Genomic DNA, 202,500 nt, shown 5'->3' with positions numbered 1-202,500 from the left:
CAGAGAGCTATAATGTTTCATTTGAATTTACAAAAAATATTTGTTTCTTTTTGCATTATTTAAAATGTCGTACGCCAATTTTTGAGCTTTTACAGCGAATGACTATCGGCTCCAACTATCAGCCTCATTTCAATACTAATAATTGGCAATGGCACAGACAAACCCATATCGGTCGACCCCTATTTAAAAGCATTCAAAGGAGTACCAGGATTTTGCAGTTTAGCGATGAGGCGTAGTATATTGCAGAACTTATTTTACAACCAGATCTTTGTCATTCAATTATAGTCCATACTTCTTGCTACAAACTGTATAGCTCTGCCCATTCCTACTGCTTACATTATCAAATTACTCTAGGTGCTTTGCTAAACCTAGGTAAAACGGTTGTTTTGGGCTAAATTTTGTTCTTTGGCTTTTGATCACAAATTGTCACAATAATGAACATATATTGTTTAATGAGCTTCCACATAAAGGATTATTTAGCAATTAATAGCCACATTAGAGTCTGTTGGTGTTACACTTTGACTGTAAACTGTAGTCAAAAATGTGTCATATTATATACAGCACACTTGATGGAACCCTTAGATGGCATGAGTATTGTCTCGGCTTTGCATACCCAACAATTGACTTAACATAGATTAACTCACTAAGAAATTACACAAATTCTATTTTATCTCCGAGCCATATGCATTAATGAAAAGAGCAACATACGGTCGCGAGCCATTGGTTCCCGACACCTGCTATCAAGTAAAACCCACTTTACATTGTTTTACAGTTGCCTTTTGTCGTAAATATAAAACTTGAAGTACAGTAGGCTATGTCTTCTTGACCAGTTGTCTCAGGTTGTGACAGAGTTAGAGTTAATTAATCAAACTCACCTTATATTGATTACTGCTGAATGTTATTTTACTATATTGTTTTCCGTTTAGGGCAGCACGGCGGCGCAGTGGTTAGTGCGTGTGCAGCACAGTTCTGAGATCATGAGGTCGAACCTCCTGTGTGGAGTTTGCATGTTCTCCCCGTGCTTGCGTGGGTTTCCTCCGGGCACTCCAATTTCCTCCCACATTCCAAAAGCATGCATGTGAGGTTAATTGGCCGGTCTAGATTGTCCCTAGGTGTGACTGAGCGAGTGATTAGTCTTTCTCTGTGTGCACTGCGACTGGCTGGCAACCGATTCAGGGTGTCCCCTGCCCACTGCCCAAAGATAGCTGGGATGGGCTCCAGCACCTCCGCGACCCTACTGAGGATAAGCGGTGCAGATAATGAATGGATGGATGTTTACCGTTTATAATTGTTGAACTTCAAGTGTAGGATAAATCTGTTGCAGGTGAGGTGCAATAAATATGACAAAGTTCTATAACACTAGCTACCTGCTTGTTCTTCTCTATTCAACTGACACGAATGCTTCTCAGAATATTTCAAGTTCTTTGACGTACAACTTTTAAATGTTACGGAAATGGTAACTTTCTCAGGCCATTAGTTAATTATACTATAGAATAATTCAGTTTCTAACTTAGTTACGTTTTGGAAGAAGTAGTGAGTAACTAGAACTAATTTGCTTATTTCAAAATAACCTTCCCAACACTGTCTATAAAATATAATTAGAAAACCATAAACATGGTTTGTGTTTCTTACCTGCTGCATTTTTATTCTTGTGTTTGCACACCAGACACGACTCTTGTGGGTGAAAGAAGTTCTGGAACAAGTCGACTTGAGAAACAACAAGAGGCGACTCGGGTGCATAACTCACGTACGTTCCCACGCAAACACCCTGACTCCAACACACACACAAAATAGGTTAAATTACATGTACAAGTTTATTCATCCGTTGAATTTTTTTTAATAAATAGAGTAACATGGATAACAATAAGGGTACTTAATTACTGACGTCACTTACCTGTGTACGTGAAATGAATTAGTGTGGCATGTTAGCCGAATCTCGTATGGAGTCAGCAAGTTTCACATTGCGTCTTTGGTAAAAAGAAACACCACACTTACACAAAACTTGTCGTCAGTCCTCCAGAAGTTTTTTTTAGCAGTACTGCATAGAGATAAAAAAATATCCCAAAAGTGTCTTTATAAGGGTCGTTTTTTGATGTTGCTATTCTTACCCGGACGCTGTATCGTTGTAAACAAACGTAACTTCCGGTAGAGATGCTATGGCTTCAGAATAAAAGTTTCCGTCACAATAAAAGCTTACTACTCTATACAGTACTATGGTTTGTGGGTGGGCGTTTCAGAGCCGAGAACTGCATCCCTGCCGAGATTTGCATCCCCTAGCTACCATCACCACTTATACCTCGTTTTATCTCACTTTTATATCACTTTTCGGGAATGTGATGGCGAACATATAACGAAAACCACTTCGTCTTGCATTTGTTGGGAATGTAATAAAACTTAAACCATTTCTTCTTTGTATTTGTTGTGAATGTAATCGAACGGTAATGCACATCGTATATAAATCACTTTTGAGGAGGTAAAATGTTTATTTTGCCTTTTTGTACTCAAATCGCTCGTATTGAAACTATTATGCACTCTACCATAAAGCTTATTTCAGCATAATAAGCTTTATGGTAGAGCATAACAGTTCTCAAAAGTAGCTAGGGGATGCAAATCTCGCCAGGGATGCATTTCTCGGCATAACACCAGCCCAGGCCATGAGCGAACTAAGCGGCTGCTTTAGGGCCCTGCAACCACTAGATAGCCCTAAAGAGCGGTTAACTTTGCTGTACCCATTGTCACGTTCGTGTGTCTACAACGAAAAAAAATCTACAGAAATACTACAAAAGCACTACAAAACTAAATAAGAAATATAGAGCTTAAAACAGGGACCTCTTGTGTTATTTTGCTTTCATTTGGAAAATAAATATTATTATATAAAGTATTATTAATACTAATATAATACTATTATATAAAGTATAGAAATACTACAAAAATACTATGATACAAAATACTACATAAATATTACCCCAGAATCTGCTAAAAAACCCTTAGTACAAAAACAACTACAGTGGTATTACAAAAATACTGAAGAAACATGACAAAAACAATACTATGTGAATTCTTTAAAAAGTTATAAAAATATTACGAAAATACTGCTTTGGAAATACATCAAAAATACTTATGCAGAAATACTTCAAAATACCACTTGATAATACTATAATACAACACACAAACAGAAAAATATTACTCCAGAAATACTATTACAGAAGTATTACAACAGAAATAAATGGTAAATGGTCTGCATTTATATAGCGCTTTTGTAATGAAATGATCTGCATTTCTATAGCGCTTTTCAAGTCAATGACTTCCCAAAGCGCTTTACAGTGTGCTTCACATTTCCCAATAGCGGCCGTGATCTGTGCAGCCATGTAAGGTGCTAACCTGCTTATTGGGGGTATTGGGGGTTCAGTGTCTTACCCAAGGACACTTCGGCATGTAACACGGACAAGCCGGGATTCGAACTGATTGATTGATTTGATTATTGCTCCAGCGAAGGTCGGGGGGTCCCGTCCCTGTGCGTTGAGCCGACCAGATGAACCAGGTTTTTCCAATGCTGGCGGTCTTGTGCCAGCTGTTCTGCATCCTCTACAGCAACTCCGTGTTGTTGGAGGTCGCCCGCAACGACGTCGAGCCATCGAGTGCGGGGTTTCCCTCGTGGTCGTCTCCAGCCTGCTGCCTTTGGGTCAAACTGGAGAATGGCTCGTGTCGGATGGTCTGGTGGTAGACGAAGGACATGGCCAAACCAGCGGGTGCGGTGTTGTGCGACCAAGTAAGATGCTCGGGGCTGGCACGTGCGGGCTCTAAGCTCTTTATTGGAGACTCGTTGGGGCCACCTGATGTTCTCGATGGTTCTGAGAGCCCTGCTATCAAAACCGTCGATTCTTGTGGCCAGGGTGTCGTTCAGGGGCCATGTTTCTGAGCCATAAAGCAGGATAGAGAGTACGGCGAGGTTGTAAATGCGGAGCTTCGTCTTGCGTTCGATGGTCTGGTGCCGCCAGAGTGGTTTCCAGAGAGACTGCAGAGCAGATGCTGCCAGGGCTCTTCTGCGGAGAATCTCTGGTTTTAGGTCCCCATTGTGTGTCACCATGGACCCCAGATACACAAAGCTCTTGACAGGCTCTACGATGTCGCTACCAATTTGGATGGGAGGTGGATCTGGTCCATCACCAACATACATGAACTTGGTTTTCGTCCAACTCACTTGGAGGCCAAGCCGCGCTGCCTCTTCGCTGTAAATGCCCAGAGCGTCTTTCAGCTGGCTGTAGGAAGTGCTGAGCATGATGGTGTCGTCAGCATACTCCAGGTCAGTCAGGTGGTAGTTGCCGAAAGACACTCCGGGGATGCGCTCACTAACCCTGAACATCAGATGGTCGATGATGCAATTAAAAAGGTCGGGAGCAGAATGGGATCCCTTAATCCTAAAACGATCGCTCTACCTCCTGAGCTACTGCCGCCCCAATGAAGTCAATGAAGACCTCCCAAAGTGCTTTACAATGTGCTTCACACTTACCCATTCACACACACACACTCACACACCAATCGGGAGTCGGCCATGCAAGGCGCCTACCTGCTTATTGGGGGCATTAGGGATTCAGTGTCTTGCCCAAGGACTAATTTCTACTCTGGAAATATGACAAAAATACTACAAAAATAGAACTACAGTAATACTTTACGACAGAAATACTACAGACGTTCATTAAAAATACTGCAAAATACAACATAAATAGTAAAAAAATATGAAAAAATAATACACAGAAATAATCAAAGTACTGTAAAACTATAAAAAAATACTACAGTAATACAAGAAAAAAATATACTATCGTAATACAACAAAAATATTACAGAAATACTAAGAATGTACTACTATGTAAAAACTGCCAAAGAAACTACTGCAGAAATAGTACCAAAATAAATCTACAGTAATACTACAAAATACTCTTGGGAACTTCGACAAAAATCTGACTACAGAAACACTAAAAAAAAGTACTTTAAAAAATGTACAACTACTGTAACGCTTGAAAACTAAATATGAATTGCTTAAAATAGGTGTGACATGATTGGATGGATTGACAAATGAAATTGTGAGAGAACTGGAGTAGTCGTGGAACTGAGCAAGCGTGTTGATAAGAGAGTACTCGGTTGGTTTGGATACATGGAGAGGATGGATGAGGAGCGAATGTTAAGGAGGATCTACAGAGCAGAAGTCAATGGAAGGAGACAAAGAGGAAGGCCGCGATTGACGTGGATGGATGGTTTTTATGAGAGCACTGCAGGAAAGAGATCTAAATATAGTGAAAGCTAGAGCTCTTGTTGGTAATAGGAATGAGTGGAGAGGTGTAAAAGGATAGTGGGATGTTTGGTCGCGTTCTAAGGGATGGTCAGGGCACCTGTATGATGTGGCAGGGGTAAACCAGTGAAAGCTGTTGGGCCCTGCTGTTGAATAAAAGAGTGTGTTGTGTCACCCTGACTCGAGTGACATGGCCGCTTTCTTGTGTCCCGTTTCATCTGGAGGGACGAAAGCTTGACCAACTTAGTTGCAGAGGTGCCTAAATTGTTTGGGTGTTTGGGCATTTGGGTTGCCCATGGTCCAAAATGTATGTATGTGTTTTTTGCTATTTTTTCCCTTTTTTAATTTATTTGTTATTGTATGTGTTTGTCTTGCTGTCGGGCACCCCACTTGAGGGATATGACCAAGGTAGATGGATAAAATAGGGACCTTATATACTATTTTGCTTTAATTGTGATCGTTTCAAAACCAACTTGCTGGTACTAATTTTGCTCAAAATAACTATACCATGTAAATGTCTGCATGTATATTTTTTCCCAATTATTATTATTGGATGTTTTTCCAAGATCACCCCATTGGCCAAAGATTTTGGACCCAATGCGGCCCCCGACTCCAAATATTTGCCCCATGAAGGCTCAGGCCGGCCCTGGGTGTGTTTATCCTTTAACCTCCAGGGTCGTAGGGGCACCATTTCCTGTGGCGTGTCTCGTGCAAGTACAGCCTTGTGGCGCCTATCCCTCTCCAGGCCAACACATGTTTCCACCTGTCTTTCTTGTTTTAGACTTTTTTGGTCTAATTGTCAGAACATTTATTTTATTTCAATATTTGGGGAATTGCAAAATTAGAGGAAATCCCCAGCCGAAAAATAATACATTCACAAAAAGTTACAAACTTTTGCATTTCTTGGTTCCCCATCAATGTTCCCTCTATGCTCCCCGCGTGTGCAATCGCGCACTGCCCGCACATTCTCAGCGCACAAGAAAATCGAACTAATCTAAAATATAACAAAAAAGAAAAAATACCAAAATGAAAAAGTAGTGAAAAGCTGAGGGAAAAAAAGAAACAAAAGGAAGAGAAAAATGAAAGAAAAATCCAGAAAAAAAGCCAGGAAAAAAGACAAGAAAGAAAGAAAGGAAAAAAAGTAAATAGAGAACCAAAAGAAAAAAAGTAACAGCCAGGAAAAAATAAACACAATGAGATTTTTTTAAAGGAATTAAAATAAAACGGGGGGAAAAAACTGGCAAAAAGAAGAAAACGTTCGTGTTGCATTCAAATAATTTCCAATTATACCAAGTCAATCTTGTTGCCAACATTGTACTTCCACTAAAAAATGTGATTCAATACAGTTTACATCGTGAATCGGTTACAGTTTATGTATCGTGCAACCAAATAAATACCCCCCCAAAAAATGTTAGTATTATGCGACAAAAGATACCAGGAAATAAAATAAATGGAAATCTTGTGAAAGAATTGTTGTAAAAACAAATGACGTTTGTAGGCCATACAACTTTTGCAATTATACATTAGTCAACTCATTCAAAAGTGAAAAATAATTTTGCATTGCCGGAAACTCAGCAAAATGTAAGTTGATATCAAGTTTTGGACATGTTTGATAATTATTTAGTAACCACACTTTGGATTGCTGTTGCTCACTGTTGTTTCAAGCGTTGCTCACCAACTTTGTGTGAACGCTCAGACCCGTGGAAAATTAGAGGGAATATTGTTCCCCATCATCTAATTGAATGGTCTTTATTGTCATTGATAACAACGTACTGAAAACTGTATGCAACAAGATTCGACATTAAACTCCGGCGTAAACACGTAATAGAGACTTTGAAGAGAAAAAGGAAATAAGAGACTGTCAGGATAAATAGGCAACAATATTTACAACTCAGTTCTTGTGGACTGGCCTAAGCTGTAAAGATAGTACAATAAAAATAGTGCATTGCAGCTCCTAAGGACACTTTACAAGCCTTTTTGGGTCGTATTTTTCCCAAATTTCAAACATCACCTCAGTTTTAGAGACGTTCAAACGTAGTTTCTTATGATTATTGAAGTGATTACAATTTACGAACGTATTACTGTGGGCCTAATACGATAATTGTTCAGTCTTTTTAGATTTTGAGGTGCGGTTCCCAATCTTAGCCAGCAGAGGGTAATCTGCACTAACGGCTGCATGTTCAAGTTTTTTTTTTTAATGGATTCGGATAACTTGGCTCTTGGTTTGCAGAAGAAACATGAGGAAATTACTAAAATGTATGATTTACAGATTAAAAGGGAGTAAAGCTTCTGATTCATTCTGCCCTTAATGTTGGTGGGTCTAGGCATTTCTTGTACGGCGCGTACCTTCTCCGGGTCAATTTTCAAGCCCTCCGATGTCAGCCTGTGACCTATGTACGGAACCTCCTTCTGTCTCAACTTCAGCTTCATCTGAACCCTCAACTGCACATTCTGGTAGGTATGCCCTGCTCAGCGTATCTGCAACAAGCATCAGCCTGCCTGGAACAAACACTATATCCACGTCATATTTCTGAAGCCTTAATAGCATTCTTTGTAGCCTCTTTGGGGCACTAAGCAGAGGCTTCCGTGTGATGGTTTCGAGTGGTTTATGGTCAGACTGTACCACTACCTTTCTGCCATAGGTGTATTGGTGAAATTTTTCGACTCCAAATAGAATGGCAAGACACTCCTTTTCTATTTGTGCATATCCTCTTTCTGTAGAGGTTAGTGCCCTACTGGCGTACGCTATAGGTTGGCCCCCCTGCAAAAAAGCACTGATTAGACAAGGCTTTATTAAAGCATTCTGTTCTCCAAGCAATAGAAACCACCCACCAACGTCCTTCCCTCCCTGGGATGTGAAAGTTAAGGCTAGTGGGAATCTAAAAGGTCAGAAAAATAAAACGCAGTGAGTCAAACTATGAGGATCAGTGACATTAAAAAGATCTACCGCTGAACAATTGCAGACAAGAATGGGGAAAAGTGTGCAACTCATATGGAACTTGCCAAGTGGAGCGAAAAATTATTCAGCATGGACACAGGCATCACCCATCAACATGAAATTCCAAAACAAAAGATGCAGGAAAGATCCTCTAGGACACATGATGAAACCGAAATGACAAGTTGGCAATTCATTTAACCTACTACCGTAAATTTCGGACTATAGAGCGCACCTGATTATAAGCCGCACCCACCACATTTTAAGAGGATAACCACTTTTGTACTTACACAAGGCGCACCTGTATATAAGCCGCATGCGCCTACATTAAAACATGTAACACAATCACAAATTTAACCCAGACCCGACTTTGAGTCCCGCGATTGTAACTGAATATAAAGTACACAGTCCAAAAACCACAGCCGGCAAAATGAACGGAAAATGATACCTGTACTTAAGGCTTGATGCAGGCCTGCCGTTGAAAAGAATCCAAGGGAAAAAAATGTATATTTCCAAAGGTAAGGGTGGAAAAAATATATATCCACTATTGTCCGCTGCGTCCACAAACACGTCTCACCCTTACTCCACTTCCCGTCAGCCCCCGTTGTTTTCGCCCCTTCTTTTTGATTCGCCCGTGGAAAACATATCAGAATAAGTCTCTAAAATAAATACATTACAAAAATATACAGTTGCAAATGCATATTATACATGGTTACAAATATTTTTAATATTATTCGGTACACCGAGAGAGTTTTCAAAGCTTTAATAATAATATTATAACTTTCATTCCAAACCGTGCTTGTGAAGGGTAGCAAAACGCTACTAGCAACACGCTCGCAACACAGTAAACGGCTCTGTAAAAAAATGGTCCGTACTTGTAGTAACCACGGTAAACCGTCCACATCTTCCTCCTTATAACTCACATCATCAAAGTTGTCTTCCCCAGTATGGGAAAGAGACTATGTCATATGGATGTCGTCCCACGCTCCCTTATTTAAAAAACACGTTTGCAACACGCTCGCAAAGTAAAGTTTACTTGCAGTAGCTCTGTTTCCTTCTTTATCGGACTGCTCGATTGCATTTAGCTTGAAAGCTGCGTCATGTGCCTTTCTTGTTGCAATTTGCATGGTGAGGATATTTCTACGCTAATTTAATTTGTGCACAAGCTAAGAAGTTGCAGTCTTCCTCAGCGCATATATTCCATCGGTCTAAATCTTACCTTTTGTACTCGAGCGCCGCTGGCGGCTGTTAGAAAAATTACATAAATTGGCTGCATCACTGAATAAGCCGCAGGGTTGAACGTTTGGGAAAAAAGTAGCGGCTTATAGTCCGGAATTTTGGAACGGGGTTGAATCGACAAAATTAATCATAATTGCTCTATTGTAGTCACCAGCGATTGCACAGCGCTAATTTCTGCTTTGGGAAATTGGAACTTTGCTTACTTTGTACTGACTGTTTTTACCGAGTTGCGTTCCTTTTTTGCCTAAACCTCCTTTTAGGTAGGCGATTGCTACTTTTCCTTTGTGTTTTTCACCGCGTGTCTTGCATTGGTACAATATTGTCCAATTCCCCGTTAGCGTCCGGACTCATGAAGGCTTCCGGTTTTGTCTAATCCAGGTTAACCCCGTTAACAATAGGCTTTTTGGCTATCCTGCTATGTCCATTTTATTTCGCTGGATGTGTTCATGTTTGTGGCCGTGGCTGTTTTTTTTGCAGCTTCCCGGGTAGCTATGCTGCACACTGAATGTTTTTGGTCGGACAGCCTCCCGTTTTTCTGCCGATCGGTCCGAGTTATCCCTTTTTAACATCTGGCTGGCCTGCTATGATCATTTGGTATATCTAAGCATTGGTTCAGGTTTGTTGCCGTCATCGTTTTTCATTGTAGGCTCCGAGTTATCCTGGCTGCTTACTGTATGCTTTTTGGTCAGCCTTAACCCAGAAAAAAACTGAAATGTTGATTGTTGGTCCAGCTCATTGTCATGATTTTTTCACAAACACTGCCCTGAACTTAGACAAATGTAATATTACCTATAGTGACTCGGTCAAAAATCCAGGTGTTATATTTAATCCTAATCTGTCGCTTCAGTTATATGTGAAAAATATTACTAGAATAGCTTTTTTCCACCTCCGTAATATTGCGATAATTTCTCAACCAGATGCAGAGGTTATAATTCATGCGTATATTACTACTCGGCGTGATTTACTGTCATGTATTGCTCTCTGGTCTCCCGATGTCTAGCATCAAAAGTTTGCAGCTGGATCATAATGTGGCAGTTAGACTTTTGACAAAAAAGTTTGAGTATATTATTCCTGTATTGGCCAACTTGCATTGGCTCCCAGTCCGCTTAAGACAGACCTGGGCACTCCGGTCCTGGAGGGCCATACTTCCTGCCAGATTTTGAAGTTTGCTCTTCTTTAACTCAGGTGATACAAATTATAACCTCGTTAGCAAGCTAGCAAGTGCTCGTTAACGATACTGGTGATTGGAATCACCTGTATTGGATCAGAGAAACCTCAAAAATCATGCAGAACATACGGCCCTCCAGGACCGGAGCGCCCAGGTCTGGCTTAAGATGTGACCGCTTAAGGTTCTTTTACTAACAAACAAATGTTAGCATGTACTTGCGCCCTCTTGTCTCTAATATTTGGTTTCTTCTTGTGACTCCGATTGCCAAGAAGAAGTCTGCAGGCTAGAGAGCGTTCTCCATTCGGGCCTCGGTGCTCAGGAATGCTCCGCCTCTGGAGATAAGATCTCCAACCTCAGTGGAAGTTTTTAAATCTAGACTTAAGACCCTCTTCTATTCGTTAGCTTATGATTGATGCCCACCTTGTATTTTTCTTTTCCTGTCTTTTGATACGAGGGAGAAGGACGATTTGAGATGAGTCAGCGTTCAAGCGTCTGGACCTGAAGCATGTCAACGCCTGCATTGACCAGCCGGCAGAGATGGGAAGCTGCGTCATGGATGTTATTGACTTTTTTGACAATTTTATAGGCTTGAGGCGTTGTTGCTGGCATGCTACCTATTGTTCTCTTTCATTGATGTTCACTATGTTTATGTACTGTTATCCAATGCTAAATCTATTGAACCCTCGTCATCCTGGAAGGGGGATTACCACTTGTGAGGCCCCTTCTCAAGGTTTATTTTTCCCTCATGCTGAGGTTTTGAGTTTTTCCTTGCCCGCATGTTGGTTTAACACCATGCGATGGTGCAATTGTAATCCTTCGTAGTCTTTTGAGACATCTTGTGATTAAGGGCTTTACAAAAAAAAATGTGACTTGGCCAGCCTCCTGTTTTTCCGCCGATCGGTCCCAGTTAGCCCTTTTTAGCAGCCAGCTATCCTGCTGTGTCCGAGTTTGTTTAGCCTGTTAGCTCTCTGTTTTATTTTTGCCAGTTTGCCCCATTTTGGCTGCTGCTCATATGTTGTGCCATTGCTGTTCCCAACTGTGACATAACCCCAAGGCACTCTCTTCAAAAACTACCAAAACTTGTTTTAAGACACTCAAAAACTCCATCAATTTTTAAGATGTAAACCAATATGGTGACTGGATTGCTCGGATACTGGTGTTCTTCACATGACATCACAGCTCAGGAAGTCAAGACGAGAAAGACTGTCTTCAAAATGTATTTTCTTACCAATAAAATATTCATAGAGATTATGCAAAAAACATGTACTGTTTTCTCACATTTTGTATGTGTTAGAATTTGGGTATCCTTTTAAGGTTGCGTTGCAGAGGTTGTCACACTCCTATTCACACAAAAGCATAACTGCAGCCTTTGTGTCAATTTTATCCATGGCAGCACTTCGCCTCATCACTCCCTAAGAAACTTCAGAGTGATTATCCCGAGTGAAAAAAAGGTAGAGGCTTGTTGTGAAGGCCCCGGATCACTCAATCTGAGCTCCCAGAAGAAATATGACTGTACAAATATTTGTAATCTCTTGCCCAAACACTAGACACCCGCATGTACACTGAATCCCACCTGTCATGGCCAGGGTCTTGTTTGCAAACTCTCCCATTGTTGTGGCCTCTACTTCACTTGCTGCATAAGATTTTCCTGCATCATCATCATCATCATCATCATCATCATCATCATCATCATCATCATCGTTATCATTTGGGCCCACAAGCGGAGCGAAAAAGGAATCGTAACTCAAGTTGTGGTTGAATTCCAATGTCGTTAGTTTTTCAATTACTATTAGTGTGCGACATAATGGGTGGAAAGAGTGTCATGAAATAAAGTTTTAGAAGCAAATTTGAAAGTTTTACAAAAAAAATTAAATGTCATTAATGTGACCTACAGGTTTCTTTTAAATAAATTAACCTCAGTGGACTATCCACACTTTTTCTCTTTTGTTCCGTAATTTACTGGCCACCCTTACATTCTAGAATGTCCAGTTAGAAATTGTAAGGAAAAAAATCAAATAAATAACGAACAAACTTTCTGAAAAAAATCCCACATTATCTTCTGTTAGCTGATAGATAGATAGATAGATAGATAGATGAATAGATTTTCTTATCTATCTATCTATAGTTTTTCTCATCCAGATAGATGGATAAGAAAAACGATCTATGATTTAGGATTTTATGTTTTCTGGTCAAGCAAATCAAATTTCCTGCACTCTCCACTGGTTTTCTTGACTTTACTGCCATTCAAATGAAGTAAAGGAGTAATAGCAGAAGCCAAATTATAAATAACTTTCTACTTTGTTTGTTGTAAGACCAGAATGCCTCTTTCATCTCTTCATGAGTGAACATGTCTCCTCCAAGACCACCGCTTTTAAAGAAAGCCAATAGTTTTGTTCTGTCGCCTCTATGTTTAAAGAATGTCCCCAAAATGCAAGACTTCGTTATCGTGCTCCTCACACACATTTCCAAGGCTCAAATGTCTGCTTTATCTGTTACACCAGGCTGTTTACTGCTTTGAAAATCATGCAGGAGGGTTGGAAATGTGAAGGGTGTCTGATGGTCGAAATTGCCTAAAAATGAAAAAGCAATTTTTCCATCTGGACTTCTTGTGACTTTTTTTGTATCCTCTAGCTCACAGGTGTCAAACATGCGACTAGCGGGCGGATTAGGCCCGCCGAGGTTTTTAATTGGGCCCGCAATACACCACCAGGAAAGGCACATGAAAAAATCAGCAGCAGTTTGACATGTCTATTTGATGTGACAAAGCCAGGCATAGGCACAGACAAAGCGACATGAGCTATGTTACTTTCTCATTAACTTCCTTTTTATCTCTCTTTTTCTCTGTTTTTCTGTCTCTCTCTTTCTGACTCTCTAATTTTGTCTATTTTTTCTCTCTATGTCTCTCTATCTCTCTATCTTTCTCTCTCTTCTCTTGATTTATTTTCTATCTTTAACTTTTCACTCCCTCTCTCTCTCTCTCTCTCTCCCTCTCTTTCTCTCTGTCTCTCTCTTCTCTGTCTGTCTCTCTTTCTCTATATTTTTGTCTCTTCTCTCTCATTCTCACTTTCAATATCTCTCTCTTCTCTTTTCTCTTTCTTTCTTCTTTCATCCTGTATCTCTCCATCTTTTTTTCTATCTTTCACTCTGCCTTTTTTTTCTCTGTCTCTTTTTCATTAAAAAGTTTTTGTCTCTCTTTTGCACTCTTTATTCCTATTTTCTCTCGCTCTCTCTTTCTTGTTTTATCTCTCTCTGTTACTGTATCTCTTTCCGTTACTTTCTTAGTTCTCTCTCTACCACACACTCTCTCTCTTTCTCGAACTTTATCTTGTTCTCTGTTTCTCTTTATTTCTTACTTTCATCAAGTCAAGTATTTGCCTTCTCTTTCTCTCTTTCTTATTTTTTCGGTATTTCTCTCTAGTTTGTCTCTTTCTTTCTCTATATGTCTCTTTTTTCATACTGTCTTTCTCTATCTTTCTTTTCTTCTCTCTTTCTCTCCCCCCACTCTCTTATTTTTTTCTCTCTTTCTCTTGGTTCTCACTTTTTCTGTTCTAGCTTTCTCTGTTCTAGGTTTCTCTTTTACTGTCATTCTCTCTTTCTTTATAAAGTTACCATTTTATTTTTGTATTTCTATCTCTCTTTCTTTTTCTGTTTTTTTGTTTTCTTTCTCTCTTTAATCTACTGGTCTGGCCCCAATGCGAGTTTTTTTCCACCATGTGGCCCCCAAGCTCAATTGAGTTTGACACCCCTGCTCTAGCTTTTGTTTCGACAAACAGGTGGCAGGCCTCGATTTTCCATTTTCTGACTTTTTGGTCATAAACAAATCAACTAAAATGTGTCTTTTCCGAAAAGACAGGTTGAAACAAAAATATCAATGCTAGTCTTGTTTCATTTCATGCAAATTAGTGTCCCCGCCTATTACACATTTTGGAGAGGAGGTGGAGGAAAATGAGGAGGCAGAGGAGGAGAGATAAGCTAACCCACCTGCTGGGGGCAAGGCAGATGGGAAATAAGCATCTGGTCATGACAGAATACTGATCACACACCGACCGCTGTGCATACCAGACGCGTCATGCATTTGCTTGCTGGGGAAGCTAGGAGGTTGGGGGCCTGGGTGGGGGTCTGGTGTTTGTACATGTGTCTTGGAAAACGTAGTCGAGTAAATGTGAAACAACAATGACCTAGAATTAGCGCTCTTAAAAATTACTTCTCACTAAGGAACCACAATTTTTTTATCCAGTAATCCCTTGTTTTTCACGGAGGGTTTGTTCCCAAAAACTCCAGTAATAGTTAAAATATGTTTTAAAATTAGATATGAGTAACATATAAGACATGCGACAGTAAAAAAATACCTACAGATCTTCAAATAAAAACACAGAACTCAAAATTGTAGTTAAATGGTCTTTACTGTCAATATATGATAGTATGATATTAAGGGTTGGTACACCCTTTTAATGGCCAAATTCCAGCTTTTTAAAAAATAAATTCCACAATAAGTTACCAATTTCACAAAGAAGTAATTCGGTCTGAGTCATGCACTTTACAGAGCCAGAAATATATCAGTGATTTACATATGCTATATTCAACTTTGCAAGTGCATTTATCAAAATACATGGTTTTTAGATCTTGAGTAAATCGTGAATATGTTTTTAAGAAAAATCTCTCCCCATATACATTTTGGGCTAAAAATGACAATAAAGTGTAAATGTAAGCTACCGTATTTTCCGCACTATAAGACGCACCGGGTTATAGGGCGCACCCCCAAAAAATAGTTTTTGGTCCTATATTTTCCATACATAAGGCGCACCGGATTATAAGGCGCTACAATGGGAACGTGGACAAAACAGTCAGATAGTTCTGTCAAACTTATTACCCTCTTAACATTCCGAAAGCTTGCAAAGAAGCAAATACATGTCGAGAACACGTGCGGATGCAGTGTCCGTACGATGTCACTCAAATGCATCGTTCCAAATATCATTCGGAAGGTTAAAGTCTTGGGATTCAAGAAATGCCAAACATTTCTTAGTTTCCATTTTATTTTTTGCTGGCAACTGTGTGGACAGCAAAGTAAGAATTTTATTGTGCAGGGAAACGAGGTTCTTTACTGTGCATATGACAATAAACACTTTGAATTGAATTTAGTTTAAAAATAGACTCATCACAGAAACATCAAGATCGTTCTAAAACAAGATACCGGGAAAATATAAAGCCGCATAGCTCACCTAAGTTCTCTTGCAGCCATCACGTTCAATAATGATACGTAACCATGGTCTTCTTACAACCGTGAGTGTAGTAAATCCAAGAGAGTAAAATATTTACAAATACAGAATAGTAAAAAATGTTTTCTCTATGCCGTAGTGCAACCCAACGTGTGATTCACATTCATCTTTTTCGGCCAATTGCAGGCTTTGTTTCGGCCCTTTAGCCTATGCGAGCCTGTAAATGATAAAAAGGATCCGCCCCCTTTACCTCCGGATAACTTTAGCCAGTAGTGACTGATTCAAATGATGATTGACACATTGGTTAGGAAATGAAACGCCGGTATATAAATCCCAGCATACACCGCGGACTACTCCGCCTTCGGGGGAAAATCTAGACGGCGGCTGCTTGCCTTAGTAGCAAGACTTTGCGACTTAATATTGATCCATATATAAGGCGCACTGTATTATAAGGCGCATGGTCAGCTTTTGAAAAAAAAAAGGCTTTTAGGTGCGCCTTATAGTGCGGAAAATACGGTACACTTTCAGTTGCAGGAAGTTCTTCATTTACAATTCCCCATTAGGAAACGCTACATTAGTTTTCTGCATGGCCCATAATAAATGTCCATAAATTATACGTAATCATTTCACTAATACACATTGCATAGTGCTCTGTTTAGTTGTCCTCTTGGGTGTGACCCGTAAAGGGTGATGAAGCTTAGTAGGACGGTGCTATACCAACTAATGGCAGCTGTCGTTAATAACAAGGGAAGAAGAGAGTGAAGGTGAGGCCACCAGAGAACAGTGTTGGTGTCATTTATAATAAGACTTGCTGAGAAACGAGAATTTACATACAAGTATTTAAAAGCGCATCAACCAAAATTCAAGCACTGTTGAATCTTTGAAAACACAACATTAAGTTCAAGCACTTCCAATAATTCCCAGCACCCGTATGGACTACGGCTACTTTCAGTGTAATAAAGCGAGGTAGAGAGCAGCCAGCTAGATGCATGCTATCATTGGGGATCCTCAGATTGAGCCAGGCCTCTGCGATAAATAAAACACGAGTTGGAGCCTAAGGTCATCCGTTTCTTGGGTAATGCATCTGGTATTGGTGCGTGGCTTGTTACATAGCTGTAGCAGTAGACCTACGACCACGCTTCTGCTTTTTCTCCCAACGGCGCCTCAATCTCTTACCAGACCCGATAAGAATCCACTCAGCACCCAATTGTGATCAGCATTTCTTTGTGCTCTTCTGGCTCAGACTTTGATTTAATTGTTGAATTTCTTTTCATTGACCTGTGCGCCTTCCCTGCTCTTTGACTGCCGTATACAGCAGCCTATCACATCGCACAGCCAGACAGTCACGCCAACTCAACACATGCACACAGAGCCCTTGGCAACCTTCCCCAGTGTTAGCAGTTGCTGTGAGTTATCTTCTGCAGAACACAATACACAATGAAAATTGGAGAAAAACTGAATCGCTGTCGTGTCCATCATGGTCGCCGTGGTGACCGGCTGGCCCCGCCCCCTAGGCACGGCTGCAGTAGATTAGCTAATTTGCGTATGTGCTACTTAAGGGTGGGTTGTGGGTTTTGCGGGTGCTGGCTCATTGCATTTTCTGTCTGCATCTCCCATTCTGTTTTGCTCTGTCCTGTTTTGTTTGAGTCGGAAGAAACCTGTGTTTGCACGTTTTTAGTTAAAGCCTGTTTGTTGTGTCTTGTCCCCGAGTTTTGGACAACTTTTATTTTGGTAAATAAAAGTTTTGATCGTCAACGCAATTGAGTTCTCCCTTCCTGCCTCCTACCTCCTGCCTCCGTTCTGATCCGATCTCCCTCGTGACAACCGCGATACGAGTGATTTACTTTACAGGGAAGAATATCCTACTCCTTTTCATTACATCAACATAGTTCATTGGAAGCATGATACCATACCAAAGCTGTATTTTTTTCTCAAGTAAAAATCGTTTTGCTTATAATTGAGCATGATTCTGAAACCATCGACAAAATACCGTACCAGAATCAGCGCCAGAGTATGAATTGAAAGCAGATTTCCGGTTAGAGTGCCACACATAATCCACAAGGTCTCAGAAGCACTCAACATCAAATGCGTTGAAGCAACTAATCCCCTATGACGAAGCTAGCTAGCTACTTTGTGTCTGTCTGTGTATTTCTGTGTATGAGTTTTGAATCCCAGCTGAAGTCTTGCCTCTTGAAGGAAAACACACAACGTCAACATGAGAAGACGAAACCTGTTGTATAAATTTCATCTAAAGGCCTCTATACTTTTGATTTTATTTATTTAAAAAAATATATTTTCCTTTCACACATTCTAATTCATTTCCTGCCTTCTTCCCCTTTCCCTTTTTCTATATATAGTATTTCCTTCCTTGGCTTTTCCTTCTCTCTCAAGTATACTCAGTCTATTGGTTAAGGCTAGAAATCAAAGCAAACATGGAGAAGTAACATTTTGCTGTTGTGTTGCACAAAGCCTAGCATAAATAAAGTGTGCCACAAGTTTGAATAATTTCATTATAATGCCAAAAATAAAATGATAATACAGTGATAATTAAGGTCGCGGGCGGATTGGTCATGGGGAAAGAGTAAATTACGAAACTTTTGGCAACTGTTTTTCTTAAATAAGTTTAAAATGTGACACAGTGCTAAAAACTAATGAAAGTTCATTAGGAAGTGCTTATTTGAGATTTAAATTGAAAAGTGTAGCAAAAATAATATTAGTTACGGATTTCCCACGTCATCTGAGCCATCTCAACATAAAGAAAGGCTCAGACAATGGCTGACAGGACTGTTGCATGTTCAATCCATCCTCATTTATGTCCGATCAACAAGGTACTGTCGTTTTTTAAGTGTTTATATGATGTAGTGTAACTATGTCTTTTAATTGTTACAGTGGCTTGCGAAACTATTTGGCCCCCTTGAAATTTGTGACCTTTTGCCACATTGCAGACTTCAAACATCAATATATAAAACCGTAATTTCTTGTGAAGCATCAACAATAAGAGGGACACAATCATTAAGTGGAACACACTTTATTGGATATTTTAAACTTTTTTTAACAAATGAAAAAACGAAAAAGTGGGTGTGCAAAATTATTCAGCCCCATTGAGTTAATACTTTGTAGCGCCACCTTTTGCTGCGATTACAGCTGCAAGTCGCTTAGGGTATGTCTCTATCAGTTTTGCATATTGAGAAACTGATATTTTTGCCCATTTTTTTGCAAAACAGCTCGACCTCAGTAAGGTTGGATGGAAAGCGCTTGTGAACAGCAGTTTTCAGTTCTTTCCACAGATTCTCAATTGGATTGAGGTCTGGACTTTGACTTGGCCATTCAAACACCTTGATTTGGCATTTGGACTGTATCTGAAACAGTCATTTTCTTACATTCACCATCTTCATTCTGGAATAAATGAAAACAACCAGCACACACGTGAAACCACTCTCCAACAACTCCCTGCCCCTCGCCTCCTTTCGTCCAGCCTAATGTGCTGCGTGGCCAGAACACTAATGATAAAAGTAAGATAAAAGTATTTCTTTTTAAGGACACCTCAAACCACGCACCCACCCTTAAACTCTCTATCTTAGAAAAAAAGCCTTATATCACTTGAAGGCACAGTGTGTTATTTGACCACTAGATGTTGCTATATTGTGTAGTGCAACCGAAAACAAGTGGTAAAAAGCCCAAAGCAGAATACAAACTAGGAAGACTGGAGGTAACCAAATCACTAATTTTTTTGCCCAGCCTTTTTTTGGGGGCGTATGGGTTTTCAGAGCAGCAAAATGGCTGAAAACTATGTCAGCTCCCCCCCAGGCGTGGCTCATGTGCTATACAATTTTCTCGATCTCTGAGTAATAAAAAAAAAAACTTGTTTATTTGATAGTTCGTGCATTTTCAGATTCAGATTCAGATATACTTTATTGTCATTCTAGTACACATGTATACAGAACGAAATGTCGAAACATCTGACCCGCACAGTTTCCTTGAATGTACTGATATAAATAAAATGTTGTATTGATTTGGAGTATTGAAGTACTAATAATATACTAAGTAATTATGGCTATGTATAGTATTATACAGTAGTGCAAAGAGTGCAAGAGTGCAAGAGGAGCAGCTAACCAGATGTGCAAAATGGGCAGTCAGGTAAACAAGTCACTATAAAGTAACAATAACACTGTAGTACGATAGTGCAGAGGAGAAAAGATGTGCAAAGGAGTGGCTAGGTATGAAGAACTGCCAGTAGTGCAAACAAAAACAAACAAACAGATGCACAGATTAGCAGCAGTGTAGACTTACTATGAGTGCGATTGACCATTTAACAGTCTAATGGCCAGGGGGACAAAACTATTGCAGAACCTGGTGGTCCTGCACCGCACACTGCAGTACCTCTTCCCAGAGGCTAGCAGAGTGAACAGTCCATGATAGGGCTGAGAGGGGTCCCTAATAATGTTCTTGTCTCGGGATAGGCAGCTCTTCTGGCCAATGTCCTGAATGGAGGGGAAAGAAGTCCCGATGATTTTCTCTGCTCTACTCATCACCCTCCTCACACTACCCCAGTCGTAGGCACTGCAGCCTCCACACCACACAGAGATACAGCTGGTCAGGATGCTCTCTATGGTGCCCCTGTAGAATGTGATGAGGGTGGGTGGGGGCAGGTGGGCTCTCCTCATCCTCCGCAGGAAATACAGGCGCTGCTGTGCCCTCTTTACCAGTGATGCAGTGTTCACGGACCAGGTGAGTTTGTCTGTGATGTGCACCCCTAGGAACTTGGTGCTGCTGACAACCTCCACAGCCTTGTTGATGATGAGAAGTGGGGCATGGTTGGGCTGGTTTTTCCTGAAGTCAATAATGATCTCTTTAGTTTTGTCAACATTCCGGACCAGGCTGTTGTCTCTGCACCAGCCCACCAACTGCTCCACCTCCTCTCTGTAGGCCAGGTTGTTGTCGTCCCTGATGAGGCCCACCACTGTTGTGTCGTCCACAAACTTCACGATGTGGTTTGTGGCTGACCTAGGGACGCAGTCGTGTGTCATCAGGGTGAACCGCAGGGGGATCAGGACACAGCCTTGGGGGGAGCCCGTGCCGAGGGTGATGACATCCGAGATGTTCTGACCAATCCGCACTGACTGGGGTCTGTCAGTGAGGAAGTCCAGCAGCCAGTTCCGCAGGGGGGTGTTGAAGCCCAGGAGTCTCAGTTTGTCTACCAGGTGTTGTGGGATGATGGTGTTTAATGCTGAACTGAAGTCCAGGAACAGGATCCGCACATGGGTTTTCTTCTCCTCTAGGTGTGTCAGGCTCAGGTGAAGTGCAGAGGAGATGGCATACCCGGTGGAGCGGTTTGTCCGGTAGGCAAACTGAAAGGGGTCGAGTGAGGAGGGGAAACTGGACGTGATGTGCTCTTTAACCAGTCTCTCAAAGCACTTCATTATGATGGGAGTCAGTGCAACGGGCTGGTAGTCGTTCAATGATGAGATCTGGGGATTCTTTGGCACTGGGATGATGGTGTCAATCTTGAAGCATGATGGTACCGTGGCTTGGTCTAGCGAGGTGTTGAAAATGTCTGTTAGGACAGTCGATTAGCGCACTTCCTAAGGACCCGCCCTGGAATGTTGTCAGGGCCTGGAGCCTTCCGTGTGTTGACCCTTCTCGGGGTCTTCCTCACGTCAGTTGAGTCCAGGAGGAATGCTCTTTCGTCCTGATGTGGAACCGCTTTCGCTGCAGGGGTGCCATTTTGTGCCTCGAACCTCCCAAAGAAGTTGTTGAGGTCATTCAGGAAGTCCATGCTAGTGTCCCCCACTGGGCGGTGGTTGGCTTGTATCTGGTGATGGCCTGATTGCCTTTCCACATATCCCTGGTGTTGGTTGTGCTGAGGAAAAGGTCCTGGATTTTTTGACTGTGCGATCGCTTTGCTAGTCTGATAGCACGGTTCAGGTTGGCCCACGCTGATCTCAGTGCCTCCTCATCACCAGATTTAAAGGCAAGGTTCCGTGCCTTTAGCAATTTGCGTATCTCAGCAGTCATCCAGGGCTTCTGATTGGCACAGGTGCAGATGGTTTTGGTGTTGCTGACGTCCTCTGCGCATTTACTGATGTAGGCTGACACAGACATGGCGTACTCATCTATGTTTATTTTGTTGTTGTAAGTGGCAGCCGATTTAAACATGTCCCAATCTGTGCATTCAAAGCAGTCCTGTAGTGCCTCCATTGCCCCCTCAGTTCACACCCTCACCTCCTTCACTGTAGGTTTTTCTCTGGTCAGCAGGGGCTTGTATGAAGGAATTAGCATAACAGAAAGGTGATCTGATGAGGCAAGGTGGGGGCGGGGGGCTGCTCTGTATGCTCCTCTGATATTTGTGTAGGCCAAGTCCAATGTGTTCCTACCTCTTGTAGCAACCTCGACATGCTGGTGGAAATGTGGGAGAACTGTTTTCATGTAGGCCTGGTTAAAGTACCCCGCAGCAATAAAAATGCATTCGGTGTAATCATGCTGCAGTTAACTCACAGTTCGGTAGAGAACGTCCATTGCCTCCTTTGTATTAGCGCTGGGGGGCACGTACACGGCAGTAATGATAGTAGCGCTAAACTCCCTCGGGAGGTAGAAGGGTCTGCAAATCACCGTCAAAAGTTCAATATTCCGGGAGCAATGATTCAAGATTATCCTAGCATTTCTACACCAGTTGTTGTTGGTATAAATGCATAGTCCGCCACCCCTGCTCTTACCGGTGAGTTCGCCGCTCCTATCAGCGCGGAATGCAGTTAGCCCCATAATGCTAACAGCGTCATCCGGGATAGATGAGTTTAGCCATGTCTCCGTCAGAATTATAGCGCAGCAGTTCGTCATCTTGCGGTTTCGATGTAAGTTCCACTTGTAAATGGTCCAGTTTATTGTCCGGGGAGCGAACGTTGGAGAGGAAAATGGACGGTATAGGCGTTTTGAAGTGTTTAGGCTTTAGCCTAGCTGTTAGCCCGGCCCGACAACCTCGCTTCCTCCTCCGGTCACACCGCCTCCTCTTGCCACTCTGCTTCGCTGCTATGTAGGCCGCTGGGTCTTGTTGACGTAGCACTCCGAGGCTAAGTAAACACTCCAGAGTGGTCGTAGCAACGAGCGCTTGATTTCTGGATGATTGCATATCCAGCAAAAAACTGCGATCGTATATTAATCTGCAGTTAGAGTTGACTTTGTTCGCCATCAAAAACTGAGTCGAAGACTGGGTTTTATGACCAAAATGTAAGACACTGTAGCGAGCCGATGTAGCCGCAGCCGTACAGGGCGCCGCCATCTTGGTTCGCAAGATGGCGGCGCCCTGTACTCGCCAGTTTTTGCTTGTTATTTAAATATATATTGTTTTTTTTTATAAATACAATTTTGGGTGGCACTAAAAGGCACTATGTAATACAGACTGTCCCTTTACTGAGTGATTCACATTCTTAATCACTCTGATGAGCATGGCCACATTATACTGCCACCTAAAGCAATGGTTCTCAACTGATCTGACTTGAGGACCCACAATTCCACCCAAATGATAAACTGCCACCCAAACCCCTTCTCAAACTTATCTAATGAGAAGATTGTGGAGTTGGAAGCAGAGATAGAATACATTCACCTTGTTTTTGTTTTTCCAAAAACAAAATGGCCAGCAAAACCAAAATAACTTTAAGTACCATATATACTCATGTATAGGCCTATATCACATTTAAGCGATCCCTAAAAATGCTTTATAATAGCCACATACGAAAAGAAGTTCATACCAAAAATATTTTTAAAAATCTTGTACCTAAACAACAATAATTACTTACTTGTATAGAAAATAAAGTTTTATATCCTGGTAATAACATCTAGAAATATCACATTTCTAAACCTTTGCTGTGCCTTCAAGCAGTGCTTCAATGGCAGACACACTATATTTGTTTTTCCTTCTTCTACTTGATCGTTTTTGTCTCCATTTTCCACTCTTCCTTATCGCTAATGCTGTTACAACCCATTGTTATGGGCAGGAAAGGGAAATAAAACAGACAACAACCACGATAAAATGAGATGTGGTCCGTTTCATACACGATTGGGAAAGCGTCATTTGACTGAACAGCAAACAAAGCATTATCGCCATCTACTTTGGAATCAGCTCTCTGTTCTTTCTGCTAAGCATTATTTTGCCAGGGCAAAGGCTTATGACCCACTGAAAACGGGTCCGCGACCCACTTTTGGGTCCCAACCCACCTGTTGAAAAACACTGTCCTAGAGCTTGAGCTGAGCACACATTAATAATGATGTTATTATAGAATATAAAAAGTTTGATGCTCTATTTTTTGTGTTATTATTTTTGGGTGCAATGTTTAGGAGCATTGTTAATTTTGTATACTGGGAACATTGCATATAATTTCCTTTTATTTCACAGAAGAAAGATGATTACACACTAGATTTCACAAGGGACCACTATTGTATGCCATCCCGTTTTTGTGAGTGGGTTTGTGACTCCAAATGCAACGGGGCCAAGGTGCACTTGACCAGGTTGTATAAATAAATGCAAGTAACAAATGATATTGAAAATCTAGCTCCGCAGGCCAGAGAGAGTTCATATACATTATTCATAACGTTTTGCTTAGGAGGCGTGTGTTTGTCAGTCTTTGTGCGCCATTATTCAGGGGCTTAACCTTCCCTGCGTAGGAATGCATCAACTCCCGGGAGGAATAAAATGGCATTTGGATTCTGACATTAGTGACAACATCCACCTACAATCCTAAAAAGTTTAGGCTTACACTCAGTTTGAAAAATAACACCCATCCACACTTTAAGGGAAATGGTGCTGCCCCCTATATGGTGTACATACTTCACAAAGATAAAGAAAATGCCTATGAGTATTTTAGAGAACCGGTCTTCAATTGTTGCTTTACATTTCATTTAATGTTGGAGTTTTGATAGAAATAGGGTATGCACACCTTTTTCATGGCCAAATTCAAGCACTTTTTAAGGTCTTTCAAAGCCAATTTTCCATTTTTTCAAGTACCATTAAAAGAAGAAATGTAGTACTAATTAAAAGAATGGGAGCCTAAACCTTACTTTCAAATACTAGCTCTAACTGCAACCTTATTTCAGAACCCTAAAATTGGTCAAAAACCTTAACTTGCATCCCAAACCTTAGCCCTACAGCTAACCCTAGCTGTAGCCCTAACCTTGGTTCAAACTGTAACCCTGGCGCTAAAGCTCTTTTGGAACCATAATAAGGAGCTCAACCCTAGTTCCTAATCCTACACCTAACTCTAGCGATGACTTCAGCCCTAAGCCTTTTTCAGAACCTCAAATTCAGTTTAATAACCTAACAAGGAGCCTAAATCTTAGTTTTTAACCCTAGCTGCAGTCCTATTTTGGAACCATATAATAATTCTAAAACCATTAATTAAAGCCCAAACCCTTACTCCTAACCCTATCCTAAAACCTAAACTAAGAAACACGGCAATAATTTCAAGCATTTACAAGCGCTTGACATGCTGTCTTCAAAATGCGTTATCTTGGAAAATAACTGAAATATACAGATGAAATATGGTTAGATTTTATATGAAAAACATGTACTATTTCCTCACATTTTTTATGTTTAAGAATTTGGCCATATCTAATATATAAATATAAAATAATACATAAAATAAATAAAAAGGCAGGACAGAGACTAGTAGCATACATTTTTGTATGGTCAATCACTACCCAGCAAGAAGTATTTCATTTTTATTCAGTTAAGTCCTTCAGAAACAAAGAGACAACCAACACTGCTAGTTTGCATTGTATTGTATTTGTATTGTGCATCTCCCTCAATCCCACTGCAACATCTTTCAAAGGCATTCCTTGCTCTCGCTCGCTTTTGCCGCCTTCATAACTCCTCCGATTGCAAAGCTGGGGGGCGGAAAAGAAACAGTTGCTCAATTACCACTTGAAATCAATTGCGGGCATCTTACTTTTCAAATGATCTTCTCGGGATAACCTTTCTACCTATTTAGATTCTACATCGGTGGAATCTACGGAATAACTAGCAAGCAAGTAAATTTGATTGAAGGAATTGTTTGCAGTAGTACTAATTTACCACCGTTAACGGGGACCAGAATGTCCCGCGATATGCAAAAAAAACCCTTCCATTTTAACATGCGCTATGCCGGCCACCGCTCACAGCAGTTGTCGTTTGGGCTAATGGAATGCAGCTGCACGGGGGCTGTTCCTTTTAACACAAATTTGCTCTGTTGGCCTTCACTCTCAGCAACAGTCAGCTGGGCATAATAGATTGCCGCCGAAACAGTGCAGGGCACAAATTTGCTCTGTTTGCCCCCGCTCTCAGCAATGACCGACTGAAGAAAATGGATCACGGTCAAAACAATTTAGTTCATTTTAGGCAGGCCAAAATGGTAAAAAATGCATTTTACCCGCTCTTTCTTTCAGTTACAGTCAACTGGGGATAATTGATTGGAGGCACAACCGTGTATTTCATTTTGGGCAAGCCAGATCGGCACTCCTCCAGAATAAAGCGCCTTCTGCTGGGAATTGCGGCCACGTGAGTTCAGTGTCATGATCCAGCATGCCATTGTTCATGAGGGGGCGGTGGAGAATCACCAAGTTTGCTGCTTATCAGGGGTTTTGTATAAATGGTCTGTGCTGACGACCTAAGTTGTCTGATAGTTGTGCTTCAAATCGTTGCTGCCTGCCAATGTGCTTACTCCTTGTTGCCTGTGGCGTGCCCCCTGAAAGACTGCAGCCATGAGTTAATCGGACTGTGCTTTTTGTTTATGTTTTTCCGTTCCTTCCTGTGCCTTATATTCTAATCCTCTTTTCCCTCCAAATAAAACTCAATGCTGCTCGTGTGTCCGCGTTTGGGATCAACTGCGGAACACAACACAAAGTCCACTTATCGGTGATCAGAAGAGCAAAAAAGCGTCGCCAGGCCTGACAAAAATGCGCTCTATAGGCTCGCACTCACAGCAATATGCGATCAGGGACAAAGGACTACGGAATTGTTTTTGACCTGCGATGCACCGAGGCTGCAAAGTATAAAGTGCAATGTAGAAAGCGATAACAATATAGCTAATGAGCTGCTTATTGTAAATAGAAATCCAGTTTTAGTGTTAGATTCATATTTTAGACACAATCACCTTGAGGGTTAGTGTTATGACTGACATTCGTTCTTACATGTGAAGCTTTCGCTTAGTTGATGAATACCTTCCACTTCCTCTTCCTCATCAGGTGCCACAAGGCTGGCGGCAAGCATCCATAGCATATCCAGCCAATTCGTGCTCTCTTGTGGCAGTGGTGAAGGGGCTTCCCCAGACACAGGGCTGGACCTGATTGGGCGCATGCTTCCTGAATCCACAGAAAAACAAAAACAATAAGCAAAGTATTCGAAAAACGTTGTTGTAAAAGGATAGTGGGATGTGTGGACAAGTTCTAAGAGATGGGCAGGGCACGTGTATGATGCGGCAGGGGTAAACCAGTGAAAGCTGTCGGGCCCTACTGTTGAACATAAGAGTGTGTTGTGTCACCCTGACCCAAGTGACATGGCCGCTTTCTTGTGTCCAGTTTCATTTGGAGGGACGAAAGCATAACCAATTTAGGTGCCGAGGTGCCTAACCTGTTTGGGTGTATGGGCATTTTGGTTGGCCATGGTCCAAAAATGTTTGTGTGTATTTTTGCTATTTTTTTCCTTTTTATTTACTTTGTTGTTGTATGCGTTTGTCTTGCTTTCAGCCACCCCTCTTGAGGGACATGACCAAGGTAGATGGATAGATAAATAGATTCAAAAAACAAGAAATTGTCCTTTTCTCTCGATAGATGAGTGCTTAGTGGATCATTCACCAGATATACAAACCACTTCAATTCTCTAGCTCTCACTCTGGCTATGAAATATAATTAGAGCTCAAAAATAAAACAACATAGTCAGGTTTTATGAAATTAATTGGCTTATTTTATTTTTCCAAACAGTTGCCAGCCTCCGTGAAACCGAAACAAAAACAACCCCACCACAAATAGACCTGCCTTCCTTTAGGAAAATGTGTATTTGAGTTGACTTATTGGATATGGAAAATACGCTATCGCAAAAGCCAATCTTGTCATAACCCGAACAGACGGTGGACCCAGACGCGTAACGTTTTCACACAAGCTTTGTTTTACGGGAATGGGGCAGTTATGAGCGTGAACACAAACGCCAGTGATTCGGTGATCGCTGGGCGGAAGAAGGGAGACAGAGAAGTCAGGCGTGGGAAAACAGGAAGCTAGAGGCAGACGAGATCGAAACCGGACAGGACAGACGGGATCAATACCAGATACACGAGCAGATACCGGAAAGGATGGAACAGATGGGAAATTCTTTAAAAAAACTCCTTTTCCCCCCATCAAGAGTCATAAAGCATGAAGCATAAGAAGGAATGAGGTTCTGCACTTGCCTCTGTTGGTTTTCAAACTTCGCCTGGCAATGGCGGGAGGAGGCGGGAGACCTGAGGGCGGGTGAAACAAACGAAAAAGTTCAGAAGCAAACAGAAAGCAGGGTTGATGCCACCTATTCAAAATAGAAAAAAAGCAATCAGCAGAGAAAGAAAACTGCCTGGCATTCACTACACACTTCCATAACCTTTCAATACTTTCAATGCATGTCATGCACAAATGGGATTTTGCAACAGGGCGTATTGAGAAGCTATGCATTGCATGCAGGGAGTGCGGGGTTGCAGCAGACCAAATCGTAACCGGTTGAAGTCAGTGAAAGAAATTGAAGTCACAAGTTGAGCTAAAAGAAAGTACTCGAGGAGGAAGCTCGCATCATGTGACGCAATAACTTCTTTTGTCTGCAACCCACAGAAATGTCAGCGGCTCCATCAGCGGTTTACAGACGGACATTACGGAGGCAGTGGCAGTTTCCACCTGGGGGAGGCCGATTATCATTCTTATTCACTAATTTGCAAATTCAGGCGGCCCCACTCGTAGAATGCTAAGAGGCTAGGTAAGACTGCGCATTACATTCTTCATCCTGTGGTGCTAAGGAATCCTTCCTTGATATTATTACAGCTCAACTACTTTTACAAGTCATTTAAATATATGAAATTGTCTGCTCACAACTCCACCACTCTTCCATCCCAATCTAAATTTACGGGAAGCTAGTAACAAACAAACGAATCCCTAGAAAGCGTTGGGGTTACCTCCACACTTGGTGCGTTACTTTATTCATGTAATACTCTGTGATATTAATTTGGTTTCCTAAATGTTATTGTGAAGATTGTTTAGACCAGGTGACGTCAACCTTTTTCATGCCGAGAGCTATTTTTTGTTACGGATTAGCGCAAAGGACACCCAGTTGGATTTGCATTTCTAAAATGAAAACGTACCATGTGATTAATATGTTGTTACTGGGTTATCAAAGTTTATTAACGGGTTTATTGTTGAAAGTAGGGTTAAAAAGAATAACCCTAAATAATTTTACTTGAAAATCAAAATGGTTCAGCACTGGTGAGCTAACTTTCAGAACAGGCCACAGGCACCTCAGCTGTCCTTAGGGTGCACTCTGGTGACCGCAGGCACATAGTTGGAGACCCCTGATTTAGACAGTTAAGGGGATTAGGTTTATACACGCCTTGACTTTTTTTGTCAGCCATTTTTTTTCTTTAAGTCTTCTCAATTGTATTGTTAAGTTGTTGTTTAAAGTCGCTGTAAACCTGAATTTGGATGAACAGAGACAAAAATCCTTATTAGGGTCGCAGGGTCGCAGGGGGGCTGGAGCCCATCCCAGCCATCTCCGGGCAGTGGACACCCTGAACTGGTTGCCAGCCAATCGCAGGGCACACGGGGACAGACAACTCACTCGCTCATTCACACCTAGGGACAATTTGGAGCGGCCAATTCACCTGAAATGCATGTCTTTGGAATGTGGGAGGAAACCGGAGTGCCCGGAGGAAACCCACGCAAGCACGGGGAGAACATGCTAACTCCGCACAGTAAGGCCTGTAGCTGGATTTGAACCCACGCAGGAGGTTCCCACGACCTCAGAACTGTGCCGCACACGCGCTAACCACTGCGCCGCCGTGCTGCCCCTCATCTTATCTTATCTAATCTAGTCATCTACTTAGTACCTTGTCAATCCTTGGTACAAGAAAACAGTAATTGCCAGCCGGATAAAAGGGATAATTGATGTTTATTGATCTCAACGGCAATATCATGCATGGACTTGCTCCTTCATATCTTTCAGATTTAATTTCCCCCTATGTTCCTTCGCTCTGAAAACGCTGGTCTACTAGTGATCCCAAGAACCAAGAAGAGATCCGCAGTTCTCCCCGGTGCTGTGGAATGCTCTTCCCCCTGAGATTCGATCTGCAACCTCAGTGGAAATGTTTAAATCTAAGCTTAAAACACACTCCTACTCTATAGCATATGAATAACCTATATTTTATGTTGATGATATGTGTACTATTTGCCCTCATGTAGGTTTTAGATGAGGGAGTGGTGTCATAATAGTCTGTAATAATAGTTTGCAATAGTCTTTGATCTGTGCAGCCCTTTGAGACTCGTGATTAAGGGCTATACAAGTAAACATGAATAAAATAAATAAATAAAAATGAACTTGACATGACAATCTAGTCATAAACGGTCTTTGACGTCTATAGCTTTCAACTGCAATCCAGTTCAAACGGATCTTTGACATCTGTCAATGACAATGGCAATTAACTTAATGTGGATTTTTGACTTCTCTAGCCGTCAATGGCAAGACTGTTATAATGAATTGTTCAATTGCAGTGAACTGGCTAATGACCAAGCGAAATCTCTTTTCAGAATACATATTACAGAAATTGGACACGACAATTGATATTAATTGTAGTTAGTTATTCTCCATTTAAAATTGTTTGATTATATTCTATGTATCTTTTTGATTTTTACTGAGGTCAGTAAGGTTCTTGGCTTAAACTATTTCAGACAGCCATATCTGCTGCACAAAAATACCAAGCATAGTAGATATACTTCCTGGTGTCTGATTGAGTTTTCAAATCACATTAATGGTTACTAAAAAATAAATTTAACAAAATGGCAATATGAGACCTAGGTGGATGAAGAAACTATGGAGATATTTTCCACATCCAAACCACGTAACTCAAATCCTTGGTTCTCAAGCCCAGTGTTAAATTAGGGTGTTGGAGGAGGGATAGGGAAATCTTCTCTATCAACATGCAAGCAAGCAAAGCAGTCAATGTGCAAAAGGTTTTACCGGGCAACAAACACACAGGTTGGTCACAGTATGATGTGTACTCTGGGGACGGATGGCAGATGACGGACAGCATGGAGGTGGCGTGAAAGGGGGTCAAGGAACAGTAGGAGAGGAGTTAAGAGGGTCTAACAAGAGGAGGAGTTGCCATAGGCAACGGTAGTAAACTGTAATTTGATGACATGAAAAATGATGATGGCCATTTTTTAAGTTTACTTTAAAAATGTCCAAAAGAAAGCAGACAATGATAGTGTTCTTATTAAAGATGAACACCAGAGTTAAACTAGACCCAATGGATGGAAGGAGAATGGAACATGACAAACATATTTGGACAGGATTATGAGAAAAGTGAGGAGTTAAACGTAGATTCTGCTACCTGCCAGTGTTTGGTAGTCTAGCAGGTCGAATAGAACGATGGCGACTGCCGTCCAGGTGATTACTAGTGCCACCACCAGCAGCCACGCCATTGGTGAACTGAATGTTGCTATCAGCTCATCTAAAATTGTCTTCTGAATGGCCCGCGAAGGAGGGAACTCCTTTCCACTGCTGATCTGTTTGCTCATTGGTGGAGAAGACTGCTAAGTGAAGACAGAAAATGTTTGAGTTTGGATTTTTACTCTTGACAGCAGGATTTATTATTGTGGAAACTTTTTATGTTTTTCTAACTATGTATTATTCTTCCTTGTGGCCAAACCGTTATCAAATACAGTAGTGTTGTTTTCAAAACGCACATTTTCAGTAAACTATTTTTCTGGAACAAAAACATGAAAGACGACCTCATAATGGGTGGAATAAATATTTCAATTCATCTGAATGACAAAAGATGATTTTAGTTTTAAGAAAGGGTCATCTTCAATTAACTGTGTTTCAAGTTATGATGGGAGGTTTGTTTGATAAAAAAAAATGTCAGCGACACAGATATGTCTGCATTATAGTAAGACTGGGAGGTCGGTGGTTCGCGCCCCGGCCGAGTCATTCCTAAGACTTAAAAAGTGGTCGGCGGCGCCCTCTGTTGGCTGCGGCTGCATCGGCTCGCTACAACGGGTCAGGTGCAATCGACATTTCGTTCTGTGTACATTGTTACACAGAATGACAATACAAGGAAATTATTTATTTATTATTTATTTATTTTATAATCCGACTTGTGACATGCCAGTCCAGGGTCTTCTCACTGCTTGCTGGACTTTATTCAAACACTGTCGGCATGCGCGTCACGCTATGAATGCTTTATGTAGTTGTTAGCTTTAGCTCCGGCTTTGATTAAACCAAACAGCAGATGTCTGCACGCAGGGGCTCTGGCGAATTATCTGCGCGTGCTCTTTAGTGAACGGGTAGCAGAGACTAAATTGAGAGCAGACTAGCACGGGGCTGTAAGATGAGCCACCGTGGATGCGCTGCAGGCATTGACCCACTCGGGAGGCTAAATATGGGTGTGTTTGTTCTGTTGTTGAATTAATGCTCAATTAGTAATAGGCTACATAAGAGTTATGATAATCATCAACCAATCAGGTTTTCCATTTTTGTCAGGATTTGGTACGCCGTCTTCCCCGAGAGGCCGCCAAGTAAGGGGAAGTGGCTAATATCCGCACAGCAGTATCTTATCTCACTTTAATCAAGGCAGTCCTGCTTAAAAACTGGCTTTGACAACACATGCTGTTGGAAGATTACCTTGCCCTGGTATTTGCTACCCTTTTCTTGTTGTCAACTGGCTCAAACTACTTGGACTAGTGGTGAATTGTCTCATGATTGTAATTTTACTTGTATTAATGGACCTTTCCAGTCGTGAATTTTCCAGCCTGGGTTTTTCCGTTGCTCATTTTTATTTCCTTTCCTGTTAGAAGACCCACCACCAAATAAACTCTTTTTATAAAGTATGCATTTTGTGTCCGTCCTTGGGTCAGTATCCACCAACAGTTTTACTCAACACTTATAGGCATCAACAGTTTATTATTCATTCTTTATTGATAATAATTCTTTATTATTAATAAAAAATGAAATAATAACAATGAAATGGTATGGAGTGCTTGACAGAAATTGAGTAAAATTTGTTCTCCATATTTTCCAATATGTCCAATATTTTATTATTTTGTATGCATCTTTTTACCGGTCCTCTATATAACTTTTTCAATTGACTGTTTTAAAAACACAGTGACCAAAAATAAGAAATGCCTGGATCACATACTGTAAAGCATAACTTAACAGCATATAAACTGTGGTATAAAAAAGTATATCCATCAAGTTGACCTTTTATGCTGTTACATTGATAAGAAAGGTCCACATCAATTGAACATGTTTGCACAGCGGTAAAGCCTGCATGCGGCTGTGTGTGTTTACGTGTGTTTACTATAAAAGCAGCTCATTGATTTAAAGGCACTGCAACAGGCCAACGTTATCGACCAGCCGCAGGTGAGAGTCGTGGTGTCAATGTTGGATCCGGAGGAGAAAAGCCCTCCTATGCAGCCTGACCCTGAACGTACTGTACTGTCAACCCTGCACATATATGGGGTGCAGTTATGAAAAATGTTCAGATTTGTTTGTTTTGTTGGTTTTGTTAGCTGTCCTTAAAGGTAAGTAATAAAAGGTCAAAACAATAATTTTTATGCTTTATTACTCATCATTGGTCACTGAGCTAAACCTTGTGTTTGGATTGCACAACCTACTGCTAATCACATCATTTGATATTATTTGTTTTTTTACAGTCAGTAAATAAGCTTAGTGAAGAAGGGTGTGAAGTTTTATGCGAATGAACTCAAATCAACTCTGCCAGCATCAATGTTGGGCACGATACTTTAAAAAAGCAATTAGTTATAGTTACTCACTACTTCTTCCAAAAAGTAACAGTTAGTATGTAAATTGCTTTATAATAAGAGTAACTAGTTACCAAAGAAACTAACTATTTCCTTTATCTTAAAAAGAAGCTATTGTGTGTCAAAGAACTTGAATTTTTGGAGCAGTAATGGAGTCAGTTGAATACAGAAGAACATTAAAGTAGTTGTGTCATAGAATCGTGTAATTTTCATTGTACTTCACCAGCAACAGATTTATCCTACACTTAAAGTGTAACAAATAAAAACAGTAAAGAATAAAATAAAATAACAATTTGCAGGAAACAGTATAAAGTGAGTGTGATGAATTAAACGGCACGAGTCTGTTGGTATGGCAGGTAGCGATAACCCCACTTGTTCAAACTTTTTTTTACGTCAAATCCTGAGACTTGGTGAAATTTTGCTAAAATGTCTTTAATTTGGGCTGATTGAATGATGGCTAAATTTTGCACGAAACCCTCCTCCTCCTTGTCTGTGAACTCTTAACTGTGACGGTGAAACAAAGGGCATGCTAGTAGCATGCATGCACAGTGGTGCCTGGAAGAATTGAAGCGATAGCCAGTTTGTTTACATTCAGGAACGCTGAAAGTGGCGAATAACAGCGTTTACTGTACTTTATCTTTGAATTGGTAACTAAAGTCAGTCTTCGTAACTAGAGGCAATATTTTCCCGTTCATGTACTCCATAATCTGAAACTTTTGTATGTAAAGATATTTGTAGATAGCTGTAAAACTGTATTTGTAATTGCTCTCTAATTATATGCTAGTCCCTATTTTGAATGTTGACATGATCCGAAAAGTAGTGACAACTTGAAGCAGAGCGGAAATTCTGGCCGCTGAAAGCGGCGTAAGGTTTGCCAAGGTGGGCACGCCGCCATTGGCGTTCTGCAGCCAAAGTAACGGAAACTGCGTTATAACGACGAAAAATTAGTTTGCTAGATTACCCCGTTACTAAAAAAAAATAACGGCATTCCCAACACTGGCCAGGAAAAGGATTTTTTTACTTAAACAAATGATGCCAAACACCTGTCAGCTAAACGACCGCAATAAACATTTGTTTATCAAGGTTGTTGTTTTTTTATTCATTGTGACCTTGTATCTGATGATAAGTAGAAAAAAAAGAAAGTCAGTCAATCAATCAATCCAACTTTTAGACATGACGTGTGGGACATGTTGGCTTTGAGGGGATAGGAATGATGACTTACATCATAATATTGCATTCTAAACTATTTCTAAGCACTGTCATTAGCATTTTGGAGAGCAAAGCTATTGGAGCATGTTTTGATAGCATGTGTAATATCTTCTGGAGAAAGGTATGTAAATTGTAATAATATCATTTTGGGGAACATCTGTAGCAGTATGATTATTCCCCAAAGATTAGATGAAATGAATTAAATTTTTATATTTGTACAGTACCTTTGATTTGGAGCTCACTTTGTGTTCTGAGATAACCATCAGTCAGTTGAAAAGCTTGGCTGGTGCCCTGTTACCATAGAAACCAAAATGAATCCCATTCATACATCAGCAGAGGGGAAAACAGCCGTTTCTAAAACTACAGAAATCACAACCTTTGTCCTTCTTTGATTCTTGTGGTTACTTTAAAATAGTTTGCAAATGTTTTTACTACATGTCCAAGAAAGTCTCTAGCCCTTCATGGCTAGCTCCACTTTGTAGCGGTGCATAGAAGTAGACAAGACGAGAGGTCACCCTTACCCCCACCTATCTGAGGTCCAAAATAGAGAATGGGAGGAGAGAGGCAAAAGTTGAAGGAAAGCAAAACAAAAAGAGGAAAAATGAATGCTGAATCGTTTCCTTACAGATCTTGAACGATATTATAAAAGCAATTATGAGAATGACATTTATTTTTCCATTAATTGTTTTTAAATAGGTGGGGATCTTGAGGTGTGCAGCTGTGTTTGTGATTTTGTTCGTGTGGAAGGGAGGGGGCGGCTTTCAAAAAACAACAGAAGTAGATATTTATGTTTTGAAGGCATTAATTGTCAAGTGTGATTGTCAACTTTTTGTTTTCGTGTACCTACATTATAAGTGACAACTACACAGTGGTAACCTGACCTCTAGTTTTGCCCTGGGAGCCTGCACCACGTTGGCTATAATTAGAGGGCCAGACAGCTGCCAGGGTTAGCGCTAGACTGGACTTGAAATGTAGAGCTCACAGAAAAGGCAAAAAGGGGGTGTAATGTGTCAGACTATCTGGATCGGGGGCCGCCGGAACTAGGGTCTGGGTGAAGTCGGGCCGAATTGGGTTCTATATGATCTAAAAATAAAAATAAAAAAAATCTAAATACAAATATAGAAATTAATATATCAATAAGTAATAAATGAATCCGCAATTCGCTAGGGCCGCACTCATAGGGACAGTGTGTATTATTTAGTGCCTCCTAGTGGTAGAAAAGGTTGTTAAAGAAAATAAAAAGATTGATTTAAATAGCAAAAATACATGAACTGTAATATACAGTAGATGTGCCTTATTTTTTAGATTGAGAAATGTCTAACTATTATACATAACATGATCTTCACCTAGATGTTGATGATATAATTTTCTGTCATCATCCTGCTACGGCTACTCAAAAATATGGTGAAAAGCTGGGCAATTTGTTTTTCAAAAATGGTCCTTTATAGTCTTTTTCAGTCCCAGCATTTTTATTTGGAATTTTGAGCACTCGTTTTTGGTTACACGACAGAATACTACAACATTTAGTAGTCATATAATAGACATTGTCCCTTTATTAAGGTGGGGGCCTCAAACTATCATCCTAGGGGCCACAAATGTCCCCTGGGCTGCAAGTTTGAGACCCCTGATCTAGATAATCTTTGTGAATTGTGCATTTGAATCAGAAATATTCCAGGACTTGTGTCACAACGTACGTCAAGTATTTTAAATCCATACCGCAAGTTTTCATTTTTCAAATAGAAAACCAACATACCTTTCTTACCTTTTCTATCATGGCTGCCATATCTGACCTTCAAAAAGTATAACAAAGACATTTCAGCGAGGATGAAATTCTAGTGCACCTGCCACTGTTCCAACCGCTAGCACTCCATCACTACTTTCAAAAGACAACAAACAAAATAAAAAGACAGTTCCAGGTTACCTCAATTCAATAGTTCCACATAATTTTGCCTGACCATCCGACCAGGTGTTGCTTGTTCCTGTATTATGGACTCTGAAGGTACAGTCGAGTCGTGAACGTCCACTTGAGCTGACCGATTGTCCACAAAGCGCTGACAAGTCTAGCTGGGGCCTTTAAAGTCTCCTGATGGGCTTTTTTTTGTCCGCAGGCGAGGCAGGAAACGTTCGTTTGGAGGATCAGAACCTTGGACAGAGCCAAAAGGTCACAGATGCAAGGAAGAAACATAAGGAGAATAGAAATGGAGGAGAGGAGAGAAGATGCACTTGCTACACTGCTACACTACATGTACCTACCTTGATGCCCATGTTAAAGAGAAAGGAGAGAAATAGTCATGAGGCGTTTTTCTGCCATTTATTCATAAGTAAAACATCCCACTTAAGTTCAAATCAATGACTTCAAAGACACCTGTAAGTGAACTTGAGGAAGTCATCTAAAAGGCAGATTATATGAGTGATGACAAGTGTGTATAGTGTGTGTGGGTGTAGGCCATCAGAGGACAAACAGGACACAGGATATGTGACCAGAAAGGAAAGCAGGCAGGTATAAACAGGCCTTGCACAAAATATTGTCCAAAGTTTTTCAGAATGGCAAGTAATTCCCAAATAAAATTGAAGTCATTTCATCGTATCTAAGTATTCAAGTCAAAAATGTTCTCACAACGGTACATTTCCGGGCATAAATTAATTATTTTACTTTATTTCACGGATCCCTTAACCGCTCGGGTTATGGGGGTACCACTTCCTGTGGTGTGTCTTGGGCTAATACAGCCTGGTGGCGTGCATCTCTCTCCAGGCTTTTTGGGTTGGGGTTGCTCCCTCACATGAAAAAGGTGCTATTGTCTTCAATGGTTACCAGTTGCAGGAGAAGCTTCCTGATCTGAATCAGATACAGCACCTTCATCTTGTCACTGTTGTTTTTCGGTGCAAAACGTCACCCCGCTCTTATTGAACAATTTTTATATACGACGGGTAGCCATTGTTGGGGCTGATGCGTTACAAAATAATGTGATTCCTTTTCTCACTAATACTGTAAGGAGTTATTAATAAAATGTTGTAACTCAACTGTCATTACTACATGATGCGCTACTCTGCTACTGATTAAAATCAGGTCATGAATTACAACGTCCTCCGATTGCTAACTGTTTCTTCTTCACTCTCAATGTAACATACAATCAAGTCAAGTCAAGTCACATTTATTTATATAGCCCTTAATCACAAAAAATGTCTCAATGGACTGCACAGGATTACAATTACACCATTACCTGATCCTAAACCAACAGTAGCTCAGGAGGTAGAGCGCTCGTCTTGGGATCAAGGGGTCCCAGTTTGAATCCCGGCTCGTCCGTGTTACATGTCAAAGTGCCCTTGGGTAATACACTGAACCCCTAATACCCCTAATAAGTAGGTTAGCGCCTTACATGGCTGCAAGGCCGCTATTGGGAAATGTGGAGCACATTGTAAAGCGCTTTGGGAAGTCATTGACTTGAAAAGCGCTATATAAATGCAGATCATTTCATTTCATTTCATTTCATAATTTGTAACTATATAGGTACTTTAAGAGTGTGATTAACTGAATTATTTTTTTAAAACGGTAACTAGCAACTGTGACTAATTTCTGTTTTGGAGTATTGCATCTAACACCAGGAACATACACACATTGTGCCTTCATCAGCTAAGGGATTTGCCCAAGCTCACAACACCATGCTAATTTGAGGGCGCGCACAGGCAAGAGCTGGCTGTCGGCTTCCCTGTCAGGCTGGTCCGACACTGTCCTGGAACTCCAATGTCAGTACGGGAAATCACGTGATACACTAAAAATAAAATGGGAGGGTACCTTCGGTGAAACGCTTTTACTCATTAATGGACACAAATATTTGAATTACTTGTGCATGACATATTATATATCTTTTATAACTGTATCATTACGTAAGTGCGGTACCAGCCTGACCGTGCAGCCTGCAGCCAGGTGCCTTTCAGCACAGGGGCCAGGATTCACAGGTATGTCTCTTTCCGCTAATGTTTTCAAAGCATCATTGATGTGTTAATTAACAGATAAAATGCTACTCTCCTTTGACTAACACTTTCCAAAAGTGTCAATGTGACATTGTCATACACCTATTGCTGCTGGCAATTGAAAATAAGTTATATTTTGGCAAAATGTCTGTCTATAAGAGAGACCAGAGAGAAAAATTGGGTGTTCTAATCTTTAAATGAGAGAAACCTGGCACCACAAATGATGATGAGATGTTGGTGCGCTTTTCAACTGGCATTTCAGGCAAGCTCTGAGACCTGAAAGCCTTACATGCAGACACACACACACACACACACACACACACACACACACACACACACACACACACACACACACACACACACATTTGCAGGGTGCTGGCAGGGGTGTGTGAAGCAGATGGAAGGACAGCATGCAAGTGTAAAAGAAGCTAACAAAGGTTCAGTCTTCAAGATGTCCTGCCATGCTTTTGTCCTTTTGTTGACTGAAGTGAGGACCGGAGACAAAAATTGTACTCAAAGCATTTGAACTTTGGACGAATCTTCACCGCCACTCATATTTATTTATTCTGTTTGTATATATCATATTTCACGGACTATGAGGGGCACCTAAACAAACCCAAATTGGCCAGAAATGTGACAGTGTGCCGTGTAACCAGGTGGTGCTTTACAGTATACAGTATACCACAGAATATGGTGGATACGATTGGATGGTCATAACTCTTTACCACTATACCAAATCGGTGTACTTGACATAAAAAAAATACATGAGCGCTTAACTCATTACACTAGTTTTACAGTGCCAGAAACACTAATTTGCCTAGTAAATTTGATAAATTAAACACAATCCCTCCAATTCTTTACCTGTGCTTAAATAACGTTGCAAAAGACAGAATACAGAAAGTATTTAAACAAAATATTATACAAGCTCTTTTACGTACTGTATGTATACATATTAAACTAGGAGGGTATTGATGCCCAGGTGAAGAAGTGGCCAGACTGTTTAACCCATCAGAATGCACTATGCATATCAATGTTTCTGGCACTGTGAGTAAAATAGTGTGATAATGAGATAAGCTCTAATGCCTTTTTATGTGTCATCTGTACCACTGGTGGTACAGTGGCAAAATTGCAGTTTATATGCTGTAAAGGTATAAAGTGTTTAACGGTTACACGGAAGCTCTTAATGTAGTCTCAATTTTCTGCCTCAAATATGTAACTAGAGTGCCACGTCCAATTTCGTTGTCACAATATGTTCAACTCATTTTGAAACAATGATAATAAAGGTATATTCTATTCTATTCTATTCTATTCTATTCTATTCTATTCTATTCTATTCTATTCTAATTGTACGGTACACCTTATGTATGAAACATATATGACAAAAAAACTACTTTTTTGGGCTTGCGCCTTATAAGCTGGTGTGCCATACAGAATGTAAAATACGGTATTATTTTAAATGCCTCCCTAAAATTGTCCGATGGACTTGGGACGGAACCCTTAGGTCAGACTGGCCAGAACCGGGAGGTAAACTGGGGAACCCGGATGGAAACGACATCCATTTGAAAGCCCGTGCAGATGGAAGATGTGGTGAATAAGGGCTTGACCTGTCTCTTTGGCTGTGGGTAGTTAGGGGCGTGAAATTAAATGAACTGATTTAGAGAAACAGTTTATTATAGTGAGGGTAACTGTGCTCCCCTTGGAGGAGGGCGGTGATAGAATCCACTGAGATGTGGGACCAGGTTGTCGTGGCGTAGGGAGCGGTTGAAGGTAGCGAAAGGGACGGGAGTGGGATGCTCTGCTTTAGCCACAGGTGGTGCATGCTGCTACAAACTCCCAAACTCCTCGGTCCATGGAGGGCCACCTGAAGCGTTGCCTGGATGGCAGAAAAGGTGGGAGGAAAGCGCCCAAAGGAGAACATCAGATCGGACAGCTGATTGTGTGGAAGACAAATGAGGACTGTATGAGAGCCGGGGGCTTCTTGGACTCTCTTCTCAATCTCCAATGTGACTGGCCTCAGAGAGAATTGTCAAAATGAAGTTGAAACGGCCAAATTATATATTTGGTCGTCTTCCCACCCACTTTCAGCCGCCAGGGTGCAGAACTCGATGGAAAAGTCTGCTACAGAACGGGAGCTTCGGCGGAGGGCGTAGAGTCGTCAGAAAGCCTCAGCCTGACGAGTTGGGTTGTCAAAGACACATTGTAGCTCTCTGGTGAACCCTGCATAGGAGGAGAGGATGGGGTTGTTGGCTCAAACGGATAGCAGATTGATCAGGTAGGCCACCCGAAATTTCTCAGTGGGGTAGGAACGGGGCTACTGATCGAACACCAAGGAGCACAGTATGATAAATTTGCAGCAAAGGCCTGGCTCTCCGTCAAAATCGTGGGGCGTAGCCACAGAGGGCTCGTGGAAATCAGCGGAGGTAGTGGGTCTGTAACAAGGAGTCTGACAGACCCAAATACAGGATAACAAGGAGACGGAATGTAATGGACAACCAAAACACCCAAATCGAGGGGCACTTATTACACAGCAATCAAAAAACATTCTAGGGGAGGAACCGGAACCAGAGGAGAAAACCTTGAAGGGAAAAAACTTAGAAATACCTTAAAGGAACACCTACAAGAATTACAAAAGTGGACGTACTTGGGGAGCTGAAGAGGGTGAAAGGAGTTAAAGGTCGAGGAGGAGTAGGACGAGAAAATCTTGAAGGGAAAACCTTAGGAATACCTTTAAGAATGGCTATAGTGGATGTACTTGGAAAGCTGAAGAGGGTGGACGGAGTTTCAGGTTGAGGAGAAGCTGGAAAAGAAAATCTTGACGTGTGAATTACTTCTTGAATCAAAGAGACTTGAGCAGTTATAGAGGAAGTGGCTGATTGGCTTGATCAAGAACACTTGGAGAAGCGAGAAGTCTGGGGAACTTGAAAATTTGGCAGTGCTGCCATCTGTTGGTGAAGGACCGCTGGTGCTAAACATGACACAATAGATTCATGTCTGTATATATAAAAAATATGATTTTGTTTTGGCATATTTATTGAAGGCAGCCATGCAATTGGATGCTGTTCAGTAGCGTACCTGTTCCAAGTCGACCCATGGGCGGCCTCTGAAAGTGGCGCTTGATGAGATTTACATTTTGACTGGCCTCTTGAGAAAAATGACAAATGGACGGAATTGTATGGAGCTGCCGTGAGCTACTGAGGCAATATCCCGCTCTAATGGCACTCGCTACTCTGCCTGCAGGCACCAACACACATGAAGAAATACATGCTCCTGTACTCACGACAGCAATTTATCAGCTTTGGTCAGACAAAGACCATACCTAAAAGTGAATTAGTGTTTGATACATTGTGTATACTGTTTTCCATAGTAGAAAGGAGCTTGAGATATAATTTTGAATGACGCACTACTGTTACTTTTTATGATCTTTTGTGGGAGAAACCAAAGGCCAATATTTTTTTTTTTATATACACATATTTATTTGAAATCCAAGGGATGGTGCCTCAAGAATTATGTCACTGGGTTTTCAATTAGCTTAAGTCATTCAGTGGCATAACATATGAATATGTTTTCAGAAGCATTGTCCCTGAGTGCCAAAACGTAAAAATACGTTGTTTTTTCTAAACTATTCTAAAGGCTTTGGCGCTGCTGATCAGTAAGTACCGAGCCTCTTGGAATGATTTTAGTATGATAAATCACCAAGAGGCAGAAATGGGGTTGATCAGATCTTTATACGCATCGAGGAGTTTTTTTTTTGCTTTGCTTCCTTTATCCAGAAATTGAGATTGTGTGGGCGCCCGTCAAGTGACCAAAATTGTGTGATCACGTCATCGGAGACGTTGGGCGCTAAAACGTTCATGCAAAGTTCATGCATCTTTCATGCATAAGTTCAGTGTTCTTGCAATACAATTTTATTTTTGAAGCAAAGTGCCCTTGTGTTTATGAAAAGCAGTGTTTTTGTGGCAGGTATCATAAATACAGCAAAAAAAAAAAAAGCACCGACGTAAAAGTTCTGTTAGAAATGCATACTTTCACGAAAAGCCGTTTTTCTCTGACGTTTCTTGGAAACGATTATTTTCAGTACTCAACTGGTGGTTATTAAAAAATTGTAAATGGTACAAAGGTATTTGTTTCTAATGAAAGATGAAAGTTCCAGCTTTTATTTGACGTGTCCTATGCCTACAGTACATACAGTAGCTACATAACTAAATATTCTGTAGGCCTTTAAAAATTAGTCAAAATAGCAAATATTGGCTGGCCTGCACTTTCCATCTTAAAGAAAAGTCTGGCACTGAATGGGTTAAATGTCTGTCCATTCTATGAATTGTGCACAAGTGTTGCTTGGATGCTAATCGTTCTAGGTACCTCCTCAAAATTCCCACTTCAATTTCATCAGGTGTAAACATAATGTTATGCACTTGACAGCTTCATGCATAACTCTCCCACTCGTGCTAAGCGATTTCCTCAAGCTGGGCTGTACATCTGGATCCCTGTCAGGATAAGACCAAAAAGGTTGCGTCGGCATGTGTGTGTGTGTCGGTGGAGTAGACTGAAAGCAGCATGCATCTGGTGGCATCTAAACAAGTCCTAAAGATGCACAAGCTAACTAGAAAGATGAAGAAAAAGCAGTGCTTACTTGTCACTTCCTGCCTTAGTCAAGAATTAATGGTAGGATGTGTTCAAGGTGGTCAGTGTGCTAACTCAACTGTGGCTTGAACAGAAGACCATAAAGCACCACGGTCATATTGCTGTCATAAAGTCTTATGCTGCTTTTTCATTTCCTTGAGACGTTGGATTGGTAACCTTGAAACATTCTTACGATATAGTTGTAAATCTTATATCTAAGGCATTATCTGTGAGACAAACACGACTGCCAGCCGAATGTAAAATATTCAACGTCTAAAGCCATCATTGGCAGTGTCATGTCCTGCACGGTTGTCATGGTGCCCAGCTGGCCCCGCCCCTTGACACCGGCTGAGACGCATTGGACTGATTGCTCTTGGAGTACTTAAACGCGCCTTTTGGGACCGCCCGAGGCCAGATCATTGTTTATCCTTGTTAAAAAACCTGTTCATGCCTGTTTGATCTGAGTAATGCCTAGATTATAATTTTGCCTGCCTTTGAGCCTGCTTGGTTTTGTTTTTGGTCCGTTTGTGTGTTGGACAACTTTTCTTTCTCAATTAAAGTGACAGATCATCTACGCAAATGAGTTCCAACTTCCTGCTTCCCGGTCAGTTTCGTGACAGAATGATCTGGCCATCAAATCAGAAGTCAGCGAACGATCCCAACACAATTTGGAGGGAGCTGGAGACTCCCTACGCTCTCCAGCAGTTGGACCGGACAGAGGACGCTGTCCAGCGATTGTCCAGTGGCGTCGCCACCCTTTAACTGCTGTTCCAGAAAAATCTGCAAAGCATGCGGTGCCAGCAGGAGCAATTAGATCAGCTGACCGAGCTCCTGTCGCGTCGGCTGTCGGCAACGGCCCTGCGTCCTGGGACTCCTTCTCCGGCTGCGCCGTCACCATCCCTGCCCACTCGTACCACGGCCCCGCCCGTCGTGGCCATTGCTGTGCCTCGAATGGGGTTCCCGGGAAGATTTGGCGCCGAGCTGTCCGAGGTCCCTGTCGGCCTCAACGTCGCGCCTGTCGGCCTCAACGCCGCGCCTGTTGGCCTCAACGCCGCGCCTGTATGACTCAACGCCGCGCCTGTCGGCTGACCTTCCATACCCGTCTGTCGGTCTGACCCCCCACTGCTTGCCTGTCTGACTCACCTGCTTGGCTGTCCGACTCCCCTAATTGCCTGTCTGACTCCCTTGCTTGCCTGTTTGACTCCGCCGATCGCCAGTCCGACTCCGCCGATCGCCAGTCCGACTCCGCCGATCGCCAGTCCTAATCCGCCGATTGCCAGTCCGACACCGCTGATCGCCAGTCCGACTCCGCCGATTGCCAGTCCGACTCCGCTGCTCGCCAATTCGACTCGTCAGCTTGCCGCTCCGATTCGTCCGCCTTCCGCCCCTGCCTCTCCCCGTTCCTGCGTTTTCGGAAGAGGGAGCGGGGTTGCCCTCATCGGGAGCGTCGATCCATTCTGGGGGGGCGAGGTATTTGTTTCCTTTTGTGACCTCAGGAGCTGTCCCTTGAAGGGGGGGTTCTGTCATGTCGTGCACGGTTGTCATGGCGCCCAGCTGGCCCTGCCCCTGACACCGACTGAGACGCATTGGACTGATTGCTCTTGGAGTACTTAAACGCACCTTTTGAGACTGCCCGAGGCCGGATCATTGTTTACCCTTGTTGAAAACCTGTTCATGCCTGTTTGTTCTGAGTAATGCCTAGATTGTAATTTTGCCTGCCTTTGAGCCTGCTTTGTTTTGTTTTTGGTCCGTTTGTGTGTTGGACAACTTTTCTTTCTCAATTAAAGTGACAGATGGTCTACGCAAATGAGTTCCAACCTACTGCCTTCCGGTGCGTTTCGTGACAGGCAGTGAATAAACTAACTTGTGTTTTCTTCATTGCAGTTTTTTTTCCATATAGTTTTTTATTAATAGCAGCAATTTGGACTTTAAAAATGAGCATTGTAATTGATCTATATTTAGAAATGAGTGGGGTGGCTCACTCTTTGGTTGTGGGTCGGTACATTATGAAGAAATGTTGGGTCAAAAATAAAGCAATTTAGGTTACTAGTGAACCAATGCACTTTTGTTTGTTTGACATGCCCGGAACACCTCCCAAGGGAGGCGTCCAGGAGGCATCCTTATCAGATACCCGAGCCACCTCAACTGGCTCCTCTCAATGTGGAGGAGCAGTGGCTCTACACAGAGTCCCTCCCGGATGACTGAGCTTTTCACCTTATCTATAAAAGTAGGTCAATTTGTTTAAAACAGCTCCTAAAATTTGGTGTTTTGTCTAACCTGAAAAAATCTTTTATTAAAAAATAACAATCATGAGCAAAAAAATGAGGTCGTTTTGTACCAGACATCCTGAAACTCAAATCAAATGAATCCAAGTAGTAGCTCAGTCATTTTTTGTATAATTTTGCACCAGAGTGTTTTTAGAGTGGACAAAGGACAGGCTCAAAAATTGCCCCACTTATTAACTGTACACTCAATATGCAATATATTTTTAATACGGTAAATATCAAGGATGATTTGTTTAGGATGTTCATCCTAATTGCCAAAACCATATTTGTTATATTAAGCACATTTTTAAGGATTTTCTAAGCCAATTTTCCCAATTTCTCCAGTATCATTAAAAGAAAAAATGTATTGTACAAAGCCACAAATCTGCGATTCACATATGCTATTTTCATTTTGCATGTCCATTTATCAAGACATATAAGTTTTACATCTTGAGAAAATCACAAATATATTGTTATTTTCTTAGTTTACATTTTTAGTTACAAGACGTCCTTTCCATTATGATTTATACTGGGAAACGCAAACTTCATTTTTTGCATGGCCCAAAATAAATGTCCAAAATCGGTACGTAATCCCTGCACCAAAACACAGTTCATAGTGCGCTGTTAGGGTGCAGCAGGCACCTGCCCCGTAGGGGGCGATGACGCTTGAAAATTACCGTAATATTAAGCTTACATTTTCAGTTATAATTCACTACTGGAAAACGCTACCTTATTTTTTTGCATCACCCATAATAAATGCACTTAATTGATTCGTAGTCCTTGCACATTTCACAGTGCCTTGATTAGGTGCAGCATGGACCTATCCTCTTAGGTGCAACCCGTATGGCGTGATGACACGTCATATGAAAATGCCATACAAACTAATGCCAGCTTTCGTTAATCACAAGGGAAAAAGAAATGCAATGGCAAAGCAAAGTCACCAGAGAGCAGTGTCAGTGTCATTTATTAAGTAGACTTGTTGAGAAACATGCCAACAATTTCAAGCATTAAGAAGCACTTCAGCCAAAATTCAAGCACTATTCAATCCTTGAAAACCCCAAATTAAAATGAAAAGCATTTTCAAATATTTCTAGTACCCGTATGAACCCTGCATGTAGAAAACGGTAAGCTAAAAATAAAGTCAATCATCTCCCAACATGGGTGTTGGGTAAAAATTACCGTAATATATCTTATATGTAATAACTTGTGAAGCCCTTTGAGACTATTTGTGATTAAGGGCTATACAAATAAAAATGACTTGACTTGACTTAATAAGTAGCTCACATTTTCAGTTGCAGGAAGTTCTTCCTTTACTACTGGGAAACACTACCTTAATTGTTTTCATCGCTCATAATAAATGTCCATAATTGATATCTAGTCCTTGCACATTTTATAGTGCTCTGTTTGGGTGTAGTATGCACCCGTGTGTAGGTGTAGGTGCAACCCGTAAGGGACGATGGCACTTGATACAAAAATGCCATATAAACTTATGGCTGCTGCCATAATCACAAGGGAAAAAGAAATGCAATGGAAAAGCGAAGTCACCAGAAAGCAATGTCAACGTCATTTTTTAAGTAGATTTGTTGAGAAACATGGAAGTGATTTCGAGCATTTACACGCACTTCACCCAAAATTCATGCACATTTCAATCCTTAAAAACGCAACATTAACATTTTCAAGGATTTCAAACATGCGTACGGACCCTGTATATTCAGTATCATTCCAACATTGCCCCATGGAAGCCAGAGAAAAAGAACCAAACACAAAATCCCTGTTAACCTATTGGTTAATACTGTCAGAAATTATGGCTGCATCCTCAACAATCCCCTTGATTCGAATTGTCATCAGCGGCACGGACCACACCAAGCTAAATTAAGTGTCAGAAATGAGATAAGCTCTCTGTAGAGTGGTTAATGCTGCCCTTTGCTGGCATAATTGATGGCTGGTTATTGAGCAATTGGAATATAGGATATGAAATTCATTAAGCACCCTCTATTAAGTATTCAACACCAAAAGCTGATGAGCAGAAAAGTGACGTTAATGAAGCAAATGAGGAATTAGGACAAATTGATGACGGTGAAAACCTGAAAGACAGGGGCTGTCTGCTGGTGGGGGAGGGGTCAGAAGGGGGTGATGCATCGTATGTTTATTCTAATGGTTTCCAGGAGCAGCTGTGCTCCCAACATGTCCAAAAAAATCTCATCAAGGCGAATGAAAGGAGCCCTGCTGAGCGGAACATCAGCAACTCCAAGCCAGACGCGTGAAGGAATAATCAGCCATGTTTGCTTTCATAATAAAACAAAAAGACCAACGTGATATAGTACCTTAAAGGTCAAGCACTTAGTTGTTGTCTTCAGCGCCTTAATTATTCTTTGTCCTGAAAGTCCTGGCCTTAAACCTACACCTATGGGCATCATTTTCAACTGAAGTGGGACTGCAATTTAAAAATAAAGTTTAAGTTTCACTCAACCGTGAAAGTAGTGTCATAATTGTGATTAGAAAAACTACATGCAGACTTCCTGTGTCAATATCATAATCAATGTAAAATGAATACATTAATTAATGAACATGCCGGTTAGACCTAAATTAAATAAAGTTCACCGTGGTCTTTGTAAAACTTCATAGGGGACTTTCTGTCACAGACCAGAAATGGACACAGGACTCAATAGCGCACATTTCTCAGTTTTATTTGAAAAGAGAGGGAGAGTAAAGCTTGCTTGCTTGATCCGAGGGCTGACGGACAACAGGAGCGAGCGAGGCGGGAGTGACACTTCCGTGTCGAACGGAGACAGGCGGGAATAGTAAGTCGTTGGCCGGGGTGGAGATCAAAGCAATGTCGTGTTCGTAAGCGAGGTTGGTAGCAGGAGGCAGGCAGGTAACAGGCAGATTAGTGAACCTGTAACCACGGGTGTGGAGTCTGTAACGCTAGAGCTAACTAGCGCAATGCTAGATTCATGCAATTCACATAGTTTTTGTAGTTTAGAGCGTTCTATTGACTGCACCATACACCCTGATCTGTACTTTTCTATAGCATCTTCTTCTGTGCTTCTTACCTGTTTCTCCCTTGTTAGGTGAGGAGGGAGAAGAAATAACATTATTTTCTACCAATAGTCATCCTGCTACTCCACCTGTCAACAATATTCCTGTGGTATGGAATTCGGGCCGCATCTGCCGTCATGCAAGACACAAGACTTGGGACCGGCAGTATAATCCTGTGGAGGTTACCACTAAGGTTGCCATTAAGGATCAAAACTAGCGAAAGGTTTCAGCTGAGTCCATAGCGCTGAAGCTTGGCCTTCTGAATATTAGATCACTAGCCTCCAAGGCTTTACTTGTCAATTATCTTATTAATGAACACAATCTTAACCTTATTGGCCTTTGTGAGACATGGTTACAACCAAATGAGTTTGTAGTGTTAAATAAGGCTTCTCCCCCTAACTTTGTGAGTTCGCACTTGGCACGACCATAGAAAATAGGTGGAGGTGTTGCTCTTATATCAGAAGATAAGTTGAAATTTACTCCTATTACCCCTACTGGTTTTAAAATGTTTGAAGCACTTGTTATGAGGTCCTTAATGTCAACACCAATTTATTTAGTTGTTGTGTATCGCCCACCTGGACCATACTTAAATTTTTTGGAAGAATTTTCGGAACTGTAACAGACTAAGTAACTTATGCGGACAATGTTGTAATTATTGGTGATTTTAATGTTCACATAAACTCCCCATCAAATTCCCTTGCAATTGCTTTTAAGTCACTGATTGATACATTTGGCTTCACTCAAATTGTTGATGTGCCCACTCATAAAGATGGGAACAATCTAGATCTCGTTCTGACCCGTGGCGTAGTAGCCTCAAATGTTACAGTGTTATCGTATCCTAATGCCACCTCTGATCACTATCTTGTTAAGTGTGAGGTGTTGTTTAATGTTTACTGTGATAAGGAAAATTTAGGCTTTAGCAGTCGCAATATCCGCCCTAAAACGGTATTAGCCTTAAAAGAATTATTACCTACGGTAACTGAAGCCTTCCCTTCGTACACTGGGTCTGTTGACTCACTTACAAACAACTTCAATACTGCTTTGGTTAATATTCTTGATTCTGTGGCGCCCTTAAGGCGTAAATTCCGACCTAAGAAGAATACACCTTGGTTTACTGAAGAAACTAGGTTACTCAAACAAAGTTGCAGAAAACTTGAACGAAAATGGCGCACAACTAAGCTGGAGGTCTTCCGACTGGCCTGGTGTGACAGTTTGCTGTAATATGAAGTAGCTCTTGCCTCAGCTAAAGCTTCGTTTTTCTCTAAGATTATTGTTGAACATAAGAATAATCCGAAATATTTGTTTGACACAGTGGCGAAACTTACCAGACAACAACTTAACCCAAATGGTTGCACTTATTCTGCTAACGACATTATGGAATTTTTTAATAAAAAGATTTAACGGGGCGGCAGTAGCTCAGGAGGTAGAGCGATCGTTTTAGGATTAAGAGATCCCAGTTCGAATCCCGGCTTGTCCGTGTTACATGCCGAAGTGTCATTGGGTAAGACACTGAAACCCCAATAAGCAGGTTAGCGCATTACATGGCTGCACAGATCAAGGCCGCTATTGGGAAATGTGAAGCACAATGTAAAGCGCTTTGGGAAGTCATTGACTTGAAAAGCACTATATAAATGCAGATCATTTAATTTCATTTCATAACTAATCAGGATTGAAATTTTAAAAGAACGCTCTGTATCCTCCTCCTATATCAAAAATGTGGAGGTGTTAGCTAAGGACCGTGTCGGCGGTTGTTCAGAAACATAGTCCAGTTACAATGATTTGTCCCTTGATAATCTAACACAGATGGTCAGTAGGGCCAAACAAACTACGTGCCTGCTCGATCCGTTTCCAGCTTCACTGGTGAAGAATCTGTTTGGGATCTTAGGACCATCAGTTTTAAATATTATTAATATATCGCTATCCTCTGGTATTGTTCCTGGAGCCTTCAAGTCTGCCATCATTAAACCCACGCTTAAGTGACCTAACCTTGACCCAGAAAGCCTAGGTAATTATAGGCCAGTGACAAATCTGCCATTTTTTGCAAAATTACTTGAAAAGGTCGTTGCACAGCAGCTAAATGACTTCATGTCAGAAAACAATTTCTTTGAAACTGTCCAGTCAGCATTTAGGGCAAATCACTCTACTGAGACAGCCCTGGCTAAAGTAACCAATGATCTCCTTTTAGCAATAGATTCCGGTGCCTCATCAATGTTACTGCTGCTTTTGATACGGTCGACCACAACATATTATTGGTTCGTCTAGAACGCATTGGTATCTCAGGAACTGTACTCTCGTGGTTTAGGTCCTACCTGTCAGACAGAATGCAATGTGTTAACTATGGCAATCTGACCTCTAAACAATCTAATGTCCCCTGTGGTGTTCCTTAAGGCTCTGTACTTGGCCCCCTTCTTTTTAGTATTTATATGATCCCGCTTGGTGACATTATCCGCAAGTATAATATTAGTTTCCATTGCTATGCAGATGACACTCAACTGTATGTGCCACTGGAAACAACTGGACATTTAAGTTGTAGAAATCTGGAGGCTTGCCTTACTGAGATTCAAAGATGGATGTCACTTAATTTTTTACGCCTTAACCCAGAAAAAACTGAAATGTTGATTTTTGGTCCAGCTCACTGTCGTCAGTTGTTTTCAAACACTACCCTGAACTTAGACAAATGTAATATCACCCATAGTGACTCGGTCAAAAAATTAGGTGTTATATTTGATCCTAATCTGTCGTTTCAGTTATACGTGAAAAATATTACTAGAATAGCTTTCTACCACCTCCGTAATATTGCAAAGATTCGTTCGATGCTGTCCCAACCAGATGCAGAGGTTTTAATTCATGCGTTATTACTTCTCGGCTTGACTACTGTAATGTATTGCTTTCTGGTCTCCCGATGTCTAGCATTAAAAGTTTGCAGCTGGTTCAGAATACGTCAGCTAGACTTTTGACTAAGACCAAAAAGTTTGAGCATATTACTCCTGTATTGGCCAACTTGCACTGGCTCCCAGTCCACTTAAGATGTGACTTTAAGGTTCTCTTATTAACATATAAACGTTTACATGGGCTTGCACCCTCTTTTCTCTCCGATTTGATTTCCCCCCTATGTTCCTGCACGGAGTCTGCACTCGGAAAATGCCGGTCTACTTGTGACTCCGAGAGCCAAGAAATCTGCAGGCTCGGGAGCGTTCTCCATCCGGGCCCCGGTGTAATGGAATGCCCTGCCTCTGGAGATAAGATCTGCAACCTCAACGGAAGTTTTTAAATCAAGGCTTAAGACACACTTCTATTCCAAATCGTATGATTGATGCCCACCTCATATTCTGTTTTGTCCTGTCTTTTTCCGACGCCTGCATGGCTGATACGAAGGAGAAGGACGATTTGAGATGAGTCAGTGGACCAGCGTCTGACCTGAAGGATGTCAACCCCGTCATTTACCAGCTGGCAGAGATGGGAAGCAGCGTTGTGGCCGTCATAGACTTTCTGGACTAGTTTACAGGCTGGGGGCGTCGTTGGTGTCATGCTCTTTCCGAACATCTTCAACATCTTACTTAGTGTTTACTATTCTGTGTACAGTAATGCTAATGGTAATTCACCCTGGTCAATCCTGGAAGGGAGATTACCAGATGTGAGGTCCTTTCTCAAGGTTTCCCTTTTTTCCTCACACTGAGGTTTTTGAGTTGTTCCTTGCCCGCATGCTGGTTCAAGATCAGGTAATTGTGTAATTTTGTCATTGTAATCCTGTGCAGTCCTTTGAGACATTTTTGTGATTAAGGGCTATATAAATAAATGTGACTTGACTTGACTAGGTAACGGGACAAAACAGGTCAGGTAACAGGAGGCAGGCAGAACGGGCGTAATCAGGTCCAGAAACATGTCCGTAACGAAGATCAGGCAGGAAAAGGCTGAGCAACAAACAGAGTCGGACGAGAAGGCTCATTGAGCGGAATGCAACAGTTCGCAACCATCTGACAGCCACCAAGAGGAAGCCGGGGGTTTAAAAAGGGAGTGTCCACCAATCAGCTATCTGGGCTGTTGGCGCTAATCAAGCCGCCGCAGGTGCTCCAAGTTGGCATTTACGACTCTTTCTAAACAAAGCCCTAGTGCACCAAAATGATATTAAATAGTGTGTGTTTACCCACGCAATTGGCCTTTAGGTGAACTGCAAAAATTAATCTCTTTATCCCTTTTAACCATACATTATGGTTTGCAAGGAATTTAAAAATTATACCACACTTTAGGACTGTGAAAATAAAAATACAAACCAGCTGTTGTCATCTGGTTAAACACTTGCAGTGTCTGTTTTTGTTGCTAACTGATGCCTAATTAAACCATTATGAGGCATAGTTTTACCCGCATTGACATACAAACAGGGCAACCTCACATTAAAATATCAGATACAACAAATATAAAATGCAATACTGTATAACCAGGGGCGGCACGGCAGCTGAGTTATTCAAATCTAGCTTCTAGCCTTCCTGTGCGGAGTTTGAATGTTCTCCCTGTGTTTGCGTGGGTTTCCTCCTTTCCCTGTGTCGTTAATTGGCTGGTCCAAATTGTCCCTAGACGTGAATGAGCAATTGAGTTGTCTGTCTCTGTCTGCCCTGATACTGGCTGGCAACCAGTTCAGGGTGTCCCTGTCAATTGCCCAAAGTCATCTGTGATGGGCCCCAGCACCCTACGACCCTAGTGAGGATAAGGGGTGCAGAAAATGGATGGCTGGATATATTTAAATACTCTTTATTTAAAGGCATACACTTCAGATACATTTATCTCATACTGAATGGGTTTCTACTAAACCAGGGTTACTTCATCTTTTAAGGATATATATATATATATATATATATATATATATATATATATATATATATATGTATATATACTGGACTGTCTCAGAAAATTAGAATATTGTGGTAAAGTTCTTTATTTTCTGTAATGCAATTAAAAAAACAAAAATGTCATACATTCTGGATTCATTACACATCAACTGAACTATTTCAAGCCTTTTATTATTTGAATATTGCTGAATTTGGCTTACAGCTTAAGAAAACTCAAAAATCCTATCTCAAAATATTAGAATATCATGAAAAAGTATACAAGAAGGCTATTAAACTAATCACCTGAATCATCTAATTAACTCGAAACACCTTGTTTCCTGAGCCTTAAAAACACTCAGCTTGGTTCAGTAAACTAAATCACTGCTGATCTGACTGCTGTTCAGAAGACCATCATTGATACCCTCCATCAGGAGGGTAAGACACAAAAAGAAATTTCTCAAAGAGCAGGCTGTTCACAGAGTGCAGTTGCAAAGCATATCCACAAAAAGTCTGTTGGAAGGGAAAAATGTGGCCGGAAACGCTGCACAACCAAGAGAGATGACCGCAGCCTTAACAAAATTGTGAAGAAGAGCCGCTTCCAGAATTTGAGGCAGCTTCAAAGACAGTGGGCTGAAGCTGGAGTCCAGGTATCAAAAGCCACAGTTCACAGACGTGTCCGGGAAATGGGCTACAATAGCCGTATTCCCATGGTCAAGCCACTTCTGAACTCAAGACAACGGAAGAAGCGTCTGACTTGGGCTATGGAGAAGAAGCACTGGACAGTTGCAGAGTGGTCCAAAGTCCTCTTTTCAGACGAAAGCAAGTTTTGCATTTCATTTGGAAGTCAAGGCGCCAGAGTCTGGAGAAAGCCTGGAGAAGAGCAAAATCCAAGTTGCTTGAAATCCAGTGTGAAGTTCCCACAGTCAGCAATGGTTTGGGGAGCCATGTCAGCTGCTGGTGTTGGTACACTGTGTTTCATCAAGTCCAGAGTAAATGCAACTGTGTACCAAGAGATTTTAGAGCACTACATGCTTCCATCTGCTGAAAAGCTCTATGGAGATGAGTATTTCATTTTCCAGCATGATCTGGCACCTGCCCACAGTGCCAAAACCACCAGTAACAGGTGCACTGACCATGGCATCACTGTCCTTGATTGGCCTGCTAATTCCCCTGACCTGAACCCCATCGAGAATTTGTGGGGTATAGTTAAGAAGAAGATGAAAGACACCAGACCTACAAATGCAAATGAACTGAAGGCCGCTATCGAAGCATCCTGGGCATCAATAACACCTCAGCAATGCCACAGGCTGATTGCCTCCATGCCACGCCGGATTGATGCAGTAATCCGTGCAAAAGGATTCCCAACCAAGTACTGAGTGCATCAATGGACATTTTCAAATGTTTGATTTAGTTTTGCTGTTATAAAATTATTTATTTTACTTGGTCTGAGGAAGTATTCTAATATTTTGAGATAGGATTTTTGAGTTTTTTTTCAGCTGTAAGCCAAAATCAGCAATATTCAAATAATAAAAGGCTTGAAATAGTTCAGTTGATGTGTAATGAATCCAGAATCTATGACATTTTTGTTTTTTTAATTGCATTACAGAAAATAAAGAACTTTATCACAATATTCTAATTTTCTGAGACAGTCCAGTATATATATATATATATATATATATATATATATATATATATATATATATATATATATATATATATATATATATATAATTTGTCCTCATATATACATAAAGTCGGCGTAGGCATACAAACATTTTGACGAAGGTTTCCAAAATAAAACTCAAGTAAGGAGCGTGATGGTTTTGGATCGTAAGTTACATGTATTACTCTTATTTTGAAAGCCACTAGCAGAGACGACGTCTTCCCTCGTTGTGTTGAACCTGTCAAACAACGGGTGGGCGCGAGATGCTTCTCGCGGTTGTCGTTTCTGGCTCAGCCGGTCCATCTTGGTCCCCCCATTGTCTGCTCAGTCCGTTGTTGAAAGGAGAGCCCGCAAAAGAAGACGTCATATGTGACTCATTATTGTCGTGAAAACATTACCAAAATGGAGACTTGATAAAGCGTCCCCGCCACTGAACTAGTCTTTTACTACTCAACGCTCCCCTCCGGACGCAGATGCTTTGACGGTGGCGGAGTGTTGAGCTGCGGCGGAAAAGCTGGAAGCGACATGACCCCGGGGAGGACACGCTGCAGCCGGGGATGCGGGACAAGAGGTGGTCGCTGACTGTTAGGAGTGCCGCATTTCGACTTCGGAGTCGCGTCTTTGATCGCATCTTGGAGGGTACCCCGTAGGACGTCGTCTTCTTGTGTCCACGCTTTCTGTGAGAGGACAATTTTGCCGCCTTTTCACATATTTTGGGATATTTCCGGGTTGGAACAAAGCCGGTTGTTGTTAAATTGAACTACAACAATTAAGACAACAACTTTACATTTCTACAAAAATGATGCTGTTCTTACTTAACCCAGCAAAAACTCGTTGCAAAGAAGTATACAAATCTCTAAAGATACATCTAAAGGACGTCTGTATTAAAATGCAAAGTTGAATTCGAAAATAAAAAAATCTTTCCGGGAGTACATTTGGACAGCATCAACACAAAAACGACTCTTCTTAGGCCACATTTGGTCCATATTGGATGGGTTAAGCACCATTCAAAAATTAATCTTACATTTTGGGGCTTTATAGTGTCTAAAACGAACTTGGCCCGATTTAGCCCAAAATACTACCTTCAAGAGGCTTACAGAGCAGGCTAGGTTTTAGTCTTCATTTGAATTCAGATAAGATTCTAATCCATTTACGAAATCCTACAAATTAATACCCAAAAGCCAAAACTCTTAAAACTGCTTTCCAATGCCAGACTCCTTTAATTACAGTCTAAATCATCTTTCAACCTGATCTCAAAGGTACCATCAACTCCTTGAGGCCCAGCACTGAACATCTCTACTTGACTTGCCATCTCTAAAAAAGGAGGAATTGCCAATTAACAAATCCAGCTAAAGAATCGGGACGTCTGCACGCAGCAGGCGGGGACTTGTGTGGAGGACACCATGGGGTGCTGCAGTGGCAGGTGTACATTGGCCTTCATCTGTGGCATGCAGCTGGTAAGTGTTATGATTACTATCGATCCCTCAAAAGGGGCTCGGGATGACTCGGATCAATGCGGGGAAATAAAAGGATTTTCTGAAATCTTGTGAAGAGGCAAGCAGCCAGTAATTTGTCATGGCTAAAGCTGTGGCATGGATGGATATGTGACTGGTAAGTCACGTCCTAGAGGTTAATAGGTGTGTAAACAAGTGGGATATAAAGGAGTTGGGGAGGGGCGATACAGAAGGATGCTATGATAAATCTGTGGAAATTTGATAGATGATGTAATTGGACATGTGTGATTCGGTGATAAAAAATGATCTATATAAGGGGAAAATTAGATGCAATGGCTTGTCATGGAAGCCAACTGCTGCCTTTGGCTTGTTTGCTTCTGTCTCCTGTCACCATCTGTGTGGAAAAGGCAGGCAATACAGCAGGGAAGTAAGCGCGACAGGAGGGAGGATGCCTGGGAAAGAGTGAGGTGGTTTTGTATGCAAACATAAGGGGATGTAGGAGAACACCAGCCGTCTCATCCGTTTGGAGCAGAGAAGAATCCTCACCAATTGCAATGTCTTGTTGATTCTAACCCTGGCGAAGAAATGTCAAGGTCTGTTGCCTCGGAATGCTAAAGCAAATAATGTAATCAACGCATGATTTATATATTTTTTCATGGCCAGTTCATTGCTTTGCACATGCATCAGAAACCATGGACAATATTCCATGAGTTTGGCCTTTTAAACCAACCACGCTTTGAAATCGCCCCTAAAACTGAGTGAGTTTGCGGTGTATACATGGAATATAGAATTCAGTATCTCTCGTTTTGAAGTTTCACATCAGAGCAAGCACAGGTGCCTTTGAACTTATGCTTGGAGGTATTCTCAGAAAAACCTCAAGCTTAAGGACAAGTGCAAGGAAAAGGTTTTAATCCTGGATTTGGACTGGTATGAGATGGGATTGCTCGAGTGTGGGAACTGGAGTGTTATTGTGGAAGAGAAATTCTTTTTAATAGCTCAGGATTCCGGCCACCTCTACCTTGCATCTAAAAAACAAATGAGGTTTTCAAACAGGCTGTTATTTTAGGATTCTTGTAAAGGCGTGGAAAAGAAGTAAGGTGGAAATAACACTATTAGCTCACAACCTTTTGCAAAATATACAGTTTACATGTGCAACATATAAGCTCTACTAGCCAAACTCTTGTCTGTGCTTGAAAATTCCCCATTTTTACACAGAAACCAGATGAATTTGATCCTTCATACCATGTTCTGTCAAACCTGGCAATGCTCTCCTTGTTTTCGTCCTCATAGTCAACATGTCTTACAGCAAAATGGCCCGCCACTTACGCGCCATTGTGCCGTAAACGGGCTTGCTGTGTGTTACTGTAGGTGAAGTTGAGTGAGGGGTGCCTGCTAATTTGTGTCTAATGTGGTGGAACTAATGCCACGCCGCTGTCAACAACACGTTTTGCTCTGTTAACTGTTGTAATACCCAAGCTTGCTGATAAGTCCATTTGTGTTGCTGCAAATTTAAAAACACTCGGGCACTGCGGGTGACACAGTTAGCCGTTTGCTTGATTCGCTCGGTTCCCTTGCGAGCGTCTGAAGCGGCAGAATCCTGCTGGCTTCACAATGATCATTTCCCCCAAAAAACTCAGTCGTCAAAACACCCTGCTGGCTATGATCTTCTTGAACTAATTGACCTCACAGGATAAATTGTCAATTAATATAGTTATCTTGCTACCTAACTAACTCAATATAACTTATCCATTCATACATGCCTATCTTAGCCGTTTGAGAGTCTCTTAGAGGAATTTCACAAAGTTAGCCTTCACTGAAGTAAATACCAACAGTGTTATCTACCGGGACCAATTCCCATTCTTTCTCCTATGAGTTCTTGCTTCATTTGCAATTTGAATTGATAACACAGTGTTTCCCATAGAATTTTGTGAGACTGGTCGATGGACAGTCTATAGGTGTCCGGGTGCGTGTCCCCCCGCATCACCTATTGCACTATTAAGACATTGTATCGGCGAATAAACAGAAAAAAATAACCAATATGAATTTAAAAAATAATACTTACATCAGTGATTTAGTAAATAACAGTAGTAAAAATCAGTACACCTGCTTCTGCGATTGCTGCTATCACAGGATGCTGGTTCCTCTTTGAGTTACAGGAAGTTATTTCTTACTAGTCCACTTCAGCCAATTGCTTCCGTTATTATGATTGCAATTTTTTTACAAAAAAATTTTGTGCACACAGTTTGAAATGATCAAAAATAGGACAAAATACAGGGAAAATGTTGAAGTTGACAGGTATGTTATTGTGAAGTGCAACCTATTAGTGATCGGAATATCGGTGCACCCCTTTAGTTCAGCGCTTCGGATTTTTGTTGTTGCTTTAACCAATATACTACCAATAATAATGTAATAATACGAATGAAATGAATGAATAAAAACATCTGATACTGTATTACACTTGCCTTTATTTTTTACACTACAGTAAACTTTTAACTAATTCAAAAGTTTTTATACTAAGCAACAGAGAATCCCTGAAAAACAAACACAATAAAAAAATAAACCCCCTCCCTCCCAGGCCCTTCCTCGTCTTCTCAGCAAATAAAAATACTCATATTAACCAATCAACCAATTAACCAAAAGTGAGTGAGAGGACAACAAATATTTTTCTGCTATTATTGTGTTTTAATATGTTTGAGACCTTCGCAAAGACTAATTAAACCCTGACGGCCCGCTAGTGTTTTCATAGTATGGGAGACACTGTAAGATATCCGAGTGACGACGAATTGAGGTGATCAATTGCGGCGAACGGGCAAAACGCTATAGTTTAAACTTCTTTGAAACTAAAAGCATTACAGCGAGCCAGGTTAAGTACAACTGCTCTACTATATATAATTTTTATGTTTTGCAACAGATGCCACCATGGAAAATATATTCCAAACAGATACAGCATAGCAAAGGAAACACAGCAGATGATGCATGTTGGCACAGACAAAACACACTCGCATACACACAGATACTCGCACTCAGAGACTTTATTATTCCTTTCGGGTGTCAGTGGCAGTGGTTCTCATTCCTGTAATGGCTCCACACGACAGCCACCAGCTGCTGTCTCAAAGAAAGTGAGCATCCAGCAGAGGGGGAGTTCACAAGCGTATGTGGTATGTTATTTACGAGTGTGTGAATATGCGTGTGTGAGTTGTGTTGCTTCTGTGCAAGCAGAGTTGAAAATTCATGCAAAGTAAGAATTCGAAATGCATTGACATAAAACCTTTTAACCATGTAAACGGCTCGTGTATGTGTGTATGAGACATTCCAGTGACCTTTCTACCACTCGGGGACCAAATTAATTATTTAGCTGTCATGGGCACTGCCATGAATACACACATGGCAAATCATACTTCTTGCCTCTTGATTACACTATATAACCCTAACCCTAATCACTGTTTTCCTTATCTTAAAGGGGCTTTGCTCATGTTCTCATTACAGGAGGCTAGGATGGTCCCAACATAGAAGATTTTACAGTGAGAAATGACTAGCCATGAACATAGGGCACCCTCACACGAGTCCTATCGTACAGTGAGTGTTTTCATTTGAAACAGATATCACTCTTGTTTTAGATTAGATTAGGGTTAAACAAACCTTTTGAAACAAAAACTTTGGTATATTGTCTCTCAAGGATGTGAATCCTGTTGAACCGAAGATCCTTCGCTAATTTGAGGGATAGGTTTTAGTTCTTTTTGCACCCCTTTCTGGTGATTAATGAGCTAGAGGTCACAATTTCTTATATCATAACAGGCTAAGCAGTTTCTGTTTGTGCCTTCTTTTACAGTTTGCATTAATAATTCAGTTCATTTAGAATAGAATAGAACAGAATAGCATATACCTTTATTGTCATTGTTACAACATGGGATATATTGTGACAACGAAATTGGACGACTCCAGTTCAACATTTTACAGTGAGGATAAGGAAAACAGAAGCGGAGATAATTGTGCCCTCCTTTAGTTTTTTTCGGATTTAAAGAGAATCCTGCTTTAACTAATCTTAATCAAGTTTGCAGTTGTTGCATAGCATTAACACCAAAACAGTCAAGGCATGAACTGCCAAGTCCTTGTTTTTCTTCAAACAGGGGTTGTCAGTTTAATCTAATGTAAACTTTCCTGTCTGAAGGTAAAACTCAAGCCTCCCTAAGGCTTTTATGTTTTAATGAAAACATATTTTTTAATGAAAATTTTTATGTCCGATACAACTTCTTAACAAGAGCAGCATACAATCCCACTTGAAAGATTTCCCGTCCATCTGCCTTTTTTTTTTTGCAATGTACATTCAGTCACTTTGATCACTTGTGGTATTTTGATATTTTACAAGTTTTCTCTCATTAAAAAGTGAAAACAATTTTGTACAGCCATTAATGGGACTTAATGAGATACCTCTGAGGTAACTTTTTACTTTACAGTTTTACTGATCATTGAATTTAATAACCTTACATAAGGTATAGAGGGTCTATTTTACTGTTTTTTTATATATTGCAGGACTTTCTGCGATAAATCATCAACAAATGCTAGTCATTAGGCCAAAGCGCATAAAGGACAACAACATTTGCCATTGACTCCTGAATATATACCGTATTTTCCGCACTATAAGGCGCACCTAAAAGCCTTTATTTTTTTCAAAAGCTGACCATATGCCTTATAATACAGTGCGCCTTATTTATGGATCAATATTAAGTCGCAAAGTCTTGCAACTAACTTGCAGTTGCCGACTAGATTTTCCCCCCGAACGCCAAGTAGTCCGCGGTGTATGCTGGGATTTATTTACCGCCGTTTCATTGGCTAACCAATGTGTCAATCATCATTTGAATCGATCACTATTGGCTAAAGTTATTCGGAGGTAAAGGGGCGGATCCTTTTTATCATTTACAGGCTGGCATAGGCTTGAGTGGAAAAACAAAGCCTGCAATTGGCCAAAAAAGATGAATGTGAATCACACGTTGGGTTGCACTACGGCATAGAGAAAACATTTTTTACTATTCTGTATTTGTAAATATTTTACTCTCTTGGATTTACTACACTCACGGTTGTAAGAAGACCATGGTTACGTATCATTATTGAACGTGATGGCTGCAAGAGAACTTAGGTGAGCTATGCGGCTTTATATTTTCCCGGTATCTTGTTTTAGAACGATCTTGATGTTTCTGTGATGAGTCTATTTTTAAACTAAATTCAATTCAAAGTGTTTATTGTCATATGCACAGTAAAGAACCTCGTTTCCCTGCACAATAAAATTCTTACTTTGCTGTCCACACAGTTGCCAGCAAAAAATAAAATGGAAACTAAGAAATGTTTGGCATTTCTTGAATCCCAAGACTTTAACCTTCCGAATGATATTTGGAACGAATGGAATGTGTCAATCCTCATTTGAATCGATCACTATTGGCTAAAGTTATTCGGAGGTAAAGGGGCGGATCCTTTTTATCATTTACAGGCTGGCATAGGCTTGAGTGGAAAAACAAAGCCTGCAATTGGCCGAAAAAGATGAATGTGAATAGCACGTTGGGTTGACGGCATAGAGAAAGCATTTTTTACTATTCTGTATTTGTAAATATTTTATTCTCCTGGATTTACTACACTCACGGATATAAGAGGACCATGGCTGCACATTATCATTGAACACAACGACTTCGGTGAGCTACTCCGGCTATATATTTTCCCTGTATCTTGTTTCAGACTGAACTCGATGTTTCTGTGATAAGCGGTGCAGATAATGGATGGAATGGAGTGTCTATTTTTAAATTAAACTCAAATAGAAACTAAGGAATGGTTGGCATTTCTTGAATCCCAAGACTTTAACCTTCAAAATGATATTTGGAACGATGCATTTGAGTGACATCGTACGGAAGCCGCATCCGCACGTGTTCTCGACACATATGTGCTTCTTTGCAAGCTTTCGGAATGTTAAGGGGGTAATAAGTTTGACTGAACTATCTGACTGTTTTGTCGACGTTCCCATTGTAGCGCCTTATAATCCGGTGTGTCTTATGTATGTCAAATATAGGACCAAAAACCATTTTTTCGGGGTGCGCCCTATAACCCGGTGCGCCTTATAGTGCGGAAAATACGGTAATATGTTTTCAAATAAAGCTTCAAATTGCAAAGGGTCCCTTTCATGCAGACCATTAGCTGACTCTTAACAGACTTTACAACCTTTTAGTCAACAATGAATGGAAGAAAGTAAAACAACAAAGCAATCAAACCTGCCAGGGGAAACTTGGCTTGTATTGGAAACAATTGCAAAGGCATTCATCATGTCTGGCCAGACGAGAGTCTCCCAAAACAATTATGGTGAACCTAAATTGCTGTGTGCTGTTGTGAAATGTTCTATCGTTTGAACAAATGTAGCGGCTCCTCTAGGTTTTGTAGCTGTGTAGTTCATGCAATTTTACTTATGAATCTTTTATTTAAAAACTTGACTTTACTATTAATGGAATATTGTCCACGTGTTGAACGTACGTACAATTATATAGTTATTTGTCACATTAAATGAGGGAAACACTTTTGTCAAAAATTAAATTCAGTATTCTGAATTATTTGGGAACACTGTAACTTAACTTCCATGCTTAAACTGACTTTTACTGTGTTAAGTAATGAACAGGATAATCACAACCTTTTTCATAAGAGGGTTTTCATGATTACGTTAGAGAAAGTCGCATCTACTCTTCCAGTCTAACTGAAACCCAAACGACCCATATTCTTTCCCTTAGAATTTCCAGTCAATACATTAGGATTTGGAGGCAGGCCAATGGAGATAATGGATAACGTGTTGTAAAGTGTATCTTATGCTGGAATGCATCCAAAGCTCTGGCGGAAAGCCCTCAGAGCTGACTGGTGCTTCCCTATGATGAGGTGCGTGGCTGGATATGTAGGAGGTAACGTCGCCTGCCGAGCACCAGACAACACATATTGATCCCAGAGGCTAACAGGGAGTGTTCATAAAAACTTCAGCCCTTCTTTTAACTCCAGAGACTAGCTTCTGAATCAAGGAATACACACTTCGTGAAAGAAACAGTCCCTCCAGTACGCTATCACAGTAAAATGTATGTAAATATTGAACTCTCTATTTGCTATAAACTTGAGTCTTATCAGCTACTGTAAAGGCTAAAAGATGATGAAATGGCATTTCTTCAGTACCACAGGGGTGATATATGTGCCCTAGGTTGCTCTCTAACGAAACATTTTTCTTTTTAAAGAATTTACAAACAAATTATGAGGCCTTTGTGACTAAAATATGACAAATATTACTTACAAACCATAAACATGTATCTACAGTTCCATTACGTTTTTTAAGACTTTGACATGCCAAGCATTCAACAGCTTGGCCTATTCAATCTACTGTGCCTGTAACAAAGTGCACACTCACTCATTGGTGGGCAGAACTGTGCGTGGAGGCAAAAATACAACTAACAACAAAGGTTCTGTCTTGAATATGAGTGGCAAATAAACACAAATTTTCAATATCTACTGGTAGTTGCATTTTGTCTGGTCAAGTCTAATTTATAATGAGAAAGACTGGCTACAAAAAGGCTTTCATATCTCTATAAACAGCCTTGAAATACTTGTTGGGCATCTTCAGGAACTCATGATGCTGTTGATGCAGATTGTTGTTTGTTGTCATTGCCGTTCCAGATGCAAGCAGGGTACAGGCTTGTTTTAATGTGATTACGTCAAAGCTGCAACAGAGTTCTAATGTCGAGTGACAATGACAAGATAAAGCTTTACTACACACATACATGAGATAGCAAAATCACTGGGGTCCCACGGTTTTGGACGTTGTGTATTATTGATTTTGGCATCTGCGATGTTGTGTATGTATGGTGGCCTGTCTAGAGGTCAGCTGGTTTTGGCTTCAATTCCTGATAACTCTCAGCAGTAGCAGTAGAGTGGTTTTCAAAATGGAGGCACTATAGCAATTTCTCAAATGTTGTTAAATGAATATATTATGGTATGTTATCAAGGTCTGTATTTTTTTAAGGATGTTCTAATTTTTCCCTGGATATATTTACTCCCAATTTGCGGAATATCATGGTTGCCATTTAGTTTTTCATGACCTAACTTCAACCCCTAGCTTTTTTTTCTTTCTTTCATGTCTGCTCTGGGCTCTGTCAGGCCCATTTGAGCTGCTCACGGAGCTGTGAAAATGATGTCTGTGTTCCCCCCAACTTAATCCTGTAGGGCGCACTAGTGTGTTATAATGCACAGGTACAATAGAGGTAGTGGAGCGTGTTAAGTGTTACTGCTGAGACCCCTTCACCTGGGATTCAGAGTGTTGGGTAAGGACAGAAGGTTAGGCTCTACAAAAGCATGCCTGCTGATCAATTTGTTGTGTGTACCTGCATAAAGCAAGCCCTTTGTACAAATTAAATACAATGCTGTAAAGGGGTTGGCCTTCATTGGGTAGTTTTATTTTTGTAGTCTGCAGTGACATAACACAGATTTGAACATAAATCCGTAAGACTAGATATTAAAATGTTCAGCAATGATCCTACTCCTATGACATGAAAAAGAAGCTAAGCAGTTGTTTTGAACCAGATTTATTTCATGCCTTTTTGCATCCTTACAATTATGACTTCAAAAACATTCGAGTTTAAATATATATGACTGGATAACATCGTTACATGATCCCTTTTGTTGCTAAAGTATTCATCCCAAAAAATAAAATCAACAATTTGTGAAAAATTATGTATCAAGTACAGAAATGACAACATGTCCATTCCCCTGCCAATGACTATTCTTATTTTGCTGTAGTAATGTGGTGTTAATTTACTTGAGTTAAAATGTCATTGGCAAAACAGCACTACTTTTCACCTCCTTGTAGACTGCAGATTTATGCAGTTACCAAGGAGCTCCCAGTTGGTAAAGCAGACTGCTGTTGCACAAACCAGAGGAAATGTTCAGACACTTATGGCACATAAATTCACAATGGTTGTGTTTTTATTATCTTTAAAATAATTATCTTTGAATACCGAAACTGCTATTTTCTCATGGTTTCCTTTTATTGCTCAGAGGAGAATTGTCAAAATTTTAATGTTGGTCTTTTATTGTGTCATAAACAGGAAGTCTCGGGAAAGCAATATCTTCTCTTTATACTCACCAAATTTTAAGACGGGCCAAAATCCAGTCTTTCTTTCGTACAAGCCTTGACATTTTATTCTTACTTTAATATCTTTTTCTCTACTGTCAACACTATTATTCACACATGGACCAAATGCTTCTCTCCTTTATCGCTCTCTGAAGCTGCCCAAGATTGTATATACAGTCCTTGACAACCAAGAAAATAAGTTATTTTAAAAAAGCCTATGTACTGTATGTCACACTTTCATCTTGTGCTGGAATCATTCCCCCTCACCTCCCTTACCTTCCTTTTCCTCCATCTGCCTTCCACTACCAATTGATTTCGTGTCATTTCTTCACACACCTGCCTGTGGCTAGGCTACACTCTTATCTCATGCTCACATACCCTTATTCACAAAAACTTGCTTTTTTTCTGTCCTATTTTCAAACAAACATGCTGATATCACGTTTGCTAATCTCTGGTATTTGTCAATACAGTATTTCAGTTACTTTGAGATCATGTAAACAGTCGCAGATTTAAACCTGGCTGTCTTTATTTTTACCACAGTCAGTCGCATTTGTTCTTTCTTTTGCTCCACTCTTTGAGAGTATCATATTTGGATCGCGAAGCCTGCTCTTCATTCAACGTATTTATTTGTGTACCACATGCACCCAACATTTTTATTAAAGAATGGAATCCCATTTTGTTTCACTTTTTCTCAGCACTAACTTTGTTGTTGGATGCAAAGAGAATTGGTTGAGGAGGAGCAATTGAGACAGTGTAATTGCTTGAAAGGAAAGTTCTCGCCTGCCCAGTTTGAAATATATTTAATTGGCCGATAAAACTAATTAAAAAGCCAATACCGATATCTGTCAAATTCCCAAATATCGGCGACCTCTAGTGTCTACACGTTTCCTACTTGCTACTTGCCGTAATTTTTCTGAAAACATATTTAAGTAATATAAAGGTTGTTTGCAAAAGTGAGGCATGGCAAGAGTTGGTCAGATGCCCTTTAGAAGGAAATCAAACACACTGGCGGAAACTGAAGAAAGCTTTGTTGATTTAGCTCAAGTTGTGTGAAAGGAGATTTTTTTTAATTATTCAAAATAATCGTCTCTCAGAAAGGTAACTACGCGCTGGTTCCCTGTTTACCTGGGAACATATAGTGAGAACAGTGCCAGCGCCTCTCGTGGGCCGTCCCACAACTTCTGGTTTGGATTTTATAATAAATTCTCTTTTAAGTCGGATATCTTATTCAACACCTGTCACCAGGGGTGCAAAAATTCTGATAGACCACCTGACACTGAACTCCAAGGGGTGGAGAGCTGCTCCTGAGCGGCTATGTCACATGTTTTCTCTGCATCAAAATTTTCATTTGGATTGATAGCTGTCACATATGAAAATCCACCTATTTTGCTACCGGAGTTCCTTCCTTTTTATCATAAACTGAATGGAGCATGTTGCCAGCGTCGCTTGGCAATCTGCAGCACACGGGGATTGATTGAAAGATTGGACGATGATGCTCCAGGGCTAACCTGCCAGTCGTCCAATCAGCCAAAAGGATTTTATGATTAAGGGTCGCCAGTTACATTTGAAGTGGTGCACCTCTGTTCTGCACTTGCAGCACTCCCCGTGATTACATCTCGGTGCCTGGTGTGTGTTAGCCTTTGGGTGTGCATGCGCGAGCTTGATTATAGTCCGGATCGCCTGCACGTGTTCGCTCGTTGTGTGGCTAGCTAAAAGGTGATAGTGTGGTTTGTCCATGTGTTGCTGTGGAAACGTCAGAGAAGATGGGGATGCTGCAGTGGGAAGAAGCATTGAGGCATTGAAGGGTATGTTAGATGCTAGCAGAAAGGATGATATGAAGGAAAAGCACGTAAGAAAGGAAATTGAATCGGCACAGTTCTGACGAGATCTTCTAAGGTATTTCTTTTAATGAGAAACCAATCCATGCAGGCTTTTCGGTGTATGAAAAGCTTCCATTGAGAAAAGTTTGGCTAGCCGACTTAATAGGAAAATCTTGAAATTTGAAGATTTTTTAAAATATGAGTTCAACAACCATTTGATATATACTGTACTAAATATTTCTGAATATAGCAAATCAAGTTCAACATCTGAGACAAGGTACCACTGTACAGTATTTCTTTCCTATTCAGTCTAGATATTAAGTGATTTTTCCTCAAGTCACATCCTAGCAGGTTCTGCTTCATGCCAAAGAATCAGGTCAAATGTTCCGCCGCAGAGAAACTATCATGCTTGCCGGCTTTGCCCCAAATTAGCAGCATGCTGTCTCGGCCCTACCAGCTAAAGGTAGGTAAGAGTGGTGGAAACTATCCACCCAATTCTGAGAGCCCCTACATAATTATGTTTTTCTGAATGGAAATGTTTTAAGTGAACATGTTCAAGTTCAATTATCTGGGTGGGGCCTCAGGATAGAACCCTCTGTGTTCTCGTTTGCCCGCGTCCCTGCGTCCTAGACGCATCATTTTTGCTGGGGACGCATTGTGTAAAATCAACTTTTTTGACACCAAATTGTCATTATTACCTGATTACTTTTTTTTTTCAACAAAGATTTACCGCAATCCAAACTTTTCGTCAGGCAGATCCGCCATTGTTGTTGTGTTTTGGTGGTTGTCGAGTGAAAGAGAAGTATGCCTCCGTAAAAACAGTTGGTATTAGGTGCAAATCAACAAAATAAATTGTAATTTCTTCAGTGTTGGTAATAAGTCGAAACATAATACAGAAAGTGGTAACAACGGCAATAATTCCGGCACGAAAAAACGGCGGAGAAATTCTTCATAAGACCGCGAAGGCAAGGAAAACACGTAATTTGAAGCGAACGATTCGGCGAAAGATAAACAAAAGAATACTCCTAGCAAGAAAAGGACTTTTCTTCCAAAATGGACTCAATTATATTCCTGGTTACGCTATGAGGAGGATGATAATGGAGGCTACATGTTCTGTGATGCATGCACCCAGCGTGACAAAAAACTGGATTGCATAAATCATTTCGCAATACGAACTTTCAGAAAAGCACATTGGATCGGCACAACGACAATGAAAACCACAAATTAGCTATGGAAATTCCGTTGCTGCAATTGGACCTTGAGAAGGCATTACAACTGTGGCGGGACAGCAAACCACAAAGAATATATGAACTGAAAAATCTGAAGTGATTAAAACTGCATGAATATATAGAAAATGTTTCAGCAATATAATTTTGTATAATGTACAATATTTTTGTGAACTGAAAAATCTGAAGTGATAACTGCTTTGTATTACCAATTAAGTGTGATGATTAAAACTGAATGAATATATAGATTTATATATTTATTTATATATTTTTTGCCGATTTACAATTTCAACCTCGATAAAACAAAATTTTGGGGACCCATAGATCTCTGTTGGGACCCATAGATTTTTGAGCATGCGAGTCCCCGGGACCCATCACTTTTCAGAGGTAAAATGAACACTGAACCCTGTTCATTTGCAATGAGACAGGGGAGATACAATGGCTAGGTCATGTGGTCGATGCCTCCCTGATGACGTGTGTTGAGTATGTGTTCCTGGGGAGAGGCTCAGGGGATGAACTTGGAAACGTAGGAGACACTACTCAACCAGCTTTGAAACACTTTGGGATTCTCACAAAGCAACTAACTGGTTTGGGAGATGGACATCTGGGCTTCCCTGGTAAAGATCTTGCTTCTTCGACTGGTCCTGGATACGCTTTAAAAAGTGGTTAGATGCATGGATAGATGGATGGATGATGAACTAGACTAAAAACCAAAGTCACTTGAGTGAATCGTATCTGGCTGCCATGGCAGATCTCAGAGACAAATACTCCACTTACTCCAGTGTGTGTGTGTGTGTGTGTGTGTGTGTTTGTGTGAATGAGTAGTGATGCGTTAGTGCAGTCTTAATGTTTGTGAGCCCTCTGGGTCTCCATCTGCTGGCTTGTCTGGTGTCATTTACACTCTAAATAACATGCACACCCACATGCACGCGCCTTTGGAATCCTCCTAAATAAATAACATGCAAGGCGATTATACTTGTGCCGCTGATGCTCACTTGGAAATTGAGATATAGACACAGTCGGCCACTGTAATGCGCGCTATTGCCCTGATGGCACACACTACAATAAGAGCCCTGGGGTTGGATGGTATTATTTCTGAATACTTGCTATTTATCATCAAGTAGTTTCCCTCCACACACACACAAACCCGTCATAAAAGCATCTGCTGCACTGATGGGCCATTAAGATATAGACGAGTCAATGAAGGGAAAGGCATTCGGCGGGGCTGAAAATTCACTTACAGGCCAGCTTGTTTGCGTAGTTGCTTATTTGTTTATAAGAGTATTTTTTTTTTTTTTTTAAGGTTGAGATATGCCGCATAGTGGCGCATAAACCGATTAGGGGAGAGAGAAAGGGATGGAGAAGTGAGAGATAATGGAGGCAAGAAGGAGAACGAAATAAGATATAAATAGAAAGTGGAGAAGACCAAATGAAATGATGGAAACACAAAAGTGAAAAAGGAAGGCTCTTTGGAAAAGAAAAAAAATGCCCAACTTTTTGCTTTGGACTTTACCTGGAAATCTCTGTTGGCTGCACAAACATGAAAAAAGAAAAACAGTCTTGATTGTAAAAAGCTGCAGGGCATGTTTTTAACAGCTGCAGAGCTGAAAATCAGATCCTGTGATATGAATTGTGATGTAAAGAAAGTGCATGTTGTCAAATTTGAATCAACTTAGCATTGGGTTGCAACGACGGTCACTCTGGTGTATTTTGTTGCTTATGCTTGATCAGTCAACACATTATTATTGAACATGAACAAAGGTAGGATGTATCCTGAATTTATTTGCTGGCACTAGCATTCGGTAGGCTCCAAAAATTACACAAAAAGCAAGTGCCAAAAAAGGGACACGGCTGAGCATTGGACTGTCACAGTCGGAAGAGAGCTTTTGAAATACCGAGCTGATTATTCGGCTGATTCTGACATTTAAATGTCACGTTTACATAAAGAAATGTTTCAGGGGGAATATTAATCACTCTGCTTAATTCGCAGGAAGATATGAAATTGATCCGGTGTGAGAAAATGACAAGAGTTGATGACAAAGGGGGGGATTAGTCCATCCAATTCAAAGGCGGTTGATGCTGTGTCAAGAGCTGTCTGTTGATCAGATTAATTTTTGTTAGCGATATTGTTCTTCAGTTTGTCGAAAACCCATAAGTGCCTACAACAGCGTTTGTATATGTGCTGTAAAACCTTTAAAATACTTGACTTTGAAAATGGGTTTTGAAGGATTGAAAAGTGCTTGAATTTAGGGTGTTGTTGAAATTTTTGCCATGTTTATCAAAGAGTCTGCCAAAAAAAAAATGACCCAGACACCCTGACGGCTTCGCTTGGCCATCGCATTTCTGCCCTTGTGATTAACTGCAGCTGGCATTAGTTTGTATGACATTGTCTAATGAAGTGTCATCAAGTCAAGTCACATTTATTTGTATAGCCCTTAATCACAAAAATGTCTCAAAGGACTGCACAGGATTACAATTACACCCGCCTGATCTTAAACCAACATGCGGGCAAGGATAAACTCAAAACCTCAGAGTGAGGAAAAAAGAAACCTTCAGAAGGGGCCTCACAAGTGGTAATCCCCCTTCCAGGATGACCAGGGTGGAATAGATTTAGCATTGGGTAACAGTACACAAGCATATTAAACATCAATAAAAGAGAACAATAGGTAACATGTTGAAATTTGTCCGGAAAGTGCATGACAGCAACTACGCCTCAAGCATGTAACATAGTCCAAAAAGTCCATAACAGCAACGGCACAGATTCCCGTTTTTGGCGGCTGGTCGATGCAGGCATTGACATGCTTCAGGTGAGAAGCTGGTCAGCTGACTCATCTCAAATCGTCCTTCTACCTTATATTACCACAAGCCAGGAAGTTGGAAAAAGACAGGACAATACAAAATATGAGGTGGGCATCAATCGTCAGCTATTGAATAGAAGTGTGTCTTAAGTCTACATTTAAAAACTTCCACTGAGGTTGCAGATCTTATCTCCAGAGGCAAAGCATTCCACAGCACCGGGTCCCTGATGAAGAACGCTCTTGAGCCTGCAGACTTCTTCTTGGCTTAAACTCGGACAAATACCAATGCAAACACACTACCTCATAGAGATGTATAATTGTATTCATGCCTATGCTTACTTTGCATAATGTTGCCTATTCTGCACTACTGCATATTGCACTAATACAATCCCAAAACTGTAAGTAAACACCCAATGTAAATATCCTCTGCCTTGTGTAAATAATGTGTACATTATCCATCCATCCATCCATTATCTGCACCGCTTATCTTCAGTAGGGTCGCGGGGGTGCTGGAGCCCATCCCAGCCATGTTCGGGCAGTGGGCAGGGGACACCCTGAACTGGTTGCCAGCCAATCGCAGGGTAAACAGGGACAGACAATTTGCTCGCTCATTCACACCTAGGGTCAATTTGGACCGGCCAATCAACCTAACATGCATGTGTTTTTGGAATGTGGGAGGAAACCGGAGTGCCCGGAAGAAACCCACGCAAGCACGAGGAGAACATACAAACCCCACGCAGGAGGTTCGATCTCATGACCTTCATGACCTCAGAACTGTGCCGCACACGTGCTAACCACTGTGCCGTTGCGCTGCCCGTGTAAATTATCTTTTATCTTTTTAATTTTTTTTTATCCTTAGTTAAATGTATGACAGGAGTCACAATATGTTCAACCCATTTTGTAACAATGATAATAAAGGCGTATTCTATTCTTCTATTCTATTCTCAGAGCAGAGGCTCCATGCAGGAACATAGGGGGAAAGCAAATTTGAGAGATAAGCGGGCGCAAGTCCATGCAAACATTTGTATTTTGGTAAAAGAACCTTAAAATTGCATTTTAATTGGACTGGGAGCCAGTGCAAGTTGGCTAATACAGGAGTAATATGCTCAAACTCAGACGAATCTACGCAATATTACGGAGGTGGAAGAAGGCTATTCTCGTCATATTTTTCACGTGTAACTGAAATGACAGATTAGGATCAAATATGACACCTAGATTTTTGACCGAGTCACTATGGGTGATATTAAATTTGTCTAGGTTCAGGGTAGTGTTTGAAAACAACTCACGACAATGAGCTGGCCCAACAATCAACATTTCAGTTTTTTCTGGGTTAAGGTGCAAAAAATTAAGTGACATCCATCTTTGAATCTCAGTAAGGCCAGCCTCCAGATTTGTACAACTTAACTGTCCAGTTGTCTCCTGTGGCAGATACAGATGAGTGTCATCTGCATAGCAATGGAAACTAATAATATACTTGCGGATAATATCACTAAGCGGGAGCATATACATTTCAAAAAGAAGGGAGCCAAGTACAGAGCCTTGTGGAACACCACAGGGTTTACTGAGTGTTTAGAGGTTCCTGAGATACCGATGCATTCCAGACGAACAAGTGATATGTTGTGGTCCAAAGTATCAAAAGCAGCACTGAGATCCAGCAGCAGTAACATTGATGAGGCACTGGAATCTTGCTAAGAGGAGATCATTGGTTACTTTAGCCAGGGCTGTCTCAGTAGAGTGATTTGCTCTAAATGCTGACTGGACTGTTTCAAAGAGATTATTTTACAACATAAAGTCATCTAGCTGCTGTGCAACAACCTTTTCAAGTAATTTTGCGCCAGATGGCAGATTTGACACTGGCCTATAATTACCTAGGCTTTCCGGGTCAAGGTTAGGTCACTTAAGCGAGAGTTTCAATGACGACAGACTTGAAGGCTACCGGAACAATACCCGCGGATAGCGATATAATAATAATATTTAAAACTGAAGGTCCTAAGATCCCAAACAGATCTTTCACCAGTAAAGCCGGAAACGGATCAAGCAGGCAAGTAGTTCGTTTGTCCCTACTGACCATCTGTGTAAGACTATGAAGGGACAAATCATTGAAAATGGACAACGTTTCTGAACAGCCGCCGACACGGTCCTGACCTAAAACCTAGGCATCTTTAAGGTCGGACGGGGTTGCAGATCTTTCATTTAAAATTTCATTCTGGATGAGTTTAATCTTTTTAATAGAAAATACCATAAAAAGTCATTAGCAGAATAAGTAGAACTATTTGGGTTCTAGTTGCTGTCTAGTAAGTTTTGCCATTGTGTCGAACCAAAATTTCGGATAATTTTATGTACAACAATAATGTTAGAGAAATACGATGCTTTAGCTGATACAAGAGCTACTTAATATTTTAGCATGCTGTCACACCAGGCCAGTCGGAAGTCCTCCAGCTTTGTAGTGCGCCATTTTCGTTCAAGTTTCCTGCAACCTTGTTTGAGTGACCTGTTTTCTTCAGTAAACCAAGGTGTATGCTTCTCAGGTCGAAATTTATGCCCTATGGGGCGCCACAAAATCAAGAATATTAACCAAAGCAGTATTAAAGTCGTTTGTGAGTCAACAGGCCCAAAGGCCCCATACGGTTTGCGCCCAGGAGGACAATTGCATGCGACACATAAACAAGGCACCATGAAATGTGTGATAGTATCAGGATTTCATATCTATTATAGACATTATAGGCCATGCAAAAAAAAATAACGTAGCGTTTCCCGGTGGAAAATTTCAATTGAACTTCCTGCAACTAAAAATGTGTCACCTCTATGGGGAAAGATTTGTCTCAAAAAAACAAATATATTTGTGAATTACTCAATGCACCCGCAGGTTGGAAAATTGTATACCGTATGTAAATATCAGATATATTCGTGGCTCTGCAGAATGAATGAATCACACAGATTTTTTTCTTTTGAGGTTGCTAGAGGAATCGGTAAGGCTCTGAAAGTCCTTAAAAAGTGAATTTGGCCATGAAAGTGTGTACAAAACCCTGCTACAAGAGGTAAAGAAGTAGTAAGAGAAAAAGAATAATTGGGAAGTATCTCAAACAAGGAGATATTTGAATTAAATCTTTAAATACTGCATATCAACAAGGCTGGCATGAGGCTCGGTTTTTGGTTGGTTTAGTGTGTCATAAAGAATCTCACAGGAACGCACACTTGCGCATGTAGATTCAATGACAACCTCATGAAACATTCCATGTGGAAATGGTTTTTATCAGCCCTGTAGGAACCTGTTGGAGCCTTTGCGAGCAATTCTGTGATCAACTTGATACAGACCTCCAATTCGAGATTGCTTCTATGAAGACACAACTTTTCTATGTTTAAGCAGACACTTGATACCCACCTTAAAGTCTAAATATCTTTTGATTAATATTTAGGAATGAAAAAAGCAATGTAAAGAGTTTGAGGCTTTTAAAGAGCCTTGAGTTTGCTCTCTCTTCCTTTCTTCTTTTCTCTCTCTCTGTCACGGTCGCCTTGGTGACCAGTCTGCCCCGCCCCCTGGGCAACAGCTGAAAGCAGTTCCACTAATGGTGGGTCTGTATTTAAGGCTGCATGGTGGGCTCTGCGGTTGCGGGTTCATTACTACTCATTATTCACAATCCCGGTCTGTTATGCCTTGTCCTGTTTTAGTCTGTTATGCCTTGTCCTGTTGAGTTCGTGCCGGAGGAACTCTGTATTGTTCTGTTTTGCCTCGGAGTATTGGGCGACTTTTATTTTATTAAATAAAACCTATGGATCGTCAACGCATTTGAGTTCTCCCTTCATGCCTCCTGCCTCCGTTCTGGTCCGGTCACCTTCCACGCCACCACGTCTCGTGACAGAATGAACCAGCCAACAAATAGAACTCAGCGAACGATCCCAGCGCGACTTGGGAGAGCTGGAGAGCGCAGTTCGGCAGGCGCCTACTGAGTTGGCCTTCCCTGCCCGTTCGAACCACGGCCCCACCCGTCGTGGCCCTTGCTGTGCCTCGAATGGGGTCCCGGGAAGAATTGACGCCTGCCTGTTCGACTCTCATGCCTGCCTGCCCGACTCCCGTGCCGATTGCCTGATATTCCGTCTCCCCTGCGTGCCAGCCCGACTCCGACTCTGCTGCCCGTCGGGCCGACTCCGACTCCGCTGCCCGTCGGGCCGACTCCGACTCCGCTGCCTGCCAGCCCGACTCCGCTCCTCCTGTTTTGCCGGTTCTGATTTTGACTCTCTCATGTCTTGTCTGTTCTGATTTTGACTCTCTCATGTCTTGTCTGTTCTGATTTTGACTCTCTCATGTCTTGTCTGTTCTGATTTTGACTCTCTTATGTCTTGTCTGTTCTGATTTTGACTCTCTCATGTCTTGTCTGTTTTGATTTTGACCCTCTCATGTCTTGCCTGTTCTGATTCCGCCTGTCCTGTCTGAATCGCCACTTCTGAACCTGAACCCCTGAGCCTGACTCTTCTGAATCTGACCCCCCTGAGTGCGACTCTTCTGAATCTGACCCCCCCTGAGTGCGACTCTTCTGCATCTGACCCCCCTGAGTGCGACTCTTCTGCATCGGCCTGTCCTGAGTGCGACTCTTCTGCATCGGCCTGACCTGAGTGCGACTCTTCTGCATCGGCCTGACCTGAGTGCGACTCTTCTGCATCGGCCTGACCTGAGTGCGACTCTTCTGCATCGGCCTGACCTGAGTGCGACTCTTCTGCATCGGCCTGTCCTGAGTGCGACTCTTCTGCATCGGCCTGTCCTGAGTGCGACTCTTCTGCATCGGCCTGTCCTGAGTGCGACTCTTCTGCATCGGCCTGTCCTGAGTGCGACTCTTCTGCATCGGCCTGTCCTGTTTATCTGTCCTGATTTTGCCTGTCCTGTTCTCGTCGGTTCTGCCTGTCTGTTATCCCCTGTCCAGCTTGCCCGCCGGACCCCCCCCTGCCGAGCGCCGATTCCGATCCGCCCGACGCAGATGGCGCCTGCCTCTCCCCGTTCCTGCGTGTTCGGAGGAGGGAGCGGGGTTGCCCCAATCGTGAGCGTCGAACCATTCCGGGGCGTGAGGTTGTAATTTTTTCTTTTTTGGGACCTCGGGAGCTGTCCCTTAAGAGGGGGGCTCTGTCACGGTCGCCTTGGTGACCAGTCTGCCCCGCCCCCTGGGCAACAGCTGAAAGCAGTTCCACTAATGGTGGGTCTGTATTTAAGGCTGCATGGTGGGCTCTGCGGTTGCGGGTTCATTACTACTCATTATTCACAATCCCGGTCTGTTATGCCTTGTCCTGTTTTAGTCTGTTATGCCTTGTCCTGTTGAGTTCGTGCCGGAGGAACTCTGTATTGTTCTGTTTTGCCTCGGAGTATTGGGCGACTTTTATTTTATTAAATAAAACCTATGGATCGTCAACGCATTTGAGTTCTCCCTTCATGCCTCCTGCCTCCGTTCTGGTCCGGTCACCTTCCACGCCACCACGTCTCGTGACACTCTCTTGCTTTCTCCTTCTCTCTTTCTCCCCTTCTCTCTTTCTCTCCTTCTCTTTTCTCCCCCTATCTCTTTCTATTTCTCTTTGGATTTTGTTCTTTCTCATTCTTTCCCTCTCTCTCACTATTTCTCTTTTTATCTCTTTTGTTTCTCACTCTCTCTTTTCTCTCTCTCTGTATTTTCTCTCTCTCTCTCTCTCTCTCTTTTCTATCGTGTGGCCCGCAAGTTAGAGTTTAACAGCTCCCATCTTAAATGCTTTATTGAACAACAAATTTCTCCACTAGTCCAAATGTGATTAAGTAGCAATTGACTCTTTTTGCAATGGAGGAGACTGCAGTTACTGTGTTTAAAAAACAGCTGCTGAGGGAACTTGTTACAGTGCGTTGTGTGCCAAGATGATGTTTTTACCAGGACACCGTACAAAAGTTAATTTGTGGGTAAATTAGTCGCATTGCCAAGTTGTTGAGTAGCTCGTGTTTCCGGGTTTTAAGGCATGACTTTAAGCAGCCGATTTATGATCTCAGGCAAAAAGTCTTAAAGCGGGTGTTATGAAAGTCTTGCAATGGACTATAAAGTGAAGTCAAGTCACGGAAGAGTTGGATTATCAGCAACCCAGTAAGATGCGAAAACCGCCGGCTTCTATTCATTAAATTGGGTTGGATTAATTTGTCTCTCATTGTGACTGAACTCATAATCACCTATAACCCATGACTTGTGTCTTTGCCTGTATTTTATTTGCTTTTGGATTTTTAACTTTCCTCCAATGATGCTGTATTACAATTCCCTTCTTTCAACCTTAACTAGCCACAAATGCCTCCAAATAGCTACCAATGGAGATGAATTGATTGTTGCACCAACCTCAATCGATGGGAAATTGGCTTGGCCGTACTCGGCGGGATACCGCGGGCAGATGAGTGGGCAGGCAGTCTTAATTAAGTTAACAGTAAACCGCAGTGGCTTGTGTTTTATTAAGCCGGTAAAGTTTACAACGATCAAAGGGGGGCAAATGATGATGATAGTCGCAAAATCAAAATATCCTTTTTCCATTTTACGTTTTGCATCTCTTCAGCTTTGACACATTTGCCTTTCCTCTCTTTATGTCACGGCACAATTTGATGTCATTTCAAGGTCAAAAAAAAAAAAGAGTGAAAATTTGGGATGAGCTCGGAAGAAGGAAGGTGGGGCTCAGGCTTCATCTGGACATTGCATTGTTAGTTCCCACATTAAAGTCTCATTTCCATTGCTTAGTTTTCATACAATCCTAATGCTCTCTTCATACGATATCCTGTTTAGGACTGCAATTCCCTTAATTATGAATTGATTCAACTTTAAATGTTAAATGTTACTATGTTTCATTGGCTTTTTTGGACCTAATTTCTTTGTATCACACATCTCAATTAATCTGTAATAAGCAGGCGAACATAACATGCATATCCTGAATCACAATCTGAATGTTTTTTACTCAGAAATAAATGCAAGGATATTTCTCGGCAATATTTTCAGGAATTTACTCAGTCAGGGTTTTTTTTTTTAATGTTATTTTTTCATCAGATTATTGAATACAAACACAGTAAAACGTTCCCTATCCCTTGTGTAAATTTAATCTATAGACTGTGACCAGCTAGGTATACATGTTTTTTCATACCTTAGAAGATTCACTGTGCCGCAGTTTATGGGGTAATGGCTTCAGAAAAAAAGAAAGTGGCCTCATATGAAACATGGAGCAGAGGAATAAAAATTTAAGGGAGGAGGTTAGAGCAGCGATGGACGAAAAATGTCAAGCCTCTCACTTCTTGCCGTACTTTGTGTTAAAGATGAAAGATATTAAGCATGTGCGGCATCTCCTAATAGTTGCGCGGTGCGGTGCAGCTGTCTGGAGCAATGATGATTCGTCTTTGATATCTCTTCATCGTTTGCTGTCAAAGGCACCAAAATAGACTCAGCAAGCAGCAGAGCGATTGCCTATCTCCTTGTTTCCTCCCCTAACTGCCCTTTTCATTTCATCTCCTTCATCTTTTGGGCTGTCAGTCCCTCATAGCAGCATCTTGTGTTTGTCTGTGTTTTGTGTTAAAACACACTTCTAAACCTGAAAGTGCAAAAAAATATAAAAACATTGGCAAATTATTATTATATAATTCTTAAGCTGGTCACTGTTGGTCTGAGAAGAAACCTGTTTAATTGTTTAACTACTTTACACCGTGATAGATTTTGTTGTTTTCTAACATGCGATAGCAGGTAAAGGTAAAAACACATTTTTAAAAAAAGAAGCAGAGTGCTATTCGTGTGATTGGATGTCATCCAGTGTAGTATGTCATTCCAAAATTAGGGCTTTAACATTCATTTGATCATTCAAATCATCTGTTGATTGTTTGATCAAATGATCAACGAATCGGATGAAATAAAATGTTTTTTTATCTCTTGAACGAATGCCACAGTTTTAAGAGAAGTTGAGCTAAAAAACGCACAGAGACTTTGTAGCTGTAAAAGTTGACATTAAAAGGTGAGTCCTAATGAATATCTACTTTGCAGGCTTTGAAAGATTTGTTTGCATATGATAAATAGTCATAGCAGTCAAATCCTACGCAAAAGCGGCTCCATAATAAAGGTTGCTTGCACCCACAGGAGTTCATTTTCCGAGCCCGCTTCCTTTTGATGTTTTCCTCTATAAAACATGTTAAGCGCGTCAAGCTTTCCTTCATCTCACCGCTATGCTTCACTTCATAAAGCTTTCCATCGCGCTCAAATACATAAATGGCCGGCAGCTCACATGAGTTTTTCGTTCCGATTAAGAAGACAGCTCCTACTTGACCAGTTTGTGACTTTCTCATTACAATAATTATAATTTGTAACAGATTGACCCGAGCTTAGTGAGCAAAAGCAGAACAAATGCTGACAGCTTCAGTTGATATTCATCAACCAAAGATAATTTTGTGTCATTAACTCAAATGTGTGAATGTGAGAAAATTATCAGATTTTTTTGAGCTAGAGAAGTTCCTTCCTTGAATTTTACCTCAGAAAATCCTTTTCAAATATTGAATGGTTAATGTTTTGGTTTTTTTTGGATCAAATTTTTTTCTGATCGACATGAGAAGGTGTTATATACAGAGGCAAACTCTGTTTTGTATATATAAAGGTAACAAAAAAGCTTTGTTATGTCAAGTCAAATATGTCATATGGTCATATCAGGTCAGTAGCACAAGGTATCATGTTCAGTGTAATTCACAATGACATTTTTGGCTTAAGCAGCTGGAGAAAACATTGTGTGATGGAGATATTGGAAATTATTTGCTTTTATTTTTTAATTATATGAGTGATAACTATTACTCTAGCCAACGGCAACATTTCCGTATCCAACCCATGTTAAGTCGTACGAATAATGCATCAATAAGGGACAGGCAGTCAGAAGATAGATTTGGAAGCACGGGAGTTTTTCAGGTACAGACATATCCGGATCATTTGATGTGACAGAAATGGATTTCTAAAATACTGCTTGAAATTGTTTTGTATAGACTTGAAGAAAAGGTGTTACTGACATACTTTGATATTCATGGGCATGGGCATTGACTTTTTGCGGTTTTGTAGATTTACTCCAACTGTGGCGGCATATTGCAAAACTGATAGACTACATTCCCAAAAAGCTTGCTGTCACAGTTTCACAGCTAAACCCGTATTTGTGTTGTGAATAAGAAAGGAGCCAAAAAACAGATGGTCCCCTAGCTATATTGACTCACTGTCATCCACACTAGCAAGAAATCTTTTCTTTCCAATGAATTAGCACCTCAAAACACATTTGTATTGTATGTAAGGTTCTCTCCTGCGTTCCATCTGGAGTCGCAATTGCTGTTTAAGAGTAGGCAGTGGGGGCTAATGGGATGGGAGGCCCCAGACTTCTTGTCAGGCCAGAAAATGAATAATTGCACCACTATATCATTTCTATTTGGAGGACTTCCTTGTTTGCATCATGACACCAACAAATACAAAGCCAGCTGAGTCCTAAGTGTGCATGTGTGCCTGTATCTGTGTTTGTGTGTGTGTGTGCACGCACAATAACACCAGGCGCTGTCAAGTGCATGCACCGCAGACCACACTGCCACAGTGTGCACATGTGCATGCGTGAAATCGGGCTTGTACATTCGAGTCATTAGTGCGCCTCAATGCTTTTGTACCTCTCAAACACTATAAACCGCCTCCCACAAAGTAGTAACTGTTTAGTGTTTACTTGTGTGTATGTGCTAGGGCTGTGATGCTGTGAGCGGCTGTTGTGTTGCCATGTGCTCTCACATTAGCTTGTGGGTGACTCATGCATGCAGAATTGCCTGTGTCTCAGTGTGTATGATTCCCAACAATGTAAGTAAAAGTGTCAATACAATTCTGTTGTTACTCGCCCAATGATGGGTTTATTCATGTTTATATTCACGACCTCCACAATACACAGTCATGCTCAGTGAGAGATCGAAATTATTGTCCTGGTTTTTTGGCCAAAATCTCCAGAGATACCGTGTTGCTTTGATGTATATAAGAAAATGTTGAAAAAGTAAACATTTTGTTCATTTTTAAAATAGTTATAGCTTTATCATATAGATTTCATAGAATAAAACAGTGCAATGATGTAATGCTTTATTTCAATACCTTGTGCTGCTCCTTTTAATGTCCCAAATGTCAGAACCAGAACAGATACAGGACCCAATCGCGGGACGTTCTCAGACAAGCTTTTTATTTTATGGGAAATGGGGGGTCATGCACATTAGGAAGCCGGTCTGGCGTGGAAAGACAGGACGCCAGAGACCGACGAGATCGATAACGAATCAGGGTAACGAAAATAAACTAGAAACTAGACGGGAACCAAAACTGGAGAAACTAACAAACAAGACAAGAATAGACGGAAAACAAAACTGGAACCCAAAATTAAACAGTACAAAAATAAACGGGAACAATACCGGACTGCAGATATCACAGGAAAACAGGACAGGACCCATGTCTTGTGGGGCAGAAGTTCGTTGATGGGCTGACAAAAAAGCAAGAGAGCGCTGAGCTTTATATACTCAGAAAGTCAATCTCTAAACGAGCCGCAGCTGGCACAACACTGGCGGGGCCAATTGGGCAACATGGCATCTGTGACACACACGGGCTGGGCCAATTGGACACACGCGCTTGGTCTAGTGGGCGTGGCCAAGTGGGCGCCATGGCAACCATGACACCAATACTGGCCACAGGTGCCAGTACACAACTCTTGCTGAACTAATCAGTCGATATTGGTGTAGTACAATTAAATTCCTGATAAAGGAAATTTTGGTGTTATTGTGTTTTAAGAATCGCTTCTGTCCTCTTTCATCTTCCAGGTCAGTGTCTTTGAGCGCCAAATCGTTGACTTTCTGGGCTACCAGTGGGCACCCATTTTGACCAACTTCCTTCACATCCTTGTGGTTATCTTGGGCTTGTTTGGAACCATCCAGTTCCGACCGCGTTACGTCACCGGGGTAGGTAGAACGACACACATGCGAAGGAAGTGTTTGAGAATTAGCAAATCAATAGGTTGGTAGGTGGATTATAAAAAAAGGCTTGTTAAATCATGCTCACTACAGGCTTTGTACGGGTGCTTGAATTGTATTGTTGTGTTTTCAAGGTTAGGATTTCAAAGTGGCAGGCTGACTCTATAGACCATGCAATAAATAAAGAAAAAGAAAAGTGCATGAAAATGATGCCGAAACACCTGCTCTGGTGCTCATTATGGCATTGTCATGTGAAACGTCACCGCCCTCTACTAGTCGCACCTTAGTGTTCTATTTAAAAAAAACTCACTTTTGGCCTGGCTCATTCGTCTCCACAACAGCTTCTCAGATTTTTAGTTTTTTTTTTTAATGATGTATGATCAATAATAAAGAAATATTATGCGCCAACGTATTTAGTAATACGTGATTTGACATGTTTAAACAGGGGTCCCTGAAAAATACATATAATGTAAGTTAAAACATTCACAGATCTACCAAAAAAAGTAAAATAAAAACCAACTTTATTTTTTACTCACTGAACAGATATAAGGTCGAACAACAACAAAAAGTGCTTGACCATGAAAAAGGTGTGCGAATCCTGTAATTATTTAGTGAACTGTCTCAATAGCAAGTCTATAGTCTTAGTTCTTAGTCATTGAATCAATGGCAACTATTTGTTATTATGTATTTCAGTAAGTCCAAACTCACTCTTGCAGCTATTTCTTTTTAAATACATTGCCTCCAAATGAGATGTTTTTATGTATGTTCATATGTGGCAAAGTGTCGTGAACTTGCGTATACTCTAATCCCTTCATCTTCTTTTAGGGATCGAAAAGAAATACTACCTTCCTGTTTGAAAGCTGCCGTCAATATAAATTGGTTTGCGCTTGAGTGGGAGTAATGACACGTACTTTCCTCTTCACAGTACGCAGTCTGGCTGCTCATCTGGATGACCTGGAATGTTTTCGTCATCTGCTTTTACCTGGAGGTCGGCCAACTGTCCAAGGTAACGTTTCCAAGGCTTTATCTTTTCAGGTTTCCTGGCTAAGCTTGTGCTTGTGGAATACTTCATGAAGCAACACTGTGCATTTCTTTTAATCCTTGTCCAGATTACATGTATTTGGACGCAATGTCTGATGACAGCCCATCCGCTACATCCTTGTTTTTGTGCCAAACTCTTCATAATTAGCATGAGTTGTTTTTTACAAATGTGTTTTTTAACCCTATAATTTATTTGGAAAAAGCTGATTCAATGTTAAAAAAAAACAAAAAAAAACTGCCAACACATTTGATGCAGCTCATCCTGATCTTTTGCCCTTTACAATAATTACGATTCAGTGGTAATATGAGTTGATTGGAATCACAGAATATTATCTTGTTTATCAATTAATTAGCGCCAATCCACATTTCAGTAAACAGAAGAAATCAGTGCTGATTGTTCTTGATTGCAGCCGTTGGTGGTGAAGAACGGATGGAGGAAAAAAGAGCGTGATGGTTTTCCAGTGGAAATAAAAAACTTTTATTGAATCGTGAGTGGAAGTTTTTGCAATCAATCATTTCATTGTCGTGATTGCCAATCTGTGACATTTTTAAATTTTTAAGGTATTAGCATTTGGCTTGTGCTAGTTGCGTTAATTAAGAAACTTATTCATGCGTCTTTTATAAGTTACTTTATTTTCCTTTAGTTGTTTTGAGAGATATGGCTTGAAAATGTTTTATGTCATTTTAGTCTCGTGAAAATCTCTCATTTGAGGCCTTGTTGGGAGAGTCTCAACAAGCTGCGAGGGTTTCTTTTTTTCCCGTCATAGACAAAACAAGACTATAACTAGGATGACGACAAAGAGGTTAAGCACTTTTACTATCATGTTTCTGAAAGTACAGGATTTGTATGGGTGCTTGAAATCCGTTAAAATGCTTGAATTTTAATGTTGTGTGTTCAAGGTCAGGAAAATGCTTGAATTTTGGGTGAAGTTATTGAAAATGCTTGAAATTCTCTCCATTTTTCTCGGGCAGACTGACTCAACAGACCACGCATTATAAAGGAATATAAAAAAATAATAAAGTTATAAAAATGGCTTAAAAATGACGCAGACACAGACTGTTTGTCATTTGAAGCCTCATCGCTCCCTACAGGTGCATCAGACCAATATGCTGTCAGAAAGTGCTTTTCGCGGTGAAGATAACAGGAAAGTTTGATACAATATGATCCAAACAGAGACTGCAGCAAACATTAATCAAACGGGGCACAGAAACCCATTGCGTTTTCTATGCAATATTCAGCTGCTAGTTAATTGTTTGGCTTAGGATTTGTCAAGTTTTCTGGTTCTTGCTTCTGCGGGCTGCGCTCGGTCACCTTGAACGCGGGGCTATGGATTGATTCACATCAGATTTCCTCTTTTTAAAGTACTGGAGAAGTTGAAAAATTTGCCTTGAAAGTGCTCAAAAAGTTCTTGTATTTGGCCATGAAAAAGGTGGACGAACCCTGAAAATAATTTTGTGCAATCTGTAAAACTGATGGAGAGTGTATTACTACTTATACATTCAAGCTGGAACATTCCAACCCTCACCTGATTCCAAATATTGAAAACAATCATCCATAAATTGGAGTCGTTTTTAATTGTCATACATTAAGTGGGTTTTCCAGTTTAAAAAGCCCTCTGAGAAAACTCATTTTACAATCTGACATTTTGTTGTCATCGAGGTAAGTAAAGTTGGTGTTTTCAAATGAGCCCCCTGGCAGTAAGTAGTGCCTTCATCAATTAAATGCCATCCAATCAGATCAAGGAGCACTTAAAGCGTAGTTGCACGTTCTGCTTGCAATGCTCAGGGACACGTTAACCTTGACCTGGTTATTGGAGGAAGCGGTGAAGGTGCGTTTTCACCACATCTTACGCTTATTGAGTGACCCACAATGGCGGACTGCTCAGAAAACAACAATAGAGCAGCAGTTTGAAAAAGGTGTTTGCCCCATTTGCCAGGGCGAATTTAAAGAAAACAGCAAAGGAAAGGTCCACCTGTTTCAAGGCTCATTAGTGTTTGCACTTGCAGGCTATTAGCGCTAACGAGTGTTGGCTTAACATTGCTAGTCCCCTTACTTTCATCCCACTTTGTCGGCTCACCTTAGGGCCAAACCCAGTGTCAGCGAGTTTAACACCCAACTACCAGGTTGCCATAGCAACTATAGCTAAAACGGAAGATGTGTGGTAAGACAAAATTGTGGCCTTTAGCGATGAGTTGAGCAAATTTTTAGAATTAAGATGAAGCTTTTGCATAAGTGGGAGGAGAGATTAAATCAGGATAATGATAGGAGATGTCTTCAACATTGGATACTTAAAAGAAAGTTTGCATTTACTGAGCTGTATAAGTGAATTTTGCAAGGTTTTACTTCATGCAATGGTTGCACTTTACAACACAACGTTCCAAATATTACTAGTAAAGTAAGCATTTAGAATAAAATCAATTACCAAAGTCAATGTGAACGCCTTATCTTTCACGTCACACTTAAAACTGTTTAAAACCAAAGCCACATTGATGTTTGAGTTCATTGACATTTAAAATGACACAACAGCCAAGATAGCATTTAATTTCCCTTTTGTGTGTACAACGTAAAAAGTTTAAAGCTGATGTCCGTGGCTGTATTGCATGGCCAATTGCAATTCCAAGGTTAGCGCTTCATGTAGAGGCCACTTCATACTCACTAGCTTTTTCTTTGATTTAGCTTTGACAAAAGGCTACTCCATTTTTTCTCCATTAAGAGATCTGACATGCTTCTGGGTTTAAAAGCACCACACAATCACAGACATAAAATTGAGTTATGATTTTGCCTGAATCGTGATGTCCAGATTACATGTCCCTACATTGGCCGTGGCGCGCTGTGTTTATTAGCGCGCCCACCACACTGCAAAGCCATGAGCGTTAATACAGGGAGCCCAGGCATCACCACCCTGGCAGATAATCTTATTTGTGAGAGGTCACACACTTATGCGTGCCAGATCAGTTCCATTTCCTTGTATGATGAAAAATGCGCATTTGTTTGCTGGGTCTAATCGCCACCTGTGACGGTGACAAGTTTGACTTGCAATGATTCAGCAACATAATCCAATGCACAAATTGGCCTTCAGCAGTCACTGTAATTCTCTTCACTCAACATCCAGCTCTTGAAACACTCCAAAGCATCATTGAAGGAGTTAAAAGGGTTTTAGCCGCAAAAGAAGAAAATCGTTACCAAAATCCATTTTAAATAAAACTGGTTCACTGAAATGCAACTCTTTCACTTTTTGTGTCAAAAAATACAAAATATACAGACTTTAATTTATAAAGCCACATGTTGCAAAGTTTTTGTTAGACTGTCATTTCATATAACTTTATAGGTTCATGACCTATGAGAGAACGGATCATTCTAGAAGTTTTTAAGGCGTGTCCAGGTTTCTATTTCATGGTAATATAATAAATTAATCTAAAAGGGGGGAGCCACACGTCATGCTGTGAGGCTGATAGGGGGCTGTGTTATAAGGAATTTGTTGAAATGGTAACCAACTGATTTGCCCAGCATGTTACTGTGAATATAGGCTTGGCTGTATAGGTATTCATTTTGCTGATTTATTTTGCATAAAATTACAATAATGAGTTGTGTCATTTTTAAGACTTTATACGGCAAGACAACAACCTGTCAATCATAGGCGATGCGAACACACGGGTTCAAGCCCATTCTCTGACAGGGAACTTATGTCAAGTCAAGTCAAATTTATTTATACAGCCCTTAATCACAAAAATGTCTCAAAGGACTGCACAGGATTACAATTATACCATCGCCTGATCTTAAACCAAAATGCAGGCAAGGAAAAACCTCAGCGTAAGGAAAAAAGAAACCTTGAGAAGGGGCCTCACAAGTGGTAATCCCCCTTCCAGGATGACCAGGGTGGAATAGATTTAGCATTGAGTTACAGTACACAAACATAGTAAACATCAATAAAAGAGAGCACTAGGTAACATGTTGAAATTTGTCTGGAAAGTCGATAACAGCAACAACGCAGCTTCCCATCTCTGCCGGCTGGTCGATGCAGGCGTTGAAATGCTTCAGGTCCAAATGCTGGTCCGCTGACTCATCTCAAATTGTCCTTCTCTTTCATATCACTACCATCCAGGCAGTCGCAAAAAGAAAGGACAATACAAAATATGAGGTGGGCATCAATCATAGGCTTTTGAATAGAAGTGTGTCTTAAGTCTAGATTTAGAAACTTCACAGTCTTAAGCAAACTATATTACGAGTGTTCCAGACACATTGTCAAACCATTTTGATACATAACACTGTACAAGCGTGTGGACCACATGTGCATTGTATGTGATACAAAGATGCCAACCTAAATCCGCAGCCGATGGCTGTCGTCTGCCTTACGTTCTGTTGGGCTGAAAAAACAAGTGCTTTCATGTCTTTGATTGATCTAGAAAGCAATTACTGCATATATTTAGAATTTGAGAAACATTGTGCCAAAAATTGGCTAAGTAAACAAGCTCTTTCTTTCTCTCGCTCTCTTCATCCCTGTTGGAAGTGATGGAAGTGGATGCAATAATGATACAACAAAGGACGAGGAACCAAAAAGAGCCTAACTTGGAAAAACACTATATGTAGATCTAATTGGGGCTAACCAGGAGCGATCAACAAAAAAGAGTGAAAAAATATGAGGTTAGCCAAACAAAATCACCTAGTGAGCAGCCAGTTTGACCAACAACGAAAAGGGGCAACAGTTACAGCGATAAACTCGAATCCGGTTTGCAAAAAGGTGAAGGGACACGGCAAAACTAGCAGTAACGCTAGGCTCGCCAGGCAAACAACACACTGTGGGCAGCACATGAGTGCCAACAGGGAGTAAACAAAACAGGAAGTCCTCGGCAGCCCCAACGCTAACGGGGACTTAGCTGGACCAAATGATACCAACTGCGACACACGCTACAGAAATCACAAAAGAGAAGTCACAATCGCCTGTAACGGCAGCAGGTAAACTTTCCCCACGTAGCTTTTGGAGATCGAAGCACCCACCTCTGACAAAACCGTTGCAAGGCATACAGCGACAGGGTAAGCAAAGTTCCAGTTTCTCATTGCAGAAATGAGCGGTATTATATCACCTACCTATAATCGCTGTTTGTTTTGGAGCTAGCTTCAAATGTTGTGTTAATGGGATTCACCATTTTGTTCTTTCAATGACATCACAGCTCTAGAGGAAATTAGCCAGACTGGTCAACTTTTAGACAAGATTTTTAAAAACCCCTAGTGTGTACAATATTTTGGAACGTATTTGCTTTATTGTGGGGTGGAACACTACATGGTATGTGCCTGATTGAAAAAAAAATAGTGTTTGGAAACATCTTTAAGGTGTGGAAACTTGGTTTACATAAGTATGGAATTTTTTCTTTAGAAAAGATTTTCAAACGGCATCCTGACCACATTTGGAAAGCCTCCTGTGCGTCATGCAGCATATTCGCCTTATCCGCTATATGCACAAACACACATGAATGTAGGCTCAAAAACGCACACCTACATTGCAAACTCCCAGCAGTTGGTGGTGAGCTCTAATAGATGCAGCTATCTCCTTTGTGACAGAAATGCACACATCAACACGTCACACTCAGCTGTCAATCATATACCGGTGGAGTGGTGGGGAGGCTGTCTGCGTGATGGGCTTCTTAATAAAAAATATGCAGGCGTAAAAATGCGCACCTGGGTGGAGGTGTCGTGTTCGCAATGTCTTATCAGTCAGATGAAAACAAGGAACAAACACAAAATTTTATTTTTTATAATACAAGCAAAAGATGGGCTGGAGAATCAATTTGAATGTATTGGAATATCCAGGAGTGCTTTTACATATCCAAAATTCAGTTATTGTGTATTATTTTTCGAAGGTGGAGTCCGTAACTTTTTGTACTCGCTGACGCCATCTAATGACTGAAATCCTCATTGGAGCATATCTCAAGCTGCCTGTGTGCCATGTGTTCGCACGTATGTGTCTCTCTTTGATGCGCTCAAATAAACTCTTCTTTTTTCATCATTTCTAGGATTTGAGTTGGCATTTGGACTGTATTTGAAACGATCATTTTCTTACGTTCAACAGTTTAATCCTTGAATAAATGAAAACAACAAAAAGCATGCGCCTGAAATCGTTCTCCGACGCCCCCTTCCCCGCCTCCTTTCGTCCAGCCCAATGCGCTGAGTGGCCGATGATAAAAGAAAATAGGACGGTAGAAAAAAAAATATATAATGAACTCAGTTGGACATTATTAATAGATACATAAAAGAGAAAATATTTGATTTTAATATTTTTAACAACACTTCTAACTACTACTCTTGCCACTTTTAACTTTAAATTTTTATTGATTGAAATTGTACTTTTTGTAAAATCAAAAAAAGTTGTGTATAACGTGCACGTCTAATTTTTGATTAAAAGTTGGTAGGACATTTTTTTTAACTTTTCATAATCTCAAACTAAGTGGCAAAGGTTGAATAAAATCAGTTTTGATAAACGTAAACTATGAACACATTACCAACATAACATGTACAATGTATTTAATTTTCTTCAAAGTCCAATTCATCATCAGATACACAAAATAGTCATCCCTCTCATTGTGTTTTTTCGCGTTTCTTTACATCTTTCAGGACAGCCTTCTGTTTTCTCCATTCCCTAACAATTGTCTCTGGTACCGTGACTAAAAATAGTGTGATAATCAGATAAAATCAAATTCATTTTCTTAGTGAACAATATCACTGGTGCTTTAAAGGTTAGAATTTGGTCTTCTCACGGCCACAAACCCAGGTTTAATTCCTGTTGCATTAAAAATTTTTGGATAGTGGTCAGGGATATTTTTTGACTGATCAATCATTGCACAAATATGGTAATATACGATCGTAAAACCTTCCGTATAACACACCTGAATCTTGGGTTTAAACGGATGTTATATACAAATATTATACTTTTTGTTTAAGAAAAAAAGCGCAAAAAAACATGGACTTTTGTGTCCTCAGTGAATTACATCTGAAAAAAATCAGTCAAATTGGCTGTTAAAGCCTTCAGATTTTCTGTATTTGCCCTCAGTAGCCTAGATGGTAAGGCGCCCGCTTTGAGACTGGGAGGTTCGGGTTCGCGCCCCGGCCGAGTCATTCCTAAGTGGTCGGCGGCGCCCTCTGTTGGCTGCGGCTGCATCGGCTCGCTACAACGGGTCAGGTGCAATCGACATTTCGTTCTGTGTACATTGTTACACAGAATGACAATACAAGGAAATTATTATTATTATTATTATTATTATTAAGGTTTAGGCATGGAAAACATGAAGTTAAAGTGTCTTTCTTTTATCTTCACAATTGAAATTTATAGTTTAACCCAAGCACTCCATCCAATGTTTTCACTCGTATTGTTTTAAACACTGCTTTTAATTAGCGTTAGCTGGTTAATAGACATCCGACTGATTCAACATTAGAAGCCCTAACCCGACCCATAAAAAAGCACTTCTCCCTGAATAAAAATCTTGATCTTACCGTTATTGAGCTCAAATGGGCTCTCTAGTTTAAGTCTTGGAACAATAAGACCAATCCTTTTAGCTTTGCTGCCTTTCACATTTGAAGATGAAAAAGATCAACATGGGCCCTTTTTTAGTTCACATTTCTGTGGGGGAGAAATTGAGATTTATAATATATAATAATATGAATGTATTATATTTGTATAGCGAAGACATTTTACTAGGGATACATTATCCCTTCTGGTCTGAACTGGAAAACTGTTTTTCGATATACGGGTGCATCAAATCAAACCGAATCCTAATCAAATATTGATATCTTATTTTTTTGGGAATGCTATAACCTATAAGGAAATTACATATTTACTATATCAGCAAGTTAGTTCAGATATATAGATTGTTTGTCTTTCTAATCTAACTGTGCTTGAATTGTTAGGTACCGTATTCAAAATTGTACTGTATCTCCTGTTTTTGAAAGTTTCACACCCATAGCATGTACCAAAAGCAGCCATCGGGTGCCTATGGCCCCTCTGACCACCACCATTCAAAATGGCCATCTGTATGATTGGCATTGGAGGCAAATTGTTTTTGTTATTATCATATCCCTATAAATGAACACATGTACAAACAAAAACACACAATTACAAAATCCACCTTCCCACCCACACATTTTTTCAAAGAGAAGCACTGAAGGCATCATGGGTGACGGTCTCTTGCAAGTCCTGTGGGAAATCACAGCCAAACAATGTGGGGAGATGCAGACCAACTGATGATATTTGCTGCAAAACGCCACAAAAGCAGATGGAGACGCTTTGTTAAATAGAGTGAAAAATGAACTGAAGAGAAACAAAAACGTATTCTCTGACCTCTTTTCTTCTCAGCGTGTATTTTTCGTCACAGCAGCCAAAGTGAGGAGCATTTATTTAGTGCCTGACTGAGTCTGGCTTCATGATTGCTGGAGCTTGTGTTGTATATTTAGATGGCGCAAAACCAGGTCAAATGCAGTGTGGGTCTGCTGCGAGGTCAAAAGCTCCCTAATGTCGAATAAATCGCAATTAGGGTAGAATTTTACGGTTCTAAATTTGCACGTTGGACCCAACCTGTCCTATATCAACTCTCTTTGGTGCCGTTAATAGATTAATTTGGTCTTTTCATAACTTTCACCAGCTTGAATGCCAATTTAAGAAACAACACTTTTCCTCGGGGGGTTTATTCAATTGTTTAGTATTTGAAGCTTAAATAACTAGACTGATTTGATGTCAAGTTGTGAAGCCAAAATAGCCATCAAATAGCTGATCCAGTTTAAACCAATGAACTCATGCAATACCCCACATTTACTCTCAGCTATTTAAAATGCAATTTTTTATTTTGCCTGGTTTCTGCAACCTTTTAGTTTCTCTTCTAAGACACACGACGACTAAAAAGCACCAAATCTACCAGGTTAAAATGAGGATAATTCTGCTTCAATCCCTAACTCGAATCAAGAAACCATAAATGCCTTTGTGCTTTTTGTCTTTTGTATAGTGGCTCCCAAAACAAGCACTGGCCCTTTATATTCATCATGGTTTTTTTTTTTATTATTCGCTCTAGCATCTTCATACTCCCACACCCTAAAACATGTTTCTTCAGTAAAGTTACTGATATGCATTTTTAAAGTGTTATTATTTTGCTCTATAAAATCTTACACACAATGTATAACATTTGTCATGGTTGCCATGGCGCCCAAATGGTTCCCGCCGTGTGGCGCCAGGTTCTGTCACGGTTGCCACGGCACCCAATTAGCCCCACCCAATGACACCAGCTGAAACGCGTTGACAGATTGCTGCTGGACTACTTAGACGCGGTCTTGCGAGTTGCCTGGTGTCAGAGCGTCTGCGAAATTTCTGCTAGACTCTGTGTGATATGCCAAGTCCTGTGAATTTGCCTGTGTTTAATCCTGTTTTATTTTCGGCCCAATATGTTTGATTTCAATCTACTTCCGCGACCATCGATCCCCGGATCGAGTGTGCGCGCATTCCTCTTCTCCCCAATAAATTGTGAGTAACGTTACGCGATTGGGTTCTCATTCCTGTATCCTGTCCTGGTTCATGACAACATTTGCCTTTTTTTTTTACTTTATATCATGTTCAAGTCGCTTCTTGTTGAAAATATAACAAATGTGCGCAATAAAAAAATAATATTTGGTTAATTTAAGTGAATAAAAGGCAAAACAGTGAACATAACATTTTAAAACCAGCATTATTGAATTGATTTTATTGTATTTCTTGATGAAATTAATATTGGTCTTTACCGTCTAAAAAATTTGAGTGGCCCAAAAGTGGCCCCAGGTTCATCAGTCACTGTTCTTTAACCCAAGACTTTGTTCATGAAATTTGTATATTAAACAGAGAAATTGCAAAGCTACTCTAAGGTGATAAAAACCAGTGTCAGCAAATGACCCTGAGAAAGCCAAGTGAACTCTGTCTCTCCGTCCTTCCCAACTGATTATGTCCCTCATTGCAGCCTCCATTGTTGGGCTCTCAGACAAAAGCAAGAAATGTGAAATTGAGGGGAAATTGACCGAGAAGGAAGCAGGGAGAGAGACTTAACCCTAGAGGGGGAGAAAACAGATGTGGTTCACTGAAGCGGCACTGGCCCAAAGTCAGGGACATAGACCTGATAGCAGAAATTCAGCCGGCACTCCTCAAATGTTACACCGCATAACTGAACTAAGTATGCATTTGTTAGACAGAAATTTTGTCTGTTTCAAGGTTCGTCGTGGTGACCCGTTGCCGTTCTCTAAGTCGAAAAGGAAAAAAAAAGAGAAATTGGCGTTCAAATGGAGAGTAAGCTCTATATCTGATCTTGTGACTTGTCATCCAAAACAAAACAAGAGAAGTGCAAGCGGTGTTTCCAGTGCTATTTGTTGTGTATCGATTGTTGTGAATGATGACAGCAGATGAAAACAGGAATGGAGGTGCCAGACAGAATTGGAGATAAGAAGGAATGGAGGTAGGAGAGGGGGACAATAGGAGGCCGCTGAAGAGCAATGACAGGAAAAGCAACCAGCAACGTTTGAAATTTGGGGATTTTTCCTCATTACTAAGATGACGCTATTAATCAAGGCTCAGCACTAATGAGGCATTAACTCATTACACCAGAATAGAAGGAGAACATAAATAAAAGAGAGAGAGAGGAAAGAGACGTATTAATGATGTTGCAAAGGAATCTTTTCTAGAAATGGCAACAGGATGAATGGAATAAAAAAGTAGCTTCTACACTTGTGTACATGAACTAAGGCAACCTTTATGTCTGACAAGCATCAAACAGTTAATTCTATTTTTTTTTTGACTTCTTGTTTTAATGAGGCAACCGTTGGTCTGAAATATGGAATGGCTACCATCTACTAGTGCAGGGGTCAAGAACCTATTTGACCCTCAGAGCCATATGTTACACTCTTCAGGGTTACAAAAATGAGACCGGGGTGCGTTGGTTGTCTGTCTATCTATCTATCTATCTATCTATCTATCTATCTATCTATCTATCTATCTATCTATCTATCTATCTATCTATCTATCTATCTATCTATCTATCTATCTATCTATCTATCTATCTATCTATCTATCTATCTATCTATCTATCTATCTATCTATCTATCTATCTATCTATCTATCTATCTACCTTGGTCATATCCCTCAAGAGGGGTGACAGACAGCAAGACAAACACATGCAATTGCAAAGAAAATAAAAAAGGGAAAAAATACCAAAATGAAAAAGTAGTGAAAAGCTGAGAAAAAAAGAAACAAAAGGAAGAGAAAAAAAGAAGGAACAATTTAGAAAAAAGCCAGAAAAAAAGAAAAGAAAGAGATGTAAAAAAAGTAAATAGAGAACAAAAAGAAAAAAGTAACAGCTCGGAAAAAATAAACACAATGAGATTTTTTTTTAATGAATTTTTTTTTAAAAAAAGGAGAAAAAAACACCAAAAAAAGAATAAAAAGTTTGTGTTGCATTCAAATAATTTCCAATTATATCAAGTGAATGTGCCAACATTGTACTTCCACTAAAAATGTGATTAAGTACAGTTCTGTATCTTACAACCGACTAAATAAGCCCCCCAAAATGTTAATATGCGACAAAATATATCAGGAAATAAAAAGAGATGGATATCTTGTGAAAGAATTGTAAGAACAAACGACGTTTGTAGACCGTACAACCTTTGCAATAGTACATGAGTCAATTCATTCAAAAGAGAAAAATAATTTTGCATCGCCGGAAACTCAGCAAAATGTAACTTGATGTCAAGTTTTGGACATGTTTGATAATTAATTATCTTGCCACACTTGGGATTATGGTTGCTCACTGTAGTTTCAAGCGTTGCTCACCGACTTTGTGTGAACGCTCAGACCCGTGGAAAATTAAAGGGAACATTGTGGCCAACCCAATTGCCCAAACACCCAAACAAGTTAGGCACTTCTGCACCTAATATGGTCATGCTTTCGTCCCTCCAGATGAAACGGGACACCAGAAAGCGGCCATGTCACTCGGGTCAGGGTGACACAACACACTCTTGTTCAACAGCAGGGCCCGACAGCTTTTACTGGTTTACCCCTGCCGCATCATACTGGTGCCCAGCCCATCCTTAAGAACGCGTCCACAATCCCACTATCCTTTCACAACACCTTTCCACTCCTTTCTATCACCAACAAGAGCTCTAGCTTCCATTATATTTAGACCTCTTTCCTGCAGTGCACTCATAACACCATCCATCCACGTCAATCGCGGCCTTCTTCTTGGTCTTCTTCCATTGACTTCTGCTCTGTAGATCCTTCAACATTCGCTCCTCATCTATCCTCTCCATGTGTCCAAACCAACCGAGTACTCTCTTATCAACACACTTGCTCAGTTCCACGACTACTCCAGTTCTGTCTCCCACAATTTCATTTCTCAATCTATCCCATCTTGTCACTCCTAACATAGTCCTCAAACGTTTCATCTCAAAAACATTAAATTTCCTTCTTAAATCTGCGTTCAGGCTCGAAGTCACACAGTCGGCACAATCACACTCTCATACAGTCCCCTCTTAACACCCATACTCATACTCTTGTTGTTCATCACTCTCTTCAGAGCACCCAAAACCTTGCCTCCTTGATTCACTCGGTGCAATACCTCGCACTCCATTCCACCAACTGCTGCCACATCACAACCCAAGTACCTAAAGCTTTGAACTTCTTCCAGCACCTGTCCATGCAACCTGATTTCTAACGTCATGCTCACTCCATCACGTGAACACTTCATCACCTTACTCTTTGGCGTTGGTTGTAACTTTTTAATTCGTTTTTGTTTGCATCATTTGTTTACACTCCGTCATCTGTCTTCACATCTTTCTCTCTCGTTCTCATACTACACACACAGTTATAACAGGACACAGCTGCCCCAGGTGTCTGATTACAAAAACGTGACTGGATCTCCAAAAACCTTTCAAAACACAAAAGTGCTAAATAATTAAAGTGCATCATGCAATACAACAAATATGAACATATACATGAAATAACATAAAAATAAATGAATAGTGCAATTATATGCCTGCGAGGTGTTCCCTCTTTCAAGCATCCATTTACCTTATAAACTCATTTACATGGGTCTCTCACAAAAAAACATTTTTTTGAGAGAGAACCACACAATATATTTGAAGACAAAATTCAACAAAACAGCAAAGCCCACCATCCATACAAAAGCCTATTCTTTAGCACATTTTATGTCACTGTGTTACGTTCGATGATTTGCAAAATTATATGGAATAGTAATAATGCCAGAGCCTTTGTCCTATATTAATAAATATAACACTTTATACCTAAGATCACTGAGGCTCATTTTGACTGTAGTTTTTGTCATACATAATGGTTTTAACACAAGGTGCAAGCAGCTCTTTTGTAAAAAAAAATGTCACCAAATACTGCAAACAAGAAGTATAGGGATGTATTTCCCTTCTGCGCAGTTGGCAAAGAATGGAGCGTGCTGCGTGTGCAGAGATCCACCCATCCCTGCAGCTCACCGAATCAAATTGCTCTTGGTGTGTGGCTGCTGTTTTGAGGTGTTTACAGTTTGTTACGTGGGTTTTTAGCATAAAGTTTCCTAACAGTAAATTGTTTAATACGCTTTCAGATAAAAGATTCTTTAGAGTCATACAGCAAAAACTGTGTATGTTAGTGTAACACCGTGATTGTAAACTGTAGTTGAGACTATGCCATACACATGCTGGACCAAACTGATTGTTTCTCAGCTCTGATTTGGCTTTCCATATACCAGAATGGACGCAGAGAAGGTTGTCTTGGACCACATTTTATCCCCGAGCCAGATGTACTTATGAAAAGAACCATATCCGGCTCGCGAGCCATAGGTTCCCAACCCCTGTACGAGTGGATCTCCTTTAGTACTGCGATCTTGATTATCATTGTAAATCCTAATGCCCTCTTCATTTACGGCCTTTATTAATATGCGTTAAGACAACTTCCTTGCTTAGGTCATTGACCTTGGACTCGCCTCCTCTCCATCTCCGCAGGATACTGACCTTGTCCTCACCTTCAACCTTTCCATGCATCGCTCCTGGTGGATGGAGAATGGCCCTGGGTGTAGGGTGACCCCCATCAGCCCCCCTCCGCTTTGGGCACCCGAGGACCACCGATACATATCAATCTCCGGCTGCCTGATGGACTTTCAGTTGGTGGAAGTAGCTCACTCATCACTGCAAATATTCCTGGCTGTAAGTAGCATTTTTGTCCTTTTTCTACGAGTGCCTTGTCCGTTTTAGCCATCAGAAAATAAGCTTGACAAATCCTAGTCCTTAAGGGCCGAGCTGTTGCAGGTTTTGGAAATGTCCAACCTCCAACACACCTGATTCATATCATTCGCCTATCAGCATTTCTGCAGAAGTCTGATAACGGTCCTGTTGTGTAGGGTCAAGTGTGTTAGAAGTAGGAAACATCTAAGACCTAAAAGATTGTTCCTCAAGGACCAAACTTTCTGCAGAAATGTAATAATTTTTGTTTCAAGATGTTTGATCACTTGAAGTTAATTTAGACATCCACTAATTAAGTAATGTCAGTGGCAGAGAAAGAGTTACGGTACAGATCAAATGATACAAATTATTATGTGCAAATTATTAAATTATTTTAATTTCCTTCATATGGAATGAGATATAAACAAGTTGATTTGCTCGATAAATTACAAGAAAATACAGACTCGAAGTGTATTCTTCAATTTCGTTGTTGGTGGCCCTCTGGAAAGAAGCTAGTATAATTAGCTTATTGGATTAAATTTGATTCGTTCATTATGTTGTACGGTAATTATCAATTAATGAGCATTGTTGGGCACGTTACTGAAAAAAGTAATTACTTCCATTTACTAGCTACTTCATGTAAAAGGTATTTGTTTTACCCCCCAGTTTACTGACACCCAAAAGTAGCTCGTTACTCTGAAAGTTGTTATGAAATGATCTGAAATGATCTGCATTTATATAGCGCTTTTCAAGTCAATGACCTCCCAAAGCGCTTTACATTGTGCTTCACATTTCCCAATAGCGGCCATGATCTGTGCAGCCATGTAAGGCTGCTAACCTGCTTATTGGGGGTATTGGGGGTTCAGTGGCTTACCCAAGGACACTTCGGCATGTAACACGGACAAGACGGGATTCGAACTGGGATCCCTTAATCCTAAAACGATCGCTCTACCTCCTGAGCTACTGCCGCCCCGTTATCAAGTTACAAATTACCGTACATACAAAGTGTGGTGTACTACACACATTGAAGCCGCCCCTCTATAACTGCTTAAAATAATAAAAGAAAGAGAGGAAAATGTGTACACCAACTTGTGGAAGCAGTGAACTAGTCATATTTCTGGCCTTGTGCTATCATGAGAGCTTGCAAACGTAGACCTAGCTTCAAAAATGATTACATCATTTCCCTTTTGTCTTTTGTCTTCAAACTATTCTGAGAACTGCTTCTCCATTTCTGGGTAATGTTCAAAAATTATTTTTTTTCTTCATGCATGGCGTATTGCAAAAACAACTTAACAATTAAAAATACCAAAATTATCCCTCATTTACCGTTAAACCTGTGGTCACGTTTCCCCCGTTGATTTTGTTGTTCCTGTATAGGCCATGTCCCCTTCCAACACACTACCTCCCATTCGCTGCTGGCGACACACACCAAATATAAACTTAGAAACTGACCCCCTAATTTCAGTGTTATATTTTATAGTTGTAAATACGGCTTAGATTATATACTTTAAGGAAGGATATCAGCAGAGATAAAATACGTGGCCTCATACTAGGCGTAAGTATTCAGTTGTATTATGTACTGTATGTTCATTTAAAGACACCTACCATCAGTGCTCAGCACTGTGTTGCTGATGGATTGAGGGTTGTCTGCTGCTGTTAAAGACCAGAAGACATAGTATTTCCTAATCTGCTTTTAAAAAGTAAGGAAGTAATGCACCACCCTGTAATGATAATTGAGTGATACATTTTATTGATAACCCATTGCAGAACTCGTTTCAGAGAAAAGTAATTGCATTCCAGGAACTTGTTCCTTGGTAACGTGTTACTCCCAACACTCATAGTGACTATCAGATATTGGATACTCTTATATTCCTAATTTTAAAGTCAGTTAATTAGCTGATTCATTAATTCTAAAACAGCTCCTTCGTTAACTTATTCAATGCCAGACGTTTTTCTTAATTGGGAAAAGCCAATTTTTGCCGTTTTTGACTAATTTCTGAAGGTCTTTAGGACGTTTTGTTGTGTAGCTATAAAGGCATAGGTTATATCAAAAGAAAGCTGTAACCCTCATCTTTCATCAGTAAAAAATAATGTTTTAGCTGTTACCAATGTTTAGTAAACAACAGTTAAACATTGCTGAGTTTCCAAGAAAACTTCTGAGGAAAACTGCTTTTCAGGAAAAGTGTTGTGATTGCCAATTTGGAGCACCTGCGGCGGCTTGATTAGCTGATTGGTGGACACTCCCTTTTTAAACCCCCGGCTTCCTCTTGGTGGTGATCGTTGCGAACTGTTGCCTTCCGCTCAGTGAGCCTTCTCGTCTGACTCCGTTTTTGCTAAGCCTTTTCCTGCCTGATCTTTGTTACTGACCCGTTTCCGGACCTGACTTTGCCCGTTCTGCCTGCTTGTTACCTGACCTGTTTTGCCCCGTTACCTGCCTGCCTCCTGCTACCGACCTCACTTACGAACTCGACACCGCCTCTGATCTCCAGTCCCGACCAACGACTTGCCATTCCCGCTTGTCTCCGTTCCTCCTCGTCCGACACGGAAGTGTCACTCCCGCCTCGCTCGCTCCTGTTGTCCGTCAGCCTTCGGATCAAGCAAGCAAGCCTTACTCTTTCCTAATAAAAACTGAGAAAACGATCGCTATTGAGTCCTGTGTCCATTTCTGGTCCTTGACAGAACGATCTGACCATGAAATATACTCAGCGCGCGCTTCCCGAGTGGAGACCAAAGTAGCGTGGAGCCTCCTTCTGCCTTGTAGCGCTTACAATGGGCTGAGGGCGCCGTCCAACAATTTTTCCCGAGCACACAATCTCCTACGCCGGTAATGCCGCTTCCTACCGCCCACGCCGTCATATTGGCAGAACCGCGAGTGGGCGCACCTGAAACGTTTTGTGGAGACCCGGCACAGGTTCGTGCATTTCTGGTGAACTGTCGACTCATTTTCGACTTGCGTCCGAAGCGGTAAAAGTGGCTTTCACAATTATTCACCTGACCGGAAGAGCTCGATTCTGGGGAACCGCCGAGTTCGAGCGTTGTTCAGTGGCGTGTTCCTCGTCCGATCTCTTGGCATAGGAGATCGTGAAGGTGTTTGACACGGGATCTTCCTCGGCCGATGCATCTCGCTCCCTCCTGAACATTCGCCAGGGAAAACGCTCAATCGCTGACTACTCTATTGATTTCCGTACCTTGGCCAGCCAGAGTCACTGGAACGCCGAGGCGTTAGTCGACGCTTAACTCCATAGTTTGGCGGATTATCTAAAGGATGAGTTGGTGTCCCACGCTCCACCAACTATCCTCGAGGAAGCTATCGCTCTGACGGCTCGGATCGACCGTCGAATCCAGGCACGACGGCAGGAGAGGGGCCGTCCGGGACGACCAACTGCCAGCTCGCCCAAAGAGCCAGGTGGTTTCCAGACGACCCGACCTAAGAGTTCAAGTCCCCACGAAGCCATGGAAGTGGATCGCGCGTTGTTATCAGCGGAGGAACGCCGGCGACGGATTTCCGAGGGGCTTTGCTTGTATTGTGGCAGCAAGGGACGCCGGATCTCATCGTGTCCGTTAAAAAGAAGAGCTCGTTGGACATCTGAGGGATCCGATTGAGCTCAGCCATTATCCCGACCTCCAGAACCCCGAGGACTGTCCTCGAGGCTCGTCTCCTGATTTCCGGTTTTCCCCAGACTCCGCGTTGGTCGATTCCGGCGCTGAAGCGAACATTCTGGACATTACCCTCGCTCACAAACTCCGAATACCATTGGTTCCTCTCTCGTCCCTGATCACTGCCCGAGCGTTAGACGGTCGTCTTTTGGGTACTGTCACTCAGATGACCGAACCGGTGGAAATGAAATAATCCGGCAACTATCAAGAGAGATTCGTTTCCACCTTCTCCCATCCCCCGGTCAACCGCTCGTTTTGGGTCATCCTTGGCCTGTACGGCACAACCCCCACTTCGATTGGCGTTCTTGAGCCATGATGGAATGGGGCGTCGAGTGCCACCGAACCTGCCTGCGCGCCGCATCTTATCCCGACCAGCCCGTCGCTTCTAAGCCTCCTCCGGATCTGTCCAAGGTTCCCGCCTGCTACCACCAGCTGCGAGAGGTATTTAGCAAAGCCAAAGCCACCTCTTTACCTCCACATCGCCCTTATGATTGTGCTATTGACCTCCTACCCGGCTCTACTCCCCCAAGCGTTTGGCTCTACTCCCTCTCAGCGCCCGAGAGACAATCCATGGAGGAGAACATTTTCGATGCGTTGGCGGCCGGCATAATACGAACGTCATCCTCGCCGGCAGGCGCCGTGTTCTTCTTCGTGGGGAAGAAAGACGGGTCCTTACGGCCATGCATCGACTACCGGGGACTCAATTAAATAACGGTGAAGAATCGGTACCCCTTGCCATTGCTCCACTCCTTCGAGCTACTACAAGGGGCCACGGTCTTCACAAAGCTGGATCTGCGAAACGCCTATATCCAGGTCCGTATCCGGGAGAGGGATGCGTGGAAGACGGCTTTCATTACGCCCACGGGGCACTATGAATACCTGGTTATAGCCTTTAGACTAACCAACGCCCAGCTGTCTTCCAGTCCCTTAATGACATGCTGCGTGATGTACTCAACTGATTAGTGTTCGTTTACCTGGATGATAAATTTTCTCCAAATCCCTGGAGGAACACACACAGCACGTCAAACTCGTCCTTCGCCGTCGACTAGAGAACTCCCTCTTCGTCAAGGCGGAGAAATGCGAATTTCATGCCAAGACCGTGGCCATTCTGGGGTCTATCGTGGCGGAGAGGAAGCTGCAGATGGACCCCGCGAAGTGGTCGGCGGTTACCACCTGGCCTGTTCCCTATGACTGTAAGAAGCTCCAACAGTTCCTGGGTTTCGCCAATTACTACCGTCGCTTCATTCGGAACTACAACACGGTAGCAGTGCCCCTCACTCCTCTCACCATCCCTGAAGAGGCATTCCGATGGTCTCCCGCAGCCAACGATGCCTTTACCACCCTCAAAGCCTGCTTCTCGACGGCTCCTATTCTGCAAGTGCCCGACCCGGAACGTCAACTGGTGGTTGAGGTGGATGCCTCAGGCGTATGAGTTGGGGCGGTCCTTTCCCAGAGGTCGGCCGAAGATCACAAGATGCACCCCTGCTTCTTAAATCAAGAATTGGAAACGGCGCTTTGCTGTATGGTCTCTCGGGAGCCTCTCTCTTGGGCACGACCGCTGGTGTGGGTGGAGTACGCCCACAACTCACTGATCAGCTCGTCCACTGGCATGTCCCCCTTCCAGTGCGTCTGCGGCTACCAGCCACCCCTGTTCCCTACCCAGGAGGGTGATGTCTCCTGCCCTTCGGCGTTTGCTAACGCCGCACCTGGGCCCAGACACGCGCTACTCTTCTCCGGGCGGTCGACACCTACTTGATTGGGGCCAACCGTAGGAGGACTCTTGCTCCGGTGTACCAGGTGGGCCAACAAGTATGGCTGTCGTCCAAAGACCTTTTACTTCGGGTGGAATCAAGGAAACTAGTTCCGCGATTCCTTGGTCCCTTCCCGGTGGACTAGGTCATCAGCTCTTCTGCGGTCAGACTTCGCCTGCCTAGCACCATGAGGGTCCACCCTACCTTTCATGTGTCCCGGATCGAGCCTGACCACCAGAGTCCGCTAGTACCCGAGGCACCTCCGGCCCCGCGCTTTCTGGATGAAGATCCTATCTACACAGTGCGACGCCTTCTCCTCTCTCGTCGAAGAGGACGGGCCTCCAGTACTTGGTGGACTGGGAGGGTTACGGTCCGGAGGAGTAATCATGGATCCCCACTCGTCAGATTCTGGACCGCTCTCTCATCACAGAGTTCCATCGCCAGCATCCTAACCAGCCTGCTCCTCGCCGAGGTCGCCCTAGAGGCGCCCGCTCGTCGACTCGGTCTCCGCCTGACCCTGCTTATGCCTCGCCTCCTGATGCTGACGATGGGGCTTCAGTCCGCTCGGAGGAGCTTTGAATTTTGGGTTCCTGCCTGTTACTTATTCCTTCTGCCTGTTGGATTGCTTTTTTCCTTTTGCCTGTTGATTTTTTTATTTTATTTTTTTTTTATTTTTGGGGGACTTCTGAAGCCGTCCCTTGAGGGGGGGTTCTGTCGTGATTGCCAATTTGGAGCACCTGCGGCGGCTTGATTAGCGCCAACAGCCCGGACAGCTGATTGGTGGACACTCCCTTTTTAAACCCCCGGCTTCCTCCTGGTGGCCGTCAGATCGTTGCGAACTGTTGCCTTCCGCTCAGTGAGCCTTCTCGCCTGAATGTTTTTGCTAAGCCTTTTCCTGCCTGATCTTTATTACCGACCCGTTTGCGGACCTGACTTTGCCCGTTCTGCCTTCCTGTTACCTGACCTGTTTTGCCCCGTTACCTGCCTGCCTCGCTTACGAACTCGACACCGCCTCTGATCTCCAGCCCCGGCCAACGACTTGCCATTCCCGCCTGTCTCCGTTCCTCCTCGTCCGACACGGAAGTGTCACTCCCGCCTCGCTCGCTCCTGTTCTCCGTTAGCCTTCGGATCAAGCAAGCAAGCCTTACTCTCCCTTTCTTTCCTAATAAAAACTGAGAAAACGAGCGCTATAGTCCTGTGTCCGTTTCTGGTCTGTGACAAAAAGATGCATTTAAAGCAGAACTTTCACTTTGGTGCTTTTTTTTTTTTGCATTCATGATACCTGCAATATCGAGAAAATGCTTTCCATAAACAAAAGGTCACCTTGATTGCAAAATAACATTTTATTGCAAGAACATATGAATGAACTTTGCAAGAACTTTTCAGAGCTCGATGTATCCTGTGACGTGATCACAGGATTTTGGTCACCATGGCGATTGCAGATTTGCATGAAACGTCATTTAACCAGCTCAGTAGCCTAGATGGTAGAGCGCCCACTCCAAGACTGGGAGGTCGCTGGTTCAAGCCTCGGACGAGTCATACCAAAGCTTTGGTACTCATTGCGTCCCTGTTTGGCGCTCGGCATTAAGGGTTGAAATTGGGGGATTTGGTCACCTAATGACTCCCAACACAGCAGTTGGGTCTAAAATGGCTGCACCCTGTTTGGCTGCGGCTGCATTGGCTCGCTACAGTTTAACTGTACGGGTATCGACATTTCGTTCTGTGTGCATGGTTACAAAGAATGACATCAAAAGTAAATTTTAATTCTATTCATCCATCTCTGCCCTGACGAACACGAAGAGACCTTGTAATTTTTTAGAAAGAAAAAAGCCTAGAAGCATTAATTGTCTGTACTCATATACTTGCTTTTCTCATCACACTGCTTCACTGCGCCTGCTTGCCATATGGGTCGCCTAAACACTCTGATTTGCTGGATACAAGAAGCTACTCCTACCATTTAATGGTGAATTATCATACTTTACTCATTCCCAGAAGCTTGATACTTACTGATGAGCTGCGCCATTGCCTTTATATTAGTTTTTCTCTTTTTTTTTAATTTTTTATAAAAACACAAAAAATGCATTTTTACGTTTTGGCCATCAGGGACGATGCTTCTGAAAACGTGAATCAGTTAAATATAAGTTTGACTTTTTGTTATGTAGTAACTTGAAATAATACAAAACAATATTCACACTTTCTCAATAAATCCCAAAAGGTGACTATTCCAAATAGTTTTCACTGAAATAAGTACCGTATTTTCCACACTATAAGGCGCACCGGGTTATAGGGCGCACCCCCCAAAAATAGTTTTTGGTCCTATATCTTCCATACATAAGGCGCACCGGATTATAAGGCGCTACAACGGGAACGTCGACAAAACAGTCAGATAGTTCAGTCAATCTTATTACCCCCTTAACATTCCGAAAGCTTGCAAAGAAGCAAATACGTGTCTCAGACATATACGGAAACAGTGTCTGTACGATGTCACTCAAATGCATCGTTCCAAATATCATTCGGAAGGTTAAAGTCTTGGGATTCAAGAAACGCCAACCATTCCTTGGTTTCTATTTTCTTTTTCGCTCGCAACTTTACTGTGCATATGACAATAAACACTTGGAATTGAGTTTAATTTAAAAATAGACTCATCACAGAAACATCGAGATCAGTCTGAAAGATACTGGGAAAATATATAGCCGGAGTAGCTCACAGAAGTCGTTGCGTTCAATAATAATGTGCAACAATGGTCCTCTTATATCCGTGAGTGTAGTAAATCCAGGAGAGTAAAATATTTACAAATACAGAATAATAAAACATGTTTTCTCTATGCCGTAGTTCAAGCAAACTTGCTATTCACATTCATCTTTTGTGCCAATTGCAGGCTTTGTTTTTCCCCTTTAGCTTATACGAGCCTGTAAATGATAAAAAGGATCCGCCCCCTTTACCTCCGAATAAGTTTAGCTAATAGTGATCGATTCAAATGATGATTGACACATTGGCTGGGAAATGAAACGCCGGCATATGTATCCCAGCATACACCGCGGACCACATCGCCTACGAGGAAAAATCTAGTCGGCGGCTGTTTGCCTTTGTTGCGAGACCTTGCAACTTAATATTGATCCATATATAAGGCGCACTGTATTATAAGGCGCATGGCCAACTTTAAAAAAAAAAAGGCTTATAGTGCGGAAAATACGGTAATATCGTAAACTTAAAGTAGCACTGCCCAGGCTACATGCAGAATCGACACAGGTAAATTCCACAATCTGCCTCTTCAGAGACGCTGCCTCCTTTTCTTTCATCTTTGCCAAACGATTTCCCGCTGCCTGCCCCCACCACCGACCCCTCGCTTCTCCTGGCCCTCCGGAAGCCTTCCTCTGTGGCAAACCCAGATCATTAGCGGGATCAGAAGAGACGACAGGGAGTGAAATAAAGAGCGGGAATGACGGAGGACTGTCACTTTTCATTACATCTCTACTTCACTTGGACTGAAGTTCGCTGCCGCATCTCAATACGGTCGTTCTTGCCTTCGATGTGCAGAATATGTGAGAGCGCGTTCATGATTAAATCAGCAGAAATGGAGGAAGGATGGGAGCGTTCAGGTGCGGCCGCCTCGCTGTATCTTTGGGAGAAGATGATACTTGGAGCGCGACCGAATGCCGGCCCGCCAGTCACGCAGCCCTACTGCCGTCGCAGCGTAATTGCTGCACGAAAAGGCTGTCATGCCTCATGAGCGCACACGCTGTCTAATCAGACCACCTTGTCGGCAGACTAACTTGGCTGTCCATTTCTGGAAGACTCACAGAATTTGTATTGCTCTTCAGTTTGTGGGTCAAGGGTGGTTATTGTCATATTCTTGACTTATCTTTACTTAATGAGAGGTGCAAAAGCGGAGAATATGAATTGTTAAAAAGCACTTTTGACATATCCATCCATTAAAACATGATAAGCAAATGTGGGTTAGGTTAACAAATGTTTATTTTTTTCAATACAATTACCGTATTCTTATGACCATAATCCGCATATAAAAGTCTCAGACTTTCTTCAAGTTGGGCATGCAGTGGGCTCTGTGTGTGTTGCAAAGTGGCGGACCTAGCTGAGGACACCATGAGGCTCAATGCCCAATTCCGATTTTTCGGTGAAACCCGATGTTTTGGTGAGATCGTTCACATTTCCAACTCAATGCTATTTGTTTGTGATCTCCTTGCGTGAACGCCACCATAACCGGCTTGCGCAGGAGAGGAAATGTTACGTCACACACAATGCACCCATTGTTTGCAGAAATACTCATTGATGCTAAAGCCAGCCTATCTAGCAATTTGAAAGTTATTGTGCTACCGGAGGCTAAACAGTGTTGCACCCCCAAATATTAATTAAAAAACAAAACTAATGTTGTCTCTTTGAGCGGCAAAAGCCAGTGCCTCAAAAGTTAGCATTCAACTCATCTACACCTCCATGCCAGTGCAGTGTCTTTATTAATGTAAGCATATAGTTTGCTAAACGGAAAGTTCAGATTGTGTATAAAAATGTAGCAGCATTGCCAGTGTCTGAAATTCATGACACAAAGTAAACCAGGACAGACAACTCTGAAAAGTTGCCTGCCCAGCCATAAAGTCGCCTGCCCCATTTTTCCCAACTTGAAAGATAATAAGACGACTCATCGCAAAAAAATCCTTTGTTGCAAAGTATTAAGGATTGATAATCAGAATATATAACAGAATAACTCTTTAAAATTGGGTTTATTATAAATCTACTTGTAAATTTCATTGCATGGATATTACATCACTGTTTTCCATCTGCCATCAGTATATACCTAGTCAAGTCAAGTCAAGTCATTTTTATTTGTATAGCCCTTAATCACAATAAGTCTCTAAGGGCTTCACAGATTAGTACACTATGTCACACAGACTATTTTTCAGCCGACAAGAAGAGTAGGTTATTATTCATATGCAATGGAGTAGAAGTGAGTTTTAAGTTTAGATTCAAACATTTCCACTGAGGTTGCAGATCGGATCTCAGGGGGAAGAGCATTCCACAGCACCGGTGCCCGGATGGAGAACGCTCTCGAACCAGCAGAACACTTCTTTGTTCTCGGGATCACCAGAAGACCGGCACTCTCAGATCGTAGGCTTCGGACCGGGACATAGGGGCAGATCAGATCTGAAAGATAAGAGGGAGCAAGTCCATGTATGATTTTGTACAATACTAAGAGAACCTTGAAGTCACATCTTTGGCTAACTGGGAGCCAGTGCAAGTTAGCCAAAATCGGTGTTATGTGATCGTACTTTTTTGTCCTAGTTAAAAGCCTCGGTGCGGCATTTTGTACTAGCTGAAGAGACTTGATTCTGGACTTCGGGAGACCGGAGAGTAGTGCATTACAGTAATCGAGACGGGAGGTAACAAATGCATGAATTATAGTTTCCGCATCAGACTGAGACAGTATTGAACGGATTTTGGCAATGTTACGAAGATGGAAGAAAGCGGTTCTAGTAATTTTCTTTACATGCATCTCAAAGGTTAGATCAGGGTCAAATATGACACCTAAATTTTTAACTGAGTCACTCTGTGTGATGTGACATTTGTCAATGTTCACAGCAGTTTTTGAGAATAAGTCACGGCATTTAGATGGACCAATGACTAACATTTCGGTCTTTTCAGAGTTAAGACGCAAGAAATTGAGTGACATCCACTCTTTTATCTCAGTGAGGCAGGCCTCCAAATTTCCACAGTTTAGTGTGGAAGATTCCTCCAACGGAAGATAGAGTTGAGTGTCGTCTGCGTAGCAGTGGAAGCTGATATTGTACTTGCGAATAATGTCACCTGATGGAAGCATGTAAATGTTGAAAAGAAGGGGGCCAAGCACTGAACCCTGCGGAACACCGCAGGTAACATTAAAGGGCTCAGATGTCATTTCACCATATTTAACACAGTGCGTCCTATCTGCGAGGTAGGATCTGAACCACGAGAGGACGGTTCCTGAGAGACCAATCCATTTTTCCAACCGTTCTAGTAGGATATTGTTGTGCACTGTGTCAAAAGCAGCACTAAGATCCAGCAGCAGCAGAAGTGATGAAGCGCCAGAATCCATTGACATTAGGAGATCATTTGTTACCTTGATCAGAACTGTCTCAGTAGAGTGGTTAGCCCTGAATCCTGATTGCATGGATTCAAAAAGGTTATTCTCGGATATGAAAGCATTCAGCTGCTGTGCCACTACTTTTTCGAGTACTTTAGAGAGGAAAGGTAGGTTTGGTCTGTAATTACCTGTATTGACTCATCTTTATTCATGCAACGTTTGCGTTGCGTCGTCTGCTACAAGCCACATAAACTCCTCTTTCCATGATGCTTTTAATGTACGTTTACGTTTTGTAGCGTCATAAATTTTGTTACCTTCTTTTGTATATTTTTTCTGCGGCTGAGGTTTTGGCTTGATCCCTAGTAAGGATATGTCAGAGTGTGCAGTCTTCCTCATGCGTGAGATATGATAAGGAGGACATTGTGGTTCAGCATTTAAGCATATTTATTCCTCAAGAGCAAGCAAACAGGAACACGGCTCTATTCAATACAACACGGCAATCAACAATTAGCAAAACGAAATATAGTGCGTGCGTAATGACGTCACCCAATGAAAAACGTCTTACCGCAATACCACGAGTAAGAGCGCTAATAATGACTAATCATAACAATTCCTAACCACTTATCCATTTAATTGTGTTCCCTATGCGTCTAATTTGGAAAATGATATGCTAACGTTAGCATTCCGGACGCTAACGTGTAGCCACCCGGAGCTACCCGGAGCTATCCGGCTTCAACGCCGCTAAACAGAGACACGAAAGCCGGGGGGAATCGGAGAGGAGGCGGACTTGCTAACACGAGGTGGTGTATCCCTGGATTTTCACAAAGAAAAGATTTCCATCTGCCGCAGGGATGTCAAACTTTTGGACTAGGGTGACATCCTCCACTCCGCTACAAGCACCCCTAGGGCATCATGTTAATCTGTTAATAAACAACGGGGTAGACTGCTGGAAGTGTGAATTTCCCCTCGGGGATGAATAAAATATCTATCTATCTATCTATCGATCGCACGACCTTATAACGCTCGGGAAAGTCCGGAAGCGCAAAGTTATTCGATGCACGCTTCTGATTGGCTGCAGATTATGCAAATTGCCAAACGAACTGAAATTCCGAAATTTCCAAGACGAATGAAGATTTCAAATTCGTAATAAAGCGTTTTATTTGTTTTCTTGTCCTTGAAAAAATTGTCGGCCACCCGGGCTGAGATGTTTTGTAAGTTGAACGCCCGAAGTAAAAAATACACGCCCCGAGCGTCCGGGCCGACCTTATTTCAGACACTGGCATTGCACATGTAGTACTTATGCATATGAAAAGGAGTAGTGAAGCTGTAACAAAGTTCATCTTCAGGGATTGGGATGTTCTCATCAAGGAAAGCATTAACAGAAACAGAATCTAGACAAGTCAGCTTTATTTCAGTTTAATATTTCATATACAGTACATGTGATTCTGCATTTGTCGAATTATAGATGGAGGGAGTTCATTTTTGTGTTTTGGTTTTACTTGTCCAGATCCATTAGTCCCAACCAAACAGTTAGCACGTTTTTGAGAGCTAAAACAGCTTGTTAACACATTTCTAAGAGTTTAAGCGCTGTTGGGTCTCACTTTAGTCTCCCTGATGGCTTGTCAGCAGGATAAACAAGTGAGGAAAAAGTTGTCCCAGAGAGACTGAACATTCCCAACAGTTTGCCTTCAAGTCTCACCATGGAATAGAATCATTTTAAATGCACAGTTTACTTCTTAATGGACGAAATGATTAAAGAGAGAAAAGTTGGGCTTTTTTTCCAGATGAAGATCAGATCTGAAGGCGAGGAGAGCAGCCCGACGAGCTTCGTGCTGCATAGGCGTTGTGGTGTAGCTCAGCTCAAAGAAGATTTTTTTTTTTTGTATTTTATAGATAGAGTCAGAGTCTTTGAGATAAAATTTTATTTTATTCATAAGGTCCAATAGATGTAAATCAATGCACTTGGCCAACACTTCAGGGCCCCAGTGGATCACAACAGATACCAGAAAGTTCCCACCAACTTTCTTGCTGTATTAACTTTTGACAAGTGTACTGCTTGTGGCGACAGGGCTTGCTAATAAAGCCTGAAGTGAGCTCAGTCTAAGGGACCAGCGTGAACAGGTATACCAGCAGATTTTTTTTTTAATCCATTTCATGCTCATGGCTTGACATCCTTTGCGCTACGAATCCTAAACAACGGGTCAAAAGATCCGGGGAGCAGGTCTTTCCATCAGAAGCCCTTCGTTATTTAAAGCTCAGGGAAGGAGAAAGAAGAACTGTGCATGTGTCACTCAGCCGCTGTGCTCTGCTGCACTAATCCCATATTTGATGAATAAGTAATAACTTGTGGGGCGTTTGTTTTCCTTGTCCAAGAAGGACATTTGCAACTGTTTCTTTTTGTCCCAGATTCAATTCAACAAGAGCTTCCAACGGACACTTCAGAAGGCAAATACAGCCAGTTAAATTGTGCTCTGTCTGATGCATATTAGACTGAGATCTCTGCCAGGGGACATTCATCACAGCTTCGTAAGCGGATTTTTTTCCCGTTAGACGAGACACCTTGGTGACAGCGCAATTTATCAGAGGCGAGAGCACGAAAGGGATTAATGAACAAGCTGCATGTTTGCACCCCCCCCCCACCTAAAAAAAAAAACAAAAAAATTATCAGACACTAGCAGACCACATCGGCGTGATTATGCACACTTATTGTTATCAACGCAAGAAGCAGAGGTAGGAAGGACTGAATCAATTAGGGATTTAAATGGGGGCGCCATATTAACAAGTAAGCCCAAAAGCCAATTCAGTGTCTCTGGGAACTCAAAAGCCTCAACCTTTGCTTTTTTTGAGATCTCAAATACCCTGCAGTAGAAAAAGACAACTACTGTGAACAATTGCTGGGTCACATCGGGTCATCCGCATATGGATGCCTCCCAGTGCTTTTTACTGTGAAATTGTGTAAATAACAACTGAAGTAGGCATCATTAATATGTAGGCAAAATGTGGTTGTAAATAGACGCTTCTAAAAGAGGCGATAATGTCACGCCACCATCGTAAAATAGAATAACTTCGGCATCATACATAATAATTAGTTAGCTAGCATATGTTCATTGTAAAGAACAGACAAAAAGCGTTAAGCCGCCCGTTATAACAGGTTCTAAAATGGTTCAATTTATTTTAACTTAGACTGAATCCACTTCAATCATGCTTTTCTATGCCCACATAATACATTATTTTAAAATTATTTGGACATGGACAACACACAGCAAAAATCTTTTTTTCTTTTTTATTTTTTCTTTACTATATTTTAATTTTAATTTCTCTTTATATCATGATATACATATATATATATATATATATATATATATATATTTCCAACATGGCGTCACGTGTTTACGTTGCGGCTAGTTGCTATCCGACTATCCTACTATTTACCACTGTCCTCCTGCTTTCCTTTTTGGATACATGCTTGGCCAATAAGACCTACAGCCGGCAGGAGCTCATCCGACTGGGTGGGCGTCTAAATTTCGACTTTTCGGGCACTTTCTATACCACCCATGACATCCCGAATGAGCTCCAAAGGGACTCGGGTTCGCCCTGCTTTCCCGCTCCACCGAAGAAAAAGAAAAATCGAAGACGAAGACGGCGCAAAGACAGAAAACAGAAGCGGGGATGTCGTGCAGGGAAGTGTGTGAAGTTGAAGGAGCAACGACATGAAGATCTGTCTGATCCAACCATCATTTCTTCGTCGATTCTGCGAGTCAACCGACGCCTGAAGCCCAACGCACACGAACGGCGACATCTTGTGATGATCTCTACAAAGACGACAGCTAAGTTAAATGATTCAAAGCTAAAATTTGGTCTTTTGAATGTTAGATCGCTTGCTCCTAAAGCTTTACTTGTACATAATATTATTCGCGCTTATAAACTTAATTGTTTCGGTCTCTGTGAGACTTGGTTACGCCCGGATGAGTTTTTACCGCAAAATAATGCTTCGCCACCAGACTACGTTAACAGCCATGTAGCACGTTCTTTGAAAAAGGGTGGCGGTGTCGCGCTCATTTCGGAAAGAACGCTCAAATTTGCTCCTCGTACCTCTAATAATCACAAGTCGTTCGAGGCTCTTGTTATGAGGTCCTCTCTATTGTCAATTTATGTAATAACTATCTATCGCGCACCAGGACCGTACACAACTTTATTAGACGAATTTGCTGAACTTTTGTCTGAACTAGTAACCTATGCAGACAAAATTAGAATTATGGGGGACTTTAACATTCATATGAACTCCCCACTCAGTTCACTCACTGTTGCGTTTCAGTCTCTAATTGATGCATTTGGTTTTAATCAACTGGTTGATTTGCCAACCCATAAAGATGGAAACACGCTCGACTTGGCTCTGACTCGAGGAGTTTCAACCTCAAACATGACAGTGTTACCGTGTACTACCGTTATCTCGGATCATTATTTAGTTACATTTGAGGTGCTAGCTAAATGTAGTACCAAAAAACCTGAAGGGTTTAATGGACGCAATATGAGCACGGGCACAGTTTCTGAGCTCTCCGATATTCTTCCGGGAGCAGTTGCAACCTTTCCTTCCTACATAGGCTCTATCGAATCACTCATAAATGAATTCAATGCTACCCTGGCTAGTGCCCTGGATTCAGTAGCGCCCATCCGGCTTAAATCACGACCTAAAAGACACACGCCTTGGTTTAATGATGAAACTAGATCCCTTAAACGAGAATGCAGGAAATCTGAAAGAAAATGGCGCGCTACCAAGCTTGGGGTTTTCCATCAAATCTGGTGTTATAGTTTGTTGAAGTATAAAGCGGCCCTGGCCTCTGCAAAATCAGCCTACCTTTCGAAGGTGATTGCGTCACAAAAGAACAATCCCAAGGTCCTTTTCGACACTGTAGCATCGCTTACAAGGCAACAGACTATCCCAGATAGCTCCACTCATTCTGCCCACGACATAATGGTCTTCTTTACTAAGAAGATCCAAAGCATACAGGAAGAAATCGCTAAAGACAGTATTAATTCAACACATACTAAAGCACTCAAATCTATAGATGCATGACATGGTGGCTGTCCAGGGATTTTGTCCCGTTTTAGTGAACTGTCACTCGATAATCTTAAACAGATGGTGAGTTCGGCCAAACCGACGACTTGCCAGTTCGACCCGCTTCCAGGTTCACTTATTAAAGGTCTCTTTGGCGCTCTTGCACCTTCAGTTCTAAATATTTTAAACATATCACTCTCCTCAGGTGGAGTTCCAGCGGCTTTTAAGTCCGCCGTCATTAAACCCACACTGAAACGACCCAACCTTGATCCAGAAAACTTATGTAATTATAGACCTGTGTCAAACCTACCGTTTCTTTCTAAAATATTTGAAAAAGTAGTGGCACAGCAGCTGAATGACTTCATGTCTGAGAACAATCTCTTTGAATCAATGCAATCAGGATTCAGGGCTAACCACTCTACTGAGACAGCTCTGATTAAGGTAACCAATGATCTCCTACGGGCAATGGACTCTGGCGCATCATCACTTTTGCTGCTGCTGAACCTTAGTGCTGCATTTGACACAGTGGACCATAATATCTTGCTATAACGGTTGGAAAAATGGATTGGTCTCTCAGGAAACGTCCTCTTATGGTTCAGATCCTACCTCTCAAATAGGACACACTGCGTTAAATATGGCAAATTGACATCTGAGCCCTTTAGTGTTACCTGTGGTGTTCCGCAGGGTTCAGTGCTTGGCCCCCTTCTCTTCAGCATTTATATGCTTCCACTAGGTGATATTATTCGCAAGTATAATATCAGTTTTCATTGCTACGCAGATGACACTCAACTCTATCCCCCGATGAAGGAATCTGCCACACTAAACTGTGGAACTTTGGAGGCCTGCCTCACTGAGATAAAAGAGTGGATGTCACTCAATTTCCTGCGTCTTAACTCTGAAAAGACTAAAATGTTAGTTATTGGTCCATCTAAATGCCGTGACTTATTCTCTAAAACCGCTGTGAACATCGACAATTGCCACATCACACAGAGCGACTCACTTAAAAATTTAGGTGTAATTTTTGACCCCGATCTGTCTTTTCAAACACATGTAAAGAAAATTACTAGAACCGCTTTCTTCCATCTCCGTAACATTGCTAAAATTTGTCCTATACTTTTTACCTCCCGTCTCGATCACTGTAATGCACTACTTTCCGGTCTAACGATGACCAGACTCAAGAGCCTTCAGCTGGTACAAAATGCTGCAGCGAGGCTTTTAACTAGGACAAAAAAGTACGATCACATCACCCCAATTTTGGCTAACCTGCATTGGCTCCCTGTTAGCCTAAGATGTGATTTCAAGGTTCTCTTAGTATTATACAAAATCATACATGGACTTCCCCCTTCATATCTTTCAGATCTGATTTCCCCCTATGTACCGAGCCGAAGCCTTCGTTCCGAGAGCCCCAGTCTCCTGGTGATCCCAAGAGCCAAGAAGTGTTCCGCTGGTTCGAGAGCGTTCTCCATCCGTGAAGCCCTTTGAGACTATTTGTGATTAAGGGCTATACAAATAAAAATGACTTGACTTTATAAAAAAAAATAATACCCAAGCTTGTTGCACACATTTAATATTACTTTTCTTGCTCTAGCAAAAAAAACATATTCTTAATATTAGAAAAATGATATGCGTTCTCCCTGATTACATAATATTGATCATTGTAAAAAATAATGTACTGCAGATATTAGCGTAAAATGGTGTCAGATAAAAAAACACATAATGAAGTTAAAATGTATTTACCACAATGCATATTATAAGTGTCTCATGTTGTGGGTAAAGGGACACTGTGTAATAATTAACCACGAGATGTCACTGTTTTGTGATATGCAACTGAAAACAAGTGCTACAAAGTGCAAGAATCAATACAAACTACGCAGAATCAAATAGACCAAATTGTCCCGTTTTCTTTTCAGTTTTTTTGCCCTGTCTTCACAGGTTTTTTTTATTCTTTATTATTTTTTTTGCTTTTTGAAGGTACCCATAGCGGCAAGATGTGGGACAATTATGTAAGCTCCCTCCAGGTGAGCCTCATGTTATGTAAAATAAATGAATATATTCTCTCTGGCAATAACTTAAAAAAATGTGTTTTTATATAATAGTTCATGTATTTTTTTCTCATAATTCAAACCATTATTTTTTTTTTTCTTGTTTTTTTTAAATCAATGAAGGTTTTCTTTGTTTTTTTTAGCAGTAGAAGGCACTAATTAATACACAATGCCCTTTTTGGTCAACTATTTTATTATCCTTTGCTTTGGAACTCTCTTATAGAGTTTTTGCTCTGGTGTACGAACATTTTTGTTTTTTTAGTTTGCAAGGTAATAAAATCGTTTGCTCGGATGGTTACCCCCACCTCTGCATGACTCAATAAATTTGGTGGTGACAGCCGGCACCTGCCGTGGAGCTCGTCTCCCAAATGGTTTCAGGATTCTCTTCGACAAGCACGTATTCTTTTCTCGTTTTCTCCCTGATTTACGTTTTCGTCTTAGAAAATAAGTTGTAGCCATTATTTCCTCACAGACTCAAATGTTCCCGTTGTCACCCCAAATATGTTTTTTTTCTGTTATCACTTTGTAACCAGGTTTTAGGAGAAGTGATGATGCCAACATCATTAGTGTTGTCTTTTCCCTGGAGCTGCCAAAGAGCTATGACGTTTTTTATGCAAGTGTGGCTTTTATTTATATGACAGTAAATCCCTTTTGAGTTGTGCAAAACAAGATAAGACGCCGACTAATATTGCAACAACTATCAATCTTAACCATTTTTTCACATGAGGAGACAATATAACCAGGCAGTCCCCATTTTTTTGTCAACAGGATATTGTTTTTGCACACAGCAAAAGCAAGATGGAATACTTGAGTAGTCCGAATATTAACAGGTTATTATTGTGCATAGCAGCAGGAATGGCTCTGCAAGCATGGAGCCAGCAGGCTTTTTGTTGGCTATCAGCCTGCCGATGGCAAAACGGACATTGTTTCAACTGTCAGTCTCCACTCCAAAACATTTTCTGCTGGTCTCACATGAAGTTCTACAACCAAAACCATAGTTTAATGTTTTCTCAGTATCTCTCAACACATTTAATGGGCCTCACGTCAGACTGTTGATAAACAACTGGGGTACTGTTTAGGGCAGGGGTCGGGAACCTTTTTTGCTGAAAGAGCCGAAAAAACCCAAATTTTAAAATCTAATCCTAGGAGAGCCATATGTATATTTTAATACCAAAAACAGCTACATGGAAGAGGAAAATCAATGAGTTTATAGTATAATAAGACAATTTATTTTGAACAACATTGTAAGTTAATAACAAAAACTAACAATTATTTATAATTATAAAAATCAACTGGTCTGCAGGCTGAGGTTTTATTCATATCTGTCCATGTTTACTTGCCCGCTCTGCTTGTTCACCGCTGTCTGAGGCCCTCAGGTCAGCAATTTCTTATCTAAATCGAAGAAGACCAACAATATATATATGATAATAAGACTCTGTTATAACATGTTCAAAATAAAATTAAAGGTATTTATTAATAAGAAAAGTACTTCTGACTTACTATTAATGCGACTTTTGGTGTTGCATGGTTTTGCTGATGGCTTTGTAGTCCGGTTGATAGGTGGTGAGGTTCAGCTTCATGCAGGCGTTTAGGCTTCCATCTTTTAAACGTGATCGCAGGTTGGTTTTGATGTGTTTTAGGTGTGAGAACGACTGTTCGCATGCATACCTAGATCCAAACATGGTCAATACAGCAAGACTCACACGCTGCAGTGTTTTGTACGTGACGGGAAGCGCGTTCCAGGTTTTGACAATCAGCTGGTCTGCGGGCTGAAGTCTGTCCATGTCTGTCCATTTGTGTTTGCCTGCCAGCTCTGCTTGTTCTCGTGCAAGGCTTTCCAAATCTTCATTTAGTGAGTTGAACTTATTAACCCACATGTCTGTGGCCTTCAGGTCAGCAACTTCTACTTCAAAATCTCTGACAGAGACATTGGGGATGAAACTCAGGTTTACTTTGTCCAAATCACACTCGTGCGGATGAGTGATGAATTGAAAAAGACTAGTGTGCTCACCAAAGTCCCCAAAGCGTGCTTTGAATGACGTCAGGAGAGAAGATGTGAAAACTGCGAGCTGATGGAGATCAAAATGTTCAGGGGAGTCACTTGCTGTGCACTCATCTTTAAATACTTTCAGTTTTTCAAAGTGTAGTAAACGACCAGTCTCAATATCCGCGGTAAAGATTTCCAGCTTGTTTTGAAATGCAAAGACTGCCTGTTGAAGGGATAAGACTGTATTTCCAATGCCTTGCATTATCACATTGAGATGGTTCAGATGTCCAGTCATGTCCACAAGATAATAAAACTTGAGGAGCCACTCAGTGTCCGCTAGCTGGGGATACTCAATGCCTTTCATTTGAAGAAAAGTCCGTATTTCGCTCAGGCAAGCTGCAAAACGGCTAAGCTGCAAAACGGCTAAGCACCTTCCCTCTTGACAGCCAACGCACATTACTGTGCAAAACAAGACCGGGATAATTATTCTCCACTTCATCCAACAGTGCTTTAAACTGGCGATCATTTAAAGCTCGGGCAACAATAAAGTTGACCACCCGAATGACCGGTGACATCACGTCATCAAGCGGCTTGTCACACATTTGCGCACAAAGTGCCTCCTGATGTAGAATACAGTGGAAGCTGAGGATGGGTCTGTTCTCCTGCTCACGAACAGCGCTACAAATCCTGTTTTTCCCCACCATGCACGGAGCACCATCGGTACACACAGAAATAAGTTTATCCATTGGTAGATTCTTTTCATTTGCAAACTCCATGAAAGACTTCAATAAATCCTCTCCTCTCGTTGTCCCTTTTAGTGGCAAAACGGCAAGACTTTCCTCACGCAGCGAGTCACCGTCAACATAGTGTGCAATAATACTGAACTGGGATAAATGACTGACATCTGTTGATTCATCCAAAGTGAGGGAAAAAAACTCTGCTGCATTTATGTCATTCACTTGTTTTTTCTCCACTTGATTCGACATCATGATGGCACGATCGTGCACAGTTCTTGCTGAAAGAGGCATATCTTTTATCCGTTTGATTATTTTATCTTTATCCTTAAAGTCGTCAAAAAGCTCGTTGGCCACATCAAGCATGAATGATTTGGCATAATCGCCATCTGTAAACGGCTTCCCGCTCCTCACAATTGCTAAAGAACCAGCAAAGCTAGCAGAGTTAAAATCACCTTGTTTGGCCCATACACGGAGCTGCTACTGACTAGCCTGGACTGTGGAAAGTAGTTCTTGACAGGCCTTCTTTCTGTTGTCTCCCACTGGATATTTCGCTGAAAATGTGGCATGGCGTGTGTTGAAGTGTCTCTTTATATTTGACCGTTTCATCGAGGAAATTTTATCATTGCATATAAGAGACACTGCACAACCTGCTCTCTCAATAAAGGCAAATTGCTCTGTCCATTCCTGCTGAACTGTACGGTAATCTTTATCTTTTTTCCTTTTCGTCATCTTCTTGATTAGAAGGGTTCACTCTGCATAAAAAAGCTAACCAAAAACGAGGAAATATTACTTCTTTGCTTCAAAATGACTTGTGCAGATTGTTGTAAATTATCCATTAAAATTAGACTTTCCGGGTAGCAGACCCTCCCGCTCACCGGAGAACAGATTGGCTCTTAGCTGCGTGCCTGAACGAAAAGTTGCAGGTGAAAATATATATAAATTAAAATGTGTGTATTTATTTATTTATTTTTTGACATGTTTTTTCTGACTTTATTATTATTATTATTCATTTTGCTAAAGTAACATTATTAGTAAAGTTATTGATTGATTTGTTTCGTTCAGAAATTTTCAGAGAGCCAGATGCCGTCATCAAAAGAGCCATATATGGCTCCCGAGCCATAGGTTCCCGACCCCTGGTTTAGGGGAAAAGGCAAAGCATCAGTAAAAAAGGCCAAAATGCAGAAAAAGAGACTAAGTGCATATGTTGTGGTTAAATGAGAATTCTAGATTGAAGCATTTCTAAACATTTTGACATTTTATTCCCCAAATCACCAGATCTCACTTTAAGTTTCTTCCACTCTTTTTTTCCGATTTATGACACTTCCAAGGATGTCTGCAGCGTTAAGTGTTCCTTTCCTGTGGCTAATGGGCTTGTCAGTCAGGGTGAGGGCGACTGATGGCTGGCGAAGTGTTTCGGGATCTCCATGTCTTTTTGACTAAATGACCTACAGATAAAGGTTTAATCTAGTTTCTGCCCTATGCAGCCAATCTTTAGCTGCTAAAAGTAAAGAAGGAGTCACACGCATTCTGATATTTGCTCCTTTGTGCATCTCTGTCCTGAAATTAAACATCGATGGTTGCCATGGACACCAGCAGCCAAACGCAAGAAGATCAAAATCCAACTTTTACGTCCGTGCCTACCTTAAGCAGCACGGAAGCCCTCTGGCTGGGATTTTTTTTGCATGCGTGTGCACAGATAACGCCATGTTCTGATCCACTTGGGCGCCTGGCCCTTTCAGCTTATCCAGTCCCTCAACGATGTGTCTTTGTGTCTCCTCCAGTTGGCGGGTTTCATCTATGCCTGCTACGTGGTCAAGCTCATTTCCGAGGAGGAGGACAGCTGTGAGTGCATTTTTCATTTTCAATACTCAATACTCTCAATCGGATACAATGTACTTTCGTTCTTGATGCAGCATTTTACCTCTGTGTTGAAACTCGTTTCCATCATGATGAACTCAGTGATGTGTTTTGGGGTAATTGAGACTTAACTGAACTTGGCAACAGCGAGGAAATAGCGCTTAATTCAGCCACTAAATAATTGATGTCCTGCAGCGATGCCCTTTGCTTAAATGAGATATTTTGGCCGCAAAGCAGCATGCGATCTCAATTGCCACTTCAAGAACGCTTTCTTATCTCCGTTTGAAATTTGCCTCAACATCTTGAAATCCGATTTGTAAGAATTCATTTTGTGTTAACAGGCCATAAAACCCATTACAGTGCTAAAGACAGTAAAAACTAATTTGCTTTTCCTGTGTTTGAAATCCAAAATTGTATTCATTTTCTTTTCATTGTATTTTCTGCCTACAAAAAATGTCAACTTATGAATGGCATCCCTGCTAGACATGTCTGCTTGGCTGATTTCAAACTGTCCTCATGGTTTAAAAAAAAAAGGCCCCCACAATGATTTCTGCCAAGAAATGCCATCCTAAAAGTCAGATTTCACTATGTTACAGTAATTTGCTCTGTGATAAGCCTTCAAGCTAATGGCTCTGCCAGTCAAACCTGCTCGACGGATTACGTTGTGTACGACCTGCTCGCATCTTGAACAAAACGTCCATCTAATGTGCCTTTTTTTCTTAATTTGACTACTAAAACTGGATTGAGCAGCAGTGCAATTAGAGGGGGCGACTCTTCAAGGTGGAAATGTTTTGGTCCATATCGTTCATGTTTTTAAAACAGCTGACTTTATTGTCATGATACCAATTCTTCAAGATACATAATTTACCCCCCAAAAATTTCATACAGATTAAATAAAACGTTTTTAATAGCTACTTCTTGAAAAAGAATGGAACAATTATTAACATGAAAACGGAACAGCAAAGAAAATATCTATTATTCAACCAACATTATTGTGAAAAAATGTTTTCAGACTAGTTTGGATTTTGTATTGATTCACGTTTTTGTTCTCTAAATGAATTTGATCATATCATTTTTTCCTATGATGAAAAAGCCAAATTCACTGAAAAAGAAAAATGTAAACAAATATAGATGAACATTGTGATTATTATTGTGTGATATTACCCATACAATTAAGTTATTTTTGGTTTAGAAAACTAAAACCAAGGCTGTTTGAAAATATGAAGGTTGTGATGCATATAGTAGATCTTCTCCAGGAACTAATTGTACCTGCCGTTGTTAAATTGTTAACCATTTTTCAAGCTGCGGTGAGCCTGCCGACGTCTTGCCTCACATTCCCCCGCAATAATTTCAGGGGATCAATCGTAATATCTGCTGTGCTTTTGAACTTGGGAGCAGGAGGAAAACGTGGGCTGGATAATGGCGGCCAATCTGGGGGAAATGGGCCTCGGGTGAGCAAGCGAACACTTGCCGTGGGCCCTCGCGAATTTTCGGAGCTGCTGAGAAAGCTAATTAGTCTGATAATTATTCCATCTTTGGCATACACGTTTTTATCAAACACTGCATATCATCAACATGCATACTTGTGTTTTGCAATGCCGTCAGCGACTGCTCAACTGCAGAATGACTCAGCGGGAAAAAAAGCAGATCGCCTAAAAGAACGGAATTCCGGCAGCGGCACTGATTGTCAGGGTAACGATCCAAATGGTTTTGAGTAGCCGAAGCACTCGCTGTGATCCAAGGACACCGCCGACCAACCAAAGATTAGCATTTGTCCTGTTGTGTTTTATAATCAGTCTTCTTCTGCAATACATGAAAAGGATTATTGGATAATTAAATTGATCACCCAGGGAGTGAAGTCAAGAAAATAAGCTAAGGTCAAAATTGTCTTCTTTATGAGAAGTACCATATTTATTCCTGTATAATGCGATTTATTTATTTTTTTTACCCCAAAATTAACTCAGTTTGAGTTTGCCTTATACATAAGGTTATGCAGTATTATGGTACCGTATTTGTGCAGAAAATAAGTAAGCTCTCAAACCGTTGAAAATATGTGGAAAGAAATTTCAGAATAGATTAATATAAACTAGCTCAAAAGACACTTTTACTTGTCTTGTTTGTTTTTTTCTTGAAGTAAATGAATATTCAAACAACACACAAGACACATTTTATTAGTCGTTTTTTAGATCTTCTTTAAAGAAAATTAGCAATATCTGAATCTGTTTAAAATGTGTGCAAATTACATATAAAGTTACATAACATTTTTTTCACCTTTTTGTCCATCTTTAAAATAAATTAAACAAGTTATGTAACGGTTAAAAACTTGTGCAAATACACTGAAAACACTCAAATGTGTCCTTCATTGAAGCAGTCAAGGTCACAACATTGCAGCGACAAACGGGATGCAGCTTCCATCAATCATCTCCAGCATCTCGGGGGGGCTCCACAATCGCAAAACATTGGACGCAACGGGTATCGAACCCGATTTGCGGCAGTCAGCGCGCCACTAGAATAAGTGTTGCCAACTTTTTTCAAGCTAAAAGCTACTTTTTGTAACGGATTAGCGCAAAGGGCAACCAGTTCGATATGCATTTCTAAAATAACAACTTGTTATTTTACTATGTTTTTACCAGGTCAATTATCAGAAATCAAGTCAGGTCAAATTTATTTATATAGCCCTCAATCACAAAAATGTCTCAAAGGACTGCAAGTCAAGTCAAGTCATTTTTATTTGTATAGCGCTTAATCACAAAGAGTCTCAAAGGGCTGCACAGGTTATTACACAGACAATTTTTCAGACTATTATTACACCATCCCCTGATCTGGAACCAACATGAGGGCAAGGAAAAACTTCAAAAACCTCAACGTGAGGAAAATGAAGAAACCTTGAGAAGGGACCGCACATGTGGCATCCCCCTTTCAGGATTACCAGACAGCAAAGGATGTTGCAATCACAAATATCACAGAGATATTGTGCACGAAAAGTATAGGTTATTCATATGCTATAGAGTAGAAGTGTGTTTTAAGCTTAGATTTAAACATTTCCACTGAGGTTGCAGATCGGATCTCAAGGGGAAGAGCATTCCACTGCACCGGTGCCCGGATGGAGAACGCTCTCGAACCAGCGGAACACTTCTTGGCTCTTGGGATCACCAGAAGACCGGCGCTCTCAGAACGAAGGCTTCGGACCGGAACATAGGGGGAAATCAGATCTGAAAGATATGAGGGAGCAAGTCCATGTATGATTTTGTATAATACTAAGAGATCCTTGAAATCACATCTTAGGCTAACAGAGAGCCAATGCAGGTTAGCCAAAATCTGCGTGATGTGATCGGACTTTTTTGTCCTAGTTAAAAGCCTCGCTGCAGCATTTTGTACCAGCTGAAGACTCTTGATTCTGGACTTCGGGAGACCGGAGAGTAGTGCATTACAGTAATCGAGACGGGAGGTTACAAACGCGTGAATTATAATCTCCGCATCCGGCTGAGACAGTATAGGATGAATTTTAGCAATGTTGCGAAGATGGAAGAAAGCGATTTTAGTAATTTTCTTCACATGTGTTTGAAAGGACAGATCGGGGTCAAATATGACACCTACGTTTTTAACTGAGTCACTCTGTGTGATGTGACATTTGTCAATGTTCACAGCAGTTTTTGAGAATAAGTCATGGCATTTAGATTGACCAATAACTAACATTTCGGTCTGTTCAGAGTTAAGACGCAAGAAATTGCACAGGATTACAATTACACAATTATAATTACCTGATCTTAAACCAACATGCGGGCAAGGAAAAACTCAAAACCTCAGCATGAGGAAAAAAATAAACTTTGAGAAGGGACCCCACAAGTGGCAATCCCCCTTTCAGGATGACCAGGGTGAACTAGATTCCGCATTACAGTACACAAACATAGTAAACACTAGGTAACATGTTGAAAATTTGTCCGGAAAGTGCATGACAGCAAAGACACCCCCAGCCTGTAAACTAGTCCAGACAGTATGACGGCCACGACGCAGCTTCCCATCTCTGCCAGCTGGTCAATGCAGGCGTTGACATGCTTCAGGTCAAACGCTGGTCCGCTGACTCATCTCAAATCGTCCTTCTCCTTCGTATCACCACCAGGCAGGCAGTTGGAAAAAGACAGGACAATACAGAATATGAGGTGGGCATCAATCATAAGCTTTGGAATAGAAATGTGTCTTAAGTCTTGATTTAAAAACTTCCATTGAGGTTGCAGCTCTTATCTCCGGAGGCAGGGCATTCCATAACAGAAGTAGTGTTAAATAAACTCAATCAACCACAGAAAAATGTATTTTACTAGAAATTCACAATGACCCAGCACTTGTGAGCTATTTTGAGAACAGGTTTGCAGGCACCTCACCTGTCCTTAGGCGGCACCCTAGTGCCGGCGGGCACCATGTTGGAGATCCCTACACTAGACGATCAGTGATTTAGATCCCATAGGATTAGGCCTTCGATTTTATGTCATGATCACACTATCTTTGTCATGGTACCAGAGACGGTCCATAGAGAATGGAGAAAACAGAAATTGGTCCTGAAATATATAAATAAACGCAAAAAAGACAACTCTTTGGTGTATCTGAGGATGAATCAGACATTAAATAAATATATTGTCAATTTAATGTTGGTAATGTGTCCATGGCTTACGTTGGTAGTAAATGATTTTAATCATGGTCGCAGATATTGATTGATTGATATATTGATATATTTAATCACCTTTTTGTCCCACTGGTCTTCATGTACAAAGTTACAAGAAATTGAAAATCAACAGCTTTGAGGGACAATTAAAAGATCCGACAGAGAGCACTAAGCCACGCCCACCATACACGCGTAGCAAATAGAGCAGCCAATACAACATCGAGTCACTCTATAGTCGCTATTCGTGATAGCATAGCCGTATCATTTCTTACGTATTATGCAAACTTATCTCAACAGGCAGTATAAAATAGTCTCACCTACAATATACAGATTTATATTCTTGGCATCAAGGTGTCTAAAGACGGTTATAACCTTTTAAGGCTGAATGCAAAATGTTGGCAATCTATGAGGAAGTCAGAAGCCCCGTACCAACTACACATAGAAATAAATTGAGATTTGTGAGGGATAATGGGATGTAGAGTAAATACAAATTAGTGACCCAGCACATAAAATCCATAAAACAAGTGGTGCCATCTCCACCCGTTCCGAGTCTGCGGCGAGGAACATATTGAAACTAAATCACGAGCCTCACAAACCCGATACACCGGATCACAAACTGCACATCCTATCCATCCCATAGGTTTTACTTAAATTGCGAAATGCAACCTTCGCTTGTATTTGTTTTTGTCATATGCTAACGAGTTTTGCTAATGAGGTATGCTAATGAGGTATGCTAACGAGGGCGCAGTAACTTACAAACTTCTCTTACCAACAACTAACCGACCCAAGCATAATAAAGATAAAACACATTGTAGAACAAAACAACTGTATTTTGGTTCCCATCGATCCAATGTACGTTGAGTCGGTTGAGATGGAAAAGCTGGGTGCGTGCCATGCATTGTGTGTGATACAAAAAGGGTCTGCCTCTCGTTCTTATTGGCTTGGAACAGCGCTGTCGGATCTATTAATAGACATAACAGAAGGGAAAAAGGTGCAGACAGGAAATAGCCGGAGCTTATCTTGGTCCTGTACGATGACAACAAAGTCATGTAATCAGATTTTGATAACATTTTGAGTTTTTTTGATTTTTTTTTTTTTTTTAACATGAATTACATTTTATCATCACACAAGATTTCCAACAACATTTGTCATTTGCAATCTTTAGTTTGAGCGTGAAACACAATTTTATGATGGTTTTTAATGAAAAATTAGGGTTGGTCGAGTCCATTTTTTGATTTAATGAAAAAAGCTAGTCAACTTAAACAGTAAACAGCAATAATTATGTCTAAGTCTGATAAGCTTCACCCTAACAGAAATTGAGAAAATTTGTAATGACATGCTAAGACTCATGATACAGTTCCCCTCTACTTACAACATACTCGAGATACAAGAAATTTGAGATACTAGATGTCTTTTGAGCAAAAATCATGCCTGACATACAAGAGAAAATCCAAGTTTGCTTGATCCAGTTAGCGCAAGCATTTTCCGTGATAAGACACCGAATCAAGCGCACCTGTGTTGTCTTTGTTAATCAAATTTCATCTCCAGGCAGCACGGCGGCACAGTGGTTAGCGCGTGTGCGGCACAGTTCTGAGGTCATGAGATCAACCCCCTGTGTGGAGTTTGCATGTTCTCCCCGTGCTTGTGTGTGTTTCCTCCGGGCACTCCGGTTTCCTCCCACATTCCAAAAACATGCATATCAGGTTAATTGGCGGTCCAAATTGTCCCTAGGTGTGAATGAGTGAGCGAATTGTCTGTCCCTGTGTGCCCCGCCACTGGCTGGCAACCAGTTCGGGGTGTCCCCTGCCCACTGCCCGAAGATAGCTGTGATGGGTTCCAGCACCCCCGTGACCCTACTGAGGATAAGTGGTGCAGATAATGGATGGATGGATGGAAATTGCATCCCCTTTTTCTGACTTTTTTTTTGTTATGCTTGTCATGACTTCTGAAAAAATACAGTAGATACTGTCACAGAGAGCATCATCTCCAAGAACGCGCACTTGATTTCACTAATATGACCTTATTTTCCTTATTATTATATTTTTATGTCAATTACGATTTGAATGTGTTTTTAGTTATCATGAGCATGGGGTTTATAGCTATTTAGAGTTAACTTGCATGATTTGGGGAGGCCGTGAAGGGATTGATTGGTTTTCAGTTATTTCTTATGAGGAAAATGTGTTTGAGATACTAGAAATCGTAGATATATGCTACATCCGGGAACAAAGACCCTGAAGAGTGCTCTATACACTCTTCAGGGTCTTTGAGGGTGCCTGTCCGGTATACATGTGTTTTGTGGACCTTATTTTCCTTATTATATATATTATATTATATTTTGGTACCAGTCCTCTCGAGAGGGGTTGGACTCTCTTCCACTCTGGAGTTGCCCGTGGTGAGAGGCGCAGAGCCGGTGTGGAGATATTATTTGCTCCACGGCTCGGCGCCTGTACGTTGGGGTTCACCCCGGTAGACGAGAGGGTAGCCTCCCTCCGCCTTCGGGCGGGGGGACGGGTCCTGACTGTTGTTTGTGCTTATGTGCCAAATAGCAGTTCGGAGTACCCACCCTTCTTGGAGTCCTTAGAGGGTGTGCTTGAGAGCGTGCCCCCTGGGGACTCCCTCGTACTTCTGGGAGACTTCAACGCTCACGTGGGCAATGACAGTGAGACCTGGAGGGGCGTGATTAGGAAGAACGGCCCCCCTGACCTGAACCCGAGTGGTGTTTCGTTATTGGACTTCTGTGCTCGTCATGGTTTGTCCATAATGAACACCATGTTCAGACATAAGGGTGTCCATATGTGCACTTGGCACCAGGACACCCTAAGCCGTAGTTCGATGATCGACTTTGTCATCGTTTCGTCGGACCTGCGGCCGCATGTTCTGGACACTCGGATGAAGAGAGGGGCGGAGCTGTCAACTGATCACCACCTGGTAGTGAGTTGGATTCGATGGTCGGGGAAGATGCCGGCCCGACCCGGCAGACCCAAGCGTGTTGTGAGGGTCTGTTGGGAACGGCTGGCAGAATCTCCTGTCAGAAGAAGTTTCAATTCACACCTCCGGCAGAACTTCGCCCATGTCCCGAGGGAGGCGGGGGACATTGAGACCGAGTGGACCATGTTCCGCGCCTCCATTGTCGAGGCGGCTGATCGGAGCTGTGGCCGTAAGGTAGTCGGTGCCTGCCGCGGCGGCAACCCGTTGGTGGTCGCCGGCGGTGAGGGATGCCTCAAGCTGAAGAAGGAGTCTTATCGGGCCTTCCTGGCCTGTGGGACTCTGGAAGCAGCTGGCAGGTATCGGCTGGCCAAGCGGAATGCGGCTTCGGCGGTTGCCGAGGCAAAAACTCGGGCATGGGAGGAGTTTGGCGAGGCCATGGAAGCCGACTTCCGAACGGCTTTGAGGAAATTCTGGTCCACCATCCGACGTCTTAGGGGGGGAAGCGGTGTGCCATCGACACTGTGTATAGTGCCGATGGGGTGCTGCTGACCTCGACCCGGGACATTGTGAATCGGTGGGCGGAGTACTTCGAAGACCTCCTCAATCCCACCGGCACGTCTTCCTCTGGGGAAGCAGAGCCTGAGGACTCTGGGTTGGGCTCTCGTATCACTGGGGTTGAAGTCACCGAGGTTGTCAAAAAACTCCTCGGTGGCAGGGCCCCGGGGGTCGATGAGATCCGCCCGGACTTCATTAAGGCTCTGGATGATTTGGGCGTGTCATGGTTGACGCGCCTCTGCAACATCGCGTGGACATCGGGGACAGTGCCTCTGGACTGGCAGACTGGGGTGGTGGTTCCCGTCTTTAAGAAGGGGGACCGGAGAGTGTGTTCCAACTACAGGGGAATCACACTTCTCAGCCTCCCTGGTAAGGTCTATTCAGGGGTACTGGAGAGGAGGGTCCGCCAGGAAGTCGAATCTTGGATTCAGGAGGAACAGTGTGGTTTTCGTCCTGGCCGTGGAACACTGGACCAGCTCTATACACTCTTCAGGGTCTTTGAGGGTGCATGGGAGTTTGCATGTCCGCTCTACATGTGTTTTGTGGACTTGGAGAAGGCATTCGACCGTGTTCCTCGGGAGGCCCTGTGGGGGGTGCTTCGGGAGTATGGGGTACCGCACAGTCTTATCCGGGCTGTGCGGTCCCTGTATGCCCGGTGCCAGAGTCTGGTCCGCATTGCCGGCAGTAAGTCGGATTCGTTCCCGGTGAGGGTTTGGCTCCGCCAGGGCTGCCCTTTGTCACCGATTCTGTTCATAACTTTTATGGACAAAATTTCTAGGCGCAGCTTTGGCGGGGATGGAGTCCGGTTTGGGGGCCTCAGCAGGGGTCATCATTAATTGATTTTTGGAAAAAAAATTAATATTTAAGTGCGAAAAAATTAAAATTATTTTTTTTTGCGGCAAGGCCAATTAATGGGTATTTATTGGATTTCTAGCCATTAATTGTGTCAATATGGTCAAACAAACTGGTCCCTTTAATCTTTACTTTTAGTACAAAAAATATCTTCTGAGTTATTGGTGATCACATCAGCTACCGTCATGTTGGGGCTTGTTTTATAATTATAATTTGTCGATTCCTCCTAAGTTAATATGCGAATTGTCGGAACACTAACTGAGGTTAGATGAACAGTGAATGATAGAACATTCACGCCAACATTATCATGCGCAGTAAGACACCTTAGTAATAAGAGGTTTTGCTATTTATTACACATTCATTTATGAACAAAAATGTGTACAACATAGAAACATCGGAGATAGTGAAAATGTTAGAGATTTTCATTAGATGAAACGATGTGGGAAACAAATTCGCTGTCCCAGAAGCGGTTGTTAGAAAACAAAAAAAGTTGGGCTTCTAGGCAATTTGTTGACAAGTTGTACCGTTCATCCGCATAGGCACGTCCGGCAGCACTGAAAAAGCGTTCTACTATGTTGGAAGTTGGCAGTATAAATGTTGTATCGATAAATTGATCAAAGGTGGGCAGCATCATGTTCAGGCGGCGCCGTTTTATCAAATTTTGGCCGAAGGCCATATCCGATGACTCATCTATTGGACTTTCATCGACCGGTGCAGTTTCGGTGACTTTGAGAGCCTCCACTGCTTGACGCTCTTTTGTCGTAAGTTGACCATGTTTTTGGTTTTGAATTTTCACAATAGCCCTCCCAAACATAGGCGCTTGAACGATTTCGGCGTCGGGGCTGAGGTGATGGGCCATGGCAGGATGGGACGACATTGCAACATCAAAGAGGTACCTCGCCTCTGCGACTGTCAGATCTTCTTGCTGCAAAGTAAGCGTCAAAGAATCCAACTTGGCCAAATCACCGTTGAGTTGAGTGAGTTTATGAACATCCGCTGCGTTGAGAAGTAAATCCATCACCCTTGGGTCGGTGGTGAAAACTTCTTTTGCAAGAATTTTCTGCAGCTCGAAGAACCTGCGCACCATCTTTGCCGTGCTTGACCACCGTGTCTCATTTCTCGTCAACGGTCGAAGGTCTGTGTACTCATCCAGTAGTGCACTAAGCGTGCTGTATCTCAGGCGAGCCATCAAGGAGTTCAACTTACAGAGTACCTTAAAAAAGTAAAAGCAGGAAATAAGAAATATGCTAAATTTGAGCAGCTTAAAATCGCCTTGCGTAAAATTCCTTTGATAGAAGGCGTGGCCGCGTGGCGTATGTGAAAAAAATATTGTGGAACCGCTGTAACAGAGTGCACTCTGTCTTCAATATAGATATTGTGAGATATAAGTAAGCAGCATAGAAAAGAAGTTCACCTTTTCGTAGGGCTTCAAGAGTTCTTTGACAGCGAGGTTGAAGCGATGGGAGGCGCAGCCGACCAGAGGAACATTGCACTGCTTTGCAATGGCTTTGTTCACCTTGCAGTTGTCGCCACAAAGCGCCACCACGTTGGCCATAGACTTGCCGTACCTGCTAAGGATGTCTTCGATGAACACCAGGTGGTTTTCAGCCGTCTGTGCCTTGGGATCCAAAAGTGTTGAGAAGCCGAGGAGAGCACTTTCCCGACCGCGTGGGCTTATATACGAGGCGAAAACGCCAACGTAATAATCGGAAGAACAAGTCCATCCGTCGAATACCACCGCGAATCGGGATGGCAGATCGAAGGCGATTTTCTGTCGCACACCCTGTGTCACCAAGGCCAAATACTTCTTTAAGGTGTTTGTGCAGATTGGCTCCGTATTGCTGATGTCCCTGATGGTAGGCCGATCAACAACATTGAAAGGCTCCAGGTCGATACAAACCAACCGCAGCCACTTGAAGATTCGTATTCCTTTTCGGCAAACGGTTGAAGGTGACGACAGGAAATTTTCTATCGATCCAGGATTGGATGACTCCTGCTTCTTTGCATCACTTTCTTTCTGCAAGTGCTGACTTTTAATGTGGCTTTCCAAATTGCTCCAACCGGTGTTGCGCCGTCGGATGCGCTCGGCGCCACATGAGCAGCGCCATTTGCCGTTGACGACATCAATCTGTGTGAAGTACTCTCCAACCATTTTTTCCTTTGGTCCCATAACCGTGCGAAGATTACAATTAATACAGCGTAATAGTAGTGGTGTACAACATGTGCGTATGTGCATCCACGACGTACGTGCTTGAGGCAAAACGTGAGCTAATCAACAAGCCCGATTTTGTCCCGACCAATAAAAAGCTGCTTTGCAACCACACTATGTACGTACAGCTACCGTGTTTCCCCGAATATAAGGCCGGCCTTACTTCAAAATCATCGTCAAAAATTGAGGTTTTGAAATAAAAATATGTGCAAAAGTAATAAATTTTCGCTAAAAATTTCTTAGAAAAGCATTGCCGTTGTTAAATAACGTTGATATCTACGGTTTTCATAGGTAATATGAGCCTCTTATTTGCAGGAAGGTTGAATTTCATTTCTCATAAAAAGCTGGGCCTTATAATGGGGGAAACACGGTAGCTTACGCGTATGCATGCACTGTCCCGATTGTGCGTGTATGTGCCCTTGACCGCATACGAAATGCTCGCGCGGCGAGAAAATTTGCACGTTTGTTGACGCAATCGACTAACAAAAAACCCGAATATTTTCGCAATTAATGGGTCGCAAACTCGCAATAATTGCTAATTATTTAAATTTTGCAATAAATGGATTTATGAATTTAAGCAACCATTCCATTAATTTTTCGCAATTAATGGCATTAATTTTTCACCAATCATTTATTGCTGACCCCTGGGCCTCAGCATTGCGTCACTGCTTTTTGCAGATGACGTGGTGCTGTTGGCTTCCTCAGGCTGTGATCTTCAGCTCTCGCTGGAGCGATTCGCAGCCGAGTGTGAAGCGGCCGAGATGGGGATCAGCACCTCCAAGTCCGAGGCCATGGTTCTCAGTCGGAAAAGGGTGGTATGCTCCCTCCGGGTCGGGGAGTAGGTCTTGCCCCAAGTGGAGGAGTTCAAGTATCTTGGGGTCTTGTTCACGAGTGAGGGTAGGATGGAACGGGAGATCGACAGACGGGTCGGTGCAGCGTCTGCCATCATTCGGACCCTGTACCGGTCCGTCGTGGTAAAGAGGGAGCTGAGCCGAAAGGCAAAGCTCTCGATCTACCGGTCGATCTACGTTCCTGCCCTCACCTATGGTCATGAACTTTGGGTCATGACCGAAAGAACTCGATCCCGGATACAAGTGGCCGAAATGAGTTTCCTCCGCAGGGTGGCTGGGTTCTCCCTTAGAGATAAGGTGAGAAGCTCAGTCATCCGGGAGGGACTCGGTGTAGAGCCACTGCTCCTCCGCGTTGAGAGGAGCCAGTTGAGGTGGCTCGGGCATCTAATAAGTATGCCTCCTGGATGCCTCCCTCGGGAGGTGTTCCGGGCATGTCCCACCGGCAGGAGGCCCCGGGGGCGGCCCAGGACACGTTGGAGAGACTATGTCTCTCGGCTGGCTTGGGAACGCCTCGGGGTCCCGTCGGATGAGCCGGAGGAGGTGGCTGGGGATAGGGACGTCTGGGCTTCCCTTTTAACGCTGCTGCCCCCGCGACCCGACCTCGGATAAGCGGAAGACAATGGATGGATGGATGGATGGACCTTATTTTCCTTATTATTATATTTTTATGTCAATTACGATTTGAATGTGTTTTTAGTTATCATGAGCATGGGGTTTATAGCTATTTAGAGTTAACTTGCATGATTTGGGGAGGCCGTAAAGGGATTGATTGGTTTTCAGTTATTTCTTATGAGGAAAATGTGTTTGAGATACTAGAAATCGTAGATACATGCTACATCCGGGAACAAAAATAATCCCTTTTTAATGGCCTCTTTATTGTGAATTTAAAACAGCGCTACTATTTTGCCTTTAAATCTGCATTGCGTACTTTAAAATGCATAACTATGTTGTACTGTTACATATTAAATATCATATTGGGAAATACTTTGTTTTTTCACGGTTAATGTGGAACTGACCCACTCAAAAAAAGTGAAAATTCGCGAAGTAGCGTCGCACTTTCAAAAAAGCCCATAAAGTTTCCCACGAGTTGTAGCTCTAGGTCATTTATTTCATGGTTAATGGATCTGACGTTGCTGAAATACAGGCTCCGCAGGAGTAGCTTGTGAGGATTGTTAGCTTAGCTATAGCAGGTGCCCAGACCTTGAGCCTGCCTACTTTTTTCTCTCCCGACGCCGCCTCAGTCGATTCCCGGAACCAAAAACAATCTATGTAGCACCCGGTGGTGATCAGCATTATTCAGACTTTCCTCAAGGTGCAATTTAATTGATTAATTTATTTTCAATGTGACATGCTGCTAAAAGCTGGCGGCCACTATCCTTCCCATTTTGTTTCCATTCGGAGATGTAGACTGCGCATGCCTATTTGACTGACAGCATGTACCAGCCTCTCACAGTCGTGTACTCAGTCACACTCACCCATTACATACACACACAATCTGCCTCTCTGACCACAAAGAACGATACGGTGATATCAATGACGATAAAAACAATACAATAAAAAATCTGCAAAGGAGTGAACCAGTGAACTCAAGTACAAAGTGGCGAGGGGTTTCTGTATTGCCTTGGGAAGAAACTGTGTCTGTTTTTCAAAACCAAAAGCAATGCTGTATAGAGTGTGAAACATAAACGAGGGCTTAGCCTGCTTCCCCCCAAAACCACCCCCCAAGTCCCCAACTCCCCCGCAACCACCCCCAACCCCCAAACACCCCCCACAAACCACACCACCTACATTGGATCTTACTGCATTATGTGTTCTGTGTAGCACTATTTAGTTAATCTATATAACATGCTAAAGTGGGCCTTTGCACGTCACACTGGGTATTTGTATATTGTTTTCTTTTGGCTTTATTATTGTATTGTTCTCAGCTCAGGGATGCTGCTGGAAATGTGAATTTCCCTTAGGGGATGAATAAAGTATCTATCTATCTATCTATCTATCTCTATCTCACTCCCCTAAGACAGCTAGTCAATACGTTGGTTTGATTTCTGCCCTGTTTTTTTCATACATTGATTGTTGTTGGCCAATTTTCCTGCTAATTTCATAAACACTCCTTGATTTCCCAATCGGTAAAATTTCCTCAAACAATGTCATCTTAAAAAAACGCTCGATTGTTTTTTTGTTTGTTTTGTTTTTGTTTTAATCCGTCTACAGCCGACATATCAGATAAGAATCCAAGTAAATCTAAGATTGGTGCAAGTCGAAGGGCACCAGGAAGTGGTATTGAAAACATGTTTTTCCTTCTATGCAGTTGATTTTATCGGCGGATTTGACTCATATGGCTACCAGGGTCCGCAAAAGACCTCCCACCTTCAGCTACAGCCCATGTACATGTGAGTATTACACCTGCTGGAACCACATCGCAATAGTTGTTAAAGTCACCACATGACAACCTAAGAAGAGCATAAGCATTGAATTGGACTAAAATTTTACACACAATTAACAATCTACTATTCCAGGCATTAAGAATTTTAACGTTTTCAAGAAATTTACAGTTTTGAAGGCCAAAAGGGTGATGTACGTAAATTGTATGAAACCAATGAGAAAATGTTTGAGGCGGGAAGAGGATATTGTGAGATTTCTCAGACTGAATTGGGCGTTTGAATTAAAATCCGTGTAGTTTGCATACGCAGGAATAGTGTTGTCCCACCAGCAGAGGGCCCCAACTGGCATTTTGAACTGGGCATAGGTGTGTCCAATCATCACACACCTTTGCCCAATGATCCTGAACCCTTTAAAATTACATTTTTGTTCAACAACCTCTGTTGGGTCTTTTTTGAGTTCTCCTGTTATCCTCTTTGTGTCATTTTGGTTTTCGCCACCACTCCAGGTTTGTTTATTTCTGGTTTCTTTGTTCCTTTGCTGGTTGCATTTTCTGGTTCCAGGTTTTGTTTTTTTGTTTCCGTTTTTTTGTCTGTTAGTTGTTTTGTGCCCACTTGTTTGTTTGATACTTTGGTCCTGATTTTGTAAATACAGTGGGACCTCGCTACTTCGCGGTTCACCGTTCGCGGGTTCAGAGCTTCGCGGGTCTAAAAAATAATAATAATACCGTAAATTCCGGACTATAAGCCGCTACTTTTTTCCCTAATGTTCAGCCCTGCGGCTTATTCAGTGAAGCGGCCAATTTATGGAATTTTTCTAACGGCCACCAGCGGCGCTAGAGTATAAAAGGTAAGATTAAGACTAGTAGAATATGGGCGCCAAAAAAAACTGCAACCTCTAGGTTTAAGCATACATTGTCTGTAAACTTAAGGTACGTTCCGATAATGAGGCAGACGCCCTTGATGGCGATAGTTATGAGGAGGAAGTTGAGGACGGTCTTCCGTGAATTTCACAATTACGGGATTCTCTTTTTTAACAGGCACGTTTTGATACATTGCGAGCGTGATCCTACTAGCGTGTTTGTACCTTTCAAAGGCACGGTTTGGGATGAAAGTTATATTATTATTATTAAAGCTTTGAAAACTCTCTCGGTGTACCGTCTTTCTTCGTAAATATGTGTAACCATGTATAATATGTATTTGCAAGTGTATACTTTTGTAATGTATTTATTTTAGAGATTTATTCTGTTATGTGTTCTACGGACGAATCAAAAAGAAGGGGCGGAGCACACGCGGGCTGATGGGAATTGGGGTAAAGCTGAGTTACCGGTAGATCTGTCTGTTGTCGCAGCGGACAACAGTGGATATATATTTTTCCCACCCTTAACTTTGGAAATATACATTTTGTTTCCTTGGATTACTTTCAACGGGACCCGGACTTTACAAGTCTGCATCATACGTTAATTACGGGTATCATTTTCCATCTACGATGCCAACTGTGACTCTAGAATTGTGTACTATCTCGGATAATGGATAATTGATAAAGAATATAGAACAATAAACCTTACAAAATCCCCCCCGCAGTTACAATCGTGGGGCTTACAGACCGGTCTGGGTTAAAGTTTTAATGCGGGCGCACGCGGCTTCTACATGGGTGCGGCTTGTGTAAGAACAAAAGTAGCAGATCACCTAAAAAATGATGGGTGCGGCTTATAATCATGTGCGTTCTATAGTCCGTAATTTACAGTAAAATAAAATAATTATACATATATATATATATATATATATATATATATATATATATATATATATATATATATATATATATATATATAAATTTTCAAGGGGCGTCGCTACTTCGCAGATTTTTACTTTTCGCGGGTGGTTTTGGTCCCCATTAACCTTGTCTAAAAAATAATAATAACAGAAAATAATAAATAAAATATTTTTATTTTATTTTTTTTAAAGCATTTTTGAAGGGGGCGTCGCTACTTTGCGGATTTTCTCGTTTTGCGGGTGGTTTTGGTCCCCATTAACCGCGATAACCGAGGGATTACTGTAAATACTGTCCTTGTTTTGAGCTTGTCCTGCAGTTCCTGCCTCCTCCACATAGGTCCATCATCACCCTTACCATCAAATCATAACATAATCATAATCATAACTGTATTTGTGTGTAATGCGGAATAGATTTGCTTTCCTTATTACACTTTTTTTATTTAATGTACCAGAGATAAATGTTATAGAATGATAAATCATGAAATCGCCTCGAAAGATAAATAAATGCAAAAAAAACACGGTGAGGAAAATGACTTGTTGAGGTATCTGATGATGAATCGGACTTTGACGGACATGAAATTAAATGCATTGTAAAATGTATTTTATGCATTTATGTTCATAGTTCTCAATAAATGATTGGAATCATGCCGGTAAATATTAAACAACGTTCGTCACTTTCAATTTTTTGTCTGAGCTGAAATGTCAAACAAAATGTTGTACTGATTTTAATCAAAAATTAGGGGTGCCTGTTAAACACAAATAAATATTGTATTTCCTCCACTCTTCTCACCTTTTTAAATCCTGACCCATTTTCATGCATATATTCACTCCATTTGCAAATGCTGTTTATTTCTGAAACACCCTACATCAATATTTGTGCCTGAAGTTCCAATTTCTCAGGAAAAGGTTGTGGCAGGATCGAATGGGACTGATGTTGAATTTTCCCCTGTAATATTACTGTCACGTGCTTGTTGATTTTAAATTTTGGGCCGCCACCTACTGGCCGGGGGTGGAATTACATTCACAATAAACTTGAACTTGTTTTTTTTTCTTTATAGACACATAATCACACAATTGATTGTAGTTTGTAGACCAGGGGTCTCCAACGTGGTGCCTGCGGTCACCGGGGTGGCCCTTAAGTACAGTTGAGGTGTCTGCTGACCTGTTGTGAAAATAGCTCACCATTGAGATTTGCTAGTAAAGTTATTTTTTTTTATTGGTGGACTGAGTCTATTCAACCCTAATGTTAATAATTAACCTGGTGATAACATAATAACAATATAGTAATAATGTAAGTTATTTTAGAAATTCAAATCCATAAGTTCCAGTTAATGGACTTCATGGACAAAAAATATTGATGATTATTTTTAATCAACTAATTTAGTTTAGAGAGAGAATAAATTTGTTTAATAATCATATTTATTTCTTCATCTTTCTGTTGACTTATTTTACAGGAAATACAATAAACTTAATTCCAATTTACAGTCTGTGCAAAAAGTGCAGTTTTTTTTCAGCCAGCTATCTGGCTATCTTTTTAGCTATTTAGCAAGCTATCTAGCTAGCTGTTTACATTTTTTCATATATATATCTAGTTAACATTTTACTTTTTGTGCTAGTTATCAAGCTTATTTTTGGCATCCTATCTAGCTAGCTATCGAGCTTTGTTTTTTTTCTGGCTGTTTGGATGGCTTTTTACTCTTTAAGCTTGCTATCTAGCTCCCTTTGAGTTTTTTATCTGTTTACCTTTCTCGCCAACAATCGAGCCTTTTTAGCGTTCTAGCAAGCCATCTCGCTAAGTTACTACTAAGAAATGTATATCAAACTGGGGCCACTTAGCGCTATTTAGTTACAAAAAGTAGCTCTAGGAAACGGTTGGAAAACCCTTTTGTTGATGGATATTCGTGTTGTCTAACGGTTTTTGGGGTGAAAATACTATAAGATGACTTCTTGATGTATTTTTCATTAAAAAATGGTTTTCTTTCCAAATCCCTTGCAAATTGTCCTATTTTTTTGTCTAAAAGTAGACCCCCACCCCACCCCACCTAAAATTCAGGATTCTATTCCAGATGGAAGCAGACATTTCAAGGAGTAATAATCGACTAACGAACCGATTTACCATATCCTGCACTCTACTGCAATATACATCTTTATTCAGAGGATGGAAGCGATAGAGCACAAGACAATAGTAATGCAATGTCAAATCGGTGTTTTCATAAATCGTTTCCATGTTTAATTGCCACACTAGCAACACTTACAGTGACACATACGCGCATTCACACATACACACACACACACACACACACACTCACACAAACCTCATCAATAAGCTATCATTGCTCCCCCAACTGTTTGTCCTTTCACTTTACTCTTTATTGGCTTCAGCCGGAGGGACTAATAAATTTTTAGGTCCTAGAGGAAATAAAAACACTGAGCAACACACACACACACATACACATACACGTACATCACATTTGATTTCTATTTTAATATAATTTTCAAAAAGCATAGTTGCTGTATTTATCCGTGGAATAATGAGATAATGATCCTCCTTGAGGAAGTAATACAATGGGACAGGGGCTGGGAATCTATGGCTCGTGAGCCATTTACGGCTGGCTCTTTTTATGATACATAAGGCTAGGAGATCAAACAGACTTGTTCATTTACCAATCCACGTGTTCAAGTCAAGACATTACTGATTAATAGAGGGGTCAGTCCAGTATATATAGGACACAATGTTAACTACAGCTTGCAGTCAATGTGTCACACCAACAATATGGAAGCTCATTAAACAATCTATTTTCATTTTTGAGGCACTTTATAATGAAAAGCCACATAACAAACTTTAAATACCCATAAGCTCTAGCAAAGCACCTAGAACAATTATATTGAGCGAGCGGTAGGAATGGGCGGAGAGGACAGGACCTGCACACCACTCCTTCTCGCCTAGCATCGCCTTCACTGAAAATAAAAAATGCATTGCAATCATCATTTGCAGGATTTTGTGACATTTTTACAAAATAACTTTATTATTTCGTACAAAAAATGAATATCAAAATGAGCCCCGACACTCTTAAGTAACTGCGGAAGGGAGAAAAATGTTAAGTGGTATATTTAGATTCATATGGGACATAGGCTCAGGCATTATTATTACTGTATTTCATGTATTTTATCAAATTATCAAACATCAAACAGTGAAATAAAATGTGCTTCAGATTTTTTTGGGGTTTGGCCAGTTTGTTAAATTTGGTCTTAAAATATATTGTGTGGCTCTCTCAAAAACCATCAATTTATTTTTTGCTTTTATGGCTCTTGGAGTTGAAAATGTTCCCGACCCCTGCTTTATATGGAAACTCTTTAAATAATGTACGTTCAATGTTGAGACATTTTATAATAAAAACACAGAACAACCTTTAATTACACAAAGACGCTAGCCAAACAGACAGAACAATTTGATTGGGTGCGTGGTCGGTTGTGGGTGGAGCTATGCACACACAGCACACTCCCCTCTCTCTCACACAGGTGCAGTGCACTGGAGAGAAATACATCTATAAACCTTTCGGTTGCAGTTTTTGTGACAGCTTTACAAAAGAACTCTGCTTACACCATGTTTTGAAACCATTATTTATGAAAAAAAATTAAGGTTGGAGAGGGAGGGAGACAAGTTTAAAGTGGTATATTTGTTGATGTGCTGACACAGGCTCTGGCATTATTATTATTTCATAAGTTTTATTATCCAACGTTACAAAGTGAAATAAAATGCGCTAAAATTAGCTTTTGTCTGGAGAGCGGGTTTGGCGGTTTTGCTGAAAAAAAAAAATCCAAATACTTTTTCTATTATTGCTCTTTGGGTCAAAAAGGTTCCCTACCCCTGCATTCAAACATAGACGTGTAAACTACGGCCCATGGGCTACATGCGGCTTTTCAGGCTTTTTCATCCAGCCTGCCAAGCAAAAATGCTCAAAATATAATGACAGTACATATAATATTAGTTAAAGTACTAGTAATATAAACATTTGGGGGGTCAACTTTGTCCCCATGTTCCCTTTGTGTGTCTACAACAAAAATATTACTACAAGAATCCAACAAAATTACTACAAAACAAAATATCAAACTTTGTGCTTATAAATAGGGATATATTATAATATATATATTTTTTTTTCATTCTGAAAAAAAAATACATAGAAGTACTGCAAAAATACTACTACAGTGTAGACGCAGACAGTGAGGTGCGACGAGGGTCAGTAGTGTGTGCAGGGAGTTGGAGTGGAGAGGAGTTGAAGAGAAGTTGTGTTCAATAAACAGGGCTGATTATGTTGCTCTTCAAAGTGGCCGCCCGAGTTTTTTTCCTCACTGAGAAGTGATCCGAGACCTCTCTAAAACGATAAGCTACAACAGTGTTGTGTATGTAGTAGGGTTGTAGTCGGATTCAAAGACAGGCATGGACGGTACATTCATAGAGTGTTTACTTAACTTCTTCCTCGGTAGTTCTCAAGCACAAGTACAAGGCTGCACATTAGTATACAGCGACACCGCAGGAAGGGGAGTGTATTACACGACACCACATATTCCCTTTTTGTTAGAATAGGACACAAACAGTAGCATTAATCTAAAATACGCAATAGCTCTTTGGTAAGTATGAGCTTATAGAAAACATACATTTCAATATTCATTACCAGATTAGAGGTAAATATTTATCAAAGGTAAGCAACATTGTAAGGAACTATACTGTCAATATCGGTAAGCAAAAGTGTGTAAACCTTGTAAACGTAAGCAGACTGTATGAAGATCACATCAAAAACAAACATGACAATTTTTAAAACAATGAACATTCATCATGTCTTTTTTTTTTTTTTTTAAACATCACCACATCTTTCTGTATCTTTTTTTTTTTTAAGTCACGTAATCTTGAAGCCATGCAGGAGCATGTCGTATTCTCGGTGCACTCGGAGAGGGATGTGGTGAGGGCACAGTTTCAGGTTCAGGTGGCTCAGCACCTTGGTTGCTTGGCAGGAGGCAAGCGTCAGCATCAGCAGTCTGTTGCGCTGAAGCAGCAGCACAGGTGGAAGAATGGGCAAGGTGGAAAGCGTTCCACACCTTTCCATCAGACAGCAGATAAGTGGCTAGACCCTTTTGGGCTACCACTGTCAGTGGCTTGGTGAACTTTGAGTGTCCTTTGGCAATGATTCCAGGTTTGCGGATGCGAACCGCAGAGCCAATCTGGAAGCTGGGTGATTTTGCACCGCGACGTTTGTCGGTGTATCGTTTGGACTTCCGTTGTTTATTTTGAATGTTTTGTAGCATGTCGCCTTTGTCAGCAGTGGGACGCATGGAGTGAAGACCTGTGATGTGAAGCTTTGTATTCAGTGGTCTACCATGCAACAGTTCAGCGGGGGATACTGAGGTCACGGCATGTGGTGTGGCTCTGTAAGTCTGTAAAAACTCAGTGAAGAAGGTTTTCAGTGGTTTACCTTCGATGTTGGCTGTTTGTAGACAGTCCTTGAAGACTCTGTTGAAACGCTCAATTTCACCGTTGGCCTGTGGGTAGTACACAGAGCTGCGACGGTGTGTGATGTTCCTGTCACTAAGGAATGCTTCAAACTCAGTCGACACGAACTGAGGGCCATTGTCAGTAACAATTTCCTGTGGATTACCTTCTCTGCTAAACACAATGGAAAGAAAAGTCATAACAGAGGCAGAAGTAACATTTGAGCAGAAGGCAATCTCAGGCCATCGGCTGTAATAGTCAATGAGGGTGATGGCGAAGCGGCAATCAGCAGGCGCAGAGTGAATAGGACCAACATTGTCCACAGCAACCTTTTCCCAGGCAGCAGTTGGGGTAGGCATAGGCTGTAATGGGGCAGTACGTGTGGTTGCGGTTTTGTCATGCTGCAAGCAGGTGGTGCATGATTTGATGGCGAGCTCAACATGAGAATCCATTCTTGGCCACCAGTACAAGTCTCTCAGTCTTTGTTTTGAGCGGACGATCCCTTGGTGTGTAGCATGAGCAAGTTGGATCATTTTTTTCTGTAGCTGTTGTGGTATCACAACACGATGAGTGCCACGCACAATGACACTGTTCTGCAAGGCAAGCTCATTTTGCACACGGAAGTATGGCACGATGAGGGGGTCAAGGCCTTTTGCAGTACGAGGCCATCCCTTCTGCATGTAGTGTTGCACCTTCTGTAGCACTGGACATTCCTCACACGCACTGGAGAGCTCATCAGCAGTGACTGCAGCAAAGTCAGGAGACACAGCAGCCACCATATCCAACTCCATCTCCTCGTGGTCGTCTGTGATGGGGAGAGGCAAACGTGACAAGCAATCTGCAGTAACATTCTCATGTCCCGGTTTGTATTCGATTGTGTAGTTAAAACACAGCAGTCGAGCAGACCAGCGAGCTATTCTCATGCCTGCACGTCCAAGGCCTTTGGTTGTGAGTAGAGTGGTCAGTCCGTAAAGTGAAGTGACGGCCCCAGAGATAAGTACGCCACTTTTCAGTCGCCCAGACGCATGCCAAAGCCTCTTTTTCGACTGTTGAGTAATTTCGCTCGCATGCAGTCAGCGTCCTGGAAGCAAATGCAATGGTCTGTTCTATGTCACCTTTCATTTGTGTCAACGCAGCACCGATGCCATAGTCTGATGCATCTGTTGTCACGACAGTTGGCAGGGAAGGGTCGAACAAGGCGAGTGCAGAGCTAGTAGTGATGATCTCCTTCACTTTGGAAAAGTTCGCTTGCGCCTCTTCAGACCAGTGAAATGTAGCAGACTGTCTGAGTAGAGCACGGAGAGGTTCCACAAGCATGGCGTAGTTGGGGATGAACTTTGAGTACCACGCAGTCAGGCCTAGGAAAGATCGCAGAGATTGAGCGTTGTGTGGAGGGGGAGCTTCAACCACAGCCCGTACATGACCAGGATCTGGATGTAGACCAGAGGCAGAGATGAGATGCCCAAGGAAGGACAACTCTGTTTTCCTGAAGTGGCATTTTGCAGCATTGAGCTTCAGCCCACTCTCCTGTAAACATTTGAGGACGGCGTTCAATCTGGCGTCATGTATTTCAGGCGTCTTCCCACTGACAATGATGTCGTCCAAATAGCACTGTACACCCTTTTGACCAGCCAGGATCTGAGACATCATGCGTTGAAAGGCACTGGGTGCTGATGCCAGGCCGAAAGGCACTCGTGTGAAACGAAACAGTCCATCTTGTGTTATAAACGCTGTAAGGTCTCTGCTGCTTGGATGTAGCTGCACTTGGTGGTATGCATTTTGTAGGTCAATCGTGGAAAACATTGTAGCGCCACGGAGCTCAGTGAACACCTCCTCAATGTGTGGCAGCGGGTGACTGTCGATCACCACAGCTTTGTTTGGTTCACGTAAGTCCACACACACACGAAGGCCACCTGTTTTCTTGCTCACGACCACCAGAGGCGACACCCAGGCAGACGCGTCGACTCTCTCGATGACGCCATCAGTTTCCAGTTTCGTCAGCTCCTCCGACACCTTGTCACGCACGGCATATGGGAGTCTGCGTAGCTTTTGCTGGACTGGAGGGACGTCTGCACACACTTTAACTTTGTGTATAAAACCTGTAGCAACGCCTAAAGCATTTGTAGTGTTGACAGTGTGACTCATCTCCAATGCGGCAGGTGTTGTAATCTGCCCATCTTGTATGTGGAGGCGAAGTGCAGTGAACAGGTCCATTCCCAGTAGTGGAGTACCGTCAGGAACTATGTAGAAGTCAGTATGTGCACTCTGGTTGCAGTATGTAGCAGTAAGTTGAAGACAGCCCAACACTGGAATTGGCTTCTTCATGTAGGTCACCAGACGTACAGTAGGCTTTGAGAGAGGCAAGTGCATGAATGATTGTCTGTAAATTCTCTCTGGCAGAATTGAGACTGCTGAACCAGTGTCTACAAGCAGGTCAGTAGTAATAGACTGTTCATCATTCGCATGGAGAGCAACTGTACACGTAAGGCGCTTTGGGACTGCAGCTGTAGGGGCTACATGACACACAGTAAGTTCTGGCACAGTAACTTCTCTCACTGATCGAGTAGGAATTTCGCTGCGGCACACTTTACTAAAATGTCCAATTTTTTCACATTCGTTGCATTTTGCATTTTTAGCAGGGCATTTGGGGTCATTTACTAGATGAGAGTTGGAGCCACAACGGTAGCAGGTTTTGTGTTGGTTCCTTTTATCTCTCGAGCGCTGTGTATGCGTACTGCTCTGATTCCTTTTATCTCTTTGTTGCACGAGCTTCACAGGAACGTCGGGCACGTGCACAGGCGCAATAGCATTAGCTTCTGACATAGCGGATTCGATTTGTGTAGCAATAGCGATCGCTTTGTCAAGTTTTAAGTCCGTTTCCAACAGCAAACGTTCTCTGATTCTCGAAGAGGACATCTTCTCAATAAATTGATCCCTAATCATATCATCAGCAAATGTGCCAAAGTCACAGTTAGCAATTAATTCCCTCAATGCGGCAATGAACTGAGCAGTGGTCTCGCCCGGTCTCTGAGCACGCCGACGGAACTTGGTACGCTGAGCAACGACATTAATCTTCGGTACAAAGAAGGTTTCTGGCGCATCACAGGCGGATTTGTAAGAAGTGCCAGTGTCGGGAAGGGAAAGAAAAGTTCTCTGCCCATCTGTGCCTAAACAGTGCAGCAGTAGTGCGCGTTTTCGTTTGTCTGGCATTTCGTTAGCAGTCAATGCTAGCAGGTAATTTTCGAACATCTGAATCCACGTGATGTACAACATCGTAGGCTCACCCGGGGTTTCAAGCAAAGCAAGGGGTTGTGAGATTCCGATCCAAGTCATCCTTGTCGCCAATATGTTGTGTATGTAGTAGGGTTGTAGTCGGATTCAGAGACAGGCACGGACGGTACATTCATAGAGTGTTTACTTAACTTCTTCCTCGGTAGTTCTCAAGCACAAGTACAAGGCTGCACATTAGTATACAGCTACACCGCAGGAAGGGGAGTGTATTACACGACACCACAAACAGTAATACTATACTGTAGTGGAAAAATAATACTACAGCTATATTACACCAAAATTCCTACAGAAATACAACTACAGTAATATAAAATTTCTAAAGAAACACAACGAAAATACGATGGAAATACTTCTACAGAAATACTTTTGAAAAATTCCAATAAACATATACTATGGGGAAAATACTACTTACAAGAAATATGACAGAAATACTAAATAAATACTACTACTGATATATTACACCAGAAATACTACAAATATACAACTACAATAATCATACAAAAATACTTCGGATAGACTACAAATATTCACCTATGTAAATACCGCAATAATACTACATAATTACTACTATGGAAATGCTACAAAAATACTACTGCAGAAATACTACAAATATACTGCACAAATCCAACTTCTGAAATACTACAAAAATAGAATAAAAAAAAAAACTACGTAATACGACAAAACAAAATATTAAATTAAAACAGGGACGTACTATTTCAGTTTAATTGTGAGCACTTCAAAACCAATTTGATGAAACAAATCTATTTAAAAACAAATTAAAATAAATATAACAAGCATTATTTTACTTGTATTGTTCCGACATTTGCTTCACTTCTGCCTGCCTTTTGCAATTCAATGATAAAAAAAATAGGTGCCCGTTCCTATTTATCTTACATTTCTAACAATCTTATCTATCTTTCTCCAGGTCCAAATAAGAATCGGAGGTGCCTTAGCACATTTTGATTGTGAAGAAAAACAGAAGATTTAAGACTCCCACTCCGTGCTTCCCTTTCCCAGTCTTCTGTGGCGTGCGGTGCAGACTGATGACTCTAACCTGTCACCTAGTGGTGAGAAGTAGTAACTACAATGCCCGGACTGGTGGATTTCAACCGTTTTATTGTATATGTGCATTAGAGGACCATCAAGACCAGATTTACTTTTTTTGGTAACTCTTGTAGTGCCTGACAAGAAATACTGACCACCTAACGAATGTCAGACATTATTTTTCCCACCCCTGTGCTCGGAACAGTTCCGATTCCGAACGTGAGTGAAGACAATGTCGAAAAATGTGAATCTTCTATTAATGTTTACAGTTCAAAGTACTGGAAGAAGAAGGCGAGCGAGCGCTTTTCCACCTCTGCTGCCTCGGTTATTCGTCTTCCACGGACAGGCGACTAACAGAGTGCCATAGCAAGACTGAAGTGTCCAAATCCAACACGATAAGGACAATCATCGTCCTCTTATACACTGCCTAAAAATAATTAAGGGTTTGATCATTTTGGCGTTGTAGGGGTGCTTGAAATCCTTAAAAAATCATGAATTTTGATGTTGTGTTTTCAGAGTCAGGAAAATGCTTGAATTTCGGGTGACGTGCTGGAAAATGCTTGAAATTGTTACCATTGCCATGTTTCTTGGCTGTCTGACTCTAAAGACCACGCAATAAATGCGTGAAAATGACGCCGACATGCCTGATCTGGTAGCTTGTCATTATGGCGTTGTCATGTGAAGCATCACCGCCCACTACTGGTCTTACCCACGAAGACAGCTCTATTTAGAAATCCGGCTGTTTTGGCTCAGCTCACTGAGAAGCCTAAACGTCTCCTTGTATAGTGTGTTCTTTCAATAATATAGTCATAACAATATTAAAACATTATGCAGCAAATAGTAATAATTTCATGTTTTGCAAAACACACAAAATAAATTAGAATATTTGCAGATCTACAAAAAGAATTGGTAAAATACAAAACAATTCTAGCTTTTTACACACTGAACAGGTTTAAAGTCGAACAGCAACACAAAATCCCTGAAAATGTAAAACAATAAAATATTTAAATTAAAAATATTAACTTTTCAGCGCTTTAAATAAATGATAAAATGTAAAAAGAAATAGCTATTTACAATTCTATCTTTTGAAAAACTCGCCGAAAAATTAGTTAAAATGAGTAAAACAAAAGATCAGCAGTCGATTGAAAGTTTGAATGCACTCTGCTTTGGAGCAATCTATATTAAAATGAGCCCACATTTTCGTTCATTTTCTGTGTTCATACATACAGAACATTTTTCTAAATTTGCCTTTCGTATTAAACTCAATTATTACCCAACATCCAAGTGTGATGTTAGAAAAAGCTCATGCATTGTGGAAGTAGAATAGCAAAATTCATGACAGTTTATAGCTGCTCATTAACACAAAAAGAACATAGATCATAGATAGGAGCAGCTCAAAATAGCACAAAGTATGTGCTGGCAGAAAGATATCGACTTTATTTTTGTCATCAAAGTCAACAAAAGAAAAATGTTATTTTGATCGGGGCTAGATTTTGGTTCCTGTAAAGGTACTGGAAAAGTTGGCCTTGAAATTTTGAAAAGTGCTTAAATTTGGCCATAAAAAAGATTTATAAACCCTGCAACGAAACAAACCCTTTATTATTTGTTAGTTTCAAAATCTGGCTAGACCCCTTGTCACCAAATCTGAAGGATTGGAAATTTGGCTGGATATAAAAGCCACTCACAGCTCAGCTGCCTGTACGCCAATCAAATGACCCTTCTTTGAAGCATTAATATGTTTTTACTTCGATTCATTACTTTGCCGTAGGGTTTTTCCGCCTTACTGGTAACATTTGCACTTTGATTAGTCGCAATACTTCAATGTGTTTAAGTTAGACCATTTTGGCTCATTTAGGTAAATATTAAAGGGACATTGTGTATTATTTAGTGCCCCCTGGTGGTGAAAAAAAGTTATTTATTTTTTCGACATAATAAACAAAAGCGGCACATCGGCTGAGTGCTCAGCGCGTCTGCGGCACAGCTCTGAAGTCATGGGTTTGAATCCAGCGACCAGCCTTCCTGTGCTGAGTTTGCGTGTTCTCCAGGCACATTCCAAAAACTTGCATGTCAAGTTAATTGGCCAGTCCCTAGGTGTGAATGAGCGAGTGAGTTGTCTGTCTCTGTGTGCCCTGCAACTGGCTAGCAACCAGTTCAGGGTGTCTTCTGCCCAATGTTCAAAGTCAGCGGGGATGGGCTCCAGCACACCCGCAACCCTGCTGAGGATAAGCGGTGCAGATAATGGATTGATATGTTGAAAAAATTGCATTTGTTTTACATAACATGGCCCTAACCTAGAGAGAGCTGAAATAATTGTCCAGAAGGTTTGTGCTACAGGCACCTAAAAACACCAAGATTTCCCCCAGGTCTGGGCTAAAAAAAATGAAAGAAAATGGTGCGGTTTTGTCACTTTGGGTCTCCGTTATTTGAATTCTTCCTTGTGCTTTTTCGCACTTATTATTGGTTGCCCATTGCAGCAACATCTAGTGGTCAAATTATAAACAACACACTGTCCCTTGAAGCCATGTATTGGTTTTACACCACCTGCAAACAAAAATATATAATTTCATTAAGTTATTAATACTTTTTGTATTATTTATATTTATTTCTATTTTACTCTCGAGGACAATTTAAAATGTTATAATTTCCTTTATTTATTTATTTATTTTTTTACAAATAGCGGAGTCTAACGGTTCTTTGTATGCAGTTTGAAAACCACTACGGTATTGATATGTTTTCACCCTTTAGTGTTCTGTCAAGGATTTGCCTAATGTGACTAGTAGTTCAATAAGGAAGCGTTCAATTTTGGCTCATTTAATTACGTTTTAAGTCATGTATTGATTTTTAAACATCTGCGAATTATGTTTATGTTGTCAAGAAAAAGACAGTATATCATTTTATTAAATATTTATATTACTTAAGGTTTTGTTTTACTTATATTTGTGTGATAATGTTTTACTATTGAATAAAATGTAAAATGTTATACTGCCTTTTATTTTTTTATTTTTCACAAATAACGTCGAATGTTCTTCATACAGATTGTGGTTTAAATCCCACTAGGGTGCTGGTATGTTGTCGCCCTCTAGTGGCCCATCAAATAATTGCTAAATTTGAGGCTAGTACAAGTACAGTATACATTCAAAAGTCAGAAGCGGTTTTCCTTTTTATCTTTGATGACGGTCACAAATGTTTTAATCAATGTATGTGTACAGTTTGATTTTAAAATTGAAAGTAGGCGTTGTAAAGGTTCCTGATTACAGGTTATGATGGCTTTATATTGCTGTCAGCCACTGCATTTCAATGCTAATCTTCTACATATTTAAGGCCTTCTATCAGATTTTAAAAATATATCAAAATATTTAATTTGGCTTTTCATTACACTCTCTGCATCCCAATTAATCTGTGAATGTTTCATTGTTACACCAGACTGTCTTGAATTGCACTAGAAGGAAAGCAAAACTCAACTCTCCGAGTTGGACTTTTTGGATTATTTGGACCAAACATTGGAGGCCTTGCTTGTTTACCAGGTGACTCTTTGACATAAAGGATTTAAAAGAAAAGAAAAAAAATCTTTCCTTCAAGGATTCTGAACCTTTTTAGATCTCACCTCAAGGACTTGACAATAGTATGTGTGTGTTTGCATGAGGTGTCACCAAACTGTGTATTTACTACCCTCAAGCCGCTCATGCGTGTCTTGTGATTCTACGAGGCAAACTGTCCTCAATGTGAACTCTTGTTGTTTTTCTACTAGTGAGGGTCGTTCATGGAGGGGGAATTGTTAAAAGGGTAAAAGAAAAGGAAAACGAGCAGAATTGAGACCTGAAATTGTAGATCTTTTTTAAATAATGTGTTGTTTTTTTCGATTTGACTAAAAATGTATGATGTCGTGGACAGGTGGCCCTGTGTTTTTACTGTGAGCAGGTGAGCAGTTTCTCGAGATACGAGTTGATTTGTCCCACAATTTCACTTGTAACGCAAAACTCATGTTTGTAGTTTTCTTATTCAACCACCAAAAAACACTTTACGGAATTTACGAAACCATATACAAGTAACAATGAAATGGTGTAGAGGGAAAAATGTTCCCAAGTTTGCACGGTTTGGCTTTTTTAAAGAAAAATCTTGTTTTCATGATGAATATATTAATTGTTTTAAAAAAAATCAAAAGCCGCAAATGACATAAAAATCAATACTAAAAAAACACACATGTTATTTTAGTTTTGTGTTATTACGATAATGTATTTTTAAATGCTGAGTATTGTGAACAGAACTGTGGAACTCCTAGCTAAAGAACCAAATGGATAGCGCATATTATTTGACAGCTAGATTTCACTCTTTTGTGTAGAGCAGGGGTGTCAAATTCATTTGAGTTCAGGGAGGACATTGTAGAAAAATAAATCTCACAGGAGACTTGTGGATTAAACAGAAAGGAAAAGCTGGATAAAGGGGAGACAGAAATAGAGGAAGAAAGAGAGAAAGGGAAAAGACAAAAAGGTAAGAGAGAAAGGGAGAAAAAAAAGAAAGAAAGAAAAAGCAAAAGAGAAAAATACATAAAGTGATAAAGGAAAAAATAAAAAACAGAAAAAGAGAGAAACAAAAAGGGAAAGGAAGAGAGTTAAAAACAGTGAGAGAGAAGATAAAGAGCGAAAAAGGAAAATAGAAAACTAAACAAAAGTGAGAGAAAGAAAATGGGATCAAAAAGGACAGAGAGTTAGATACATATAGATGGAGAGAGAGTGAAAGAGATACAGAAAGAAAAGAGTGTACGACCTAGATAGAGAAATGGAGGGAGATGAAAATAAAATGAGAGAGAAAGAGAGATGAAAGAGACAGAGAGAGAAAGAGATAAAGATAGAAAGAAAGGCAGAAATGAATAGAGCCCCAGTTGCCTTGTGAGTGGCACCTGGCTTCTGTGACATTCAAACGACATATTTCAAACTGAGTCATTTTTCTCTTGTGCTTCTCTCAGTGTTGTGAGGTTTTATTTTTAATCTATTTTTTTTACCCGTAGAAGCAAATGTCTGTCAATTAGGTCAGCTCCCGGTAGGTGGGGCTCGTGTTACGTCTAATATATATATATATATATATATATATATATATATATATATATATATATATATATATATATATATATATATATTAGATATATATTTTATACTGAGGATAAGCGGTGCAGATAAAGGATGGATGTGTTAAACACAATTCATTTAGCATCATTCTTAAGTCTTTCCCCACTGACAGTATATTTAATGTTGCTTATTATACGTGGCAGTATATTTTTAAAAAGCGAAGGGGTCTCTCACTTAAAGCCTGTCTTTTGTAATTACATTTAAGGTTAAAAATACTGTATAAACAGAAGAACAATGATGGGTGTATAGTAAAAAAAAAATAAAGTCAGCGAGATGGAAGCAACAAATAACGGCTGAAATGTGATTGGTCAAATCAGGCACGTCCAAAGTCCAACCCGGGGGCCAGATAAGGCCCTTGTTTGAATTTTTACTGGCTGTCAGAACATACGGTAGCCCAAACGCGTAACGTTTCACACCAAGCTTTATTGCGGAAGCGGAGAAGTCAGGCGTGGGACAACAAGCGCCAGCAATTCGGCGATCGCTGCACAAGAGAAGCAGGAAGCACACGAGATCGGAGCGTGGTCAGAAGCTGGAAACGAGTCGAGCAGCCGGGACGGGAGATCGTAGCGCGGTCAGAGATCGGAACAAGTCGGGTAATCGGAGACGATCGGGAAGCCAGGGACAGAGGATCGATACCGGATACAGGATTGGTCGGGAACAGAACGGGAGCCAGAATCAAAAAATGCTTGCCTTGCAAGTGCGGAGGTTCGCTGACAGACTGACCAGGAGTGAATGAGAGCACTGAGTATAAATAGGACGGAAACCAATCAGGAAACAAGCAGCAGCGGGAGCCAAACGAGCGGGCACAGGTGAGGACAATGGGCAAATCTCGACACTGGCATGTAGCCTCTGTTATAAAATTAGTAGCATGTGGCCCGCCAGTAATGTTGACTGCAGTTTAAAATACATTTGTGCAAAAAAAATAAAACACCCTTTCGCCAGATGATGGTAGTAGCCCTTTGCCGCCTTGTACTTGGCTTTCTGTGAGAATTTTAGCCCACCCCATTCTCGACCCAGCGACTTTAAATGAAAAAAAGGAAAGTTGACTTTGAGGGTCACCGCTTAAAAGGACAAGTGGAAACTGGAGTTTTGTTTCACTAAAACAACTGTGTCCGACTAATTTGCTCATAGACTGTGGCTGTTTTCAAAGAATATAAAAAAAAGTGTCTATTATTTTCTTCTGGAAACAAACACTGGGAAAAGGTGAAGCAACTGAAAGCTGTTTTTATGGCACAGCAGCACTTTTTCACAAGACCCTGCGAGTCAAATAACGATGCTACAAAAGCGAGCTATGAGATTGTGATGCTGATCGCCAACAGGGTTGGGTAGGGTTAAAAACATCTTCCCAGCAGCACATCACCCCCGTTCTCCAACAGCTACACTGGCTTCCTGTTCAACATTGCATCAGCTACAAACTGATCCTATATACATATATGGCCATTCACAACCTGGCCCCTCCTTACCTGTCCGACCTTCTCCAGGTGCACGTCCCCACTCGCTCCCTCAGATCCTCGTCCTCCCTCCGACTGTCGGTGCCCCCTGCCCACCTGAGCACCATGGGAGCTAGAGCCTTCAGTCGCGCTGCTCCAAAGCTTTGGAACAATCTACCTCCGGACCCCCAAAACAGCACACCTCTCTCCACTTTTAAGTCCCGTCTAAAAACACACCTGTTCAGGACTGCCTACAACACATAGCTTCTCCATTTCCTATGTTTTTATGATTTTATGTCTTGTTTTTATTTAATATTTCGCTTACAATTGTATTTTTTTTTTTTACATTGTATTTTCTCATTATCTGTACAGTGTCCTTGGGTGGCTTGAAAGGCGCTTTTAAATAAAATGCATCATCATCATCATCACTTTAACTGGATTACTTTCAATTACTTTTGGATTACTCCATACCAAATATGCTAATAAAAGACAAAAGAAACTAAATATGAATAAAATTCCTTATTTTGTGCAGGCCTGGGGAGTAACGGAATACATGGAATGGCAAAAATGATGTTGGCAAGCTGTTTAGATTTATTTTCATTTTGTTTCTGTCGCATTTTACGTTAGTTTTGCCGGAGATCAAAGAGATCAAAGCCAGGAGAGAAAGCTTACCATGTGTTGTGAGTCATAATTGTATTCATATTTAGTTTATTTTGTCTTTTATTAGCATATTTGGTATTGGAGTAATCCAAAAGTAATTGAAAGTAATCCAGTTAAAGTAACCCTACCCAACGCTGATCGCCAAGCACTACAAACCATTCGGTGAGGATCAATTGATTAAGGACTGTTCAAAGTGTGCCAGGCTGAAGAGACACATTCCACTCACATTTTCAGTTTACTAAATCTGGACAGCTTTCTGAAAAGTTTGGACAACCCTGAAATCATACATCTCAACAAGCACAACAAGGGAGAACCAATAAAAGGAAGCTGACAATTTGGAATTATTTATTAAGCATTCATGGACAAAATCCATTTGACATCAAATGATTTCGATATGTTTGCTAGGCCAGCAGAGAAGGCCTTGCAGGCCCTCACGGCCCACCACTGGTTGACACGAATGTAATTGCTGCGGTTGATGTCGTACATGGATTCAACTGTAGGTCAACCGTATGCGACATCTAGTTGTAAATATAGAGTACTGCACCTACGTAAACAAATCGTGACGTCCGCCGTGCTGACGTCGCCCCGGAAGAGCCGGCGGCTTTTGTTTTGTTTTGGTCGGCCGCTCGGGAAGCTTTGACAATGCTATGTGCTGCAAATGGGCCGAGACCGCCCGGTCATGGATAATGAATGCCTCTTAACTCGTTCGTGCCAAATGCCAACTTTTGTCGGGGAAGAAGAAGAGAAAGTGACATGTCCGCTGGGAAATAGTCAGGTGGACGTGTCGCTTCGAAATTGGGAACGACTAAGAGGAAAGTTCCTGCAAGAAGGAGCACTTGCAGAGGATGTCGAGGACGGGCGGGATGTTGAGGAGAACAACAATAACAACTGCAACGCGGGAGGGGTGGACCCTGTGGAGCTTTTGAAGGGCACGTTTCTACCTTGGCTGCGCCCCTCCGAACGCGGGAGTCCTGTTGCTCGAATGCAGGACAGCCCCGAGGGTGCTCACGGTGACTGCGCCGCTGATTTTGACAAGAGCGCACAGACGGGACCAGCTGGACTTCAAAACGAGCCTTCCGGCACTGAGTTCTTTCTTTCAGACTTGGGAGTTGAAATATTTTCTATTTTAGACTTTCAACATGAAATAAGTGACTCTAGTATACATTCGGACTTGACCACTGGCGTCAAAGATCACGTTTATTGCACTGTCTATTGCATCGCCAACGATGTTGTTGCAACCGAAACGACTTCTGAGTCGGGGGAGGGTTTTCTTTTACGCACCGCAGAAGACTTGGTGGACCCCCTGCGCGATTCTTCATCATTCAGCCGCCGGTCATCGCAGCGGATCGGTGTGGGTGTCGCCGCCCAAGCGCAGCCGTGCCGGGTTTGTCTGGAGAACAAAACCAGCGTACCCTTGCCTTGTTGCCGGAAGTTGGTGTGTGAGGAATGCTTGACGCTTTACGTCACATCACAGGTGGGTCACAACAAGCAGTTATTAATTCATATGCACCTAAAAGTTGCAATATACATATTAACATTCATTTTTTATAAAGATGTCAAACTTTTTTAAAATTAAAACAAGTTGCAGCTAGGCATACTTCGGGCTGTCTTGAAATAAGGGCAACACATTTAGATGACGACCACTTCAGACTGCACTATTGCAGTTAGGGGTGATTTTAGGTCCAGATTTTTTGGGGTGCAGATCATCCAGAGCAAGGATGGAAAAACTACGGCCCGCGGGCAACATGCAGCCCGTCAGGCTTTTTCATCCGGCCCGCCAAACGGTAATGGTCAAAATATAATGACAATGTAGCGGGCTGAGATGGGAGTCGTTGGCGGAGTGTTAAACAAAGGTGCCAACGAAGGCTGCTTTAATGACATTTAAACTTGCAATCGAAACTTACATAAACAAACACGGGAGTGGCGCGAGCCGGCAGATTAATGAGTCCCCCTAGGAACTCGCTAACTGAACAATGGTTCCATGGGTGAATTATGTAAAACCCACTACACAAGCCCCCCCAGAATTCACCCATAGTCAAAGTCTCTGTGCCTGGTTGTGATGCTGACCCGGCCACTGCGGGTACAAGGAGCCTGAACAGAGGGGGGGTGAGAGCTTGTGGACTCAGTTGGAGAGCCCACAGGTGCTGGGGGCGGAGGGTCAGAGTGGGTACCCACGGGGCCGGAGGGTCGTGCTGCAGGAGTACGGCCGCGCCATGGGGCTTGGGCCAGTTTCAATGGCTTGGACATATCCATGTGGGCAGGCTTAACCCTGTCCACGGAGACAGTCTCTGGCCTACCACCAATGTCCACGACCATGGTCTTGTCACCATGCTGCAGGACCTTAAACGGTCCATCATAGGGAGGGCGCAATGGTCCGCGCTGGGCATCGTGGCGAATGAAGACAAAACCAGCCGAGCGCAGGTTGGAGGGAACCCGTGAAACTGGCCTGCCGTGTCGCGATTTGGGGATAGGCACAAACGCTCCCGCAGTGCCCTGCAAGATGGACTTTTCCCTGGGCCCAGGGTGTCGTTGGGTCTGGGAGGAAATCACCTGGCACCCGCAGCACTTGACCGTAAACCAACTCAGCTGAAGAGCACTGAAGGTCCTCTTTTGGAGCGGTCCTCAGTCCCAGCATGACCCAGGGTAGCTTATCGACCCAGTCCCCATCGGTCAGGCCGGCGCGCAGGGCCGCTTTCATTGAGCGGTGGAACCGCTCGCACAACCCGTGAGCCTGGGGGTGGTAGGCAGTGGTGCGGTGAAGTTTGACTCCCAGGCCCTCGGCAACCGTGTTCCACACCTTGGAGGTGATTGTTGCTCTGGACAGGCAATCCGCAACCACGTTGGACTTCCCAGCAATGTGCCTGATGTCAGTCGTGTATTTCGATATAAATGACAGCTGGCGCTGCTGCCGGGCGGACCACGGTTCGGAAGTCTTGGACATGGAGAGCGTAAGAGGCTTATAATCAACAAAGACGATGAACTCACGGCCCTCCAAGATGAAACTGAAGTGGCGAATCGACAACCAGATGGCAAGTAGTTCTCTGTCGAATGCACTGTATTTACATTCTCTAGGGACCAGCTGGCGACTAAAAAAGGCGAGTGGCTGCCAAGCATTGTCAACCCACTGCTCGAACACGGCACCCACTGCAAGGTCTGATGCGTCTGTAGTGAGTGCGACTGGGGCTCCGGGGGCTGGGTGAGCCAGCATGGCTGCCTGGCACAGCGCGGTTTTTGTGTCCTCAAATGCCTTGGTCCTCTCAGCGGTCCATTCAACAGCTTGATTGGGTGACCTACCCTTGAGGGCCTCATAGAGTGGGCGCATGACATCAGCGGCTCTGCGAATAAACCTATGGTAGAATGTCACCATGCCGAGAAACTCCCTGAGGCCCCGTGCTGTTGGCGGCTGAGGAAAGGTACCTTAGACGGTAGGGGGGAAGCCCCATCCTTGGTGATGAGATGCCCAAGGAAGTAGATGGAGGGTCTGCCAAAAACACATTTCGCGGGATTTATAATCAGGCCATGCTGACTGAGCTTGGTGAAGAGGTCCCTGAAGTGTTCCAAGTTTTCCTCTTCTGAGGAGCTGGCAACAAGGACGTCGTCCAGGTAGACGAACACAAAAGGCATGTCCCTGAGCACTGAATCCATCAGCCTTTGGAAGGACTGAGCGGCATTTTTCAGTCCGAACGGCATCATGAGAAATTCGAACAACCCAAATGGAGTTATCACGGCCGTCTTCGGTATATCTGAGGGATGCACTGGCAGTTGGTGGTATCCCCGCACTAGGTCCACCTTGGAAAAGAGAAGGTTACCCGCCAGGTGTGCAGAGAAGTCTTGAATGTGCGGGACTGGGTAATGGTCAGGCGTGGTGGCCTCGTTAAGGCGGCGATAGTCCCCGCATGGGCGCCAGCCACCGTATGGTTTCGGGACCATGTGTAGTGGTGAGGCCCAGGGGCTGTCTGATCGGCGAATGATGCCGAGACGTGCCTTGCTGGCTGGGGGTGTCGCTCTTGATGCTGTGTAGGGGCCAGCACCTCATGTGTGTATCTATGTGTTGCCAGGAAAAAACGGTCCGCTTCCTCTGCCAGTGCACGTGGATCTATAATGGTTGTGTTCGCAAGCGCCGTCTGGACATGCGGCGGCATGTGACGCAGAAAAAGTTCAGTGAAAAGAAAATTTGGCTTTTCAGTGCCAAGCAAGTTTAAGATCATTTCCATGTGATCCAATGGCTTACTGTCTCCTAAGCCCTGAATAGCAAGGAGGCGTCGAGCATGCTCAGAACGCGACAGTTCAAAGATTCTGAGGAGATATGCCTTCAGTCCCTTATATTTATCCAGTTCAGGAGGGTATTTGATGAAACTCACCGCTCTGGCTGCAGTTGAGCTCCCCAGAGCAGACACCACGTGGCAATAGCAAGAGTCATCATCAGTGATTCCGTGCAGGGCGAATTGAGACCCTGCTTGTGCGAACCATGTTGCCGCAGATGACTCCCAGAACTCGGGGAGCTTGAGAACGGGCGCGTATGCCATGTCTGTATGCTCAGTATTATGCACGGCCTCGGAAACTTCCACGAGACTAATGTCGGGGTCACCAATGTAGCGGGCTGAGACGGGAGTCGTAGGCGGCGTGTTAAACAAAGGTGCCAACGAAGGCTGCTTTAATGACATTTAAACTTGCAATCGAAACTTACATAAACAAACACCAGAGTGGCGCGAGCCGGCAGAATAATGAGAACTCACTAACTGAACAATGGTTCCATGGGTGAATTATGTAAAACCCACTACAACAATATATTTCATGATAAATACAGCATTTACAATAAAAACTAGCTCGGTGGCCTTGGGGGTATGGCGCCTGTCCCGAGACTGGGAGGTTGTGGTTCAAGCCTCGGCCGAGTCATACCGAAGACTTAAACATTGGTACCCGTTGCCTCCCTGCTTTGCGTTCAGCATTAGGGGTTGGAATTGGGGGGTTTGGTCACCTAATGACTCCCAACACCTCAGTTGGGTTGAGCGAGGGGGCTGGGAATCCCCGACTCTGAATCAATCTCCCAAAAAGAGTCAGAAATGACTCTAGCCACCTCCCACTAGGGGGATATGGCTGTGGTATATATATATATATATATATATATATATATATATATATATATATATATATATATATAATTATTATTTTTTTTGGTATAATTTTTTTTTATCAGAATGAAGACAAAATAATATATGAGGTCCTTGTTTTTAAGCACTAAATTTGATATTTAGTTTTGTAGTAATTTTGTAGTAGTATTTTTGTTGCAGACAAAAAAAGGGACAATGGGGACTTAATTGGCACAGAAAATCATGTTTTTATTATATATAGCTATATGAGCTATACAAAATACTCCAAAAAATACTACCAAAGTAATACAATGATACAAAAATGCTATTACAGAAATATTAGAACAAAAATCTACAATAACAAAACTAAAGTAATATTAAAAAGGTAATATTAACACATACTGCAGTGTTCATTTCACCTCTGAAAAGTGATGGGTCCCAGGGACTCGCATACTCAAAAATCTATGGTTCCCCAAAATTTAGTGTTACCGAGGTTGAAATTGTAAATCGGCGACAAATATATAATATAAATCTATATATTAATTCAGTTTTAACATCACAATTATTGGGAACACAAATCAGTTATCACTTCAAGATTGTTCAGTTCACAACAATATTTTACATTATACAAAATAATATTGCTAAAATAATTATATGAATCTATATTTTCATTCAGTTTTAATCATCACAGTTAATTGGTAATACAAAGCAGTTATATCTTCAGATTTTTCAGTTCACAAAAATATTTTACATTGTACAAAATAATTTTGCTGAAATATTAGTCTATATATTCATGCACTTCTAATCATCACAGTTAATTGGTAATACAAAGCAGTCATCACTACAGATTTTTCAGTTCATATATTTTTCGTGGTTTGTTGTCCCGCCATAGTTGTAATGCCTTCTCAGGGTCCAATTCATTATCATCCTCCTCATAGCGTCACCAGGAATATAATTTAGTCCATTTTGGCAGAAAAGTCCTTTTCTTGCTAGGAGTATTCTTTTGTTTATTACTTTTCGTCGAATCGTTTGCTTCAACACACGTGTTTTCCTTGCCTCCACGATCTTCCGAAGAATTTCTCCGCCGTTTTTTCATGCCGGAATTATATCCGTTGTTATCACTTTTTGCATTATGTTTCGACTTATTACTGACACTGTAGAAATGACCAATTTTGTGTTGATTTTCACCTAATACTAACTATCTTGCCTGACATGAATGAGGTTTATTATAAAACAAGTTCAAAAATTAAGTAGCTTGGACATTCACTGTAGAAGGAAAAAATACATGCAAATATAATTAAGTGGAATAATACATTTTCTTATTCAAATTATTAATTCATTTTCTGCATTAAATTATTTTTGGTAATATACTGATTAAATGGATAACCACAAACCTGTCTTTTTTCATTTTCTTAACTTCTCTTTACAGTGGAACCTCGGTTCTCGACCATAATCCGTTCCAGAACCCTGTTCGAAAAGCGATTTGTTCGAACACAGAAATCATTTTTCTCATTACAAACAATGTAAATCGTTTTATTCCGTTCAAACACCCTGAATGTTTACCTTTGTTTACCTTTAAGACACAAATAACATAAATGTAACCCAGGCTAATCGTACGTTCGCGTTAGCGTAATCTTCCGTACGAAAGATTACGCTTTATGAACATGTAAAAAGAAAAGAAAAGGATAAAGAAAAGAATTATGAATAGGATTTTTTACCTTTGTGGTGGTCAGCAGAAGGTGCAGATGGACGGTGAGAGGGATGGACGAGGAAGGAAAATTATTGTTTGAAAGGAGAGTCCCCTTTCATAAAAACTTCGGGGAGCTCTTCTATCTGAGGGGTGCTCACACGTTCAAATCTCTTTGCCACGGATGACTGGCTACAGGATGTTCTTTTCTCTTAAAATATCTATCCAATGACACTTGCTTCTGCCTTCTTTTTAGCACTTTTCGGAAGTGGTTCATGACAGTGTCGTTAAAGTCATGATGACTCTGGTGGCTGTAGCTTCATCGGTTTGGTGAAATTCTGTAACTCGGCCCATTTGCTACACATTTGTTTAATCTTGGACGTCCCCTAGTGTATTGGTGGTGCAATTGCACCTGAGAAAATTAAAAGGAGTAAAAAAATGTGATGAGAAACATCCACCCCGGAACTCCGATTTTTTGACAAGAATTTCTCGAAATTTTTGGTCGGACTCAGATTTGTTCGAACTGAGAGGCGTTCGAAAACCGAGGTTTTACTGTACAACATAATAATTCGTAATATAATGCATTGTTTGTTTGTTTGTACATGATTGTTCTCAGCTTAGGGATGCTGCTGGAAAAGTGAATTTCCCTTCGGGGATGAATAAAGTATCTATCTATCTATCTATCTATCTATCTATCTATCTATCTATCTATCTATCTATCTATCTATCTATCTATCTATCAAAGCAAGTGAGCCGTTTGAGAGTTGAGCCGAAAAAGCCGCTTCTCTAAAAAGAGACGGACTACACAACTCGAACTGGTTTGACTTGAATGATTTGCTGTTTCGTGATAGTCGGTGTATACCGGATGGTACCCATAAGTGACAAATTCGCGTTTTTCTGTACAGATTTTATTGTACGTTGTACACGTCTTAAAATGCATAATAAACGTACTTTGTACGGCAAAAACGTACAGGTTGACAGGTATGCATACTTAACCTTCACTCAACGACAACCTACCACAACAATGACGTCATCTCGAAGCAACGAGATTTCGTGCAGACGAAAACTCGAACCCCGAGACCAAAACAACAATGCCAGATCTGCCTGACAAAAAGTTTGGAGTGCGGTAAATCTTTGTTCAAAAAAATGTGATCGGGTAATAATGACAAATTTGTGTAAATAAAAAGTTGCATCCCGGGGACGCACGTTGATTTGACACTATGCGTCCCCAGCAAAAATGATGCGTCTAGGACGCAGGGACGCGGGCAAACGAGAACACTGATGCTAAAGAATTACTACTAAGATACTCGTATGAAAATACTTCACACAAAAATGCTGCTACATAAGTACTATAAAATGTTACTATGAATAAATGAAAACTTTATTTCGAACATAAAAATAAAAACAGGACAAAAACAATGAGTCATTAACGAAATAATGTCACACAACATGTTCGAAAAGGGGTAGTCAGAAGCAGATGCTTATTTTTCCTACCCCTTGATCTTCCCTATTAAATACATTTTATAGATAGCTCCTCTTGTGTCCAATACAACAAAATCTCATGGATATACTTATTACATAGGTCAGATATCAATAATTATAATAGTTACAATAATCAGATATTTTATACACTAATCTTCGCAATACCCATCCCTCAACGTCATAATGCGCATAATGTCACTGCGGCACCAGTGATAATATCAATAAAAATAAACACAATACTTATAACAGTTCTGATGTGATAATAGCACAATAACAACAAGTTAGCCATAGTTTGAAGTGCAGTATTTCCAGTCTCCCTCATATCTCATTTTCTTCATCTCTGTATTTCGCCAGTAATGCCTTTTTGTATTTAAATTTGAACACATGGATATTTGGACATTGTTTGATTTCATTTTGCAAATTATTCCAAAGTCTGACTCCACACACAGACACACACATACTTCTCCTGGTGGTTCTCACCTTTGGGATTTTGAATTCACCACAGCCCCTCAAGTTATAATTTCCCTCTTTCCGAGTGAATAATCTTTGTATGTTTTCTGGCACTATGTTTTTGTTGACCTTAAATAACAGTTGTGAAGTGAAAAATTTTATTAAATCATCCAATTTCAATAAATTGGACTGCATGAATAAAATATTGGTATGATCCCGATATCCTACCCTGTGTATGGTTCTTATTGCACGTTTTTGAAGGATAAAAAGGGGCTGTAGTGAACTTTTGTAATTATTGCCCCAGACTTCTGCACCATATGTTAAAATGGCAGAACGAGAGAACAATATAATAAATACAATGCATTATAATGTAAAAGAACTTTGGTTTTATTAATTATTGAAATGCTTTTAGATACCTTTGTTTGTATGTGTCTGATGTGTGTTTTCCAACTTAATTTATTGTCTATTATGACCCCTGACCACCTTGAAGTCCATGTTCCTTGTATTTTGTTCGTTTTCCTCAAAAATCGAGCCTGTCTTGCAATGTCAGAGTTTTTTTTGCTTAAGTGTTCATTTAAATAAACATTAGTCCCTTTTAGTTTTTTTCCTTGCTTAAGGATTTCATGTTTCCGTTTTCTGTTAACAAACCTTACGATGGTCGCCTTGGGTCGGTTGTCACCTCTTGTTAATTGGTGGCATGCTTCTATGTCCTCAGCATTGATGGATATGCCTTTTTTACTCATAAAAGCAATGACCTGTTGCTCAGCAGAATCCTCATCAGCATCTGTTGCAATATTTGTATTTGCCACAACCTTGGCATAGGTCCGAGGTTTGATGTCCAGACCGGTGATAATGATGTCATTTATCCTGGTATACTGTTCCAGATCTGCAACGCGTCCTTCTAGCGCAATAATCCTCTTTTCTTTCTCCATGTTTTCGTTTTTTAGGTCTTTGATTTCAGCCACCAAACTCAAAATTGTGTCTTGTTGTCTGGTGACGATATCCATTTTATCCATTAAAAAGCCGAGTGACTTTTTAATTTCCTCGAGTTCTTTATCTCTGCTCGGCATCTTGAAAACTTCACGTTCCTCTTACGGCACCGTCCGCTGATCGCATCACCCGATCGCCCTCTGAGTCTGAAGTTGTTATTTTCGCCGGACTTAGTTTCCCCCACTGTTGGTCGCTATACAAGTAGCGCCGCCATGTTTGCCAGCGTCAACAATGGCCGATCTCGGAAAGCAGGCGAATCGGCCTCCTCTATCTATCCGCCGAATCAACGTCAACGTCGACTCCGTGCTTTAGGTTCTTTTCAAAAACCCACAGACGCCAAAATCGTGGCATTCAAGTGTCCATAGCAGATTAGCTTCACTCATTAGCTTCACTCGCGGTGCGGAGCTGGAGACTATTGTAATATTAAAAACACTAAAGAAATACTACAAAGATACTAGTATGGAAATACTTCTAGACAAATACTACTAAAAAACTTCTACATAACACATTGTGGGGGTCCAAATGTGGGTAAACCTCGTGTGGCCGGTCATCAGATATAAAAGGAAATTCAGGCAGAGACAATGTACATTTTCGTTCCGCTGCAGCGGGGGAGAAACGGGGAGAAACACAGGGGATGTGTTCTCGGCTCTACAATCGTCCTCCTTCTTCTTCCCCGCCGCAGCCGGCTTTATTTAGTACAAGTATGGTGGACTTTAGACTGACACATCGTTGGGTGGACATTAGACTGACACATCATTGGGTGGACATTAGACTGACACATCATTGGGTGGTCATGAGACTAAAACAGCAAAAGATATATAGACAGTGAATATTAGGGGAATGTTCAGAGAAATACACAAAATATATATATACAGGACTGTCTCAGAAAATTAGAATATTGTTATAAAGTTCTTTATTTTCTGTAATGCAATTAAAAAAACAAAAATGTCATACATTCTGGATTCATTACACATCAACTGAACTATTTCAAGCCTTTTATTATTTGAATATTGCTGAATTTGGCTTACAGCTAAAGAAAACTCAAAAATCCTATCTCAAAATATTAGAATATCATGAAAAAGTATACAAGTAGGCTACTCAACTAATCACCTGAATCATCTAATTAACTCGAAACACCTTGCCAGGGTTTCCTGATCCTTAAAAACACTCAGCTTTGTTCAGTAAACTAAATCACAAGTATGGGGAAGACTGCTGATCTGACTGCTGTCCAGAGGACCATCATTGATACCCTCCATCAGGAGGGTAAGACACAAAAAGAAATTTCTCAAAGAGCAGGCTGTTCACAGAGTGCAGTTTCAAAGCATATCCACAAAAAGTCTGTTGGAAGGGAAAAATGTGGCCGGAAACGCTGCACAACCAAGAGAGATGACCGCAGCCTTAACAAAATTGTGAAGAAGAGCCGCTTCCAGAATTTGGGGGAGCTTCAAAGACAGTGGGCTGAAGCTGGAGTCCAGGTATCAAAAGCCACAGTTCACAGACGTGTCCGGGAAATGGGCTACAATAGCCGTATTCCCATGGTCAAGCCACTTCTGAACTCAAGACAACGTCTGACTTGGGCTATGGAGAAGAAGCACTGGACAGTTGCAGAGTGGTCCAAAGTCCTCTTTTCAGACGAAAGCAAGTTTTGCATTTCATTTGGAAGTCAAGGCGCCAGAGTCTGGAGAAAGGCTGGAGAGGAGCAAAATCCAAGTTGCTTGAAATCCAGTGTGAAGTTCCCACAGTCAGCAATGGTTTGGGGAGCCATGTCAGCTGCTGGTGTTGGTCCACTGTGTTTCATCAAGTCCAGAGTAAATGCAACTGTGTACCAAGAGATTTTAGAGCACTACATGCTTCCATCTGCTGAAATGCTCTATGGAGATGAGGATTTCATTTTCCAGCATGATCTGGCACCTGCCCACAGTGCCAAAACCACCAGTAACTGGTGCACTGACCATGGCATCACTGTCCTTGATTGGCCTGCTAATTCCCCTGACCTGAACCCCATCGAGAATTTGTGGGGTATAGTTAAGAAGAAGATGAAAGACACCAGACCTACAAATGCAAATGAGCTGAAGGCCGCTATCGAAGCATCCTGGGCATCAATAACACCTCAGCAATGCCACAGGCTGATTGCCTCCATGCCACGCCGGATTGATGCAGTAATCCGTGCAAAAGGATTCCCAACCAAGTACTGAGTGCATCAATGGACATTTTCAAATGTTTGATTTAGTTTTGCTGTTATAAAATTATTTTTTTACTTGGTCTGAGGAAGTATTCTAATATTTTGAGATAGGATTTTTGAGTTTTTTTCAGCTGTAAGCCAAAATCAGCACTATTCAAATAATAAAAGGCTTGAAATAGTTCAGTTGATGTGTAATGAATCCAGAATGTATGACATTTTTGTTTTTTCAATTGCATTACAGAAAATAAAGAACTTTATCACAATATTCTAATTTTCTGAGACAGTCCTGTATATATAGACTTCACACACATTAATACAAAAATACTGACACATATTTAATATGACAGAAGTACTGAAAAAATGCAACTACAGTAATATTGAAAATACTACAAAGATACTACTATGGAAACGCTTCAAAAATATTTCTACAGAAATTCTAAAAAAAAAGCCTTACCGTAATACTATGATACAAAAATACTGCTACATAAATGATACGACAGAAACACTACAAAAATAAAACTAAAGTAAAAGTCAAAAATACAGAAATTCTACCAAAATGTGACTGCGCAAATTCTACAAAGATACAAAATATATAACTGCATTAATATTACAAAATTAAATATTGAATTTGGTGCTAGGAATCAAATGGACTGAACCATTTCAAGGCAGTGGAGTGTTTTTTACACTGCGGTGTTCACATTTTGGTTTCGTTTTACTTTTTTTTTCTTTTTCTTCTTCTTTTTTTAATTATCTAATGTTTTTATCATATTTAAGCATATCCTGTCCTTTATTATGGGAAAAAGAGTTTTATAACTGCTATAGTTTTTGGAAGTACTCGGGTTGAATTTGGGGGTGCTTGAGCACCCCAAAAATGGGCTAGTTACCACAGGAAAAAAAATCAAGTTCTGTCATCTTTTAGCTTCCCTTAGTTATTAAAATACACAAAGTAAATGTGATGAGGTTTCATGATGGAAACGAGCGATGCCATTTTTGATTGATTTCCCTTTTTATTTTTTTCCCTCTTTTCAACAAATGCACGATTACAATGAATTCAAAATCAACAACTTTGATACATACTTGAAAGTAGAGAAAGGGAAAAACTATTTTCACATCAATCAAATCATGTAACCAGTTATTCTATCAAGGTATTATACGGAAAACAAATCCATTTTTAATCACCATTCAAAGAAAAGAAAATTATATTGAACACTCGGATAATAAATGTAGGGTTATAATTTCTCATTACATCATTTGATTCAACATGATCACACACACATTTAGACTTAAACCATTTCGATAAAGGGATATGTGTGTTTTTGCTATTTTTTTATTATTTTTTTCTTTCATGGTTAAATTTGAACAATAAGAACTCGTATATGAAGGTTCGAAATGAATTTGCATTTCTCGTATGATTCTTAAATGTAACCTTGAATTAAATTTTCTTTGTATTTTTTCTTGAAAGTTTGAAGGCTTTACAAGTTTTTCAAGTCATTGTTCCACAATTGTGGTTAATTGTAAGATTTTTGTGTTGTCAACACAAGTCGTGTTAATTTGGATAGCCCTTAATCACAAGGAGTCTCAAAGGGCTGCACAGGCCACAGATGATCGCGAACCACATACTACTATTACACATCCCCTGATCTAAAACCTACACGAGGGCAAGGAAAAACTCAAAAATTGACAATTCACCAACCTCAATTGGGTTAACATGGCAACAAATGTTGCTAACTCATGAAACAGATGAACCAGCTAAACTGGTTTTGTTGCTTTTTTCCCACCTGGTTATTATCACTCTGTCCAAAAAAGTACATGCCTCACTTAATTGAACCCAATTGCACCGGTAAACTTTTTAGAAGGATCTAGTGACTGGTTTCTTAAGTTTTCCAATACAACAACCGACAGACGAGCGCATTCTTCTTACTGGCATCACGTTTTGAATTATTCATGAACACTTTCCCGTCAGTGCTTCTTCCCAGATGTAATCGCACCTGATCCCGATTCCCGATTTAGTTGATGTTGCGCTAGACCAGGGGTCAGGAACCTTTTTGCCCCAAAGAGCCATAAAAGCAAAAAAATGTTTTAAAAATAAATTGAGAGAGCCACATCATATATTTTCAGACAGAATTGAAAAAAAGCTAATTCTTCAGCACATTTTATTTCACTGTGTGTCATTTGATGATTTAATCAAATGTATGAAATACGTATTTCTTTCATCTGGAGGGACGAAAAGCATGACCAACTTAGGTGCCGAGGTGCCGAACTTGTTTGGGTGTTTGGGCAATTGGGTTGGCCATGGTCCAAAAAATGTTGTGTGGTTTTTTTTTTGCTTTTTTTTTTTCCCTTTTATTTCTTTGTTACTGTATGTGTTTGTCTTGCTGTCGGTCCCCCCTCTTGAGGGATATGACCAAGATAGATGGATAGATAGATAGATGAAATGATAATAATGCCAAATCCCGTGTCCCAAATCTATGTAAATATGCCATTTACAATTTGTCTTCCATCTTCAGTTAAGAGTGTTGAGGCAATTTTTTTTTCCATGAAATATGTCCTTAATAACGGTTTCAAAACAATGTGCATGCAACGTTCTTTCGTAAAAATGTCATAAATGACTGCAAACGATAATTATATCGTCATATTCACTTTCGGTGTAGACGGCACTGAGCGAGAGAGAGAGAAGGAAGTGCCTTGCGCTGTGTGCAGGGATCCGCCCACCTGTACTGCTCACCCAATCAAAGTCGTTTGCCAGCGTTTTTATTTATCAGTCTAAATGGTTTCTTATCGAACTTCTGCATTAAGTTGCTTCGGCTTTGTATGGACCAAAATCGGGATGATTTTGTAACGCCACAGAGAGATGTGCAAAAGTTACATTTCATTTCGGAGCCATATGTACCCATGAAAAAAGCCATATATGGCTCCCGAGCCATAGGTTGCCTAACCCATGCGCTAGATCCAACTAAAAGTAAGATCAGGCCTAAAAAATCCAAACCAACCCAGGCTGTCGGTATTTTAGCCCGACCAATAACTTGATCTGCAGCACACGATTTTTAATACAGTATTTTAATTGGGAGGACTTGGGAGGAGGAGAGATCAACATTTGAAAGCTTGTCTTTTGTTATGAACTATAACTTAAACAAAACTGCATAAACATTTACAATTTTATATTTCTATGCCTGCAGATGTTACATTATCGACAATTTTCTGTCATTGACGGATTTCTTTGAAGTTGACACTGCTCTGAACATTGACAAATGTAATATCACCCAGAGTGATTCGGTCAAAAATTTAGGTGTCACATTTGACCCTAATCGTTCTTTCCAGTTACATGTTAAGAATGTTACTAAAAATCGCAGGTTCGATTTCCGGCCCCTTCTTGTTAAATGTTAACGTGTCCTTGGGTAAGAAAATTGGGTCATGAATATCAGCAGCAGTACGTCTTCAAGAATCTAGCACAGCACTTAAAGAGACAGAGAGACAGAGAGACAAAGAAGAACAATGTAATTTTGGCAAGAGCCAAAGTATCGATAGTTGTTTTTTGTTTTATTTTTATCAATGAATGTTTTTTTGTTTTTTTTAAGTTCAGTATTCACACATAGTTTTAGTACGGATCCCTTAACCTCCAGGGTCATCAGGGCACCACTTCCTCTGGTGTGTTTTGGGCAATTACAGCCTGGTGGCGCTCAATTGAAACATATTGTGCTGGTTAACATGGTTATCAGTAGCAGTAGAAGCCTCCTTGGCAGACTCAGGTACAGCACCTACATCATTTGGTCACTGTTGTTTTCTGTGTAAAGCATCATCACGCTCTGAAAGGATGAGCTGGACCTCAGCATTGACGGGCAGCAGCGGGTGACAATCCTGATACTAGATCCTAAATCCGTGGGAAAAAATATTTTTTCCGGAAATTTTTAGTATCACATCATACAATATGCATTGCATCAGTTTTGACTTTTATATTTTGGGTGAAAAACGAACTTTATGGCAATTATATTACGAGATTTTTTTATAAAACTTACCGTATTGTCATCATTATGACACCAAGCTAAACCGCCAAAGAAGGACCATGACCACAGGGGATGTGATATTGAGACTTGAATTTCCTTCACCGGATGGTGAAAACTGCACAATACATTGCATTGTGACCAACTGCCAATATGTTTGCGAAAATAAGGTGTAAAAGCTTTACATCTGTTTGAACTATTACAAGATATCGTTGTTTATACATCATGTAGATAGATGGATAGATACTTTATTCATCCCTAAAGGGAATTCATGTAGACACTTTTAAGAAATTTCGACATTGCCTTGTCAATATTTCAACATGGATGGAGATGGATTGGACATGCAACAGTCCATCTCTGCCATTGTCTGAGTCTCTGTTTACATTGAGCTGGCCGAACCTTAAGAGATGATGGAAACCTGGAAGAAGTATTATTTTGTTTCAAGTTTTAACTTAAACACTATATATCTATGTAGAACACGTCCTAATGAACTTACATCCATTTTTAGCCTTATGCTATATCTTGAACACAGGGTATTTATGTTTTTATTTATGGGCAAAACACTGCTCGCCTGGCCTTGTAGGCCACTATACCTTGACCTTGCAAGAGGGCACATATATATATATATATATATATATATATATATATATATATATATATATATATATATATATATAGTCTTGGTCTTAAAATCTTACCTGTTTTGCGCAGGTCCAAGCGGCCAAGGCACACATCCGTTGTCCAATCCTGGAGTGCAGCGGGATGCTGGAGGATGGCGAAGTGGTCTCGCATCTTGCTGGCCAAGATTTGCTCCGGTACAGATACTTCTTGCAGCTGAGTCAGCTGGATACCGGTACCAAGCCCTGCCCACGCTGTAGGCACTTCACCACTCTTGGCCGCGCCAGCCCCGCCCGTGCTGAACACAAGTACAAGGTGAAAACAACGCAAGTCTATTCTATGAATGGGAGTTCTGATACAGATCACTATTTAAGATATCCATTATCCAAATCCAATTGGAATTGTTAAGTTTAACTATACTGTGTCCTCCATTAGAGACCAGGTATCAGATGACAAATACAAACATTTTATAAGAATGCACATTATTACTTTTTCCATATAAATCAGGGGTGGGCAAACTACAGCCAATGGGCTACGTGGTACCTGTCAGGTTTTTAAATCCCGTCTGTTGAATAAAAATGGTAAAAATTGAATGATTTCATATATATATATATATATATATATATATGGCAGCACGGCGGCGCAGTGGTTAGCGGCAATTCTAAGGTCTTGAGAACCTCCTGTGTGGGTTCAAATCCAGTTACCAGCCTACCTGTGCGGAGTTTGTATGTTCTTCCCGTGTTTGCGTGGGTTTCCTCCGGGCACTCCGGTTTCCTCCCACATTCCAAAGACATGCATTTCAGGTGGATTGGCGGTCTAAATTGTCCCTAGGTGTGAATGCGCGAGCAAGTTGTCTGTCCCTGTGTGCCATGCGATCGGCTGGCAACCAGTTCAGGGTGTCCCCTGCCCACTGCCCGATGATTGCTGGGATGGGCTCCAGCACCCCCGCGACGGTGCAGCTAATGAGATGAGATAAGATATATATATATATATATATATATATATATATATATATATATATATATATATATAAAACCCACTAAAGTTATCTGTGTATTTGTTCTAGCCAAGGTGCTATCAAATCTCAAATTGACTATAACCAAAAGCTGCTCAAAATGTTTATCATTTTTATTTTAGCTACAGTAGCTACATTGAGTATACTTGGCGTGACTCGTTGTTGCTAATTTCAACTTCCATGCGAAATCTCACGCCCCCCTCTCCCTTTCCAAACGAATGTGCACTCATTTATTCATCTTAATCACACAAATCAATATTCCTTAATAAGACTACGATCATGACACTCGTTCTGACGAAAAAATGCAGCACTGAGAAACATAGAAAAAGCTGAAGGCTTCAAGAGGATTGAGACTCCTCTGTGGGTGAGGCAAAGTTAGCTACAACACTTGTACCTACTTATTATAATATTGTTAGAACATACAACATACCTTGTAAAAAATACTCACAGCTAATCCTGGATAATTTAAGGGGCTGCGAGTCACTCCATTCGATAGCAGAAAAACATCGCCGTTTTCTGTCTTCATCGACATAAATACGATTAAATTCCAAATCGGGCTTCAACCTTCTGGTTGACACAGCAATAAATCACCATCGTAACAAGTGGTGGTTCTATTCAACTGTCGTGGTTATTCGTATTTCTTTTAACACAAATGCTCATTCAAGTGCTGTCCGCTAGGGAGCTACTTTGCGTCTTTCATGGCTCTCATTCTGCGAGGGAAGGCTACGTGACGTCATGTGCGAACACTTTCCTCTACAGCCAGAGAGAGTATCTGGTTCTCATGCAGTTAAAACATTTGTATCTGAGTGGCTTGTGCTCGACTTGCAGGTCCGGTGCGACGGCTGCCAGTTTGTGTGGTGCTTTAAGTGCCAGGCTCCCTGGCATCAGGGCATCAAGTGCCGTGACTACCGCAAAGGCGACAAACAACTGAAAAATTGGGCTTGCGTCATCGAACGTGGGCAGCGTAACGCGCAAAAGTGCCCCAAGTGCAAGGTAAGTGCACATGATTAGGGTTTTTGGCTTTGCAATGACTTATGTCCAGTGATCGGGAACCTTTTTGACAGAAAGTACCATAATAGCAAAATATTTTGATTGTTTTTATTTTGAGTGAGAGCCATACCATATATTTTAAGACAAAATTTAACAAAACCACCAAACCCGCTCTCCAGACAAAAGCGATTTTTTTCTGCCCATTTTACTGTGTGATAATGAATGATTTGATACAATTTATAAAATAATAACGCCAGCGCCTGTGTTCCATATCAACAAATATACCACTTTAAACTTGTCTCCCTCCATCAGTTACTTAAGATCGTTGAGACTTATTTTGACATATTTTTTTGTAAATACAAGTTTCAGAACAACGTGCAAGCAGTTCATTTGTAAAAATGTGTGTGCAGAGATCCGCCTTCCCTTACTGCTCACCCAATCAAATACGTCTGCTCCTTCCACTTACCCAATCAAATTGCTCTATCGCAGGCATTTTGGGAAGTTTAGTTTGTTCTGTGGGTTTTCATCATCAAGTGTCTTAACAGTGAACATATAGCCAAATCGGGGTCTGTTTTTGAGACACCCTGACTTAAAACTAGTGAAAACTGTGACCATTATATACTGGACCGAAATAGTCTGAATTAATTGGCTTTACATGTGTCTACCTGCATTCAAGCCTAAGTAGAAATGCATGAATGCAGTTGAAATTTTCATGAGTAAATTTTTATCTCCGAGCCATATGTACTTATGAAAAGGGGCGTGTATGGCTCGTGAGCCATGGGTCCCTGACCCCTGCTTTATTATTTCATGTTTTTGTTTTGCATAGATTCACATTCAACGCACAGAAGGATGTGACCACATGACATGCACGCAGTGTAACACCAACTTTTGTTACCGCTGTGGCGAGCGTTACCGTCAACTCAGGTAAACGTGTTTACTACAAAAAAATATTTACAATGAGCAACACTGTATTTTCATAATCCCTCGCTATAATTAATTTAATTTCCACAATTTTTTTCCTTCACGGATATCCATCGTGCATCCAATTGGCTAAACGTTCCCAAAGATAGTAGTTGTTTGACATAAATATTATTATAATTAATCATGTGTAATTAATTCTATGATAATTGTAAATAAAAATAAAAAGCCTGCACGTAATTGATTGTGCCTATCACATGTTTATTTTGGAACCTAACCCCTGCCGCGATAGACAAGGAATCATTGTATATGGCAGATAATTTATCTCTTTTCAAGTACCGGTATTTATCATTCTCAATTACTATCATTTAACTTGATTTTCAAGTAAAATAAGAAAAATAAACGTGTTTCCCAAAAAGAAATCAACTCATTAAGGTTTTTTTTTTTAACAAAAACAATATTTATAAAGAGTAAAATTGTCTTATTTGACAGATGGCAGATAATTGTTATTTACTATATTTTTTCACTTTATTATCTTGATGAAAAAGTGTTTGTAAATATATATATATATATATATATATATATGTATATATATATATATATATATATATATATAATTAGAAAAAGAGCATAATACAGACGCTCCCCTACTTACAACCATTCGACTTCCGAAAAACGGTAGATACGAACATTTTTTTCGGGGTGTCGAAAAATATCCGGACATTGCTGTAAGTTCGATTTTGTCTTTTGTGCACCTTTTTCCGAGTACAGGACATTACTGTAGTGCTTCTTTCCACAGCATCCAGCCAGAAAAAAAAAAAACTTCACTTCCTCTTCTTAGTTCGTGTGAAAACATTGTATATTGTATATACTATGTCTATACTATCTCCAGCGTGCCAAGGAATTTACATTTTTATTATCTAATATCTCGTGCATCCATTCAATATGGATGGTGTTAAGTGTAAAGAAGATGCAAGCCGTTTCTTTTGAAATGAAAGTGGAATAAGAAAGCTTGATGCGGTTGAGAAAATGGTTGGATCGCCACTCTCTAACACAGGGAAAACCTCTTGAAGCTTATCTTCCAAAAGGAAGTTGCACTTAACTTTATTTATCTTTTTAAAGCATTTTATTTTATGAAATGTTTATTTTTTGTACAAAACAATACAGGTTACTTGTACAAGCCTTAAACATACTTATATAAACCTTAAACATACAAAATATAGCACTGAAGCAACTTACAAACAAATTCAACTTGCGAGATAGTCCAAAAGTCTCGTTCGTAAGTTGGGGAGCGTCTGGACAGCAGATCATTTTGCTCGTTTAAAGTAATTATTATTGAAAACGTGAAAATATATAATTAAAACTCGGAATCTAACACATAAATTGATCAAAAAAATATCTTCCAATAATGTTCTACTCTCCCATGTTTCTTGCTAATGCCATGTTTCTTTTAAGCTTGACTCTTTAGACCAAGCAATTATTTAAAAAAAAAAAAAATTATAATAAGTGGCTGTAAATGACGCCGAAACACCTGTACTTGTGGTTTGTTATTATGGCGTAGTCATGTGAAGCGTCACCGCCCCCCTATTGGTCGCACCCAAGAGGACAGCTCTATTTAGAAAACCGGCTCTTTTGGCTTGGCCCTCAAACGGCTCCCCAGATGTTTTTTTTTTTAATTATTTAGTATCAATAATTATAAAACATGATGCACCAAATGATTTACTAATTAGTAAATTCATATGTTTTGCATGGGATCCCTAAAAACCCATAAAATATATATTAAAATATGTGCAGATCTACCCCCAAAGAAATTTAAAAAACAAAACAATTTCAACGTCTTTCACACAGTTTTAAAGTCAAACAAGAACACAAAATCCCTGAAAATTCAAAACAATAATATAATGTGTGTATATATATTAACTCTTAAGTGTTATTATAATATTATAAAGAAGTGGTTATAGATAAGTGATAAAATGCAAACACAATAATGACAACCAATTTAGACAAAGACCCTCTGAAAAATACACAAAAAATATAATTTTTTAAAATAAGTAAAACATCATCAGTCTCTAATTGAATGGACTCGGCTTCTGAGCAATCAATATTATTAAAACGAGTCCAAGTTTGGCAAATTTTTCTGCTCTTTTTGCTTGCAGTCCTTTCTTTCTTTTATTGTCATCCGTATTGAACTCAATTATTACCCAACACCTATAGAGCCTTTCCGTGTTTATACGAACCTTGAAGGTGAACAGTCCGCTCTCAATTATTTAACAATGTATTTGATAAAATAACAGATGCAAACATCTCACAATATAATGTATTAAGAAATTTCGAATCGAATTTTTAAATCGAATTTAAAAAAGTTCAAGTTGCTTATGTGAACCTCTCGACCTCTGTCAGGTACTTCGGAGATCACACGTCCAATTTGAGCGTCTTTGGCTGCAAATATCGCTACCTGCCACACAGGCCGCACCTGCGCCGCTTCGTCCGAGGATCCGTCTGCTGTCAGTTTGACGGTTTTTGCTTTTTTTTCTCAGCTTTTTTCATGTTTGATGGGAAAAAACTTGTTATCTCGTGTCAGGTGCAAGGTTACTTCTGGCCCCTCTTGTCCTGCTCCTGTTGCTGGTCTTGGGAGCTCTGGCGCTGATCCTTGGTAACTACTTACTTTTTACTCAGTTTAAAAAAAAATGACATTTGTTTTCATCTTCAAACTACAGGACTGTCTCAGAAAATTGTAAAATTGTGATAAAGTTCTTCTTTTTCTGCGATGCAATAAAAAAGTTCATACATCCTGGATTCAATACAAACTGAAATATTGAAACTCTTATTGTTTTAATATGTAATAGTTTAGCATTAAAAAGTATGCGATTGGGCTGTTCAATTAATCAGCAGTATTAAAATATTCAAAGACTGTCAGTATTTCAGTGGTTTGCAATTAATCCAGTATGTTTGACATTTTTTTTTGTTTATTCCATTCAAGTGCCAGACGTTTCTCTCCAATGGGAAGTGCCAGTGGCAGTCATTTTTGACATTTTGACTCATTTTTGAAGGCCTACAGAAAATTAAGTGGGCGCCACTAGGCCTTACTTGCCCAAGACACACCACAGGAAATGGTGACCGTAGTGGTTAAGGTGAAACAAAACAACCGCCCACCCACCGGCTGTATAGGCATAAGACATATCAAAAGAAAGTTTGAACTTTCATCTTTCATTACAAAAAAGTATGCTTCTTTTACCATTGTCTGTTAAACAACAGTTGAATATTGCTAAGTTTCTTAAAAATACTTTTTCCCCAGAAAACCTCAGAGAAAAAGGGTTTTTGTAAAAGGATGCATTTCAAGCTAAACATTTACTTTAGTGTCTTTTTTTTAATATATATTTGTTATACCTTCAATATTTAAACAAAGCTTTCCATAATCACAAGGACACTTTGCTTGCAAAATAACACTTTATTACAATTTGCAAGAACACTGAAATTATGCATGAATTTAGCTAGACCTTTTTAGCCCCCGATGATTCCGGTGACGTGATTACATGATTCGGGTCGTCATGGCGATCGGGGTGCGCGAAACGTCATCCTTCTCTCTCCCGACGATTGCGAACCATTCATCATCTTTGTTAGAAAGAATAAAGCTTGAAAGTGTTAACAGTCTGTACTTATCTATTTGCTTTTATCGCCACACTCTACTGAACACTGTAATACGGTGGATACAGGAACAAAACTAGGCATTAGGAGTAAACAAAGATCTGATTAAAGCTACTCCTGCCATCTATTGGTGAATTGACATACAGTACTGATATTATTCACAGAGGCTTGATAAATACTGATCAACCTTTACAACATGGGCGTAACTAGATATGGAATGATGATTTCATAATAGGGATGCATTCAATATAATGTCTAGAATCTTGATCTAGACTCTCAATAAAAAAAAAGTAAATTCAATGAATGAAATAAGATTGTTTTTCAAGCTTTATTCGTGATCAATATTCCTTTGTCCCTGCCTCTTGGACACAACTTGAACCACAAATGCCACATAATGGCAGAAAATGACCTCAACGCAAATCAACGACTTCATGCTTTAGACCAGGGCTGGGCAAACCTTTTGAGTCGCGGGTCGCATTGGCTTAAACATTTTTTGAAAGGGCCAGGAGGAGAAAAAAATGTTGATTACATTTTTTGTATATAGCGATACAGTCTCAAATACAAACCTCAGCAGTACCTGAGTGTAGCTCCTATGCTGTTAGACAGAGGGGAAAAAAGCTACTGGACTTGTTCTAGGTTTGAGGAGTGGTAATATTTATTTTGTTAAATATGTTTAATTTTGGTCAGCATGGCGGGGCAGTGGTTAGCGCGTGTGCGGCACAGTTCTGTGGTCATGAGATCGAACCTCCTGTGTGGAGTTTGCATGTGCTTCCCGTGTTTGCGTGGGTTTCCTCCGGGCACGCCGGTTTCCTCCAACATTCCCAAAACATGCATGTTGGGTTAATTGGCCGGTGCAAATTGTCCCTAGGTGTGAATGAGCGAGTGAGTTGTCTGTCCCTGTGTGCTGGCAAGCAGTTGAGGGTGTCCCCTGCCCACTGCCCGAAGACAGCTGGGATGGGTTCCAGCACCCCCGCGACCTTACTGAAGATAAGCGTTGCAGATAATGGATGGATGGATGGATGTTTTATTTATTTTTCAGTTTGATAGCCGGTCATCTACTCTAATTTAATTGTTAACCTATTTTTAGTACCAAAATTTACGTTTATCTGCACGGATAGGGTCTATAATTAACAATCAATCTATTTTGTTTCAAAATAAGTTACACAGTAATACACTTTGAATTTCAATGACAGTTCAAATGAATCACAAGAAGGTTCATTAAACAAGCAAAGAAAACACAATTCCTATGTTTTCCAGTTCATGGGATCCCAAATGCATGGGTGGAGAAGCACTTTTTCCGTTACTGGTTCCATCTAGCGTTAAAACTGAAAAGTGCAACAGAGTTCAGCTTAAGCGCCATGTGCAGGCCATATTCAACTATATTTTCAGAATTTGCTGCAGGCCAATAAAAACTGACCCGAAGTTTGGACGACCCTACTTTAGACTCTTTCTGACTGTTAAATAAATGAATCTTACTTTATGTTGGAGTTTGATATATTTTCCACTTTTATATCCATTAACTAGAACTGTTGGGCACGTTACTTTAAAAAAGTAATGAGTAATAGTTACTCACTACTTCTTCCAAAAAGTAACTGAGTTTGTAACTGAATGACTCTATAGTAAAAGTAACTACACGTAGTTACCAGGGAAAGTAACTATTTCCGTTATTTGAAAAAAAAAAGTTTTATGTTAAAGAATTTCAAAACCTTCTGAGCAGTATTTGAGTCATTTGAATAGCCAAGAACAGACTGGTACTTATGTTAGAGAACCTTGTAATATTCATTGCACCTCACCATCAACAGATGTATCCTACACTTGAAGTGCAACAAAATGAAACAGTAAACAGTGTAATAAAAAAAGTAGTAAACAATATAAAGTAAGTTTAATAATTTAAATCAGACTTTCACAACCTGAAAAACTGGTCAAGTAGACATAGCCTACTGCACTTTTGATCACAACAAAAGTTAACAGTAAAACAATATTAAGTGATACTGTACATCCAATCCCTCTCTCTATGTGATGTTATGTGCTTACTAACATAAGAACAACAATACCCATAATCCCACATTGTCACTGAGCATATGCAATGTGCCCCCTAATGTTTACAATTATATGTTATGGTTTACTTCCAAGTGACGCAAAAGTAAACACCCTTCCTCTCCATTACGCCTCGTCTTAATTTATTCAAAGTAACGCTCTGCTTTTGATCGTCAATAACGGTAAAAGTGTTGTAATGGCGGAAAAAAACTGAGTTAGATGACCCCGTTAATGAAAAAATTTTGAACACTGTTAACTAGTGGATTATACTGCTATTTCGTCTTGAAAGCAGAAAATATACATCCTCGATGTATTGTGATCGCTTGTAATTTTTTGCTAACAAAAGATGGTGCTTGTTTGCAGGTGTTATCGGGTTCCCTATCTACTACGCCTGCAAAAAGAAAAAAAAGCGGGGCTCGCTGGGCTCGTGGCGCCTTTGACGTCGGACCGGAAGTTGGACCTCCTCAGGGATCATCTTCGCATTTGCAAAAGTCAAAGTAGCATCAAAAATGACATTTTAGGGATATGAGAGAACAAAGCCAAATCAATCCAACTGCAACGCAAAAGTCTTGTAAGATTAACAGAAAGGAACTATCTGAATGTTACAACAATGAAGTTTCAGCGCTATGTTTATCATTGGAGTTGGGCTGCGGGGTGCACTTCAAATCTGTTCAACATTCGGGAATAAAGAATGAAAAGCTTTCTTTTTTTGTTTCATTCTTGATGAAGTTATTTTATATTTAACTTTCGAATCAAACACACATTTTCCGGGACGTAGCACTTACATCAGGGCGGTTGCCAGACAGGAATCTGAGGGGGGTATATCAAATGCACGGGGGGGCTGGAATGGCGTTTGCACAGCACTGTTTCCAGTATTTTTCAAGGAAGTGATTACAGTGTGGTTTAAGTGTGTTTTGTGTTGAAAATTATATTATTAGTCGTAATATACTGAACAAAGGGAGCCCCAGAACCTTTTTTTTCCTTTTTTCCTTTTTTTTCTTTTATTATTTGGTTTCTTTTTCCTAGCTATTTCCCTTTTTTCTTGCTTTATTTGTTTCCCCTTCTTTCTTTCCTTTTCCCTTTAATGTTTATTTTTGTTTCTTTTTTCCTATTTTTTTCTTCTGTTTTTCTTGCTTTTTTGTATTGTTTTGTTTCTTTTCATTTAAATTATGTTGCTTGATTATATTTGCTTCCATTTCTCTTTTTTCCCTATTTTTTTTCTTTTGTTTGTCTTTTTTTCATATTCATATTGTCCATGGGTAGGCAAAAAATGAATCAACGATTCATTGATTATTAAATTATTTGTTAGTTGCAGCCCTATATGTAACATATTACTGGCTGAGTGCCTGCGAATGCGGATTGAGCCATGTGATTCTCTTGCCTCATGGCAGAGGGAGATAGTGAGACCAGGGATTCTAATTAGGTGCAAACCTCAGCCCCAAACCACAACATAAGTGATAATACTAGCAAGCTAACTGCAGGTCAGTTCGTCCAATAATTTCTGTCCAGCACTCAGCTTCAAAAAGGTTGGTGACTCCTGGCCTAAGGCTGAAAATGTATATTGGTACCTCTTATCACAATCTCAATTTGTTCTGGGAGTAGCCTCTTAACGTGAAAACTTCATAAGTATAGACGCACTCTGAATGTAAATGCACTCATATGTTCCAAGCCCCGCAAAAGTACAGTATGATATATTTTTAATAAATCATAAAAAATCAACAGAACATAACACAAATACATGTTAAAATTAGAATACCGCACAATAAATCTAAAACGAGAGGCATATCATGTAAGAAAACAAGAATAAAGGAAAGGGTAAAAATATTCATTTACCTTTTTGCCTTGTGTTTATTGAAGAACTGATCTAATGAGGTCTGCTTTTTCTAGTTTTTGACAATGCGACTGAAATGCGTGAGGCCAGTCTTGCCAACACCTTTTCCAGGTGATTCCTTTCCACAAATTACGAGACTTTGTGAAATTTTGCTAAAATGTCTTGAATTTGGGCTGAGTGAATGATGGCTTCATCCTCCACCCTGCAATCTAGCCAGAACCCTTCCTCCTCCTCTGAACTCTGAACTTTGAAGGTAACACAAAGAGCATGCTTGGATAGACGCATGTGCACCGGTTGCCAGGCAGATTTTAAACAATAGCCAGTTTGTTTACGTCCTGGAAGCGGCTAATAGCAGCGTGTACTGTACTCTATGTTTGAGTTTTTATCCTTAAATGCCCTTGTAATATATTCCCGTTCAGGTACTTTGTAACCTGAAACTTTTGTTTCTAAAGACATTCATAATTAGAGGTACCACTGTATTCTCATTTTGCGGTGCAATTTCAAATTCTGCTTTAGCTTTCTCTATTAACATCAGATTGAATGATTAAAATTGGGACTTGAAACTCATGCCTCTGTGAACGTATTGACCATTTCAGTGGTGCGCTACTAGGAAATTTGATACAACTCAACCTGCGTGTAAGTGATTTACTAGCCACCTTGCCTGCTCAATAACTATTTTAGTCCTTCGGTTAAGGTAAGGTATGCACAGTTAAGTAATTAGTAACAACAATGCGTCAATGGTAGATGGTCTGCATTTATATAGTGCTTTTCAAAACACTGACGACCTCCCAAAGTGCTTTACAATGTGATTCACATTTATCCATTCACACACACTCACACACCGATAGCCAGAGGCAGACATGCCTGCGTTTACTTGGGTAAAAAAAAAATATGGAAAAAGATTAGGTAATTAGTGAATGTGGATGTGTATTGCATTTAAAAAGGGATCCAAATGTGGGCCCGCAGTCACCCGGATACCCTCTAAGGACAGCTGAAGTGCCCGCTGACCTGTTCTGAGAATACATCACCAGTGCTTGGTCATTGTGATTTTCTAGTTAAATGATTTTTAGTGGTTGACTTAGTCTATTTAACCCTGTTTCTGGCAATTAACCTGGTAATAAAATAGTTACAACATAGTAAAATGGGAAGTTGTAATTTTAGAAATCTAGATAAATTCAATTTCATGGGCTTCATGCACAAAAACATCTATTCAAATATTGATATTTATTTTTAAGCAATTAAGAGAATTGAATTAGAATCTGTATTAAACAAATGTATTCATTCATATTTGAATTATTCTACAGGATATACAAACTAAATTCTTAATCATGGGTTTTATATAACGAATGAGCAAAAAATTTGCATTTTTTTCAGCTAGTGATCTGGCTACCTTTTTAGCTTTGTAGCTTGCAATCTTCGTACCTTTTTAGCTATTTAGCAAGATATCTAGAAAATTTCACATTTTTGCATGCCATCTAGAGAACATTTTACCCTTTTTTGCCAATTATCAAGTTACACATTGTCCTCCTTTCTAGCTAGCTATCTAGCTGATTTTTTTGCTTTTCATCTAGGTATTCAGTGGGCTTTTACTCTTTTAGCTAGCTATTTAGTTTTTCTTTCTTTTTTTTCTTTTTAGCTAATTAATGAGACGTGTAGCTCAGTTGCTGTTTTAGAAATGTATATCAAACCGGGTGCCGTCTGTGCTAATTAGGAGGAAAAAGTAGCTCTCAGTTTGAAAAGGTTGGAGAGCCTGATGCAGGCTGTATGAAAAATATTCAGAAAATAATGTCAGGAAGAACAAGAGTCCTTTTATTTATGTTGGCATTTGTGTTTATTTGAAAAATATGACAACAAGCAAACAAAAAAATCCCAGGTCAAAAAAAGGCAGTGAGCTCCTTTGGTCCTATAATTTCCCACTTGTCCAGAGTCGAAACCCAAGCCCTTACTTAATATATGAGGTGAATCTGCTTCCCTAGTCATGCTTGTAACTCAAAACATGCATTTGAAATCCACAAAGTTACAGCTTGGTAAAATTAATGAACAATGTTGCGAATAAAAACTTGAGCTTTTTGGACCAGAGGGGGCAGGATAACATCGAATCAGAGGATAAAGAATATATGCAGATAATTTAGTTTCACAATAAAGGGAAATACCATGTTTCTTGCCTTTAAAGTCGAAGCAAAAATAAAAAAGATTTAAGATAGGTTTGTAAAGGGCACCACAGTTTTCCTATCCAATGCCATACCTTTATTTTGAAAACACAATGTGAATGGTATATTCAAGTAAAATCGTTACACGGGACGATGTTTGCCCTGAAAATCACAGAAAAACAAAACAAACAAGCAGATCAAAACACAAGATTTGATATTTCCAATTTTGTTCCTGGTCATCCGATATTTTAATATGTTGTTTTAATAAAATGATTACGAGATTTCCTTTTTTATTTTTGGAAAGCAAAAACAAAAACAAACCACTGTTAAAAAGTCATCTGACACTAGTAGTACATTGTCTAAAAAATGGATCTCTTTTTCAAGCTAAAAGCTACTTTCTGTTACTTATTAGCGCAAAGTATGAAATTGTAAAATGACTTATCTGGTTATAACTAAGGTGTTACTATGTTATTACCAGGTTAGTTATTGGAAGTAGGATTGAATAGACAACCACAAAGAAAAAAAACATTTTTCTAGTAAATTGCAATGACCCAGCACCTGTGAGCTCTTTTCTAAACAGTTCTTCGAGCACCTCAGCTCTCCATAAGGGGAACCCTGGTGCCTGCGAGCACCACTTTGGAGAACCCTGGTCAAAAAAAAAGGCCACCAACCAGAGACGTGAATCCCAAAATAATGGTCTTTTCTTACCACAAGAGGGCAGTGGAGAGCATATAAATAGCTGCTTTTATCTTAAACGAGTTTAATTTCCATTTGTTTGATTAGATTTCTTTCCTTTAAAGTAAGGGTTTCCAATATGTTGCTCGCGGGCACTAGTGTGGCCCTTAAAAACAGCTGAGATGCCTGCGGACCTGTTCTGCCAATAGCTCACCGGTTCTGGGTCACTGTGATTTTCTAGTAATGGGGTAATCTATCGCCGTTACAACGCTGTTATCATTACTGACGGTCAAATCTGACACCATTTTCAGCTGGGGGGTTTTCCGCTTGCCTCTAAGTCAGGGGTGTCGAACTCATTTTAACTCGGGGGCCACACGATAGAACAAACATTCTGTCGGGGGCCGGACTAGTAGATTAAAGAGAAAGAAAAAGAGAGATAAAGAAATAAGAGAAAGAGGGAGGGAAAAGGAGAAGAGGGCGGGACAAAGAAAGAAAGAGAGAGGGGGAGAGAGGGGGAGAGAGCGTGAGAAACAAAAGAGAAGTCGTGAGAGAGGGGGAAAGAAAGGGAGCGGAAGAAAGAAATCCAAAGAGAAATAGAAAGGCAGAAGGGGAGAAAAGAGAAAAAAAAGCGCAAAGGGTAGGAAGAGAGAAAGAGAAAAGAGAGAAAAGGAAAAAAGGAAGTTAGAGCAAAAGAAGTTAAAAAGACAACGAGAGAGAAAGAGACAAAGAGCAACAAAGGAAGAGAAAAAGAGAGACACAGGGAGTGAAAGAGACAGAGAGTGGGGTAAAAGGGCTGGGAAAAAGAGAGAGAGAGAGAGAGGGAGAGAGAGAGAGAGAAATACAAGTACAGTGTCTTTGTTCGAGGCACCTTTCTTTGGCAACATCAAGTTGACATATTTCAACCTGCAGTTTGTTTTTCTCTTGCGCTTCTCTGAGTGTTGTCTCGCGGGCCGGATTCAATCCCTTAGAGGGCCGGATCTGGCCCGCGGGCCAATTTGACACCTGTGCTCTAAGTTGTCTACGTCGCGTATTTTCAAATCATGTCACCACTCAAAATAGTGACTAGCATTTAGTTAGATAGTGATTGCTGATTTAGGATTTATTAATGCGCGGGAAGAAAAGGCGAATTAGGGGCTGAGTTTTGACAGCACCCGACTCATGTCATTCGCAAACGAAACATCTCTATGGGCCCGGTCACACAGTCGTTTGCGTCTGTATCGCGGGTAAAATTTTGCGGGTTTTTTTTGCCCGTGGTTGCCCGCAATGGAAAATGCGCAAAATTGGCCAACCCGCTGTTCATCGGTGGTATGCCCGCAAAACAGACGCCGGCGACTGTTCCGCTTCCTCATCGCGTCATTTCCGCGTCATTTTCTCGTGTGGACCACGGGTATAAAAGCTGCTGAGCCGGCGTTATGCCGAGAAATGCATCCTTGCTGAGATTTGCATCCCCTCGCTACTACAACCACTTTTACCTCGTTTTATCTAACTTTTATATCACTTTTAGGGAATTTAATGGCGAACATATCACTTCGTCTTGCATTTGTTGGGAATGTAATACGACTTAAACCATTCCGTCTTTGTATTTGTTGTGAATGTAACCGAACGGTAATGCACGCCGTATACAAATCACTTTTGAGCAGGTAACATGTTTATTTTGCCTTTTTCTATTCAAATCGCTCGTATTGAAACTGTTATGCACTCTACCATAAAGCTTATTTCTGCATAATAAGCTTTACGGTAGAGTGCATAACAGTTCTCAAAAGTGATTTATATACGGTGTGCATTACCGTTCGATTACGTTCACAACAAAAACAAAGACGGAATGGTTTAAGTTGTATTACCGTATTTTCCGCACTCTAAGGCGCACCTAAAAGCCTTTATTTTTTTCAAAAGCTGACCATGCGCCTTATAATACAATGCGCCTTATTTATGGATCAACATTAAGTTTTCCAACTAACTTGCAGCCGCCGACTCGATTTTCCCCCGAACGCCAAGTAGTATGCGGTGGATGGTGGGATTTATTTACCGGCGTTTCATTGGCTAACCAATGTGTCAATCATCAGTTGAATCGATCACTATTGGCTAAAGTTATTCGGAGGTCAAGAGGCGGATCCTTCTTATCATTTACAGACTGCCATTGGCTCAAACGGCAAACAAAGCCTGCAATTGGCCGAAAAAGATGTGTCAATCATCAGTTGAATCGATCACTATTGGCTAAAGTTATTCGGAGGTCAAGAGGCGGATCCTTTTTATAATGTACAGGCTGCCATTGGCTTAAACAGCGAAACAAAGCCTGCAATTGGCCGAAAAAGATGAATGCGTATAGCATGTGGCCGATGGCATAGAGAAAGCATTTTTTTCTATTCTGTATTTGTAAATATTGTATTCTCCTGGATTTACTACCCTCACGGATATAAGAGGACATTGTCTGCACATGGTCTTCTGATGATCCCGAGAGCAAAGAAGTCTTCTGCTGGTTCGAGAGCGTTCTCCATCCGGGCACCGGTGCTGTGGAATGCTCTTCCCCCTGAGATTCGATCTGCAACCTCAGTGGAAATGTTTAAATCTAAACTTAAAACTCACTTCTACTCCATTGCATACGAATAACCTACTCCTCTTGTCGGTTGAAAATAGTTTGTGTAATATAGTGTAACAATCTGTGAAGCCCTTTGAGACTCTTCGTGATTTAGGGCTATACAAATAAAAATGACTTGACTTGACTTGACTATTATGAACACAATGACTTCGGTGAGCTATTCCCGGTTTTATATTGTCTTGTTTCAGACTGAACTCGATGTTTCTGTGATAAGCGGTGCAGATAATGGATGGAATGGAGTGTCTATTTTTAAATTAAACTCAATTCCAAGTGTTTATTGTCATATGCACAGTAAAGTTGCGAGCGAAAAAGAAAATAGATACGAAGGAATGGTTATCATTTCTTGAATCCCAAGACTTTAACCTTCCGAATGATGGAACGATGCATTTGAGTGACATCTTACGGACACCGCATTCGCACGTGTTCTCGACACGTATTTGCGTCTTTGCAAGCTTTCGGAATGTTAAGGGGGTAATCAGTTGGACTGAACTATCTGACTGTTTTGTCCACGTTCCCATTGTAGCGCCTTATAATCCGGTGTGTCTTATATATGTCAAAAATAGGACCAAAAACAATTTTTTTGGGGTGCGCCCTATAACCCGGTGCGCCTTATAGTGCGGAAAATACGGCACATTCCCAACAAATGCAAGACGAAGTGGATTTGGTTATATGTTCGCCATTACATTCCCTAAAAGTGATATAAAAGTGGTTGTAGTCTCGGCAGGGATGCATTTCTCGGCATAACACCGGGCTGTAGAAATCATAACCGATCAAGACACAGTCCCGTGAAGATCAAGATTTCAAGCTATGGCACCGAAGAAGCCAATATGTTATTATTGTAATAGTTTTTCATTTTTATTTTATTATCTTGTTATGAAATGAAAATAAATGTCAAGAAATAAAAATGGATTAAGACGAGGTCACTACGGTGACGGGGATCCATGTTCACCCCTTGAGGTCTCGAGCACAACTGACGTGTGCTCGGCAAATCGCGCTGTATATACGCGGAGAAAGGCGTTTGACCGTCACACGCGTAACACGCTAATTTCACGTAATAACACCGCGATACAGGCGCAGAACATGCTATGACCGTGCTCCACCCACGATTACCTGCTGAAATTTTGCGTCCTACCCACGCGTAACCACGCCCTGGCTGCGGCAATAGCACGTCATTCCGCGTCATTTCCGCGTCATTACCTCGTGTGCCGCCCGCGGTTAACACGTGTTCTAAAGTTTTGAGCAGCGCAAAACTTTTTCGCGCGGCCAACCGCGTGTAAATTTCCGACCGCGAGTAAAGCACTGCTGTATCTCGTCTATATGGCGATCTCGAAGCGTCCAACACCGTCTGCTTCACGGGCAGAAATTTCTGGCCGTGATTCAGCCTCGATACGCCCGTGAAAGGCAGGGTGACCGGGCCCTAAAGTTTTGAGCAGCGCAAAACTTTTTCGCGCTGCCAACCGCGTGTGAATTTCCGACCGCGTGTAAAGCACTGCTGCATCTCGTCTGTATGGCGATCTCAAAGCGTCCAATAGCGTCCGCTTCACAGGCAGAAATTTCTGGCCGTGATTCAGCCTTGATACAGACGCAAACGGCTGTGTGACTGGGCCCTATGAGCCGGTTCTTGGAAGTGTAGGAAAGGAGGGAGCCAGCTCCCAGCCAATCAACAGTTGGTTCCTCCGAGAAGCCTTTTTTTCTCTTGTGATTGTCAATATACATTTTGTGGATTTTGTGTTGTTGACTTTAAGTTGGTTGAGCATAAAAAAAACGTTTTAATTGTTTTGTATTTTATCTTTTTTTGTAAATTTATTAATATTTTAATAATATTTCCTGTGTTTTTCAATCTTAATATGTTCATATAAATATTCAAAGTATTTTTTTTCTTGTTTTATTTGTCTTTTTCCTTTCTTTATTTTACCACCTTTTAAATCATTCCGAGTATAATGTTACATAATAATTGGTAATATGGGGATTAACGCAACAAAAACAACCTTAAGATCCATTTGGGACCCCAATACTGGGCTCCTTCTAGTGAGCCAAGACAAAAAAAAACTGTTCTCCAAAAATAGTCGGAATTCCCATCTTTGTAGATACACTCCAGTCAATGACGTCACCACACTGTTTTGTATTTGCTCAGAACACATAATCTTTGGAAACGTTTACCTTTCCTGGTAACTAGTTACTTTAACTAAAAAGTAATTCAGTTACTTTTTGGAAGAAATAGTGAGTAACTATAACTCATTACTTTTTTGACAAAATGTGCAAACACTGGTGGTCTGATTCTATTTAAACCTACTTCAAGAAAAAAAATCTGGTAATAACGTAGTAACAACATAGTAATAACATGATAAGTTGTTATTTTAGAAATGCAGTTCATATCGAACTGGGTGCCCTTAGCACTAATCCTTAACAATAAGTAGCTCTCAGTTTAAAAAAGATCGGAGACCCCTGCTCTAAACAACACACACTGTGTCCCTTTAAAGCCCCTTTTTCACGTTTTTTTTACTATTTTGTGCCCAATATTTTTTTGTTGGTCACTTGACAGAAGCTGAACGTGTCATTTAAGGCACGAAGGAGAAAACAATTCATTTGGTTTTCTCCGCTTACACGTGATCCTTCATCTCCACTCCGTCCACCGCTTTGTCCTTCTTCCTATCTCTAGAACTTCGGCCTAGAGCTTCGGCCTCCTCCAGTGTAGATGTTAGCGGCTTACCCAACGTCTCCGGTAGCATCAAAGTCAAGATGCCGATTACGAATGCCAGGATGCCCACAATCAGCTGGAGGGAGAATATATTTTTTTATCTTTTCGAGAGTCGATCCATAAGATGAGAAAAATGGGAGGTCGGACCTGAGGTAGGTGGACCCAGACGTCGGCCAGGTAGACGCAGAAAGGGGCTACCACGCTCCCCACGCGACACATCATGCTGCCGCTGCCTACCGCCAGGGACCTGAAAAGCAAGGGTGTTACCAGGGGAGGGCAGGGGTTGGCAATTCCCACCCAGGGACACGTTCTGCCCACCCAGAGAAAACTGGATGTAGTGGTGAGGGCAGTTCGGGAAAAAAATAAATGAAAAAAAAGACAAACAAAAGAAGAAGAGAATATTAAAAAAGAGAAAAAAAAAGAAAAGTAATAAAGCAAGACAAATCAGTAAAGAGCTGGGCGGAAAAAAAACAAAAGAACAAAGGAAAAAAAGAATAAGAAGAAAAAAAGAAGTAAACATGCAGGTAAAAATAAGAAAAAGAGCAATAGAAAGTAATAAAATAAAGCTAGGAAAAATTAACAGAAGAAAGGTAAAATAAAACCAAAAAAGTCAAGTAGATAAAAAAAATTGGAAAAAACGGAAAATATAAATACCTAGAAGAAAAAAGAAACAAAAAAGTACTAAAGTGGAACCTCGGTTTTCGAACTCCTCTCAGTTCGAACAAATCGGAGTCCGACCAAAAATTTTCGAGAAATTCTTGCTTCGCTGTTCGGTCAAAAAATCGGAGTTCGAACGCCGGTAATGCGTGAGTGCGTAAGCTAGGGTGCGATGCTGAGCGGCGTACAGGTGTAGATCGCTCTTTTCGTGACCAACTGTTATCGCGTGCGGACGTGCTCCGTTTTGCTTTCGCTTTTAATATAGGTGTACGAAGTGTTTCAGCCCCTAATTATGCCTCCGAAGAAAGTCAGTGCAAGCAGCAAAGTTGCTACAGGTGAAAAAAGAAAAGTAGTGCGCACAACTATTGCATTTAAGAAAGAAATAATAGCAAAATATGAAGGAGGTGTGCCAGTGTCTGATCCTCTCCCCACCGTCCACCTGCGCCTTCTGCTGACCACCACAAAGGTAAGAAATGCTATGCATGATTCTTTTCTTTATCCTTTTATTTTTTTATTTTTACACGTTCATGTTAGCCTAATCTTTCGTAAGGAAGATTACGATAACGCAAACGTTAGCTTTATGTTTACATTAAACATTCAAGGTAAACATTCAGGGTGTTGGAACGGATTAAAACGATTTACATTATTTTTAACGGGAAAAATGATTTCGGTGATCGAACAAATCGGTTTTCGAACAGGGTTCAGGAACGGATTACGGTCAAGAACCGAGGTTCCACTGTACTTAAAAAAGGAAAAGAAAAATCAACAAAATACCAGTGAGGAAAAAAAGTGAAAAAAGAGAGAAAATTGTTTTTTTTCTGTTTCCTCTTTGATTTATTTTCTTCCTTTACTCTTTTCTTTCTTTCTGCCCATATTCTTCTTTTTCTTTATTTCCCCCTATTTTTCTTTTTTTACGGTGTTCCTTTATGCCTCATTTTTTTAATTTCTTCTCCTCTCTTTTTATTCCTTTTCTAAAAAAAATCCCTTCTTTTGTCTTTCTTTGAGAAAGCCTGGGTAAAATTGAAAGGAAAGGGGTGATTTGTCTCCTCACTTTCAGTCTTGATAGTTTTTAGTTTTCCCTTGACTCATTTTTGGTTACTACACGTTACAGCGACATCTATTGGACAAATATAAAACACTTTCCCTTTAAGAAGAGCTGAATGTTTTTTATCAGCGCTGTTTTTGTAAAAAAAAAAAACAACAACATATGACCCAACTTCACCCAGACCCTAGCTTTGGCGGCCCCCAACTCAATTGAGTCAATTAGATCCCTTTTCATGTTTGTAAATAAGTGTTACGTTGCCAAGCTGCACATGCGTATTGTTGAGACAGAATTCATGTCAGTTTATGGCAGCCAATCGACGGAAAAAAGATCATGAATTGTAGGTAGTAACATTAATTGTATTTTTTTTTAAATCCCTAAATATGGTATCCTTGGTATGTGACAGGTCCACACATTAGGCTAAAAAAAGGCCTTTGGTTCTTTCTGTTGGACTTCAATGACAACAAGCAAACAAAAAAATCCCAGGTCAAAAAAAGGCAGTGAGCTCCTTTGGTGTCAATAAGTGATGTATAAAAGAAGAGCATAATGCTTGGTTGACCTGATGATGGTGGGGTAAAGCTCACAAGTGTATAGATAGATGAGACCAAAAGCGATGGCGATGGCAAACTTTCCGGTCATGCTCAGAACGATGGCCAACGCTTCAATGTCCTGCAAAGATGCACAAACTTGTTATTAAAAGCGGTTTCAAAATGATGATTGCATTGAACACCTGGGTACAATGCCTTGCAAAGGGATTGCCACACTCCCCAATTGCCCAATATTTTTGCAACAGTTACTTGTTATTTCTTTGTAAATATATTAGAAAATGATTAAATTATTTAGTGCCAATTCAAGATCGTGTCTGACATGTTGTTGATTCAGGCGGCCCGGCAGATGAGTGATTCCTGTGGGGAGTTTGCATGTTCTCCCCGTGCTTGCATGGGTTTCCTCCGGGAACTCCGGTTTCCTTCCACTTTCCAAAAACATGCATGTCAGGTTAATTGGCAGTCCAAATTGTCCCTACGTGTGAATGAGCGAGTGAGTTGTCTGTCTCTGTGTGCCCTGCGATTGTCTGGCAACCAGTTCAGGGTGTCACCTGCGCATTGCCCGAAGATAGCTGGGATGGGCTCCAGCACCCGCGCAACCCGAGGGAGGATAATGATGCAGATAATGGATGGATGGATATAGTAATGCTGTCATAGGGGCACCATTTCCTATGGTGTGTCTTGGGCAAATACAGCCTAGTGGCCAACAAATGTTTCCACCCGGTCTCAAACATATATATATATATAAATATAAATATATATATATATATATATATATATATATATATATATATATATATATATATATATATATATATATATATGTGTGTGTGTCATGGTTGCCATGGCGCCCAATTGGTCCCCGCCGTGTGGCGCCAGGTTGTCACAGTTGCCACAGCGCCCAATTGGCCCCGCCCACTGACACCAGCTGAAACGCGTTGACAGATTGCTGCCGGACTACTTAAACATGGTCTTGCGAGTTGCCTGGTGTCAGAGTGTCTGGGAAACGTCTGCTAGACTCTGTGTGATATGCCAAGTCCTATGAATCTCCGTTTTTGCCTGTGTTTTGATCCTGTTATATTTTTGGCCTGATCTGTTTGATTTCAATCTACTTCCGCGACCATCGATCCCCGGATCGAGTATGTGCGCATTCCTTTTCTCCCCAATAAATTGTGAGTAACGTTACGCGATTGGGTTCTTATTCTTGTTTCCTGTCCTGGTACATGACAATATCTCTCTCTCTCTCTCTCTCTCTCGCTCTCTCTCTCTCTCTCTCTCTCTCTCTCTCTCTCTCTCTCTCTCTCTCTCTCTCTCTCTCTCGCTCTCTAGATATAATCTATACATCTATTATCTATATATAGATATATAGCAAGTGATTGTTTACTATCGTCCTGTTATTCTGAAGTAACAGTACTTTTACTTGAGTAAAATATTTGGCTACACTACCCTACCCTGCTTTGGGCCCACTTGTGTGTTTGGTACTTTGGTCTTAGTTTTGTTAACAAACACCGTCCTTGTTTTGAGCACCCCTTCTTCCACATGGGTCCTTCAAAATGTGACAAAATGGAAATGAATTAGTTTGTTCTTATGGCTAATTGACCATGTGGCTTTAAGTCTTGTGTGGCCGGTACAAAATCAAAGCTGATTTTTTTTCCCATAACACGCAGCCTTTAAGCAAGGGCCCTCGCTAGTCGAGAATTTACGGTAATTTGTATCTGTTGGCATGGCAGCCAATACTAAAATTGTGTGTCTTTCACTGAAAGCCAGATTGACCTGGAGGAGGTCAAAATTCACCTTATAAACAGACAGCAGCACCTGGCTGCTCAAAATACACTCGCCAAGAGTCGTCTGAGATGACAATTTGATTTCCTTCCCAGCCAGGAAGGCGTGTGGTATTGCATAACCAGCCTTGGGCCGTTGACATAAAAATTCAGTACTGCGGGAAAATCTGCAAAAACGCATGGGCAAGATACATCAACCCGGGACCATCTGTGGGTAAGGGGAAAACAGATGCAGTCCATGGTGGAGACAGTCAGTGACCATGGAGTCCCCTCTCACACTACCCTGGTGCGGAAACTTGCTCTGGAATAGGAGTGAGAAGTTTAGCTTGGGACTAGGAGAAGACTGGCCATCACTGCCAACTCAAGAGCGCTGTGGCGCATGGTCGAAACGTCTACTTGCAAAATTTTGCAAAACTACCTCATGGCAGAACCTCGGTAAACATTTAAAGAGGAAGAGGTAGAACTAATTTGTGTACCAGGATGTAATAACCTAGCGCGCGGGTAGGGAACTAATGGCTCGGGAGCCATATATGGCTCTTTTCATGAGTACATATGGCTCAGAAATAAAATGTAACTATTGCACATCTCTCTGTGGCGTTCCAAAGTCAAGTGATTTCATCCCGATTTTGGTCCATATAAAGCCCAAGCAACTTAATGCAGAAGTTCGATAAGAAACCGTTTAAACTGATAAATAAAAACGCTGGCAAACGACTTTGATTGGGTGAGCAGTACAGGTGGGCGGATCCCTGCACACAGCGCAAGGCAGTTCCTTCTCTCTCTCTCTCGCTCAGTGCCGTCTACACCGAAAGTGAATATGACGATATGCTTATCGTTTGCAGTCATTTGTGACATTTTTACGAAAGAACTTTGCATGCACATTGTTTTGAAACCGTTATTAAGGACAAATTTCATGGAAAAATATGCCCCAACACTCTTAACTGAAGGTGGAAGACAAATTGTAAATGGCATATTTACATTGATTTGGGACCCAGGATTTGGCATTATTATCATTTCATACATTTGACTAAATCATCAAATGACACACAGTGAAATAAAATATGCTGAAGAATTAGCTTTGGTCTAGAGATCGTGTTTGGCATTTTTTTCAATTTTGTCTGAAAATATATGATGTGGCTCTCTCATTCTCTTTTTAAAACATTTTTTGCTTTTATGGCTCTTTGGGTCAAAAAGGTTCTTGACCCATGACCTAGCAGGTGATTTGTTTCCATACATACAGGAGGGACCACTATGATGAGCATACAGGCGACGCCCGCCAGTAGGAGAGCCGGGGCGCACGTTTTCTTGCGCCCAATGCGGTCCATGGCAAAGCAGCCCACCAAATAGGACGGAAGCTCCACAGCACCTGCATGTAAACAATCACAGCAGCATGTTCCGAGTCAGCAATTTCACACAAGCGCCTATTCGCGAATAGCTGTGGGTCAGGAATCGATGTTCCCTCTAATTTTCCACGGGTCTGAGCGTTCACACAAAGTCGGTGAGCAACGCTTGAAACAACAGTGAGCAACGGCAATCCCAAGTGTGGCAACTAAATCATTATCAAACATGTCCAAAACTTGACATCACGTTACATTTTGCTGAGTTTCCAGGATTAGCAAAATTATTTTTCACTTTTGAATGAATAGACTAATCTACTATTGCAAAGGTTGTACAGCCTACAAACGTCATTTTTTTTACAATTCTTTCACAAGATTTCCATTTCTTTTTTTTCCTGGTATCTTTTGTCGCATGATACTAAAATTTTTGGGGGCTTATTTAGTCGGTTGCACGATACTGAACTGTATTTAATTACATTTTTTTAAGTGGAAGTTCAATGTTGAATTGACTTGATATAATTGAAAATTATTTAAATGCAACACAAACTTTTTCTACTTTTTTGTAAACTCCTTTTTAAAACAATCTTATCGTGTTTATTTATTCCCAGCTGTTACTTTTTTCTTGCTTTTTTGTTCTCTATTTCCGTTTTCCTTTTATTTATTTATTTTTCTTTTTTTCTGACATTTTCCTGCTCTTTTTTCTCTTTTTCTCTCCTTTTTTTTCATTTTTTTCCCAGCTCTTCACTACTTTTTCATTTTGGTATTTTTTTATTTTTTGTTCTATTGTAGATTATTGTCCCTATGTCACGATTTGCCCATTGCCTTCACTTGTGCCCGCTCGTTTGGCTCCAGCTGCTGCCCATTTCCTGATTGGTTCACCTCTTATCTAAACTTAGTACTCTCTTTCACTCCTGGTCAGTCCGTTATCGAACCTCCGCACATGCAAGTCAAGCACAGTTTGTCTCTGGCTCCCGTCCGTCCTGTCCAATCCTGTAGCCTACTCGTATACCGCTGGCTTCCCGATCGTCTCCGGCTACCTGACTTGATTCCTTCCTTCGACCACGCTCCGATCTCCAGTTCCGGCTACCTGACTTGATTTCTTACTCCGATCTCCCGTTCCGGCTGCCCGACTTCTTTCTGTCCACCGAGCGTGCTCCGATCTCTCGTCCCGGCTGCTCGACTCATGTCCGCCCTCTGACCACAGTCCGATCTCGTGGGCTTCCCGCTTCTCCTGCCCAGCGATCACCGAATCGCTGGTGTTTGTTTTCTACTGTTTGGGTCTACTGTCTTTTCTGGTTCAAGGATTATAATCTCTGATGAGTGTCGCTCATGCAGAACCAAAACTTGTAAAGTTTGGGAGCATTGTAGCCTGCAAAGGGCCAATAAAAAGACTACTTGTAGAATGTTACAAAACTACATGGCAGTACCTCAGTAATGCACGAACATCTAAGGAGAAAGCACTTTGGACAGTCATACAAAACTGAGTCTGACCCGCCTCGGTAAGCCTAAATAGTTTTAATGACATGCATTTTATTCTTTATATGCATATATTTGGCTATAAGAAAGAGCTTGAGCGTTATGCTAGACCAGGGGTTGGCAACCTATGGCACGCAAGGGGTTAACGAGTAGCACACAAGCGCATGGCAAAATAATAATAATGATTAACATTTTAAAAATGCGCATTTTCACCTCAAATTTAGACATTTTCAGTAGCGCCCCTCCTCCTCTGCTTCGTGTGTCAGTGTGTTTGCGCGGCGCCTCGCAGAGGAGAGATTTGTGTTTTAACCCAGCCAACGAAACACACGCGCGCGGTAAAAGAACGAATCATGACGGCTCCTCGAGCGAAAACATCTCGTTCTTTCCAGCCAGCGTGGACAGACGAATGAGGCTTTGTGCAAAAAAATGACCGTGCTGTTTTGTGCCTCGAGAGTGTTGTACCTCGCACAGCAAGTGTTAAACGTCATTACAAGACGAAACATGAACATGAATTCAAGGAGGCGACATTAAAACGTGCACTGTCCAGGTATGGCAAACAAACACAGACCCTGAAGTACTGCTAAAAACACCACCACTGAAGCATTCTATCACATCGCTCACTGCATAGCAAAGCGCAGAAAACCAGTGACTGATGGCCAATATTCTAAAGAAGCGTGCTTGTGCGTGTATGCGTGTGTGCGCGCGTGTGGTAGCTGTCCATAGCACTTGTTTTTTTATTGTAGTTCATAGTTAATAAAGAATGGTTGATTCTGGTTAATTCTAGTGGCAAAAAGTTGAAGTCATGGATGGCTACAGGCCTTTCCACTTGTTATTCACAATAATTTTTAGTTGATTGATGAACAAGAATAAGATAAATTGGTCAGTTATACCAGTGTTTTTCAACCAGTGTGCCGTGAGACCTTGTCTAGTGTGCCGCTGGAATTTTCCCAGTTTTAATCTTTCCAAAAAATCAGGCCATTATTCAGTATTTTTGCTATCTTCAGACAAGGAACTGTTATAGTGATCCATATCAGTAGGTGGCAGTAGATTTTGATATAATTCTTACATACTAATTATTTGCTCATGAGGTAGCACAGTACATTTAATAATGTAATTTGTTCAACAAAGCGGTTTAAGATTGCACTGTAAAAAATAAAAACAAAGCACATCATTCTTTTTTATTTTAAGTATTATTTTCTTCTTTTTATATACTAATTATCTACTTATGAGGTAGTACAGTGAAATATTTGACATAACTTCCTTTTCAAACATTTTCGACGGACGGTGTGCCTCTGAATTTTTTTAGGAATGAAAGTGTACCTGGTTCAAAAAGGGTTGAAAAACACTGAGTTATACAATTAAAATGTATATCCTTGTTGTACATTTGGACTGATGTAAAATTACAGCTCTATTGGGTATTAAAAAAATGTGCGAGTCATTACATTGGTGTGGCTTTCCACTGATTTAAAAGGAAATTTGAAAGTGGCATTCCACACCGAAAAGGTCGCTGACCCCTGTGGTAGACCAACGGACCTGTTCTGAAAATGGCTGATCAGAGCTGGGCCATTGTGGTTTTTTAGTAAAATATTTTTTTCATTAGTTGAATGAGTCTATTTAACCCTATTTTCTAATAATTAACCTGGTAGTAACATAGTAACAATAACAATAATGTTTTTTTGTAGAAATTCATTTAAATCAATTTCAGTTCATGGGCTTCATGGACAGAACAAATGTATTACATTATGGATAATTGTTTTTAAGCAATTAAATTACTAGAATGAGACCTTATTATTGTATTAAACAAATCTATCAATTCAACTTTTTATTGATTTATTTTACAGGAAACAAAACAAACTTAATTCCTATTTATGGCTTTATAAAGCAAATGAGCAAAAATGTGCATTTTTTAATTTGCTATCCTCCTACCCTTTTAGTTAGTTAGCAAGCAATCAAGCTAGCTGTTTACATTTTTTTGCATTCTATCTAGCTAACATTTTATCTTTTTGCTAGTGATTAAGCAACATGTTGGCCTTCTTTTGAGCTAACTATCTAGCTTTTATTTTAGTATTCTATCTGGCTATTTTGTTGGCCTTTTACTCTTTTAGCAGGCTATCTAGCTCCTTTCTAGTTTTTTTTATTTGTTCATCTTTTAAGCTAACTATGAAATTACTATTTTAGCTATTTAGCAAGGCATCTGGCTAGGTTGTATGGTAGAAATGTGCATCCAACTGGTTGCCCTTTGCGCTAATTTGTAACAAAATGTAGCTTGACTCTCGAAAAAGGTTAGAGACGACTCATAGACTGTGCCTTGAAATTAAACGCATGCATCTCGAAATTTCTCATTTGAAGTTTTGGCTTGCTCCCCAGTTTTCCTTGCAAGTTCAAAATTCATTGAGGTCTTCTCCCCTTATTTTGAGTGAATTGAACTTTAACCTTATCAATGCAATTTGCTCAACAAATCTTCAAAAAAGAACTTTCAGGCCTCCTTACCGACCAGGAAGAGGTTGACGTACTGGTTCCCGCCCAGTTTGACGGATCCCAGCGAGAAGACGTAGTAGCCCAGGCTGCCGATGAACCAGATGGCCCACACGGTGGCCGTGCGGCCCGCCATCCTCCAGCTGCCGAATAAATCCAGGATGGACAGCTTCTTCTCCGGAGGACGAGACTCCGCCTCCTCCCCTGTCCCCTTTTCCAACAACGCCATCCCGTTTTGTTCCCCCGACTCCAGAAGTTCCTCCACCTTCAGCCGTGTCTCAAGACCATTAACGCGGGCCATAGTGTCCAAGAGGTCCTGCGCTTTCTTGTATTCACCCTTGGCGATGAGGTAGAAGGGTGTCTCGGGCAGCTTCCAGCAGAAGAACAGGAAGGGCGAGGTGCAAAGTGACAGGATGATCTGGTAGATCCACCACACGCGCACCAGGTAACCCGTGAGAGCCACAACCATGATGCCCACGGCGAAAGCAGCGTGGACGTGCATGGAGGTCCATGTGCGCACTCGGATTCCGGTGAACTCGGTCACATACACGAAGACCACCACCAGGTAGCCACTGGATACCTGGTAGGAGAAGAAGCAGGATGAGGGGAAGTTCTGAATTTCAAAAGAGAATACACGGGACCCTTTACATAAGAGATTACCTTGTTGTCAGATCAAGCTTGTATCTAGAATTCGTGATTTGTAACGTCTTTCCCCATAATAAATAACTGAAAAACAATCTGTTCCCAGCCTGTTCAGTCCTAGAGAATGTTTTTGGTCGACCATCTTTGTACATCTCTAAATTTCTAAATGTACACTTTCAATGTCCCAAATAAAATAAATCCTTGGTATAATGAACTGAAAAATAAACAATGTATCTGGATTAGAAGTTTTTATGAGGAAAAATTAACTTTATTAATTGAATAACCCTTTTATTCTAGTTTTAAGAAATGTTTACATTTTTGCTTGAAAATCCCACATAGAAAAACGTAGTTTTCTGCCAATGGATGACAAACTTTTTAGTAGCATTTTAGCTTGTTTTTCTAGCATAACAAGAAAAAACAGAGACAAAAAGAAAGAGGGGGAGAGGGAAAATGAGAAAAAGAAAGACACAAAGAAAGAAAGGAAGAGAAAGATAAACAGAGAAAGAAAAATAGAGTACGAGTTGGAAGAGAGAGAAATAAAGGGAAGAAGAGAAAGCAAAGAGAAAGAGAAGAGAAAATAGAGAAGAATAAAGAAAGAAACAAAGAAAGGAGGAACAATGACATAAAGAGAGAAAAGGACAGAGAGGGGAAGAAAGAAAGAAAGAGACACAGATAGTGAGAAAGCAAGACATAGAGGGAGAAAAGAAAAGGGAGAAGGAAAAAGAAAGAGAGAGTGACAAATAAGAGAGAAAAGAGAGGAGAAAGAAAGAAGAGAGAGACAAATTGAGAGAAAAAGAGAGAGTGAAAGAGATAGAGACAAAGGGAGACAAAGGGCAAAAGAGAGAGAAAAAGGAAAGAAAAAAGACAGGGAGAGAAATAGAGAAAAAAAAGAAAAAAAAGGGAAGAGTGAAAAAGGAGAGGAAGAAAGTAAGACAAAAGAGAGATGGAGAAAGAGGGATAGAAATGGAGACAAAGAGGGAGAGAGAAAAATCAATGTACAACGAGAGAGAGGGAAATACAGAAAGACAGAAAGAAAGACAGAAGGAAAAAAGAGATTAAAAAAATACAACTACAGTCCCTTTGGCTTTATCTAAAACTGCAGCTCATATTTTGCCTTTTTTTCGCCTCTCAGCCTTGTCTTGCGGGTTGGAATCAATTTGTCGGTGGGCCTGAATTGGCCCACGGGATGCATGTTTGACACCTATGATCAAAGACTCCAACTATTTTCAAGGTGGGAGCTACTTTTTGCTACTCAATGCAACGGGCACCCAGTTTAATTTGCATTTCAAAAAGGACTTTTTTTTTACCAGTTCTCATGAACTGCTCTGAATATTGACAAATGTATCACCCAGAGTGACTGAGTCAAAAATGTAGGTTTCATATTTGACCCCAACCAAGAATATTACTAGAACAGCTTTTTTCCATCTTTTCTGTCCCAGTCTGATGCAGAGATTATAATCCATGCGTTTGTTACCTCCTGTCTTGATTACTGTAATGTAGTCCATAATCAAAAGCCTACAGCAGGTACAAAATGCTGCAGCGTGGCTTTTAACTAAAAAAAGAAAGTTCGATCACATTACCCCAATTTTAGCTTACCTGCATTGGCTCCCTGTTATTTTAAGATGTGATTTTAAGGTTCTGTTGGTATTATACAAAATCATGCATGGACTTGCTTCCTCATATCTTTCAGATTTAATTTCCCCCTATGTTCCGGTCCGGAGCCTTCGCTCTGAAAATGATGGTCTACCCGTGATCCAAGAGCCAAGAAGAGAAACGCAGGTTCGAGAGCGTTCTCCATCCGGGCACCGGTGCTGTGGAATGCTCTTCCTCCTGAGATTCGATCTGCAACCTCAGTGGAAATGTTTAAATCCAAGCTTAAAACACACTACTAATCTATAGTTTGTGAATGACCTATATTTTATGTCGGCAATATCTGCGTATTGTTTGTTATTGAAACATCCATTGCAGCCTGGTGATCCTGGAAGAGGGATTACATAATGTCTGCCCCTCATCTCATTGTTTCTTAATTTCCTCATTCTGGGTTTTTGAGTTTTTCCTTTTTCTCACGTAGGTTTTAGATCAGGGGATTGTGTAATAAGAGTCGTTTTCAATAATCTCTGGTTTGTGCAGCCCTTTGAGACGCCTTGTGATTAAGGGCTATACAAGTAAACATGACCTGACTTGACTAGTTACTATGTTGTTAGTATGTTATTACTAGGCTAATTATTGGAAGTTAAAAAAGAGTGAAAGAAAGACATGAATAAAGAGAAAAGGTGAAAGAAAAAAGACAAAAGAGAGAAAGAAAGAGTGAGAGTAAGATTACAAGAGAAAAAAAGGACTGAAAGAAAGAAAGAGATGGAAAGACAAAGAGAAAAATGGGACAATGATAAAACCCAGAGATCAAGTGAGGGATTAAGAAAGAAAGAAAGAAAGAAAGAAAGAAAGAAAGAAAGAAAGAAAGAAAGAAAGAAAGAAAGAAAGAAAGAAAGAAAGAAAGAAAGAAAGAAAGAAAGAAAGAAATCAATCAATCAATCAATCAATCAATCAATCAATCAATCAATCATATTGGGTAAAATATACTCAGTCAACCACAAAAAAACATATTTGACAAGAAAATCCTAATTACTGAGCACTGGTGAGCAATTTTCAGGAAAAATCTGCAGGAATCTCAACTGTCCTCAGGGGGCACCACATTGGGAGCCCTTGTCTAAGAGATAAGAAATATGGGCACTTGCCAAGATGTGCCTACAAGCCCCTTACCAGCATTGCAATGTGTGCTTATACTTCCCAACGCCACTATCAGAGAAACCACTCCGTGTGAAAAACAACAGGTGAAGGGTGTAGCTGGCTTGGACCTGCCTGATTCCTCTAAACCGGACACCGGAAACTCACCATTGCCAGGAGGAAACGGAAAACCACAAAGTAGTAGTAGTTAGCGGAGAAGGCCACGCATACCCCGAGTCCAAACTGGCTGAGGCTTGTGAACATGAGGATCTTCACTCTGCC

The 202,500-nt window shown here is 41.0% G+C and overlaps 7 protein-coding genes, 1 long non-coding RNA gene and 1 pseudogene across 13 annotated transcripts in view; 4 read left to right on the top strand and 5 right to left on the bottom strand.

The window, feature by feature from the left end:
- akap7 (A-kinase anchoring protein 7) overlaps positions 1-2,146 on the bottom strand; it is a 78,817-nt gene extending 76,671 nt beyond the window's left edge. Inside the window, exons 1-3 of one of the 2 annotated variants that reach the window (XM_088324460.1) lie at positions 2,109-2,146; positions 1,895-2,038; positions 1,633-1,768 (exon numbers count right to left, since the gene is read on the bottom strand). In XM_088324460.1, the coding sequence (XP_088180586.1) occupies positions 1,633-1,740 (108 nt within the window). In that variant the 5' untranslated portion in view covers positions 1,741-1,768; positions 1,895-2,038; positions 2,109-2,146. Of the gene's footprint in view, positions 1-1,632; positions 1,769-1,894 lie in introns of both variants that reach the window. The other variant, XM_088324461.1, reaches the window with a different exon arrangement.
- Positions 2,147-25,572: 23,426 nt separating this feature from the next.
- Positions 25,573-35,548, bottom strand: LOC148346735 (triadin-like). 3 transcript variants are annotated; one of them, XM_088325008.1, is made up of 6 exons: positions 35,440-35,548; positions 35,288-35,354; positions 31,424-31,625; positions 28,246-28,300; positions 27,000-27,166; positions 25,573-25,718 (listed from the first exon to the last, which is right to left on the bottom strand). In XM_088325008.1, the coding sequence occupies exons 2-6, from the start codon at positions 35,324-35,326 to the stop codon at positions 25,696-25,698; spliced, it is 486 nt and encodes a 161-aa protein (XP_088181134.1). In that variant the 5' UTR covers positions 35,327-35,354; positions 35,440-35,548; the 3' UTR covers positions 25,573-25,695. The 3 variants fall into 3 exon arrangements, with proteins under 3 accessions (XP_088181134.1, XP_088181135.1, XP_088181136.1); XM_088325009.1 differs by having other exon boundaries at positions 31,424-31,622; XM_088325010.1 differs by having other exon boundaries at positions 25,596-25,718; positions 27,030-27,166; positions 35,288-35,523.
- Positions 35,549-55,692: 20,144 nt separating this feature from the next.
- On the top strand, positions 55,693-151,165 carry nkain2 (sodium/potassium transporting ATPase interacting 2). 3 transcript variants are annotated; one of them, XM_088325005.1, is made up of 8 exons: positions 55,693-56,123; positions 56,704-56,901; positions 82,686-82,823; positions 83,761-83,841; positions 97,876-98,076; positions 121,176-121,236; positions 135,612-135,693; positions 147,159-151,165. In XM_088325005.1, the coding sequence occupies exons 2-8, from the start codon at positions 56,848-56,850 to the stop codon at positions 147,166-147,168; spliced, it is 627 nt and encodes a 208-aa protein (XP_088181131.1). In that variant the 5' UTR covers positions 55,693-56,123; positions 56,704-56,847; the 3' UTR covers positions 147,169-151,165. The 3 variants fall into 3 exon arrangements, with proteins under 3 accessions (XP_088181131.1, XP_088181132.1, XP_088181133.1); XM_088325006.1 differs by lacking the exon at positions 147,159-151,165 and having other exon boundaries at positions 135,612-135,697; XM_088325007.1 differs by lacking the exons at positions 121,176-121,236; positions 135,612-135,693; positions 147,159-151,165 and adding an exon at positions 100,269-100,325.
- Positions 107,074-114,104, top strand: LOC148346734 (uncharacterized). The gene is made up of 3 exons (XM_088325640.1): positions 107,074-107,193; positions 113,066-113,998; positions 114,084-114,104. The coding sequence occupies exons 1-3, from the start codon at positions 107,074-107,076 to the stop codon at positions 114,102-114,104; spliced, it is 1,074 nt and encodes a 357-aa protein (XP_088181766.1).
- Positions 114,101-116,110, top strand: LOC148346733 (uncharacterized; annotated as a pseudogene).
- Positions 117,964-118,338, bottom strand: LOC148346732 (uncharacterized). Its single transcript, XR_015848247.1, has 2 exons — positions 118,171-118,338; positions 117,964-118,062 (listed from the first exon to the last, which is right to left on the bottom strand). It is a non-coding gene; the product is annotated as an uncharacterized LOC148346732 (long non-coding RNA).
- On the bottom strand, positions 126,274-132,413 carry LOC148346731 (uncharacterized). The gene is made up of 3 exons (XM_088325639.1): positions 131,658-132,413; positions 130,768-131,456; positions 126,274-126,340 (listed from the first exon to the last, which is right to left on the bottom strand). The coding sequence occupies exons 1-3, from the start codon at positions 132,411-132,413 to the stop codon at positions 126,274-126,276; spliced, it is 1,512 nt and encodes a 503-aa protein (XP_088181765.1).
- Positions 151,166-155,052: 3,887 nt separating the features above from the next.
- Positions 155,053-180,295, top strand: rnf217 (ring finger protein 217). Its single transcript, XM_088325612.1, has 7 exons — positions 155,053-155,964; positions 171,081-171,302; positions 172,831-172,995; positions 173,819-173,916; positions 176,311-176,414; positions 176,492-176,563; positions 179,956-180,295. The coding sequence occupies exons 1-7, from the start codon at positions 155,149-155,151 to the stop codon at positions 180,030-180,032; spliced, it is 1,554 nt and encodes a 517-aa protein (XP_088181738.1). The 5' UTR covers positions 155,053-155,148; the 3' UTR covers positions 180,033-180,295.
- A 5,762-nt stretch (positions 180,296-186,057) lies between these two features.
- The window catches only part of slc22a16 (solute carrier family 22 member 16), a 22,270-nt gene continuing 5,827 nt past the window's right edge, over positions 186,058-202,500 (bottom strand). The window contains exons 3-8 of the mRNA XM_088325611.1: positions 202,387-202,500; positions 198,868-199,432; positions 194,803-194,930; positions 191,801-191,910; positions 189,690-189,789; positions 186,058-189,618 (exon numbers count right to left, since the gene is read on the bottom strand). The exon at positions 202,387-202,500 is cut by the window's right edge and continues 4 nt beyond it. Coding sequence (XP_088181737.1) covers positions 189,445-189,618; positions 189,690-189,789; positions 191,801-191,910; positions 194,803-194,930; positions 198,868-199,432; positions 202,387-202,500 — 1,191 coding nt within the window. The 3' untranslated portion in view covers positions 186,058-189,444. The remainder of the gene's footprint in view (positions 189,619-189,689; positions 189,790-191,800; positions 191,911-194,802; positions 194,931-198,867; positions 199,433-202,386) is intronic.

The sequence above is a fragment of the Urocampus carinirostris genome, chromosome 20 (genome assembly GCF_059441175.1).
Source record: "Urocampus carinirostris isolate Australia breed hairy pipefish chromosome 20, RoL_Ucar_1.0, whole genome shotgun sequence".
NCBI lineage: Eukaryota > Metazoa > Chordata > Actinopteri > Syngnathiformes > Syngnathidae > Urocampus > Urocampus carinirostris.
The sequence above is the reverse complement of the archived record's forward strand: the minus strand, read 5'-3'. Positions and strand labels throughout refer to the sequence as shown.

Bases quoted from the DNA above. Each gene is read 5' to 3' on its own strand.
- nkain2 (XM_088325005.1), top strand. From the start codon at position 56,848: ATGGGGTGCTGCAGTGGCAGGTGTACATTGGCCTTCATCTGTGGCATG. The intron at 83,842-97,875 runs GTAACGTTTCCA...CCATCTCCGCAG, and splicing joins AGGTCGGCCAACTGTCCAAG to GATACTGACCTTGTCCTCAC. The intron at 121,237-135,611 runs GTGAGTGCATTT...CCTTCTATGCAG, and splicing joins TTCCGAGGAGGAGGACAGCT to TTGATTTTATCGGCGGATTT.
- LOC148346731 (XM_088325639.1), bottom strand. From the start codon at position 132,413: ATGGGACCAAAGGAAAAAATGGTTGGAGAGTACTTCACACAGATTGAT. The intron at 131,457-131,657 runs GTGAACTTCTTT...TACTTTTTTAAG, and splicing joins TCTTGAAGCCCTACGAAAAG to GTACTCTGTAAGTTGAACTC. The intron at 126,341-130,767 runs GTACAACTTGTC...TTCTATGTGTAG, and splicing joins CGTGCCTATGCGGATGAACG to TTGGTACGGGGCTTCTGACT.
- rnf217 (XM_088325612.1), top strand. From the start codon at position 155,149: ATGGGCCGAGACCGCCCGGTCATGGATAATGAATGCCTCTTAACTCGT. The intron at 171,303-172,830 runs GTGAAAACAACG...CTCGACTTGCAG, and splicing joins GTGCTGAACACAAGTACAAG to GTCCGGTGCGACGGCTGCCA. The intron at 173,917-176,310 runs GTAAACGTGTTT...GACCTCTGTCAG, and splicing joins GAGCGTTACCGTCAACTCAG to GTACTTCGGAGATCACACGT.
- LOC148346735 (XM_088325008.1), bottom strand. From the start codon at position 35,326: ATGGTTATCTCAGAACACAAAGTGAGCTCCAAATCAAAG. The intron at 31,626-35,287 runs GTACTGTACAAA...GTCTTCACTTAG, and splicing joins AAGTGAGCTCCAAATCAAAG to CAGTCTTCTCCACCAATGAG. The intron at 25,719-26,999 runs GTAAGAACGAAT...TCCGCCCCCCAG, and splicing joins ACTAAGCGAAAGCTTCACAT to CTTTGCAATCGGAGGAGTTA.
- LOC148346734 (XM_088325640.1), top strand. From the start codon at position 107,074: ATGGAGGAAGGATGGGAGCGTTCAGGTGCGGCCGCCTCGCTGTATCTT. The intron at 107,194-113,065 runs GTAATTGCTGCA...TACAGCCGGCAG, and splicing joins AGCCCTACTGCCGTCGCAGC to GAGCTCATCCGACTGGGTGG. The intron at 113,999-114,083 runs GTGTTACCGTGT...AAAAACCTGAAG, and splicing joins TTTCAACCTCAAACATGACA to GGTTTAATGGACGCAATATG.